Genomic DNA, 288,358 nt, shown 5'->3' with positions numbered 1-288,358 from the left:
CAGTTACAAAGCAAATCAGGGAAAGTTTTCAAGCGGTTGGAACCAGTTATCCTGACATCCTGAACAAATACTTTGATGAGTTCAGATGCAAGATGAACCAAAGGGTAAGAATATCTGGTGATATTGTCAAAAAGTATGAAGAGGACATCTGCTTTATCATCAGAGTAGATGAGTTCATAATGGAGGTTGTTGAGCCCAGAAAGGAAGAAGTGGAGCCTATGGGTTTTGAGGTGATGTACAACATGCTAGATGGGTATGCTTCTACCCTACTTGCCTTGCCAATTAATCCTAAGAAGAAGAGAACTGACACCTATCTGGAAAGGGTTACACCAGTTAAGGAGCCCTCTGTGAAGAAAGGAAAGGCAATACCATCTGTATTGACACCGGTTACTCCAGCAAGTCCTAAAGTGACCAAGCAGTCACCGGCAAAGAAGAAACCAGAAGTTGCACCCGCCAAGGTATTTTAGAGGAAATGGAAGACAAAAGGCAACACACCAAACTCAGAGGACACAGAATCTGAAGAACAACCTAAGAAGACTAGGCAAACAAGGAAGAAGACAAAGACAACCAGCAATGAACTGGCATCATCAGCACCGGTAAATATTGATATTTTCTCTTACAAACCTTTGACACATTGTCAAAGAACTATCAAGAATATTAGGAGAAAACTGTTGAGTGATTTAGTAGATTGTTTTGATGATTTCAATGACAATGAGAAAGAGGAAGTAGAATAGTAAGTCATTCAATATTTATGTATTAATGACTGGTCGCCATCAAAAATTAAATATGTGACACCGGATTCTTTATACAATTATTTAGATAACAAATGGTGCATTGCCATAGAAAAGGAACAGGAGATAAGAGAGGAAATATTTGCTCAATATTTTCCTGATGTGTCTAATTCTGAACTTTATGAAGTTATGGAAAAATATAAAGGCCTCTTCTTCATGAGAAGAAGGAGACTCTTGTTGTTAGAAGGGAAAGTCCCTGAAGTGGTAAAAGATACTCACTCTCATGCCAAAGCCGCTCTGAGATTGCACCAAGTGTCCGAAGCCAACAAAAAGGCTGAACAAGAACTGGAAATTGAAAAACCGGATGAGGTATATAACAGTGAAGGAGAACAGGTCACTGATCAAATGGACCCTATTGATGTTGATGCTTTGGATGGTGAAAATGTCACCCCGGATACAGCAAAGGACAAAGTTGACAAAGAGAAAGTGGACAAGGAGAAACAGGACAAAGAAAAGGCTGACAGAGAGCAAGCGGAGAATGAGAAAAAGAAACAAGAGGAGGAAAAGAGAAAATAGGAACAAAAGAGGAAACAAATAGAAGAGGAGAAGAAGAAGAAGGAAGAAGAAAAGAAACAGGAAGAGGAGAATAGGAAGAAGGAAGAGGAGAAGAAGAAGCAGGAAGAGGAGAAGAAGAAGAAGGAAGAAGAAAAGAAACAGGAAGAGGAGAAGAGGAAGAAGGAAGAGGAGAAGAAGAAGCAGGAAGAGGAGAAGAAGAAGAAGGAAGAAGAAAAGAAACAGGAAGAGGAGAAGAGGAAGAAGGAAGAGGAGAAGAAGAAGCAGGAAGAGGAGAAGAAGAAGCGGGAAGAGAAGCAGAAAGAAGAAGAAAGGAAGAAGGAAGAAGAGAAAATAAAGAAAGAAGTAGAGGAGCAAAAGAAGGCAGAGGAAAAAAAGAAAAAAGCCAAGGACAAGGAGGAAGCAGCAAAGAGCGTACAAGTGGAGACCCCAAAGGCAACCGGTAGTCAAGCCAAACCAGCTGACATTACCAGTCTCATTGACCTCCAATCTGCAAATGAAATGGAGCTACTGCAAAGCATTAAGCTTGCCCAAGAGCGACTAGAAGTGCTAAGGAGGAAAAAGGAGGAAGGTGTTATTCAAACTGTGGTGGAAACTCTTACCAATTTGATTCCCGGTACCAATCTCCCAAGTACCGATTCCTCTCTAGCTCAATTGAAACTCCTATGCACAGTTGTAGAGGACCAGGTGCAATACCTAGAAGATGCTATTGAAGCCAATGCACAAAAGAAGCATCAAAAGACTCTGAACACTGCCTTAGTGAAGAAGTTAAATGAGCTCTGGTCAGAACTTCAGAAGGCACAAAAGGACATAAGAGATGCTATGGATGAGGGGAATCTACTACTCAGTAAGCTTAGTCAACCCCATCTATTTTGTGATGATGTGCTTGCATAGAAGGAGAAGCTGCAATCTGACCTGCAAGCATATATAAGCACCTTCAAGACACCCTATGATTCCTTCACCACATTTGGGCAAACCGTTCACTGGTTTCAACTTCAGACTGCAAGAATAGAGTTAGAGATCAGCAACCGCACCCAAGATTTGCAGGAACTTCAACTAGTGCTACTACCACGGTTGCAAATAGTTCAGAAATGCTATCTCAATCTGGATGCCATGGAGGAACATGTTTTCCAAATGCAAACAGAAAGTGAGGTTGCTACCTCATTGTTTGAGTCATGGTCTTTATCCATGAAGACATTTATGGAGGACTTTAAATCGGTTTTTGACAAGTTTCACTCTTTATTGTCATAAACTCTTATGATTTTAATGATAATGGAAACATGGGTTATTCAACTGTACTTTGTCATTATTGGCAAAGGGGGGGTAGTATTCTGTATTTAAAATTTTGATGCATGTTATGTATACTTTCATGTTTATCTCTATAAGGGAGTAGTATACATTGTATTTTCTACAAAAGGGATAGTGTATATGCTTAGGGGGAGTAATTTTGATTATGGAATATTTTTGTTGTAAAACACTTAGATGTCAAAAATTTTCCTAAGTGTTGCCATCAATGCAAAAGGGGGAGATTGTTGGCATTTTTTATGATGTTGTTGTGATTGTCATTGATAGACACATAGTTGCTTTGAGATCACTTTTGTATGTATGAGTTATGCTCGACCAATATTTGTTCCAAACTGGTATTATGTATTATAGCCTTTAGGCTATCGATTTTTGCAGAAAGTGTTTACCGATCCCAAGTGGTATGAAGATCTCAAGCGGAGCAAAGAATTTAAAGAAACAATTATCATTTTCCCAGTTTTCATTTTTGACAACCGGTAATCGGTTTAATGTTTGAACCGGTATTACTCTATGATGAGTTACCAACTGGTAATTGGTAAAGTTATATGAACCGGTAATACTCTATGATGAGTTACCAACCGATATTTTTGTGATGAGTTACCATCCACCGACACTTTGATGGTGATTTTGTGTCGTGTTACCAAATGTGTCCAAATGCACTGAACCTAGGAAATTGCAATGTAATTCTATTGGACCGACATGAAATCAAATTCCTTTATAAGGACATCATGTCTAGGGTTTTAGTGTGAGTTAGGGTTTTCGGTGGTTGATGAGTTTTTGTATGTGCGATCTTGAAAGAGAAGATCAAGTCTGTGTGCTATAATAGAGTGTGGATTTACTGAAGACTGAAGTAATGCTAAAATGCATTAGCAATGATCTATCATGGATCTAATCAAGCAGACTGTGCTATTTGCTAGATCATTCACTTGTTGATTACTCACATCTTCGACAAGTCTGAAACCCTTAACCAGGTAGGCCCATAAAAGCCTTTGTAAATCCTCTAACAAGGTGGTTCACATCTGTGGATCTGAAATCCTCTCACAAGGTAGTCTTTAATCGGACTTATCTCCTAACAGAGATTGAGATTCCTAACAGGATCTGTTCTGGTAAAGAACATTGTATGATCTTAACCGGTCTGACCTTAACTGGTCTGCTTACTATTCTGCAGATAGTTACTTGTGAGTTTCATCTCACCATGGTTTTTCCCATTTGAGTTTCCACGTCAAAATCTCTTGTGTTATGGTGATTGTGCTTCTGTGGGTGAATGCCTTATTTGTTGTTTGGTTTACATTTGTGTTAACTGGTTTGTTAGTAAAATTGTTATACCGGTTTACTGCTAAATTGTTTAAGTGTTTAAGTTTAGAATTTTTTGGTATACTAATTCACTCCCCCCCCCTCTTAGTATTCATCAGGTGTGTCTTGTCTCTTTGGTATCTTGGTAAAAAAAAATCAATGTGACATTGTATTTTACCATGAGTATGGGTGTAGTCTCATAATCCCACTAAAGTAGGGGCTAAATGTAGTGTCATAAATTGTATCTGCATATAATTTTGTCCTCACCTAGACCTCACCTTTGTGTTCTATATTTTTATGCTTGATGATTTATTTGATTATGCTCACACCCTTCACAACTCTGCATTTTCATATTATGTTATGTCTTTTCCCCAAAGTTGAGTCCTAAAAGGTGCCCTGGTCTTAGCTCAAGAGCATAGTGCCAAAGTGCCCCTTTCCTCTCAATCAAGACCCAAATTTGGTCCTCATAATGATCACATCAAGTGAGCAGGAATTTAGATCTTGCATTGGTCTACTCTAAAAATTCAAATGGTTTTCAAATAGTTAAGTATAAAAGGAGGCCTACTCCTCTCATTTAAATTTGAAGTAAACCTAAAACGTCTGTGTGATCTATGATCTCTCTTCCACTTCAAGTGAGAAAGAAGTCAAGCATTCATCAAGCATTGGAGAATAACTTCAACCAAGTTGAAGAATTCAAGATGGTATCCATGTTCAAACTTTTGTGTAGACATTCTACACGATATCATAAAACCCTTGTGTGAGGATTCAAGCAAGCTTCATCAAGGTATACATATCGATTACAAGCATTCCATTCCATATCTAGCCTTTTCGTCAAAAGGAAAGTATCTTGTTGCAATTCAATTCTATTTCCATTATCATTTCAATTTCAAGGTCAATTCCTAAACTGGGGTTTGACCCAAGACAAAACTCTATCCATAACCTATTTTCTTCTCTTTATATGTGCAATAAATTGATTCAGGAGATGTGATCAAAGCTTCTAATAGAGTTGACAATGATGAACAAGTTTAGATTTCAAAGGAGTGAAAAGGGGAGGACTAGGGCGAGCTAGCACCATATTCTCAAAAATTCTACTCGAGCTTTCAATAGTGAATCTAGTGTGTCTCCCTGGTCCAAGAAATATCCCACTTGCATGTCTTAAAGTTGCAAGACTTGGACAACCTAGTGCCATGGTCCCGACAATTCAATTTGAATCTTTCAACAATAGGTTATGATCCTATCCTTTGTTCAGATCCTTGATTGTGGCTCTTTTTGATATTTGTAGCATTTTGTTATTACTATTTCACTTCAATTATACATTTATTTTCCCTAAACTTCATAATTTACATCCAAATTTCAACTCAAAGAGTAGAGACAACAAATTGGTAAATTTATTTAGTGTTTTAGTCATTTTCTTAATTGAATTGAGGCTAGATCTATTGAATTTACCCCCTCTTTTAATGTAATGATTAATTTAGTAAGATTAATGGTTTTATTATATTAATTGGGGTACCCCTTTTACACCATTACACTGGAAAACTTGATGCAGAAGGAATGAGAGCTGAGGGAAATATCTATTGTGTGAAGGATAACAATGATGGCAATTTCTCACTGGCACAAGTATGTAGAGAATAGTATAAGACTAAAAATGTATGTAACCCTAAAAATGAAGAAAAGGTTACTTAGAAAAATAATAGTTGGATAAGCATAATGGAAGGAGATGAATTAGACAGAAAAACATAGGACAATGGAATTAATGTCCACCCTAATAGAAATCTAGTTGAATGGAGATAAAAAAAGAAAAAAAAAAGGTGAAGGTTTAATTGACTGACTCCAGTAAATATTAGCATGTCCTCACTCTTGTCCACAACAAGAAGAATGTTATAAGTTCTCTCTTTGCTTAAATTAGGTATTCAACTTTCAATGAGAATTGTTTTCTTATAGTAAGTTTGGACATAGAGCTAGTGAATATAAAAGTCAAATTAGATCAAAATTCTTTAATGGACAGTGATTCAATTGTAATAAATTTGGATATAAGGCTGACGCATGTAGAGATCAGATCAAAAAATAATCTTCAATGGAAGATGTTATGCATGCAAAAAATTTGGACATAGAGACACTGAATGCAGAAGTAGTATGATATGGAATGGATATTGAAGTACAAATCATGGTAGATATGTCCAGTCTTTTAATGTATATTGTTATGCTTGCAACAATTTGGGCACAAAGCTATTGAGTGCAGGTGAAATGGAAGGTTCAAAAGAACTGACGGTGGTAGAATGAATGGAAATGGACAACTGCAAGGTCCAACATGCTATAATTGTAACAAATCAAGACACGTTGCTAGATTTTACAGAGGAAAGAATGAGAAGACTAGTTTGGTTAAGAAGATTGACTTGAATAAAGAAATATAGAAGATGGAGATAACTTGAGTGAAGAAAGAAGATGAGAGTGATGAAGGAAATGTTGAAGTTGGATCCGTACCCTCCATTGGTTCTAATTCTTATTCTAAAAACTAATCAGTGGTGCACTATCTGAGGGGGAGATCCGAATGTAGATCTAGTGTGCCCACCCCCTTGTTTTGGGTGTTGAGATGTCCTCAACATGATAAAGAGTGGGAAGATATTTTGTTGATATTTATAGATACTTATGGAGGTCCACAACATATTTGTTAATTGATGTGAATCTATCCAGGGGAGATCTATAGTTAATATTCTAGATTGATGTATTGGCTTCTCTCGGGAGGAGTAGTGGTATGATTGCAATTTGGTGGTTTCCTTGTCTTGGCAGTTTGTATAGTTATCACTATTCTCAAGAAGTAAGATGGGAAAGTAGTTATTTGCAGTTGTGTGCCCTTTGTCCTTGATGCCAAAGGGGGAGTGATTTTATTAGAGTTTGATGGTACAACTATTGCCATCAATGACAAAGGGGGAGATTGTTGGAAACCTGAATAATTCTCTATTGTGTTGTCATTGATGTCAAACCTGTCTGGTGTTTATCTTAATCAGTTGATGTTGTTGATCAATTTCATAGACATTGAATGTGGTCTACATATCTGGTGATTGACTTGTTTTAGATCCAGTTGATGATTTGTCTAATGTTTAGTTGGTGTATTTTAGCTAATGATTTGTTTGATGTTCAGTTGATGGTTTGATGTATTTCAGTTGATATGTTTTACTTGATGATTTTCCTAGCGATCAATTAACATGTTTGTCTGATTCTTCAACTGTTGATCATTTGTCTAGTGCTCAATTGATGATTTGTCATGCAAACTACATAGTTCAAAAATATTAATGTAGATGCTTGTTGTTTATGTTCAAATGTTGATGCTCTATCTGATGGTGGTGTTGGCTTTTCTGACATTTATAGTTGTGGATGTTTCTATATTGAAAAGAGAACTGATATGTCATTTGATAATTATGTTGAGTAAGCTTTCATATGAAGGTAAGAGTATTTATGTCCTATGTGCTAAAAATGGTACCTTGTATGGTTTGTCACAATTAGTTTGTGTAAGTATGCAACATATTTTTAGTTATGATAGGGATGTATGGAAACTTGGAGATGATGGTTGTTGAAGCATTGTGTTGTCATATATATCAGTCTTATATGTCATTCTTGGTTGTTTTTTTCTTTATTGCAAGTATTCAGTAATGTATATGATCTAGGACTAGATTTTCAAATATTATCATGTTGTCTTGTACTAATTTTGCATACATAAGTTGGTTTTAGAAGGTTACAGTAAAAGAAGTTTCAATATGTAGGAAACAATATTTAATGCTCTTGTGGAAGAATGTCTTGCATCCTTCTGAATTATAAAGGTCATGATGTGTAGATTTGGATATAATGTTTATGTTATGTGAATGATGTATTATTATGTGTGTTGTTCCTTTGATTGCTCAAATGATGAGTTTAGTTGTTGTTCTTTTCTGATAATAAGGTTGTCTGTTAGACTGATCCAAAAATTATCTAGTGGCTTCTAGATATGTGGATTCAAGGACTGTCATTTGGAGGACACATTCATTTAGTTTGTGTTGTATTCTAGTTCAACTTTAAAGTGTTGATTTTGTTTCGCAAGTTAGTTATGTTGGTATGTGCTCGACATGCTCGGTTGTGTTGAGTCTCAGTTGTTCCAGTTGATCTATCTTGTTCAAATTATTCTCTTTGGATATACTTTGGAGGACAAGTTAGATTTTTTATAGTGATCTCACCATGGTGTGTGGTGATTCGTACATAGTAATTTACATTGGAAGATGTTTTTGGGCCAACCGATTGATGTCTTTCATTATCTTTCTACATGTTTTATTTGGCTTTGATGTTGGAGATTGTGGCAAAATGTTTGGTTCATTGGTGTCTACTTGAATGGGTTTAATATGATTTGTTTGGGTCCCCTTTATCTGCTAGAGAGGATCTATGTGATTGTTTTAGGTCCGAATGATCTATTTTTTGTAATATTGCTTATTTTATCTTGGCCGATCTAATTTAGGGTTTTGATGAAGAACTTTGTATATAAGAATGCATGGTTGTATTTTTTGAGGTATGGAATGCACATGAATCATTGCAAAGTGGATGAGAATAATAATCAAGTATATTTTGTGTTGGTAATGTGCAAAATTCAATAATATATTCAAAGCAATAGTGATCAGATGTGCTTGCCATGATATTGTTTGCTTGACTCCAAGATTCAAGGTCAATTTCATGTTCAAGAGATCCTACTCATTTTAGTTTCAGCTATTTTTCTTGTCTATAGGTAGACAGTGAGTCTGTTGGTAAACTTTTGTATCTTGTCCTAAGATAGTGCATCTCGGGTCTACAATTCTCTTTGTATCATGCCCTAAGGTTGTGTGCCTTAGAATTGCAAGTCCATCAGGTGCATATTGATCCTTGGCAGTGAGCTTAAAACCTTGTAATCAACTTTATTATATCGTGAGTGTGATTCTCACCATTTTTTTCCCTTATAGGGTTTTCCGTGTAAATCTGGTGTTCATGTGTTGAATGTGCTTTGTGCTTTCATGCTTTGCAATTATATTAGAAGGTTAATAGTTATATAGATCTAGAAAGAATTGATTTGGACTGATTCACCCCTCCCCCTCTTAGTTTTGTGTAATGTTTAACATAGCATGGTTGATGAACCTAGGAAATCTATGATATGGATTGAGGAGATTTAAGAAAATAGGATCAATCAAAGAGATTTAAGAAAAGAGGTATTATATGATCAATCAACATGCCAAAATATCCTTCTATATTTCTTTAAGGTTATTCATAACTTAACTCATTGAAGTAGAGATATTAGAGACTGATTCAAAGGCTTCAAAGATATATTAAACCCTAGTCGTCGAAGCTAGGTCACACTTAACATTGATATAACACATTTTTTATTATTGTAAATTTAGAAAACTATTTAAATTGTACATTTGTATTAAAAGAAAGAACAATGTAGATTATAACATTAGGTCATTTACATTAAATGGATAAGGGGAAATTTTCAAGAGAATGGCTAAGGGGATTAAATTTGCACCTCAAAATTTACCGTTTTTATGTACAAGTTTTAAGTTTTTTTTTAGTATACATGTATTCTAAAAATTGTAGTTAGATCTTATAATTTAAAATTTGTACATGCTTGAAAATTCAATGATGTACACACATGTATGTATCCTATATTTTTTTTTAAATGTTATGTATAGTTTAATTTAAATATTTATTGTAATTTAATATATTTACACATTTTTTATATATTTTTTTAAAAGTTAATTTTTTAAGTTTGTAAATTTATTTATATGCAGTTTCACCATTATGATGGATGAGTTTGACATTGATGAGTTGCTTAATCCCCCACCTCCACCCCCTCCATCTCAAAACCCCCCATCTCCACTCCTTGGATTCGAAAATGTTCGCTTATGAACTAGGATCAATGAGAACATAGATTCAATCGAAGAAAAAAAAAATTCATAAAAAATGAACCATTTATGCAGCCTCATCTAGTGTTGTAGATGTTGTTACATCTATTGATGTGGATCTACCTAGATACCACTTGTGGAGAGAGGAGATGAGACAATTTTATTTAGATGGACTCTCTTACAAGCAAATTGTTGACCTAAAAATTACCAAAGCCAATTTAGCTCCATTTTTCATTGACCCAATTCCACCAAGCCAAAAATGAATATCTATTAGGTGGTGTAGGAATTCTGGGATGAACAAGAATTTTTGGGAGTGGTGGTGGATGGTATTTGATCATCCACCACATGCTAATTATGAGGCACCTCTTTATTTTTTGAGAAAAATATATGTAGAGTTTGTGTTGGGCTTAAAACCCAATTATTTTAACTTCAAATCATTCCAAGGTGTTGGTGGTGGCATGTCGTAACATAAGTTAGGGGCACAGGTTGTTCCCAATCGACCTAAGCCTTGTCAACCTCTAGTGGATCCTCATTATGCAGCTATACTTGCACCTGTCCAACATTGTGCAATGGTATCCACATTAGGAACATTGAGTGTGTTCTCTACTAACCTTGTTGATAAAACTAGTGTGATAGCAACTGAGTTTATTGGTCACAACCATGGAGGAGCATCAAGTGGAGTTGGTCGTAGTACCACTCCACATGTGTTGACACCTCATTTTTTGTATGAGTTATAATTAGTTATATTATGGTTGTGGTCATGGTGCAACAACTTCAGGTGCACGTGGAAGATCCATTGATATCACTTCATATGTAGATTATCTATATGATAATGATGATTATTCATATCATCCTTTAGATTAAATTATGCTTAGTCTCAGCACATCGTTCCAACCAATACTCTGCTTCCTCTCGATTCTCCTTAGGTACAACAACAACATACACATGTCTTGGAAAAATAATTCAATAACTTGCATGACATATAATTTGACCAACCTACATACATTAAATTAAAGCAAATTAAAAATAAAATAAATTGAATTAAATTACTTTCTTGTACAAGGTTTGAAACATGATCATAGTCATTTGATGCAAATAGTTGATCATTTTTTTCAATTGTTGTTTCATATTGATCAAGTATTTGCATAGGTATTAATGATCTTTGCTTCCACTCTTCAACCCATTATGTTTTCTCTTATGCTTCCCAAGCACCTAAAATACAAAATTGACAAAAACATGCAAGCTCCCTTATCTAGATAGTTCACGTGTTTGCATTTAAATTTTTAAATAAATACAATTTTGTTGATCCACTAATTGTATAACAATCAAGTCTATGTAGAATTTTCTCTTCTTCAACTAACCAAACAAATCATTGAATTATAGCCAAATTGTAGATCTCTCGTTTGATCTTGTGGATAGTTTTGTATTGCACCAATCGATAATCGCTTGTGCATCTTTAAATTTTACTGCATATTCAAATTTCAATTGCTCTCTAGTGAGAATGCTTTTAACATATGCACTAGCTCCATCATGTTATCCTTTACCATGTCCAACTTAAAAAAAAACTCCATAAATTTTGATATTGCTTTCCTTGTGAGTCCTACTTAGCCAATAAAATATTTGAGCATTCTTGAATTGCCCCATACAATTATTTGACCTTATGAGATGTTCTGCAATCTACACTCCTCTTTCTCTTAAATTTGTATAAAATATATTAAAACAATATTGAACAAACTTTGATGAGTGTAACTGGTTATCATTCAAATAGAAATGGTACTCACACATTTTTTTATTATCATCCTTTGTACTATCATTTGCATGTCTTATACAATATGGACAAACATAGCCACCTACATTGAATAATAATATTGAGATGGAATATCCTCTTGTGGAGAAAGAGCATAGTTTTCTATAAAATCAACCATTGATAGTGTAGTTGCGATTGGAAATGTGTTTCTACATGCACAAAATTTTCCATCAAACCATCATGCATGTTAAGAGTGTTTCACATATTTTGCTAAATCTTACTCTTAAATTTTGATATGAATGCATGTACACTATTTTTTTTTGTAATTAAATCACATCACTTTCCAATTTTTTCATCCTTTAAAGAATACTCAACATTCTTAATTATTTTATTATTTACTAATTGTTATCCAAAATAATTTTCAACACTTTCATACATACATCCTCCCAATAATGAAAGACTGCCACAACTAGTACATTATTTGGAAATAAATAAACTTAAATAAAATAATTGCCCACTACAAAATAAACCTGTTATAAACTCCTTGATTTTTTTAGGTGGCATATCAGTACCACATTCCCATATAATCATGTTACTATGTAAACTACAGCGTATATATAAAAAAATATGATAAAAATAATGAAATTGCACATGCGTTTTACAATAACAAAAGGTTTGTTGCTTATTAAATTCACATAGCAAGGTTTACATTTTTCAAATGATCATTGACTTATGGTAATATTTCCAGGTAACACTAAATCATCTATTTTTTTATTATATAAAATTTGGGTTGAGTTGTGTCTAATAGGTGTTTTGGATGAGGATCATGATTTTGGATCCCACTCTTAATTTCAAGACTTCTCTAGTATTAGATGATACCCTTGTAGTATCATGCTATTATTTTCAACCATATATTTGATTTCAATATTCAATTTCATGTCAGAACTTGGGAGTCGACCACTAAAACTCTAACACTGGTTGATTGGATCATTTTCAATACTTTCTCTTATCTTTGTTGCTCTTACCAATGATTTAGGATATATTTTTAGAATTTCGTGCTAAAGTTGTTTGGTATCCTTTTATCCAAAGTTTTTTATTCACTATAACATTTGTTATAGCTCATTGTGTCACATTCTTATCTTTAAATCAAACCTTTGTTCCAATAGAGTCAATGACATTTGCAACAATGTGTGTGTGTGTGTGTGTGTGTTTAAGTGATTCATCTTGTTTTGGGTTTCACAAAAAAACCTAACTTTTTCATTACTTTACTCATTTTCCACATTTTCATCAATTGCATCATGATTTGACATTGAAATGATAGTTTTTTTTCTTAAATTTTTTTTTGTATAATCTATTGGCATACATTCTTATTGTCTCCAAGAAATCTTACCAAGAAGATTATCCAAAACATTACTTTCATTTTCAAAAAAATATTTTCATTTTCAACAACACAAGGATTTTCATTTTCACCAACACAAGGATTTTCATTTTCAACAATAAAAGGATTTTCAATTTTATCAACACAAGGTATTTCATTTTCAATATCTCTTTCTACAACTTTGTTACAAAGAGAATCAATCTCAACATTGGTATATCCAGCTTCTAATGTAATGACCCACTTAACTTAATCCAAAAATCTCAACTGATTTTTATTTTATTTTTTATGATTACTTATACCCACTTATTCTTAATTGTGTTTGATTAAATCGCATACTCTGGGCATCTATCTAAATGGGATAGGCATCCATCCAACTGATATGGGCATCTAACCATATGGGTTAGGCATCTGTCCATACAGGACAAATAATTTCATCTATCCAATTTGAGATAGGCATCTACCCAAACAGAGTAGGCATCTATTCAAAGAATAGGTAATGCTCTAGTCAGAGACTTTAGACTCATCGGGACCATCCGGGTCTTGATTCACTCTCTAAAGACTACACTCCCCTACTAGGAATGCACTGATTTTTTCATCTTTAGGAGTATATATATAAAAAAAAACAAGCTTGAGTTTCGCCTCAGAATTTGGCCTAAAGCCTCAAGAAGTCAAGCGAATCCATACGGGATCCCTTCCGAGTATGAATTGAATTACTTATAATCTAACAATTAGTGTTACTATACCCTTTCATTGAAATACCAAGGAACTTCAAAAAAAAATTGATCAACTCATCCTTAACCAAATCCTAATCCCCATCCCCGAACGCCTGAGTACAAGGGACAACTCCATCCCTAGACTGCCTACATACCCATTTCGACATAGGATCAAGGCGTAAAGTATGTAGTTTTGGTTTCTAACTATGGTTTAATGTAAAATTTTTGGTAGGTACACAATTGGTACAGAGGCACTTAAGCACACAAGCATACCAGGAGGTCAAAAGTCATAATATGATTCATCCCTTAAAACTGTTTTCAACAAAAATATCACAAATTATTCAATTCTTAACCAAATTAAGGAAGACAAAAAGAAATAGAAAGAGGATTCTGAGACGTTTCCAAAAATATATCCTTTCTTCATTATTATTCCTTATGTGACCACACCAAATATTGCAACCGGACTGCTACTGCCTTCACCAGTCTGCCTTTCACCATGAACTGTAACAAACAATCATCAATAACTTTTTAAATATTGATCCTAAAACAAATCTCTTCAGTAAGACTTTATTTTACCTAGTTATACAAATTCCCTCCAAATTGTAGCTAGATCCAATGGTTAAATCAAAAGTTATGATCATTCTCCCAAAAACAGGTAACCCTTGGCAGGGTTTTGACAATTATTGTAAAAACAAACATATCTTGCCAGATACTCCACAAAAATGAATAATAAAGGATTCATCTGAAATATCTTTTATTAATATATCATTCAATAACATCTACATATAAAAATTACACCAAATTTGATCCTCCATGGATCTATGACAACCACAGATTCCTTAAAACCTCATGACAGTTTGAGGGTTTGATGGATAATCTTTGTCAAATCCCCTCCAAACTGATATACCCCCTTGATTTTGACCAAACATGGTTTTATAAACCATTTCCAACTCCTTCCTAACTACTCTAACCACCTCATGACCAATGGATTTCATTCTTACACTTTTGTTGCACTTTTTGGCAATGTTGCAACTTTGCAATTTTTACAATTTTTGCATTTCTGACATAAATGACTTTAACCCTTACATGGACACTTTTAACACTTCAAGATTGACCAAATATGATAATTTTGGACAAAATGGCTCATTTAGCCTTACATATTATGATTCAATTGACTCAAATAACCTTAATACATTATGAATGACTCAAATACAATAAAATTGCTCATATTATGACTTTTGACCTCTTGGTATGCTTGTGTGCTTAGGTGCATCTACACCAACAACCCTTTCTAGGGTCAATGTCCCAGACAGTTTCTTTGCGGTTGCTGTCCACGATGGTAGCTCCATAGAAAAAAGGCTCAAGGTGGCCTTTCGCTTGTGGCCTAAAACAACTAGGTCCTATTTCCTATCATGTGAGGCCCTACCCCGATTCAGTTTGACATTTTCAGTCATTTGCATATTGAGACTATTATGGATGCTTTATTTTATGCTTTATGGACTTAGAACTTATATGATTCCATGGTTTGGATCACACTGACATATGTTGATGCTTTATTTCATGCATGATGATTATGAAACTTTAGATATGTTACTAGAATAGAATTACATTATGATGGTGAATGTCATTATTGGAAATTTGCAGGACTTCATTTTGATGATAGAAAAATGATGCTTATTTATGAATGGTTCAATTTTGGGAAATTATGTTAATTGCTTATGTGAAATTGAATTTGAATGATTGAGATATTGAATTATTGTTGCCTAATGTATGAGTGTTTGATGTACAATGGAATCCATGTATCTGATTATGTATAAATGTGATTATTTGGAATTACTAATGTGTTAATTGAGATGCGCAGGAAAATTATCCATGTGACCATGGAATTTATAAGGAGAACCAAGCCTAGACCAATGTGCATTTGTTAAGCCGGGAGTTGTCTATTTGGAGAGACAACACCCCATTGTAATGTATTTTATTTGTGAAGTGTATAATGCTTGAGTGTTAAAATTAATTTATATGTATATGTGTAATCCTACAAGAGACAAATTCCATGTGTGATTTTTATATTGTATTTTTATTGTGTCACTTGACACATGTGCTCATTAGTGTCATTGATTTTGACTTGTCTCTTGAAGGGAGTTTTGTTTCTACCAAAGCCATTCAAAAACATGAGTGTGGTCCCAAATTTGCCTTGGGTAGGGAGTCTTGGGAGTGGTCAACTCAAGTTTGACCCGTAGGTAAACTTCAGTTGGGTTTCCAAAGGGTTTAATGGACTCCTAGGGTCAGTTTTAAGGCTTTTCCAAGGGTCCAAAGGGTATACCTATGGGTTAGGGGTATTTTGCAACATGTGGCTTCTCCCATGTGACTATTTAGTCACTTCAAAAAGTGGTGTTTCCAAGATGAACGAAAATTCAACTTAGAAAGTTCCTCCTAGGATAGAGAACCTTCCCTTTAGATGTCAAACTCTCTTCCCCATCTTCCTCCACCTTTTCCCTTTCCAATTTTGGTAATGTGTAAGAGTTTGGGAAGGGCAACCAATGGGAACTCACACCTCACCCAAGGGGTTGGGAAGTGTGTGAGAGGCCTTCTTAGGCAAGAATTGGAGACTTAGTGAGTAATCACCCACTCTCCATTCTTGGAGATTATGCTTGTTTTGAAAAAGTTAGTAGGAGAATAGCACTTTTGGTGGAATTTGGAGAAAGTTAGTGTGGAATTGGGCAGCTCATCCCCAACTAATTTTAGCATACCTATTGGCAGAATAAGGTTGGTTACTTCTTACCTCCTCTTGTTATGTTGTATGTGTTAGTTTATGTTGTTTTGTAAAAGAAAAGAGTTGCTTGTAAAGAAAGTGTTTTATGAAGTTTTTTTGTTGAAGTTAAGAATGTGTAGTTTTCTTTTCTATGTGTTTTGTTTTGTGTTCTTGTTGTTTTGGGAGTGTCCAAGATCTCCTACTCTTGGGAGGGTAGGAAGATCTTGGGGTGGAAGGAGTATGACAGCCATGGGTGAGAGGCTCTCTTTATGGAGAGTGATCTCAAGGTTGTCCTTTGTGACCCTTGCTGCATAGCCTTGTGTATGCATTTGGGGGTTATAAGGGGAGTAAATATGGCCTTGAGCCTTTTTGGGGGGCATAAGGATTGTGGAAGTATCTTGTTGCATTTGTATTGCCATGAGGTGGCTTGTATTGTTTTTGGCTTGCAAATCTCCCCATTGGTACTTGGTCCACTTCCACCCATGGAAGAGTCACCGTGAATGTGGTGAAAGTGTAGCTTGGGAAGGGAAACTTGTATGTTGAGTGTCTTCCTATGTTTGTTGTAGAGTTGCTTGTTTGTAACCCGTCTAGTGCTTGGTTCTCCAAGCTCGGGGGTGGCTTCTAGTAAGCCTAGGTTGGGAGGTGATCTCTCCATGGTCAAAGATGTGTTTTGTTGTAGGTTGCTTGGGATGGGAAAAGAAGGATTAAATGAGCTATGTTGTTGTTTGTGTTGCAGAAAAATGTTTTAAAAAAAAAAGAGAAATGGAAAGATTCAATGTTGTAGTGTCTAAAAGGAGAATGTGAGCATTTGTAGTATTTACTTTCAAGAAAGAGAAATAGTGGTATTATTTTCAAGTTACTATGCAGAGAAAATACATTGTTGGGTTTTCAACCCATTTGTGTTCATGTTTATTTTGTATCCATAATTTACTTGATATCTACTTGATAATGAAATACTTGATGTTTTCCCTATTTTAGTAGTTGCAAATGAAAGAAGTAATGTATTAGATTGCATGAAAAATTTATGTTTTACAAAGGAAGAGGAGTAAATGCATTTTATTGTCTTGTATTCTGCAAGTAAATGAAACTATGCTGCTGTAAATTTAATTAAAAAAAAAAAACAGTCCATTATTTTTCCATTTATTGCAGCAAAAGAAATTTATTAAATTAGTCTATTCTTTGCAAAAAAAAAAAAAGGGGGGAAACATTTAGCTTTTAAAATTTTCATTTTGTTACAAAAATAGAATATAGATTTGGAAATCCCCTTTAAATGCATTATGATGACTTACAATAATAATAAACTCAAAAGGAAAGTCTATGTGGTTTTATATATAAAAAAAAGGGGGTAAATGGTAGCAAAGGAGATATACATATAAAATATTTTTAGCCCTTCAAATGTCTTTTTGATAATCTGTTCTACAAAAAAAAAATATAATATTCACAGCTCTGATAATACTAATATACAGAAAAGGAGATCTGATAAACAAGTCATTTAAAAACATATATATATACATATATATATAAATACATATATATATTTATATATATATACATTCATACATGTACATACACACACACACACAGATATATATATATATATATATATATATATATATAATATTTAATAAGGAATTCTGCCAAAATTTAGACATTGCAACTATATTCATTTTACCCTGTATATATATATATATATATATATATATATATATATATATACATTTGCATTTAAATATCAAAACAAAAATAAACATTTTTATTTCGCGTTAATGTTTTTTTTTAAAACAAAATAAGGAAGGGTTTCATGGGAGCTAAACCACTGTGTAACACAGTGGCCGGCGGTGGCGCGGGAGGCGCCCGGCCGCCACTGTGGTTACCCACAGTGAGCGGCGCTCGGCCGCACTGTGGGCAACCACAGTGGCGCCCGGGGGGGGGAAACCCCCGCCCACCGTTTGCACCGCCTGCAGTTAAACCATGTTCCGCCCGCAGTTAAGCCTTGTGCCGCCCGCGTTTAAACCTTGCTCTGCCGCTCTCTCTCGCCTCCGCCCGATCCCTCCTCTCTTGCTGCCTCCTTCGCCCTTCCGCCCTCAAACAAATTAAAACACAAAAATAAAAGGGGGGAAAAGGGAATCTCGGCCCGGGTTCGGCCCTGAGCGCCGCCTTCCCGTGGCCGCCGACCCTGCACACAACACACATAACACCTAACAAAAGAAAAAAAAGAGGTGATATTAAACTTGCCCTAACCCTAGTTTCGGGTTAGGGCAACACACACAAAGCTTTTAAAATAAAAATGGGTGTGGAGGGAGGCATATTTTAAAAGGGGGAATATAAGTGCCACTTTTTCCCCCTCCTTTTTGGGTTATAATCAAAACTCATATATATAAGGTTATAAGTGAATATATAGATAATTATGTAAAAAAAAAATATATATATATATATATATATATATATATATAAGTAGGATTAAATTGATATTTAATTTGAATTAAAATTGTTAGATGTAAAGTTAAGTTTTGAATACTTTTGTTAAATATTCGGCATGTGTAGAAGAAACTTTATAGAAGGATTTTAATATTTGGTGGATTAGACCAAGAAAGAAAAGTATAAGCAATATTAGTCGTAGGGCCAAGAGGGCCATTTAAGTATAAGCTTATAAAGTATTTTTAAATTTCGGGGGGGTTTTTACCTTAATAGGGTGTTTTAATAACGAGGATAATTAAACTTAGAACCCTAGTGGGATAAGGAAGAAAGAGAAATTTTTAAAACGTTAAATTTGAGGTTAATCGTTATACTTGAGATTCTAATTAGTTATTAATGAAGATTAGTGTTAATCCTTTTGGGAGAGATATTAGCTCGTTGATAACTTAGTAAACCTTGTTACCCAATTGAGTTTAATTACCCAAATTACACAAATATAGTTACGACCAAACAAGTTGCATTATTTTATTTAAGATAATCGCACTTAATTGATTTTATTAGTTAAGTAGGTCGTTAATTAGTTAAGTATTTTAAAAAAAAAAAAAAATTCCGTTCGTGCCCAAATGTTGGGCATGACATTGGGTAACAAGGTTTACTAAGTTATCAACGAGCTAATATCTCTCCCAAAAGGATTAACACTAATCTTCATTAATAACTAATTAGAATCTCAAGTATAACGATTAACCTCAAATTTAACATTTTAAAAATTTCTCTTTCTTCCTTATCCCACTAGGGTTCTAAGTTTAATTATCCTCGAATTACACAAATATAGTTACGACCAAACAAGTTGCATTATTTTATTTAAGATAATCGCACTTAGTTGATTTTATTAGTTAAGTAGGTCATTAATTAGTTAAGTATTTTAAAAAAAAAAAAAAAAAAATTCCGTTCGTGCCCAAATGTTGGGCATGACATATCATATGTGTCACCCTTGACCCATTATCAACCACTGAAATTCATCTAGATATATCATTTCTAAAACATCACACACAACCAAACCCTAATGTGGTTTTCTAAGGTTTAATTGAGCAAATGCAAATTCATTTTAAAATTTATCTTTTTAGATTATCAATCCAAGGGGGATTACCCACCCCTTGGATTTTAACTTCCAAATGACCGTTATTTCTCCTCGACGATTTATAGGGACGATGCCACAAACGTCATTGTTGCAGCTTTATTAGGCGTTAAGTTCAGTAGTTCAACATGACAGTATTACCTGTAAGCGTGACCCAAAGGCACCATAGATACCGAACGTTGCTAAGCTTTTTGGTTTCAACTCCTCTTCTTTAGTTGTCTAACTAGGAACTATTAATTTATAAAACTTAAATAACATTATAGTGAAATAGCTATGAAAATATTGCATGAAAGGAAAAAATGTTTCAATTTCAGAAATCAAGATATAAATTTCACATAATTGAAGGGAACATTTGTAGAGAAAAATAAACAAATTATCTACTTGGGAAAAAAATAATATTATTTCTTGAAGAAGAAAGACTAATAATGAAATGTAACTTGCATGATAAACAAACAATTATTCAACTCCTTGAAAAGTAACTTGCATGATAAACAAACAAATGTTCAACTTCTTTAAATAAGAATTTTTTTAACTAAACATTTAATTGTTTTGCAAGAATTGTTTTAAGGAGACTATGAATATAAACATGATAACCCAATGATGAACCAATAGTACCAAACCGGTACTGAGAGGGGGGGTGAATCAGTACAAACACAAATACAATCCAAAATCGATTTGACAGCAAATACTCCAAATGACTGGCAAACAAGGATACTAGTTGAAACAGAGTGCAACCAGTAACACCCAGAACAACTCAAACAATCATAAACCGATCACTCACTAAGCTTTCCTCTTAGATCAATACTATAGTACTATTACACTCTCATGCATGAACAGGTAAACTAACATCAGATTTTCATAACAGTTAGTTCAATATGTTTTATAGACAGGCATAAAACACAGAACCATTATATGCTCAACAGGTAATAACAAAGCATCACAAGATAAAAGCATTACACATGACACACATATTTTTCATGTGGAAACTCAACTGGGAAAAACCACGATGGGGATGAATACCCACAAGTTTCTTTTGAACTCTTTAGAAGTTCACTCTGTTAGGAGCCTTGTCCGATTAAAGACATTACAATAGGTTATGCTAGGAACTAATCCTGTTAGGGATCACCCAGTTAAGGGATGGCTATAATACCCGATTAAGGGTTAAACCCAGTTAGGGTTACCTTGTTAGAGGATTTCAAGAACTCAATAGCTAAAGGATCTCCAGAGCTCTATAGCTTCCCAGAACTCATTAACTTTGAGTTACCCTGTTAAGGGATTTGAATCAAGCCAGTTAAAGCTACCCTGTTAAGGGATTTGTATCAAGTCAGTTAAGGCTACCTTGTTAAGGGATTTCATAATTGTTGAAGTGGTTAAAGATCAACAAGAATTACAATGATCTGGTAACAGTACTCAATGCTAATGCAGATCCGTTTTGACTCCTCTTCACCTTCTACACATTCACTTTGCAGGTATCTCTTCTCTCCTTTGGTCTAGCAAGAATCACGTATCACTTCCCTTGGATACACACACACAACTTTTGCCAACAACCTTAGGAAGAAACACAACATTGACCTTATAGGAAACAGACAGGTTGGTAGCAAAAACCCTAAACCCTAAACCTATTAGGTTAAACAATTCAAGCGGTTCAATCCTGACCGTTGAATCATACTGCATTAAATGTAACAATCTTGAATCGATCTCAAGACATTCTCCATCATCCACTATCCATCGATTTCATGGTGGTTGATAACCCATCACGCGTTATCACCGTTTGACAAACTTCGCACATTCCCGAGGTAGATAGGAATAGTCTTCTTCATGCAAGATCCTTCACGCGCATAGAGCTTACGTGGCAACACGATCTGTTCTCCATTATACTGCTAACTCATCACACAAAGATCACTGATTGAGTCACACAGGCTTGAGGTACTCCAACCGAAAATCTTGAAGTGGAAACTTCCTTCCAACCGGTAGTCACACAATGCTTCCATGTGCCGGTTCCCATAGCTACATGCCAGTTCATCTTGAACAAATATGTCGCTTCACTTTGGCATATATACCGGTTCATACATATGTCGGTTCTCTCTTCTCACCTATCACATGTGTCGGTTCACATCATGTCACATATTGACATCAATGACAACATACAATATCATTATGTCTTCATATCGATTCACATAATGCCAACAATCTCCCCCTTTTGCATTGATGGCAATATACAAAGATATCTCTCTGCTTCACATCTTCTCCCCCATTTGTTTTTACAGATATCTTTTTCACTTCACTCCTTCTCCCCCTTTGACAACAATGCCAAAGTGGAGACACAAGCATCTCTGTTCCATTATGCTGCTCCCCCTGAGGAGTAGCACCCTTCAACACATCAATCAACAAAAATTTGACTATACAATACCTGACTGATGTGGAACAAATACTTTTAGTTCACCTCTTGAAGGGTCAGTACCCCCAATTCACCTCTTAAATGCACAAATGTAGTCTTTGGGAGAGGATTGGTGAATATGTCTGCTAATTGCTCCTTACTGGAAACATGTTCCAATGCAATCTCTTTATTCTGAACCTTTTCCCTCAATAAATGATACTTAAGCTCAAAATGCTTGGTTCTAGAATATAAAACCAAATTCTTTGAGATATTGATAGCACTTGTGTTATCACAAAATATACTTACCGGTTCAAATACAGGGATTCTGAAGCCATTTAAAACATGCTTCATCCAGATTGTCTGAGTGCAGTTCATGAAAGCTGGAACATACTCCGCTTCCGTTGTAGACTGAGAGATACAACTCTGCTTTTTACTCATCCATGAGACCAGTCTACCACCGAGAAAGAATGTACCACTAGTTGTGCTTTTCTGTTCATCCACATTACCCGCCCAATCAACATCTATGAACACTTTCAGATTGAAATCATTGTTGTATGGGTACCATAATCCATAGTCAATTGTTCCCTTCAGATACCTAAGAATTCGCTTGACTGCAATTAAGTGGGATTCTCTTGGACTTTTCTGGAACCTTGCAGTAATTTCAACTGCATGTGCAATATACAGTCTGCTAAGCACTACATAATGCAACTTACCAATCATTGATCAATACTCCTTCTCATCAACCAGTGTGAAATCATCCTCTTTTGTCAATTTGCAACCAGTCACCATCGGTGTACCAACCGGTTTGCTATCTTCCTTGCCAAAGGTCTTCAACACCTCTTTGACATATTTGGACTGAGTGATAAAGATTCCATCTTTCATCTGTTGGATCTGCAATCCAATGAAGAACTTAATCTCCCCTATGAGTGACATCTCAAACTCTTTCTTCATCTCATCAGCAAACTCATGACTCATCTTGTCATCTCCTCCAAAGATAATGTCATCAACAAAAACCTCATAGATCAGGATCTGATCTCCTTTAGACTTCAAGTAGATATTGCTATCTTCACTTGTTCTCTCAAATCCAATCTTCACAAGATGGGAATGTAGGCGCTCATACCATGCCCTAGGTGCTTGCTTTAGACCATATAAGGCTTTATGTAGCCTACACACCATATCACTGTCTTCAGATAGAGAAAACTCATCTGGTTGCTCTATATACACCTCCTCTTCAAGTACACCATTTAGGAATGCAGATTTTACATCCATTTGATATACTTTGAACCCTTTAAAAGCTGCATATGCAAGAAGCATACGAACTCCTTCCAATCTGGCTACAGGAGCAAAGGTTTCTCCATAGTCTTCTCCTTCTTCTTGAGCATATCCTTTGCACACCAATCTGGCTTTATTCCTAATCATTGTGCCATCCTCATTCAACTTGTTTCTGAACACCCATTTGGTGCCAATGACATTTTTATGCTCCGGTCTGGGTACCAAGGACCATGTACCATTTTTCTCTATCTGGTCAAGTTCCTCTTCCATTGCCTTGATCCAGTCTTCATCTTTATGAGCCTCTTTGAATGATTTAAGCTCAGATTTAGAGATCATACATGAGTTTTCTCTGATCTTTCTTCTTGTAAGGATTCCTGCATCCTTATCTCCTATGATCTGCTTAGGATCATGATTCAGCTTGACATACTGAGGAATGGTCTTGACTGGTTCTTCTTGCTTTTCCTCTTCATCCTCATCTTCATCAGTATTAGCATTCATCGGTTCAGGAACACTGTTACTGGTACTTGGTTGACCGACAACTAGTTCCCAGAAGGTTGCAACTGGTTCATTTACAGCTTGCTCACTGTCGGTTTCCTTATTTTTCTCAGAGGATTCATCAATTCTTACATTGATACTTTCCATAATTCTCTGAGTCCTATTGTTGTAACACTTGAAAGCTTTACTCTTGGTGGAATATCCTAGGAATATTCCCTCATCACATTTGGCTTCAAATTTGCCCTGATGTTCACTCCTCTTGATGTAACATTTGCTACCAAATGCCCTAAAGTAGCTAACCACAGGTGTCTTACCGGTCCAATATTCATAAGGAGTTTTGTCCTTACCTTTCTTGATAAGTACCCGGTTCATAGTGTAGATTGCAGTGCTCACCACTTCTCTCCAAAAGGTGTGAGCTACCTTTCCTTGAATCAACATGGTTGTAGTTGCTTCAACCACAGTCCGATTATTCCTCTCTGCTAGGCCATTCTGCTGTGGAGTCCGAGGGGGCAGATAGTTGTCTCTTGATGCCAAATTCTTCGCAACACTTGTTGAATTCACCAGAAGTGAATTCCCCTCCTTGATCAGTTCTGAGACACTTGATCCTTTTACCACTTTCCTTCTCCACTAATGCTCTGAAAGCTTTGAATTTCACAAAAGCTTCAAACTTGTCTTTCAAGAATGTGACCCACATCATTCTTGAGTAGTCATCAGTGGGAATCATGAAGTACATATCACCCTGCACACTTCTAGTTTTCATAGGACCACACAAATCAGTATGCACAAGATCAAGCAAGTTGTCAGCAGTGAAAGATTTACCTTTAAAGGTTGAGGAAGACATTTTCCCCAATTGACACTCTCTGCACAGGGTATTATCTGGTTTTCTTAGCACCGGCAACCCTCTAACTGCCTTGATCTTACTAGCCTTCACAATGTTATCAAAGTTTACATGGCAAAGTCTCCTATGCCATATCCAGCTATCATCAAGCTTAGCCATAAGACATGTACTTATATTTGCATTCAGATGAAATAGGTTACCTTTGGTCTGCATGCCGGTGGCCACCAATTTACCATCTTTTCCTTTGATTTTGCAAACTCCATTCTTGAATTCCAGAGTGAGGCCACTGTCATTTAGCTGGGCAACACTCAGAAGGTTGTGTCTGAGACCATCAACCCAGTACACATTATCAGCACTGCTCTTTCCATTTAGAGAGATGGACCCTCTACCTTTGACCAGGCATGGTGCATCATTGCCAAAGTGAACCACACCACCATCATACTCCTCCAAGGATAGAAACTTGCTCCAGTCACCTGTCATATGGTGAGAATAGCCACTGTCAATGATCCACTCATTGGAATTATCAAACCGGGAGACAAGAGCCTTCTTGTCTGCCACATCTTCCTTTACAACAACAAACACAATTTCTTCATTCTCTTCATCTTCTAATTCCTCATCTGTGACACCTTCATCAATTGCCACAAAACAGTTTCTCTGATTTCCTCCTTTGAATTTCCTGAACCTTTTTGGTTTATCCTTGTTATCGCCATTAGGACAGTTTATAGCAATATGTCCTACCTAGTTACAAGAAAAGCATTTCAAATGTAGCTTACCTTTGTATTTACCCATTCTTTTAGGAAGCTTCCTGGCAAGGAGAGCTTCAAATGCCATCAAAATCTCCTCATCATTCATTTCTCTGCTGTGACTAGGGTCCCCACTAGTGCTAGCCTCTTTTCCTTTTCTAGATGGTATAGCAAAGGCTCTAAATGTTGATTTAGTCTTTTGAACATTGCCATCAAAACTATTTAGCTCATAGGCTATTAACTTGGCTATGATGGAGTCCAAGGATACTTTAGACTTGTCTATTGATCTCAGCTCCTGAATAGCAGCAACCCTTATTGCATAGACCGGCAACAGGGATCTCAGGAATTTGCTTACCACAGTGGAGTCTTCTATTTTACCACCTGCACTCTTGATTTCTCCAACAATCGTTTTGATTCTTATTCCATACTGTTGAATGGTCTCACCTTCAACCATCCGCATATCTTCAAACTTCCCTCTCAGGCTTTCTTCCTTAGCGTGTTTCACATGTTCATCACCACCATAGATATTTTCAGGAGCATCCCATACCTCTTTGGGATTTACCTTGTCCTGAACATCGATAAACTCAATGTCAGATAGACTGCTAGTGAGGGCTTCCATGATTTGCCCATTTTCTTATATTTCTCTCTTTTGGTCATCAGTGAAAGTACCGGTAGGGACAACATAGACATTCTCAACATAACTCTAGTGTTGAACACCCATGCTTCTAATGAATATCTTCATCCTATCTTTCCATATACCAAAATTTTCCCTGTTAAACTTTGGACCTTCCCTCTTCATCATTTGACTGGGATCTTTACCTCAAGCGGTTAAGCTTACAACACAGAGGACCTAGAGTGCTCTGATACCAATTGATAACTCAATGATGAACCAATAGTACCAAACTAGTACTGAGAGGGGGGGGTGAATCAGTACAAACACAAATACAATCCAAAACCGGTTTGACAGCAAATACTCCAAATGATTGGCAAATAGGGATACTGATTGAAACAGAGTGCAACTGGTAACACCCAGAACAACTCAAACAATCATAAACCAGTCACTCACCAAACTTTCCTCTTAGCTCAATACACTCTCATGCATGAACAGGTAAACTAACATCAGATTTTCATAACAGTTAGTTCAATATGTTTTATAGACAGACATAAAACACAAAACCATTATATGCTCAACAGGTAATAACAAAGCATCACAAGATAAAAGCATTACACATGACACACATATTTTTCATGTGGAAACCCAACTAAGAAAAACCATGGTGGGGATGAATACCCACAACTTGCTTTTGAACTCTTTAGAAGTCCACTTGGTTAGGAGCCTTGTCCGGTTAAAGACATTACAATAGGTTCTGCTAGGAACTGATCCTGTTAGGGATCACCCGGTTAAGGGATGGCTATAATACCTGGTTAAGGGTTAATCCTGGTTAGGGTTACCTTGTTAGAGGATTTCAAGAGCTCAATAGCTAAAGGATCTCCAGAGCTCTATAGCTTCCCAGAACTCATTAACTTCGAGTTACCCTGTTAAGGGATTTGAATCAAGCCGGTTAAAGCTACCCTGTTAAAGGATTTGTATCAAGTCGGTTAAGGCTACCCTATTAAGGGATTTCACAACTGTTGAAGTGGTTAAAGATCAACAGGAATTACAATGATCTGGTAACAGCACTCAATGCTAATGCAGATCCGTTTTGGCTCCTCTTCACCTTCTGCACATTCACTTTGCAGGTATCTCTTCTCTCCTTTGGTCTGGCAAGATTCACGTATCACTTCCCTTGGATACACACACACAACTTTTGCCAACAACCTTAGAAAGAAACACAACATCAACCTTATAGGAAATAGACAGGTCAGTAGCAAAAACCCTAAACCCTAAACCTGTTAGGTTAAACAATTCAAGCAGTTCAATCCTGACCGTTGAATCATACTACATTAAATGCAACAATCTTGAATCGATCTCAAGACATTCTCCATCATCCATTATCCACCGATTTCATGGCGGTTGATAACCCATCACGAGTTATCACCGTTTGACAAACTTCACACATTCCCGAGGTAGATAGGAATAGTCTTCTTCATGCAAGATCCTTCACGCGCACAGAGCTTATGTGGCAACATGATTTGTTCTTTGTTATACTGCTAACTCATCACACAAAGATCACCGATTGAGTCACACAAGCTTGAGGTACTCCAACCGGAAATCCTAAAGTGGAAACTTCCTACCATCCGGTAGTCACACAGTGCTTCCATGTGTCGGTTCCCATAACTACATGTCGGTTCATCTTGAACAAATATGCCGCTTCACTTTGGCATATATACCGGTTCATACATATGTCGGTTCTCTCTTCTCACCTATCACATGTGCCAGTTCACATCATGTCACATATTGACATCAATGACAACATACAATATCATTATGTCTTCATACCAGTTCACATAATGCCAACAAAACACATCTAATTGGAAGATAAATCCTTTCAGCTTTTAATACTTAGCATCTAAATATGTACATACTAAACACTCGTCTAATTTATATACATTATATTAAATAATTTAAAGAATAAGGTTCCCACTTAGACAATAATTTAAATAATTTGAAGGAACTTATATTTCATTCAATAATAAGTAAAACATTTAATTAATAATATACTATTTCACATGTTATTTGATCTTTTAACTACAACTCATCGTCAACGTATTACTTATAAATACCTCCTTATCCATTTATATTTAAAATATAAGGAGCATTTAAATAATTTAAATGTAAAGTCCTATTTAAATAATTAGAGTGCACATAATAAGTAAACTTTACCAAACAATTTCTCAAATATAAAAAAGAAATAAATTCTCTTTTTCTTTTATTTTTAATAAAATTTTCAAACACTTAAATTAAGATTATTCTTTTATTTTAATGAGTATAATTTAACAATTGATTTTAAAATTTATAGCTTTAATAGGAAACTCAAATAAGAAAGTTTTAAAGCTTTTTAGATAACTTATTAATTATCAAAAAGGTGATTTTTCAAAAACAATTTTATCCCTTATCTTTTGAATTTCAATCTTCAAGAAATTTAAATAATAAGTCGGGTTAAATCATTGGTTCAAAACTATTGGTGTAAATTAGAATTAAGGGTGTTAATATATTTTTATAAAACAAGCAATTAATTTAATATAGTTATGATAAAATTTATTTTATACAAGTAAAAGTAACAACCAACCAAATCAATGGTAAATTTTCTAATTAATTGATTTTTATTTATTTTATCTAATTTTATGTTTATCAACAAATAGATTACTTAAAATCTGTCTTAAATAAAATTGTCTTCACAAAATAAATACCCTCATGAAATTAAATTTAAATATGAAGGAAATAATTTCCTTTTTATTATAGTGAATACTAAAATTAAAACTAAACAAATTGAGTAAGCAATCCCAACCCTTAGATTAGATTTAATCTTAGCCCTTAGATGTAAAGTTCACCCACAACCCTAAAATCTTTATGCTAATACTAAAATTTTGGGTTTTTCTTTCATTTCATTGTTGTGGATCTTGCAGGGAAGAATGGAAGAGGAAGAATGCATTCAGAAGAGTTCTACCAAATCTACCATGGGAAGGATGGAAGAAGAAGAATGCATTCAGAAGAGTTCTATGAAATCTACCCTGGGAAGAATGGAAGAAGAAGAATGTATTCAAAAGAGTTCTATGAAATCTACCATGCCTCTCTATGATTTTGCTACCCTTTGCATCAATCGGATTCCTATTTTGTATAAAACCCTCTTAATAGGATAATTTTTCCGTCTTGTTTGCAAGTTAATGTATGCAAATTTATGCAGATTTTGAAAACCCCTTTTGCAAGGATTGGATGACTGGTTTTGTTGTAGTTTTTTTGTTTTTTTTTCGATAAAACTTTAAATCGATTTTTTGAATTTATTTCATTTTATTATATTTTCATATTAAACTATTTCTATATGAATAAAATTATTTAATTTACTATTTTCTACATTTCTTTATGTCAAGACAATATATATCATCTTGAAAGACTAACTGTAAGAATCTATTGGAAATTATCAAGACTATGAAATGATGGTGGAGCGCAGGAGGAAGCTAGGGTTTATAGGCAGAGGTGTTGTTTGCTCGCGTGGATGGGAACACGATCACATACAAAGGGAAAATCAACGGCCATGGCGCCCACCGCGTTCAAATCAATGGCAGCGGCAGGAAATGGGAAGGAGGAGAAGGGAGGTTTTTAGCTAGGGGAAAAACAGATTCCCATTTGAGCAAGACAAAACCAAATGGGGTCACTCACAGTATCTGAATCTCTCGAAGTGGAGCAAGAAATAGAGGGAGGAAAGGTTGAAAATGACATTTTAGGTACCCCCAAAAGATCCTTCCATTAGTGGGATACCAGCAACGTCTGAGAAGCGGTCAGTAAGTATTTGCATCGACTCGAAGGCTTGGAAGGAATCGGTACAAGCCTTGCGTGATAGAGCATTCTTCATGAAGTGGGGAGGTGATTGGCCAACTTTCCCTAGAGTGAGAAACTAGGTCAATGAAGAATGGGGGAGTCACTTTAGATCAAAACCCTAACAAATGGGTTTTTTCTTATCATTGTTGGGTCAGCGGAGGAGAAGAATGTGTAGACATATAAAAATGACCATATTCCTAAATGAATATTTTATGTTCATTTCTCTATTTAATTAAATCCAATTTAATTAAAATATCCACATTCCTCTATTTAATTAAGTAAAATTACTCAATCAAATTCACTATACCATTTAATAGGATAAATCCATTTCATTCAATTAAAGCCCCTATCCACTTTTTTATTAAATTCAAATTTAATTAAAATAGTTATCCTAAATTAAATAAATCTAATTTATTTAATTGCAACCAAATTGAATTAAATTCAATTAAAACCTATTTTCCCTAACCCACTTGCAAAATCCTACACCTCCCACTTGCATACATAACCCTCTTTCTAACCTCTTCTAGATTCTTCTAATCCTAATTAATTAACTCAAACCCATCCATTATCCCTTTCCCCTAAATTTGAGGAGGTTACTTCTCAAATTTGGAGTAAAGTCTTCAAAATGAATTAAAGCCTTTATCCATTCAACAAGCTAACTTGTTGAATACCCCCAAATTTGGAAGGACTCTTACAAATTTGTCCCCAAAGTCTTCATAACCATTAATGATTAACTCAAACCATCTTACATGGTTAAATAATTTCCATAAACTCAACCTCCATCTAACCCAAGGGTCTCATCAAGCATTTATTGCTTTGACCATGGTTATCCTTAAACCTTTGCACAAGAGTTTACCCTTTGGGTAAAAGCTTTATCCAATGGATAAACTTAACCTAACCTTAACCCTTAACCCCTAGGGTAACCATGAGGTTTTCTCAGGCATTTAATGCTTCTTACACCTCCTCTCAACCAACCTTATGTTGACAATTGTCACCATTTCATTGGTGCCAATTACAAACATGGATTCCCAACTTTCAAACTTGGCCCTTGATTAACTCTTTCAATTCTGGCCATCCATTGCCCTATTTTTTCTATAAATAGAGCTCTCATTCCTCCATTTTAGAGAGAGCCAAGACTTTAACATCTCACTTATACTCAAATCCATTCAAGCTTTCATATTTTATATGCTCATCATTTAGCTTCTCTTTTAAATCAAGAATTAATCTAAATATGCTAATTTAGAGTATGTTCTTTATCATATAGCTTAAATAATGAACTAATATAGCATGCTAGGATAGTTTTGTTTACTAACCTTGTCATCTTATAGCTAGTTTATTGCACTTGTAGCATCATGCATAGCTTAGGATGCATCTCATCTTAAAATCAACAAAAGCATCCCTCGTTCTTGCATTTGCCATCCCTAAACCATTTTGCTCAGTGAGCTGAGAGAAAAAACATTGGTTTGAGGGACCATACAAGATAGAGAACCATGGAACCATCCTTGGGAAGCTGAGCCATACTTCATGACTCCATAGCTTGCACCAAGAAGTCTTGTGGGTGTGTGAGCAAGGCTCCATAGAGCTCAGTTTTTCACATATTGAGTTCTATCGACCCGCTTTTCCCGTATATATTTCTGGCACCCACCATGGGGCATTACCCCATATATCAAATCGGTTTTGAAATATAACCACTTTTGCAGGTCCGCAAAAAAATGAGAATCAGCGCGGGGGAATCATTCCCTAACGCATCTGGTCAACAACCTAGCGCATCCAATTCACTGTTCAGTGCGTTGGGTCCATCATCTAGCATGTCAAGTCTGTTTATTAGTGCATAAGAATATTAAATTTTTCCTATAGGTCTCAGAGCGGGAGAAAAATAGAGCAGCGCTTTCGAAACACAGAGTAGCGCATCCCGAAAACAGTGTAGAGCGTCACCATTTTCTTTTAGCGCATCACAGATATTTTGTAGTGCATACAGTTTGTTCTATAGCGCATCAAAAATAGACAGAAATCAAAGTTTTAAAATTTGTAATCGGGAGTAAAAAAATAGACTTGTTGAAGTCCACCAACCATCTAACATTTTCAACTTGGTTTCTTGTAGGATTCTAACAAATCTGTTGCAGATGAGAGCTTAAATTTAAAAAATATTAAGATAGTTAGGATTTTCACTAACTCAGTTTAATTAGTTAAAAATTTTAAACTTCTTCTATTCTTAAAAATTGAACTCACTTGTTTCCTTTGGGCTATAAAAAGAACCACTAAACAGAACATTTCTTGCTTTCATAGGAGAAAACCTATTTTTGGGCTTTAAAAAGAACCAGACAAACATTCCTTTTTTGCAAAAGTAGCTATAAAGAACCTCACCATCCTTTGGTGTATAAAAGGATTCATTTTCAAAAATTTTGCAAAGAAAATAACCTCACCTAAAAAATTTGTTGCAATCAAAGAGGGAAGTTATTCCCCTTTTATTTACTGATTTTTTTTTCCTTTGTTGACCAAATCAAACATTTTGCTTTGTTGACTTGGTTATTTCCTTAGATTAAATAATCACTAATTTGGGGAAATAAAATTAACACCATGCTTTTTTGGAGCAACATCTCCCAATAGAGGTTAACAAATCATTTATCTTGAAAGGCTAAAAAGAAAAATTGTTTGCCTTGTCTCAAAAGTGGAAGGAATATGCTCTCCCCTTAACTGGGTGATCAAAAATCCAGACCACTCTTAAAAGCTTTCTTTACTTCAAGCAATAAATCCTTTAGCAAGCCTGCCTTCCCGAGGAGTTGGAATCAACTCTTAAAGTCATTTATGGTCGGTGTGAAGGGAACGACCTAAGTGGGAAACGGCTTCGATGCTAAGTGTTCCAACCCACTATAATAAAAAGTGGAAAGTGACGAAAGTCCTTTTCAATGGTTGCGCGCAGCGATTAGCCTTCCCCCAGTATCCTCGAGATACGTAAAGCCTTTGTTCTAAAGGTTGGGAAGCCTCCTGAGGGAGTTTATCACTGACGGCCGAACAGGAAGCCTGATTACGAACCATAGAAATAGAAACTTTGAACCGAGTCAGTAACCAAACATTTATAACATCGTAGTGCAAGGGTGGGGAAGAATTCGCCCCCAAGATCACTCACCATATATCTCCCAAGATAACTACTCAATTGTGAAGCAATTCACTTTGAGTTAATTTCTGGTAGAAGGCAAAAAAATGGGCACCCTCTAGAGGGTGACACGGTTGTTTGAGCTGACGGAGTATCGAGACTAGTGGGCTATGATGTTATTTATGACCTTTGAATAAAGAGTCTTTCTGAAGTGTATTATTCGTATCCAAACCTATTAAAACATTAAGGATTTGAACACATCCTCATAGAACATACACTTTTTGCTAGATTAGGCAAAATGGTTGTCTTCTTTGTGCTATGCTTGCATTTACTACTTAAAAAAATCATCCATCAAAGCTGAAAAACTCACAATCAAATCCGAAAATTACAAAGAAACCAACCAAAGGAAAAATCAGAGCAAATTAGCACGTGGGAACAACTCCTTAGCACGTAGGGTATTTTTGTTAGCGCATCCAAGCATCAAGTTAGCGCATCTAATCAAAACAGTAGTGTTTTATCCAAATTCTAAAATAGTGTTAAACAATTAGCGCATCGAGAAAACAACCTAGCACATTGAAGCATCAGCTTAGCACATGAAAGCCAAACTTTAGCGCGTAGGGTTTAACAGTTAGCGTGTCACAGACCCATACTAGCGCACAGCCTTTCAAAATAGACAGAAAGCAAAATTTTAACAGTCAAAACTTTAGCGTGTGGTTGGGGGCAGCCTAGCGCGTAAAGTAAATTTAGTAGCACATCTTGTCTCTATTTTAGCGCGTGACCAAAAATAAAAGACAAGGGGCAAAACAGTGAGGAATTTTGAAATTTTTGAAAACATCTTCAGAAGCCTCTTTTCATCAGCATCATTTTTCATCAAAGCAAAGTAGCGAAAACAAAATTTTAAAAGCTATTTCTTGAGAAAAGTTTGTGTCAAAACAAATGTTGTAAAAATCCAAAACTAATCGCACGATAAAACATATCTATCCTATCAAAATCAAGAAATCTCATCACGAGTATCAAAAGAATCCTTTACCATCTCACGGATTTCATCTCAAAAACACTTGTTTAAAAATTTTAGGTTGTCAAATCAAGTTTCCATATCGGGAGACTTTTATCCATATCATTTGACACGCTTTGTCGTGAAGGGGCATCTAAACCTTCACTTTGATAGAGTAAAACTTGAATTTTCAAAACAAGATCAACTAAATCCAAAACAAATCGAAGGAAACCATTGATCACTTATGCATGACTAATCCCCATATTCTGAGAAGAAAGAATCTTTATCGTAACATCACGTTGAAGAAACAACAACCTAGTTTTTCCAAATCCATCAAGAGAAACAAGTTTTTATACATCAATTGTCAACTCTTCAAATCTCATTGAGTATTCCTTCATCACGTCAAACGTTATATCCAAAACAAATCCAACGAATTTGACAAAGAGCCTTTAAAGACTAGGGCATATTATCAAAAATCTGCTTTTAATCAAATCATAAACTGTGGAGGAAGGATCAATCCGGCATTCTTGCTCGACGAGTGTATCACTTATAACACACCCCGACTTGAACCACCAACACCTGAGCAACATATCGAAGAGGATTTTGTCCCCTTCGTCACTGAAAGTTTCTACTAAAATGCCTGTTACTCGCTCTCAACAAAACCAACAAAGCGAGGCACAAGCAGAGTCCAGTATGAATCGATGGTTGTCAAATCCTTTTGAAGGTCCACACCTAGAGGATACTGAAATTTTTGAAGAGCTTCTTCAGGAATCTCAGGAAAACGCTTCATTCCAAAAGCTTGTAGAAAGGTTCATGGAAAATGACAAAGAAAAATATTTGCTCATGCTCACAAGTAAAGGAGTAAAACTCCTTGAAAACCTTGACGCAGATGTGTTTAGAATGCGACCTCAACATTACGAATATCAAGAACAAAAATGGGAAAGGGAAGCACGTGACCCTGAACAAGATATCCCTGATCAAAACATACCAGCACAACATACTCCAAGACAAAACATCCCGAATCAAAACATACCGAAGCAACATACACCAAGACAATACATTCCCGAGCAAAACATACCGTTCCATACACCGTTTCAACCCAGGATCAATACAAGGGAAGAACCTTTCCCTCAGCAAAACAATGCGCCTTTGGTTTCCCTTACTCAACAAATGCAAATGTTACAAAGACAAATGCAAGACATGCAACAAGGGACAACAGTGCGGTACTCATTAAATGAGATTTGTCCTTATCTTTTGACAGAAGATTACACATGATCCCTTTTCCTCCAAACTCAGACGTACCTTAATTTGACAAGTACGATGGGAAAAGCAATCCCCGTGATCATGTCAAATAATTTTGTACCATGAGTCTTGAGTTTGCTTATGATGACACCTATCTGATGAGGTTATTCCCAAGAAGATTGGGAGGGCAAACAATGGAATGGTTATCCAAAATTACGCCGCCTGTTAGATCGTTTGATGAATTGGTTAACAAATTCATAACACAATACTCCTATAACATTCAACATGCTATAACCATGTTAGACGTCTGCAACACCAAACAAAAGAACAATGAAACATTCATGATATTCCTTCAACTCTGGCGACGTGTGGTATCACGATATCCTCAAGATATTCCTGAAAAGGAGAAAATGGAAATCTTCATCGACAACTTGAATGGTGAGATGAGTTACAGGCTCAAACTCCAATTCATACCATCTTTTGCTAAATTGATTGAAAACAACATTCAAGTAGAGGAAGCATGTGTTAAAAAGGGAACGCTCAAATTCTTCAAAGAAGGAACAAATTCATCAAACTACAATAACCAAAACAACAGCAACTTGGACAAGTCTTGATTCTGGACTCGAAACAAAAACGAAGGCAACAATGAATCACATGATCCAAAATCTAAGCAACCAATGCTCGCATTATCCAGAAGGTGCTAATCCAAATGCTAACACATATGCACCAAACAACAATCAAGGACAACCCAACACAAACAACACCAACGATACTCAAAACAAAACCACGAATCAAGGACCTAATAACAATTCACGCAACAACACTAACAATTTCCAAAAGCGTGTCTTCACACCACTGGGGCAATCACTAGAATCAACATTCAGAGAGCTTCTGGCAAACAAGATTCTCTCTTTGCCTGCAATCAGCAACTATGAACCCCAAATCAAACCACCTTGGTGGAATGATTCACACTATTGTGATTTTCATCGTAACAAGGGTCATCGGACGAATGATTGCATGAGATTGAAAAACATTGCTCAAGACATGATTGATCAAGGTGAGTTATAGATGGTCTCAAAACAAATAGTGACCACGGAGCGTTTAAAAATCCTCTTCCAAATTACAACAAAGATGGAGCTTCAACCTCAAATGATACACGTGGAGCTCGTATCAATCACATCTACAATAACACCATCAATCACATATCAGCTGAAGACCATCAGGTAAACGTCATCACCATCCGAGACCAGCATGATCATGAATCTGTCAATGTAACAACCTGAACTCAAAAATATGTCTTGAAAGGACATACCGCGCCTACAACTACTACACCAAAGATCCAATATGATTTGGTCAGCCAACTATGCAAAACTCCAACTCAGATATCTATACTAGAATTGCTGAAATTGTCACCCAAACACAAAAACATATTGGAACAAGCGCTCTTGGAAATAAATGTACCTCAAGATCTGGATGCAGATAGATTTCAAGCCATGGTCGCCCATATGACAGGGACTCATAATCTCACCTTCTCAGAGCATGATAATACTTCCTTGAGTCATCCGCATAAAACTCCTCTCCATATTGAAGTCATCGTTTATAAACACCGAGTAAAAAGAGTCTTAATAGATGGAGGAGCTGGACTTAATATATGTACTTTAAAGGTTATCCGTGCATTAGGCTTCTCGAAGGAATCTATTGATCCCCATAAAAAGATTACGATAAAGGCTTATGATGATGAGGAAAGGTCATCTAAAGGAACCGTGATGTTACCCATTCAAGTTGGACTAGTGCAAAAAGATACCATGTGTCTGGTCTTAGATATAGACCTCACCTACAATATTTTGTTAGGTCGACCCTAGATACATGAAATGCAAGCAGTGCCTTCTACGTATCACCAGTGTATCAAATTTCCTTATAATGGACAACAGGTCTCTATATCTGTTGATCACAATCCATTTCAACATTGTAATGCAATGGGGGCAGCCTAGGATAGTTTGGTTCCTCATAATAGGGAAAAGTAGAGATCCTCAACATCAGATCTACAAAAGGGAAGGCCCGAATCATTATCTGGAGATTTCAAATAGAAAATGCAAATCAAAGACCAAGGTATGGGATAATACTCTTTGGAACCCATGTATTTGGCCAAGTTACCGACATCACCTAGATCTCATGGATTTCCCACTCCATCGACACATCAGGTAACTCAGCCCATCACCAAATTTGATGGTACCTTCATCCAATTAGGCACTCTAGCACATGAATCAGAAGAGAAAGACATTCTTAGCTGGTTATACAAAGATGAGGAAGAAGATAACAGAGCAGCTGCTCTGGACATAGTTCTACCGACACACATATATGGAAAGGGCTACTTAATCATGCAACAAATGGGATATGATGGTAAAGGACCTATTGGAAAATGCAAAGAAGGAGTCACTAAACCCATAGATCTTCCTTCACAGCCCAGTAGAGACAAAACAGGATTGGGTTGTAAACTCACTTTCCTATTAAGAAAGACACCATGCATAACTCCAAAACCTCAATGGAAAGCAAAGAAGAAGTACAAAGAAGAATCCTGGTAGGAAGCACTATTTGAGTCAACAGAAACAATCCACAAGGCACGTGAACTTCAAGAATAGAAGCTACATCAGGAAAAGCTTCTAAGCCACAAGAAGGCCATATCTGCAGCAGTAGCTCATATTCAGACACCAATATCTCAAAAACCAATAGAAACATCTCCGGATACCATTGTTCCTCCTTGAGGAGGCACAATCTATGAATAAATACAGAAAGTAGAAGCAGGATTTGACACCGACTCAACAAAAACTATCAAACTGGTATCCATCGTCAAAGATCTGTTCTCACCCTACAACATACCTATTTACAGCACTGATAGAATCTGGGATGATGCCTCGGAAACTAATTCCAATGAATATGAATGGGGTACCTACTCAAATGCTACTGCAAATATCACTGATAATACTGGTACCATATCCCTTTCTCAAGAAGAACATAACGCACAAAATAGACCTCTTGAATTTGGACCGCAGAATATCTATGATGCCAAGGAAAGTGAACAAAAACATTATGAACAAGTCTATACGGAAGATAATACCATCGAAGACCTTGACGAAATCCTTGGCTTCTTTACCAAAACCAATCACGATGAAACCTCTGTCTTGACACTTACAGTAGTAGAACTTGATCCACTGAATGATTCCTTACCGCTTGTCTTTCCCGACCTCATTGACTGGGATGAACCCGAAATACATGATATACCCATTTTTCCAGACGATGAATCCATCATCCATTACCTATGTACCGTTAACCTGGAAACAAGCTCTACGAGTGAACAAAGTAATGATGTCTGCAAACCAGGGAGTGTCGAGTCTCTCAGTCACAAAAATGAACCAAATAAAAGATCTAATGCTGAAAACTAGTCAATGGCAGCTCTAGATCACAAAAAAGTAAAAATAAAGGACGCATCTGAGGGTGAAAACCTTTTTAAGGCACCTAAAGATGGGAGACTTGACACTCTTCCAGAACACTTTCATGAGCGATCACCCATATTGATTGAGCCCACTCAATCAATCAACATTGGTACCACAGAAGTAGTCAAAACCATACACCTTTCAGAATATCTGACAGAGGAGGAAAGATCGACATTTATCATCTTTTTTAAAGAAAAGAAAATTAATTTTGCTTGGTCATATGCCGATATGCCCGGAGTTGATCCACACTTAATCATGCATCACTTATCCATCTCTCCAGGAGTGAAGCCCGTCAAACAAAAGCTATGAAAGATGAATCCACAGGTGGCACTCATGGTCAAGGCTGAACTAAAGAAATTATTAGATGTCAGATTCATCATCGACTATGCAGAATGAATCTCCAACATAGTGCCAGTATCAAAACCAGACGGCAGTATTAGAATCTGCACTGATTTCAGAGATGTCAACAAAGCCTATCCAAAAGATGACTTTCCTTTACCCAGCATCGACATAATTGTAGACCTCACAACAGGCCATGTAATGCTTTCACTAATGGATGGTTTCTAAGGATATAATCAAATCAAAATAGCCCCAGAAGATCAAGATAAAACAACGTTCACCTATCCTCAGGGGCTACTTATCAAAGAGCAATGACAACAATCTTTCATGACATGATGCACACATTCATGGAAGACTATGTGAACAATCTGCTAGCTAAATCATTCACTAGAGCAGAACATCTTGACATCCTAACAAAAATCTTTGATCTATTGGAGAAATTCCAAGTTCGGCTCAACCCTAAGAAGTGTGTCTTCGGGGTTACATCAAGAAAGTTATTGGGCTACATTGTCTCAGCTAAAGGTATTTAAGTGGATCCAGCAAAGGTACAAGCCATTATGGAAATGTCACCACCAAAGAATATCAATCAACTCAGATCTCTACAAGGATGACTTCAATCAATCAGGCGATTCATCGCTCAACTAGCTGATAAAATTCTACCATTCAATCATTTGCTCCATAAGAATGTACCTTTCAGATGGGAGACCAAGTGTGCAGAATCTTTTTATCAAATCAAACAATATCTGATGAACCCACCAGTTCTAGTACCACTAGTCGTAGGAAAGCCCCTTATTCTATACATTTCAACAACCGAAATATCACTAGGGGCACTATTAGCAGAAGAAGATCAACAAGGAAAAGAACGAGCCATCTACTACATCAGCAGGACATTGAATGGCTACGAACTTAGCTACACATTATTGAGAAGGCTTGTCTAACAGTAGTCTTCACCTCTCAAAAGTTCCAACATTATATGCTAGCACACACAATTAAGCTAGTAGCAAAAATTGATCCTCTCAAATATCTACTCAGTAAGGCAGCTCTTACTGGTCGATTGGCTAAATGGGTCATGATTCTTAGTGAATTTGACATCCAATACACAGAACGAAGAGCCATCAAAAGACAAGCAATTACAGATCAACTAGCTGAAGCACTGCTACCAGGAAAACAAACTATGGAGATTGAATTTCCAGGCAGGGACGTTCTTGCTATATCTACCACACAATGGACTCTATACTTTGATGGATCCTACACTCAACATGGTTCAGGTGCTGGCATTCTATTCATCACTCTTGAAGGACACACTATACCAAGATCATATAGGCTTATGTTCCCATGCACAAATAATGTGGCTGAATATGAGGCATTGGTTATAGGCATCAAAATGGCCGTAGAATGGAAAATCACAAAGTTAATGGTCCATGGAGATTCACAACTAGTCGTCAATCAAATCAACAATGACTATCAGACAAAGGATGACAAGCTACTACCCTACAAACGAATGGTGGATGACTTCAAACAGTATTTTGTACACATCACCTTCGAGCAGATACCAAGGTTGAACAACAAAGCAGCCGATGCCATGGCTACTATCGCTTCATTACTACAAATTCCAGAGCAACAGAGTCGTTATGAGTTCCTGGTAGAGCAACTATTCTCCCCGGCCTATGACCACTCTGAATCCCATGTTGTCTATGCCTTAATCGGTTCGGATTCACCTTTATATGGACCGATATATGATTATTTAAAGAATAGCATCCTACCCATTGACTTATCCCAGAACCAAAAACGTAATTTTATCTGACAAGCCACCTACTATACCATTACTACTGATACTTTGTATCATCGAGGTCTAGATGGTACTCTTCTTCGTTTCCTTGATCGTAATGATTCTGATTCCGCTTTACATGAGTTTCACGAAGGTATTTGTGGAACACATTCAAGTGGGACTACTCTTGCCAAAAAGCTTCTAAGGATGGGATACTACTGGCCTACAATGGAGAAAGATTCTTACCACTTCACCAAGAATTGTCCTAATTGCCAGATCCATGGCAATCTGATACATGCACCAGCACAGGAATTGTAGTCATTTACAATATCCCGGCCCTTTTGTCAATGGGGACTAGACTTGGTTGGCAAAATTCATCCTTCATCTTCAAATGGACACAAGTTCATTATAACTGCAACAAAATACTTTACCAAGTGGATAGAAGCAGTCCCAATGACCACAGTAACTAGAAAGCAAATTGCGTCTTTTATCCTAAACTATCTGATCTACAGATATGGTATTCCAAGTTCCATCATCACTGATAATGGATGACCATTCAAAAACCAAGATGTCTGAGAAATATGTGAACAATTCAAAGTACAACATCGGTTCTCTACACCATACTACCCCCAGGGGAATGGTCAAGCAGAAGCATCCAACAAAACAATACTGAAAATTCTCAAGAAAATAGTAAATGATGCAGGCAAAGATTGGCATATACAACTCAATCCAGCACTTTGGGCATATAGAACTAGCATCCGTACCCCTACAGGAGCAACACCTTTCTCATTGGTCTATGGATCAGAAGCTATTTTACCACTAGAGGTAGAAATTCCGTCTCTCAGAGTCTCTCTAAAAGGCTTAATCCCACATGAAGAGTATCAGGTCAATTGACTGCAAGAACTGGAACTATTAGATGAAAGACGTCAGCATGCTTACACTCATCTCAAAGCATATCAACAATGCATGTGCATAAGCTACAATCACAAGGTCATCCCTCGCAATTTCAAGGTGGGGGACCTAGTCCTCAAAGAAAATCCAAGAAATCAACAAGATCGAGAAAAGAAAGGGAAGTTTGAACCTAACTGGTTGGGTCCCTATGTCATCATATCAATGTATGGATCAGGTCCCTATCATCTCACAACCTCAGAAGGAGATGTGCTCGAAGAACCAACTAACAGCATTCATCTGAAGAAATACTACACTTGAGTAGTCTAATGCACGAAAAAAGCAAAAAAAAGCAAAAAAATCAAAAAATCCAGAAAAAGCAAATAAAAAGATACAATAAAAGGAATTGGTGAAAACTTGGTAACAGGCGCTATTGTGAAAGAACTCCTCCATATACAAACTTGCAGTAAAATACTATCGGCCATCGCTCGACACTTAGCAAAAATCCATTCAGGACATACTTAGCGTAGTCACTATCCTGGTCTATCCATATATATCCTCTTACCACATTCCACCATGGCTTGGAAATCACTGTACATATGCACATCAAGAGGCACACTCAGCTAGGGGCAATAAATCATCAAAACTTGCAACACATTCAAGACATCAAAACTATTTACAAAACTCAGAAACATCACATCCAATGACCAAAACTACACTTCATCGCAAAACAAAACAAAGAATCACAGAAATACCAAAGATGGATGATTTTCTGAAGTACTAAATGTTGCATTATCGCATAAAATCTTGACTATTTTTGCATTTTGAACTTTTTAAATTATTGGATTCTCTGCATTTTCTCACTAAATGCTTCAAAGCTAGAGATCATGGGGAAACTCCAAATATTTTCTTAGTCTTCTATCTAGGAGGTGATCATTTGTACTATGTAAATACTTGTCTCGAGACGTGATACATCGAATATCACTGAAGACATGATGTCATTTTACGCATACAAATGGTTTAATCTTGTCTGTTTATACGCAATCCGCACCCTGGTCGCCCTGGTTCAATTATACCTTGACGCTTGTGCTATCTTGCAAAATCAAAAATCATGTAAATTTTTCTCAGGTCATTATGGTTCAATTATACCATTATGCTTGTATAAATTTTCAACATATCCCAAACAAATCAATGCTCAATGATGATACTTATCTCAAAAGCAAATAACATATGGTTATATCAGGATGACAAATGCAGAATGAGGATGCTCCAAAAACATAGTTGCATATCATTTTAACATAGTTGCATATCATTCTTGCATATCAAATCATACATCTCATTTTCAAGATACATCATGCATCATATCATCTATCTAAGCATTGCATCATCATAAAGTAAAGAAAGAGCACATAGAACATGCATCCATATAACACATCACATGATCAAAGAAAATGGTGCCATATATATATATATATATATATATATATATATATATATATATATATATATATATATATATATATATATATATATATATATATATATATATATATATATATATATATATATATATATATATATATATATATCAAAAATGATCAAAATGTACAAAATATGTCATGTTTGTGCCCAGTACAAGCAAAACAATGATCTAAAAATACAATAGAGACATCATCTCTTAGGTATGACTATCTCCTGAGGGGGATGGTCTCACAGCTAATGTCCCAGCTCCTGGATCTCTAGGAGGATCCTGTCTCGAAGGCCCCGTCACGCCTCTGCTCTCTTACTGTGTCCCAGTCTCTCGAGATCGACTCGATCTTGCCTGCGTGAAGCTCTGTACTCTACGCTCCCTGGGCACGACATCCTCATAATGGCATCTATAATATTCCGCCTCCCTCATCCCTACCCCTGTCTCCTCTCCTCCCCTGATATCCTCTCCCCCATCGTCTGCCTCCGCCTCCATCATCCCCATCATTGCCATCTCCCCCAACATCCTCCTCATCATCGTCAAAGGCTGGCCGCATCTCCTTAGGATCTGATATCCTGGCAACAACACACGCTACAAACAAACCTGCGAACTCATGGGTCATCCCTGCGTCAAGTACCTCGGGAGCATAGTCCCATATTTGAGCAGCTAAGCTCAAGAACTCTTCTACGGCTTCCCCGCTGTCAATAGTTGAACCCTAATTAGGTACATCCTATCTACGCCGCGCATACAAGCAGGTCCCCTGCGGTATACTCTGCTGCCGACCATACTGCCTCAGCACCTTGCCCACCTAGAATCTCTCTATCACAAAGGGCATCCACCCTATCAAAAACTGGCTTATAAATACAAACGACATCTCTAGCCCATCCTCTGCTCAGACCTCACAATCTGTATACAGTCGCCAAACGATCGTATCTATGTCATCCAGGACCCTCCTCCAATGCTCCAGTTTGCCCAGCTTATGCTGGACAACTAGACCCTTGTAACCATAAGCATATGCCTGCCCAGCAGGCCTGTCTCTATCTACCAATGGTCTCGCTGCCGGAATGTGCTCCCAACACCATACCTGTAAAAGTGTCACGCCAGTCGACAAACTGTCGTAACCTAGATACACCACCTCATGCAGGTCCCTGTACAGGTGGGCTAACATGGCTGATCCCCAAGCGAACCTATGGCCCTAGGTCACCATCTCCTCCAGAACCAATCCCCAACCCACAGAGAATCCCTTTGACCTACGATCAGGACAAAGGAATCCACCGATAAACCCTGCGAGTACTGATAGGAGGGGGGCATAATCTAAATCCAGGAACTCCTGCCATGGGATCTCATACCCACATACCATCTCATCATGAAAAATGCGTCGCAGCGCCTCAGTACCACCCTCCTTTGTCTGCTCATAGGGCAATAAACCACCTGCTACTAGAATCCATAAGATCCTATAACAGTCCTCTGGAGTGACTGTCATCTCGCCCATAGCAAAGTGAAAGGTGTTCGTGTCACCATGCCACCTCTCAGCAAGCGCTGTCAGTAGGCCCCGGTTCACAATGAATTGCGACATGTCTAGCAAGGATGATAACCCGCATCTGTCAATCACATCTAGGTCAGCCTGTGCCAACCGTGGTATCAGTGCCCAAGGTCTAGGAAACTGCTCCCGTGACTGCAACACTCTCAATCGCTACTGTCAAAATGCAAAACAAGTCCAATATCAGTTTCCACATCCAAACAAAGATATCAAAAACCAAAATCACATCAAAAGCATGAAACAATTTGCTCATCCAATCAAGTTCCACATCATATCATATCAACTTGTAATACAACTCAAGTTTTCAAAAACCATATCAAAACTTGTAAAACAACTCAAGTCTCCACATCACATAAACTTGTAAAACAAATCAAGTTTCCCACCTATATTAGCTGGTAAAACAACTCAAATTTCCAACCCATATCAACTTGTAACACAAATCAAGCTCCACACATTGAACTTGAAACATAGTGCAAAAATAAATCATGCTTCGATCAAAACAACACATTCATATCTATATCAATAACTTGAAACAAATCACAACTTAAATCAAGTTATATCAAATCTCATATTGGACACATTTTCAAAAACCGTAATAAAAAAACCAAGCAAGTGACAAAAATCCATCCCCCAGGCAAAACTGACCTTTTTCCTATGTAATTTTTCACATTCAAAAAAATTACTAACTCTTGCAAAACCCAGCCCATGCGCTACAAAAACTTGGTTGTGTGCTAAAATGCACCCATGCGCTACATTGTTTTCTCCACGCGCTATTGTGTCTCCCCTATGCACTAGACTAGCTCTATGCGCTATTCTTTTTCCTCCATGCGCCACCCAACCTATCCTAGGCGCTAAAACTGGCTTATGCGCTAACCTATCCCATGCTAGCACTACCTATTTGACCCTGTGCGCTAGGTCTAACCTACGTGCTAAATCCCCCTACCCATGCGACCTCCTGCGTACCCTATGCGCTAGGTCTAACCTATGCGCTACCCTTTTAGCCTGTTGCACTACCCTATGTCCATCATGCACTACTCTCAGACCATGTGCTAGCCTAAAATTTTTATGCGCTACCCTTTTAAATTTCGGACGCTACCTTCAACTTTATACCCTATGCGCTACCTAATTTATTGCATGCGCTAAACTACGACTTCTACTCGCTAAATCGTTAAAACCGAATTTCAAAAATAAAAAAACAAACAAAAAATGATCAAATAAAAAATCAAAAAAGGGTCAAAAGCATTGACTTACTGGTGGTCCGTATGCAGCAGGTCTCCGATACCTCCGAACGCGCTGAAAACGATGCCTAGAATAAGGAATGGGCATTATGACTTCTCTCCAAAATCTCTTTCTCAAAAGTCAACAAAACACAAATGAAACAAATCAAAGCACTTTTCCCCTTTTATAGGAGAATAATGAAATTAGGGTTAGGGCAATGAGCACGTAATTTGCTCGCGGTCTCCCTCCTACCCTAAAACACGTCAATTATCGGGAGATGAATCAATTTCAACATTTCACCTAGCCAAAATCTTGTGCCGCAAACACAAATCATCAAATCAAATCAATTTTTTTTAAAAATATTGATCCATCTCTCGAGGGGGCATTATCACCATCATTTATCGAATCTGGGGCATCACACATCAAATCTAGGGCACGACATAAAAATCATAAACAACATCGATCATAAAATCACAACGACACATCATTTTCTTTGAAATAACATGTGCACACACGTCACTTCAAAGAGGGGCAAAATGTAGACATATAAAAATGACCATATTCCTAAATGAATATTTTATGTTCATTTCTCTATTTAATTAAATCCAATTTAATTAAAATATCCACATTCCTCTATTTAATTAAGTAAAATTGCTCAATTAAATTCACTATACCATTTAATAGGATAAATCCATTTCATTCAATTAAAGCCCCTATCCACTTTTTTATTAAATTCAAATTTAATTAAAATAGTTATCCTAAATTAAATAAATCTAATTTATTTAATTGCAACCAAATTGAATTAAATTCAATTAAAACCTATTTTCCCTCACCCACTTGCAAAATCCTACACCTCCCACTTGCATACATAACCCTCTTTCTAACCTCTTCTAGATTCTTCTAATCCTAATTAATTAACTCAAACCCATCCATTATCCCTTTCCCCTAAATTTGAGGTCACTTCTCAAATTTGGAGTAAAGTCTTCAAAATGCATTACAGCCTTTATCCATTCTTCAAAATGCATTAAAGCCTTTATCCATTCATAACCATTAATGGTTAACTCAAACCCTCTTACATGGTTAAAGAATTTCCATAAACTCAACCTCCATCTAACCCAAGGGTCTCATCAAACATTTATTGCTTTGACCATGGTTATCCTTAAACCTTTGCACAAGAGTTTACCTTTTGGGTAAAAGCTTTATCCAATGGATAAACTTAACCTAACCTTAACCCTTAACCCCTAGGGTAACCATGAGGTCTTCTCAAGCATTTAATGCTTCTTACACCTCCTTTCAACCAGCCTTATGTTGACAATTGTCACTATTTCATTGGTGCCAATTACAAACATGGATTCCCAACTTTCAAACTTGGCCCTTGATTAACTCTTTCAATCATGGCCATCCATTGCCCTGTTTTTGCTATAAATAGAGCTCTCATTCCTCCATTTTAGAGAGATCCAAGACTTTAACATCTCACTTATACTCAAATCCATTCAAGCTTTCATATTTTATATGCTCATCATTTAGCTTCTCTTTTAAATCAGGAATTAATCTAAATATGCTAATTTAGAGTATGTTCCTTATCATATAGCTTAAATCATGAACTAATATAGCATGCTAGGATAGTTTTGTTTACTAACCTTGTCATCTTATAGCTAGTTTATTTCACTTGTAGCATCATGCATAGCTTAGGATGCATCTCATCTTAAAATCAATAAAAGCATCCCTCGTTCTTGCATTTGCCATCCCTAAACCATTTTGCTCAGTGATCTGAGAGCAAAAATATTGGTTTGAGGGACCATACAAGATAGAGAACCATGGAACCATCCTTGGGAAGTTGAACCATGCTTCATGACTCCATAGCTTGCACCAAGAAGTCCTATGGGTGTGTGAGCAAGGCTCCATAGAGCTTAGTTTTTCACATATTGAGTTCTATCGACCCGCTTTTCCCACATACAGAATGCATTGTTGGATTTGGGGCCTTTTTTGATGTCGGGAGTAGGTTTTTTAATTAAGGATTGGACCCCTAATTTTGACCTTAGACAAGCCACTATTGAGGAAATTTCTGTTTGGATAAGGTTGTACAATCTCCCGCATGAATACTGGAAGGAGGAAGTTTTTAAGAGTATAGGTGAGAAACTAGGGAGATTCATCAAGTCGGATGAAGTGGTCGACAAACTTAATTCATGCATGTATGCCCGAATCTGTGTTATGTGGAAGCCTCATCCAGGGCTCCCGAAGGTTGTTGAGATTAGATCTCCAGAGGGTGTATGGAGGCAAGAAATAGAAGTAGAAGAAATCATGGTCAAATGTAAGTCCTGCAAAGAATGGGGTCACGAGGGTCGTGATTGTTTGTCTGGGCAGAAGGGGAAAGGAAGGGCAGATCATGCGCTGGAGGTGCAGTTGTTAGCAAGCATGGCCTCTGACCAGAGCCTGGGCATCCCTAAGACTAACCATAGTTTTGTTCTGGAGGTTGCTAGGGTTGGGGTTCTTCAGCATGTCTCAGATATTCCAGAGGGGATGGGAGTACCAGGTGACTCTTGTCCAGGTCAGGAAATGCCGCAAAAGGCCTCTGGTTTGGTTGGAGAAAAGTCTGTTGAGATTGTGTTTGGTGGTTTGGGTGAGTTTGGTGTGGAGCGTTCTCAGATTCAAGCAGAATGTCTGGTTGGGGAGAGTGTGGGTCAAGATTGTTTTGGAAGTGATGGGGGTGTCTGTTCTCATCTAGAAGGTAAGCCGGTGGAGGGTGCTCTTGGGCTTGTTTTAAAGGATTGTGCAGTCGGTGGGGGTTTTCCAACTCAGCATAGGTTCTACAACACCTCGACGGATGGGCTGAAGGGGCAGGGGACGGGTTTGATTGCAAAGTCCCCGTTTGTTTTGGATGATTTGGTTGGGAGTGTGGATGGAAAACCAATCAGTTTCAAGGATATTCACATGTCTCCAGGCAAGGCGAATGGATTATCAGCAGAGCTAGAGTCTGAGGAGGAAGATGGATTTAGCAATGATTCTTTGGGATTGTCTGCAGAGATAGGAGAGACAGAGGTTAGGACCATTAAACAGACCAAATCAAATCCCACTAAGGTTAAAGGGAATTTGAGAGGAAGGAAGAATAGGCAGAAGTTGCTTGAGGAAGCAGGCAACATGAAGGGCCAGACAAGGCTACTTAGATCTGGGAGAGACTTATTCTCTCCTAGACAACAATGAAGTTCCTAACCTGGAATGTCAGGGGCTGCAATGCCACTGACAAGAGACATCTGATCAAAAGAGGTTTTGATCAGGCTAAGTCGGAAGTGATTTGCATTCAGGAAACAAAGTTGGGTCGTGATGCTGCTGCTTGTAGTTTTGGGGTAAGGCAGAGGTGGTCTGGATCTTTTGTAGATTCAGAAGGGGCCTCAGGTGGGCTTGGCATTCTGTGGAATCCATTAGCTGTTCAAGTGGATGTTGTTTCATGTTCTAAACATTGGTAGATGGTAAAGGTGAACTCGAAGACCATGAATTTTTCTTGTTTTCTTATTAATGTCTATGGGCCGAATTTGGCTGTGGAAAAGTGCAAATTATGGGAGGATATTTCTAAGCGTTTAGAGGAAGTGAGGTTGTCTTTAGCTATTGTTGTTGGGGACTTCAATGCCACACTTTCTTTCTTGGATAAACGTGGAGGGGTGAGGAGGTTGTACAGGTCACAATCAGATTTTCAGTCTTTTGTTAATGCTAATGTTCTATTTGAAGTGGAAGCTAAAGGAGGGAATTTTACATGGACTAACAGACGAAGGGGCTTCTCCAATATTACTGAGAAACTAGATAGATTCTTCCTTGTAGGGGATTGGAATTTAGCCCCTGTTGGTGTAAATAAATATTCATTATGGATATTATTACACTTTACTTAAGTTAACTTAAGATAATGCATATCTTTGTAGTTTGGATTTGAGACACTTAGGGAAGTGTGCACATAGGGATAGAGCTTGTAGGAGAAATTCCACCTTTTGTGATCTTATTTTGCTGTTACACTCCACATTCGGTGGGTCATCCACCTCTTGTGGAATATTATATTATTTCTCCCACCTACCCCTAGTATTTCTTACCTGCCCTTGTTTCTCATTGAGCCACATGTCATGATTGTGTGCTTGTACATCCATATGGCCTTGCCTATATAAGCAGGCCTATATTCATTGTATTGGTGAATCCAGTTGATCATTTTTATATTGATGAGAATATAGTTTGTTCTTGTCACTCTTTTGTCTCTATTTTAATACTTTTCATTGTGCCCTTGATCTTGGCAAAATCTCACAGACCCTTTGGTCTTTGAGGCTGAGGTATTAGCTATTTCGGGATCGGATCATTTCCTGGTCTCTTTGGTTGTGCAGAAAGATGAAATACCAATTCGGTGTCCCTTCAAGGTGGAAAAGATGTGGTTAAGAGAACCAGGTTTTAGAGATTGCATAGCTGGGTGGTGGAAGGAGGCCCCCATGGTGGAAGGTTTCTTGGCCTTTCAATTTTTCAAGAAGCTTAGCTTTGTGAAATAGAAATTAAAATTATGGAATAGGGAGGTGTTTGGCAATATCTTTGATGAAAAGAGAAGGCTAGAAGGAGATTTGGGGGCTTTGAACGCGAAGGTCTTGGCAGAAGGGATGGATGAAGTGGACTTCCTCATAGAGAAATATCTGCTTAGCAAATATGGAGAAGTTTTGCAGAAGGAGGAGATTTATTGGAAACAGAAGTTGCGAGAAAACTGGCTTAAAGCAGGTGATAGAAACGCAAAATTCTTTCACAGTTCGGTGAAAGCAAGGCGAAGTCTTAATAGAATTCTCTCCCTGTGACTTGCGGACGGTACGATCACCAAAGACTCAGATCACATAAGCAAAGAGGTTGTTGCCTTCTTCGAAAATCTGTGGAGGAGAAGTGGGGTTGCTTAGTCAGGCTTGCAGGCCGAGCTTCTGGAGTTAATCCCTCCCTTAGTCTCAAGGGAGGACAATATCATGCTTGAGGAACCAGTTTCATTGAAGGAAGTCAAATCTGTTGTTTTTGGGTTAGGTGGGGAGAAAGCACTAGGACCAGACGAGTTCCAGGCATTCTTTTTTCAGTTTTTTTGGGATGTGCTTGGTGAGGAATTGTTAGCTGTGATTGAAGAGTCAAGGTCAAGAGGCTTTGTCTTGAAGGAATTCAATTGCACTCTGGTGGCGCTTATCCCAAAGAAGGCCAAGCTGGAAGGGATGGAGGAGTTCCGTCCTATTTCATTGTGCAACACCATCTACAAGATCATCAAAAAAGTTGCTGCTAATAGACTCAAGTTAATTTTAGGTAAGTTGATCTCTTGTGAACATAGTGGTTTTACTCCTGGAAGGAACATTGTGGATGGGGTGATTGTGGCCCATGAGGCAATCCACACGGCAATGAAGGGCAGATAGAGAAGAATGATCTTGAAGCTTGACATTTGAAAAGCCTACGATAGAGTGGATAGGTCGTTCCTGGTGGCTGTGCTTGTAAGGTTTGGGTTTGGTAAGTCTTGGATTAAGTGGATTTCTAGTATGATTATGCAGTTCTCAGCTTCGGTTTTAGTTAATGGTAGCCCTCAAGGTTTCTTTTCAACATCTCGGGGTATTCGGCAAGGGGATCCAATATCTCCCTTTCTATTTATTTTGTTGGCAGAAGTTCTTGGAAGGTCGATTGCTCACAAGAGAACTCAAGGGATGTGGAAGGACATTGAGATTGCTTGAGGGGTGGACTCCACAACTCATTCTCAGTTTGCTGATGACACTTGTCTTTTCGGTGTAGCTTCTATGCATGAGGCTTCGGCTATGAAGAAAGTGCTGAACAGATTTAGTTGGGCCACTGGTCAAGAAATTAATTGGCTCAAATTGGAGATATTTTTCTTCTGCACGGAATGTTGGTCTCAGAGAGCTATTGCTAGATTGTTTGGGATAAAGATTGGACAACTGCCTGGTAAGTTCCTTGGTATGCCGCTCTTTTCTGGAGCAAGTAAGTCGGACATTTGGAAAGGGTTGTTAGATGGTTGCAAAGCTAAGATGGAGGTATGGAAGAGCAAGTGGCTTTCCTTGGCTGGTCGTCTTCTGATGCTAAAGTTAGTTGTCTCGGCTATGTCGATCTTCCCTATGGCCTGTTTTAAACTTCCAGGTTCGATCATTAAGAATATGCAGCAGAAGATGAGAGTTTTTGTGGAATGGAAATCAGGAACAGGACAAAATTCTGCTTATGGCTTGGGATAGAGTGTGTAAACCCAAAGGAGGTGGAGGGGTGGGGCTTCGTGATTGGAGACTTATTAATGAGGCCATGGGGGCTAAGTTGGTGTGGCAAATGTACAGTAAACCAGAGTAGAGGTGGGTCAAAATTTTACAAGCTAAATATTTGGATAGTAGGGAAAAGGAAAGGATTCTAACAGTTGAAAATCCCCCGAGAGGGTCTGCTTTGTGGAACTTTTTGGTGAGTTGTACGAGCCTGATCACAAATCATCTATCTTGGCATATTGGTGATGGGTGAAAGGCGAGCTTTTGGAAGGATTCCTGGGATGGACATCCATCTCTGGAGTCTCAAGCCCCCCAGCAAATCATTTTAAAGACTAGTCAAGTTTGGGGCTCAAAGGTGAGCAATTTTTTGTCGCAAGATATACCCTTTTTGGGATAGCATTGGAATTGGAAAGACCCTCGGGAGCTAAATTTGGGGGTGGAGGAGGAAAGATATTTGAGAAAGATCCTAGAAAACTGAGAGGTTTCATTTTCGAGGGAGGAGGACAAAATAGTCTGGTGTGGCGCCAAGAGTGGCAGCTACTCTGTGAAAGTGGGGGTCTCTCTTTTGGAGAGTGAAGGCAGGACAAAGGAATGGGAAACTAAGGTGTGCTGGAATAATGTTTGTCTACCAAAAGCGGGGGCTTTTTCCTGGCTTGTTGGAAATAGGCAGATTCTTTCTGGAGATTGCTTGAGGAAAATGGGGTTTGCTGGTCCATTCTACTGTGTGCTCTGTGAAAAGGTAGAGGAAGATGTGGACCACCTCCTACTCAACCGTGAGTTTTCCCAGGAAGCGTGGCTTTTTGGATTGCAAAGATTGAATTGGAAGGGCCCCATGGCAGGGAACTTGAGTGAATGGTTGGATTCTTGGTCGGTTTTGGGTAAGCCTTCTATCTTTGTCACCATATGGAAGATTTTGCCCTCTACCATTTTATGGGAACTTTGGAAGGAACGGAATCGAAGAGTGTTTGAAGGAAAAGCAGAAAATAGGTAGCGCTTTTTGATCAGATTGGAGAGGGCCATTTCAGAACTGGTTTCTAATGCTGCCTCTCATGTGAACTTAGCAAAGGTCCCTTTCACTCAGTTTGATGCTGGTTTTTTGTTGAGCTGGCCTTTGGTTAAGTTCAGGCCTGTTACTGGGCATCTGAGAGCTAATCTTCACAGTCAGGGCCAATCAATCCCTGAGTGGACTCCGCCAGAAAAGGGGTGGATTAAGATTAATTTTGATGGTGCATCGAGGGGCAACCCGGGGGTTTCTGGTGTTGGGGTGATTGCTCGAGACGATTGGGGCAACACTCTAGCCATTGGTGCTAAAAGGTTGGTGGATGGGTCGAACAACGTTGTTGAGTGTCAGGTAGCGTTAGAAGCTATCCTAATGGTTGGGAAACTAGGAGTGAAGAAACTCCATTTGGAAGGAGACTCTCAGGTTGTGGTGAACGGGATAGCTCGAGGCCGAATGGAGACGTGGCACTTAGACAAGCAGTTTCGAAGAATGCAACTTCTGTTGGGTAGTTTTGAAGTTTTTAAGGTGACTCATGTCCTCCGAGAAGCAAACTTGGAAGCTGACAAACTTTCAAATGTGGGAGCGAATGGCTCCTTGGAAAATAATTATAGTTTGTTCGAGGACTTTAGAAATCTTAGTCCTCTCGATTTTGAACTTGGTTAGATGGCTTATCATAGAAAAGTGAACCCGATCTTGATTTGAAGTGACCTTTTGAAGCCATGGTCCTGTGGGAATTAAAGATCCTTGTAGAGTGTGATCTACGATGTTTTTGCAAGTGGCCTTGCAGTGATGGATGATGATGGAGGCGATTGTGTGAGTGACTAGTGATGATGCTTAGTTTTATGTGAGGCGTGTGGAGTAATCATGACATGTGATGGTGGTGACTTTTAAAGGCTTTTGTGTTTTGTTTCCTGGCATTTTGTGGTGGCTGCTTGGTGGTAGGTGGTGTGTTCAGGTTTTCTTTTGTGCAGTAGTGAGAAAGGATGAAAGCAAATTTTTCTTTGTCGTCGGATGGGCAATTGCCTGCATTTCGTGGGCTGATCTCGAGGAATAGGCTGACGAATGTCTTCAGAGTGGATGGAGAAGACTTCTAGGGGGCAGTGAGGTTGTTGTTTGGAGAGGAATTCCTGACTCTAGATTGGCGGTTGAGAACAAACCTTGACATTTCATCACTTTTTGCTGCTCTGGCCTTGCAGGTGGGAAAGTGGGTGGAGGAAGTACAACGGGTTACATCTCTGGTGTTGAGACCCAAATGGGCGGGTGGCTTGCAAGAAGTGGTGGCCCGTGTTGTCATTGGCAAAGGGCTAAAGTTGGTGGAAGGCCCACGAAGGAGGATTGGGGTGGATGTGGGGGCGTTGTAGCCCTTTGTCATCTGGTCACCTTCTCGACCGGTTGCACTGCAGGTGGAGGACACAAGGATAGGTTGGGGCCAAATTGTGGAGTTTGTGCGTAAATTGGGGCCGACTGAACGAGTGAAGATTTGTGGCAAGGTGACCTCTATTCGATCTGAGGCCCCTTTGGATGCGGATGGGAGGCCTTTGGTTCATCACCAGATTCCAAAGAAATAGGCGAAGGTGGTGGAGCGTGGGTCTCTATGTGGTAGCAAGATAGGAACGGTGCCAGGTGGAGGGAGCGTGTCGTAGGAGGCAGGACCCAGCAAGGGTATCCCCAATTTTTCAAGAGAAGAGGCATTGGGGTGGTTTAGTAGATAGGTTCTATGGGTCGTTAGGGGCCTCTTTGGGGTTTTGTTTGTGTCTGTAAGTGGCCTTTTTGTGGTTGTTGGCCATGGTGGGATGGTGTCTTGTCGAGTTCCATGTTGTAATAGGGGCGTGACCCCGTAGTATGGCAGAATGTCTATTTGCTCTTCAGATGTAAAACTTTTCTATTTTAAGCAATATATATTAAACTGTTATCAATAAATAATTTATTTTTTTTTAATTTACTTACATAATAAAATAGACTATTTTTGGAACAATACATTCAAAATTACCTTCATGGCTGTTAAGAGTTTTGGCAAATTTAGTTGAGATTAAACTGTTCTGCACAATAGTATAGATCTATAATAGTTACTCATATCAATTCTAAATTTAACTATTTATATTTAATTTAACGAAATCTAATTTTCCAATTACTTAATGATGAAGGTTTCTCTAACGGAGAAAGTGATTACTAGAAAAATATTTTTTATTGCTATAAGTAAATTAATTTGTCCATTCAAACTTTCATGTGAAAATCAAGCATGCCGGTCATAGACTTCATTCTAAGCAATTGGTTAAAGGTCTTTAGAAGAATCAACAACTTACTCTACAAAATCTACAAAATATACTCGATAAGCTATTGCATCATAATCAAATATGAGACCTAGATTTAAGGGTAAAAAGAAAAAAAAGAGTTTAAACTCCAAATTATAAAGATTCTAAAGAGTACATATTTTAAGATATTATTTCTAATTATATTGCCTTTTAAAAGAAAAATTGTTAGAGTTGCATGAAATGAGTAAAATCGTATTTAATTTGATTTTTATCCCATAGCTTTTCTCTCCCAAATTTACATTCCATTTCCAATCAATAATGTATGAGTAATTATTTCTTAGATGAAACTAATTAATTCATTAACTAAGTTTCCTTTCTGAACCCACATATAAATATTAATTACCTCTTTTCCCTTGTTTATAACTAATTAAATTATAAGTTTTAGTGAAAGTAATTGACTAAAAACTCAGTTCAATTAATACAAATTATTTTGCATGTTCAATTTGAAACAATATGTTTTTGTAACTAAATTCAATTGCAATAATAATATTTACTATGCCAAGCTTCAAAATATGATAACCTAACATTATTTCATTAATCTCATTTAGTATTAAATCTAGACATTTATAATTTAGTAAGATTTAATTTAATAATAATGGATTGATATCTACCGATCAAAAAAAAAATGGATTGATATCTTCTCTTTTTTTTTGTATTTGAAAATTTTAATTTATCATTAAAATATGTTAAATTAGGTATTTCGAGATAGATATGCAATGAATCTATTTCATATATTTTATCGATAAATCTATTTAAAATTTTAATTCATAATTAAGATAAATGTTGTTTCCAATGAATTTAATCAAACTTTTAGTGTTTCATGTTATGAATAAATTAAAACACCATTAGCTTTCTTTGAAATAAAATGAGATTGAAAACTCCAAATTTAAAAATATTATTTGGAACCAATAGAAAATCTTAATAATAAATAAAAACTATATTTATTTCCTTTCTAAAAGACTAAAACATATTTTTATTTATTTCCTAAGATATTACAAAGAAATAAAAAAAAACTTCATATATATTTTTTTGTAATACAACTAAATAAAATTTATAGATCAAACTTCCTTAATCGTTTGGAGGAAAATTCACTTATCTGATAATGCTCTCCTTTGTTGAAGATCTTCAATCCCTTTGATTTCTTCTTGACTTTTCCTCTTGCTCCCTTCAATCCTTGTCTTGCAACCTCATATAGATCTCCTCCAAAACCCCTCGAAAATCCTATCTCCTACAATACAATATGTCTACCAAAATCCTCCTACTACTAACATGATTTGCAAGAATTCAAAACTCCTTATCAAAGAAAACAATGAACTCCCCCTTTTCAAAAATATAGTGTTCAATATATAGAAAAGAGAGTCATTTTTCCATTACCATGTAAATTAATTGGTTTTGAGTTTTTTTTCTTGAAATAATCCCATGCAAAAATGACTGTTGTCATAGTGGGGGTTACATGCAAAAATTTGAATTTGAGATTCTCTTCTAGAACCTTCTCATTTCCTCCTACAACATGTGCTAAATAACATATTGAGAAAATAAGTAATTTTTAAATTAATTTCAGGCAAAATGATTGTTGTCATAGTGGGGGTTACATGCATATTAAATTTGAATTTTGAAATTCTTCCATGCAAGGCATATATCTTACAACTTGTCATAGTGGCGGTTACATTTGACCATGCATTTAAAAATCTGAACTTGAATTTTCCTCCATTTTATCAAAAATGAGTTTCGTAACTCCTTTGTCATAAAAAAGCCATGAATAGAATTATTCTTGTCATAGAATAATTTTGTAACTCCCAAGTCATATATTTGCTAAATATAATATTTATTCCTTAATATTTTGAAATTGATTTTTTTTCTAGAATCTTCTTATTTCTCCTACACCATGTGGTCAATTAGAATATCAAGGAAATAAATAATTTCCAAGTAAATTATGACCTCACGTGCGAGTCACCACTTATTACTCCTTTTTATTTAAAATTTTGAGCTTATTTAATTTATCATTTCTAACTCATAAAAGTAATAATAATAATAATAACAATAATAATAATATGTAAAATCATAAAATGTATTCCCATAGGAAATCAAACCAATCATGTTGCCGAAGCCATGGCAGCTTATCATGGGATGATCCTTGCCAAGGAAGCCAATTGCACTAAAGTTTGGTGTGAAGGAGACTCCTTAAACATTATCAATTGTTTAAATATGAAATTCCCGCTGTCTTGGTCAATTAGTAATGCTATTAAAGCTACTAGGAAAATCAGCGAAGAGTTTGATATGTGTGTTTTAACACATGTTTACAGGGAGGCCAACTCTTGCGCTGGTTGGGCAGCCAACCCGGCTTGCCAATTGGGAGACATCATTACTAGTTATGGTGAAATGGAGATTGCAAGTGAAATGAAATCCTTGCTGAATCAGGATCGAAGCTATACAAGGCAACATGGTACTTTTAATCATTATTTCTAATGACCTTTTTGCCTTTTTCGATGCAGGGCTTGCTTGAAGATAATGAGCTTTTAAATAGGTGTCTTATCATTATTATTTGGCACAGATTTTGGGCGCTCTTACAGAATAACCACATAAACCAGAGGAGAAGTTATCAAAATGAGAGAAGGCATTGCAAGGAAGGTGCTGGAAAAATGGGAGGTAACAAGAAAAGATTTGAACCTGCTTCTTGCTCTAACTGGAGAAAGAACGAAGAAGTCTGGGATATCCTTCAGCAGGGGGGTCTGAATGTTTTCATGGAATGACTAAGTGGGAAAGACCCCACAATCACTAGCTATTTCATCAAGAATTGGAAAAACGGAAAATTTTTGATTAGATCACAGATGATGAATTTCGATGAAGAGGTTATCGTTGAGGCCACGGGGATGACTACCGAGGGTATGAAATTTTACAGGGATAGAGGAATATCAGATAAAGCAGCAGACAAGTTTCCTATTACGGATGGAGAGAGAGGAGAAAGATGATCAAAATTGACAACTCCTACCACTCCCAGAAGAGAATTTGCAGGCCATGGAGGTTTGTTTTATTCGCTTCTATTGAATACATTACCTTAGATGGTAGGTTTACCAGGGCCTACGGGCATCACTTCGTCCTACTCAACCATTTTCATCATGGAGAAAGGGTTAGCCTTCCCTATTACCTCGCATGTTCTATGGATCATACTATAAAGGAGATCCAGAAGGATCCTAAAGGTGATCATGCCCTCCACCAGGGGCTTATGGTCCTGGTTTATAAAATGCTAAAGGGGAAGTGAATTGAAAAGCCTATTAAAGGCAAAAATGCAAGAGATGAGACTACGGAAAGTAAGGATAGTGGTTTTAACTTTGATTCAGAGATTGAGGGAGAGTCGGAAGAAACTAGCAAAAAAGGGAGGAATAGGACTAAGAAGAGGAGGATTATTGTGGAATCTGAAATGTTGGATTCTAAAACTGAATCCCTTGAGGAAAAATCTGTTAAAAAGAGGAAAGGGAAAGCCACTGGAAAGAAGGCTCAGAAAAAGAATACTAAAAAGGGTAGCAATTCTAATTTCAATTATGTTCTAGTTGAATATGAGGAGGAGGCTAAAGAAAACAAGAGGGTCAATAGTCAGGACAAAGAAGGGGAGGGTAACCCGGTTAAGGACAATTTGGAGGCTGTGAATACCACAAGTCTTCATAAGGAGGAAAAAGGGGATAAAAGTGACAGTGGTGACAAAGATACTATTAAGGCCTTCTGTGAGACCATCGCTACTATGGTGAAGGATATTAACAGTCTGAAAACTGATACACAGGCCATTGCAAGAATTACAGTTGGTGACAAGCCCTTGGCGGATCATGTTAAAGAGTTAGCGGCTATTCTGCATAATGTGGAAGCTATTGAATGTATGGTTGGAAAAATCATAGCAACGGAAAAAAAGGTCAATGAGATGGGAGATAGAAAGGAAATGGAAAACAAAATGAAAGATTTTGGTAGCAGAATTGACAGGATGGAGCTCAACGTCAAGAAGATTGCTGATCAAAATTTCCAAATCCTCAAATCTTCGGTGGACAACATGAACATCCTTATCAATAGGTTCGAGAATAATGCAGAAAAGGATGGTGATAAAGAGTAGTTGAACAAGAAGGGTCATGAAAGGAGGGCCAGAGCTAACACAAAGAATAAGGGCGACATCAAAGGTTGTGAGCTGGAGGATCTGAAGACCTCAGTGAACAACATGAAACAAATGGTTGTTCACGCTGAGGAAATTATGAATAGTATTTAGTTTCAGTTGCTAACCTTGGTTCAGTCTCTTTGTTGTCTCTGTGCTTTCCTTTTGCTGTCTATTCCGAGTTTTTAATGTAATGTTGTGTTAAGTTGTTCCCTTTCGGTGGGTTCATTTTGTCTTTTTGAAGTGATCAGGCACTTTTTTAGCAGTTTTGTTTTCCTGGCTTGTAAAAGGTTCGGGTTACTTTCAAATACCTGCTTTTGCTTAATCAAAACAACAACAACAACAACAACAACAACAACAACAACAACAACAACAACAAGAACAACAACAAGAATAATAATAATAATAATAATAATAATAATAATAATAATAATAATAAGGATACTAATAGTATTATTAGCAAGTTTTATCGAAGTTTGAAAAGAGGGTTATGACATCTAATAAATGGTCAACATGAATATCATCTATAATCTTGATTCCATATTATTGAAAGGTGGATTTGAAGATGTACTTGGATTTGAAGATGTACTTGGATTTGAGCCTATTGTTACATTCTCCATATCATTCAAAGGTGGATTTGAAGACATACTAGGATTGGTTTCTATAATTGTATTATCTTCCACATTCACCTCTTGCATATTTGCATTATGTACATCCATCCCATCCTCCATGGTATCTTCAATATTTTAATCTTTAATAGTAGTGGAACTAGATGCTTCAATATTATTATTTTTTAAATCCTTATTCTTCTATCTTTGATTCATTTCGCCTCTTCTCTATTTGCTTCAATTTCCTCAAGTCTTATGTCCCTTCTTTCTTTCCTCTTTTGATGATGTTTTGATTCCATGATTACCAAATTCTTCAATAAAAATGAATTTGAAAAATAAAAATCCTTCTTTCTTAATTCTCCTCAAATGACTCTTGATGTACAATATTAAACTCCAAAATTGTCCTCATGGTTGACTCATTCTAAAACTAAATAAAATATCATATGTAAAGAGCATCCACAAGACAATAATCAATAAAAAATACATAATATATCGCTATCATTTGTACATGTGAAGTTGCAGTAAATCAGTAAATCACTAGTAAAATGTTTTCTGTGAATTCATTTAAAAAAGGTCAAAAAACAAACAGGGATCTCGTTTAGTTTTACAATGGGATCCTATTTAGTTTTACAATACAATCCTATTTACTTTTTATCTATTGGATTTTAAAAAAAGTAAACGAGATCTCGTTTAGGATATGAGATCCTGTTTTTGGAACATGATCCCATTTCATAAAACTTGACTTTTGGGTGCAATTTTTGCTATGGGTGTTGGGTTGGAAAGAGGCTTGGGGAGCCAACCCTTAGCTTTGGACCTTATTTGACCTACAACTTGAAGGTCATATTAGTGTGACTAGAAAATACAGACTTTGGACATACATTTGAAGACGTTTCCTGCATAATTTTTTAACAAAATTAAATCCCATTACAAAAGATACCGTGTAGATTATATATATATATATATATATATATATATATATATATATATATATATATATATATATATATATATATTACAGTTGGATTTTTTTTTTTTTTTTTTCTAAAATAATTTTTGATGAAACTAGTCCATAAAATTAAAATTTTAGGTTTTTTTTTTTTTTTTTTAATAACTTTTATATTTTACGTTTTTTGAAAAATAAATTATATGCTAACAATCTATAAACAATTATTTTCAATTTGATTTTTTTTTCAAAAAATGATAAGTTTAGGTCTACTTATGCTTGTCATACACAAGGGGCTTTCAAAACAACAATTATGGCCAATAAAAAAATAGTACAAAAATATTAAAAAAAAATCCTATACAATCTTCAGTGTCTTACGAATCTTTTCCCAAGAGGATTCAAAAAATACTTTTATTTAGGTCAAAATATGCTTGTTGTACACATGCATGATATGGTCTTGAAAAAGTGACTTTTAAACAATGGTTTTTAGACATGCCTATTTAATATCATTTTGTATCATCTTGGTATTAAAATAAATTACATATTTGGAAACTAGACTCCAAGTACTACATTTTATATCACTGAGTCAACTTCTTGCACACACCCTTACTCAAAGATCATGGAAGGAGATGTTTCTTTAGTAGTTGAGTGCTTGGGATGCTAATCTATATGTAGGAATTGATCATTCTAAGGATGAAAATCCCTAGGAGTAGAAATATGCAATAAAGTTAGCATTCACATAGGGATCTAGCAAAATCACCACCAAAACTTGTTTTGTAGCCTACAAAATCATATAATCAACAAGCTCTTCAATTCTACATGCTAAAATCAATAAAGGGTTTATGCCCAAGCTAAATCCATCTATGTCAATAAACTATTTTTTTAATTTTCTTTATTTCTTAATTTACGTTTACTATTTTTAAAAGCTTCAATGAAAGTATTATTCTTCTCTAATAGCACTTCTTGGAGATAAAGGAGGCAATCCTGAGTTTGGTAAGTAGAAAATACAAGCTCAAAATATTCTCCATCAATGTTGATGTTAGATTTATAAAGATAAGGCATAAGAGAACCCTATAGTAGAGAGGTTATCTAGGTTAATTCTTGAAGAAGCTACTATATTTGCCTTTTATGTGTGGGAAAAGTGATTCTAGAATAACATGTGCATTAACCTAGGTCAATCCTTTTCCCATACAATATTAGAGATGTTAGTGGTCTTGACTTGTTGTCCACAAGGAAGAGCCTGATTGTCCTAGACCCACTCTTTTGTTGATTGCATGTGATATGGATTGGTTGAATGTATAAAAGAGAATAATAGATCTGAAAATGAGATACTAGAATAACCTAATGCTGAAATCTCTAGTTGGGTCTATTTTACCTGCATGGTACTAGAAAGCACATTGGGTGGAGATGGTTGGGGATTGGCGGTTGGAACCCACACGAGGAGAAATATAGACATGGAGGCTCAAGAGAAAGAGTAGCAATAGCAAGCCGAAATAAAGGAGGACAAATTATGACCCAATAAGGGTTAAGTGGCAAAGGAGAATAGGAAAACCAGTGAACATAAGAATTGTAGACTTTATGCTTTGCAACCCAAAGGGTGGTTCCTCCACTTCTCTCTACCCAGGGAGTATGATGCAAGGGAATCCCAAGTCAATTCCTAAGCTTGTAGTTGATGAAGACTAGGGTCATGATTTTGGTTTTGAGGGACTTAACTATAAAAGATCATGCTAAACGAACTTATTGTAAGAGAGAGAGAGAGAGAGAGAGAGAGAGAGAGAGAGAGAGAGAGAGAGAGAGAGAGAGAGAGAGAGAGAGAGAGAGAGAGAGAGAGAGAGAGAGAGAGAGAGATGTGAGGAGGTGTGTAGATAAATAATTGAAATAGTTTGTAGGTGGGTTCAAAGGAAATGCATTGAATAGACAACGACAAGAGAGTGGTCACATGTGACATACAATTAATTTAAATTATCATCCATGTGCTAAAATGGGTATAAAGCCATGAGAGAGTTAATGCAAGCCATAACAACAAGTGATTTTGATTTTAAACAATGACATATGTTTGGGCAACAAAAAGGCAAAGAGTAAGAAACTTGAATTTCTACAAGAGTATAAATACAATCAAGTATGGTTGATAAGAAGTTAGTTGGTTTGGGAGTAAAGAAAGCTAGATAGAGTGGTCTAAGGGTTAGACTTAGTCTTATTAGGGCAATAAGGGTAGATAAATAAGAAGAAAGTGGTTTCGAGATTTTTTGACTAGATAGTGTATATAAGAGTCAAAGCACTCCATTGTAATACCACGACAACACCCTTTTGTAAATGTACAACCACATGCCCAAATTAATGAAATATTCATTTTCATTTTCAACTATGCTTATTTAGAGTTTGCTATGTGTGTAAGCATTGGGCTATGTGGTTAGGTATCCCTTTATTGGAACCCCAATCTCAACACTCCATTATTTGGTATCAAGACCGAAGGTTTTTTCTTGCGAAATAGCGAGGAGTATCTAGAAATCTTATAGCAAATATTTTTCAGCAATGCTCAAATCAAGAGGTACTCAATGATAATTGAGTGACAAACAATCCATTTATGAAGGTTAAAAATATCTTAATAGATTCTACTCGATTCAAATTTAAATAATAATAAATTTTATATAAAAAAAAAAAAGCCCACAATAAGTAAAACTATTGAAAAAACATAAATAAAGACATATGAGTAACATTATTAAATTATTTATAAAAACATGTCTGACCAAGAGGAAATTTACGATCTTCCATTATTATGCCAAGAGGCATCTCCAATGACATCAAAGTGTCCGTAAACAAAATTCCATTTTTGAAACAATTTGACATGCAAATGATAGGTAAATGCATGAAATATGCCATGTTTCAGCTTTTGTCTGCAGCTAGATTCACAGTTTTTTGCTTGCAGGACTTTAATAGATTTGCATTCTCGGTGTTTAATATTTTAGAAGAACATTTATTTTACAGATAATTCTCTTCTATTATAAGATATCTCTCGGCATATTTTACATATATTTTTAGTTCTCGCCCTAGGCAGGATACTTATGCATTAACCTGGGTCTTTTTTTTTTTTTCAGCTGACCAATTAGATTTAAGAATTTTAAACAAGTATATAGTTCATATTTATTTTATATTTTATGTAATTATAAAAATATCATTTTTCTTCATTCTCATTGGATCAAATAGAAAATAGTAGGTAGAAAATTCAATTTTCAAAACAAAAAAATCCTATTTTTGTACATTTAATAAATGAAAGTCTGCTGCTTGTACAACCAAAGCAGTACTATTTACTCTACACACAGAAATAATATTTAAAAAAGCATACTAGTTGTACGCAGTGTCCCCATCATTTCACAACGAACAAATAAAGAGACGCATGCCACTTGTTAGCAGGCGGGGCCCACAGATTTATAAATGTTTAGAGCCAATATTAAATTCATTATACACAAATGACCGATTCAAAATTTTGATAATGTTCTCTTAATTTTCTCATTGTTGTGGTGGTATTACATGGATTGGATGGTCAAATGATTTTACATATATTTTATATTAAGTATTTAATTTTTTTATATGTATTTTGTTTAATGTGAGATTTATTTTAGATTTAAGTATCAATGTAAAAAAAAATTTCAATATAATTTTTTTAATGTATTCATTTTTTTATGGGGATCACTAATAGATACTTACAATCTGAATAGCTAATACCTTAGGAATCTCTTTCTTCAAAGACGCAACACTACTAAATTTATCTATGTTTGTTTGGTAAGGAGTAATAATATTATAATGTAATAAATTCGTATGTATTTCTACACAACAAAACAAAGATCCCACATGATCTTTGGGGCTTACACACAAGTGACTCTTGCTTGCTTTTTTTAATTTTAATAAAATATAGGTGTAAAGGTGAAATTAGAATTTTTTTTTGTAAATATTTATTTAATTTTGTGTATATTTCTTTGAAGATGTTTTCATGTGATAATATATTGATAAATGATATATTTTTGTATTAAGTTTATTTTTCACATTTTGGTTTTGGTATATTTTTATTTATCTTCATTTGAATCCATTTTTAATAGATTTTTTTTCTATTTCAAAATATCTATTTCATTTGTATGGATCATTTTCAAATAATTCAATATTGATAAGAATCAATCCTAAAAAGTATACGAAATGGTATCTAAATCTTAATACTCCAAATTCATATTTAAATTTAAACTTCTTCAATCCTTTATATTAATCATTATGAAGTAGTCTAATACATTTTTCATACACTATGTTGTTATGTCATGATATGTAATAAAGTGCAACGTGTATTTAATTTTATATGGACCAATTATCATCATGCTCAAAAGGGTAATAATTACAAAACAATTAAATTCTATAGACTATTAAAAGAACTAAAAATGCAAAATCATCAAATAGGACATCTACATGATTGCAAATGTCGTCTTTAATATTTCTCATTGTCATTAATTTAATACGCTAAAGGGTTTCACCTAAGAGAACTTGTTCACTTACCGTATTAATGTCTATAGACACCACCTTAACATATGCATATATCTATAGGACAATGGAAAGACACTTTTCATTATTACATTTTGCTAGTCCATTCCCACACAACATAGATCAATTTTGTGCACTACATGAAGTTCATGATAATTGAAATCAAACTCGTGGAGCTCGAGATCCATCTACATCACTCTTTATCAATTTAGAGTTTAAAACATCCATCAAACTAAGATAACTAATCTTCCAAAAATGACAAAATATTCCAATCAACACCTCCATAATGATTCTAAGACTACATACACCTATCCCTTTTTTTTTTATAATACGTACTTCTATTTTAATTAATTTATACTAGCCCAATTATTAGATAATTATTTTTATTTATTTGTTTAATATATTTCTCTCCCTCTATCATCATCTCCACTCTTATCTACTCTAAACTAACCACGCTATTGGCAGAAACTTGACGCTTTGCGTCTTTTGTTTAAATATAAGTATACTAGATTATAATGGCGTATCAAACATCTTGAGTGATTTGTTTGAAGGAGAAAAGATAATTAAAGTTCCAGATTTAGACACGATATTGGATGTGCATATTTCTCTTTACTGACTATCCCTAGCCTATGTCTTCACTGACTATCAGTAAGTCCCATAGACTGCTTGACTGTGAGACGTAATTAAAAACATTCATTCATTCACTCAAACGCTATCTATAAACGTTATCTATAAGTTTGAACCGCCCGTTCTCACGGAGGGAACGCCTGCGGCTAAAAATAAATTCAAGAGGATTCCTGGATGTTAAAACAGTGTGATAAGTAACTTCGATTTTGTGTCGTTTTCAGAAAATACAAATTCCTTGTAATCTTGTGCTTTAAATTTTTCCACATTGCAAGATCCAAAACAAAGCCAAAGGAAGCAGAGTCAATGGAGGCACGTCATGACCTGCCCAATCCAAGCTGTCATTGTGTAGGCTCGGTTCTTCCCATGTCCTTTAGCCATGTCACTCCACATACAAGAGCGCTTTTCTTCTCTCTTCAATTTCACCATGAATATGAACATGGCCCAAACCAGTCTGCACAGGTTGCATGCTCCTCCATGCTGTGTCAAACAACAAGATTCTCAAGTTCCTGGTTACCATTTCCAAGCTAAACTCATAAACGAGAAGCCCGCATCCATTCATTCTTACAGAAGCAAACGGCTCACGAAAACAAGGCCAATACGATTACGCCCTCTCTCTGTTTGTAAAAACAGTCATGACCATGAAACCTCTCAGAACAATTCTACTCCACAAGAAACGGGGACCCGATATTTGGATTCTTCAAACATCGATAACAGCGTCTGCAGCAGCAGAAGGGAAGCAATTCTGAAGCCACTGTTGACATTGGGTATCTGTTCAATGCATTCCATTGCAAAAGCAGAAATTGCTCAACTGGATTCTGTGAAAAATCCTGAACATTTGGGACTCGATAAAAAGGTGGACACAATAAAAGAACCAGAGAAGATGGAATCCAATACGAAGAAGTTAGCAAGCATGGAGAGCAACATTAGCAATTCGAGAATATATGATGCCACTGTTATAGGGGAACCTGTGGCCATTGGAAAAGATAGGCAGCGGGTTTGGAATAAGCTCCTAGGAGCACGTATTGTTTATCTTGGAGAAGCAGAATATGTCCCTGATCCTGATGATAAGGTAATTTCTCTGTTGCTCTCTTTTCCTATTTTGAATTGAATTTTGCAGTGTCTATCGGAGCTGAGATTGTTTTTCTTTGGAAACATAAAGATTGTTTGTCTTTCTAGTCTTTAAGGGGCCGGATTTCCTAGTCACCTTGTTGGTCATATCTTATTACTTTTGGGTTTGTTTTCTTAAAACTAAAACGTCATCATACGTAAAATGAGAAGAAACCAAAACGAAAACGGTAATGTCTTTTTGGCAAATCCATCTTAGATATATGCCTGCTTTCTGTGCTTGCCCTGTTAAAACATAACTTTCTCAACATAAAAATAACCACATCTTAGCCTCAGAATGATAGTCATAAGCATGCATTCCTATCATTCTTGTGTTTTAAGGTGAATTTGTAAAAATAAATAGGATCCAAAAGCCGATAGTGAGCCCTTCTAGTTGACAAAGAATATCATAGCAGTCCGATTACTTAGGGCAAACTCTCTCGCTGGGGATGCAGAGGTGAAACTATTGGGATTTTACTGTGGAAGGCGCAGGAGGGATCCCTCCTGCTGTTGGCATTGCCTAGCCTCAGGCGATCATGCATACCTTATGTCAAAAGATTTCTCTGTAACCAAGCTTTAAATGCGTTCATTTTAACCACCATAGATTACCGTTTGAGCCCTCATCCTTGCCAACTCATTATCAAAAATGGCAAAAGTAATAGATTTTGGATAATGTCAGTTTCCATCGGTTATTCACCACTCATTCTATACAAAAATCTTAGCTGAATTACCACTCATTATTCTATACAAAATTATATCACAGCATTTTGTTGAGGCTAAACGCAGCTTTGTAATTTTTTGTGATGTTTCTTGTGTCTTCAACCTCACTTTTGGCCCATCCAATCTGTTAATATTTTGGTTTTTTTTTTGAAGACAACTCGAGCTAGAACAAAATAGTATGTGAGGTTAAACCTCTCTTCAAATTATGAGGGCAAGCCTCCTGGAAATTGAAATAATCCTAGACTCTTGACTGTGGACAAAATTATAAGTACTAACAGTATGGCACAATAACTGCCAGGGGCTGTTGCAAAGTGAAATGAACCAAATGGATTTTGCCCTATCTTTTCTGCCTCAGGTATGGGCGCAAGACCAAGCGCGACTGCTCTCTGACAAGTGAGATTTTATATTTTAAGACTTGCAATCAAATGAAACAACTGTACTAGGATAAATTAGAAAACAACAAGTATGCATACACAAAAATAGGATAGATGAATCTTCTGACACATAAATATCTAAATTTTTTTAGAAACTGATAACCTAGCTGCATACAAAGCCACAACTAAGATGAATCGCTTTGTTAGTACAAAGCCTAACACTACTTCTCACTTTACATACATGCGTAAAACTTAAACTAAACACGAATGAAACTTTTTGTAGCATAAGCATAATATTAACTATTATTTTGGAAATATCACGCTCAAAGCACTTATTATAAGCTTACAGAACCTAACCTTTGAGATTTTAGGATAGTAATTAAATGATCCCAAAATTTGTTGTCTATAAAGCAAACCCTAAAAGTGACTGAAAAGCTGGAAAGAAAGCAATTTTAAAGCACAAACTAATCGAAACTATGCTTTAGATAAAAGCACACTAAAGCAACATAAAAATCAGCTCTCCAATATTTGCCCTAAAATAGGAACTCTCTGAAAAACTGGACTAGCAAAAAATAGCTATTCTGAAAATCCTTGTATCTGCTAACTAACCACGGCAGATCTTTTGATGCCTCACCATGATTTGAATCTGAAAACCCTAGCCGTATTGTCCATTTGAACATTGAAATTGCCGATTTTCAGTTTGAAAATGGCGGAAAGCTACTGCAAAGTCTGTTGAAATGACTACAACATTGCTGCCCAAATCCTTGTTTTAGGCTTGAAAAATCATTGACAACCGATGTCATTTGCATGCTCAAATCAAATCCTCGTGAAAGTTGCTAGAAATAAGTCCATGGACACAAGCTAAAAATCTGAAACCCTAACTTTTTGCATGGTGGCTGAAAATTGTAGGTTTCATAACTAAAAACTCCTAGAGTATGGATATATGACAACAAAAACCCTAAGGGTGCCTTGCAACGGTGAAACCTAATGAAAAACCTAAGAAATCCAACTGTGGCGTGCACCTATGAGGGCATATCCAATTAAAATCTGCACTTTGGAGATGATAACTTTGCAACGAAAGGAACATTGTGTGCTTAGAGGGTTATAACCACTTAAAACATGGCTATAACATCAAAAGTGTTGTATGCCAGGAAATAATCACGGCAAAATGGGAAACAAAAATAAAATTATGTTAGAGATTTACAACATGAAGTGACATACATCTCCATGTGCTCATATTACCATTCCAAATGACAATGTTATAAGTGCAGAATCAACCATATGTGGTAAACCTGAGGATGATAAATGAGTGGGGAGATATCAATGCCTCAGCCTACTATGGTGGTGTGTGTGTCAAGATGACACAACTGAGAAACTCTCAAGTGCAAGGTGTAATAGGTGGTAAAAATGCCTCCAAAGCAAAAAAGCTAATCCAATCCTTGTTAACTCTTAACCCCAACTCCTATTTCATTATCACATAATCAAATTACTTTTAGGAAAGGTAAAACCGATTCACTAGATTCATCTACTTTCATTAGTATTCCCAAAAGTTTCTTCCAAGGTAAGCGTAGGTAGTAAGCTCAATTACAAAATCACAATCATTTACTAGTGTTTCTGGTACGAGTTGTAAGAGGTTTAAACTATCCATTCAACATAAAGCACAGAACATCAATCATGAGTCACACATTTTAAGAATGTGAAGAGAATAACATTTCAAAGGCTCTAATCTTTTCAAATCAACAATGCTGTAATATTCCCTGCTGTAGATAGACTAAAAATGCAAGGAATATTTGCTTACAGTTGGCTGTCAAACTGCGTGTTATGCTTGCCATGTATTTTGCGTGTTATGCTGATGAGCTGTCTCAGAGTTTTCAGACTTGTTCCCTAGTTGTTGTATGACTGAAAATGTGCTATGTGCCACAAGGAATATCATCAAACAGTTATCCTTCAACTCCCAAAACCTGCTGCTGTATAATCTGATTGCCTTGTTGGTGTTTGTTTGTTTCCAAGTGGGTTTCAATGTGATTTGTATTTTATGAATTTGCACATATAAATGTAAAGTTTAGATTGAGACTAAACCACATGAAGAAATGCCAAGCTAATGCAAGAACAAACGACATCTTCAGCTGTTAGACATTTTGACAAACATTTGGCAGACTTTCTAATTCGCTGTGCATGTGCAACATAACATTAACTTCTCAAATCACAGTCTTTATTAAATTCAATCCCAAATACAAATACAATGCAATTTACTAGGCCACTTGGCTTACAAAGAGATTCATGGGACTGTGAATGCTTCCCTACAGCAGTGACATTAATCAACTGAGACTACCAATTTCAGTAAGAATCTATCACACAAGAACCTGATTATTGAAGTGCATGATGTTGCTGATGAAGAAGCAGTCAATATCCAAACAAGAGCCCTTTGTTAGCTCAAATCGAATTATTCTTCAGAATCGCCCCTGCTGCACATGATGGTCTGAAAATAAATAATTATCAGCTTCTAAGTCTTCACTCTTTCTCCAAAAAGGATCGCTATCTCTCTCCAACCAAAATGCCAATGTCAGTTGCCAAATTCGATGCAAGTGTGGGTGTCAAGGAGCAAAATCGTGAGACTTAGCAGTCTGTTACGGCTTGTCTTCAGATCTGATTTGTGCATTGATTTCTTCTTAATACTCCTTCCAAACACTCCTAAGTGAATCGCCCTTTGCCCGAAATGATAGTGCTGTCCTCCAATGTCAATTATGATGCTACAACAATGAGATGTTAGCAGAATCGTGGGCATGAAGGAAGGGATTCGAACTATCTCAAGCCTGATCTCCCAAATTTCACCTCAATCAGTCTTCTATTGAAATTGCCTTATGTCCTCAACCAAAATCGATCCAATTGGGTCATACAATGTAGATGGGCTGAATACCCTACAACCAACCTACCATGGAACTGCAACAAAGGGGGTATTGTGAACCAAATCGTGGCACCAATCCAATCTGATATAAACCTGAGAAAATTACTGAGATAAGAACTTAGTGAATAATAGTGCAAATCAGCTCCAAATAGCAAAGTTGTTGAAGACACTTGATGGCGGAAATGTCTCCAATTTGAACCCAAGTAAAATTGGCCCTTGGCCACCAATGTAGCACAAATGAGATGACTGAAGTATCACCTCCTCCATGCAACCCCTCAAGAGATTTCACTCCCTCAGTTATGCTATCAATGGGAGTTTTCGTTCCCAAAGACAATATTCTGCAGAAACCCTTGTCTCCACAAACTCCACAAAGCAAATATCAATTCCTGGTTGATTAGAAGCTGAGTTAAACCTCCTTTTATACTTTTTTAATCCATCATCCAGAAGCTTCTAGAAATAATATTAATTTAATATTATTTCACTTAAGTGACTTTATGATATAATATTTAATTAAGTCAATTTATTAAATTAATTAAATATAAAGTCATCTTTGTATCTTTAATTTATTTGATAACTTTATAAATAATTAACTTAATACTATTAATTAAAATAATTAATTAAGCTATCCATGAAAAATAATAATAATTTGGACAACTTAACTAATTAAATTAATTAATTATTCTTACTCCAAAAATGGGGACATTACAAATGCTTAGATAGAGAGATAGCAATAAGCATATGAATGTTTATTCACAAAATCTATACATGTGCAATATCCTCAGTTCTAAGTTTAATTTGAAAAATGTTCAATTTGACTAACGAACCTTCATGCAAGTGAAAAATCTTAATCCATACACTCAACAATGGGATTAAGTAAGGATATATATAAATATATAGAGAGAGATTAAAACAAACATTCAGTTCAATCCTACTTCAAGCATCACTTTCTTTTAAAAAAAGGCATCAATTTAATTTCAAAAGAAGATATATATAATACTGTAAAAACACTAAATTTAATTTTGAGTGAAATATTAAATTAATTTTGCAAGATGCACTAATCTAATTCCAATACGCCAGCAAGCAGGAATGCAATTTGTGGATTAAAATGGAAGAACCCATAACTCTTTGATGTAATGCCTGATTGTAATCTTGTTTGAAAAGGTGAAATAATTCAATGCATGGGAATTGTTTGTAGAAATGTTTTAGCTGAAATTAATTGAAATATGGAATCATTTAAAAACACATAAATGCTCGATGAGAATTAATTGGGAATACAACCCTCGTGAAGGCATGCAAATTGTTTGGCAAAATGCCTCCATGGAATGCAGTCTCATTGAAGGTTAAAAAAACCGAGATACAAATGCATAAATAGATTTGCTGATAAAATCTAAGAGACTATTAAGGAAATGCCTTTGGCAAGTGTTAAGGACAAATGAATTTTTTGTTGAATGAAATAGATTAACTTTCATAATACTTACTAGGCATGAATACAAACACCACAAATATGCAAGTTTTGCATTGCGTGGACAAGGAATTGACTGTTCATTTGGGACAGTATACAGCAGCATGAAAGTAATTGTTTTGACAAGAATATAAATTCTGGAACAAAACAATCATGAGCTAGATTTGTACGAAATTGAGATGAATAATAGAGATCTCAATGCAACTTTCCATGTATTTATAAAACGATAAATTGAAATACTATGGTGAGGTGACTGCATACTAACTCCCAAATTCATAACTTACGAAGTACATTCTACAATATCATACTTCAACCTTGACAAGGTCATCCATATGGAATTATTTATATCATTTTCACAATGAAACAATACTTAAATGAAATACACCAATGGGAGTAAAACTAGCATGGAACACAGCTGCAATCTATAAGTGGAAAGTAATCACAAGCTCCAATAAGCCAATGAAGCAATGTCTACCTCTTGACCAATGCATTACCAAGGGCAATGTTCCACATTCCTGAGAGAGAGAGCAAGCAAATCCACAAGTGCAAACATACAAGGTTGGGTTACAGAAATATTCATTGTAAACACAGGAACAGTTCACGATTCAAACACATTATGGAATCCAATTGATTCCAAATCAAGGGAAAGTTACTAGTGAGTAAGACAAAGAGTAAGGTAGAGCTCGTGCTACTTTAGCACATTCCTCCACGAGGATTAACTTGATTTAACTCTGTAGCCATTCCATCTCCAAAAAGCTCTACCTATCACAATAATCATATAAACCCAAGGGCAATGTTTGTATAAAAACCTTCCATGACATCCATACCACAAGGTAGGTATAATAGCCTTTAATGGCATTCTCAGAGTGTAGTGTACATTCAGACTTGGTGACTCGTTGTACAGTCCTCAGGGGCAATTCATTAAATTGCATGGTTATTGGAGAGTAGTGTCTTAGATATGCTGATGGTCAGGATATATTTACTAAATTTTCCTTTCTGCTTCTAGAAGGGGGAGCCTGTTGCAGATTTCAAGTTCACTGTGCTGGGCTCTACCTTACATGGCTCTCCATCCATACTTTCTTATCAAATGTTCTGGTTATGTTTCCGCTGTCTTGGCTGAATGACTGATTCATCAACAATTTGAACCACTTCATCTAGTTCAATACCATCCTTGACTAAGCAATATTTTCTTTTCAATTTTTAGTAAACAACACTTCTTGAACAATTAAAGGCTGCCAAAAACAACTCCACACACATCCAATGGAACAAAATATACTTATACGTCATCAATAAAATTCTGATTAAAATCAAACTTCAATCTACATTGCCTATGGTAGCATTTTAATTTGTCTCTTTTGAGACAACATAAAAAATAGTATGAGAGGATGAACCTCTCGTCAAATCCAGAGACTCTAAGCTATCTTAGCTATGACAAAAATACATAGTTATTAAGACACTACAATATTCTTTGGGGTTTTTTGCATAAAGGAAATAACTAATTTTTTTTTTTGCACTATCTTTATTTATCTTGGGAATGAGCACAAGATCTGAAATGAATTTTCTCTCACAAGCTAGGCTTTATATTTTGATACTTGCAACCAAACGAAACAACTAAATTAGACAAAAACAAATACCTTCATACTGATTAAAATAAGAAACCACTAAGTTCATATACATGAGAATAGGATATGAACCACTTTAAAAACTGAATATCTTAGATGCATACAAAGCTACAACTGATATGAATCACGGTGTTAATACAAAGCCTAACACTATTTTTCACTTTAAAATCTAGCACACATAAAACTCAGATTTAACACTTGAATGACAATTTTTGCAACATACACTTAACTTCAACTGTCATTAACTAGCTCTTGAGCTTAAAGCATTTATTTATAAGTTACAAAGAATTGCTTCTTTTTTGGGGTTTAGAACAATAATTATTTATTCCAAAAATCATTGTTTTAAAGAAAACCTCTAGAAGTGTCAGAAAACACAAAAGTGTTAATTTCAAAGAAAAACTATTCTTAACAACAAACAAATAAAAGTAGCTTAAAATGGGCTTTCCTCATCTTGCCAAAAATAGAAAGCGATAAATAATAGACTTATCCAAAAATGGCTAATCTGAAAACTTCTCTGCATCTGAAGAGTCTGAATTTGAAGAATCTAGAGAAATTGGTGCTGGTGTACTATCCTTAGCAAGAGCCAACTGAACCTTTCCAATGAATGCTTTAGCAACAGTTGTTGGAGGTCTAGAAATTACTTTTTCTTTCTTGAGTTGATGATGAGCAATTTTTTTGTTTGTTCTCAACCAACACCTAGATTTTTTATACATCACTGTTTTGCATTGACAATTTGCTACAAGTTTCATCCACTATTCTGTATTGCCCAAACCAAAAGAAGGGCCTCATAGGAATATTCACACTAGCTACTGAAATCTAGCTTTGACTTCTTCTAAATTATTCTCCATGAATGCACAAGAAATATATGTGTTTAAGGTAACGATATTCTACTCAGTGCCCTGCAACTTCGTGACATTTTCTTTTACAACCTACACAGCAAGCATTTCCATCCAAAATTATCTAGAAAGGTGCAAACCACTGTCATGAGCCCGATCTGATATCCTAACAGATCCGGATATAAAAATGGTCTTACAAAGTAAGACTTCACCATTTTTATACATCATAATAATCTGAAGGCAGCGAACCCAAGGAATTTGAATATGGATTTGTCTGGCTTCGTAAATTGTGATAATCTGAATGAGACTGGCAAAGGGATGGAAGAACATTAAGTGCATAAGGTTCGCTCCTGAATAACAGCAATCAGTCAAGTGTAAATAATGTGTTAAGGACAAATCGCCAAGAGCGATTCATTAAGGCAATGGATTAATTATCAAGTCGGTTCATTAAGGAAATGAATTAATCAAGGAAAAGGCAGCAGTGAGAGATGCCAGCATTCAAAGAAATACGTTCGTCAAATGACACGAGCCCAGCCCAAGAGGAGGGTATAAGAATAGAGGACGGGATGTTGGAAGGATAATCATGGAAGCATCAATAAATAATAATTGCACAGCAGCAGCAATATAAAATTAGACAATAGCATCAAGTCAAACAGGAGGAAGATTGCAAAACAGCAGACTGGTAAACAGCCCTTGGAAGGAAGAGACTTCAGACTGAACTAGATTTCAACAGTCCTCTAACTCCATTGGATTATCGTTATCTCCCTATATTCTTGGGTACAAATAATGTTTATATATTGGATTATCGTTATCTCCCTATATTCTCCGTTATCTCCCTAGTAGGACCATTGTGGCCTAGTATAAAGAGGGCACTTACAGAGTCAGGTAACCCCCTTACAACCTCCCCCTGATCTTGCAAGAGGGTATGTGTCTTCAAGAAGATGAGACAAGAATGGGGAAAGCAGGTACAATCCGCCAAGCAAGCAAGAGGGCTGAAGGTTGACATCCCCTTGGACTTGGTGTATAAATGGCTTCAGGTGTGTTGTGACCTAATCACACATCACCCCATTGCAAATGGGGACCCCCTACTTTTTATGCCTTCTTGATCTTGTGGCTTTTGTTTGTTGCGTCTTTTCGCGACAGTCTCGTTAGTCCTCTCAGTTTGCAAGTGTTTGGGGGTCGATTTGATCAAGTCTGCAGCTCGTTTGAGCAAATTTGGCTAAGTCTAGAGCCTGTTCTATCTGTTTTAGGGTTTCGCCCTTCAAACTTGAATTTGAGGCCTTTCCTTTAGGGTTTTGGAAGAACTAAGCGTTGCATTGGAATCGGAGGCCTCTAAGGAACCTACTCATGAAATTTGAGTGAATTTTGAGCGATTTAGAAAGTTCCTATTTTTAAGGGATTTCACTGCCTCCTGGATTGGGTCTAATTTTGCCAAAAATGAAAAATCAAACTTACAATTTTCAGCAGTTTCTATTTTTAGTTAGTTTCTATTTTTAGTGTCTCTACGTCCTGTTTTGCCCTAATCCTAACATTTTGAAACACTTACTATTTTGGGAAAGTCTATTTTTGGCAGATTCTTCACAGGCAGACACTGAAAACTGAACATTTCTCAATCTGGAAAGTTTGAAAAGAAGGCTAAAATGGTCAAAAAGTGGCTAAGTATGGGTCCCCGTTCTAGAAGTGGAAAACATGGAACTTCAATGTAATGTCCCCTTTTTTTCGAGTGATAATTAATTAATTAAATGTTAAATAGTCCCAATAAGTCCTATGGGATTATTTAAATTTAATTAATTAGCAGTTGGACACACTCTATTTTATAAAATGATTTTATAATAATGTCAATGACAAATTATAAAGTAAAGTCACCTTTGAGGGGAAAAGTAAATTAAAAGAGAATTAAAATAAAATATTACTTTCGAAAAGAAAAAGTATTATAAAAGGAGAAAAAAGTGCAATGAGGATTCATTCTGGAGTTGTTATTTTCAAAGAAACTTTTCCTTGAAAGCTTGAGAGCTTTAGCTTGACAATTTAGTAAACCCTAGGATGGAAACCCTAGAGGATTTGACTATTTGGACGGAAACCCAGATCAGCCCACTTGGTGAATTCATCTCAGAATTCATAGTTGTGCTTCATTATTCAATTTGGAGAGATTTGTGGAATTTCAGAGTTATATATTTGTAGGTTGACATATTACCGGAAGGGTTTTGAGGATAATTCTATGTCATTTTGGTATGTACAAACCTATTGATAGGTTTGATGTGTAATGGCAGATTTCTGAGTTGTATTTGGGCATATGTTTGGCCTATGTATTTGGATGTAATTGCATGCAGAATTTTTGATTTGTAGCAGCAGACTGAATAATCCTGAAATCAGATTTGTTTCATATATATGTTTGCATTTTTGATGTCATGTATGGTTGGATGAGTTCTTGATTGAAGATATTATCATAAGGGATCATTATTGGCATATGTGTTTGCTGTCCACATTTGTTGTAACCATAAATATAAATCAGAATTCTATGGTTTGGAGCAGAAAACTGAAATGCAGAGAATTAGGGCAGAATTCAGGAAATTATTTTCAGAATAATAGTGCATATCCTATTTGGGATATTTCATTCAATTTCAAATATGACATCATGAATCTGGAAAACGATGAAGAAATTGACTAAGTATGGATAAAAAACCAAGCAAGAATCCTTGCAAAGGCAGAATGACATTCCAAAGTGGGGGCGCCAAGTTAAGGTCTTGGATGAATTTTCCCCAAAGACACGTTTTCCCTCACCAAGTGGTTTGAGTGCTCAAGGGAGAGCATGGGTGCTAAAGTGGGGTGATAGAGGAATTTCCTATTGGCAATATGCTGGATTTGGTTAAGTGTTATCATTGATGTCTAACACTGTATCCCGGTTGGACCTATCCCGGTTTGTCTTGGTGTTTATCTTGGTTTTGGCTTTGATTCTGATCCGGTATGATAAGATCCTTGGATGCGGTTTTGGATGCTTATTCTGGATGGTTATATGCTTGCCATATTCTGTTGGTTCATGTTTTGGTGCTCTGTTAACTATCGCTTATGTTCTTGGTTGGTATTTCCTAGTACTGGTTAGCTTTACCGGTAAGTGATATTTGATGTTTTGATTAGACGATTTTGGTCCGGCTTATGGAGTTGGTTTCTATCATGCTGAAAGTGCTTCTTGATCGTATTCTGAGTGTTTGGTGACTTCGCATTGGCTAACATGCTGTTATGGTGGTCCTATTCAGATCCGGTTAGACTTTTTGTGTTACTTCACTGACTGGTTGGTGAAACGTGCTGGATTTTGGTCTTAACGGAATTTCCGGCGGATATAATTGTTTGGATATTTGAATTAGGTCCATGCTATGTAATGTAAATCATAATATTGGTCTGGTGATACCGTGTTATGTAATTTTTGTTATTATGGGTTTTTGGGTTTATGGTTTAGCCGACCTTATCATAACGTTGATGATCTATATTTATAGGTGACTTATTCATGTAATTTTGAGATCAATAAGAGGTGTTGGATCGATGGTTATGTCTGCATTATTAGAGGAAAGTTTTTGTGCGAACAAGTGATATATCATTCGACAGAAGGTTTTTGGTATTGTAGGGCAGACATCTGTGCTTAACCAGAACTGTATCAAGCATTTGGAGATGCTACTTTCACAGTTCATTCTTTTCGGATTGTAGCTCGATGTTTTGTAAGTCAGTGAGACTTCTCTTTTGTGATGAGCAGTGAGCTCTAGGCAGTTGGCCTGATTGCAAGTGCAATCCCCATTGTAATTATTTCACATATTGTTGCAGAAGTATTAACTGATTGTGGGTAGGTTCTCCCACCGTGGTTTTTCCCTTTACTGGGTTTTTCACGTCAAAAATATTGGTGTTGTGTGTACTGTGCTTTCATGGTTTATCCTTCGTTGTGTTGGTTTCTTTGTGCTCTGGTTTAAAGGTTTTTGATATGCAATAGTTTTGATTTTTGATAGTAAACTGATTCACCCCCCCCCCCCTCTCAGTTTACTCCCGGTATCAGATTTGTCTAACATTTCCTCCACCCCCCAAAATTCCTTGTTCATAGTATTTTGGCGCCCAAGTAAGGTTGAGGGCGCTAAAATGAGGTGGTCATGGAAAACTTGAAAATTTGAAAAATCCTCCTTTGTAGTGTTTTGGTGCCCAAAATGGTCATGGGGCACTAAACAAAGGTGGGCAAGGAAAATGGTCTAAGGCACAAAAATCCTCCATGATAGTGTTTTAGCGCCTTAGTCAAGTTGGGGGCGCTAGATAAGGGGTGTTGTGGAAAATGCTAAAGCTTCAAAATTCCTTCACTTCATGAAATTAGCCCAAGATGAATGGAGAGCGCTGAATTGAGGGGGTCATAGATTCTTCCTCCCCAAACATTTTTCCTTCATGCTAGCAATTTGGTGCCCAAGGTCAAGAATGCGTGCTAGGAAGGGGGCATCAAGGAAATACGTTTGAAAGCAAAATTCCTCCCCTACAAGCAAATAGTGCCCAAGTTGAGAAATAGGCGCCAAAACAAGGTTTCACAAGATGAATTCCACGCTCAGGGTGAATTGAAAATCCTTCTCCAAGGTAGGAAATTGAAGGTCAGGGATGAACTGGAAAAGAAAATTCCCCCAGGGAAAATTTTTGAAAAATCCATTTTTCAGGCATAAAAAATCATCCAAATTTCAAAATGATGATAGATTTGGATTCCTGAGAGGATTTTCTCTCCTGGATGCTAGAACCCTAATTTGAAAAAGTTCCTCAAAAATAGGAAATGTGCAAAATTGATGAAAATCCTTCTCCAAGGCAAGGAAAATTCAAAACTTCAAGAAAAATTCTTCCAGATGAAATTTTCTCTCCACGAACGTTCTCCCTAATGGATGGATAATAAAAATCTCAAGTAAATCTTTCAAATATCCCTCCAAAATTCAAAATGGAAAGTTGGAGAGTTGGCAACTCAAGAAGAAAGAATATTCCGCGTAACTTAAGGCATTAATGGAAAATTCCATTTTGAAACTCAACCGTAATGGTGGGATCTGTTTGCATGGCATGTTGAAAAGGAAAGTACGACGCATCATTAAAACAACTACCAATTTTGATCTTTTGCCAACTTAGAAAGGTGGTGGAAGAATTCTATTTAAACAAGCAAACTCAATTCATTTTTCACGTGCGAAAGTTGGAGTTGGAGAGAGGTGGCAAGATTCAAGGACTTGAAGAATTTTTCATTCATTTCAGAAGCTTGGTTCATGAAGGAATGGCGGAGGCAAGGCAACAACTATTTCTAGGCAGGCACAAATCAAAAACAAGATGAAGGGATTTCTTTCGGAGTCTAAAATTGTGTCCAAGTGGAAGGAGTTCAGCGACACAAATCTTGGAACTTTCAACTTGCTTTCCGGATGAGAATGTTTGGAACAGTTGGACATGCTCTATCACCCGTTGCTACCGGAATTGTCAAGAGTGAAATTGTCGCGACAACTGGCTTTCCCCCATCTATCCAGTGTCCAGAATTAATCTTGGAATGCGCGAAGCACTACATTCTGGAAAGAAGGGCAATTCTGACGTTAGGCAGAAATCTTCTTGCCAACTTGACTCCGGAAGCTACTGGGGAAACCTTCAGAATTCCATCACATCATTCCATGACTTATAGGACTAAAGAAAAAGCAAAAACAATATATGATGCAGGTCCTGACAGATGTGCCGAAATGATCAACAAGAACTGGATGCAGAGGCCAAGACCTCACATTTCCAAGATGCCCAAACAGCTCACTATTTTTGAATTCAAGCAAGAGTATGTGGACTTATTAATGATGTTGAGCAGAATAATGGGGTGTCCGCAGGCCATCAATTTTGAAACGTGGATGTTCTTCTTCATTGGTGAAGTCATGAATGCCAATGGACTATTGGATTGGGCTAGATTGATTAGCCATTGTGTGCAAGAACAGCTGAAAAATCTTAAGGAAAAGAAAACCCAATCCTTCTACATGAGCTCATATGTGATTTATTCACTCGCAAGGATGGGTGGCTTCGATGGCTTGCCAGGAAATGGGCCCATGGGATGTGGACTCGTATGGCTGAAGGTCCATGAGTGTTATCCTTAGCTGCACCTGAACAACACTAGCTCATGCAAATTGGTGAATGACACTTTTACTATGTAATGAACCAGGTTGATGCAGAATGAGCTTCATACAAGAGTGTCACCTGAAGCCAGGGCATTGGTGCAGAAATTTCGAGCTGTGTTCCTATAGTTTCCAAAGTTTACTTATATCAGGACACAAGGATTCTCCTCCCAGCCACATAAATTGCCAAGATATCCGTCAAACAAATTGGTATTGATGGATCTTATTAGACAATTGATAGCATATGACAAGATTCAAAAAAAGAAAAAGAAATTATCCATTGAGTTCCCAATTGTTCTGGGTGATTATGTGGAATTGTGCCTGAACCTAGCAGCAACTGAGAAGACAGTGGAGGAATTGGCATTCTACCATTTACCATTCTACACATCTAGATCTTACTTTGATCCATATTATAAAATTCGGAAGGTATCTGGAATGAAGTTTGTGCATAAGTTTCACCTCGAAGATTTTTGGGCTAGTGCTAGGGATGACCTTGAGGTCAGGAAGAAAATGTTTTCTAGTCTACCCCTTAACATGATTAGAATTGGTGAAATAATGCAAGTGCCGGATCGAGTGAAAGAGGATCCAAACATAGTGCAGTCGAAATTTGAAAAAGTAAAGGATCACCTTATCTAGCTTTTGGATTGGTCTGAACCTGAAGTTGATGATCTAGACATTTTTGCTAGACCAGTTCTAAAGTTCACTAAGGATTGGATCGATTGGCATGTCAGGACGCCGAAGGAAAGTAATGTACACCCGAGCTACCGGTTAATGGGAAATTTGGATTCCCACAGTGAGGCCACAGAAGGATCATCACAAGCCCAAGCTAAGGAAGGAGAAATCCAACAGAAAGGAGTTGGACCTAGTGAAGGAAAGAATGCTCCAAAGAGGCCTAGGACAAGGAAAAGAAAGGAAGCTCAGCCAAATGTTTAACCAAAAATCCAACTAGCTGTTCAGCAGTGAGTCCACCGGGAATAACCGCATCAAAAAAGAGCAAGGGTGGAAGAAGCTCAATCCCTAGCCAGTTCTTCCAATGTGAGAGAGGTGGAAATGTTCACACAAGAAAATCCACTGAACCCACCATAGGGCGATTTTCCTGATAACACACTTGCACAGGATGTTCTTAGCATTAGCGTTGCACACAGGCCAACTCAGCCAGGAGTTCAAAAGCGAGAGCTTTCCTCTCATCTAGAAGAGCCATGCCAAGATAGTTTCATAGAAACAATCCTTGGAGAAATGGAGGAAGATAGTTTCATAGAAACAATCCTTGGAGAAATGGAGAAAGCTTCATAGGAACAGACACAGATGGAAATTCAGGATCAGTCGACAACTGCGCCAGATTAGCTGAGAGATAGATTAAGAAAAGAACCAGAAGAGGAAGTGGATCCAGCATAGGAGTTGGAAAAAAGTCTGAGAAGAATGGATAAACTAGCAAAGAAGAAGGTTGCTCGAAAGTTTTCCAAGGTCACAAGGGATGAGTTTGGATCTAGAACTTTGCATATAGCAAAGCCTACAGTAGACAAGGACAAAAATGAAATCACACCAAATGATTATGTGATCAGAGAGGTTGATTTGGGGTGTGCTTTCACGACGCAGGTGATAGATGAATTTGAAGGATCTTCCTTGGCTATGAAGGAACAAATGCAGAAGCTGAAGGAAAAATGTAGACGGTTGAAGAGTGAAAATAGGGCCTTGTGCGAGTATGTCAAGAGTTTCAAATATCCACTCAGGGAGGAGGATCCGTCCTTTGTTCCTCCTTCCTCTCTTCCTAAAGAATCCATTGATGCCGTTGAAAAGGCTAGGAAGATTGCCCAATATTCCAAGGAATGGGTGGAGGATGTTTTCACCGCGACTGAAAAATTCATTGAAGACTTGGCTAGCCTTCATTCTAGACTTGTTGCCCTTTTGAACCGGTTGGAGGTAGTGGATGGTGCAGGGGAAGATGTTCACATTTATCAAGACCTAACCATTCTATGACTTAGAGCCTTGATGAAAGTTCCAAAGCAGACATTGATAGACGGGAAAGTGATTCAAGATAACGAGATTTATGATTTCCTGTGATGGTTTTGCGTCGTTTGCACTGGAAGGGAGGCCTTTGAAAGATTCAACATGGAGTCTTTGACTTTGAAAGACTCAATCAAAAGAGTAGAGGATGAAATCCTCAATGCAGTTGAGGCATTATTCGCAAGGAAGTTGAATGAGGGCAAAGTGACAGTGAATTTTCTAAGGGCCCAATTGCATGAATTTTTCTTTGTGGGTGCATTTTCCAAGGCACACCTGGAAAATGTCTCTTTATTTTCCAACACTATGCAGAGGACATAGGAAATGGTAGTAGAATGGGAGAGTTTTCTCTCCAAGAGTGAAGAAGAAATTACTTTGGAGTTCAGGATAGAAAGTGTGCCAAGTGTCTTTATAGGAGAATTGGAGGTTGTCGTTGCAAAATTCATTGCTTATGCCATTAACGAGCAAGATAATGGTTGTCCATTCCTGGACGAGGATCTTCTAACTGAATGACATAGTGGCATATTTATTGTTGGAATACTTTGACCAAGTGGTAGTTGGGTTAACACATGTTGAATTATTAGAGCATCTTTTGCATGCAACCGTCACATTTAAGGCATTATGGCAGATTCCTTTTTCATGCAAACATTGCATGTGGGATGATGGAGCATTTATGACATGATTCGACAATTTTTGCATGGAGGAATATCCAACACATGTTGGGCGAATTTAGTAAAAAATGGTACATTTAATGCATTTTGGATACCAATTGTAATGGGCTAGAATTAATTGTATATGGGCATTTATTGTTGATTCCCACCTTGTGACCCCCTCATTTGTAAGGCATGAGAGATTGCTTTTGGAGATTGTTGCGATAAGTTGTTGAAGCTGTAACTTAATACATTATTCAATTTGATGATGTATACTTGTTTGTTTTGCAACTTGCATGGTCTTGCTCTCTTCACTTAAAGTAGATTTGCTTTCAGTTGTTAGATGAATGGGGATTTGATGAGATTGTTTGCAGTGAAGCCCTTGCTCGTACCTTTTGTTAGTAGCTGATTGTTATTAACTTTGGAAGGTTAGTATGAGCCTTTTTATGTGTAAACTTAACTTCGATCATTGGGTGGATATCGTTCTACAATGGTGCCCATTGTTGGTATGAAAAACTCTTGCACAACTGATGCAGCCATAACCGGTAAAGTCCTCAAAGAGAATCAACCGGCTTATGCAGCAAGAGTAACACAACGCAAGCAGCAAGAAAACATAACAAGATTACAAAAACACATCATATCATTTCCTTTGAGCTTCCGGCAACCAATCGGTTATCATCATATAATCATCTCAAAACATCCGGTAGTTAACCGGTTACATGCAGGCTATTAGCCAGATACAATCCAACCGGGACTAAGAATCAACTGGATCACTAAATGGGAATCTCAATCCTTATTCTCAATTCTACTTCCTCTGCCCCTACAAATGATTACATAATGCCATATTTATACCCACCGGAACATATCCGGGTCGGCCACAAAAGATTACATTTACCAATGCAAGAAAATGAAAAGTGTAACTAGGTCGGCCCTAAGAATTAAATAAATCTTTCTGGAAAATAACAACCAAGAAGTGCGGTTCAGCAGGAAGGTCGGCCACACACCAAAGAACATCGGACAAGACCCAAAATAGATCCACATGCCAAGAACAGCTCCGGTAATGAAGGAAAGTTGACTAGTAAGCACAAGAACAATCCCAGAACCCATAAATAGTCAACCGGAAGCGATAACTGACCGGAAAAGAACCCAAATGAACTGAAAATTTGGAGTTAAGCACATGAACCGGCCTGGAAACCTGTTGTGACGTTTTCACACATCGCCCCATTGCAAATGGGGACCCATTTTTTTTTGCTTGTTTTGTTCGTTTTCGCTTTGCTTTTTCTAGGGTTTTGTTAGTTTGTTAGTTGTCTGGATTTAGGGTCAAGCCTTAGGGTTTTTATTTTTTGTCTTTTCGGACCAATATCCAGTCGTTTTTGAGGGCTTTTGAGTTTCCTTTTCTAGAATGCAAATTTTGAATGAAATGAATTCGCCAGAATGGTCTATTTTCAATTGGAATGTTGATGCAGAGCTTAAATTTGTCTAAGTGTTGAAGATGAAATGTGAATTTTTGTCCAATTGAATATTTTGACCAAATTTTGACTTTTTTGATATTTGATCCTAGGCATTTCAAATGATTTGTTTTCGCCTTGTGAAGTGATAAAATGTGTAAAATCATGATATTTTGGCCTGTAGGAGCAAAATCGCTCCTGTCCCTCAGTGAAGGACGGGAGCTCGTTTTCAAATATCTTACTATTCTTGCAGGGTCAAGATGAATTACGAATTGGAAGTGATGGAGAAAGGCGAGATCTTTCCATTGAATATAAATTGAAGATTTTCATGAGCACAGAAATGCCTCCAGGGGAAAAATCGCTCCTGTCCCTCAGTGGAGGACCGGAGCTACAAATCCAATTTTGCTTTGTCCTTGCAGGATTTTAAACGTCTTAACGATGTGAAAAGGTCCAAAGAGGTACATTTTATCAAATGAATATAACTTGAAGTGCTGTCGGGGAGATCACATGGATAAGCAAGTCCGGATTGAGTGAGGTCCTGATCCTGAAATTTGGCTAAGTCTGGAATGTCCTGACCCTGAAATTTGACTAAGTTTGGAAACTGAAAAAAACCTCCAAAAACTAGATTTTGCAATATAACTCCTGGAGGTCTGAAACCACTCTCAAACATCCTGAAAGTATATATGGAATATAACTTAAAGTATAAGAATCTTTCTTATACTTAAATGTTATATTCCATTAAAATTGTCCTGATCGAGAGTGCGAAAAGTCAAATTTCGCTCGTGTCCTTCTCCAAGGGTCCAGAGCGAAATGCGCTCCTGTCCCTCTCCAAGGGACCAAGGCGAATCACTCGTGTCCCTCACCAAGGGACCAGAGCGAAAATGCTTAGTTGAGCCATTCCTGACCTTGTTCGGACGAATCGAGACATCAAAGGCATGGTGAAGGACGAAATGAGCATGATAGAGCATCCAGACTTGATCAAAACAATAAAATGCTTAAATTCGCTCCTGTCCCTCAGGAAGGGACCAGAGCGATTTTTGTTATAGATGATTTTCTCGCCAAGTTACGACCGATTCCAAGGCATGGATGAATGGAAGGACGCATTATGAACCCGTTGAATATAAATCTGGAAGCTAGCAAAGTGAAGTGAAGCATACAAAGCCAAGATCGCTCCTGTCCCTCTCCAAGGGACCAGGGCGATATGATGATTATATTGCCGTCCCTCCAAGATCAGGACACTCCAAGGCGAAGAACAAGGTACCAAGGACGTTTCGAAGCATCTCCATCAAGCACAAAGTTACAAGGATCGCCACATTGAGGGATTTGCTCTAAAATATCCTAATTCGCTCCTGTCCCTCAGGAAGGGACCAGAGCGAAATTTCCATAAAGACCAAGATTTTGAAAGTTTAACAAGTATCAAGCCACCAAGAGGAATCAAGGGACGTCATTTCACGCATTGAAGGTAATGGCAAGTTGAAGAACGCAAGGACAAGCTTAAAAATTTGAAGTTCGCTCCTGTCCCTTAGGAAGGGACCAGAGCGATATTGATTATATTGGCCAAGTCTCTCAAAATTTACGTCAAGCCAAGGTTTTGCAAGATGGTAAAAGGTCTAAGGCGTCTTTTGAAGGTGATATACCAAAGTGTTGAACGTTAAAATGCTACCAATTTGCACAAAGAGCCTATATCGCTCCTGTCCTTTGGACAAGGACCAAAGCGATTTTTACTAAAACACTCATGTTCCGTCAAAACCAAGACAAGGCAAAGATAGGCATGGTCAAGGACGTCCTTTGGAAGACAATGAATGAAGAACAAAGATCAAAAGTTTGCAAATTTGAGCCAGGACACTAGGATCGCTCCTGTCCCTCAGGAAGGGACCAGGGCGATATTACATCCAAAGGCACTCATTCACACATGCAAGTCAATCTAACTCAAAGGACCCAGCTAAAATGGCGATTTGGACGTAAGGATGAAGACCTTGGACGTAAAAATTGCAAGAATCATGACCAAATTGATGGATCGCTCCTGTCCCTTAGTCAGGGACCAGGGCGATGAGGTACGTATCTTCTCACTTTTTCATTTTGGCGCTTAAAACACATTTTTTAAATTTATTTAAATGCTAGAAAAAAATCGATATTTAATTAAAAGCATTTAAATAGCGCATGGTATGTATTTATTAATTATTTTTTGCCTTTGTAAAAAATCGAAATTTATTAATTAAAAATAAAGGCATTTAATAATTAATTATTAATTTAATAAAAATCAAAAGGGAGCGCTTGGGTTTATTTTGTCAAGGTCGGCCTTTATTATTTATTTAAAAATCGTTTTAATTGCTATATTTTGCAAAAAGTCGGCCTAAGGGATAAATGCAATCCAAGCGCTATATATGGGGAGTGGAAGATTTCATTTTCACATCATCATTTTATCCTTCTACATGCGAATTAAGGAAGACAAGGGAGAAGTGCGATTTGGAGTTTACTAATAAAGGTGGTGCGATATCTTGGAGACTTCGTTGGAGCGAATTTGTCAAGGATTGAAGACCACGTCAAAGGTGCGAGACTAGGAGGATTTGTTAAGGCGAACTTGAAGATCCATTTGAGCGAATTGTCAAAGAGGCAAGACTTGAAGATCACGTTGAAATCCAAAGGTGGCGAAATTGATCTTTTGAGGAGATAACATGGAAGACTATTTATACCTCAATTTCGCCTAGGCGAATTTTATTCATTTTGCATTTTAGAGTTAAGCTCTCAAAGAGGTATGACGATATGGATTTATTGTTTTGATTTCGAATTTTGATTGTCATAGCTTGAATTTTGAAATTTTGTTTTTCCTTAGCTCAATCGTCTTTTTTAGGAAATGATTAATAAAGGACTTATCATTAGGTTTCCTAAAAATTTGCTCTCTAATTTATGTTATGTATTGCAAAATCATGTTACTAATTTTGAAATGTTGTGTAGGCATCAAATGGAGATCTCATCAAGGAAAATCAAGCCGGATCAAGGACGGTCTTCGCCAGGACGATCAAGCCAGGACAAGGGCGACCTTTTTTCAATCCAGCGTTCCAAGGCGAGGTACATCATCGTCTTGCACATCAAGGACGCAAGGAGTTAGAACAAGGGCTCGTTGAAGAAGCAAAATAGATCCAGATGAATTAATTAAAGCAAGCCTCTCACGACATCAAATTGAATATCTAGCAAGTTACAAGTGTCAGATGAGGTGGCATCCTAGTCATCACGTCTCCAATCAGTGAGGTCCATCTCAGCATGTCCAGATTCAATGTACTTAACTCATGGAAGGTGGCACAAACTCCGATGTACCTACCCTGGCTATCCATTGGTCGATTTTTCTAGAGAGGACATGTGTCCAAGCAATACAATTTTATCATTGGTCAAGCATTAAATGTTATGTAATGGTTGTAACAAACCCTAATTAGGGTTTTTATTGTTGAATCTTGGCCATTGATCTCGAATTGATCTAAGCCATCAAATTGTATTGTGGGCACTATATAAGCCCAAACATTTCATTTGTAAAGGATGATTAGAGAGAATTGTAATAGTTGGAAGAGTTAGAATATAGTTGATAGAATAGCAATTAGAGTAGAATAGGAGGACAAGGCAAGAAATTGTTGCCATTGATTGTAAACAAACTCCATTTTCATTGAAGTAATGGTGAAATATGTCGTTTTTCTTGCAATTTGCATGATTTCTTGTTGAGTCTTCAATCTTAGATGGTAGATGATTAGATGAATGGAGGAAATGTGATTGATTGATGGTGGAATTCGTACATCCATACTACTAGCAATTTGTTGATTGCAAACTTGCCTTGTGTAGTCGACTGGAATCGTTTAGCTTAAGCTCAATTTCAATTTGTCGCCTCTTCATTGATATGCATCAACTTGGATGGTATCTATGCCTGCGGTGATGATTTGAACATCATAAAGCTTCCCTAGAAGATCGCACTAGCCTTGTGTAGATGTTCCATTGATGTCAAAACAAGATCTAGTTAGAGTTTCATCAAAAATCAAATCATTGCTCCTACATTCTTCGTATTAGGATTAGATCCTCTCTTCGCCCTTATCCTTTTTCCATTTTTTTTAATCTAAGTTAGTAAGAGCCTGTGTCCAGCAAAGCAGATCGGAAGTTCAATGTAAGTCCCCTTGTGATTCCAGCAAATCACATCATACCACTGGAGCTTGTCCACACGTGGAGACCCCACTAAAAGAACCTTGGAGTCCATCTAACTGATCCTTTTTGCAGATCTTCAGCAGTTAGAGACTATTTTCTCAAGAGAGGATAAGATACCTATTGGTATTTTATTCTGTGTATGATTGTGTACAAAATACACGTCAACAAAACCGAAAATAAGATCTGCCACGAAAAGCAAGCAACTACTGGTACCAATCAGTAAGAGCACAAAAAACTGCACAATGAACTAAACAAGAACAAAACTGAAAGGAAATATTTTTGGTTGATGCAAGATTGCTCATCGATCGGGGATGCTCCTGCATCAACAACCTTTGAAGATTGCACCATCTTTGTGTAGTTGTACAAAGTTGGCGAAGCAAAGTGCGGTTTGGTTTCACCCAAGTAATCATTGTCTTCTTGTTCTTAGAGTTAGCATAGATTTCCTAAACCCTTCCTATTTACTTTCTGCATATTTTAAACCCAAAAATCCTAAAAAAGAGCTTCCCATTGATAAATCATTTGTGGGTAAATTCCTTGAAAGTTGCAAAATATTTTAATCTTCTTCGATTGTGTGCAAGTCCCCTTGGATTATTAGCAAATCACATCAGCCAACTAAGTCATGTTTGTTGCACATAGGAACCTTGGAGTCGATTGTCTGAACTCACTGCAATATTAGCAAACAATCGTACTTTGATCAAGAGGGAGTGAAGTGACCATTAGGCAACTTTATTCTATGTTAGGCACTGTCATAAAAAGCACGTCAACAGGGCAGACCCATCATGTCTCTTCCTCCAAACTCTAATGTGCTTAGTAATCTATGATTATGATTGATTTACCTAACCCTAACGATTAAGTATATATATGTATATTTGCGTATGTTGTCATGTTGTGATTGTAGGATTCGAATTTAGGATCGCATTATCGAATAAATACTTATTTGATAATGTGTAACCCTAACCCTAACTTTTTGCAATTGTGAATTTAGGGCAAATTCTAGGGCAATTAGAAAGGGGACATTACAACCACCCTGGAATATGGTACTCATTGGGATCAAAATAGATTCTTTGCCTAATTAATTCATCTATACCCAAGAACTCAGTGGGCTTCAAATGTGTAATGACATTTTGAGAAGAAGAAATGTTTGTAGTAATAGCACACACCATGTCAATTGCTTGATTTAGGGCTCCTCTGATCTCCTTGAGCCAGATAACTCATCTATTGACTTCAATCCTTTATCATAAAAGTGAGCAATCCATTGCTAAGTGCCTTTACCACATGAAATCAATTCACCTAAGTCTCTTCTCTAACTGATTTCCTCAACTCTTTGAGGTGATGTGCTAGATCTGGCCAAGGAATTGATCAAATGTGCAATAAAAACTCGTAATAATTTTTTTTTCAACCTTTAGGGCTACGTTTTCTTCCTTTTCAATTCTTTCCTTGGCATTATCTATTGCAAATTGCAACATGTTCATATCACTCTATCTATTTGCATGCCCCAAATTGGTCTTTGTAAGTTGAATGTAAGAGGCTTGCATTCCCTCAATATTCTTATCTATTGGTGGGATAATTATCTTTGCAATGTTGTTCCTCTCCTTGTTCTTCTCAAACCTTGTTTGTCTCTTCACCTTCTTGATTTCTTCCTTTTTAATCATGTAAGTGAACACCTAAATTGAGGGGCTTTATTGTCATCATTCACCTTTTCCTTGCTAAAGATGATTGCACCTACTTTGGAGCACTTACAAGTAGTCTCTTAGAAAGATAATCCATGGTAGATAGTAGACACCTCTTCCATATGCTGAATAGGTGGAAGGGATGGGAATAGGGGTGATGGATGAATATCATGAAGTATAGGTGCAGAAGGTAAAGTACCTTTTGGCTGGATAGAAACCCATGGGGGAACAAAAGAACAAGAAGGGATGAGAGGAGGAATTGGTGCAACAACATGAGAAATTGTAGTAGTAAGAGCAGGGCTAGGTTGAACATTTGGATATGACTTCAATTTCTTCTTTGTGACTAATTTCAGCTTGCCAACCTTAGGAGTTCAGTCATTTAACAAGAAGCCATTTTCTTCTTTCTTCTTTCTTCTTCATCTTTGCCATCACTACCGCCAATATCTTAATCCATGTTTTCTAGGTTGTTTAGGTTCAAATACCCATGGATTAGCTATTGGTTTGTTAGCTTTATAAAGCCTAGAAAACACTAGTTTTCTAAAAGCTTTTGTAATGCCTCAAGCTTTCATTTAAGACATTAACGGAGAAAAACAAACCAACAAATTTTTTGTGATACAAAAGTGTCATTAAGCAAGCCACACAACTCAACCATGTGCTCAAGGTGTCATAACCACATGTAATGCACATTTGACATGCACTTCAATGCACAATGAATACAAGTGAAAGACTTAACTCTACCCTAGGACAAGACGCCAAGGAAAAATGAGGCATGGAAGAGACAAGATTTCTAGAACCATTGTAACACCCTTCTAACATCTTTACTAAACCACCCTCCACATTCCATTGGGCTACAACAACTTGAAATCCTATAAAAACCTTTTTGGGCTTTAGAGAGAAAGTGCTTGTGGGTTGGACCTTAGGATTTGATGTGGACTTAGAATTTAGTTCAAGTCCCAATTCCCTTCCAACATTTGCTTTCCATCAAACAAAATGTACTAGATCCAACTGCTCATGGACCTTGGGCCCTATTAATGTGTTTTTTAGGCACCTCTAACATAGAATAAAATACCAAAGTATTTTACACTCTTTCGAACAAAATCAAAGTATTTTACACTCTTTTGAACAAAATCACCTCAGATGCTAAATATCTAATCAACTAAGATGATTCCAAGGTTTCTAATATTAGTTCTTGACGCGTGGGTAACTCACTGGCGAATGTGATTTTTTAGTTTACACAAAGGGACTTATACAATTGTTCTAAAGACTCAAACTTATCCCGAATGGAAGCAGGTTTACCACAATGATTTTCAAATGACTTAAGATTTTGCATTATGAGCTCTTGATCTACTTCTAACAAAGATTTTCAAATAAAATGCAAAAGAAGGGTTTAGAAGTTCTATTCTAATCCTATCTTAAATCTAGAATGCAAGAGATAGTGAATGGCTCAATGAAATTCAACTAGGCTAGGTATTTGTTATCACAAAAGTTTGCACCCTTGCTGAGCTATCAACTCAGCAACCTTGTGAAACATGGAAACAACCCCGAAGTGTGGGACCTTGCATGAGGGGGTTGAATCTCTGGAGTAGGCCGACTTCCTTCTCAATCCAAGTGCAGGTGCTGAACCAACTCAAGACTCCAAATTATACTTCTAAACCTATCCTAACAGCTTGCAGAGGAAAAGGGAAGAGAGAAATGCTTAAAATGAAAGGAGGTGATGCACCAAGATAAGAGATGTTTCTCTCCCCACCCGAAATGGCACAAAGAATCAATTGAAATACCTAGAAGATGCACAAACTTCAGTTGCATGAATGACCTCAATGCATGTATGGAGGTTAGAACTTGCTGAATGTCAAGAGGAGAGAAGGTTTCCCACAAGTCACACTCAGAAATAGGTTAACACAACATATATGTGAAAGAAAGTCACAAACATACACTTACAATGAAGGTAAGAACACATACACAACATGCATAAGTTGAAGAAAGGCAAGAATGATGATTTCAATTCATTATAGGGCCAATGGCCAAATTTACAGTTGCAAAAATGCAAGATAAATACAAGTCTTCAAGAGAAGTGAAAGAGCATAGAATAGCTCAAGCCAACAGGGAGAGAACCCCTTACAATGAGGCTTAACAACCTTTATATAAAAAACTGGTCGCAGAGTAGAGACCATTGGTCAAGGAAGAGAAGCCTTGACCCTTGTGTGTGCAGAGGAATGTCAGTCAGGGAATGCAGGGAAGTGCATGCACCTGACATGGTGTACATGCAAGCAACCCGACCATACCTTGACAAGGCAATTCCAAGAAGAAAAGTACTTCTAGAAGGTGGATTGCCTGACATTCCAAAGTCAGAGCATGCAGACATGACATGAAGGTCAACAAGTAACCATAAATAAGCATGGCCTTGTACTCCACCTGATGAAAATCCTGCAAAAATCATTAAATGCACCCCTGTAGCTCCACAAAAGAAAGTGTACAAGTTGCAAGAGTTGGTGGAGCATTAAGAACTTTGAGTGTTGATTATGCCATTTGGAAGTGTTGCAAGCCGCAGGAAGTCAGAAGACTTAGGAACTTGGGAACTTCGGGGTTCTGAAGTTCTTGGGAAGGGAAGACATAGGAACTTGGGAACTTCAGGGTTCCAGAGTTACGGAGTTCTGGGGAAGGGAAGACTTAGGAACTTGGGAACTTTGGGGTTCTGGAGTTACGGAGTTCCGAGGAAGGGAAGACTTAGGAACCTTCCTTTTGACAAGACAACACTTAAACACTTCACGCCTCCATTGGTTTTCTCCTTGATCACCTGGGGCAGCGCTGGTCCATGGAACATATCTCTGATCGATTCTCACTAATGGACCAAGGGTGTCATAAAATGACAACAGTATTGTCATCAAAGAACAACTCCACATGAGCTTAGTGCAATCATCTAACATTTGGTAGACCTTCGTGCTGCAAATTGATCACATCCAAGGCATTTGAGCAAGCATCGAAAATGCTTTTCCAATCTAGCATAAGCTTCTGCAAGTTGTTGATGTGAATCATGAGATAAACCAAATCGTTCAACTGATTCTTCCCTTATGGATTCCAACTGTTTGAAGTAAATAAACTTCATTTTCTCCTTCAACTCTTCCAAATTCAAACTGCTGGAAGTGTGGACATCTTGTCCCAATAACTCTCCAATAGATGCGAGGATCTTAGATTGTATCTCTTGGATTGATCCCTCCATCCCTATGCACTCTTGCTTCACATATTAAAACACCAATTTCCTCATGGCCAAGGAACAATACCATCCATGGAAATCATACACATTACCTTCCTGAATAACTCCCTTTGGGATCAATGTAGAAGTAGGAATCCGCTTCAACACCTTGAGGCGAGGAATAGTCTTTTCTTGCATTGGTTGGAACTCTTCCCATACTCCTTCCAAGTATTGCATTCTATATTCCTCATTGCCTCATGATCAACAGGTGATCCATGAGCAATAGCAATAGGTGAAACAAAGGTAGGATCCTCGTGCCTTAAGGAATTCAACCCTTCAATATATTCCTTGAGTTTCCAGTTCTCAATCTCTAACAATTCTTTCTTTTCTTCAACCTTGTTCAATCGTGCCTCAATTGCCTTGGCAGTATCATTTAGCTCTTGAAACTCTTGTTGGTTTATAGTAGGTCCAAGGTCAATTGTGGTAATTGTTGTGACATTTTCACACATCACCCCACTGCAAATGGGGACCCTCACTTTTTCGCTTTCTAGGTTGGTTGTCTTAACTTAGTCGTTGGTTGTTGTCGAGTCTTTGCTATTAGTCTTTTATTTGTAGTTGCTTAGGAGTTGATCAAGTCTCTCTTTAGGATGAAGTGAGGTACGACACTTTGTTTGCCCTCCAGAGCTTCCAACCTGCCTTCCAGCATTACCAGTGGATGCCCAAGCCCGATCACTTCCATTCCACCTCTCCATCATTCATCCCTCTCGACCTCACCTTCCTAACATTTCATCCATAAACCTCTCCTTCCATCTCACCCCCATACCTACCTTTCTATCCTCCATCTACCCTTTCTTCCACCCATCCCCATATCCTAACCCACTTCACCTACATAACCTCTATCCTATCCTTTAACCTTTTCACCTCCCATCCCTTACTACCTTATATTTCCCAACTTCCATCCTACATTCTAACCTACCCCTACCACTACCTACATCCCATCCTAACTATACCTTACATTCCCCTTAATTATTAACCATCCTATACCACTACCCTTCCTATCATATCCTCCCTACCTTCATTCCCCAACTCCCATTTTCCTAACCTACCCCTACCACTACCTTTCACTCCCATTTCCTAACTTCCCTTCCCTAAGCTTCTCATACCCTTCATTCCTTACATTTTCTAACCTATACCTCACACCCATCAACCTACCCATCCATTACCCACACATCCTTATTACCCTACCCCACCGTAGCACTCACTCTACCTTACATCTCCCGCATCCATACCCCTTATGTCTCCCTTTCCCCCAACATCCTCTTCTTCCCTTCCTCACGTGGCACTTTCCCTACCATTCTTCACTTCCACATCCCACTTCATCTCACATTTTTCTCCCTCTCTACCGTATCATTGTTTGGGCCCACAAACTTTAAAAGATGGAAATTTTAAGTCTTCACATGCCTTGCCACATCATTGCTTGGGCCCCACCAAACTCTAAGGTGAGGAAAAAGTTTTTTCTTTAAAAAAAAAAACCACCTCACCATTTCTTTTGGCTCCTAACATCCCCAGCACATACCACGATGAGACATAATGCAAGGTGTGGCACCAAAAAGATAGGGAGCTGGCCTTTGAGTGAAGATGTGTCATTTTAATAAGGATAGAGTAAAAAAGGTGACTCTTAACATCCAACGCCCATATAAAGAGAGTGTTTCACATCATTTTAACAGCATTCAATAAGAAATTCTGATCAGACATTAAGGAAGCAGTTTTAGTGATAAAGATCAGCGATTTTGGCAATAGGACTTTGATCAAATGCTTCTTCAAGGTGCTGTTTTGATTTGAAAGGTCTAAGGTTTAACTTAAAGACATTATTATCCAGTCTTTTGAAAGCAAAAGGGGCAGATTTTGAAGGAATTCCATTACATTATCAGACACGGAGCAACAACAACAGCAAGTTTGGGCAAGATCAGACATTAATGAGAATTTCCAAGTTCTGATATGATGTGAAGTATCAACAATTTAAGCAGACCTGATTCTGATTTTAAGATCAGACCTTACTTTGGCAAATTTTTCAGATATATCCTGTCTATAATCCGATCAGTATCATCATGTCTAGCCTTAGAAATCCATGTCCAGACTTGAATGGGTTGTAGGAAGCTTGTTTTTTGCAAAAAGTTGTTTTCATTCCTAATCTTTTGATGCAAAATATTTTTTTTTCTTTTCAGGTTCAATAGAAGGATGGAAAGCTTGGGAGGGGAGGATAAATCATTCATTCCAAACATCAAAAAGTCTAATTCATTGCAGATTGAGAGACAAATCCAGCAATCAAGAGCAAATATCAGAACAAAATAAATGAGATCATCAAGACCAATTTCTCTAGGATTGAGAAAGTGATAAAAAACTGATCAAGATCACTTGTTTGTGCAAATGAGAGCAAAAACACCGATTTGAAATGAAAGAATTGATGTAAGAGGAGATGAGCAATATGTTTGCCAAATTTTGTTTTGTACAAACAAGGCTTCAAAGACCGATTTGTTCTGGTAAGGAGAGGCAAGCAAAATTTTAATACAACTGAAGCCTTGAATGCCGATTCATCTAAAATGCAACCAAGTGATCAAAGTTGATCAATTCAATCATCTGCTACAAATGAAGCCCTAGTGACCGCTTCAGCAATGAAGGTTTTTGATCATACAAGGATAAAATACTTTTCACCAAATGACTTTGTGCAAATGAACACAGAAATGCCGATCTGTCTTGGTGAAGAAGGGCAATCATCGCTTGATCAAAGGGATAAGCTAATACAGATGAAGACAAAATCACCGATTCTCAATGAGAGAATTGATGCTAGAGGATATAGGTGATATGTTGGAAATTTTTTCAATAACCTGATCTGTTTGATGAATGAAGGCAAAATAATAAGTGCAATTGAAGGTGCAAATGCCGATCAAGATTTTGAAGTACAAATGAGAAGGTAAATGCCGATCAAGGTTTCAAGTCCAAAGGAGGGAGAAAAGGCCGCTCAATGTACAAGTCCAAACGAAGGTGAAATTGCCGCTCAAGTGAAGAAGTCCAAACCAAGCTTGAAAGACCGCCATGATGATGAGGTACAAATGAAAGGAAAAAGGCCGCTCCAACCTCTAGGTCCAAATGAAGGAGGAAAAACCGCCCATTTCATGAGGCGCAAACGAAGGAGAAAAGGCCGCCCATGTCTTCAAATCCAAATGAACTCAAGAAAACCGCCAAGTTCAAGGGGTGCAAATGAAGATCAAATCCTCGCCCAAGGTGTCAAAATGAAAATAGTGCAAACAAAGTGCAAAACACCGAGGTACAAACGAAGAGCCTAAGACCGATTTGAAAAGAAGTTTTGAATCAAGTCCAAATGAAGCTTGGAAAGCCGCTCCAATTGTCAAGTTCAAATGAAGATCAAAAGGCTGCCAAGTTCTAAGTGCAAACGAATCCAAAATAACCGCCTATGATGATAAAGTACAAACCAATAAATGTTTCGCCACCAATGGAATGTGGAAATCCGACTTGTTATAAGTCCAAATGAGGCATCAAAAACCGGAAATGATGTGCAATTCAAAAGAGAATCGATAGGAAGGAGTCAGCCTTGAAGGATAGGCGCTCAGCAAAGGGTGAAGTAAAATATTTTATTTAGAATGCAAAGTCGGCCTAATGAGAAGTTGAAGTGAAAAGTGGCGACCTCTGGCCTTTAGCGTCTATAAAGGATGACATTTGCAATTGACACATAAAAACATCATTCAATTCACACATAAAAACATCGTTCAAGCTAAATTCTATCTGCACTCCAAAACACCAGCGATTTGACAAAAGAGATCAGCGATTTGGACAAAGAATTTTTTCATTGATCAAAATATACTTTTGAAAGAGGCGATTTGGATCATAAAGGTTCTAAGTTCAATCTGGAAAATTTTCAGTCCAATTTGAGGGCAGCGTGGGCAGAATTGTGTGACAATTTACATTGCATCAGACTTATAGCAAACACAAAAGCAGACATATAGAAGTGAAAGGTAAGTGAAGTTAATATGTATTTTATTTATTTGATACCCCTTGGTTTGCTTTGCAGGTGATTAAGTAAGGAATCAAGGACAAGCCAACATCGATCAAGCTCGAGTCATGCAAAGCAGAGATCGAAGTCAAGGCCTCAGTTAATGAAGGAAAGATAACCTACATGATGAAAGAATGTTTTACAATCTTGAATTCCCTTCGGGAATCCAAGAATCAAATCAGTACATTGAGGAGTTAACCCCAACCAGGTGCACCATTCATCAAGTAGATCATGAATATGGGAAAATCAGTCATCAATCAATGTTATTCATCATGTAGATCATGAATATGGGAAAACCAATCGTCAATAATAACATTGAGCAAACTGAATAATGTTGAGTATCAAGAGATATTACTCAATACTCACTCATGATGATGAATCAAGTCTACAAGTGCAAGTTGAGATGGCATCCTAGTCATCACTCACCCAATCGAGGAATTCCACATCAGCGAATCCAAATGCAATGCACCTGACTCATCATTTGGAGGCACAAACTTTGAGATACCTACCCTCGTATTCCATTGGTTCACATTCAATGTGGAACCTAAGTGTAATTTTCTCATTGGTCAGAGGGAGTTGTTGTAACAAACCCTATTTAGCATTTCCATCTTGTAATCTCGGCCATTGATTGTGAATCAATCTGAGCCGTTCATTGTAAAGAGCTATCTATATAAGGCTTAGTTTCCTCATTTGTAAAGGGTGAATAGAGATTAATAGCAAGACAACAACAGTAGAGTAATATATAATAGTTCATAGATAGCAATCAATAATTAGCAATTAGAGTAGAAGTTAGATTAGGAGAAGGCAAAGATTGTTGCCAAAATCTTGTTGTAGAGAGCATATGATTTCATTGAAGCTATGGTGAATTAATGTGTCATTTCAACAAGTTGCATGGTCTCTACTTCTCATTTCATTTTCTTTCATGTTGATTAGATGAATGATAGAAATAGTGAATGATTAATGGTGAAATCCATTTATCCATACCACTAGCAATTTGTTGATTGTAAGTTTTCCTTGTGTGGTCAACTGGAATCCTTAAATGAGCTAAACTTCAATTGCTATTCGTACCTTGATGTGCATCACCTCGATGGTATCCTTGTCGTTGATAGTGATTTGAACATCACCATCTTTCCTTGGGAGATTGCACTAAGCTTTGTGGAGTTGTTGCTTTGCATGTCAAAGCAAGGCTTAGTTGAGTTTCACTAAAGATTGTCCATTGTTCCTGCATCCTTAGGATTAGATTATATTTCTTGAACCCTATGTTTTTTGTCCTTTTTATTTCCAAGCAAGTAGTTAGAGTTCAAGTTCCAGCAACATCCAAATGTTCAACATTCAAGTATTCAATGTAAGTCCCCTTGGATTATCAACAATCACATCAACCATTTAGCTTATCCACAAGTCAAAACTTGATAGTGGAAACCTTGGAGTCGTCTCGGTTGATCACATCATTTAGCATCCAAAGAGATTTTGATCAAGAGAGGATAAGATACCTTGGTATTTTATTTTGTGTTCGATTGTGCTAAAAAGCACATCAATAGTGTTTGCTTCACTAATAGGAATAATAACTATAGTTAAAGTCTCAACCCGAAGTTTGGACATTTACTCTGTGAAGTTACTATCTCCATAACTGAAGTTCATTTGTTTATCAACCTAGGGACGTATTACTTGAAATGGGTCTGCATTATATATGCACTAAGTTCCTGCGATAGCTATCCTGTATTACTGCAGCAACTAAAATCTATTTGGGATAAGCAATCAAGAATTAAAACAACTGAATGGCTACAGGAAAACTCTGCATTAACATAAAACTCAATTAAAGAAATGCTAACTAAGCCCAAAGTTGTCAAATAGGAATTACTCTATTTGCTTTGGCTGCAGGAACAGTCAATGGATCTGTTTCCAGTGGCTGTAGGAACAGTCAAAGGCAGGACGTCTACTGCGGCAGAAAAGGAAAACTAAATTTAACAAAGGCATAGGAACACTCACCAAGTGGGCCCCCTTGGGTGAGTGTATCCAGGCTTCCAAGATAACTCTAAGTGCTCAGAACAACATGACTTTATTCATTGCTTTTCAGAAGTCGATACATCATTCAAAATGAAAGAAAACTAAAACACTCTGCAACTCTATTTCTAAATCTTTTGTTCTTCGTTCCTCTCCTTCTAACCTCAGAGAAGAGGCAGAGACACTTATTTAAAAGAAAATTACAACTACTTCCTACAATTAAGGTCACACCGATGAGAAGAGGCGGATAACATCCATGATAGAGAACATTCAGAGTTAAGCCACTAAAAACGTGGATCTATACCAAACCACAACCAAGAATATAGCGTGGCGGTATTACAAGATTGATGCTCACTAAAGTCGGACATAAATGAGTCTTGCGCATCCTGCTACTTCTTTGTTGTTCCTCATGCCCATTATCCTCTTTGCTGATTTGAACTTTTAGTCGCCCCTTGAATATCTCAAATTGCCTTCTCGACGTGACGGGGTAACCTCCTCCGCAACATCTCATTTATTCCTGCAATTGAAAAGAGAGAACATACAAGCATTTACCTATCTATTTTAATTAATTATAACACACATACATTTCACACATGATATCGCCTATGACAATCCGTATGGCAACAGGAACAAATCACATGGCAACAGGAATAATTGGCATGGCAACAAGAATAATTGGCAAAGATAAAGCATGATTTAATGGGTACAGTTAACATCTCAAATGCATATAGTCAAACTTTAATACATCATTACCATCCCATTATACAAATTAGGTCTGGTTGGGCCCCTGTCCGCAGGGCTTTGGTCACCCTCGCTCCTATAGTCCCTCCTTCCCGGGGTTTCTGGATCTGACCCTCCTATTTTGATGCCCTCTGACAAGGACAAATTCCTGATGCCAGATAATGTTGCTTCAAAAATAGTGGCAATCTCTTCGTGCAGGTCCCGTACCGCCTCCTCTCCTTGTTCAGGATATTTTGACAGGTTGCTCTGCGACTTGGCTCCGGAGTCCTCTTCACTTGACGTCGAGTGTGAGGCCTGGTCGGCGAGATCTTCCTCCGCTACGTCTGGAAGTGGCAGGTTCCTAGCGACCTCGGCCAACTCCTTCCATGTACACGACCTTTGCCTCTCCCGTCTACGACTCCGACTCACACTCCGACTTCTGCCGTGTTTCTCCAGACTCTTCGAGTCAACAACCTCCCTTAGCCGCTGTCTCCTTTCGGCTTGTTATTTTATGCGGAGAGATCTTCGTACAGTTCCCTCATCTACTCCTTCGGTGGTAGTGGTACGTTTGTCTTTGTTTGGCCGTAGGGGTATCAAGTGCCAGAGGTACGACATTGACTAGCTTCCCTCTCCTCTTCTTCCCTACGGCTTCGCTCCTCATACCTTTGGAGTACTTGTTGCAAACGGAGTTCTCGTGCAGTTTCCTCCCTTCGGTCTTGAAGTGTAATCAGATTTTTGGTGAGTAACCTTGGAATACTTCCGAGCAAGTCAAAGACGGGAGTGCTGACGGTGAGTTCACCACGTACCGTGCCTTCCGAGATGGCTCTCTCGTGAGCCTCTCTCTGCACGCACTGCGTGACCGACACGTCCCACAACTCTACCAAGTTTGTCGTCAATTGATCCTCTCGTGCCTCTTCCCCTGTACTCTCTTCGTGCGTGTCGTTGTCCACGACAATTAATTGCTGGTTGAATGGCCGGCCCATTAATTCCTTCCGCCTGCCGCCATAGTTATCTCTAGGTTCATTCAGGAAATGACGCCAAAATGTTTATTCATTAATGTAGGTTGGTAAAACTCGTAGATAACACAATGTTTTCCATATGTACCAATTATTCATGTACCAGTACATTCATATGTCACAGCATAAGTAATAATGATAACAACTTAGACCAGAAGAGTTATATCTTTATTGATTTATCCAAAATATATCCATGCATAATCTCCCTTGCCGAGGTTCCATCCAAACAATATATAGACCCGCCGGTTGGCCAAGTTGCCAACCGTCACCAACTACCAACTACCTGACGGGAACCTTTCGGCGACACAACATAACCATAAACACAACATAAACACAATTATAATTATTATTCTTACTAACATAAGTTATTTACCCCTAACAGTAACTCTGAATTAAGTTATTATGATTCAGTCTTGGCCAAGCTCTGTGTCATGTGGCATGCCACATTGATTCTGTCCTTCAGAGGTTAGCTTTGTATTAGACATCTATACTGTTGCTAATTTTATTGTTTTCTGAGGCTAGTTAGGGATTTTTGGAGGTCTTGGATTATGAATTGTTGGCTGGGAGAGTTTTGTCACTTTATATGGATGCTAATAGGTCAGCAAGTTAGAAAAGAGTTACTGCTATATTGTTAACTTTTTCTGCCTTGTATTTCTCGTTGAATTCAGTTTGGGATTTGATAGCACTCCATTTTAAATTTAACCAAGTCTGGCTTATCAAAATGGTGAATACATTTGTTGTATGATAATTTTAACATCATATAATAGGAATGAATAGAAATATCAGCATGGGAAAAGTGAACACATTAATGAAACTGTTTGAGTTCAAAGGTCCTGCTTATATCAGCTTCTCAAATTCTGGTTGCATTTCTTTTGTTACTAGGCTATTGAACTGGAGATTGTACAAAATCTGCGGGATAACTGTTTTGAGCAGGAACGTCCCATTTCATTAGCTCTTCAGGCGTTTCCGAGCAATCTACAATCACAGCTTAATGAATACATGAATCAAAGGTATGTTCAGCATATTTTCTCAAAACTAAATGGGAATGTACATGGAGATTATTGCCACTGCTAAAACAGATTATTCTGATTCAGATCATACTGCAGATGGACATGTACTTACAATAGTAAACTGTATATGATAAACAATATACATAGTAACATACAAATTACCAAATATAAAATTTAAAAAGCAGTGCTCCCTGGATACAATCTACAATAGAGTTCATTCAATTATAAAAATAAATTCTAGATATTTCAGATTATAGGACTTTATTACAAACTGCCAATTAGATTCTCTGCTGGTGCAGTAGATCCCTCTGGTCATAGCAGATGGTGTCAGAGGCTTGTTGGATGCTCGTTGATGTTCAGATTCACACAATACACATGTTTGGTTTATTACCGAAGCTTACAAATTCTTAGTCCTGAATCTAGTGAAACCAAGAAGAGTTTAACTATATGAAGTAGTTTGCTGACTTACATCAGATCAAACACAACTTTAGTTCATGAAGTTGTAAAATGAATATAGTATTGTTTTATTAGTGCATGCAAAGTTACGTACAGAAGACCATCATCAAACACTCCAATGTGCTTATAATCTCTCAGCATTCTGTATGTATGCATGTGGGTGGAAATGCTAACAAGTAAAATATATAGTGGTGGGCTACTAGTTGAATATTGATTTGTTGAATTGTTTCTGGCAACGTCCCTAAGCATCATGAAGATATTATAATAATGAAAAGGTGGTTCACACTAAAAGAATTAATTGTTTGAATACAGCACTTAAACTTAACAAAGCAATATCATAGAATGCTGCCTACCTCAATAGCTGTATGATTGATTGATTTGAACTTACTTCCTACTACTTTGACTTTAACAGTTTTATTTTGATATGTTTTCTGGTTATATATCCATCTTTTAATTTTTTTTCCTGTTTTGTCTTCTAGGATCATTGCCAATTTTTCTCGTTCAAAATTTTGGTATCACTAATTTTCTCTTCTTATGTATCTAATGATTGTAGAATGCTGCTGACTTTAAAGTATGAGGTGGCCTTGTCTAAATATGTCATCCCCCAATTTTGTTGTATGGGCTTGGCATTTAAACAAGGTTGCATGGGTACTCGTACCCAGCCCCTGGGTACTCGTACCGGAGACTCGAACGCGTATCCCGCACCAGAAACTTGGTTGGAAACGTCTCCATAGAGAGGAGACTTCCCACTAACGTATCCGCCTGTCTCTCACCGTCTCCAAGCCAAACAAAAAAAAAGGAAACCTTAAAATGTAAAAAAACAAACAAACACAGGCAACAAAATAATCAAAATGTAGTACAAACGGAAGAAAAACAATGCTCAAAACAAATGCAGGTCACAAGGATTTCTTAAAACATTGCAACAACCATTACTAAATTATTATATTATATTTAATGTTCAATGTCATTATATTTTCAGAATTTCCATAAATTATTAAATTATATTTAAAAGAAATTGGCGTCTCCAAGTACCCATGTCTCCTATTTTGAAAAAATAGTCGTACCAGTACCAGCACCAGTCTCCAAGTACCCCCGTACCCGTGCAACCTTGCATTTAAATGAGGCATGCAGTATTTAACGTTAGTTGAATTGATTTAATATGTTTTTCTTATGCCAGACTACCATGATACAGATTTCGCTGCACTTCAGCCAATTTGTAACTTTTGAACCTTGGGAGAATGGATGAAATGTAATGCTTAATATGTCATGACTATTGACATTTGAATTTCAATTAAACGTAAGAACTTTTGTATTAGGAAAATTATGTCCGGCCTTTTTAAAAGTTTATATCATTACAAGTGTTATAAGGTTAAGGTTTCTACTAAATATGATACAAAAACCCACATTTTGTATTATGTCTGATGGCTTTTATAAATAGTTTACCAAGACATTAAAAAGTTTATTTGGGATTTCCTAGGAACTTGTATAATCACTGTTTAGTCCTTACGGTGAGGTTGGTAAACTCACGGATAAACAGAGATATTCCACACGTACCAACAATTCATATCACAATAACATTAACATATATTAAAGCATAAATAACAATTACAAAACAGTTATGGCAGAATAATAATATTTTTATTGGATTCTCAAATATGCCAGTACAATCCTAATCTGCTGAGGTTCCATCCATACCATATATAGACTCGACAGTTGGCCAAGTTGCCAACTGTCACTAACTACCAACTACCCTACGGGAACCTCTCGACAACTCATACATAACAAAACATAAACACCCAAACCAACTTTAAACTAGCATGTGTTATTGACCCCTAACATCACCCCCCCAAAAAAAGTAGTCGTCTTCTAGACGACTAAGACAACAGGAGATGGAATAACAAAACAAAAGACTAAAACTGAGGAGGGGGAGGAGGTGTCCCTGTTGTGGTCGAAGAAGAAGGTTGTCGCCCTGTGTGGAGTTTGAGGTTCTTCTCCGCAATTAGTTGCCGCTCCCGTGCCTTCTTGATCATGTGTGCAACCTCTGATAGTTTTTTGTCCTTCTGCTCCAGCTGCAGAGTAAGGTCAGCCACCTATGCTGCTAGCGCCTCTGCCTCCTTCTCCTGCATGCTGCAACGGGCCTCATAAGTGGTCACCTTTGTCTCCAGCTCAATCTTCAGGTTCTTCTCTACTTCGGCTAACTTCGCACGCTTCTCCCCGTCCTTCTCCAATTTTTCTACGTATAGCCGCTGGGTCTGTTGCTCTATCTGACTTTGTCGCATCTGTAGGTAGAAATTTCAGAACAATCCCTCTATACTGCGCAAGGTGGCTTCCAAGGTGCCCACTCCCTCCACTAGTCGCATGTGCGTCCACTCCTGTACCATCTCCGGCGTACTACTGTCTGGCCACCCCTGCTGCTCAAAGTGGCATGCAAACTCCTCCACACATCCGGAAGCCATGAAGTGGAATAGCTTCTCAGCGTCAGTTGAGTTGCTGGCATCCATCTCTCTAGTCAACTGTGCCATTCCTCGTGCTATATCTGAGATCCCCTGTAGCTTCCCAAGGAACCGCTAGAGCGAGCCTGCTGGATCGCTAGGGTTTGGTGGGGTGAGGTGAAGACCTGCCGGTGGTCCTCCAGACCCGCTCTCCTCGACATCAATGATCTTCGGGCCATGTCCACCACCTCCAGTTGCTCTGTTCTGCTCCTCTGCAGACATCATCTCATCCTGATTTGTGATAAGAGTGGTCCTATGCTGTGTCTGGCTCCGTTTAATTGCCATAGCGTGTGGTGAGGGTGAAGTGGGAAGGTGAGGTGTGAGTGCAAACTGTCCCAACCACCCGTCCAAAGATGCATCTATATCCTCGTCAGCTAGTGTGTCCAATACCGCTAACTTCTCCAGACCATCTCCTCCTACCATCGGTACATCCTCGGACTCATCTCCCCTTTCTGGTATCGTACTGCCCTCAACTGCTACGGTCCCCTCTGTACTAGTACATGCCGTACCAGTACCTATCTCTTGTACGACTACTTCTTGCACGACTGTCTTTGTAGCTTCCTCTGGTACGACTGCCTCCTATACTGCTACCTCCGGACTATGCTGTACGACCTCCTCTACCACCGTATGGTCCATCATTCCTACGCCGCCTAGGTCACTACCCGTACAATCTATTGGCCTACTGGTATGCTCTACTGCTGGTACGGCTTGTGATTCTAGTACGACCAGGCTGATCTGTGGCAACGACACTCGTCATTGTGCTGGCAATTCCCCTTCATCAACTCTCTTGAACAACACTCCTACTGGTCTTACGTCGCCTACCGAGCTGGCCACCGTGAGTGCTTCCTGCAGTACCAAGTGCGTTGAAGGAGGTAATTTGGGGGGTGTAAATTTCACCCGCGTGCTTTTCCACTGTGCTCGCAGTCCTCCATGCTACTCTTCCTCCTCCCCTTCCTGTTGCTGTGATTCTGCTTCCTCTTCTTCTCCGGCCGTGTGTGGTGCCATTCGAAATCCTTCATCTCCACTCTCCTGCTTCTCAGTTTCTTCGGCCTCCTCATCGGAATCTTCCATGCTGCTATCCTCTTCAACCTTGACTGCTACGTCCAGCTTCCTCCTCTTTGCTGGCTGTATGGTATCACCAAGAGTGTCCAGGTGGGCATAATAGTACATGGATGGTTTGTTGGGTTCCACCCTACCGCGTGGTTCAAAAGTACCCCACATCTCTGGAGGTACCTATAAGCGTACTGCATCCAAGAATAGATTGATGGCATGGTGGCACATATAAAATGTTTTGTACTCCAGTTTGAGGAAATCATGAATCCTCTTAGCTAAACACTGTCCCCAATTGTAAACTTTGCCACACTTGATGCCATTCATCAACCCTATCATCCAGATGGCTATATCGGATGCACGGCTGGCCCCTGTGAGTCGACTTTTCACCAAGTCCATCAGCATCCTCCACTCTCCTGGTGCAATAAAAGCACGCTTCAATCCCCTACTGTCAGACCAGGCGCTCTTCCATTGTTCTTCTGTCAGGTCATCTCTGCACACCAAGTCCGGCAACCACTTCTTTTTCTCTTTGGTGAGCTTCTTGGCCGGTTTTGCTGCAGATGCTCCCTTCTCGGGTATACCAAATACCCTCCTGAAGTCCTTAGCCTTGAAGGAAACCCGTCTAGTGCAGCCCTGGAATTGAATGATGGAGGCCCTTTCCTGGTGGTTGTATCTAGACACCATGGTCCACAACACCGGTTCAAAATCCTTGATATTGAATGTTGGCATCTGAATGGCATGGTCCACTTGTGCTTTTCTGAGAGAATCTTTTATCACATGGTTGGGAGGAGTTTCCTCCCACCAAGCATGACATTTACTGCTGGTCACACTCTTGAAGGCCACATTTTCTATAGTAACTCCTTCCGAGTCCTTTTGTACCTTTGGTCTGATTTTCGCCTTCTTGCTGCTACCGGCTGGGTCTGTAGCAGTCATGGTTGCACTGTAACTGCTTTGCCCTGTGTCTGTTTTCCTGTCTTTGTCTAGTCCTTGACCGTTATTATAACGGTCTGAAAGTGTGACATGCTAGTTTGTATGGACCATTGTGCCGGTTGTCGCTTCTACACTGTACGGAATGGTCCGTACACTTCCCTCTTCTGACTGTACAACTTCTTTAATGCATGCCAACTCTGCACCCAACTCAGTACGAATGGCAAAAAATTTCTTGTGTATCACCGCTTGCCACGTACGGAATACCGTACGTATTTCACTGCAACCCTCTTCCCACTCCGTATGGTGGCCATACGACGTCCAATCTCCTTCGTGCGGTGTCCAAACTCCTCCGTACGACGTCCACTTTCCCTTATCTTCCGTACCTTCCTTGCCTGTATGGTCACCTCCCTTGCCTGTACGGTCGCTGTGCACTTGATCTTGGCACACATGTAGGTAATGCATACGGATTTCCTGTACCGGACAGACCGTACAATGTCTCCCTGCTAGTCGTACTGAAATCGTATGGAGTCTGTATTCTGCCCAAACGATGTGATTTTTCCTAGGTCGTACGGGACGGAATTCGTTTGTCTCCTTCCTCTGCTTCCGCCATACGAAATTGGTATGGTTGCTCTTGTACGGACGCTACTTGCCAAAAATTGCTTTGTTTTTTGATTCCTCCTGCTTCTTTCTTGCATACTATGCTTGAAATGGCCGGATAGGGATATTTATACAAATTCTTAATTTTTAGGGTTAGGGCATACTTTAATAATTTCCTAAAAAATAACCTTTTATTTTTCCTGATTAATTTTTTTGTCGCCAACTTTATAATATTCGCCCTTTGTTTGAATTTTTTAATAACGTCCAACCTTTTCCTTTTTACTTTTAAGTCATGCCTTGCTTTTTCTAATTTTAGTATGCTCTTTTGAAAATACCCTTCCAATTTTTTAATTTGGCAGCTTCTTTTAAATTTTAATCCTCGTACCTTTAGATAGTTACGATACCGAGTTGCTTGCCTTCCTCGACCACTTGTTTTGCCACTTAGGGTACTGAGTTCTGGAGGTACCCCCTTCAAATCCTTGTAGGTCCAGGCAAAGACGTCCTTGTACTCCAGGAATATTCTGAAGGCTGCCGCCTTCAGTATGGGGTTCCAATCATCTCCTACGAGTATCACCTGCGGGTCCTCATCCTTGCCTAGATTGACTTTTTCCACATCCCTTTCCTCGTACTTGATAGGTTTGTCCTGTTCAAACCGGTGGGCTGGTGTGTCATCCACCTGTACCATCCCTTCCTGGTACCTACCGTACTTTGGGGGGAATGACTTCTCTTTCGTACCGCCACTTGATTCCGTAATCTCGCATATTTGCAGCATGTGGCACTCCGGGTGGAAGACCTCGTAGTCTTCCATTTGCCAATGGAAGAGTCCGGCCAATGAACTAGTTCCATCTTTAGAGCATCCGTCCAGTTCCAACACTCCTTCCTCTTTGGGTTCCCTCCCTCCTCTGTCTCCTTTGGAACCCCACTCCCATTTGTTTAAGTCCTCCGAGTCGGAGTCAAACGACGCAAGCTCTTCACTGACGGCTTGGTTCCTCAGGTCAATCACATACTTATGGCCTTCACTCTCAATTGAGAGTGTATTCTTCTTCCAGTTATGATTGGCTCTAGCCATGATTAGCCATCCCCTTCCAAGGAGGGTGTCGTATGCTTTTCTCTCCAGTGGAATGACTACGAAGTCCAGAAGGAATTGTTGTGTCCCGATCACCACTTTTTGTGCCATGAGAGTCTCGAGGGGTTTGATGCTGTGCTAATCTGCACCAATGAGGTGGAATGTTGGTGGCCAGAGAGTAGGCTTGCCAAGACCCCTCCAAGTTTCTTCCAGTAGCACGTTGACTCCAGACCCGCCATCCGCAATGGTGTTTGTGAGCTTTTGCCCCATTATCTCCATCTCTACCACGACAAGTTTTCGTCCAATGCTTATGGTGAGCAACATAGCATCTATGGCATCCATACCAGGTTCCGTCATCGGAGCCATACTAGATGGTTCTGTCGTCGTTCGATGTTCCTGGTCGGCGGTGGTGTCACCCGCTGCATTTGTCAAGGCCATCCTCAACTGCGGCATGGTCTGTAGGAGGTTGGATACCCATACAGGTATAGTGGTCTGTAACATCTGCTTAATGATAGTTTTTTCCGGTCCCGACCGAAGTGGGGTACTGGCAGCTGGATGTGAGGCCCTCTATTCTTCTGCCATCGCACGTTCAATGCCTGCCCTGGCTTCCTGGAGTCTTTCCTTCTCTGTGCGAGGGTCAGGATACATGGCTTTCTTGTTTTGCAATCTTGTGATTGCCAGTACACCTTCCTCCGGTTCTCTCACCTCCAACATATTCACCCCTTTTTGCTTTGGACACTGTGTCCCCGTGATTTCCCAGACCGCACCATTTGCACAACTAACTCCCCGCATTATCTCCATTTTGACATTCCCGTGCAAAGTGACCCCATTCGTTGCATTTCCGGCATTGGATCATGGGTCATCCTTTTGCATCGTATTGAATTCTACTCCTCGGCGTGTTATTATTGGATCTCTTGTTACCCCGCCGGTTGTTTCAGTACCTTCTAGGAGAGGCGTCCGAGTTTGTTGCCGACTTCGGAGGTGTCGTTGGTGGTGTGACTTGGCTGGGTTGGGCGTAGAGCACTTGGGTGCTCTGTGCTTTCAAGTTGTGTGGGCATTCCTTAATGGAATGTCCCATTACTTGGCAGATGTCACAAAAGGTTTTTCGAGGGCAACTCCCCTTAGTGTGCCCTTCTGTCTTACAGTCGGTGCACCATAGTTCCTTTCCTTCCTTGCCATTTTCTTTGTTAGCCTTTAGTTCTTTCATTATCCTCATCATATCCCTTTGGAGTGCTTGTACGGTCTTGGATTCCCCGTCGTTGTCTTCATTCGTACTATCACCATCACTCACTCGGCGCTTCCCTCGGGATGTCTTATTTTCACTCTCAATATCCATCGCGCGGTTGTATGCTTCGTCATACGAGGGCAGAGGGACCACCTTCATCTTCCGTCTGAGGGACGGTACTAGTCCTTCAACAAACCATCTCTTCTTTAGGCCATCAGCCGGTTGGTTCTCCATTTTGTTGAGCAGTTCCCTCAGCCTTCTGTTATAGGCTCACACACTTTCACTTTTTCCCTGCTTGGTATTGTAAATCTCCGCCACGATTTCAAGTTTAAACTCCTCTTGGAAAGTCTTCTTCAGGTTGTTCCATGATGATTTATGCTGGGCATCCAGGTCCGTATACTAGTCAATTGCTATTCCTCGCAGGGTGGCTGAAAATGCCTTCAACCAGTAATCCTGGTCGTCTTGGCCATTTGCCTCCCAAATGGTCATGCATGTCTTACAATGTTGTACGGGGTCCTCCGAGCCGTCGCCCATGAATTTCGAAAGCTTCTGTTTCTCTGGAATGTGTGCCATTGTTTTCGTTTGGAGGGTTTTATGCAATGCTTGGAAGTTATTATATGCCCGGAAGGTGTTATGTGTCTGGAAGGTATCGTACGTGTTTGACCTGGTTGGACCCCTATCCGTAGGACTTTGGTCATCCTCGCTCCTATAGTCCCTCCTTCCCAAGGTTTCTGGATCTGACCCTCCTATTTTGGTTTCCTCTGTCAAGGAAAAATACCTGATGCAGGATAATGTCGCTTCAAAAATATTGGCGATCTCTTCGTGCAGATCCCATACCGCCTCCTCCCCTTGTTCAGAATACTCTGACGGGTTGCTCTGCGACTCGGCTCCAAAGCTGTCTTCACTCGACGTCGAGTGTGGGACTTGGTCGATGAGATCCTCCTTTGCTACGTCTGGAAGTGGCAGGTTCCTGGCGACCTCCTCCAACTCCTTCCACATACACGGTCTTTGACTCTCCCAACTACAAATCCGACTCACACTCCGACTTCTGCTACGTTCCTCAGGGCTCCTTGAGTCAGCAACTTCCCTTAGCCGTCGTCTCTGCTCGGCCTGTTCTTTTATGCGGATGGATCTCTGTACGGTTCCCTCGTCTACTCCCTCGGTGGTAGTGGTATGTCTATCTTTGTTTGGCCACAGGGGCATTAATTGCCAGGGGTATGTTGTGACCATTTCACACATCGCCCCATCGCAAATGGGGACCCCCTCTTTTTGCTTGTTTTTCGCTTGTTTTCGCTTTCGTTTTTAGGGTTTTGTTAGTCAGTTAGTTGTCTGGATTTAGGGCTAAGCCTTAGGGTTTTAAATTTTGCCTTTTCAAGCCAAAATCCAGTCATTTTTGAGAGCTTTTGAGCTTTCTTTTCTAGAATGCAAATTTTGAATGCAATGATGTCGCCAAAATGGTCTAATTTTCAATTGGAATGTTCATGCAGAGCTTAAACTTGTCTAAGTGTTGACCGTCAATGTGAATTTTTGTCTGATTGAATATTTTGACCAAATTTTTGACTTTTTTGAATTTTGATCCTAGGTATTGGAATTGATTTGTTTCCGCCTCGTGAAGTGCGAAAATGTGAAAAATCTTGTTATTTTGGCCTGTAGGAGCAAAATCGCTCCTGTCCCTCAGTGAAGGACGGGAGCTCATTTTCAAATATCTCATCATCCTTGCAGAGTCCGGACAAATTTTACGTTTGAAGTGATAGAGAACGACAAGATCTTTCATTTGAATACAAATTGAAGATTTTTATGAGCACAGAAATGCCTCCAGGAGGAAAATCGCCCCTGTCCCTCAGTGAAGGACCGGAGCTACAATTCAAATTTCGCCTTGTCCTTGCAAGATTTTGAAAACTTAATGATTTGAGGACATCCGAAGGAAGATACTTTGCCAAATGAATATAATTTGAGATGCAAAAAACGAAGGAAAATGACCTATATTGACTAAATCGCTCCTGTCCCTCTCCAAGGGACCAGGGCGAGGTACCTTGTAGCTCTCGTCCCTCTCCCAGGGACCAGAGCGATTTCCTTCATTTTGCAAAATCCAGACAAGGGTCGAGGCAAGTTTACGTTCAAAAACAAGGGAAAACATGAGACGAGCACATTGAATATAAATTGAAGATTTTTGGGACGTCCATACCCGTGTTAAATGCCTAGTTCGCTCCTGTCCCTCAGGAAGGGACCAGAGCGATTTTTGATATAATTGCCTTTTTTGCAAAATTACAAACAATGTCAAGGCATGGACGGATAGAGTAAAGAAGGACGAATCCGTTGAATATAAACTTAGAGCATGGCAAAGTGAGATGAAAGCCACAAGGGAAGGATCGCTCCTGTCCCTCTCCAAGGGACCAGGGCGATACAATGGTGATGATACGTCCCTCCAAAGTTCAAGGTCGTCCCTCCAAGGTTCAAGGCCGATCCAAGCCAGGACGAAGGGTGGCGAGGACATTTCAAGGCATTTCCATCAAGCGCAACGTTGCAAAGGTCATCACATGGAAGGATTTGCACTCTAAAGACCTAGATCGCTCCTGTCCCTCTCCAAGGGACCAGAGCGATATCTACATAATGGCGTAAATTTCAAAAGGCAAACAAGTTTCAAGTTACCAAGAGGGTCGAAAGGACATCATTCCACGCAATGAAGATAATTGCAAGTTGGTGCAAACAAGAACAAACATATTATGATGAACTTCGCTCCTGTCCCTCAGGAAGGGACTAGAGCGATATTGATATATTAGATTAATCCATGCAAAATTTACGTAAAGACAAAGATACACAAGATTACATATACTCCAGGACATCGTTTGAAGATAATTTGCAAGAGTTCTAAACGTCCAAACATTGCTAATCAAGGTAAAAGTCTCCCATCGCTCCTGTCCTTTGGACAAGGACCAAGGCGATACTATTAAAACACTCCCGTTCCTTCAAAGATCAAGGCGAGGCGAGGTTAGGAAGTGCGAAGGACGACATTTGGAGGACATTGCAAAGAGGATCGAAGTTTAAAAGTCGCCAAGATCAAGGAGAAATAATGGATCGCTCCTGTCCCTCTCCAAGGGACAAGGGCGATGGTCCCTTTAATGCATCCAAACACATAATGAAAGCCAATGGAAATAAGCGCAAAGGACACGAGCAATGATATTTCGAAGGTCAAAAATGCAAGGTGAACGTGAAGACATGGAAATCGCTCCTGTCCCTCTCCAAGGGACAAGGGCGATGTTAGACAAAGCGCATGATATTCTTTGAAAATCAAGGACGCACAGGGTTTTAAATGACATTCAAAAGATGATGCAAGGAAAGGATCGTACCAAAATGAAGAATTTCAAGCAAAAACATGGAGATCGCTCCTGTCCCTCTCCAAGGGACCAGGGCGATAATGGTCATGGGATGCACTTGCTCGCACAAGGAAGAAATTCAAGTTCGAAGGACCACCAGATGATTGATTTGGGACGTGGAAATGAAGGGGTTGAATGTTGAAAACACAAGAATCATGCCAAAAATCATGGATCGCTCCTGTCCCTCTTCAAGGGACCAGAGCGATGAGGTACGTCCCTTTATTTTCATATTTTGTGGCGCCAAATTAAACAATTCAAATTTTCTTTAAATGCTAAATCAATTTAAAAAATTGAAAATCCATTTTTTATTGGCATTTAATATGGCGTTAACATTTATTAATTATTTTTGCCTTATTTAAAAATCGAAATTTGCAATTTAAAAACGCAAGGCATTAATAGTTAATTATTTATTTAAAAAAAAAAAAAAAATCGATTTGAGCGCTCATATATGGAGGTCGGCCTTGTTATGTCATTGCAAATCATTTAGAAAATGGTTTTATTTTTATTAAGTCGGCCTAAGGGGTAAAGGATGCAAGCGCTATATAAGGGGGGTAGAATTATCATTTTCTACATCATTATTTTACCTTCCTTCATGCGAGTTGACAAGAGGCGAATATAGTGCGAGTTTCATTTATCCAAGGTGGCGAAGACACTCCAAAGGTGGTGCGAATTGCATTGAAGACCAAGGGTGGCGCGCTTAGACATTCCAAAGGTGGTGCGACTTCAAACCAAAGGTGGCGTAGACATTCCCAAGGTGGTGTGAGGCGTGCGAAGTGTGTTTGAAGAGGTGCGAATTGCATTGAAGATCAAAGGTGGTGCGAATTCGAAGACCACACCAAGAGCGAATTTGAAGATCCATTTGAGACCACGTCCAAGGTGATAATTGAAGATCACATTCTCTCCAGAGGTGGCGAAATCAAATTTGAGGGGATCATATTGAAGATTATCTTTATACCTCAATTTTGCCTAGGCAAATTTTGTTTTTGCATTTCTAGAGTTAGCTCTCTATCGAGGTATGGCGATTTAATTATTATTGTTTTATTCATTCATCGTCATATTTCAAATTTTGAATTTTAAATCTCTTAGCTCAATCGTTGTATTTTAGGAAATGATAACTCTAGGGACTTATCATGAGGTTTCCTAAAATCTATCTCTCTTATCTACGTTATTTATTGCAAAATCTATTTCTTATAATGAAATGTTGTGTAGGTATGGCGACCCCAAAGGCGGGAGCATCCACCAGTCGCTCGGCTCTCATGAAAGAAGATCAGAAGACCGAAGAAGTGGAGACCAAGATCGTGTCCAAGTGGAGCAACATTGGAGATACAAACTTGGGAAACTTTAGCACGAAGAAGTTCCGAGAGGTCCCTTACATCGGCAAGCCATCACCTGTCGCCCGGAGAATAATAGAGAGTGGCATTATCAAGGCGGCCGGTTTTCCTCCAGCTATTCAGTGCCACGAGTTGATGATCGAGTGTGCCCGTCATTACAATCCATAGTCCAGGACAATTGTGTCCAATGAGGGAAACACTTTGGCGTACCTTTCAGAGGAGGCCATAAGTGAAGCCTTCCATCTTCCAGAGCACAGGGACATGATATACAAGAGCATTGAAGGAGCCAGATCAGTGTACGATGATGATCCAGATGCTTGTCTAAGCATAATCAACAAGAACTGGCTACTCAAGAGTCGTCCCCGTCTGAGCAAAGTACCGAACACACCACACCGGATTGATTTCCAAGAGGAGTACAGAGATTTGATCACCATGCTCAACAGAGTTACGGGAGCACCTCATGCCTTCTATTTTGAGAAATGGATGTTTTACTTCATCCAGGTGATTGTTCAAGGAAAGGGTACAATACATTGGGCTAGGATAATTAGCCATTGCTTAGACGTACAGTTGAGAAGACTCAGGGCTACTAAGTCCTTCCACATGAGTTCATACGTCATCTATGCCTTAATCAGGAGCGTTGAGTACGCAGGACTACCTCACAGAGGAGTGATTGGAAGAGGACCCGGCGAGGTCAGAGTTTGTGAATCCTATACCCACTTGCATCATCCACCAGGGAAGAACTACAAGTTAATCAATGATACTTTCACGATGAACATCACCAGGACGCTGCAAGGAGGGATTCACAACAGATTATCTCAGGATGCCCAGGAGTTAATCAAGAGGTACGGTGCTTGGTTCATTCAGTTTCCCAAGTTCACTTACATTAGAGTGTATGGATGTCCTTTACCTCCATACATGTTGCCGAGGTACCCTACAGATAGAATTGTGTTACTTGAAGTAACAAGGCAGTTGGTAGCATATGTGAAGGCATTCAGACACAGACATCAGAATGGAGTTCAGGTACCTATTATTTTGGGTAATTCGGTTGAGGTATGTCCCAATGTCTCAGCCATGGATGACGCAGAGAGGGAGTTAGCCTTGTATTCTTTTTCATCTTTTGCTTGGAGGAATAGTTTTGACCCTCATGGACATTTAGAGGAGACAGTCGGTAGAAGATTTAGACATGAGTACCAAATTGAAGATTTTATGATGAATCTCCTAGATGATCTTGAAGTGAAACGTAAGATACATTCTAGATTGCCTTTGGATTTTATCAGGAAATGTAAGATTTACAGAGTAGCCGACCAAGCTCAGGACAACGGCAGGCACATCCAATCTTCATATGATAGAGAGAGCAAAACAATAAGTTTGAATTGGAATGAGCCCGAGGCCGTGGATTTAGATGATTTGATGGCACCAGTCTTGTCTTGTACTCGCAGATGGGTGGACGTTCAACATCAGAAGTTGAGAGAACAAGGCATAGCCATGTCTTTTACTTTGGAAGAAAAGCCAGCCGAAGGTGGAGCCAGTGTTAGTGAAGGCAATCCTAATCCTAGGAATTCAGGTGAAGGTAACCTTCGATGTGCCAGTGAGGGCAATCTCCATTCGAGAGGTTCAAAGAGAAAGGAAAGATCAGAAAAGAAAGAGCCTTCCAAGAAAAAGCAAGGTGCTAACAAAGATCAAACACCAGGTACTTCTTCCAGGCCAGAGGATAGAACAGTTCGAGTGGAAGAATCCATGGAATCGATGGTACAGAATGATAGACAGGAAGAGGAACAGGCACAGCATGTTTCATCCGATGGATCTCTCCAAGACTATGATTTAGATAATGATAACGAAATAACATCTCCTCCCAGACAAGAAGAAATAGTACATAAAGAAATTCAAGTTCAAGAGACAAGATCAAATATCCCAGATTGGTTGAAGGAAAGATTGACTAAGGTGATCGTAATTGAGGATGAAGACAGTGCAATTGATTTAGAGAGCCTCGTGGGACGTTCACATATGACAACAGAGAAGAAGAAGGCTATAAAGATGTCCAAGATGATTCGAGATGAGACTGGATCTAGAAAACTGCAGATAGCTACACCGGCAGCAGACAAATATGAGGGTGAGATCCTAGCAGAGGACTATCATATACAGACTATTGAGTTAGGACCATCCACAGTAGAACAGACTTTAGATGATGCCACCGACACATTTGAGGCATTGAAGGATAAGTTTAGAGAAGAAGTAGAAAAGAATAGAAAGCTTGAGAAAGAGGTCGGTGCATGGAGGACATATTTCAGTCACATCAATGAACCTTTGGGACGTCAGGATCCAGTTAGATCACCATTGCAGGCATTGCCCCTTCAATCAATCAATGAAGCAGAAAGATTCAGGAATATGGTCCAGCGTACATGTAATTGGATGGATAGATCTCACACGGTGGCTATTGAGTTTGTTACAAGGATGTCGAAGATCACCCATCAGGCTATCCAAGTTCTTGAGATAATCCACAGATTGATGGCAACAGTAGCTGCATTTGCCCATACCAAGGACGTTGTCATCCCTGTCTTGAAAGTTATAAGACATACATCCAGAAGAATTTTAGCACAAGAGAAGATCTTGGAAGGTGATTCTCACAGTTTGTTTCAGTGGTCAACCTTACTTCATATAAAGAGTGTTCTCTTTGAGGACATCAATGTTAGATGTGGTCAAGTTGAGGAAGTGATCAATCCGATCCAGGACAGAGTATTTGAGGTACTTCGTACCATTCTTGGCAGAAGGATCGAGGTCGAGACAGATGTGGATTTACAAGAATTTGAAGATAGAATCAAGATCATCTTTCGCAAAGACGCAGATGTTACAGATGAGCAATATGATCAGATGTATGCTACCATGCTCCTGATTGATAGAACGAAGGAACTTGAACCTACTTGGGACACAACTCTTCTAGATGCATTTGATCAGGTTATCCACTTAGAAGAGAGTATCAAGAATCTTCCCGAGATTCCAAGCACAGAAATCGAAGGAATCGTGGCAAAATTCATTACATATGCTAAGAAAGAGAATTGGAAAGGGAATAAGATTCTAGATGAAAGGTTGTTACAGATGACATGACATCTTATTTCTCATTGGTTGATACCTCCTAGATTTTTGTGCCAAATTTAATATTTGGCTATGTATTTAATATTGTTCAGTAAAAAGGAGGTCATTTGTAACAAACCCTAATTAGGGTTTAGGTGTCATGATCTTGTCCATTGATTTACTTTCAATCTGGACCTTTCATTGTAACTGGGGATGCTATTTATACCCCCATTTTCCATTTCATTAATAATAGAATAGATGTAATAGAGTAAGAGAAGAATAGAAAGATAGTGAAATAGAGAGATTAGAAGTGTAAGCAATTTTATTTTGTAGCAAGATTGAGTCTTGAAGAGAGAAGTTCAAGCAATTGTTGTATATGATGACTTAGAAATCAATAAAATATTGAAGTTATGGTGTTTTGTTGCAAGTTTCTTGAGTTATCTTCATGGTTGTTGGATGTACTTGAATCACGCTCAATCAAAGTAGTTTGTTAATTTGAAAGACTAAGTGTGAGATTTGATATTTGGTAGGATTCGCAATCCAAACCACTAGCTTCTTGCTGATTGTAGGAACGCCTTGCGTGGTCGACTGGAAAACACTTTGAGTCCTTAACCTTCAAGCATTTTCGCATCTAGGATATGTACCTTCGTAGTAGTGTCCTTGGTCTTTGATGCATTGAACACCATTATTACCTTAGAAGATCGCACTAATTTCAGTTAAGTTGTTATCTTATGGCAAAATTGAAATTGGTTGAGTCTTGCCAAATCTCATTCATGCTAAGTCGTTCATAGGGTTAGGCTAGATTAGACTTTCTTAAACCCTGTCCTTTTTCCCTTTTTTTTTGAAAGTTCCTTTTAGATTAGTGAAATCTTCGAACCATTGAATCCGTAAGAAGCCTTGAAGGAAACAGCAAATCACATCATACCACTAAAAAGCTTGTCCACACGTGGAGACCCCACTAAAAGAACCTTGGAGTCCATCTAACTGATCCTTTTTGCAGATCTTCAGTAGTTAGAGACTATTTTCTCAAGAGAGGATAAGATGCCTGTCGGTATTTTATTCTGTGTATGATTGTGTACAAAATACACGTCAACAGGGTAAAGCGTCAACTTGTATCCCTTTCCTCTTCCTCCCTACGGTTCCGCTCTTCGTACCTTTGGAGTACTTGTTGTCGACGGAGTTCCCGTGTAGCTTCCTCTCTTCGGTCTTGGAGTGCAATTAGATTTCTGGCAAGCAACCTTGGAATACTTCCGAGTAGATCAAAGACGGGAGTGTTGACAGTGAGTTCACCACGTACCATGCCTTCAGAGACGGCTCTCTCTTGAGCCTCCCTCTGCACGTACTACATGATCGACATGTCCCACAACTCTACCAAGTTTGTCGTCAATTGATCCTCTCGTGCCTCTTTCGCGGTACTTTCTTCATGTGTGTCACTGTCTACGACAGTTAATTGCTGGTTAAATGGCCGACCCATTAATTCCTTTTGCCTGCAGCCATAGTTATCTCTAGGTTCGTACAGGCAACAACGCCAAAATGTTTAGTCCTTACGGTGAGGTTGGTAAACTCACGGAAACAGAGATATTCCACACGTACCAACAATTCATATCACAATATCATTAACATATATTAAAGCATAAATAACAATTACAAAACAGATATGGCAGAATAATAATATCTTTATTGGATTCTCAAATATGCCAGTACAATCCTAATCTGCCAAGGTTCCATCCATACCATATATAGACTCGACAGTTGGCCAAGTTGCCAACCATCACTAACTACCAACTACCCTACGGGAGCCTCTCGGCAACTCATACATAACAAAACATAAACACCCAAACCAACTATAAACTAACGTGTGTTATTGACCCCTAACAATCACCTATCTAAACCTTGAGTTTTGATAGGGAAAATATTATTTTTCATTTTATTTACCTTGTCTATAATGATGTCTGTCTTGATTTTTGTGTGAACTTGTCATCTGAGAGATTAAATTAGTTTCCTCTTCATGGTCTTCCAAGGGGTTAGGCAAGAGATGCGTATGAGAAAGATTCTATGGCTACAGATGAATATGGAGGTGCATTTTGTTCCTTTTTTTCATTTTCTTGACAAGTTCTGTAATTTGTTATTAACAGGATAAATGTGAACGATCTGAAGTCTTTCATATCACATTGGCCAGTACAACAATGGGAAGAGTATAAGCCTCTTCTGCAATATTGCTGCACAAATGGAGTTCGATTGATTGCTTGTGGTGCACCTCTTGAGGTTTCAAAGCACACCCTCATCTTCTCTTTTTTATGTAACCTAGGCAAAAGGCAGAATTCTTTAAAAATCAATGAATGATAGACAATATAAGAAGAAAATGCTAAATATAAACCATGACTAAGTAATTTAACATTGTTGCACGTATGATCAGACCTGCATTTGATTAACTTATAATGATAGAGAATAGTTTTTGGATTGCATTATAATACTCCTTTTGAGTTGTTTCTCTCGAAATTTCTTCTATTTTTTTGTTAGGTTCTCAATGTGCAGTTTCATATGCATATTTAAGGTGAGGGCTACTCAAAAGTATGTTTACAGTATGGACTCCTGCTGTATCATTAACAAGTGCAACATTTCCTGCTAACAAGACAAATGTATCTAGTAGTCTGTTAAATGTAGTGTTTTCATACTGTGAGATTATTTCTTTCAAAGTTCTCAAGTTGGGTAATCTTTCAATGCTTCTTAGTTTTATTTTATGAGAAAACAATGTCCTCATACTATTAAAGCAGGACAATAATCAGTAAATTACACATGCTTTTTTCCTTGATTTGTTAGTGATTATCATTTTGTCTTAGAAATCTGGTTCTTCTTTTGGGGCCCAAACTTCTGATGCTACCTACAGAACTTCCAAGAGTCTCAATTATCATTGCTATTAATGCTAGCTTCTTACTACAAAATTATTACATGCTAAAAGTTAAAACAATATCTTTTCAAATGGGCAGATTGTATAATGTCAATGATTAAGCAGTTTGCATTGGAAATACCTAGAGCACTGTTAATGATTCCCTAGAATTCAATTTTAAAACTAATAAACTACAATTGAGATACCTTGTTAAGAAAATGCAGCTATTGAGAACCCTGGAGACCATGTTTGGAGGAAATGATCAAGGTAAAATACTAAAATGTTTTCATTAATATTATTATATGAATATATACATATATAAATAGGAGAAGTCAATTTGGCAACTGCCAACTGCATCATACTGACATAACTATGTAACCGGTAACCATATAACTGGCAATAGATAGTTAAACAATGTAGTAATTTAACATCTATGCTGACATCCCCCCCCACCCCCCCGCCCCCCCCCCCCCCCTTATTACATTGTTCATGCACAAGTACCCCTAAAATCTCAAAGTTCACCTTGCCAAGGGATCCCCTTAGGGATAACATAACAAAACTTGTTGAATACATAAAATAGATAAACATTCTTGAGAAGATCTTTCTTTGAAGAAGCGAATCTTGAATTAGGTGGAACTCCATTAAGCTGCTAAATGACTGTTGGAAGGGTGTAACTCCAAGCTGAATTCCTGAGTTCTCTTTTCTTCAAACTCTCGAATCACAAATTCCTGAATTATTGGACAACTGTCCATAGTGAGCTGCACTCACAGAGCTCCATCAAGTTGTCTCATGACCCTCAGAAGGGTAGAATTTTCGATCACAGTCTCATGAACTTGTTGGGCAACAATCCATATTGAGATCAACACCAAATCCCTTACCCGTCTCCAAATATCAAATTTCACAATACATGTACTCTTAAAATTTGTCAACAACAAAAAGAAAGCAACTGGAAAGCAAAAATGTTTCTAATACAAAGGACCATCTCAAAGTGATAGCTAATTTGAGATGATAGAAATTCCTCCATCCTCCAGTGCCACCAGCCTCCAATATAATCTTGTTTGTCCTTGCCCACTAAAAATAGCACTAGAGGAAGTACTAAAACCTCTGAAAAAGGGGTAACATGCACAATAGGCTCTTGATCAATCACTCCAATAAATCCATACTCCAAAGCTTCCATTGGAGACATGTAATTGTATCTATCAATATCCTTAAGAATGAGAAATTTGACAAGCTTGGCTAACAAATTGGTATACTTTTGGAAGGGAGATTTTGATTAGCTCACAAGAAGCCTTCCATATGTGTTGGCTGCTTAAAAAGGTGCAGGCATGGGGGCTGCCTTGACATCCTCATGATTTTAGTGTTCCCAATTTTAAGAAAATATATGGGGATACCCCTAAGATTTCCTAGCTTCATTAAAAAAAGGAATGATTGGGAGGGGAGGGATGTCTTGTCTCCCTATCCACAACACATCCTAGATGGGGGTTGATCCATAAAAAATTAGGGAAGATGATACATTAGCAGAATGAATCACTTATGAAGTTTTAGGTGCAATAATACACCCTAGGAACTAGTAGTATGAAATTGCCGGTCCCACCAAGGGACAATTTCAAAACTATTGGCTACCTAAAGAGGCAGTTTCAAAACTGCTAGTCTTCTAAAAGAGCACTTTCATCCCCACAACCAAAACAAGAATATGAACTGAATAGTTTGGTATTTGATCTTTTAATTCCAATTCTAGATTCTTATTACGTATGGTGAGGACTCTCTAACCTCTTTTTAAGGCTTGAGGACATTAGATTGAATTGTTGGAGGCATTGCGTTGTGAATGTGTCTTCAATAGATATATGAGAGAGTGAAAGCACAATACACAAAGAGTGAGGGCAGCATAGATGGAAAAAATTCCAGAAGGATTACATAACTCGTGTGGCTGGAGATATCTGATGCTAGAGAGCACTAGGATGATAGGAAACACATGGAGTGAATCTTTCACGCTAGAATTGTTTCACTTTCAATATTCCAAGGAAAGAACAAAAAATATCTTGTCTTGAGGTTTCAAAGATAAATTAGTGATTCTGTATGGTTTGATAATTCCTTGATTTATTTGTATTCACACTTGATAAATTGTTCTTCCACATTAAAAGCACACTCTAACTCTTAAGGAATTCCACTATCATTTGAATGGAAATTCAAGTAACATAGCATGGGCTAAAATTTATTTTGATTACTATTTGACACAAGCATAATCTTGTAGTTGATTATGGATCACTTGTGTAGTTCCCAAGTGTAATGTCCTTTTTTAATATTTTTATGAACTCTGCAATTTTTAAGATTCCTATCTATGCAATAGGTATGAAATACAAAACATAGTGTCTAATACCAATTATTATTGAGACCCTTGCACAGATTGATAAGCACCTCACACACAAAGCCACCATCAATCAATCTACAAATAACTGAATATAAACCGATGTCAAATGGCAGCACCAAATATAGATGCAAGAAGATTAATGATTAAACCCTAATTAACATATGTAAATACTGAAATGTGAGATATATGATTGTCACCATAAACTGCTGAATAATCAATGCTGTGTAGTGTTGTGACCTTTTTCACACATCGCCCCATTGCAAATGGGGACCCTCTCTTTTCCCACTTTCTAGGGTTTTTGTTAGTGTCCCGTGGCCTTCCGCTTCATTTTTTTGCCAAGCCTTGCTCAGTTTTGAACGGTTCAAGTCCTAGAGATTGAAAGCTAGTTTTTGCAAGCCAAGTGATACCAGATTCCGGATGCTGTCAAAGTGCCTAGAAAGGCCAAAGGACGAAGATCGCAATTGATTTGGACGAATTTGGACAACTTTCTATTTTTAGAATGTTTGCTTTTTCGCTTTTTCCTATTTTTTAGGAAGTTTGGTTTTTGACATTTTCAGCCCGATCCACGGTACGGCTAATTTTAGAAAGTTTTCCCTAGATTTTAGGGATGTCTTCTTTTTGCTGTTTCGGAATGGGAATCTAGGGTTTGCACTTGCACCACTGACCAGCTTCGACCGGAACTCAAGAATTCCAAGTTTTGACCTAAAAAGCCAAATCCCTAGATTTTAGGGATCATACTGCTTTTTGCTTTTTCAGGATGCGAATCTAGGGTTTGCACTTGCACCACTGACCAGCTTCGACCGGGACTAAAAAATTCCAAGTTTTGACCTAAAAAGCCAAATCCCTAGATTTTAGGGATCATACTACTTTTTGCTTTTTCAGGATGCAAATCTAGGGTTTGCACTTGCACCACTGACCAGCTTCGACTGGAACTCAAAAATTCCAAGTTTTGACCTAAAAAGCCAAATCCCTAGATTTTAGGGATCATACTGCTTTTTGCTTTTTCAGGATGCAAATCTAGGGTTTGCACTTACACCACTGGCCGGCTTCGACCGGAACTCAAATTCCAAGTTTTGACCTAAAAAGCCAAATCCCTAGATTTTAGGGGGCATGATGCCTCAGATGATCCACCTAGGCATGGATTTCAAATTTCAAGTTAATCCGGTTAAAATTGATGAAGCTGTGAAATTTTGAATTTTTTCTAAAAAATTTGGCTGTTTGGAATGTCATCCTGATCCTGACATTTGACTAAGTCTGGAAAATTGGAGAATCCTCAAAAAACTAGATTTTGCATTATTAGTCCTAGAGGTCCGAAACCACTCTCAAACATCCTGAAAATATATATGAAATATAACCTCTTATACTTAAATGTTATATTTCATATATAGTCCGCCCTCCTGAGAGCCTCCAAAAGTCCGCCTTGAGGAGAGAGCTCTAAACTCCGCCCCATGATGGAGAGGTGCTCAAAGTCTGCCAGGTTGAGAGGGAACACCAAAGTCCGCCAGGCTGAGAGGGAACACCAAAGTCCACCATGCATGAGGAAGACCTTCAAAGTCCGCCTTGGTTGAGGTCACCCAGAAGTCCACCCAAGGAGAACACCTTCCAAAACTCCGCCCATGGTGCTGGTCATCCAAAACTCCGCCCAAGGTGTTGCTGAGTGAATGGTCTTGAAACTCCGCCCTATCCTAGCACCTTGGTGGCCAACACTTGAAACTCCACCCTATCCTACCATGTTGGTGGCCAACCCTCCAAAGTCCGCCATAGGTTAGGAAGACTAAGGGGAGGGAAGTCTAAACTCCGCCATATCTTTGGTGCCATCTCTAAAGTCCGCCCTACCCTAGCAAAATGATGGAGAGGTCTAGAAGTCCACCCATGAGGAGAATCCTTAGAAGTCCGCCCTACCCTAGCACCAAGCTAGAGGACTCACCAAAGTCCGCTCTAGGAAAAGGTAACACCAAAGTCCGCCCTATGACTTGTGCAGTGGGGAAAGAAAGCGTGGAAGCCTCATCAAAAGTCCGCCTTAGAAGGAAGGCATGTGAAGTTGAAGGCCCTCTAAACTCCGCCTTGAAGAGCAAAGGTCTGGAAGTCCGCCCATGTTGGAGATGTCTAAAAGTTTGCCATGTTGGGAGGTAGACCAAAAGTTTGCCATGTTGAGAGGTGTCTAAAGTTCGCCATGCATGTTGGAGAGGCTATGAAGAGGGAGCATAGAACTCCGCCCTCAAGGAGACCTTCCTAAAGTCCGCCTTGAGAGGCTTCAAAACTCCGCCTTGTCTTGTAGACTCTCCAAAGTCCGCCCAAACTTGTTGGTGAAGATGGTAAGGACATCAAAACTCCGCCCAAGCATGTCAATTGGTGGTCATGCCTCTTAAACTCCGCCCTATGCCTTCTGGAGTGAGAAAAGAAGATGTGGGAGCCTTGTCCAAACTCCGCCCTCCAAGCATTGAGAGTCCTTAGAAGTCTGCCCTACCCTAGCAACATGATGGAGAGGTCTAGAAGTCCGTCTATGAGGAGCAACCTCCAAAGTCCGCCATAGGTTGGGAAGATTTTTGAAGAGCCACCTCCAAAGTCCGCCCAAGGTCTTCAAAGTGGTGGGAGCCTAGCCTAAAGTCCGCCACACATGTTAGGGAGAACCATGAGGAGAGGCCTCCAAAGTCCGCCATGTCTTAGGACTCTCTAAACTCCGCCATGTGAGAATCAAGTCCAAAGTCCACCCAAGGTAAGGAGACTCATCCAAAACTCCGCCCAAGGTGCTGCTGAGTGAATGGTCTTGAAACTCCGCCCTATCCTACCATGTTGGTGGCCAACCCTTCAAAGTCCGCCATGTTTTGGAAGAGGCCATGATGGCCAACACTCTAAAGTCCGCCATGTGTGTGGGGTGCCCAAGGGGTGAAGTCCAAAGTCCGCCATGCCTTGGGAGGCCATGAAGGAGCCTTGTCCAAAGTCCGCCATACCTTGGGAGGCCATGAAGGAGCAATGTCTAAAGTCCGCCCCATGCCTTAGCCAAAAATTCGCCTTGATGGAGGCCATGTAGGAGAGACCTCCAAAGTCCGCCAAGGGTAAAGAGAGCCATGAGGAGAGGTCTCCAAAGTCCGCCATACCTTGGAGAGGTATCCAAAGTCTGCCAAAACTTGAAGAAGATGGGGATAAATTTCAAAAGTCCACCTACACATTGAAAAGTCAAACAAAATCAACATGATGTCATAAAACTCCTCCAAAATTTCGAATTCGAAGACCAAAATAGAAAGTTTTCCAAAGGAGAATATTGGAAGATTAACAGAGATTTCGAACTTGAAAGCCAAAATGGAAAGTTTCTAAAAGGAAAATTTGAGGATTAGCAGATATTTTCGAACCTAAAACCAAAATAGAAAGTTTTCCAAAGAAGAATATTGGAAGATTAATAGATATTTCGAACTTATAAACTTTTGGAAGATATTTTTCAAACTTGGAAACATGACAAACGCTTTCCAAAAGGACTGAAGATGGAATTAGGAGTATGATTTGGAAGATCTTAAGGGTTTCTACTTGAGGATTTAACCTTGCCTACAAATACTTCATTATCAACTTCATTATTACACCAACAATTTCGAAATTACTAAGGAAAGCTTAGTAAATTAGTTCAGTTCGAAGATCATCTGGATAAAGATTTTGATATTTCTAGAGGTTGGATAATCACTTTTGACCAAAATTTCACAGATTTTTGGAGAAAGACAACTAGTATAAGGACGAATTATTGAATCTCTCCTGAATTTTTGAGTATTTTTGAAGGTGAAATTAAATTCATGATGCAGATTTATGTATTTTCTGAGTTTTTCCAGAGTTTGAGAAATGATTTTAAGTGAATTTGTTCGAATTTCTAAGGGAGGAAAATCATTTTTTTGGCTAAGTATAAGAAATTTTCGGAGTTATAACACTTGGTGTTGGATTGTGATCACAGTTATCTTGAAGGTTGGAGAATTTACATGTGAAAATCCCATTCTCATGGCTAAGTATGAAAATGAAGTGAAATTTTCCAAACACTTAGCCGTTTGCAGCCTAGATTTTCTTTAATCCAAGATAGATTTCTAACTTATTTTCCTTTGGTTTTACAGGTTGCAAGAGGAAATAGAAGCAGGATCATCATAGAGACCACAATTGGAGTTTCAAGCCAAACGAAAGATTGAGGACAAGTTCACAGGCAAGGTTCATCCGGGCGTGAAGATAGCCAAAATGTGGTTAAGTATGGGAAATGTTTCACAAAGAAAATTCCAATTTCCTCAATTATGATGAAGGCATGTCAAGGTATCGAGAAGAAGGACATGATCACAGCGAATGCCTGAACAACTTGATCCCATCATTTCATATTTGCAAGGGGTTATCTAGAGCTTTTACCCTCCTCCCACGCAACATAAATTGGCAACTGAGGGCAAGATCATCATAGAAAACACAAATGGAGTTTCGAGCCAAATTTAGAATTGAAGACGAGACCACGAGCAAGGTTCGTCCGAGTATAGAGAGGGCCAAAATTTGGCTAAGTATGAGAAAAAATCCACGAGGGGATTTCTTCTCCAAATTCGAGGCACTTGAAAGAATCTCAAGGCATCAAGAAAGAAAAGTTCTTAGACTTGGTGAAAATATGGAAAAGTTAGATAAACTTCAAACTTCTTGAAGGATTTCATCTCCTGAAGGAATTAAAAAAGACAAGCTCCCAAGCAGAATCAAATGGTGACAAGAAGGAATCAAATTTCCATACTTAGACAATTTCTTGACACAAATTGGAGAATTCAAGGAAGACATCCAACACGTTGAGGTGGTGCCTCGTCATTTTCCAACCAATCAGATCGCTCCAAGTCAGCATGTCCAAGTTCGATGAACTTGACTTATCTAGAAGCTTCTAGAAGGGCACACTTCACAATGCAACAACCTTCTATTTTCATTGATGGTTCATATTTAGCAAGAAGGACAAGTGTCCCAAATGTAATTGGTCGAGGGTAGTTAGTTTTGGGAAACCCTAATTAGGGTTTATAGCTTTCAATCTGGGTCCTTGATCATTGTTTGATCTCGGCCGTTCGTTTATTCTTGAAAACTATATAAGGCTACCTCCTCTCATTTGGAGAGTGTGAGGTTTTTGATGTATTGTTGCTTAAGGTCATTTCTAGATAATATATTGCATGTGCGCTGCTTTGTAATCTCTATTATTTGAATGATTTGCATGGTTTCAATTGCCTCAACACTTAGTTAAAATTAATTTAGATTTGCTTTCATTGTTGTTAATTTGAATGAAGGATTTGATAAGTGTCAATTGATGGCGTATCTCCGCTCATACTTTTGGTGTATGGATGATTTCCATCTCACCGTGCAAAGTTAGTCTGAGCCCATCCCCTGTGCATCCCAACATCTCGATCATAAGCACAACCCATTGAAGATTGCACCGGCCTTGTGTAGCTGTCCCTAGTGTGGCAAAGCAAGGTTTGGTTTCTCGAGAGCACCCAGTTGATACCGTCTCCGAAATTCGTAGGATTAGATTAGCCTTCCTAAACCCTATCCCTTTTTCCCTTTCTTTTGAAAGTCTAAATCCCATAAAATTCCCCAAAAAAGAAGAGCCTAAAATTGCTAAATCCATCTAAGTCCAGCAGTTCAAGATACTTGTCAAACGTAAGTCCCCCTTGAAATTTCAGCATACACTACCCAAGAAGCTATTCCACTAAAGTCGCTTGTTCGCACATATAGACCTTGGAATCAGTAGTGATTTTTCAGGAGAGGATAGAATACCTTTGGGTATCCTATCCTAATGTTTGGTAGATGATAAAACAGACACCAACATGTAGCAACAATCATATTGATATTGTGGAACAACAAACTCAAAGAAATATATAAATATTGGAACACTAAGGTTTTATTTGATATAAGTATAGGAACTCATATTCTGGTACAAACTGCTGTTACTTATAATAGTGACAGGGTATTGTAGCAGCAGCACTATAGTAAATTGAAATGCTAAAATAAACATGCCATACTGAAATGCAAACACATGGAACTTACACACCAACTGGGAATTGAAAACACACTGCAATCTTCTCAGCTCCAGTGCGATTCTTGGATGAAACCACCTCGAATATCAAGGGTTTTCGTTCTCCAATCGAGATTGGAAACTAGGAGGGTTTTTGTCCTCTGAAAGACTGAAACTCTACATTCCAAGGGTTTTCATCTTTAGGAGAAATATATGAACACAAGTACTCAAGCTATTAGATAAAATGGGGTTTTTGATTTCATAAACAATGGATGATTTCCTTTGAGCAATTCTCTTCCTTTTTGGTCCCTTTAACTTGAACTTCCTTTTCCCTATGAAAATTCTCTCCTAAAGTTTTAAAAAACACCTTTTACTAAAATATAACATAAAGCCTTATAATGTTGCATTTAGATGGCCACTTTGCTTTAAAATAAAGTTGCTGGGAGCAACTTAAAATAAATCATTAAATTATTTCCCTAATTTTATTCCCTTAGCCCTTAGGAAATAAAGTAATGGGTCCCCATTTAATTTAACTAGAAAAAGTGACATGGAACATTTCTAGGGAACTTTGATTTTAAACTAAAAGAGGGGTAAAAGTTTACTCAAACTCAAAAAGATTACAAAGAATTTGACCACCATATCATGTTCCACTAAGTTATCTAACATATGAGACAATGCCGGAGGCAACTGTCACCGATCCACAATATTCAACTTTTGAATTTGATCAAAAGCCCATTTGGCAAGACAATCAACAACTCCATTCCACTCCCTAGAAATATGACTAAAAGAAACAGAGTCCAAAGCGCCACACAACCGAAGAATCTGTTTGATAATCAAAGCTAAGTGCCAACTAACATCATCAAGACCTTGACCATTCAACAAAGTCACCAGACTCACCACCACCTGAGAATCAGACTCACAAATAATCTTACGCCAACCAAGATCACAACCACGCTCCATAGCATACAAGATGGCAAGAGCCTCCATTAAATTATTAGTGTGAATCCCCTTATAAATAGAAAAAATAAACTGAACCTCACCAGAATTGTCCTGACCAACCCCACCAATAGCAACATGACTAGGATTCCCTCATGACGAACCGTCAATATTAATTTTCAAAACTCCTTGAGGAGGGGACCAACAACCCTCCCGATTAACCTTCTGCGAAGGATGTCTACATCTGTTCCGCATGACCTGCCAACACACATCGGAACATTTCCCTGAAGAGGAAAATTGAGATGGTGGCAAATAGCAACTTCTCCAGGATCCACACCTCCAACCAAGTCACACTTGGCCAAAACTGTCTCACGAAGAGAATGAGTAATTTTCCACCACAAATGATGAGCAACCATTCTAGCATCCTGAAGAATCCTACGATTCCTCTCCAACCAAATATGCCAGATGATGAAGGTAGGCCCAAGAGTCTAGGCAATTTGGAGAAAAGATGTCTTAACAGGAGCCTTACCCCAACGATCCTAGAACTTGACCAAAGAAGACACATGCCAACATGATTGATTCCAAACACCCCACCAAAAATGCCAGATCTCTTTTGAAAAGGAGCATTGGAAGAAAAGATGAGAAACAAAATCCTCACTATTCCGGCACAAAAGGCACATTGAGAGACCCAGAAAGCCCTGCTTACACAGTTTATCCCAAGTAAGACATCGGTTTTGAACCACCAACCACATAAAAAAGTTGCACTTGGGCCAAGAAAACTTGTTCCAAACCTGCTTCCACCAAGGCACCTGAAAGCCAGCAAACAATTGTCTAACAAGCTCCAGATACCTTGCAGAAATAGAATATTTATCAGAAGAATCATTACCCTAGGCAAGAACATGTTGTCCCTCCAAGGAGTTACACTCACGAGCAGCAAGAATCTGAGACAACTCTTCCCAGTCTTCATCTGATCCAGTAGGCGGTCAATCACAAGGATCCTTCTTCAACACTTCTAAATGACAACTAATAAAGTTTTATGCAGTATTTTCTATTCTTGTCTTGGAGAAGCATAGTGTTAATCAGGCTCTTGTATGATGTGGAGTAGAAATTAAGATCTGAAGAAAGTAGAATGAATCATTTACCTTTGAAGTAACTTCAACTAGGAACTGAATTTTTTTATGGTAAATCAATGCTCTGATACCATGTTAAAATATTCAATGATATTAAACAAAGGAGATGAAGTCTCCTTAAATAGAAAAGTACAAGACAATGTTTCTAAATGAAACAGTCGTGAACTGAAGCCAGAAATAGAAACTACCTAAGCTAACTAAGACAACTAGATGACCAATAGAAACATTACATTATTTTAATAAACTTAACAGGATGCTGGTATGTTGTGCACTAGTTTTTTTAACTGCAAAATATCACTCGATAAAGGATTACTTTGATGGATGACTTACAAGGCCTCCAGTTAGACCTAAGCACCGGAGGCCTCCACTGATATGTCTTAATTTGCTGATTTTAAACATGAATCTGTCTCCTTTCTCTCATTCAATATGATAGATTTTGTTTTTTTCCTAGTCTTTTCAATATGAATGCTTTACATAAGTATTTAATTATCATCTGCAAAGGAGATGGTTGGACATGAATGTTTTAATTATCTGACACAATCTTTTCTTACAGATATTGCGAACAGTGGAATCCGAAGGCATCCAAGGTCTCACAATGACAGAACGTAGGAAGTATGTGCCCCCACTTGGTGCAGGATTCATTGCAAATTTTTCTTCAATCTCTCGGAAACTCCAACTTAATGGTGTATTTCCACAGGCATCTTTTTCATTTGGTCCAGGCTCTTACCTCTTTGCTCAGGCTCGGATGGTTGAGGATTTCACTATGTCTCAGATAATAACACAAGCAATGATGGATGGAGGTTCAGTTGGACTGTTGGTTGTAATAACAGGTGCTTCTCATGTTTTGCTTGGGACCAGAGGTGGTGGGTTGCCAGCAAGGATTTCAAAAAAATTACCCAAAAAGACTCAAGTTGTTGTGTTACTGAATCCTGAAAGACAGCATATACGGAAGGAAGGAGAGGTTCCAATTGCTGATTTTTTGTGGTATAAGGCTGCAAAACTTTGTACTAGAAATTGTTTTGACCGTGTTGAAATTGCCCGAATCATGGATGCAGCTGGCAGAAGACGAGATGCTCTACCTCAGGTTAGTCATTATAAAGTAATGTGCTTCTTGCAAAGACATTGTAATATTTTTATGGTACATTAACCAATAAAATTAGGCAGTTTGTGATGCTTATGCATTGGATTTTTCAAATTGTGAAACAATAAAAAACTTCTGCTAAGGATATATTTGCCTCATTTTTACTCTGTTGAGTATACAATATTTGGCCTTATCTCAACATAACTCTTGACAGTCCTAAATTAGCCACCTGCTAGTTCATATGAATTCTCAGTTTAGTCAATTTCGACGACTCTTGTGATTTCAGAATGGGTTGCAACAGAATATTAAATCTCTCTGAAATTTGTGTAGGTGTGAGTACAGTGATTAAAGCTACATTTTTCTAGAACTTTCCAGGTCTATTAATGATCTCCAGAATATGGTTAGTAGGTGTAATTATGATGCAAAGACATAACCTGAATTTACCCTTGCTGTGCCAGCAGAGTGTGGACAAGGGAGGGGAGTACATGCACTGGGAACTATGGAAACACTTGTGGAAAATGATGAGCCCTCATCTTTACCAAATATGTGCTGTAACTTTATTGTCATTGCAATACTCCAATCTACGCTTCATCAAGATAAAAGATAAATTAAATGTTGGACTGCCATGAATGGAGGAACACAATGCAATGCTTTAAATAAAATTGGATCAGTCAGTTATTTTCTGGTAGTGAAATAGGGCAAGGTAAGAATAGCTTGGATGGAAGAGTTGGTCTGTGTTGTTGTGGCAAGTCCCTTGAATATGTCAAAATAGGCTGGTGGGCTGAATGATGATGGGTATGAGTGCCAAAGGCCTCTTCCATTGAAAGTTCAAAAGTGCAATTGTTTATGCTATAATTTTGATGTCTTTCTGTTTTTGCTATTTTGTCTGCAGTCCTGGTGTTTTTCTTTTGTATTCTTTGCCCTGTTACTTGTTGGGTTTTTGTTCACATAATATGTTTTCTCGCATCTATTTTCCTGACCTGTAGTTCCTTTGATTTTTCAGATGTTTTCTCATGTAGTTCCTGTTGTCGAGAAATATGTATAACTTATGTTTTGGTAGTAATGTTATTTGTTAGTAGTTAGTTAGCCGACGGGTAGGTAGTTGGAGTCGTGACAGTTGTGTCGCACCCCTTCGGCTGTTATATATTGTACTACCTGCGGGTATTGAAGGGTGTGTTGTTGACGACAGATAATACTATGAAAATTGTATACACTCTGAGTTATTAATGGAAAGCTTATTCTCGTATTCATGCTGTTATTGCATTGTTTATTTCTGCGTTACTTCTGTACTCTTTCTGTTTACCCAGTGAGGCAAACATTTGGCGCCGTTGCCTAGACGAACTCGGGAAAGGAAGGAGCGGATGGCGCACGGACACGATGGGCCTACCCTTTGGTGAGATAAACCCAGAGGTCGACGACGCGCAAGCAGAACTCTACCACGGAGAAGACACTGCGACGAGGGAATTTTCAATCCTGCTCCAGGTAGCCATCGAGACCTACGTCCGAAGAGAGGCCACGGAGGCTGAAATCCCACCAAGTGCCGTGTGGACAACACTGGAAGTTAGCCCGACAGTAAATCGGTTGATGAACCACCTCCCCCGGTTGCTTGCACAGGCATCACTGGCACAATGAACTCGCCTGGAGGAGATTGCTCGGGAAGAGCGACGCCAACAAATCCTCCAATAGTACGAAGAAAGCAGCTGTCGGGAAGTGGAGCAGGATGGCACAAGGCCAAGAGGGAATTGAACCCTGAATCCCAACGGGATGAAAGAACATTCTATATTCAAATAAAGGTGTCATAATATTGACACAAGTTGTATCTGATGAAATAAATTAATAAAGGAGTGTTCTGGTTTTATGTGTTATTATTTATGGAAATATACGGGAATTAATGCCCAACCTATTAAATAAAGATAGAAATAAGAAAGCAGAAATGGAGGAGTGGGAGGCCGCACAGAGGGCCTTGATTCTGGAACAATGAGTAGAACGTAGATGGAGGCTGAGGCAACTTGCCGAAGGACGACCTGTTGAGGGGTTGCCCGAAGGGAACCAAGGAGGTGTCACGAAGGGTGCAAAAGCCGAGGGAAATTTCTACTCGTCGCCAGAACACCATAGGGTGAGAAGCCATGAAGAGTTTCTAGAAGAAACAAGGTTACGGAGAAATCTAGTCGAAGAGACCCGGGATCAGTTCAGAAACTTATCCCTTATGCCACGAAGTGAGGATCACCAAAGTGAGCCAGTAGTGGGCGCGGGTGAGAACGAAGGGGAGGACAACCGTACGATTGTAGGTGTAGGTGCGACACACGGCAGGCAAAACACCGTACCCCCAGTCACCCACACAGGACATATCGACGCCGGAGGGAGCAGCGCAGGGGCACAGACACAGCCACAGCCACCTCCAGGGAGATGACCCCCATCGATGGCGGGCAAACAGAAGTTGCTCAAATTCAACGGAGATGGAAACGATGACCCCGTACGAAACTGTCGTACGTGTGAGACAATATGGTCAGCCAATGGGGTGGTTGACAAAGCAGATTGGGTGGTGTAGTTCCCTGCCACCCTGAGAGGGGTAGCCATTGACTGGTACTCTGATGTGGATAAAGTAAAGGTGGGAACATGGGATGAACTACAGAAAGCTTTCAAGACAGAGTTTCGACTCCTTCGAGATGATAATGAGATTGTGGCAGAGATATTAAGCACAAAGCAGGGAAAGCACGAGACAGTGTGAACATACAGCCGACGGTTAAAAGTTACTGGGGAAGATGGAGAACCAGCCGGTTGACGGACTAAAGAAGAGATGGTTCGTGGAAGGGTTGCGGTCATCCCTGCGGAGGAAGATGAAAATTGTACCGCCCACATCCTATGATGACGCATACAACTGCACGATGGATCTGGAAAGTGAAGGCAAAACATCGCGGAAGAAAAAAGACAAGTCCTCTACAGAAGAGGATTCCTCGGGAGAAAGCAGCAGTGATGAATCATCAAGTAAGAAGGTGCAAGCTCTTCAAAAGGATATGCACCGTATGTTGAAGGAATTTAAGAACATGAAAGGAAGCACGAGTAAAAATGAAGACGTGTGGTGCACTAATTGTAAGGAAGAAGGTCACACAAAAGGCACCTGCTCGAAGAAGGCATTCTGCAAAATTTGCCAAATGTTGGGACATGCCGTCAAAGAGTGTCCCTACAACATGAAAACAAAAGGGAAACAAGTATTCTTCGCGCAAGAGCAACCTTCACTGTCCACAACAGCGGGCTCCGCCTAGACGCAAGCCGATGCCACTGCATCATCCAGTGGTTATAGAGGTAACCGAAGAGGAGGGAGAGGCAACAACAACAACAACAACAATCGGAGCAGAATGCAGTATGACGTTAAGGGGCGGCCAATAATTCAATGTTGGGCTTGCAACCAATGGGGGCACTTCGCTCGGGAGTGCCAGAATACTAAAACCCCCCAGAGCCTGTGTAGATGGTGCGGCCCTGGTGATCACGATGACACAAAATGTCCTAAACAGGGGGTGAATCTCCTCAATATTGAGAATACGGGTGAAGTATTGGCGATCACTCTCGCGCAGGCGAAGAAGGCAACGTATCCCAACCCCCGCACAGAGAAGGAGAGACTGTGGGAGGCGAAGGCTGACATTGAACGGGAGATGGCGGCAGAAGGACGGAAGAACACGGAGATGATGAGTCCCTCAACCCGCCTGAAAGCGGAAAAGAATATTATTGGGCAAGTCTTGTAGATGGAGGTACTGATAAAGGTAAAAGACCTTGTAGACTCCATCCTCAGCAATGTGCTAAGCACCGCACACGTACCTTCGAGTGCACCACAAGTGGAGGTTCCCGTCAGCCCGTCGACTGACCCGATGTTACTAGCCTTGAACAGTGGTAGACACCCAGCCGTGGTAGAAATGGGCATCCTTGGGACCATTCTGAAGGACACCATTGTGGATGGAGGTGCTGGGGTGAATGTACTACCAGAAGAGACATGGAAGAGGCTGGGGAAACCCACCCTGTGGCCATCCACATTTAATCTAGTAGGAGCCAACCAAAACGACATCAAGCCACTCGGCATATTGATGGCCCAGCAAGTGACAATTGGTACGCAACCCTTCCCGTTAGATTTTGTAGTTATTCCCTTGAAAAAGAAAGGCTATGACGCCATCCTGGGGAGAGTGTGGTTGATCACCGCGAGGGTCAACCATAACTGGAAGAAAAATACACTCTCCATGGAGAAGGGAGGGCGGAAATATATCATTGACCTACGGACCCAAGATGTCGGTGAAGAGCTCGCCTCTTCCGACTCGGACTCAGAGGACTCTAATAAATGGGAAGGGGGTCTTGACGAAACCAAGGGCAAGAACGCGATGGAGCCGAATAGTGAAGGGGTGCTCGAATTGGAGGGATGTTCTGAAGATGAGGTGTGCTCACTCAACGGGCTCTTCCATTGGCAAATGGAGGACTACGAACTTTTTCACTGCAACATGTTGCAGATAGAGGAGCCCACCGATCCGGAGGTCTTCCCTTCGGAATACAGAGAATATAAGGAGGGGGAAGCTCGAGTGGACGAGGCACCCGCACTTCAGTTCGAGAAAGACAAGCCAATTCAATTTGAAGTTTCCAAGCTGAAGGCAACAAACCTGGGAAAGGATGACCCACGGAATATATTAGTCGGGGATGACTGGGATCCCGTGCTGAGGACAACGGCCTTCAAAATATTTCTGGATTTTAAAGACGTCTTCGCATGGACGTATAAAGACTTGAAGGGGGTACCTCTTGAACTGTGCGTGCACTGCATCCCTTTGGTACTCGGAGCTCGACTGGTACGAAAGAGACCGTACCGGATGAACTGCAACTATGCAACTATTGTGACGTATTCACACATCGCCCCATTGCAAATGGGGACCCCTGCTTTTTTGCTTTCTAGGGTTTGTTTTCTAGGTCTTTTAGGGTTTTGTCTGTTAGCCTTTGCAGGATGAGTGCTGTCGAGGGGATCATTGGATAGTAGGTTCTGCTTGAGTTAGGTCAAGTTGGTGAGTGATGAAGTCTGGAATGTCCTGATCCTGAAATTTGGCTAAGTCTGGAATGTCCTGATCCTGAAATTTGGCTAAGTTTGGAATGTCCTGATCCTGAAATTTGGCTAAGTTTGGAAAACTGAAAATCCTCCAAAAACTAGATTTTGCAATATAGCTCTTGGAGGTCTAAAACCACTCTCAAACATCCAGAAACTATATATGGAATATAACTTAAAGTATAAGTTTCTTCTTTCTTATACTTAAATTTTATGGAATCTTATACTTAAATGTTATATTCCATAAAATGATCCTGACGGAGAGTCTAAAATGTCAAATTTCGCTCCTGACCCTTCCAAAGGGTCCAGAGCGAAAATCTCCATAAGACATTCTAGTTTGACCCAAACTTAGAACCAACTCGTTCCCAGGCATATTTGAGGGCAAAACACTTGTTTGGATGGAAAAATGTGAAAATGAAGTCAGGATTTTGGCCAAGATTTAGGAATTTCGCTCCTGACCCTTCCGAAGGGTCCAGAGTGAAAATCCTTATGCACCTCAATTTATCACTTATCAAAACCAAGTTCCTAGTTTCCAAGGCATGTGTGGAGGTGTTTTTGAATGTTCTTGCCTTGAGAGGGAGTTGGATGATTTCAAAGATCAAGATTTTGCTTAAAAAGTGATTTTCGCTCCTGACCCTTCCAGAGGGTCCAGAGTGAAAATCAACCTAGGACTCATTTCTTACCTTATTTGACCAAATTTTGATTTGCAAGGCGTTTTGAAGGGAAAAGCGGACATGTTTGGACTTTGGAAGTGTTTGAAAACCTTGAAAAAATGATGGATTCTAGCCTGGAAGAAGAATTTCGCTCCTGACCCTTCCAAAGGGTCCAGAGCGAAATTCATCATAAACTTCATTTGCCACCTTGTTTGAGCTTGAAACCTTGTTTCTAGGCGAAGGAAGATGAGAATTTACCTTGCAATAAAGATTGGGTTTGAAAGAAGGATGATTTTGGTCTAAAAGGGGAAAATCGCTCCTGACCCTTCCAGAGGGTCCAGGGCGAAATTGAGCAAAATCTATCTTTTCCCTTAGTTTCATGCCAAATCTAGTGTGGATCATGATTAAAGAAGGCCTTAGGAATGACTCCAAATCGCCAATGATTATCAAGATTGAAGGAATTGAGCCCAAAAAAAGAAAAATCGCTCCTGACCCTTCCAGAGGGTCTAGGGCGAAAATTCTTCAAACACCTATTTTCCCTTGCGAAATCAAGTGAAACTTGGGTTGAATGTGAAAGGAGAAGTGTTTTTTTAGCCTTGAAGGTGAATTGAAGTTGAAAGGATGGAGGAACATGCTCAAAACTTGAAAATCGCTCCTGACCCTTCTAGAGGGTCCAGAGCGAAAAACACTAAAACCATTCTTTTCTCCAAATTTTGGGCAAGGCCAAGCTTAGACATGGGTGAAAAATGACATTTGAATTACCTTGAAGTTGGTTGGATTGCTAAGGATACAAGTTTTGATGCCAAGAGGAAAATTCGCCCCTAACCCTTCCAAAGGGTCCAGTGCGAAATTTCCAAATCCTCCTATTTTCCTTCCATTTCAAGATGAGATTTTGGTTTTCATGACTTGAAGGGGAGTAAGGCAAGATGTTTTATCCCATGGAAGTGATTTGAAGATGAAAGGATTGGAAAATAGGCCTAAAACCTAAAAATCGCTCCTGACCCTTCCAGAGGGTCCAAGGCGAAAATCTCAAAATCCCCTATTTTGCCTTGCAGGAACGAACCAAGCTTGGATGGAGTGAAAGAAGAAGACCTTTGCCTAGCCTTGAGGGGTGGATTCAAGACAAAATGATGAAGTAAGCTCAAGCAAGAAAAATCGCTCCTGACCCTTCCAGAGGGCCTAGGGCGAAATTCACATTTTCACCTAATTTCCTCATAAAAGATTGAAATGCAAGACTTGATTAGGTCAAAACAAGCATAAGCTTGCCTTCCGGGAGATTTTTGAGTGAAAGAAATGAGATATTCAAGACCTAATTGGAAAAATTGCTCCTGACCCTTCCACAAGGTCCAGGGTGAAAATATCAAAAAATCTATCATTCAACCTTGTTTGATTGAGTCTAAGGCAAATTGCAAGATTGAGAATACAAAGACATGGAAATTTGCAAATATTGGTTGAGAAAATTTCAATTTTATCAAGTGAGCAAGTCTAGACAAGGGGTTCAAACCATCACTTTGGATATTTTGATGCTTAAGGAGGAAACAAGTTTCATTAAGTCTTGATCAAACCTTAATATTCCTAAGCTAGCCCACAATTTTCACTAATTTTGCCAAATTCAAGACATTTGGGAAGCTAAATCAAGTTCGCATGAATTAAGGCCTTTATAATTTAATTAACTAATTTCCAAGCCTTAAAACAAATAAAAAAAACCCACCTTTGAAGCCTTGGAATTAATTTTAAAACTTAAAAAAAAATCAAGGTGAGCGCTCAAAATTCATTTCTTTGCTTTTACAAGCAAGTCGGCCTCCTTCTAAAAGGGGATTTTATTTTATTTTTGTTTATTTGCTAGGTCGGCCTCATGGTTGATTAGGGTGAGCGCCCTATAAGAGAGGAGTGTTGTAGCATTTTCAAATCATTCATTCATTATTCCTCTCATGTGAATTTCAAGAGCAGATTGGAGGAGCAAATTCTGGCAGATTGGAGAGAATTTCTTGCTAAGATTGGAGGCTAATTTCCAGAAATTGTTGAGTGGTTGGTGGCTAGTGGAAGGCGAAAAGGCTAATTGAGGCATATTTCATCCAAAAGAAGGCCAAAAATTCAATCTTTTTCCAGCAAATTTTGAGCTTCTTTCTTCCATTTTTTCAAGGTTCATAGTTAAGCATTCAAGGAGGAGGTATGCAGAATCATTTTTTTTGAAGTTCTTATTCAAGACTTATTGTGATTTCATAGCAATTTTGTAAAGTCTAAGTCTTGAAAATCCAATTTCCATTCATAATTAATTTGAAAATGTATAATTCTTGATTTATCATGTCTTTTTCAAATTAATATCTTAAGTTATACCCTTGAAAGGTCTTAAATTTCATGCTTTAAGGTATGATGCTCAAAGACTAATTTTAAGTTTTTGTGTAGGTTTCAAATAACCACCCAAAGCCGAAGGATCTATTACTTAGCAGACTCTCAACGAAGAAGATCGGGCAAGGACAAGGGCGACCTCCTCCTGTCTAGCATCGACAAGGATGGCCTTCTTCAGTCAAGCATCATCAGGAATAACCTCTTCCAATCCAGCATTCCAAGGCGAGGTACATCATCATCCTGCACATCAAAGACAAAAGAAGTCAGAGCAAGGGTTCGTTGAAGAAGCAGATAGTTTCAGATGAATTAATTAAAGCTAGCTTCTCAGCATCATCGAATTGGATATCTACCAAGTTGCAAGTATCAGACAAGGTGGCATCCTAGTCATCACTCCTCTAGTCGGGTTGGTCCACCTCAGCATGTCCAGATTCAATGTACCTGACTCATTAAAGGTGGCACAAACTTCGATGTACCTACCCCAGCTATCCATTGGTCGAATATTCCAAAGAAGACATGTGTCCAATTAATACAATTATTTCATTGGTCAGAATTGAGTTTGTTGTAACAAACCCTAATTAGGGTTTTCATTGTCGAATCTTGGCCATTGATCTCAAATTGATCTTAGCCATTGAATTATATTAAGGGCACTATATAAGCCCCGACTCTTCATTTGTAAAGGCTAATGGAAAATAGTTAGTGAATAGGAGTCAACAATAGTTAGTCAGTAGTTAGAAGGTGAATAGTCAGTTAATAGTATAGCAATTAGAGTAGAATAGAGAGAGAAGGCAAAGATTGTTGCCAAGATGTTGTAAAAGACTTGTAAAACTTCATTGAAGAAATGGTGAAATCTATGGGTCGATTCAACAATTTGCATGGTCTCTATACTTCTCAGTTTTGATTTCATGTTATTAGATGAGTGGGAGAAATGTGTTTGATTGATGGTGAAATTCGTATATCCATACTACTAGCAGTTTGTTGATTGCAGACTTGCCTTGTGTAGTCAACTGGAATCATTCAGGTTAAGCTTAACTTCAATTGTCGCTTCTTCATTGATATGCATCAGCCTGATGGTGTCTATGCCTGTAGTGATGATCTGAACATCATAAAGCTTTCCTCCGAAGATCGCACTAACCTTGTGGAGATGGTCTTGGGATGTCAAAACAAGATTTAGTTAGAATTTCATCAAAGATCATTCATTGCTCCTACATTCTTAGTGTCAGAATTAGATCCTTTCCTCGACCTTGTCCTTTTTCCTTTTTTTTCAAATCTAAGCCAGTAAAATCTTGTGATTCCAGCAAATTAGACGTCTAGGTCATCAAGTGTAAGTCCCCTTGTGATTCCAGCAAAATCACATCATACCACAAAGAGCTTATCCACACGTAGAGATCCTACAACAAAGAACCTTGAAGTCATCCCGATTGATCCTTTTCGCGACATCTTCAGCATTCAGAGACTTTATTCAAGAGAGGATAAGGTACCTTTAGGTATTTTATTCTGTGTTTGGTCGTGTACAAAATACACATCAACAGCAACGCGGGTGAACGACGAGATAGAAAAAATGCTGGAGGCCGGTATCATTTTTAAAGTACAGACAAGTGAATGGGTGTTGCCCATAGTCATTTCATTAAAGGAGGCTAACCATATAAGGATTTGTGTGGACTTCCGATGTCTCAATGTAGTTACGATTAAAGATCCTTTCCCAATCTCGTTTACGGACAACATATTGGAGGAGGTGGCCGGCCATGAGATGTACTCGTTTATGGATAGATTCTTCGGATATAACCAGATCTCAATCGTCGAGGAAGATAAACTGAAGACCACCTTCGTGGTCGAAGATGGTGTCTATGCATACAACCGGATGCCATTCGGCCTATGCAATGCACTTGCAACATTCCAGCGAATTATACTACACATATTCGACAAGATGTCGGTAGGAAATTTTAAAGCCTTCCTCGACAACTGGTCCATCTATAGTGGGCAAGATACGCATTTGGTAGCCCTCAGAGAGTGCCTGGAGAGATGCCGAAGGGCAAGGCTGGCCCTTAATCCAAAAAAATGTCGATTTATGGTACCACAAGGCAAATTGCTTGGGCACATTGTACGCAAAGCAGGTTTGAAGATGGACCCAGACAAAATACAGGTGATCGTGGAGATGGAGCCTCCTACGGATGTCACTGGGGTAAAGTCCTTCTTGGGCCATATCGGCTACTATAGAAGGTTCATAAAAAACTTTGCACAAATATCCCACCCCTTGGACAAGCTTACTCGCAAGGGGGAGCCGTACACCTGGGGGGCCCTGGAGAATGAAGCATTTGAGGAATTGAAGACGAGGCTGGTAGCTGCCCCCATCCTCGCATAGCCCAACTGGGACAGGGAGTTCCATGTCCATGTGGACGCTTCAAACTTTGCGATCGGTGCCACACTGGCCCAAGTGGGAGATCACGGGTTGGATCATCTCGTCTATTTTGTGAGTAGACTGTTATCCAAAGCGGAGAAAAATTACAGCACAACAGAACGGGAGGCATTGGGGATGATCTATGCGGTGCAAAAATTCAGACACTACCTGTTGGCGACACCGTTCACATTCTACGTAGACCATCAAGCCCTCATGTACTTGGTCAACAAGCCGATAATTTAGGGAAGGATTAGTCGATGGCTACTCTTGCTGCAAGAGTCTATGCTCACCATTATCGTGCGGCCTGGGAAAAGCCATGTGATAGCGGACCAATTATCATGCATAAAGTTAGGAGAACCAGCGGAAGGGGTGAACGATGATTTTCCAGATGCCCACTTATTCCAAATTGCTGCATTGCGCCATCATGGTACATGGCCATCGGGGAGTATCTCTCTACTTCAGTCTTTCCTCCAGGCATGCTACCAGGAGAACGAAGGAAACGGATTTTACGAAGTCGAACATTCCAACTGATCAATGGACTGTTATATAAGATGGGACCAAATCAAATACTCAGAAGATGTGTGATGGAGGAGGAGGTGCCAGGAGTTCTCCGAGAGGCGCACGAAGGACCGGCGGGGGGACACATGGGACCAGACACTACTACACGGAAGGTGCTACTCGCGGGCTTGTGGTGGCCCATGCTATATAATGATGCCCGAGAATGGGTTGTTGGCTGTGACACGTGCCAAAGGGCTGGGAAACCATTGAAGCGAGACTTTATGCCGCTCAACCCTCACACGCGCAGGAATTATTTGAACGATGGGGGTTGGACTTTGTCGGACGACTCAAAGTCATTCGTGCTAGGCGGTGCAGATACATCGTGGTAGCCACGAAATATTTGACTAAGTGGGTGGAAGCACGGGCCCTACCCAATAACTCAGCGGTGAGTACAACCAGATTTATTTATGAGCAAATCATTACTCGTTATGGTATCCCCATGCAGCTGACGAGTGACCGAGGGGGCCATTTTGTCAACCATGTTATTAAGTTGCTCACGATAGAATTTAAGATCTTCCATTCTTTGTTGAGCCCTTACTACCCTCGAGCCAACGAGCAAGCGGAGGCCACGAACAAGATACTTGTAGGAGTCATTTATAAGTCCTGTGGGGTCGAAGGGGAGGATTGGGAAGAGAAGTTACCCTCCGTGTTGTGGGCTTACCGCATGACGTACAAAGTGACTACAGGACAAACGCCCTTCCAACTTATGTATAGGCAGGAAGCAGTGGTGCCCGCTGAATTCATGGTACCAAGTCTTCGTATTGCCATAGAAAATAGACTCGGCGATATGGAGAGCCTGAGGGAGCGACTTTATGCTCTGAATAAACTTGATGAGAAGCGGATGCTGGCTCAGTGGGCAACCGAGACAACGCAGCAGAGGAGGAAGTTGTGGCATGATAAGCATCTAAAGCTAATGAAGTTCACCCTAGGACAACTCGTGTTGAAATATAATGGGCGAAATGAAATTAAACCTTGGAAATTTAAAGTGAGGTGGCTAGGACCTTACAAAGTTCGCGAAGTCGCAGCAAATGGATCGGTTCAGCTGTGGACATTGGACGACCGTGAAGTGACTGAAGCCGTGAATGGGTCCAAATTGAAGGTTTACCACGAACGGAGGGAACTTGGACCCTCCAATCAGGGTGTTTGACAGTATTGAAAAAAAAAAAAAAAAAAGGAATGACGGTGGACCATCGTGCGGTGGCAACACCGACGGTGGGACCACCATGCTGTGGCAACACCGGCGGTGGCACCACCGTGGGTTGGGACCACCGGCAGGGGAACCACCGTGCAGTGGATACCATCGCTACCGCAAGCAATAAAACACGCAGTAGCCCCAAACGCAAACATAAATCACACGCACACGCAGCAGCCCCGCCCAAACGCAAACATAAAACGCACGCACAATGCTCGACAAAGCAGCGCGCAAGCACAGGGAAGGCATACACAACCATCCAGGAGGTAGTTAAGGTGGTTACGCAACTGTACGACTGTAACCAAGAAATCAGTTACAAGGGAAATTAATGGAGTCGGCTGGGAAATGGAGTTGGAAGAAGCAGTTGCAGGCTTCCTCTAGTAGCAGCCAGATGGATAGAAATACTAGGGTCCTGTCATCAGGCGTGTGTGTTGCAGGCAACACAATGGATGCCAGCGCAAGTCAGAAGAAAACGCAGAAAGCACCACAACCTGCCACAAGTGGGAAAAATACATTAACGCCTCATAATATTACCTTCGAGGGCCTGAACGGGTCGGAATGCCGGAAATGGTGGCAGGACACTCCCGACGATGATTTGGTGAAGCAGAACCTTCGTAAGGCAGAAGTGGAGTGGGCTATTCGAATGCCCGTGTTTCCTATCCGCGAGTATGAGGGTGCCCTACGGTTCATGGTGGACACCTTTGACAGACACACACGGACGAGTACTTTTGAGTATCTTGGGAGGGATGTCACCATATCCTTCAAAGCGGTGGACTTTACCAGAGTATTCGGCATCCCAGGCAGACAGGGCAGGAAAATCGAGTTGGAGGCTAAGAAGATGAAGCGTGAGGAGAAAGAATATTGGATTAAATTAGTATCCAGAAACTTGACAATAGCAGAGCTAGACAGCGTGGTTGATGCCACGAAAGGACGAGGAATCCGTAAGACCTTTGTTGCAGAGGGCCACTGGCGGTGCATAATGGATGTCATTAAGAGCAGGTTGACAGGATTTGGTAGGGCATCGGACATCACCCTCCCTCAGATTATGCTCATGAACGGGCTTATGAACGACATTGTGTACGATTGGGTTGCTTTGCTAGCAGAGTGAATGCATGAGTTCTTGACGATGCAGCATCGCACATTCTATATGCCCCACTATGCCATAGGACTGTTCTTGGAGGCCACGCGGGAAGCAGTGCTGGAGGCAGAGTTGGAGGTACGGCCGCAGGGACTGTTGGCAACGGGTGAGCCTCCTATCATGTATTGGAGACACCTTAACATTGGGCACTCTTCTGCGAAGCGGAAATGGATGGTAGATACGGCCTCAGGGGAACTTGATAGTGGGAGAGAGACTTCCAGTAGTACAGAGGATTCAGAAGCGGAGGATGAGGAGGATGATAGCAATAGGGCGATGGAGGAGAGGGTCCTTTTTGCCCCACCCTTGCTACCGATGGGCACACCTGTGATGTCATCTGGAGTAGGAGGCACCTTTATTCCGGCATTTGGGCAGAACCGCACGCCAGTTGCACTTGGTCCCATCCAGCAGCAAGTAGCATAACCTCCGCAGGATCGAGCACCACCTTTGAGACCGGCCCCGACCACGGAGGCATTTACCGAAGACATGGCAGAGTCGCGTACGGAGGAGTCGCCGCATCGAGTAGTGGTAGATGAGGAGCAGGGATCGAGGGAGGTGGTTGATACGGAGCCTCAGGTATGGTTGGATGTTGTTGGAACTGAGGTAGTGGTGACCATTTTTGCCTCCTTGTTGGAGGAGCCCATGACTATGGCGACACACACTCCGGTTGTAGAGATGCAGAGAGTCCCTAGTACAGACCCGTCGGTAGTGGCTATGGAGAGCTGGTTGACTCAGCGATTTCAGATGACAGTGGTACCACCTGTGGGAGCTACTGTATTCTCACCTTGTCGAGAGACTCAAGCTGAGGTAGTAGACTTGGACGATTCCTCTGGTGGGACACATGTACCAGCAGTTGGGAACGAGGCAGGAGAGGTCGTCTCTGCCATCCAGGAGTAGGGGGATGCTATACCTCCAGTGACGGAGGAGGTACCTTCATACTAGCAGGATGCGGCTCTATCAGGTCCGCCAGAGACTTCTGAGTTACTCCTTGGCGCTCTTACACAGAGGCCACTTCCATCACGGTCACAGCCTTCAGAGTAGGAGGGGGAGGATATTGAGGCCTATTTAGTTGACATGGTGACGCGGGGTAGGCGAGTGGTGGCCACGGCTCAGACACGAGCATTGCAGCAGGTTGTGGTGGAGTTAGAGAGGGTCCTGCAGTTTATGCGGGTGGGCTGCCCCGCAGCCTTTGCTGCATGTTTTGAGTCTCTGGGATGGCCAACTACGCAGATGGATGAGATGCTATAGGCTTGGATTGTGTGTGAGCCCATTGTGGAGAGTTGGGTGATGGCAGTCGTCCGGGAGATTGAACAGGTCTACCGGAACGCCTACTATGCATTAAGGCGTACGCCACATGAGTTTGCGGTCCGCGAGGCTGCTCGAGTCGAGTTGGAGAGGGACGTGGCCAATCAGCAAGCCTTGTGGGTAGCAGAGAGGGCCCAGTTGTGGGCGCAGCTTGAGATGGCCCGAGTAGAGAAGGCTAAGGTAGAGACTCGTCTTTTGGTAGAGTAGAGTGTGAGGAGCCTCGTGCAGCAGGAGTTGGATGCCGTCACTGCCAAGAGGAGCCTGTTGCAGGATCAATTGGTCTGTATGACGGAGACAACGGATACGAAAGAGGAGTTGCTGGAAGCCGTGCATATGGTGAAAACGGATTTGGAGAAAGTGTTGGTGGCGGAGCGTGATATGACTGCACGTACTCAGCAGGTTTATGAGCTCCGCGCCCGCTTGGTGGCCCAAACACTGGCATCTCAGCCTTCTACTTCAGGGACGCTTCCCCAGCCCCCTCCTTAGTTTTGTCTTGATGTATATTTTGTATGGGTTGCATTGTCTCCATTTTTGTTGTTAGTTGTCGGAGACAACTTCTTTTTTTGGGGGGGGATGATGTTGTCGGGAAATATGTATATCTTATGTTTTGGTAGTAATGTTATTTGTTAGTAGTTAGTTAGCCGACGGGTAGGTAGTTGGAGTCGCGACGGTTGTGTCGCACCCCTTCGGCTGTTATATATTGTACTACCTACGGGTATTGAAGGGTGTGTTGTTGACGACAGATAATACTATGAACATTGTATACACTCTGAGTTATTAATGGAAAGCTTATTCTCGTATTCATGCTGTTATTGCATTGTTTATTTCTGCGTTACTTCTGTACTCTTTCTGTTTACCCAGTGAGGCAAACAGTTCCCTCAAAGAATTCATAGTCTCAGATTTAGCCCTATCTACAGGTTGGTGTGGAACACATGCTTTATGACTGACATATCCATCTTGGTAATTTAGTTTCAGTTTGCATAACAAGCCATAGCATGCCACCCAAACAAAAGAAATCTGTAAACACACTTATTGTGATCAGCTGAACACACCAAAGTGTTGTGCTAGTACAATATGTTGTAATTTGTGAAGCTTGACACTTAACCTTGGCCCTTAAACCATTTTTAACTACAATTGCCATCATTGGCTTGTCCGGAAACTATTTGTATATCAAAAAGAACTCAAAGCTAAAGCTTTTTTGTCTTGCTGCTCTAGCTTACAACTATGTAGGCAGGGTTCTTATTTATCTCTTGGACAAAACACATTTAATGGAGAGAATCCCTAATTTTAGCTCTAACTGTCACGTATGTTCCTATAAAGAATCCTTTTTCCCAGTAAACAGAAGGCTATTTGAAGAGAGAAGCACATGCATTCCTGTTCCCATGGCAAATTAAAAAGAAAATATATTTCGGCTTGGCTAGGCCTCAAGGGAAAAATCAATACAATTTTTCATGTAGCCATATAGTACTTCCATTTTAAGAAAATTAGATCTGGTATGGTATAGAATCAGTTTTGCAAAACCTGCATGTAGAACGATATTGTGAGGCACACAAATAACAATTACATTGAAGGCACGGGGAAAGAAGCTGTTGGGAGGAAGAAGACCAAAATAGAAACCGATGTTGTACTGGTCATAATCAATGCCCATAATATGGTCAAGGAGTAGAGAAAGAGATCAAACAATCTTCAAGATTGGTGGAGCAAAGAGAGAAGAGAAGATGACTACAAGAGGTAGTTGAATGAATTCCATTAGTGTAAAATCAAAGGCGAGGCCTGTCTTGAAGCAAAAGCTGGATTTGGAGTGCAAGTTAGAGCTGTAGTTGGGAGGGAAGAAACCAAGACATCCAATCCACTATGGACAACCATACAAAGGAAGAGTACATGGAAATAGCTATATGTCTTCCATTACCAGACAAAGTGTGTATTGACCTTGCAAGCTAAGTTTGGTATAGAGAATCTAAACAATCTCCTCTATACAAGGAAAGTCTTCGTTGGGAGATGAGATTTCAAGGGCTCTTTCATATACAAAGGGAGAGAGGCATCTGAGAGCAATATTCAAGGCATCAAAGAGTAGTTAATCAAACACAAGAGGAAATTAAGTCAAAAACTCCAAGGCAAAGGGTTGGAGTGAAGAAAAGAGAACCTAAAGGTAAAACAAATATGCAGAATGCTGAAGTTGTAGGAAGGGTAGAGGATTCCCACATGTTTGAGAGTGTAGGTGGAGTATTAGAATGCCCAAATTAGAACATCCTAAGGAGCAAGTTATATCACTAAATTTACTATGCTGATTCTACCATCAAGCCCTAGTGTAGAGAGGCAAAAGGTGCTTAAGTTTACTGAAGATGTGTCAAAGGATCTAGGAAGACATTGTAAGACCTGTGAAACCATTTTGGTAGCAAATAGTCATTACAACAAAGCATATTGGACAGTGAGACATGTAGCCGTTAATTGGTACACAGATTGAACCAGCCTCTTAAATGCATGAGAGAAACACAATAGCCTTGTGAAGAGGAATTTAAATTGTTTCAAGATGACAATGAAATTGTAGCAAAAATCTACAACACTTGGTAAGGTAAGTACAAAAGTTTAAGAGCTTATAATCATAAGCTCAAGGAATTACTTGTAAGAGTAGAAAAAAATAGCAATTTATATAAACAAATGATGGTCCATTGAATGCCTTATTCCTTCATTCAGGAAAAGGATGAAAGTTGTACCTCCTTCATATGCAAGAGTGTATAATAAAGTAGTGGACATAAAAAATGAGGATTGATGTCTTCACGGTTGAAAAGAAAAATGGATAGAGATGATGACTTGGATGGAAGCAGTGACATTGAGTCTAGAATAGTACAAGCATTGTGGAGAGACATGCTTCTAATGATGAAGGAATTGAAGGTCCTATTGAATATAATGAGCTAATAAACCAAAGGTGGAGGATGATGTATATGTACAGTTCTCGCTTTTGATCATTAAATTATATTTTCACACCAGCCCATCATAAGCCCGTTTCTTTCGCATAATGATAAAACTTATTGCCATTCAATTTTTGTTCTGTACATTAGGTTTAGATGTTCACAAGGGAAGGGGCTGGCTTTGAATGTTTATACTCTTTGTTCTAGTTTGAGGAATTAAACAAAACAAAAATTAAATATTAATTTTAAAAGAATAAGCAATCATCTTTATCAAGTTTTACATGTGTTTTGATATAATTTAATGGAGAAGTTTATGTTAATTTTATCTTAAAATCTGACAAATCATGATGATGTAGCTAATTTAGATATTAAATTGTCAATGGAAATTTTTTTTAACAAATTGAATTTACAAACAATGAATGATATTTATAACCTAATGGGCTTTGATACAATGTTAGAAATTAGGATCTTACTATTCATTGGAAGTAAATATGAAATAAAATAAAATTAGAGTTACAAGACGTACACATTAAACACATTACACAATATATACATGGAGAAAACCCTTCTGGGTAAAAACCCCCATAAAACATCATTTTATTATGAAACACTTACAAAATTGTCTATTAAAACATAGACCAAACCTGGGGATATGACTTCTCACTTCCACATGGCCAATTGTATTGTTTGTGCATAGCAATAGAATTCACTATAAATCTCCAAAATTCCAATCACATTCTCAATGAAAGAGAACCTCCTTTAAATATAGGGGAAGGGGTGACAAAATACTTGAAGGGTTATTAGTCACACCTATTTAAAACTACCATTTATAAATAATTAATAATCTAATGCTTTTTAGACTGTTAACTATTTAAATGATACATGTTTTATAAAGCATAATATGCATAAAGTTTTATAATCTTATATTAGAACAATATATTAATGTTATAAGGGTATGACCTTTAATAATATTATCTTCTAACAAAAGAATTGCTTTTCTTTAGAAAGGCTGAGCAAAGTATTTCTGGAAAACTTGGGTGCTATTTTTGAAGAAAACCTCAGCTTAAATCAATCTCATCCCTTCACCGTCTTCTACAGCATGTAGCAGTATAGACATAAACAGCAGAATCCCAAAATACAGCTGTAAATTTATTTACTTTTGTAGGGTTTTGACACTTTTCAGCAGTAGTAAAGTGCTATTTTCAAATTGAGAACTGGTCATCAATCACAATTCTCAAATCGCCAGCATTTTTGAATAAAAACCAGTCATAATAACAACTTGCTTCTGATGCTTGATTACTAGCATTTTGGCTTCCGATGCTTGATTACCAGCATTTTGGCGTTTTGGCTTCCGATGCTTAATTACTGTGCTGATTCTGTTCACACCTATCAATCTTGCATTTTTATCACTCCCTCTTCTTCCCCCTCATGCTAAGTCCTGATTTTTTAGGACCAGGGCACCCAATGCCTTGGTCCTAATTAGGACTAGGGTGCCCAATGCCTTGGTCCTCCTAATCAGATTCCATTTTTGGGCCCTACAATGGTCATTTCATTTGAGCGGGAAATCTGATCACATGTCGGCCTACTCCGGAAATTCAATTTGTTTTCGGGAAATCAATTATAAAAGGAGGTCTACCCCTCTCATTTGAAACCTAACAACTTCTATGATTTCAATCACACTTTGGCGAAATTCAATTCAAGTGAGCAAGCAATTGGAGTAGAAGTGAAGTCAAGTTCAAGTATTGAAGGTGGCATCCATGATCAATGTTTTGTGAAGACATCCTACATGAAATCCTAAAACCTTTGTGTGCAGGTCAAACAAAACTTCATCAAGGTATACACTATTGTTTCAAACACTTCATCCTTTCCCTCAAAAGGAAAGTATATTATTATAGTCTTTCATTACATTTATCAATTCAATTTCATGGTCAATTCCAAAATCGAGGTTTGACCTAAGGCAAACCCCTATTCCCAACCTATTTCCTATCTCTGTGTGTGCAAGGAACAGGTGTAGGAGTTGTACTCAAGATTTTCGGCAGAGTCGACAGTGATGAACAGGTTTAGCTTTCGATGGCAGAAAATTTGGAGGACTAGGGTGGATCTGTGCTACTTGGTCTTGGAAAATTAGGCTGAACTTCTTTGAACAGCTGCTAAACATCTTCCTTTGCCTAGATCTCAGTTTGTGGCTCTGTAGCAGTTTGTTTTCGACAATTGACTTCATTTATTCATAGTTTTACCCTAATCTCATAATTACACTCCAAATTCAATTAAGAAAGAGGATAACCAATTCCAACCAATGAATCCAATCAGAATTTCAGCCCTTTCCTTATTTGGATTGAGGCTAGATTTATTGGGTTCAACCCTCTTTCAATGTAAGTTGTGATTATTAGGTTATTTAGTGGATTTACTTGGTGAAACCCTAATTCCTAATCTTCACAACATTACAGTATCAAATCAACATTTTTAGTTATTGTCATAGTCAGAAATACCCCATAGAAAATTATATAGATTGAGAAAAACATAAAATAACTAATATAAAATTCATTTAGTTTGGGTTAAACCTAGGAAAGGACATTACATAAACACCTTTTGAATTGTCATTTGATAAATTCAAAATGAATGGTATTTTAATTATGATTTTCTGATTTCTACAAGTAATTTGAGGGAACTACAGATTAGTGTTGGGACTGCTACAAATTAACACTATCTACTGTGTCTACTTACGAATACGATTATGGCAGTTATTGATCCTGATCACAGAGGTCTGACTAAAATAGTAATTAGAATCATGGTTGAGATTCATGAGCTTTCAACCGAATAAATTAAATAGGACTTTGACTACCTTTTTTCTTATGTGAAGATGTACTTGTGCCATTTACAGAGGTTCAAATCCGCAAGCAAAAGATCAATGCTATTGGTTATAGCTTGTACCATGGTAGATCTTATACTATAGGTTTAAAACTGTTTCTTTCCATTTGATTTGGTTATGTTATATATTTTTTCTGGGATTTCCTATTTTATACTATAGCTGGTTTATCACTGCTGGGATTTCCAGTTTCTGGCTTTGTTTATGTCTCCCGTCTCTGACAAATATTTCACTGATCAGTAAGTTTGTTATTCCATGTTAAGCGACTGAAAATAGGAAGGATCAATTTTCTTATAATGTCTATCTAATGTAAATTCATTGAGAGGATGGTACATTAAAATCTAGATTGTCATGCACTTGTGTATATACTGTATGACAAAAAAACCAGGTTATTGTTGTTATTCTACATAAAAGAAACCATAGCAATATGATACTCAATATAACTGTTATCGTCAAAAAAATAGAGTCAAAATATCATTGCTTCTGGTGTTCCTCAACTAAGAACCGTGTGTGTATCTGTATATCCTAAAATTACACACATACATATAATTTCATACAGATGTATATATGTATGCCAATTTTGCATATTTACTACTGTTGTTTTTTAAAACTAACTGTATATACAGACATCCATGAATGTGTGCAGTTCATCCGTACCCATTGTTTGGAGGTTCATTCATGATTAACGTCCATCTCATCATAGTCTTATTTAAAATTGCATAAAAAATAATTTAGTTTGAGAAACAAGTGGCAGTAGATATGATATTTGTTATAATAATATAATTCTCTAAATTCAGGATCTTCAGAAGGGGCTTGACCTTGGATTGGTATCTCCAGAGGTATTGCAGAAATTTTTGGATCTGGATAAGCAGCCTTTTATTGCTGAATTGATACATCATTTTCAGGTATATTCAGGTACCCTCACCAAAATGCTCCTGAAAACAGCTATTTTTTTTTAATGTTTATAATACCATTCACTGCGTATCTATCTAGGGCTTTATCTTGGTTGTCTTCAGGCTCAACTAACAATCTATTATGTAAATGTTCCTAAAGATTAGTGGATGGAATCAAACATGTAAAGGCTTCAATTCAGATAAAATGCTAATGCTTTTCATATGCATGTGACAACTTACAGAATTTATTATCTGTTTAAAACTTTAAGGAAATTTGTTTAAACACTATATTGGTGTAAAAGAGTAATATGAATTACTTGGTAGTGCTTTATACAAAATTTCATCAGAATCTACAATGCATCTGTTCCAATATGTAGTATTATGTCCGTTCACAGGTACTAATATTTTCTGAATGCAGGGATTTAGGGAGAGATGGTTAGCAGATCCCAGGTTCTTGCAAAGGCTAGCTTTAGAGGAGACTATATGTATCACAGCAACATTAATAGCTCAATATGAAAAGCGTAAAGAGCGTTTTATTGAAGAGCTTGACTATGTGATAAGTGATTCTTTGCGATCAGCTGTTGTTTCTTTCTTTGCTGTTTGGCTTCCTGCTCCGACTTTATCATTTATTTCATACGAAGAAAAGATAGGTACATCTGGAATAATGGATGGCTTGAAAGGGCTACTAGGGTCACTCCCAGATAATGCTTTCCAGAGAAACGGTCTAGGAAAAAGCTGGGATTTAAGAGCAAGAATGACCGCTGTGGTAATGGGAGGGATGAAACTCTTTTGTGTGGGTTTTGTTTCTAGTATTGCTACAGTGAGTGTAACAAATACACTCTTCACCATCAGACAACAATGGAGGACAGGTGTTGCAAGAAATGATGTGAAAACAAAATCTCCTGTGTTGAAGACAGCCCTTGTTTATGGGTCCTTCCTTGGAACATCTGCAAATTTGCGATATCAGGTATAAGTATTGGAAGATAAAGAGAATCTATTACTTTCACAAACCTTTAGAAAGCAAAAAGTCTGAATATCATCTCATAGATATATATGTATAGCCAACATAGAATAACTTAACTTTATTGGAGATGCAGGAAAATAAAGGCTTCAAGTACTAGTAAAAGTTATAGTTGTTTGATTTAAAGCATATTTCTTGGGGATTGCTTGGTAAGGATACTAACTTATGCTAATGAACAATATAACAAAATTATCTCAATGCAGTTTGTTGCTGGAATAGTAGAGCATTGGGGTGCAGATTATGTACTTGCTTCCCAACCATTTCTTGGAAACGTAGTATCTTTTCTGGCTCGTGTAATCAACTCATATTTTGGAACTCGGGTATGTATGCTTTTCAAACTCTAGTGATAATATGTTTTTGATTATAGACATGTTAAAGTTGTTACAATATTTTTATCATACAGCTGTATTATCTTTTATTATTAAGCTAAGTTCCTAAAAGTTTGTCTATTCAATACTATACTTGTTGGTGGCTGTTTTATGACTGTCAACACAGAATAAAATATCAAAGGTACTCTATCCTCTATTGAACAAAATCTATAATGTGCTAAACTAAGTGATCACAAAGTAGACTCCAAGGTTCCAAAATGGGCAATTTTTCTATTCGGGATAGACTCAATTGGTTTGATGTATGCTGGTAACCCAAAGGGGACTTACATAATTGTTCTAGGATTCTTGCTCAATTCCTAGTTAGGCCAACTCCTTTCAACAATTTGAATTCGAACGATATTGCTTTGTGTTCTTTGGACTTATTTCTATGAAAGCTTTTGAAAATAAAATGCAAAAGAGGAGGGTTTTGGGAAGATAATTCTAACCCTAGATTAATCCTATAATTCAAGAGACCAATATTGCAAAGGTGAAATCAAACCTATCTTTGCTTTGCCAATTTCAACAATTTTACAAAGACGGTGCAATCTTTTAAGGTACCTAATAAATTTTCACATTGATTAGGTTCACCAACTTTTTGAACAAAGTAATAGAAGTTAAGTTTATCAATCAAGAGTTCAGGCTAGCCTTACACTACAATTGAAAATCATCCAATCATACAAGGAATGAACTTAACAATTTCATCATAAGCAATACTATCAATCCTTCATTCATTTACTGACAACTTGCAAAATAAATCTATTCTAGTGAGAAACAAGAAACCAGGCAAACTTGCAAAAGCAAACAAGTATTCACCAAACTTCAATGCACTTTGTTTATTACTTAGGCAGTATCTTTGCAACAATTTCTCCTGAATTCTCCCTAACAAATGAAAAGAGGAGGGTTTATATAGGCCCCCCAAAACAAAGCAGTGGTCTAGATTGATCTATGATCAACGACAAAGATTAACAAACAAAACCCTAATTAGGGTTTATTGCAAATGCCCAACTAACTTTCACCTGATTGGTAATTTAACTTTGACACATTGTGCAAGGAGGAAGGGCCATTTGGAACATAGATGACACTGACACCTGCAAACTAATCTATAGAACTAGATTCCAAAATGTGATTCCCCTTGGCTCGTTCTCTATCTGTGAATGCAATGAACCTAGCCATGAGCGAATTGAGTTCCTCCATTGCTACGCTTGGCAAGGCATCCAATTGCACTCCTATCACGTCCAAGGCTTCAATGTATTGGCCAAAAGTATCCTCCCACTTGTCTTCTTGCCTTTGAAAACCATTTATGTAAACCATAAGGGAAAATATGTCATCTGGCTCATTTTCCTTGATAGCCTCCATTCCTTTGAGATACACATTTTTCGCATTCTCCCTCGATTCCTCCGAACTTAAACCATTTGCATTATTGACCTCCTGTCTAGATAATTTCTCAAGTGATCTGAGGATCCCGAGCTGTATCCTTTCAAGTAAGTTTTTCATATCCATGCACTCTTCCTTCATCTTATCAAATGCCTTTTTTTTACTATTAAGGAATAGTTCCATCTATTGAAATCATATGAAGCCCTATCATTAGTAACACCCTCTTGAACCAATACTTGCATAGACATCTCTTTCAACACCCTGAGACGAGGTATTATCTTGTCTTCTACATCTTGGAAATCTTCCCAATTCTCTTCTACTTGATGAATTTCATTTATGAACATGATTATTCTATCATAGATTTGAACACACTTTCTAAGAATTGCTGCACTTGTTTTGAGGTATTTCCAACCCATCTCCTTGTTGCTTGACTTGTAATTCTCATTGCGTCAAGGCTGTCAACTGATTCTCGAGGAAGAGAAGGTGGTGGAATGAATGTCTCATTCTCTTGTCTTATTGGAGCTGCCATCCATTGAATGAACTCTACAAGCCTCATATTCTCCACCTCTAATCTATCCTTCTTCTCTTTTGTTTTATCAAACTTTCCTTTGATAGCTCTTGTTGTAACATCTAACTCTTGGAAGTCTTGATCCTTTGTGGTTGGTCCAATGTCAAGTGTTGTGAACTCATAATCCATAGGGCTAACTTCATCTCTAAGCTTATCAATCTTTGGAAATGCCACTTGCAAGACCCTGGATCCTATATCATCCCTGGTGATTTGAGAATACTTCTTTGGTTTCTTTGGTCTTTTAGCTTTACCAATCCTTTCTAAGAAGTCATGCATATTCTTGATTGGTTGGACCTCATCTACTGGCTTGGGCTTTTTCATCAAACTCTTTGCCAACCAATTTGGCACAATAGATAGCTCCATTCCATCCTCTAATTGAATGTTATCACTTATTCTCCTTAAGTCAGAATTATCTCCTTATCTATTTGATCATTGGTGTCTAAGATTTCAGTATCTTCTGCATCTTCAAACACGAGTGCATCACCTCCTTGCACGTAACCTGTGACTGGATAAGCTTGCTCTTGAAAAGACTCTAGTTGTTCCTCATTTTGAAGTTCAATTTCTTGTTCATGGTATGATCCATTCTTTGCAATAGATGTTTCCTCCACTCTTGGTGGATGACGTATTCGTAGCTGATTGAGTAACACTAGCCTTTTGCTTCCTAGGCCCGAACTCTTCACTTGCAACTTCTTTTCCTTTTGTTTGAGAGCTTTCAACCATCTCTTTCCTCTTGAATTTGGAACTTCGCTTTGAATATCCCGTCCTTCACTGTTTTCAACTTCTTCATTTTGTCTAGAGAGAACCGCAACATTGTCTTACTTGGTGTAGGTAAGAGAGGTACCTTCTTTCCTCAACCTGCTGATTTGGCGATCTACCCACTCCCTGGAGCTAGCTATGATCTCTTTCATCAATGTATTCAATTCTGTAAACTCGGGTTGTATTCAACTTGGTCATAAGATGGGTTTACTTTTCTCTTGTTCATATTGAGGATGCACATAGTCTCCATTATCTTTTACTTGATTAGGAATAGGAAACAAGTCACATTTCTTTATAAAATCCATTGGAATTCTGGACCACATCTTCTTTCTTACCCCAAATTTTTCTATCAATTTGGACCAATAGTCCTCCAATTCTACTACATGTTCTTTCTTCTTTCCATGAACTCTTGGATGCAGACCAAAATTTGATCTTGCTTTGTACCAGCCAAGCTTGTAAAACTGCAATTCTGAATTAGCTGTCTTGGCTGCTTGGAGTGAACATGCCTCTAACATCTTACCTATCACAATAGGAAAATGCACCCCTAGCTTGTGTTCATTCTTTTGAACAGAGTCTAAGTGAACCAACTGTCTTGTTACTTCGAGCATGACTACCTTGTTTGTCGGGTGCCTTGGAAGTTTGTATGGAGTCTCCAAAAACCCTTGGATCCTTATGTAGGTGAAGGTTGGAAATTGTATGAACCACAATCCATACTTCTCTATTAATGCCATGGCCTCTTTGGATAACCTCTTATGAATTTCTCCTTGAAGCAATCGGGTGGTGCACATGAGAAAGGCATCATTAGTTATCTTGTAGTTATCCTTATAATGCAACTACAGCTGAGGATAGCAATCATACACTTCGAATTTTTTACTCCTAGGTCCCACTTCTCCTTTACATATCAGCCCTCTGTATTTTGTATACCGGGCTAGGATATACACCACATAGGATCTCATGTAGAAGGCCTTTATTGTTTCTAAGTTTCTTAACTGGATATCAATGTTATCACTTATCAACTTAGCTCAATTTATCATTTCCAGTCCCAAAACAATCTCTTCTACGTATGAGAACATCCACTTTTCGAAGAATGCACCTTGGGAGGTACCCATGACTCTGTTCAGCATGTGAATTCATATCACTGTATTCTCTTTAAAATTGGTGTAGATAAGTCTCTTGGGTAAGTTGGAATGATGCTTCTTCTATTCCTTCACACAATTAGTGTTGATTATACCCATGCAAGCTTCTTGTGCTTGATCAAACATTGCTTGTGATTCTTTGTGAATTCTACCCAACATCTTTTGGTGGTGAGGAATACCAAACACCTCCCTAACCGAGTCCTCGGTGAGATAGGCCAAGATTGCTTTATTGGGTGCTTTGATGGATCTTGTTTGTGGATCATACCTCTTGGCACATTCGACCATCAATTCACTACACTGAACTGCTGGTGGGAAACTAGCTGCTTGATGAAGTCCACGCTTGATCATGTTGGTTGCTATGGATGAAGGTATTTCATTATGTGTGCCAAACAGTCTTCTCTTGTATTGAGCCATGTTGAATTGTTCAAGGTTGGTGTCTCCAACCTTCTTCCATTTGGATGACACTTGGGATTTAGGATAAAATCCCTTAAGGACTTCCTTGACACGAGTCTTCCTAATTCCTCCTTCAATATTCTTTGGTGCAGACATGTTACCTTAATGAAGCTTGAAATTAATAACTTTGAATAATAATTTGTACTGCAAAGAGTGGTGAATCAATTATCAATTCTAAAATTGTTTTAAGTTCTGATTTTCACTTATGAATTTCAAATAAATTTCTAAAATCAGAATTCAACACTTTCATTGCTTAATTTGGAAATGAAACCATGAAATACATGATTTAAACATGAAATTTCATAAATGTGGCCTAAAAACCTGATTTTCAGCTCTTGACAAGGTCTGATTATGACCTCAAATCTAGAAGTGGTAATCTACCAAACCTGTAACTTACTTCAAAGTTGAGAGGTCTTAAAATGATATGGGCTGTGATCTTCGATCAGCCCCTTCTTTAACTTGATAATTGCTTCTGAATTTTGTCTTTCAATGCTGACAAGTTTTTATTGGATTTTTAATTTAGAAGCTTGGAACTTGACTGCGAATTTATTTCTGCCTTCAGCTCTTGCAACCTACCTCTTCTTTCCCACAATTTTGGCTTGATTATCCTCCTTGCAAATCTGAAATTGTTCCTTTGATGTGAATTGAACTTGTGCAATTCCCTTTGAAAATCGCAAGCCTGATGGTTGTGATCTTCTTTCTGCCTTAGAGACAATTGATCTTGGAGTTTGAATGGTTGAATCGCTCTCCTTAAGCCTCTTTATAAGCTTGCAAGTCTTCTCTCAAGGAGGTCGGCTTATATGATTTTTCCTTTTTAAAAAAAGCAAACAATAGAACTTTCTATTCCTCCCTTCTCATAGGTGATTTGTAAGAAAAAAGCTTGTGGTTTCCTTCTGATAGTCGACTTGCAATAAAGCTTGTTTTAAAGGTTTAGATTTGTTTTTTTTTTGATAATTGATTTGCAAAAAAGCTCAAAGGGTGTGATTTGTCCTTATGAAATTCATTTTACCTTTACAATCTTTTTTCCACATGGGAAATTTGACTTCATTAGGGAAATAATCTTATTCCACTTACCATTTCACTTGGGAAATTCAACCCCTAGGTGGATTTTATTCTTTGGAAATTTGACCTTCAAGTGATGTTTTCTTACTTCATTTCTATTACTTCTTCACTTGGTTGGACCCCTAAGTGGATTTTCTTCTTTGGAAATTCAACCTTCAAGTGAATTTTTCCACTTAGCCTCAATTACTTCTTTACTTGGGAAATTCGACCCCTAAGTGGATTTTCTTCTTTGGAAATTCGACCTTCAAGGGAATTTTTCCACTTGGCCTCAATTACTTCTTCACTTGGGAAATTCAACCCCTAAGTGGATTTTCTTCTTTGGAATTTCATTTTACCTCCAAGTGGATTTTCAACCTCTAAGTTGATTTTTAACTTGAGAAAATTCGACCTCCAAGTGAATTTTTCTCTTTGGAACTTCATTTTACCTTGCACTCTTAGGGATATGTTGTCCTCATTTTTGTTTCCAAAAATGAAGGTCCACTACGGTGAAATTTTTGTGAAAAAATGAAAATTTTTACTCTATGGCACGCTTCCCGAGGCAGAATTTTGACTAATCCTTGGACTGGCTTAATCCTCAGTCCATTCTCGAACTACGTTTCGAATTTCGTCCAATTCTGGGTTCGTTTGCTATGCCTTTCCTTCAATTTCGGGTTTTAAAACCTAGACTGCAGGTGGAGAATTTTCTTCAAACTGCAAGTTTTAATGATATTCATTGTTGTGGTCTTTGTAGGGGAATTTTTGATCGATTACATGTGCATTTTTATTTTAAAAATGTCACTTGTAATTTATTTTAAGTTTCCCCTTTAATGTTTTTATCTCTTTATTGTTTTTTTTGGTCATTTTTAGTTAAAATAGGGGTTTTTTGGCTCAACTGCAAGTAAACTTGCAGTTTGTTCAAAAAACCCCTACTTTAATGGTTTTCGCATGTAATAGGGATTTTAAATCCCCATTACATATGTGCAAGTGTTTTTTACTTGTTGTAGGGATTTCATTTCCCCCTTACAAGTATTTTTAAACTTGCAGTTTGTCTTTTAAAACCCGATTTTGGCTTGATGAGTGAAAAAGTGAAAAATTAAACTTGTCATTTGTCTTTTAAAACCCGATTTTGGCATGAAAGAGGGAAAAGTGAAAATCGAACTTGTTGTTTTCTATCTAAAACCCGATTTGCTTCATTTTGAACAAATCGAACTTGTCTTTTGTTCCCAAAAACCCGAAATGCAAGGGAAAAACGATTTTTGACCATTTCAAGGCGAATTTTGTGGAGAAATTGTTGGAGGAAGGAGGCGTTTTGGTTTGCATCCTATCTTCATGCATTGTTGGACATCTCTCACGCCATTTGGAGGATACATTTGCTGGTTTTTACCCTAAATCAGCAACCACGCTCTTCTTTAATGCCATGTTTTGAGGGGTTAAATCTTTAACAACTTGCAATCTCCTAAGGCGTTTTGCCCTCTCTCACCTAGGCGTGGAGTATGGGATAGGTTTCAAGACATTTAATGATCCATTGAATGTGCATTGAATACCACGTTTTTTGCAAAAACGTGATTTCCTTTGGCTGCGTTTTTAACCTTTGGCGTCATTGCCTCCAACAAATACCTTTGGCGTCATTGCTCCAACAAATACCTTAGGCGTTTTGCTCCAATAAACTTGAAATGCACACTTCCATTGGCATTTTGCTCCTCCAAGTTTAAGATTGCTGCCATATTTGGGGCATTTTTACAAAAAACGTGTTAAGGGTTTGATAGTCCGGTTTTGCTTCTTCATCTCAAGAAGTATTGCATTGTTGGAGAAGCATTTTGCATTTCTAATAAAGGTATGTTCTTCCTTTCTTCTCTTCTTTTTATTATTTTCTTGTTTTCTTCTTTTTTCGTTATTTGTTGCATTTTTTTTTGGCATGTGATGTTCTTCCCCTAAAGATTGGTTTTCGTGAAAGAAATCTTCCCTTTGAAATGCAATTGTTAAATTGCATTATTCTTCTCAAAATTCCATCTTAGCTTGTATTCGGGATTTTTAATCTCGATTACAAGTTCGCTGGAAATTCTTGTTTTTCCCCTACGGTTAAGGAATTTAATCATTTTTGGTTAAAATTCCAAGCTTGAAAAGTGTGAAATACCCCTCTCTTGCAAATTCGGGTTTTGAAAACCGGATTACATGTTGAAAAGATCTTCCCATTTTCATGAAAATGACTATCCCGGATATTCCCGTTTCTATCCATTCACGTTCCCCATATCCGTACTTTCCATTTCCATCATTTCCCGCAAGTCAAAATCCCATTTTTCATCCATTTCTCCATTTTCGAATTTACAAGTGTACTTGTATTCGGGTTTTAAAACCCCGATTGCATGTATGTACTTTCCAACTTGTATACTTGCGAAAATTCTCCCAAGATCCGAAATTGGTCAAAGTCAAGATTTTCCCATTTCTACATATCTTCCCTCTTCCTCTCACAAAACCGTGAAATTCAGAGATCAAAGTTTTACCCATTTGAAAAAGAAAGAATGATATTTGCAGCTGATTATGATGTGGCCTTAACTCTTTTAAGTCTTCATCACAGCATTCCAGGTTCACAATCAATGTCAGATTTGCCGGCATCGCCAACTCCAAAGAAAATGAAATACAAATATGACAAATACCAGAATGAGGTTACACCTTCCCAGGTATCTTCTCCATTGGATCGCATCAGGGACACAGAAATAGGGCACGTTGATATGGCAGAATTCATTCACAGGGTAGAAGATCCACAGGATAACAACTTGCAGCGGCTGTTGGACAGCCATATCCATCATGCATCTTCTTTCCCAGTGGCTGCCCTAGAACCTGAGTTTGTTCTCGCATGCGCCCATCATTTTGACAAAGAGTCAAGAGTCATAAAAAATGATGATGGTGAAGCCATAATTCGTCTTGATGTGGATACAATCGAGAAGGTCTTCAAAATACCTCCTGCACCTGTTTATATGGAAATCACCAAAGAAAGTGCAGCAGAGTATTATGTGAAAAGAGAAAAAGATTGCAAGCGCCACATCAATAGGTGGATTCAAGAGCCACGTCCTTCCTTCTCAAGATGGGCAAAGATGTATCGTTGTGATTTCAAGTGGGAGATAGGAGACACCATCACTCTTCTCAGCAGAATGTTGGGCCTTGAGCACTCCAATGTCTTTGAGCCATGGATGTATCAATTCATCATGTTCATACGGCAGTCGCATCACATTTCATGGGGTGAAATCATCAGCGATGCTTTGTGCGAACAACTTGCAGCGGTTCCTACCACTATGACCTTCTTCATGAATTCTTATTTGGTATATTTAGCAGCATCACTTAGACACTTTCCAGGTCTTTCTACCAAGGGTGATCGCTCGCTTATACCAGTTTGGGAATATTATAACCAGTTGCCTTTGAAACCTAGCAGATTGCATTTCAGAAGAGTCCAAGATGCATTCTTTGGATATTTCATGTGTCAGTTTGACATGGATCTCAGAAATAAAAGAGTATCAGATGAGGCATGGGTCAAGGTGTCTGAGTATGGGTGTTTATTCCTGCAATTTCCCACCTTCACCTACATGAGGATTGGGTGCTATGATGGACAGCCATACATGCTTCCAAGATACCCAACCGATAAGATAATTCTTATGGAGTTGGGAAGACAGATTATGGCCGTTCACACTCTTCAGTCTGCTAGACACAAGGTTGGAATGGGGATCTCCAGCACAAATCCATTGAAAATTGGTCGATACTCCCTTGTCACATCTGTGAAGGCTAAGGCCATGGAGGTTGAATTGCAGGAAATCAAGCTTAAGACGTTCAAACCTAGAGCTGATTTTGATTATAGAGGTATGAAGGAAAAGATCAAGAAATCCTTTGTACATGTTCATCGCATTGAAGACATCTGGGCAGATCTCTGCACAGAAGCCGAAGTTCTGAAGATGGATTACTGCAGGCTCACTGTTGAGCAAATTGTTGACTTGAACTTGGCAGATATCCCACAAGGGATGATCGATGACGGACATATACTTGATCCTGAATACACTTCACGAAGGGTTGAGGAAGCTCCACTTCCTTTGATCCAATGGTCACACAAGGAGTGCGTCTCCATTCTTGACAGATTTCAGCCTATCTTGGCCAACACTAACGCATGGCTGAAAAGTAATGCTATTAGACTTATCAAAATCAAGGTTGGTAAAGAAGATGATTCTACAGGGCCTCTTGGACGGAAGTCTGAGATTCAGATTGATAATAAGGAGGGTGCTTCATCTTCAGGCACAAGGATCAAGTTACGAGTTAGTCGTGCAGTAGTGCTTCCTCCTGAGGAGACAACTACTCGTGGGAAGGAGAAATCACGGTTCCATGTTCAGGTGATCGATCTGGATAATCCAGAAGAGGGGTAGCAATCTGATGATGCGCCTAAGTCTCCAGTTTCAGACACGCCTCATGAGGTCATACCTCCAGTTTCCATTGAGACGCCTCTTTCTCCTCTTGATTTGCTCATTGATGAGTCTCCTCAGAATGCAGTTCCCATTTCAGCATACGAGCCTTCTCCTGATCAACAACGAGAAAGTGTGTTGAAAGTTCCTGAAGATATTCCCACTTGCATTCAGTTATCAGAAATTGATACTTCCACTTCTGGTTTTGAAGAATTCATGAGGCAATCTTCATGTCCATTGGTAACTGAGCAAACCGTGGTCGCTATTCAAACAGATATTCCTCCCAGGGTGACCACGGTAATTCAAACAGAAACTGCTTCTCCTTTGCCTACAGCTGCTACAGGAAGTGAGTTGATGACTTTGCCTCCATGGCTTAGTTCTTTCACCCCGAAAAGAAAGAAGCAAGAGATCTCACCTGATGCCTTTGACTACCAGCAACTCAAACAGTCCAGATCCAAAGTTGCTAAGAAGGCGAAGACTATTTCTAGGGTAACTGTTGATAGCAACAAGATGAAAGTAGCTGAAATTGTGGAACCTATTGCAGATAAACCACTTGATGAAATGTCAGCTGCTGATTATAAGGTTACAAGGGTAGAATTGGGCAAGCAAACACATGAGGTCATTAAACATGATGCTCAGTTTTCTGTTGCTTCACTAGTGCAAAGGTGTGACGATCTTCTTGCAAAGAAAAACAAGCTAGAAGAAGAAAACCGACAGCTCATGGCAGCCATTCATAAAATCACAAAACCTGTTGTTGAAGGGAGTAACTCCATAGGTTCTTCTAGTTCCCAAGAATCGATTCGTGGAGTGGAAAGGGCTGCTCAGAAAGTACAAGCACTGGATTCCTGGGTTGATCAGCTTCATGATCAATGTGTGCAAGTGATAAAAGACATTTTTCAAATAATGTCTAAGCTGGAAACCATTGAGGAGAAATTGGATCAGACTTCTAACACTTTCAAAAAGAATCTGGAAAGTGTTGAGAAAAGTCTGGCAATCTGGCGTACCATGCCCCAACAACAGCTCAATATCTTGCAGGATCACGCCATCATCTCTTCCAGGGTCATGTACTTGGAATTTGAAGAACTCATGGAAAACAAGACTCTTGTTCTTAAATCCCTCATCGAAGAGATCAGTGATGCAAGGAGATTCCTGGATGAAGTTTATCAAGGTATTGTCTCACATTGTGAAAGGGCCTCTTGCAATATAGTAAGTCAGGATGGAGAGCTGATTCCAGAAGAAGAGGTTCTTGCGGATTTACAGATGAGGATTCATGGTGAATGGAGGCGTGAACAATTCTCGGCAGTTTCAATTCAAGCATTGATGAAACACCAAGCCTTTTTGCATGAGATCCAGTCCATCCTGGATAAAGACAATTCCGCGCTCCTCCACTGTCACGACACTATTGTGAAGACTATGGTTGTTGCTAAGAACACCCATGAACCGAATCCCGAGGAACTACAAGCAAGCATCCGGAAATTTCAAGGATTCGTGTCTTCACAAAGTTCAACTTAAGTGTTTTTCAGCACTTAGTTGAATCTTCTCTCTTTTTGTAATTTCTTAGTTGTAATTTTGTTTTGACAAGATGCATGTAAAAGTAATTTATGTAAAATGCAAGTTACACATTACTTGTACTTCTGTAATTACATGTAAGGCAACTACAAGTTGTGTCCGATTAGGACTGTAGTTGGAATAAGTCTTAGTTAGTTAGAGTAACTCTTAGTTAGTTAATGAAGTCTCAGTTATTTATTGAATGAGTCTTGGTGGTTGAGAGAATCTCTCAAGTTAGTTAGGATCCTCCCACCTTTTTCTCATGGCTCCTATTCTATAAATACTTGAGAGGTCCATTGTAATTTTTATCTTTTTGAAAGCAAGCAAAAACTCTGCCAAATTTACAGCAAGAAGTCTTTGAGCTTATGTATGTGAATTGAAGGTTTTGAAGAATAATAAAGAAGGATTACTCAAGTTTTGAGTCTTTGAGCTACATGTTTGGGTTTGAATCTTTTATTTCTTCTATGCAAAGTGTTTCTAAAGGAGCTTAGTCCAATCTGATTTGAAGTCTTTGAGCTGCAAGTAGAGAAGATTAATTAAAATAGGAAACTCTCTTGAAGGAGCAGCAAGTCTTTGAGCTTGCGTCTATTCTTGAGAAAAAATTACTGTTTGATAAGAAATAGCAGCAAGTCTTTGAGCTTGCACTAGTTCTTGTCTTTGTGTTAAAAGAATAGATTATTTCAGTCTTTGAGCTGTTATCTTTTATTCGTTGTAAAATTTAGTATAGCAAAAGGGTAGATAGGACTTACAATAGTCAAGTCTTTGAGCTTGATATTGTTGTCCCGTCCCGAAGGAAGTGACAGAAGTCTTTGCGCTTTCAGGAAACTTCATTTCCTTTCTCTTATTTCACTTGAAAGTGGTTATTGCTGTTATTCAATCGCTATCCTTTTCTGTGAAGAGAAAAGGATATTGTCTTTCTTGAAAAAAGAAGAAAGATTGCTGTCCCATCCCATTTTATTTTCCAAGTTGTAGTTAGATAGGGGGAGCCTTCCCTTAATTAGGAGAGTTTTTACTCGTGTGCTGTGGTTGAAACCACAATTTTGTATATTTTCCCAAGTGTACAAAATTTTCAACCAACAGGATAATATGATGGAATTGGTTTTACCTCACAAGGAATTTTTAAGGACTTAGAAACATTTTTGCTCACCTCTACTTGGGAAAATTGACCTCTAAGTGGATGTTCTCTTTGGAAAGTCAACCTTCAAGTGGATTTTTCCATTTAGCCTTAGGCGGGGTTCATGCTTGGAATAGGAATTTGTGCACTTCTGAGGAATTTCCTTGCATGGTAGCTTTCCATAGATAGTAACCTCTAAGACTGGCATTTTCTAAAAATAGAAAAAAGCAAAAAGGCAATGTTCTAAAAATAGAAACTTCTCCAATTGTCCAATCAATGCTAAAGATGACACTTTCCAAAAATAGAAAAAGCAAAAAGCAACTTTCTAAAAATAGAAAGTTGTATGAAATCAACCTGAAATGTTGCATTCTTCTCCATTAATCTGTCTAAACACATTTGTAGCATTAGAATATCCTTCCAACCATGCTGGTACCAACCTGAAGACCAACACTGGCTGTAGCACTATGGGTGTGACCTATTCACTCTTCTTAGCCAAGCCATAATGAAATATTGACTTGATGACATTTCAAAACCCGCCACTTTGCACAGGCAAGAGATTGGAGACACAAAAAAATAAAAACTAAGACACCCAAACACAACCCTAAAAAGTAAAAAACTGGGGGGTTCCCCATTTACAATGGGGCAATGTGTGATAACATCACAACAATACCTAGTAGGCAAAGCTGTTTAAAAACCGCCTTAGTGAGGACACGATACCTGATGGTATCAAGGTTTTCAATGTATATTTGATAACTTCAAGCGATCTATGTAGTGGAACATTTGAATTATGGAGCATCAATCCAGAGTAGGAATGCTTAATAGTCATATTAGTTTAGTACATCATTTTAGAGTTTAATTTTGCTGTGTCATTGTAGTATGGATCTGAATCTAAGGGAATTAATAGAATCATGGACATATATCATTGGAAAGTGTGTTTGATGATTGGTGCTATATGGTTTGCCTTTATTAAACTAACCATGATAGTTTAATGTGTCACTAATTATTTGTCACATTCTGCCCTTGACTTGGCAGAAAAATTACAACTTTATGCTAATCTTTTTCATGGTACCATTTGTTAATTGGGTCCTGTTGACGTGTATTTTGTACACCATCATACACAGAATAAAATACCAATAGGCATCTTATCCTCTCTTGAGAAAATAGTCTCTAACTGCTGAAGATTCGCATAAAGGATCAGTTAGGAAGACTCCAAGGTTCTGTTAGTAGGGTCTCTACGTGTGGACAAGCTCCAGTGGTATGATGTGATTTGCTGGAATCACAAGGGGACTTACATCTGATGTTTGAACTTCCGATCTGCTTTACTGGAACACCGGCTCTGACTAACTTAGAATTGAAAAATGGAAAAAAGGATAAGGGTGAAGAGAAGATCTAATCCTAGTACTAAGAATGTAGGAGTAATGATTTGATTTTTGATGAAACTCTAACTAGATCTTGTTTTGACATCAATGGAACATCTACACAAGGCTAGTGCGATCTTCTAGGGAAGCTTTATGATGTTCAAATCATCACCGCAGGCATAGATACCATCCAAGTTGATGCATATCAATGAAGAAGCGACAAATTGAAATTGAGCTTAGGCTGAATGATTCCAGTTGACTGCACAAGGCAAGTCTGCAATCAACAAACTGCTAGTAGTATGGATATACGAATTCCACCATCAATCAATCACATTTCCTCCATTCATCTAATCATCTACCATCTAAGATTGAAGACTCAACAAGAAACCATGCAAATTGCAAGAAACGACACACTTCACCATTACTTCAATGAAAATGGAGTTTGTTTACAATCAATGGCAACAATTTGTTGCCTTGTCTTCCTATTCCACTCTAATTACTATTCTATCAACTATATTCTAACTCTTCCAACTATTTACATGCTATCTCTAACTTATTGCTAATTAGCCTTTACAAATGAAATGCCTGGGCTTATATAGTGCCCACAATACAATTTGATGGCTTAGATCAATTCAAGATCAATGGCCAAGATTTTACAATGAAAACCCTAATTAGGGTTTGTTACAACCATTACATAACATTTAATGCTTGACCAATGACAAAATTGTATTGCTTGGACACATGTCCCTTCTAGAAAAATCGACCAATGGATAGCCGGGGTAGGTACATCGGAGTTTGTGCCACCTTCCATGAGTTAAGTACATTGAATCTAGACATGCTGAGGTGGACCTCACTGATTGGAGAAATGATGACTAGGACGCCACCTCCTTTGAGACTTGTAACTTGGTAGATATTCAACTTGATGTTGTTGAGAAGCTTGCTTTAATTAATTCATCTGGAACTATTTGCTTCTTCAATGAGCCCTTGTTCTAACTCCCTGTGTCCTTGATGTGCAGGATGATGTACCTCGCCTTGGAACGCTGGATTGAAAGAAGTCACTCCTGTCCTGGCTTGATCGTCCTGGTGAAGACCGTCCTTGATCCGGCTTGATTTTCCTTGAAGAGATCTCCATTTGATGCCTACACAACATTTCAAAATTAGTAACATGATTTTGCAATACATAACATAAATTAGAGAGCAAATTTTAGGAAACTTAATGATAAGTCCTTTATTAATCATTTCCTAAAAACGACCGAGCTAAGGGAAAACAAATTTTCAAAATTCAAAATTAAGGCAATGATGATCAAAATTCGAAATTAAAACAAGAGATCTTGCCATACCTTACTTGAGAGCTTAACTCTAAAAATAAAGGAATTCGCCTAGGCAAAATTTGAAATAAGATGGTCTTCAACGTGATCTCCCTTCAAAATAGCAATTTCGCCACCTTTCAAGTTTTTGACGTGATCTTCAAGCCTTTGACAAGTTCGCACCAATAGAATTTTCAAGTTCGCACCCCATTTTGAATATAATTCGCACCTCTTTGTCTTCCTTAAATCGCACTTGAGATGATAAAATAACAATGTGAAAATAATGATCTTCACCACCCTCCTTTATAAGTGCTTACCTCTCATCATTATTTAGGCCGACTTTTGTAAAAATAAAGCAATTATAAACGATTTTTTAATAAATAAGAAAGGCCGACCTTCATAAAACAATAAAATACCAAGCGCTCTATAATAATTAATTAATTTGCCATCGTTTTTAATTAATAAACTTCGATTTTTTTTACAAGGCAAAAATTAATTAATATTTAAATGCAATATTTAAATGCTATTTTTAATTAAATTTTCAATCTTATCGAATTTTCTAGCATTTAAATAAATTCAAAAACTTGTTTGAATGCCAAAATATTTTGAAGATAGAAAGATACGTACCTCATCGCCCTGGTCCCTGACTGAGGGACAGGAGCGATCCATCAACTTGGTCTTGATCCTTGCATTTTTGACGTTCAAAGTTTTCATCCTTACGTTGGAATTGCCGTTTTCGCTAGGTCCTTCAAGCTTGATTGACTTGTTCTTGCAAATGAATGTCCTTTAGATATGATATCGCCTTGGTCCCTTGGAGAGGGACAGGAGCGATCCATCAATTTTTACTCGAAATTCTCCGTCCTTGATATCAACTTCTCCTTTATTACCTTTCAAACAACGCTTTGAACCCTTTGCAAGTTTGTTTTGTCATGATCTCCGAAGGAAAATGAGTGCTTTGGCAAATATCGCCCTGGTCCCTTCCTGAGGGACAGGAGCGATCCTAGTGTCCTGGCTCAAATTTGCAAACTTTTGATCTTCGTTCTTCGTTCATTGCCTTCCAAAGGACGTCCTTGACCTTGCCTATCCTTGCCTTGTCTTGGTTTTGACGGGACATGAGTGTTTTGATGAAAATCGCTTTGGTCCTTGTCCAAAGGACAGGAGCGATATAATCTCTTTAGCTCAAATAATAACCTTTTAACGTTCAAAACCCCTGTATATCATCTTCAAAAGACACCTTAGACCTTGTATGACCTTGCAAAACATTGACTTAACGTGATTTTTGCATGAATTGGCCAATATATTCAATATCGCTCTGGTCCCTTCCTGAGGGACAGGAGCGAACTTCAACATTTTGAGCTTGTCCTTGTTTCGGCCAACTTGCAATTACTTTCATTGTACAAAATAAAGTCCCTTGATCCTTCTTAGTCGCTTGATGCGTGATAAACTTTCAAAATTTATGCCTTTATGCAAATTTCGCTCTAGTCCCTTCCTAAGGGACAGGAGCGAATTAGGTTTCTTGATGTAAATCCTTCAATGTTGACGACCTTTGTAACTTTGTGCTTGATTGAGACACCTTAAAACATCTTTGCCACCTTGTACTTCGCCTTGAAGTGTCTTGAATTTGGAGGAAAAGGCAACATAACTAAGATATCGCCCTGGTCCCTTGGAGAGGGACAGGAGCGAATTTGTACTTGTAGTCTCCATCACACTTCGCCAGCTTCCAAATTTATCTTCAACGGTCTCGTAATGTCCCCTTTCATTCATCCATGCCTTGGAATTCATTGTAACTTGGCAAGAAATTTGTCTAAGACAAAAATCGCTCTGGTCCTTGCCTGAGGGACAGGAGCGAACTTGGGCATTTGGGTCCCTTGTTGACGTTTAATAATCTTCAATTTGTCTTCAATGGGTTCAATTCATTTCCTTTCTTACCTTCAAACATAAAACTTGCTTGATCTTTGCCCAGATCGTACCTTATGAAGAATTTCGCTCTGGTCCTTCAGTGAGGGACAGGAGCGAATTTGACCCTCTAGGTAAAAACTTCATCATTTCATTGTTTTTGATCAAGTCTGGATGCTCTATCATGCTCATTTCGTCCTTCACCATGCCTTTGATGTCTCAATTCGTCCAAACACGGTCAGGAATGGCTCAACTAAGCATTTTCGCTCTGGACCCTTGGCGAGGGACAGGAGCGCTTCGCCTTGGTCCTCCTGGGAGGGACAGGAGCGAAATTCGCTCTGGATCCTCAGTGAAGGACGGGAGCGAAATTTGACTTTTCGAACTCTCTATCAGGATAATTTTAATGGAACTTATACTTTAAGTTATATTCCATATATACTTTCAGGATGTTTGAGAGTGGTTTCAGACCTCCAGGAGTTATATTGCAAAATCTAGTTTTTGGAGGTTTTTTCAGTTTCCAGACTTAGTCAAATTCAGGATCAGGACATTCCAGACTTAGCCAAATTTCAGGATCAGGACTTTCAGGCTTAGCCAAATTTCAGGATCAGGACATCACTCAAGCCGGACTTGCTATCCTATTGATCTCCTGGGCGATACTCAAAATGCAAAGGCCAACTAACAAAATCCTAAAAGACCTAGAAAACAAACCCCAAAAAGCAAAAAACATGGGTCCCCATTTGCAATGGGGCGATGTGTGAAAACGTCACAACAGGTCCTCTAGGCAAATGTAGGACACAAAAATGGATAGATGATTGAACGGGATTGTAGAGGGGAAAAAGTGAACCACTCTGACAGGTGGATGAACACTAGTCAAGGACTCACTATTCAACCTCTCCACTCGGGATACGGTACAAAGTGTATGACTGTTTGGTACCCCTTAGATGACACTGAACGTGTCACATAGGTCTTCAAACGCAACTGTATTATGACACTCTGTCTAAGGACGCATGTGCAGGTCGTAGATGACAACGCGATGCATTGGAATCCCATACAGACAGAGTCACAGAGTCCGTATAGAATATGGACGGTGAGGGAAATGTGTCTAAATGATGAAAACAAAGTGAATAACAGAGCAAAAAGTAAATATGACCAACTATGAAATAATAAGAGAAGGAAGAAGTCTCACAACCGGTCCATGCTTGAAGCCTCCAACTAGCTCCTTGAATCAACTTGGCAACCTCCACACGAACAAAGGCGAAAGGTTGTGGCTATGTTTTAGAGGCCTGCCACAGTCAGACCCTCACTTAGGTGTTTCCACCTCCACGGACAGCCAAGATAGATAGATAGAAAGATAATGGAAAATGATAGATAAATGATATAACAAAGATAATCGATAATATGCTATGGAGATAGTAAAAGAAAGAAGAATAAAACTTCCCTTCCACACCTAAGTGAGAAGCTTGTCGGATGGAGAAGAAGAAACCGATCTTCCTCGGAGTACGATGATGGTAGCAATCTAAGAGAGATGAGTATGCAATGAAAGAGAGCTTCTAGACAAGCGTAAATGTAAGAAACTTGTAGAGTGATCCAATTTCTAGATAGAGAGATTGAGTGAGTGATTAGAGATTGAAATTGGACTTCAAAAGGGAAGATATGCATGCTGGGATGAAGGTGAATGTCGGTGGATGCGCACAGAGGCGTTACAAGCATCTTCCAGGTGCAGACGTAACCCTCAAACGACCACCTTCAGATTGTTAGATTTGCAGGACGTGAGCGCGACGTGCAAACGTCTCCACGACACGCTAATGTCTATGAGTCAAATAGTCAATATGGTAAGAAAAGGACAAAGTGGATGGTTGACGAGGCAAGTGAGATGGACCATAAGGACAAGGTGGTTAAGGAGTTCTCCAATCAGCGTAAAGCGGAGGTGCTTATGTATTGTAGAATTACATGGGGTGTAATTTACAACACTACATTTTACCCCCACTTTAGCGAGCATATTATTATTATTGAAATGCAAGCTAAAGTAAAGATTATCGAGATTCAAAGGGGAAGCGAAATCCTCTACTCGTCCGGAGATGCCCCCAGGAAAGAGTCCTGAATCTTCGAAGAGATTTTGTTGGGCTGTTCCACCAAAAACATGTTAGCTACAAACAAACATAGCAGATGAAAAAGAGAATAACATGATACGACAGGCACTGAGATAACAGATAACGATAAAAAGATAAATGGATTTTGCCAGTATGGGTAGCACGTTGTGCTGATAGCCATATGATAGGGCGATTTTAAATAGAGTGGATTGGCCCCCACAAAAGGTGATAAGATCTAGTGGTTTGGCCCCCACCAAGGCAAACAAGATAATGGTTTTTAGATTTTGCCGGTATAGGTAGCAAGTTATGCTAGATAGCCATATGATAGGGCAACCTTAGTGTTGATGTGTGTTTTATGCACATGCAAGCATCAAAATAAAATACCAAAGTACTTTACCCTCTCTTGAATGAAATCACCTCAGATGCTAAGAGTAAGATCAACTAAAATGATTCCAAGGTTTCTACAGTCTGGTCTTGACGAGTGGGTAACTCAATGGTCGATGCGAATTGCTGTTTTCAATTGGGGACTTACACAATTAGTCAAATCAACTTTGCTTATCACGAATATGGAATGAGTGTGCTGATAACTTAGGATTTAACAATGAAGCTCTTGATTCAATTCTAACAAGACTTTCTTAAAAAAGGGGAAAGGGGAATAGGGTTAAGGAATTCTATTCTAAACCTAGAATGCAAGAAGTTGTGAACAAATTTAGTGGAATTGAACTAGGCGAGGTCTCACCATCAAGTCAAACAGATGTTGACACAAGCTTAGTGCATTGAACTAGGCGAGGTCTCACCATCAAGTCAAACAGATGTTGACACAAGCTTAGTGCAATCATCTAAGGTGTATTTCATAGATATTCAAATTACTACCATCAAACATTGATACCATCCAAGTTGATGCATAACAATGGATGCATAATTATCGAAGTTAAGCTTGCATAAACTTTCAGTTGACCACGCAAGGCTCACTTACAATAAACAAGAGGCTAGTGGTATGGATAAATGGATTCCACACAAATACATTCAACAAATTCTTTCATTCAATCTAACAACTTGAAAGAAAATTCTAATCTAAAATTCTAATCTAACTTGGAGGAACTGAGAACCTTGAATGCAAGACAACACTTAAACAAAAATCACCATCAAGTCGAACAACAATTTATATTCAAATCTGCAGCATCTACCAACAATTCTCAAAAATCTCTCCCTTACAAATGAGAGGCAATGGGGCTTATATAGTCTCAAACAAAATGGATGGCCAAGATTCAATCGAAATCAAAGGCCAAGATCATGCAACAAAGCCCTAGAGTTGCCCTAATTAGGGTTTACATAAAAAATGGAGCCACCAACATATGGCCCAATAGAAAGACACCTAGTCATCAAATAGGGAATCTTCTAGAAGATTCCACCTTGCATCTCTTTCTCTCACAACATAATCCAAGAATCTAGCTAATACAGAATCTAATTCGTTCATGGAAATGATGGGTAAGGTATCCTGTTGTAAATCAATCACGTCCAATGCATCCGAGCAAGCATCCAAGGTGTTCTCCCAATCTGGCATGAGCTTTTGCGAATTGTGAACATGAATCAACAAAGAAACTAAATCACCCATCTGATTCATCTTCAAAGAGTCCAATTGATTGAAGAACATGAACTTCATCTTATCTCTCAATTCTGCTAAGTGTAAACCACTGGCTTCACTGACATCAACCCCCAATTATTCCTCAATTGAGGCAAGGATCTTCGACTCGATCTCATGAATTGATCCTTCCATCTCTGCACAATTCTTTTGTGCGTGCTCATAAGTTGATTTCTTCATGGCCAATGAACAATACTAGCCATGGAAATCGTATCTGTCTCCATCATGCACAATATTCTCACTGATCAATGCGGACATAGGAATTCTCTTCAAGGCTCTGAAGCGTGGAATAGTCTTCTCCCGAATAGGTCGGAATTCCTCCCAAACTCCCTCTAGATACTGTATCCTGAACATGAGTGCCGTTGTCCTGTCAAAAGCCTGGACAAAATGAGCAAGGAAATCATCCCCCTGTCTCTTCGTATCTTCAATCCATTTCTCTAATTTCGAGAGTGTACCTCTCGCTGCCTCATAATCTTTATGTAGTCCACGATCAATTGCAATAGGGGAAATAAGGGTGGGATTCTCACGCCTTATACCTGCAATGTACTCTCTAAGTCTGATATTTTCTTCCTTATACTCCTCTTTCTTCTCTATCTCCCTATCCAATCTCGCACTGATTGCCTTGAGAGTATCACCAACTTCCTGGAATTCCTGCTCTTTTGTAGTACGGCCAAGGGCAATTGAAGTAATTTGGAAATCCATGGGAGTAGCAGCATCCTTCATCACATCTCCAATAGGAACAACCACCCGTGCAATCCGCATTCCTGTCTCATCTCTAGCTATACGTGACAAAATCTCAGCCTTCTTTGGTTCTTTTTCCTTGTTTTTCCTAGCTAAGTAATCATCAATGTCATCAATTGGCTACGTCTCTACCATCTTCTTACTTTTCTCTATACTTTTCATTAGCCAATCAGGAATAATGGCCATCTCCATACCATCATCGAGACACATCTCTCGATCAAGCTCTCTCAATGCCGAGATAACATCATCATCATCATCAGGATTATCCCTAGTCAAATCATATACATTCTTCCTCAAACTAACCTCCAAAAGGACAGTAGGAGATCTCGGTTGATCATCATCTTCATTAGGTGGAGCAGATGTAGCGGTGGCATATAAGTCCTGAACATTCTTAGGTAATATCATCGTGTTAGAACATTGTTCAATCTCCTTATTCTGTTTTGGTACTTCAATCTCTTTGATTGATGAGACACTGAGGGGAGGTGAAGGAATGATAATCTTTTTCTTCTTCTTAACCTCCTCAATCTTCTTCCCTCTAGCCTTGACTTCTCCTGGTGTGTTCTTCCTTCGCTTGGGAGCTTGACTTTCCTCATCCGCACGAACCCTTATGTCATTGATAGTTCTTTGATCATCTTCAGAAGAGGATTCCTCCTGCGTCATCTTTTTATAAGTGAAGATAACACCCATGTCAACTAACTTGTTCATCTGACTGTCTACCCATGCTCGGGAGAAACTCAAGACTTCTCTCATCAATACATTCAAATCTGTCGCTTCTTGTTCTCATATTGTGGATGCATATGATCCTTGTCATCTAATATCTGATCAGGAATGAGGAAAAGTCCACACCTTCTCATGAAATCCACAGACATTCTGGACCACATTCCTCTTTTCACTGCTTGTTCGTCCATCAGGTTGGCCCAATAATCTTCTATGGCCACCTTGTGAATGAACTTATCTCCCCTGATTCTTCCAACTTTCTTATTCGGATCAAACCTTTCTCTTCTTTTGTATGTGTTGTGACCATTTCACACATCGCCCCATTAAAATGGGGACCCCCTCTTTTTGCTTTTGTTTTGCCTGTTCTTCTCTCTGCTTTTAGGGTTTTGAGTAAGTGAGTGAGTTGTCTGGACTAGGGTTAAGCCTTAGGGGTTTCTTTTGGATATTTTCAAGCCGAGTCCAGTCAAATTTTGAAGATTATTAAGCATCCTCCCGAAGATTGCAATTTTTGAAATAGGATGAGCCTGTCAAGAAGTCAGGTATGTCTCAGGTTAGGTCTAATTAGGATTTTGAGGCAAATTCAAGCTATGTCTAAGTGTTAGCGTTTTGATGATGGAATTGTGTATTCTTGCCTAGGTAAGTTTTGATTAAAATTTTGTTGAAGGCTTGCTAACTGGTCCCTGGCCTTGAAGATGACCTAACCCTGCCTGGTGAAGTGATTGAAGATTTAAATTGTGGATATTTTGGCTTATAAAGGTAAATCGCTCCTGTCCCTCTCCCAGGGACCAAGGCGAAAATGTTATTTGGTGCATATTGGTTACTGACTTGTTTAAATTGTTTTGTGCAGGGTCTCCAGGGGAGATGAGTGGACGTGAATTGAAGATTTTAAGGATTTTGAAGGTTTGAAAATAATGAAATTTGAAGGATTAAGACAAATCGCTCCTGTCCTCCACTGAAGGACCAAGGCGAAAAGACTTATTCATCTGATTCCTGGCCTTGATTGGTCAAATTGAAGCATCAAGGGTACAAGGAAGAATGAAATGAGCATAATAGAGTATCCAGACTTAGTTAAAAGCAATGAAAGGTTGAACTTTTTGTCTAGCAAGATGAATTCGCTTGTGTCCCTCACCAAGGGACCATAGCGATTTTCTTTGTACACACCTTCTTGGACCTTTTCTGGATTTGGGCTCTCGTTCATGGATTGTAAAAAGATGATATCTTCCCCAGCAAAGGAAATTTGAGATGAAAAGTGAAAAGATTTGGCCTTGAGGACAAAAGGCGCTCCTGTCCCTCACTGAAGGACCGGAGCTTGAATTCCAAATTTGCATTATCCTTGCAAGATTTAAGTGATTTCGCGATTTGAAGAGGTCAAGGGAAGTATGTTTTGCCCATTGAATATAACTTGAGTAGGCCACAGAGAAGAGAATCAACCCAAATGGCAATAGGCGCTCCTGTCCCTCTCCAAGGGACCAGAGCGATTTTCTCACAAGACAAATTTCTGGCAAAGGTAAAGCAAGTTTCATGTTTGAGATGAATGAAGGGAGGCATAATCGGTCCATTGAAGATTATTTTGAAAGTTAGCAAAACATAAGTGAGCTCATAATTGCCAAGGCGCTCCTGTCCCTCACCAAGGGACCAGGGCGAAAAACACATTTTCTAGCGTCCCCCTCCAAATTTGGACGAATCTAGGCCAAGGCACGAGATTGGAATGATATTTAAAATGCTTCAAGGAAGAATGGAGTTGCAAGGACCACAAAATTCGATGAAAATGGGCTAGGGCGCTCCTGTCCCTCTCCAAGGGACCAGAGCGAAATCTTCAAATATGCCTAATCGCCTAACATTTTGAAATGCTACTTTTGTTTCCAAGACTCAAGATGGAATGGGGAATCATGTTTTACGCCTTAGGAGTAACTGAAGGTCGATGTGGTCAAGAGATTGTGCAATAAACTAAAAAGCGCTCCTGTCCTTCACTAAAGGACCAAGGCGATTTTCATAAAATCAACAAATCCCCTCCAGAATCACGCCAAGACAAGGTTGTGCAAAGTGAGAAATATCTTTCGAAAGATGATGAACAAGGAATTGCCCCCAAGAATCGACAATCTTAGGCTCAAATGTAAAAATCGCTCCTGTCCTTCACTAGAGGACCAGGGCAAAAATCTTTGGAGAGTCTATTTTGCCTTGAGAAAACGAGTTGAACATGCACTGAAGGGACGAATGAAGATCATTGTTTACCTCCAAACTTGAATTGGCGATTTGAAAGACAAAGACCAAGGACAAAGGGTGAGATCGCTCCTGTCCCTCACCAAGGGACCAGGGCGAAAATGTCTTAAGGTACGCTCCTCCTGAAGAACGAATGAATTAAACTCAAAGTTCCCAATAAAAATGCCATTTTGAACGCCAAAGGTGAGGTTTTGAACGTGAAAATAAGAAATGCAAGGTCTAAAATGCATGGGCGCTCCTGTCCCTCTCCAAGGGACCAGAGCGATGTTATTGATATCCATTATTTTCCCCAGGCTTGAGCGCTTACTTGAAACAAATCGCATTAAATGCCAGATTCACTAAAACCTTGAAATATTTTAATTAAATTGGCATTTAATAAAGATATATTGGTATTTAATAAATTTTTTTTAAGCCTTGGAAAATCGATTTTTATTATTATTAAGGCCATTTAAAATTAATTATTATTAAATAAAAAATTAAAAGATAGAGTGCTTGAGGTATCATTTTAATATTTTTGTAAAGTCGGCCTCTTCTTTTATTAATTTTTTGTTTATTTTGGGTTTTATTTTACCAAGTCGGCCTATGGGAAAAGGAAGTGGTGAGCGCCTATATAACATGGGTATTTTGAACCATTTTAATCAATCATTCAATCATTCATTCAAGTGCGATTTGGAGAAGCAATAAAAGGTGCGAAATCTGGTCTAAGTTGGAGCGAATTTTGTTGAAAGCTAGAGGTGGTGGAGTTGATAAAGGAAGCGCATTTTGAGGACTTCGATCTACCTTTTCCCTAGCGAATTTTCCTAATTTTGCATCATTTCTTAGAATTAATCCTCAAGTGGAGGTATGGCGAGATCTTCCTAGTCCAATGTTGAAATTTTGAATTTTGAATTTCAAATTGCATAGTTAAATTTAGGAAATGATAATTCAAAGATTTATCATGAAGTTTCCTAAATTAAAAGCTTCAATCTTCCTTTCTACTCTATATGTTTAAATTGCAAAATATATTACTCATTATGAAATGTTGTGTAGGTGTCAAGATGGCGACCCCAAAGGCAGGAGCATCCACTAGTCGTCCAACTCTCATGAAGGAAGACCAAAGGAATGAAGAATTGGAGACCAAGATCGTGTCAAAATGGAGCAACATTGGAGATACCAACTTGGGAAACTTCAGTGTGAAAAAGTTTCGAGAGGTCCCTTACATTGGAAAGCCATCACCTATCACAAAGAGAATAATTGAAAGTGGCATTATCAAGGCGGCCGGTTTCCCTGCAGCAGTCCAGTGCCATGAGCTGATGATCGAGTGCGCCCGCCATTATGACCCACAATCAAGATCGATTGTGACCAAGGAGGGAAACACTTTGGCTTACCTTTCAGAGGAGGCTATAAGTGAGGCTCTTCATCTTCCAGAACATAGGGATATGATTTACAAAAGCTTAGAAGGAGCCAGGTCCATGTATGAAGATGATCCAGACACTTGCTTGAGCATCATCAATAAGAATTGGTTACTCAAAAGTCGTCCTCGCCTGAGCAAGATTCCCAACACACCACATAGGATCGACTTCCAGGAGGAGTACATAGATTTGATAACTTTGCTCAATCGAGTTATAGGGGCTCCTCAAGCCTTCTATTTTGAGAAGTGGATGTTCTACTTCATCCAAGTGATAGTTCAAGGAAAAGGAACAATTCATTGGGCTAGAATTATTAGCCATTGCTTGGATGTGCAGTTAAGAAGACTGAAGGCTACCAAATCCTTCCACATGAGCTCGTACATCTTATATGCCTTGATCAAGAGTTTTGAATATGCAGGACTACCTCACAGAGGAGTGATCGGAAGAGGGTCCGGAGAAGTCAGAGTTTGTGATTCTTATGTCCATTTGCATCATCCACCTGGAAGTGACTACAAGTTAGTCAATGATACCTTCACGATGAACATCACCAGGACATTGCAAGGCGGGATTCACAATCGGCTATCTCAAGATGCACAGGAGCTTGTGAAGAGGTATGGTGCTTGGTTCATCCAATTCCAAAAATTTACATATATTAGAGTTCATGGGTGTCCTTCGCCTCCCTATATGTTGCCAAGATATCTGACAGACAGGACAGTGCTACTTGAGGTGACTAGGCAGTTGGCAGCTTATGCAAAGGCATGGAAATGGAATTCCTGTGCCTATCATACTAGGGAATTCAGTTGAGGTATGTCCTAATGCTCTAGCCATGGATGACGCAGAGAAGGAGTTGGCCTTATATTCATTTTCATTCTTTGCCTTAAGGGAGAATTTTGATCCTTATGGGTATATAGAAGAAACAGTTGGTAGAAAGTACAGCACAAATTTCAGATAGAGGACTTTTGGATGAATCTCTCAGATGATTTAGAAGTGAAAAGAAAGATGCATTCCAGGTTACCTTTAGATCTCATCAGGAAATGCAAAGTTTACAGAGTGGCTGATCAAGCTCAGGACAGTGGCAGACATCTCCAATCATCTTATGACCGAGAAGACAAAGCAGTGAAGATAGATTGGAATGAGCGTGAGGTTTTTTTTTTTTTTTGATGGCTCCAGTTTTGTCTTGTACTTGCAGATGGGTTGATGTGCAACATCAAAAGTTGAGAGAACAGAACATACCTATGACTTTTACTTTGGAGGAAAGACCAGGGGAAGGAGGAGCAAGTGTGAGTGAAGGCAATCCTCATCCTAGAAGCACAAGTGAAGGTAATCTTCGAAGCGCAAGTGAAGGCAATCCTCATCCTAGAGGTGCGAAGAGGAAAGAAAGACCTGAGAAAAGAGAACCCTCCAAGAAGAAACAAGAGGCCAATCGAGATCGCTCATCTGGTACATCTTCTCGACATGAAAAAAGGACAAGTCAGAATGTAGGACAAGAGAAGAGGGTACCTGAAGTTGAGGAATCTATGGAATCAATGGTACAGAATGATACACACGAAGAAGGGCAGGCGTCTCAACGTTCATCAAGTCAATCTCCTCAAGTTAATGAGCTACATGAAGACAAGAATAATGATGAAGTGACATCTCCTCTCCGAGAAGAAGAACCATTGCCTAAAGAGATACAAGTTAGAGAGACAAGATCCGCCATTCCAGATTGGTTGAAGGAGAGGCTAACAAGGGTGATTGTGATCGAAGATGAAGATAATGTAATTGACTTAGAGAGCCTTGTAGGAAATTCTCAGGGAGTAACAGAAAGGAAGGCCACCAAGATGTCCAAGATGATCAGAGATGAGACAGGGTCTAGGAAGTTACAGATAGCTACACCGGCAGTGGACAAATATGAAGGCGAAATCATTGCAGAGGAGTATGATGTAGAAACATTTGAATTTGGTCCACTCACCGCCGAGCAAACACTAGATGAGGCAACTGATTCATTTGAGGCACTTAAAGACAAGCTTAAAGAAGAAATGGAAAATAATAGAAAGCTTGAGAGAGAGGTCGGTGCTTGGAGAGGCTACTTTAGCCATCTCAATTAGCCTTTGGGACGTCAGGATCCAGTAGTGTCTCCTGTGCAAGCACTTCCCCTTGAATCGGTGGGCGAGGCAGAGAGAGTTAAGAGCTTGGTTTAGCTTATGAGCTCTTGGATTGACAAATCCCATACCGTAGCCGTTGAATTCGCAACAAGAATGATGCAGACCACCCATCGAGCTATCCAGGTCCTTGAGATCATTCACAACCTAATGATAACAGTAGCCGCCTTTGCCCACACTAGAGATGTTATCATTCCTGTTCTGCAAGTAATCAGGCAAACACCAAGGAAGATCCTAGCACAAGAAAAGATAATGGATGGAGGAGCTCATAATTTACTCCAGTGGTCAACTCTACTCCAGATGAAGGAAGTTCTTTTCAAAGACATTAGCACCAAATGCAATCAAGTTGAGGAGGTCATCCATCCAATTCAGGACAAGGTGTTTGAGGTGTTATGTTCTATTCTTGGCAGAAGGATTGAAGATGAGACAGATGTGAATCTTCAAGAGTTGGAAGAGAAGGTTAAAGTCATCTTTTGCAAAGATGAGAATATTATCACAGATGAGCAAAGGGATCAAATGTTCGCTACTATGCTCCTGATTGAGAAAATCAAGGAACTCGAACCTGGATGGGATGTAGCTCTTCTCAAGGCCTTCGATCAAGTTATCCACTTGGAGGAACGAATGAGGAATCTTCCCGATATTCCTATTGCTGAGATTGAAGGAATTGTGTCCAGATTCATTGCATATGCTAAGAAGGAGCATTGGAAAGGGAACAAGGTTCTAGAAGAGAGGTTGTTATAGATGATGTGGCACCTTAATTATCATTGGTCTATGTTTCCTAGATTTTTGTGCCAATTAAATATTTGGCTATGCATTTAATATTGTTCAATAAAAGGGGGACTTTTTGTAATAAACCCTAATTAGGGTTTAGGTGTCAGAATCTCAGCCGTTGATCTTCTTTTGATCTGGGCCGTTCATTGTAATTGAGGATGCTATATATACCCTCACTCATTTTCATTTTAGGATAGTAAGTTAGAAATTAGAAGATTAGAGCTTTTGGAGAGAAGAAAGTTATTTTGTAGCAAGATTGAGCATTGAAAAGAGAATTTTAAGCAATTGTTGTCTATTTTTGGCTTTGAGATCAATAAAATATTGAAGTTATGGTGTTTTATTGCAATTCTTGTGGCTACTTTCATGGTTGCTTACTTTCTTGAATCATTCTTGGTCGAAGTAGTATTTAAATTTGAAGGACTAAGTGTTGAGCTTGATCTTTGGTGAGATTCACGTTCCAAACCACTAGCTTCTTGTTGATTGTAAGGACGCCTTGTGTGGTCAACTGGAGATATTTGGATTGCTTAAACCTTCAATCATTATTGAACTATTGATATGTACCTTCATGGTAGTGTCTATGATTCTTGATGAATTGAAAAATCATTAGTCACCTTAGAAGATCGCATCAATTTCAGTAGAGTTGTTATTCCTTGGTGATATTGAAATTGGTAGAATCTTACCAAAACTAGCCTACATTAAGTCATTCTTAGGATTAGATTAGAATTCATCTCTTGCAAACCCCACCTTTTGATCCTTTTTGAGAACTTGTTAGTTTTAGGAAATTTTGTTCCTGCAATACGGAAACATAAGGCCCCTTGATGAAACAGCATTCACAACGATCACTGGTGCTTATCCACACGTAGAGACCCTACATCAAAGAACCTTGGAGTCATCCTGATTGATCCTTTTCTGCGACATCTTCAGCAATCAGAGGCTTTCTTCAAGAGAGGATAAGGTACCCTTGGGTATTTTATTCTGTGTTTGATTGTGTACAAAATACACGTCAACAGTATGTCACAAGGCGATAAAATGCAAGTTCTTCAATAACTGTGTTAGCTGCAGCAACGGAATGGCAAACCTCCAATGTCTTTCCTATGGAAATAGGAAATGTCATCCCCGTTCTATGTTTGTCTTTCTGGATAGAATACTCTAGAAGCTGTCTCACCACCTCAAGTAATATCATTCTGTTTGTAGGATACCTAGGAAGCCTGTGATGTTCGGATTGAAATCCATGAATCCTTAGGTATGTGAAAGTTTGAAACTGTATGTACCATGATCCATACTGCTCAATCAACTTTGTTGCCTCTTTCGACAACCTCTTGTGAATTTTGCCTTGCAACATCCGTGTGATGTACATGGTGAATGCATTATTCACTCTCTTATAATCTTCAATTTGATACATGTTCAGTTGTGGATAGCATTCATAACTCCGGTACTGTCCTTGTCCATTCTCAACTTCACCTTTGCATATAATTCCTTGGTAAGTAACAAATCGTGCAAGTATATACACGAGATAGGAAGTCATGGCAAATGACTTGGATCTCTCCACATTCCTCGGCTAAAAATCCAGATTGTCACTTAATGATTTTTGACCAATTGATCAATGTCCCCTTCAGACAATCCTGGATGAAATAGAACATCCATCCATCAAATATTGCACCATGTGGCATCCCCATCACTTGGTTAAGCAGGAATATCAAGTCGCTATATTTCTCTTTAAAGTCTGTGCACATGAGTGTCTTGGGAGCCTTGGAATGATGAGCCCTAGGTTCAATCATCCACTCGTTCACTACGGTCTACACGCATCCATCTTCTTATATCTTTCTTCATATTCATCCTTCATCCTATCTTTCATGTCTGCACCACGTGGAATTCCGAACACCTCAGCAATCGCATCCTCAGCAAGGTAGGCAATGATGGTACCCTTAGTAGTCTTGATCATTTGGGAGCGAGGATCATAACATCGTGCACATTCTAGGATTAGCTCGCTGCACTGAATAGATTGTGGAAATCTGGCAGCCTGATAGATACCGCTCTTCATAATGTTTGCATATGTAGGGAAAGGAATCTGGTTTCCAATTCCGAACATCCGCTGCCGCATCTGGTCCATGTTTAGGAAATGCATGTTCGTATCTGTAATCTCTTTCCATCTGGATGACATCTTGGATTTTGGATAGAATCCCATCTCAACTATCTTCTGATGTTCCCTTCGAATGTTGATTCCGGACTTCGACATTACACCTGTATGAAGTTGGAAGCTAGTAACTTCGGAAAATTTATCCTGATAACTATTTTCAGAATTGAACAAGTTCTGATTTCTTAATGATTTAGACAAGTTTATGGATGGAAATTAGGAATTTTATCCATATTTTAAATGAATTCTTAAAATAGAACAAAATGTGACAAGATTAGGGTATGAAACCCTCATGAATTTCACTAAAATCATCATTTTTCAGACTTAACAATGTTTGAAGACATCTCCTTATACCTAGAAATTTCATCAAAATTAGAGTGCAAAGGAGTATACCAGATTGAGAAATGAACTAGGAAAGGTGTGAAAAGTAAGATTTTCACTCAAAAATTGTCTGAGGACACCTTCCCAAAGTCAACAATGGCTACCGGCAAGTTTGAAGACAACCAAAACTCTACAAATTAGTCACTCAAAATATGTTGCAATCGCGTGTAATGAAAAAATTTGATGAAAATAATTTTCTCATGGTGAAAACAATCAATTTCGGGTGTATGTATGGCTGGTAAAAGCAAAGTTTTCTGAAGACAAGTCTAAAAATGTGTGTTTCAGACTTACCAGCACCTTGCAAAGTGATAAGAAACCCTGGAAATGATCACAAAATGACACAAAAATGCCCTCCAAGCAAAATCGCCAAAGTTGGGAGAGGGCTGGAAATGAAAGTTTTCTGAGGACAGCCTGCAACAATGGCGTCTCAGACCTGCAACAACAATGAATAACTCTGAAAATGCACTGAAAAACTCTTCCAAACAGCCTTTAGATAAAATCGCCTTAGGTGGAAATTAGCTGGGAACAAGTGTATGTTTGAAAATGCACTTCCAGCCAACAATGGAGGTCAAGAATCTTCAGCAAAGGAGGAAATAATCAGATCTGAAAGCAACAACAACAAACTCCCAGCAATGGCACCAACAATGAAGGAAATGCACCCAAAATGGAGGAAAATGATGGTCCAAACAAAATTGCCCCACTTGGAGAAGTAGCGCCACCTTAGCAAAATTGCCAAAATCTGAAAATTAGTCTTCAAACACACTCCAATGGCTGCCCAAAAATATTGCCCAGCTTGGAAAAATCAGAAAATGAACAACAAAGTTAACTTTCAGCCCCAATGGTGTCAAAAGACACATCACCAAAAATTGCCCAACTAGAGAAAATCGCCCAAGTCAGCAACTTAGCAATCACACTTGGCAAATATAATATTATTATATTGCTGTCCTTCCTCTTTTAAACATGTTTTCACCTCAAGTTTTCACCACAGAAGCAATGTCGGATAAAACTTTGCTCTTTATACTTGCATGGGGAAAATCGATTTGCTTCTAGAAGGTAAAAATCATTTAATGTTTATTGCAAATCATTCATTAATTATTTTTATTTTTAAATAATCGTTAATGATTACAAAAATAATTAAATTTGGGGTCATTTATTAAAAAATATTTAAAATTTGGATCAAAATTGACCCTCGGGGGAAAATCGCCTCATATTGGGATAAAAATCCCAATGAAAAAATTCATTAAAGTCATTAAAATGCCTTTGGGGGAAAATCGCCCCATGTTGGGATAAAAATCCCAATCAAATTTCATCAAACCTACACAAATTTTCTTCCAGGGGAAAATCAACCCCTGTTTGGACAGTTATCCAGACTAAAAATCGGTAAAATCATCACTGGTGAAAATTTGCCTCATGTCTGGAATCATTATCCACATTAAAATCCTTGAAATCTCGTCATGAAAGCCCTGGTGGAAAATCGATTGGTATCAGGAATCATCATTTCAGTCATCATCAAAGTCATCTATAGTCCTGGTGGAAAAATGTGGGTCATCAGGAGGATTTCCCAACACTTAGTCAAATGTTACCTCTCTGGTGGAAAATCGCCCCATGTCTGGATTCCAAGTGGAGGAAAAAAGAGGTCCATCAGGAATCCAGTGGAAATTCACCTCCCATCAGGATTTTGAGTGGGGGAAAATCATGGGTCATCGGAAATGTGGGGGAAAAGCACCTCCCATTAGGACTTTTGACATTTTGACCCTTAGAACATGGATTTTCATCAGGAATTTAACAGTTTAACCACTCAATATTTTGGACACTTAGAATTTTCAATAAAACGCATCGAGACTTAGGCAAATTTACCAAAATTTGAGCGAAACAAAAGGAAACCTATCGGGATAAAGTTAGAAATCAACTTGAATAACTTCCTAGGAGCGAAAAAACAACTCCTAAAGGTCTTAAAACACCTAGGCACTTAAAAATCACCGACGAGGACGTTCAAAAACACGTTTATGCTCAAAAGGTCTACACTTAGACAAAATTAGGATCATTTAAAATCTCAACTTTTATGCACTTGATCTTATAACTTCAAAACCCTAAATGACAATTAGGCATGATAAAAAATCCGAGACTCGGGCAAGGGAACTCAAAATGCCCACTATGCTGCCAAAACCCTAAACTAACCAACACAAAAAGCAAAACGAGGGGGGGGGAGTCCCCGTTTGCAATGGGGCGATGTGTGAAAAGGTCACAACACTTAGATCAAGTGGTTTGGCTCCCACTAATAGGCAAACAAGATAATGGATTTCGCCGGCATGGGTAACAAGTTATGCTAGATGGCCATATGATGGGGCGACCTTATATCAAGTGGATTGGCCCCCACTAATAGGCAAACAAGATGATAGATCAAGTGGTTTGGCCCCCACTGATTGGCAGACAAGATAATGCATTGTGCATATATGATAATGCAAAAATGCAAAAAATATATGAAACCAAAGGAGGCCCCCCCTTAGAATGGTATGTGTGAGACACATGTCATTCTAAGGAGAAGAGATGTGTCGCATCAACATGACGAGATGTTCTCGTGGAATGTCACCTTGCAATAGATGACACATGAACCCACAACATCAACAAAAATATAAGGGCACAGGGGGATCTGCTAATTCGGTGTTAGAACCCATAGTAGAGAAAGGAGATGATATATAGCTGCGTATGGGTGTTTCATCTTGGTACCGAACTTTACAGATCATAGGAAGAAGGCACATCAAGACAAAGAGAAAATAAAAATCAAGGCAACATGGAAAAAAGCCTAAATACCCCCAACGCATAACATCGTCCCCCATATTGAAAAGCAAGATACGATAGATAGAAGAAGGGCAATAGAAGAAAATTATGACAAAAAATCCCCTGTTTCCAAGCACCTACGGAGTGACTTGGGTCCTTCAGGAGAGCTCACAACATATAAAGACAGATTACCTCCCATTTCCAAGTACCAACAGGCTAACTTGGGTCCTTCAGGAGGGAACACACATATAAAGCAAGTACGGGGGAACACAAGAAGACATGAGCTAATCTACAAGATATAGAAAGAGAGGTGCCGATCTACAGGTCATCCACCAACAAGCTGCTATCCTCCCAGTCTTGATCATATGGGGAGGGGAGGTCGAGACCAAAGGAGGATGACTACAAGGGGAGCGCCTAGCGTGACACCAGCAGTAAGGGCTAGGGATGAAGCAACTTCCACATTTTCGTCCAAAAGCCCTTGGGAGGAGAGCGTCAATTATCGCATAAAGATTGTCGATAGTGCAGGGATATCCTCTAAGGATTCAAACATACACCTCTAAACGAAAGAGGCGGGTGACTCGACCCGAGGTGGTGAAACAAGCGCTGCACTGCCACCTCTAAAAGAGGGGCAGAAATGTGATGTCCCCATCCTAGTCAGGGCTTGACAGTTGATGAGCTAGCTTATTTCCTGGACCCTCGTATGCTAATAGGGTATGGACAGAGGGTCATGGAGACAGTGGATGGAGGATGGTGTTCTTCAGTTTAGTGTTGGGTTCAATTTAGGCTTCGTTTGAGCAGTTTCTAACTCCATTTGAGGGATTTGCTATTTATTGCATTTTGGCTATTTATAGATGAGAAGTTGGCTATTTTTAGACAGGCCCTTGGTCACATGGATTTTGGGAGCTTTATCTCCGGCTTCTGACGATTCACCTTTTGGAGTCATATTGAGAGAGATATTAATTTTTCAGTGAATTACAGACTATATTTAATTAATGAGGTTTATTATAAAGTCCTATTGACTTTTTAATAAAATATTTCACTTAAATTTATTTAAGTGACTTTTTTATTTTTCTCTATAGTTGGGCGCCCAAATTAAAAGTGTTTTAAAACTTATGAGATTTTCTATAGCCCTAAAAGCAACCCTAAATAAAAAATCGTGGGTTTTTGCATAAAGCCGCCCCCTTGAGAAATCAAATTCATTAATTGTTGATTACTTGATATCTCATTCCTCTCTGGGTTTTGGAGCTTGAGGGTTTCAGACTGGATTCTTCATTGGAGAACGTTTATTCTTCAATGCATGGTAATGGCGAGACTGTGAAAGATCAGTTGAATTGTTGCAGTTGTGGTTGGCTTCATTCAGAAGTCAAATTGATTCAAATTGGGGCAGATTTGTTGTAGGTTTCCTATTTGCTGTGGTTTGGAGGCTTCTTTTCCCAAACACACGGCGTGCTCATTTATTGGTGCCATCTTCCCACTGTTTGGGCGTCTTGGTATTAAATAAGAGCATATCTGAATTGTTTTCAGAATAAAAATCAGAACTTTGTAAGTTGCTGATTGAATCCTTTTAATTCAATAAATTGGCTAAGGACCTACGGGTATGCTTCTAAATTCTCTAGTTTATTGTTTCAGTTGATTAATTTCATGTATTCTTTCAATATGTGTTGAGAATTAAAGAAACCCTTTTGCAACTTCTGTCTATTTCTAAAAGACCATCTCTAATAATCAAAACACAAAAAAATGAAATAAATTACAGCAGGTTGAAGAATTGAACCAGCAAGGGTTCATCACAGAGGTATCAGAGCTTTTGATCTTGCCATCCTGGAGGGTTAGGGGATTTTATATGCATCACCAATAGTTTGGGCATCACAGGTATTATACTCGTAGGAGATTCGGTTCATAGGGAAATCAATTTCAATTTGATCAGAACCGAATTGAAAATATGGGTGATAGGAATGAAGAAGCCACCAGAAACACTACACAGAATGATGACAACGAGGCAAGGGAGGTTATGAGAGGTATAGCATCTGGATAGCAACAGGTAGCAATAGTGTTGCAGCAGCTGACTACCGCCATACAACAACTTTCAATACCTAAAGGTAATGATCAGAATCAAGAAGAGAATGGCAGTATTGCTGGTCATTCTAGAGCTCGTGTGACTAACACACGCACATATGACAGACCCACACACCCTACTTTTGTCAGAGCTGAACTTGAAGATGAGGTTGATTCTGAAGCTAGAGATGACATGGTTTTTGGTGACAATATCATGGCAATGCATGATGAGTGGGATAGATTACCACAGAGAGTTAAGGATCACCTTAACTTTGACAGGTATATTAGTCATAAGAGAGATCATAACAGGAATTGGAATAATCAAAAACCTTGGAACAAACTAATGATCTCAAATATGCAATCAACAAGCTCACACTTTCTACTTTTGATGGCAGCGGTAGCGTTACAGCCAGAGCTTGGATTAACAAGTTGGATACCTTCTTGACCCTATGTCCTATGTCAGAAGAAAATGCTATTAAGTTTGCAGCTTTGCATTTGGATGGGGTAGCCCATGATTGGTGGCACCATGGGATGGTGACTTTGCATCATGACCTTATTACTACATACCAATAATTCACTGACAGATTGGTTGAGCGTTTTGATAAAAGAGATCCAGAGTTGTATTTCAGGGATCTAGCCTAGTTGAAACAAATGGGTAGCTTGAAATCTTGCATTAGTGAATTTCAGAAGCTTTCAGTTATGGTAACTAACATCTTAGAGAGAAGGCTGGTCATTCTTTTTGTTGAAGGTCTTTATGAGTCTATGAAGGGTTGGATTGAGGCTTTTGATCCCCCAACCTTGCAAGAAGCCATGAGGAAGGCACATAGCATGGAACTTACCGCTCCTCGTAGTAAGTTCACTCCAAAGTACTCCAAACCGTCCTCATCATTTAATGACAGCAAGTCTGATCCAAAGAAATCAGAAAATGTGGATCAAGGGAAGAAGTTTGCAGCACCTTTGGATAGGGAAACACTTAATGATTTGCATAGAAGGAAGCTGTGTTTTCATTTTAAGGGCCCTTATGATCAAAACCATGATTGTCCCCTCAACCCTAAGGGTCAAAATAGGAATATGGAGTGGTTTTATGAGGGAGAAAACATGACTGATAACACAGGCCAACAAGCTAATCAAGATGATTCAAAGACTGAAAATTTAGAGAAGGGAGTTGAAAATGAAGTAGAATTTGATCTACGGGAAGCTCATATGTCTAGCATGCAAGGAGAAGGTTCTGTTAGGTTGCATGGACTCTTGGCTGGTCAAAGAGTCATCTCTCTACTTGATACAGGTGCAACTCATAACTTCATAGATGCACGGTTGGTGGAGAAATGTGGGATTCAAACTCAAGAGTTTGAAGGCATAAGGGTGAAAGTTGTTGATGGTAATGTGTTGACTCGTGATAGAATGATTTCAGACTTACCCATGAAACTCAATAATTACAAATTTAAAACTGACTTTTATGTGGTTAACATGGGAAACATGGATGTGGTCCTTGGCATGACGTGCCTTCATGCAATAGGTGAATTTACACTCAACCTTAGAGATATGGAGATGAAATTCAAGATTGATGGGACTAATCATGTTCTTAAAGCTATCAAGGCCAAAAACTTAAAATTAATCACTTTTAAAAGAATGGAGAGACTTATTAGACATGGCATGGTGGATTGGGCAGCAGAGTGTAAACTAGTGTCTACTTATGAAGAGCAGCATAAAACACCTTACCATTCCGATATTCAGGAGCTTAGAGTTAAGCATACAAAGGTGTTTAGTGACATACCTCTTGGTAGTTCTCCTGATAGAGGCATAGAGCACATTATTGAGCTTGAAGAGGGCACCAAACCAATCATGATTACACCTTACCGACACCCCAAGTGTTTGAAAGATGAAATTGAGAAAACCATCAAAGAACTTCTAGCAATGGGACACATAAGTCCGAGTAAGTCTCCTTTCGCTTCATCAGTTGTTTTGGTGAAGAAGAAAGATGGCACACTTAGAATGTGCATTGATTACCATATGCTGAATAGAAGGACTATAAAGAATAGGTATCCCATTCCTCGCATTGATGAGTTGTTAGATGAGCTTCACGGAGCTTGTTATTTCTCTAAGATTGACTTGAGGACAAGTTATCATCAAATCAGTGTCAGGGAGTAGGATATTGAGAAGATGGCATTCAAATGTCATTGTGGACACTATGAGTTTTTGGTTATGCCTTTTGGGTTAACCAATGCACCAGCCACCTTTCAGTCCACTATGAACATGGTCTTCTAGTCTCAGTTGAGGAGATTTGTTCTGGTGTTCTTTGATGACATTTTGGTTTACAGTAGAACTTGGGAGGAGCACCTGGTTCACTTGGATACTGTTTTAGGCATACTTGATAGGGAGTCCTTTTACACCAAGGAGTCCAAGTGTGCATTGGGAATGGCAAAACTTTTGTATTTGGGTCATGTTATCACAAATGCTTGCACCCTTGCTGAGCTATCAACTCAGCAACCTTGTGAAATATGGAAACAACCCTGAAGTGTGAGACCTTGCGCAAGGGGTTCAATCTCCAGAGAAGGCCGACTTCCTTCTCAATCCAGGTGCAGGTGTTGAACCAACTCGACACTTCAAAACTAACTCCTAGGCCTATCCTAAAAAATTGCAGAGGTAAAGGGAAGAGATAAATGCTTGAAATAAAAGGGAGGTGATGCACCAAGAAGAGATTGTTTCTCTCCCTACCCGAAATGACACAAAGAATCAATTGAAACACCAAGGAGATGCACAAACTTCAATTGTATGAGTGACCCTGATGCATGTATGGAGGTTAGAATTCGTTGAATGTCAAGAGGAGAGAAGGTTTCCCACAAGTCACACTCATAAATAAATTTAACATAGCATATATGAGAGAAGAACCACAAAATATACACCTATGATGAAGGTAAGAAACATACACAACATACATAAGTTGAAAGAAGGCAAGAATGGTGATTTCAATTAATTATAAGGCCAATGGCCAACTTACAGTTTCAAAATACAGAATAATACAAGAGAAGTGTGAGAGCATAGAATAGCTCAAGCCAGCAGGGAGAGAACCCCTTACAATGAGGCTTAACAACCTTTATATAGAAAATTGGTCGCAGAGGAGAGACCATTGGTCAAGGAAGAGAAGCCTTGACCCTTGTGTGTGCAGGGAAACGCCAGTCAGAGAATGCAAGAAAGTGCATGCACCTGACATTGTGTATATGCAAGCTGCAGGCATGACATAAGTAGCCACAAATAAGCATGGCCCTGTACCTCTCTTGATGGAAATCCTGCCAAAATCATTAAATGCACCCTTGTAGCTCCACAAAAGAAGGTGCACAAGTCATAAAAGTCGTCAGAACATTTAAAGCTTTGAGTGTTGATCATGCCATCCGGAAGTGTTGCAAGCCGAAAGGAAGTCCGAAGTTCCCGAAGTGGGGAAGACAAGGAAGGAACTTCGGAACCTCGGGGTTCCGGAGTTCCGGGGAATAGGAAAGAGATGCAGCAAGGAACTTCAGAACCTCGGGGTTTCGGAGTTTCGGGGAACTAGAGAGAAAAATCAAGAAGGGAAGGAACTTCGGAACCTCGGGGTTCCGGAGTTCCGGAAAGGAGAAAGAGACGCTAGGAAAGGAACCTCGGAACCTAGGGGTTCTAGAGTTCCGGGTTCAAGGAAGGGAAGGCTTAGGAACTTCGGTGACCTGGGTCGCCGAAATTAGGGGAATCAGAGACCTGGGTCACTGAAGTTGGGGGGAACTTTGGAGACCTGGGTCACCGAAGTTGAGGGAACTTAGCAACTTGGGAACTTCAGGGTTCCGGAGTTCTGGGGTGTAGAAGAAAGAAGGCAAGGGAAGGAACCTCCGACAAAACAACACCTCACACTTCATAATTCCATTGCTTTTCTCCTTGATCAACAGAGGCAATGGTGGTCCATAGAACATATCTTTGATCGGTTTTCATTGATGGACCAAGGGTGTCATAAAATGACAACAGGTCACATAATTAGCAGAGAGGGAGTTCGCATGTATCCTGATAAGGTTCGTGCCAGTGTTGATTGATCTATGCCTGAGACCTTGACTCAGCTCGAGGGATTTGTTGGTTTATGTGCCTTCTACTGTCGGTTTGTTAGTGGTTTTTCACGGCATGCCGCACCACTTACTGATTTGACAAAGAAGGGTGCATTTGTTTGGACACCTCTAGCACATGAGTGTTTTGAGAAGTTCAAGCAATTGATGACTACATTTCCAGTTCTTGCTTTACCCGATTTCACCAAACCTTTTGAGCTTCATTGTGATGCATGTGGAGAGGGTATTGGTGCAGTGATTATGCAGGATCGTCATCCTATAGCTTATGAGAGAAGGAAGCTTAGGGGTCCAGAGAGGAGCTATAGTATTTATGATAAGGAAATGTTTGCTGTCATGCATGCAATGGCTAAGTTCAGGCAATATTTAGTTGGCAGCAAGTTTTGTGTCAAAACTGATCATAATAGTTTGAAGCATTTCCTTGGGCAGCGGGATCTAAATGAGTGTCAACAGAAGTGGGTCAGCAAGTTACAATCTTTTGATTTTGACATCTCATATGTCAAAGGGACTCAGAACATTGTTGTTGATACCTTATCTCGCCGTCCCCATTTGAGCTCCTTGGCAACTATTTCCAAGGATTGGAAACACTTGATTATAGAAGAGTATGCCAAGAATCCATAGGCCTCTGGTATTATTGATGGGACAGAGCAAGTATTCTCTTGCGAATGACCTCATCATTTACAAAGAGAGGATATTTCTAGTCCCAGGTTCTGAGGTGAAGTGCATAGTATTGAGGACTTTCCATGATTCACCTATTGCTGGACATCTTGGTTACTTTAAGACCTATAGGCAGGTACGGGAGAGATTCTCTTGGAAGGGTCTCAAGTTTGATGTTCTTCAGTATGTCAGAGAGTGTTCTGTTTGCCAACAAAACAAGTAGGAGCACAACTTTCCTGCAGGGTTATTTCAGCCGCTTCCTATTCCTGACACGAAGTGGGAATGCTTGTCTATGGACTTCATCATGGGCTTGCCTAAAGCCCGGGGTAGTGACATCATTTATGTGGTAGTTGATTGGTTGACTAAGTATGCACATTTCTTCCTGATCACGACTACTTATTCAGCTGCACAGGTGGCCGATCTTTTCTTTCATGAGGTATTCAGATTGCATGGTTTACCACGGAGTATTGTCAGTGATAGGGACAGCGGGTTCATGGGTCACTTCTGGCAGGAGTTATTCAAACTTTGCGGGACAGAGCTCACTCTGAGTACCAGTAATCACCCCTAGACTGATTGACATACAAAGATAATCAACAACTGGGTGGAAGGATACCTGTGGAACTACATTTCAGGGCAGTAGAAGGCTTGGGTGAAGTGGTTACACTTGTGCGAGTATTGTTATAATTCCACTCACCACATGACTATTTAGTTGACACCTTTCAAAGCCTTGTATGGTTATGATGCACTGAGTTTCTTGGATTTATTGTTGAGCGATTGCAGAGTGCCTAGTGCTGGGGATTTGTTACAGGAGAACTAGGACATTATGAGAGCTCTTCGTGAGAACATCCAGAAAGCTCAGAATCAACAGAAGCAGTATGTTGATCAAAAGAGGGTTGAGCGAGCATTCGACACTGGAGATATGGTATATCTGATGCGTCAGCCCTACAGGCAGTTCACTTTGAGGAATAAGGGTGCAAAGAAACTCAAGCCACACTACTATGGACCATTCATGATTGTTAGGCGTGTTGGTGAGGTGGCTTATGAGTTAGATTTACCGACAGATAGTAAGGTTCATAATGTGCTCCATGTGTCACGCCTTAAGAAGGCATTGGGACAACATATAGTTCCTTCGACAGTTCTACCACCCCTAGATGATGAGGGGAAGTTAGTGCTAGTACCTGAGGGCATTCTAGAGTTCAGAGAGCGACATTTGTAGAGAAGTGTCATCAGGGAATTTTTTATTAAACTCAAGCCACGCTACTATGGACCATTCATGATTGTCGGGCGTGTTGGTGAGGTGGCTTATGAGTTAGATTTACCGGCAAATAGTAAGGTTCATAATGTGTTCCATGTGTCACGCCTTAAGAAGCCATTAGGACAACATATAGTTCCTTCAACAGTTCTACCACCCCTGGATGATGAGGGGAAATTAGTGCTAGTACTTGAGGCCATTCTGGAGTTTAGAGAGCGATATTTGTGGAGAATTGTCATGAGGGAATTTTTGATTAAATGGAAGGATCTATTGATAGAGGATGCCACTTGGGAGAGTGATAGCATTTTACAGCATCCAACATTGAGTTTGCTCGAGGACAAGCAAATTCAGGGAAGGCAGACTGTGATGCCCCCATCCTAGTCAAGGCTTGAGAGTTGATGAGCTAGCTTATTTCCTGGACCCTCGTAGGCTAACAGGGTATGGATAGAGAGTCATGGAAACAGTGGATGGAGGATGGTGTTCTTCAGTTCAGTGTTGGGTTTAGTTCAGACTTTGTTTGAGCAATTTCTAACTCCATTTGAGGGATTTGCTATTTATAGCATTTTGGCTATTTATAGATGGGAAGTTGGCTATGTTTAGATAGGCCCCTGGTCACATGGGTTTTGGGAGCTTTATCTCCAGCTTTTGACAATTCATCTTTTGGAGTCATATTGAGAGAGATTAATTTTTCAATGAATTACAAGCTATATTTAATTAATGACATTTATTATAAAGTCACATTGACTTCTTAATAAAATATTTCACTTAAATTTATTTAAGTGACTTTTTATTTTTTTCTATAGTTGGGTGCCCAAATTAAAAGTGTTTTAACACTTATGAGAATTTCTATAACACTAAAAGCAACCCTAAATAAAAAATCGTGGGTTTTTGCATAAAGCTGCCCCCTTGAGAAATCAAATTCATTAATTGTTGATTACTTGATATCTCATTCCTCTCTGGGTTTTGGAGCTTGAGGGTTTCAGATTGGATTCTTCATTGGAGAACATTTATTCTTTAGTGCATGGTAATGGTCAGACTGTGAAAGATCAGTTGAATTGTTGCAGCTGTGGTTGGCTTCATTCAGAAGTCAAATTGATTCAAATTGGGGCAGATTTGGCTTCTTACATGGCAGATTTGTTGTAGGTTTCCTATTTGCTGTTTTGTTATTTATTTTTTTGTGGTTTGGAGGCTTCTTTTCCTAGACACATAGCTTGCTCATTTATTGGCGCCATCTTCCCACTATTTGGGCGTCTTAGTATTAAATAAGAGCAGATCTGAATTGTTTTCAGAATAAAAATCAGAACTTTGTAAGTTGCTGATTGAATCCTTTTAATTCAATAAATTGGCTAAGAACCTACAGGCATGCTTCTAAATTTTCTAGTTTATTGTTTCAGCTGATTAATTTCATGTATTCTTTCAATATGTGTTGAGAATTAAAGAAACCCTTTTGCAACTTCTATCTATTTTTGAAAGACCATCTCTAATAATCAAAACACAAAGAAAATAATAAATTACAGCAGGTTGAAGAATTGAACCAGCAAGGGTTCATTACAAGAAACAAACTCCAAAGAAGGCAAAACCTCCTCAACAAAGCAAATAGAGGCAGACAGAGAAACTGGAACTGAAACAAGCAAAGACACGAAAACTGAAGGTGTTGGGATTGATATCCGAAGATGAAACTCAGGCATGGAGCCTTGCTCAAACTTCTGCTTTGGTTTTTGCGGAGGTGAAGATCTCCGATCAACCATAGCAGGCGTAAGTACTGTTGTGACCTTTTTCACACATCACCCCATTGCAAATGGGGACCCTCTGATTTTCCTGCTTTCTAGGGTTTTGTTAATGTCCTGTGACCTTTTGCTGCAGTTTCACCAAGCCTTGTCCAATTCAGAACATTTCAGGCCCTGACGATTGAAAGTTAGTTTTTGCAAGTTATGTGATTCCGAAGTGTGAACACCACCAGAGTGCTTAGAGAGGCCAAAGGATGAAGATCACAATTGATTTGGACGAATTTAGACAACTTTCTATTTTTAGAAAGTTTGATTTTTTGCTTTTTCCTATTTTTTAGGAAGTTTTGTTTTTGGCATTTTCAGCCTAATCCCCGGTATGGCTATTTTTAGAAAATTTTTCCTATTTTTTAGGGATGTCTGTTTTTTGCTTTTTCGGGATGCAAACCTAGGGTTTACACTTGCACCATTGACCTGCTTCGACCGGAACTCGAAAATTCCAAGTTTTGACCTAAAAAAGCTAAATCCCTAGATTTTAGGCTTTTTTGCTTTTTCGGGATGCAAACCTAGGGTTTACACTTGCACCACTGACCTGCTTCGACCGAAACTCAAAAATTCCAAGTTTTGACCTAAAAAGCTAAATCCCTAGATTTTAGGCTTTTTTGCTTTTTCGGGATGCAAACCTAGGGTTTACACTTGCACCATTGACCATCTTCGACCGGAACTCGAAAATTCCAAGTTTGACCTAAAAAAGCTAAATCCCTAGATTTTAGGCTTTTTGCTGGTTTAGACAATCCACCTAAGCATGGATTTCAAATTTCAAGTTAATCCAGTTAAATTTGATTAAGCTGTGAAATTTTGAAATTTTTCTAAAAATCTTTTAAGTCTGGCTAACAAAGGGTTTTTGCAGGTACAAATGAGGCTATCCAGAAGTCTGCCATGTGTTGAAGAGGCCATGATGGCAAACACTCTAAAGTCTGCCCATGAGAGGATGTGTCAAAGTCCGCCATGTATGCATTGGGAGCTATGTGGGAGCACTCACCAAAGTCTGCCACTGTCTTGGAGGTCATGTAGGAGGCACCTCCAAAGTCCACCATGCATTTGGAGGTCATGTAGGAGGCACCTGCAAAGTCCGCCATGCATTTGGAGGCCATGTGGGAGCACTCTCCAAAGTCCGCCAAGGTTGGGAGGCTAAGGAGGAGGAGTGATTAAAGTCCGCCCAAGGTGGGAGCACTCTTCAAAGTCCGCCCAAGCATGTGGGAGCACTCTTCAAAGTCCGCCCAAGCATGTGGAGAGGTGCTAGAAGTCCGCCCAAGGTGGAGAAGCCACCAAAGTCCGCCATAGTCATGTGGAAACCTTGCTAGAAGTCCGCCCAGGATGCTAAGTCATGGAAGAGGACCCTCCAAAGTCCGCCCAAGGGGATGTTGCTTGAAGTCCGCTTAGGGGATGGGTTTGAAGTCCGCCCAAGCATGTGGAGAAACCACTAAAGTCCGCCATGCCTTAGCCAAATTTCGCCTTGAAGAGAGCCATGAGGAGAGGTCTCCAAAGTCCGCCATACCTTGGAAAGTCAAGCAAAATCAATAAGATGCCAGTGATGTCACCAAAATCCACAGGGATTTCAAAATTAAATCCAAAATGAAGAAAATAGCTAAAAATCCTCAAAATAAATCCAAAATGGAAATTTTTTTTTTTTTTTTGGAAAAAGAGAATATTGAAAGAATATTGGAAAATTATTGAGATATTAATTCAAAATGGAAAGTTTTTTTTTGAAAGGGAATATTGGAGAATTGAAGAATATCTTCAAACTTAAATCAAAATGGAAAGTTTTTTTTAAAATTAGAAGTATGAGTTGGATGATTTTAGGGGTTTTACTTGAAGATTTAACCTTGTCTACAAATACTTCATTATCAACTTCATTATTACACCAAGAAGTTCAAAGACTAAGGAGAGCTTAGTAAAGTATGTCAGTTTGAAGATCGTCTGGAGAAAATTCTAGATATTGTTGGAAGTTGGATAATATTTTTGGGGCAAAAGTTTTACAGATTTTTGGAGAAAGGCAACTAGTACGAGGAAGAATCATCCAAACTTTTCTGAATTTTCTAGCCTTACTTCTATCCAAGTCAGAGGTGAAATTAAAATTGTGAATTTTCTGAATATTTTCCAGAATTTAATAAATGATTTTTTCAAAAATTTTGGAGGAAGAAAATCATTTTTTTTTTTTGGCTAAGTATGAATTTTTTTGAAAGTTTTGACACTTGGTGGTAACCACAACCAGCCTTAAGACTGAGGGTTTTAAGGTGAAAATTCGATTTTTATGACTAAGTATGAGAATAAAAAAAAAAAAAGGAAAATTTTCCAACACTTAGCAATTTCGCAGCCCCGTTATTTTCAAAACTTTGCAAATCATTTTCTAACTTTAAAATTTCATTGTTTGCCTGCAGGCCCTAGACATTATGAAATTCCAGGTAGACAAAGATGCTCCTCCAGAGTCGAGGATGACTTCAAAGTGGAAGAACATCAGCGACACCAACCTCAGACACATCAATCTGAGGGAGTTTAAGAAGCGAATGTTTGGTCTGGACAACCTTGTGCCTACCACCATTGCGCGAAAAATGATGAAGAGTGGTATCATACACGTTGCTGGCTTCCTCCCCACCATGCAGTGCAATGAACTGATAGTCTAGTGTGCCAAACACTACAACCCCATCGGTAAGGACATTGTTGCACCTGATGGAAGAGTGTTGGCGAATGTCAGCGATGAGGCCATCAGAGAGGCCTTCAGGATCCCCGAGTACCACAACACAGTATATATGACAAAGGACAAAGCTGACAGTCTGTACCACGACCACCTAGAGGAATATGATGCCATAGTTAACCATTCCTGGCTAGACAAGCCGAGGAAAGGCGCCTCCAAACTCCAGAGAAAGAGCCTAGTGCGAGCATACTTCAAGGAGGACATTGGGGACATGATTGTCCTGCTCAATAGAATAATAGGGAATCCTCAGGGAGCTCCATTCAAACCCTGGATGTATTATTTCATTAATGAAATAATCAATGGAGTAAAAATGATAGACTGGGCCCGGATGATCAGCGACAACCTAGACAGCCAGCTAAGGAACCTGGAGACAAATAGGAATTTCTTCATGAGTTCTTACTTGTTTTATTCCTTGGCCAGGACCTACAGGTACAGGGGTCTCACTTGCAGAGGAGAAGTTGGGAACAAGGAGAACCAGTTTCCAGTGTACGATTGCTATCCCCAGCTCCACATGGAGGAGAAATTCCATTTTAAAAGAGTGAATGATACCTTCCTAATGCACATCACCTGGACACTTCAAGGTGGCTTGCACCAGAGGCTCTCTCAGGAGTCTGTGGACTTCATTGGTCGGTTCGGGTGTTGGTACATACAATATCCAAAATTCACTTACCTCCGAATTCAGGGATTCTCTGGGCCTCCATACAAGCTTCTAGCTTACCCTACCAACCGAGTGGTGTTGCTCGAGGTTGTGAGACAATTGGAGGAGTATATAGTGATTCAAAGGGATAAGCAGAAGAAGGCAGGGATGTCCTCACTGACAATTGGTAATGGGCTGGAAACATGTCCATCATCACAAGCTGTAGCCACTGCTGAGAAAGAACTGGCCTGGTATCCCTTCTATCAATACAAGGCAAGAAAAGATTCCATAGGATAAAGAAGATCGAAGGAACAACGTTTGAGCACAGACTGGATCTAGAAGACTACTGGGCTAATGCAGCTAATAGTTTCGAGATCCGGAAGAGGTTTTGGTCAAGAATTTCTTTGAGTATGGTGAGAGCAACGGAAGTATTCAGAGTTGCTGATCAGGTAGAAGAAAGCCTAGAACTTCAGCAGTCGGGCTTTGAAAAGATGAAGAATGAACCCTTAGTCTTAATAGATTGGACAAAGGGAGAGAAATCAGATCTAGCAGACCTCATGAGGTCGGTGGTTGAGTATTCAAGGTGGTGGGCGTCTGAAAAGACAAAACAGTTGAAGGCCAAAGGTGTGACTTTGACTTATGAATTAATGGGAGTAGATGATACTCTATCCGTCGACCTTTGTACCTCCGCCGACGATGTTTGAAATCCAGAAAGTGTTGGGTCTCGAAAGAGGAACGAGTTGGTTGGAAGCTCCACAAAGGTCACAGGGAAAAGGGTTGTGGGTGAGAGAAGAGAGTCTAGCGAGAGTCACTCCATCGTAAGTGCTGCTTCCATTGCGCCTGATCAGAGTGCAACTGGGGAGCAAGAGATGAACATTCTGTGTGATTGATGATGAAGTAAGAGTGTTTTCCCAGCCAGTTGAGGAAGTGGTGGAAGAGGTCTTCCAAAGTCCAAACAGAGAGCAAATTGAAGCACCTACAATCTTCTTGGATGGCATACCAGCAAACCCAGGAGAAGCAGATGATGAGTTTGATCGGAACACTGTAGAGCAATCAATTATTCCGGATTGGCTGAGAGCAAGGATAAAGGCCAAGGTTCCCAAGGAGGCCCACTCATCCGAGGAGGTCACCACAGCATTCATGTAGAAAGTGATTGAACCCTCTATAGCTAAACCACCTAAACCCGCTAGGAAGTTTTCCCTAATTCAGAGAGACAGTGCCAGATTCAGGACAGTCCAGATAGCAGTGCCCAAAGAAGGGAAGACCAGAGACAATGTCACCGCGGATAATTACAAGATTACCACCATAGAGCTAGGTAAGCCCACCCAGGACCAAGAGGTCCAATACTTTGATGAATCCTGCAACGTTCTGAAGGCAAGGCTAGCTCATGAAAAGGAAAAGAGGAAGAAGGTTGAAGAAGAGAACCAACAGTGGAAGAAGTATGTTCTCCATCTTACCAGCCCACTCAACCGTGAAGTCCCGGCTACTCCACCACAGCCTCTTCAACAGGGATCAATGAAGGACTATGATGATATGAGGGGATCGTACACTCAAGAAAAGGAGTGGATTTCAGACGCTTCGGTACGTGCTGACACCCTGGTGGAAAACTTAGTATCGGCACATGAGGCAACTTCTTTGTTGATTGATCGTATCCAGGACCTAGCCTCCAATTGGGAAGAGGTGGATGAAATTCAGAATGAAATACTCCCTCATCTGAAGGTTATCCGAGGCATGTCGAAGAGAAGCTTAGTGGATGCAGGCATCATACAGACAGGAGACAGGTACGACTTCGGCACATGGTACTATACTCTGGCCACTCGGATTGAGGTTTTGAAGAAATCCGAGACCAAGTGCTTTGAGACAGAGGCAAGTCTTAGAGAGATCCTGGGCAAGGTATTCCGTGTGGCGTCAGAGATCTTGAAGAAGGAAAGCCTAAGGGAGAAGCATTTACAAGCAGAGAACCTGAGAGCCAGGATTCAGGCGAGCTTCTTCAGGGATTCAAGGATGATTGACAAAGGCGATCTTTCGAAGATTGCAAACTTCCTCTCCATCGATGACAACTTTCTCACCCAAGCAGTGGAGTGGGAAGGCATCCTTGCCACATGTGTCGATGATGTGGACCTCATCGACTTCCAAATTGGCGGTTTGCCAAGTGTCACCATGGAGGAGGTCAAGCTCATTGTTTCCAGATACGTTGAATCTCTGAAAGAGGAAAGTGGCCACTCACCTCAGTGAAATTAGCAGCTTTGCCACTTGTCACTCTTTCATTTGTTTGAACTGATAGTATTTCGGGAAACCCTAATTAGGGTTTAGGACTTTCAATCTTGGCCCATGATCGCTATTTGATCAGAAACTATATAAGGTTGCCTCCTCTCATTTGGAGAGTGTGAGGTTTTTGATGTATTGTTGCTTAAGGTCATTTCCAGATAATATATTGCATGTGCGTTGCTTTGTAATCTCTATTATTTGAATTATTTGCATGGTTTCAATTGCCTCAACACTTAGTTAAAATTAATCTAGATTTGCTTTCATTGTTGTTAATTTGAATGAAGGATTTGATAAGTATCAATTGATGGTGTGTCTCCGCTCATAATTTTGGTAAATGGATGATTTCCATTCTACCGTGCAAAGTTAGTTTGAGCCTATCCCCTGTGCATCCCAACATCTCGATCATAAGCACAACCCATTGAAGATTGCACCGGCCTTGTGTAGTTGTCCCTAGTGTGGCGAAGCAAGTTTTGGTTTCTTGAGAGCACCCAGTTGATATCGTCTCCAGAATTCGTAGGATTAGATTAGCCTTCCTAAACCCTATCCCTTTTTCCCTTTCTTTTGAAAGTCTAAATCCTAGAAAATTCCCCCAAAAAAAGAAGAGCCTAAAATTGCTAAATCCATCTAAGTCCAGCAGTTCAAGATACTTGTCAAGCGTAAGTCCCTCTTGAAATTTCAGTATACACTACCCAAGAAGCTATTCCACTAAAGTCGCTTGTTCGCACATATAGACCTTGGAATTAGTAGTGATTTTTCAGGAGAGGATAGAATACCTTCGGGTATCCTATCCTAATGTTTGGTAGATGATAAAACAGACACCAATAAGTACCCCGAGAAAAATAGGTTTAGAGACGGCTATGAAGCAGGTGGAGTAGACAGTGCTACATTGGGCACCGCCTGTGTATGAAGCATGTTCACAGGCTGGGAGAACAGAGGAACATTTGGCAAGGAGGTGATCAAAGGAGGCTCCAAGGAAGGAGCGATGAGAACCTGCACCTGTTTAGGGTGAGGCTCGTCAACAGTCCTTGGAGCAGATGGCAACAGGACAAAAGATGATGCAGGAGCAAGATCAACAGGCTTGGAAGTAGGCACAAAAGCGGCAGGGACGAACACCATTGGTTTACTCATGACACTCCACATGCTCACGGGCCATCATGCGCCGATGACGCTTGTGCTCACACGCTCGTTGATTATGGCGTAGATGGGGTCCATGAACGAAAGTCTGGGGAGTCTTAGTAGCATCGTGCTCCATAGGAGAGGTCTCTGGAGTTGGAATTGGCGAATGAGAAGGCCCGATCAATGAAGCATGAGGTGTAGCTGACATAGGTCTTACATTCACAACTACGGGTGCCCTTCCTCATTTTGCTTGAGGAACAATCGGAGGAACAGGGGGCACCTTTGAAGGTTGTGATGTGGGAGCCAATGGAGATGAGCGAGCACCAGGTGAATGTCTACCCTTATCATACCGGCTAGGACGATGGATGTCAACAAGGATAGGAAGCTCAAAGGGAGGGTGGGATGTGGACCATGGCAGCACACATGCCTTTCCTTTGTCTGTACCAGGTACAAATGTAGGAACATGAGGCACCACTGGGGATTGTGTGGTGCTAGGTGGACGAGGAGGTCTATTCTAAGGAATAGGTTTAAGTTTAACCTTAGCTCCCGATCAAGAAGGAGAATAAGGTACTACTTGCTCAAGCACAAGAATAGACGGGGTGGTGATGGGTGTAGGAAGAAGCAGGGAAACTGCAGGCTAAGTTGATGAAGAGGCCAACTCTCTTGTCTTTTATTTATAATATGCCTTCTATAGTAAATCTCCATGGGGAGCCATGGGCCATAAATGGTCTAAGGTAAAACCCCCACAGGCAATCAGTGGCTGAAATCTAGTGTCCTAGACTGTGTGCATTGTGCCCTCATGAGGAAACTTCAAACATTTGTGAACTACTAAGGGGACTGCTTCCATGGTGATTAGCCAGGGGATACCTAGCTTAACCCGAAACAGGTTTGATTCACGAGTGACAACAAAGGCGGTGGAAACCGCTTTGGGTCCCACAAGAACCGTCAAAGTGGTATTCCCGAGAGGTGGACTGGGTGTTCGGACAAAGGCATGACACTCATCGTATCTCGCCCTATGCCAACCATTAATAAATAGAGCTTCCTCCATAATGACATCAACTTGGCATGTGGGATCTACCATCACACCTGTGACAGTATAATTGTTGATCTTACCTAGGATGTAAAATGGAGTAGGCTCCCCGCTATAGGGAGCGTCCAGAGGTGTGAATGATATTTCCTTGTTTTGCGCCCTCTGGCTAGGGGGCAAGATAGGAGTGATAGTGACCATGTTGACAAAGTGGCCACCACTCGACTCGGGGTTTGATTATGTAGAAATAAAATTAGATGAATGCAGTGGAAAAGGATCAATGTAAATTTGCAATTCACTGTTTGTCTTATCCACAGGCTTATTAGCTTTTTGTTTTCACTTATTAACCTAGATGGCACCGCTATCTATATGGTCTTGGACCAAATGTCTAAGGCAGATACAATGCTCAGTATCATGTCCATGCACACAATGGTACTGATAGAATTTTGAGCCATCATACCATCTAGGGTATGGTCTACTATTAGACAACGGTTGAATCTTAGGGAGAGCTATGAGGTTGTCTTTCAACAATTTATGCATGATGCTTAAGTAGGAGTCGGTTAACTTGGTAAAAACACGATTTCATGGTAGCTCCTACATAGATCTCTTAGTAACCTGAGGGATCGAGAACACATTCACCACTGCCTTGTTCTTTTTAGACCCTCCTCCAAAAGAGTCTTCATGGGAGCTTGAGGAAGGTTCCCCAAATTGAGTCATCGTGTGTTGATAATTAGTGAGTGCAGTGCATAAATTGGTAAAATTTGAATAACGGTTTAAAGCCAATTTCTCCCTTAATGCCGGCCGCAGATTCCTGATAAACCTTCTCTGTAAATCGCTATCTGGCAGGGCAAAAGGGATCTTGGTGGAAATGGATTAATATCAGGAGATAAACTCTATCACCTTTTCGTTTGGCTTTTGCTTACAATGAACTAGGTCTTCTATGGTGACCTGGCTTCCAATGTTTGCTTGAAACCTCGTACAAAAAGCATCCATAAGCTGATCAAATGACCAAATGGAATAATGGGGTAGTGAACTATACCATTCCAACGTGGCTCCCTTAAGGGACCTAGGGAACAACTTAAGTAACACAAAACCCAAATTATGATAATTGCTAGAAATAGTCATGAAAGCATTTATGTGCACATTTGGATCTCCTTCTCCGCTATATCGATCGAATTTTAGAGATTTAGCTCCTTGAGGGGTGATCGTATTTAGAATAGTCACGTCAAGGGGGTTGCGACGGTAATAGGTGGGAAGAGATGATTGATTAGAAGCAGATGCTAGGTTAGTAAGTTGCTGCTGCAACTGTCCCATATTTTGCAATATGGTGTTAAGCATAGGATTATGCGGCCGAGGAGGCGGAGGTGTTGCAATACTGCCTCCACCACCACCGCCAAAACTATGGCCACCATCACCACTAGCACTAATAGTAGGTCCAGAAGTAGTAGAGGTCATTGCTATCCCAGTATACCAAAAGGGCATGTGTGAGACATTGACCTTAGGTGGCATACGGATTGGTAGTAGGTTCAATATTCACCATATGGATCGTTAGTTGAGGAATGTCAATGCCAATTTGTGGGCCAATGGCGTCGAATTGATCATCCTGAACAACGGCCTCAGTGAGTGGTACATGTGTTGATGTGTGTTTTATGCACGATCGAACACAGAATAAAGTATTGAATACTCTATCCTCTCTTGAACAAAGACTTCTGAAATGCTGAACACGAGGATCACTTGAGACAACTCCAAGGTTTATAATGTCATGTCTTGATGCATTGGATAGCTTCAATGGTTTGATGTGTTTTGCTGTACCTCCAAAGGGACTTATGTAATTGTTCTTGAAGAGATGGCAATTTTTCTCACAAGGATTGTTGTTTTTATGAATGATGTTGCAATATAGCTCCTTCCTACTACTACTAATGATCTTTTGATAAAAAAAGTGAAAAAGAGGTAAGGTTTAGGAATTCTACACTAACACTAAGAATGTAAGAGTAATGAACAATTTCAAGTGAGCTCAACTAAGCTTTGCTTTGACATACAAGGAACATCTTCACAAGGCTAGTGCGATCTTCTAGGGATAGCTAATGGTTTTCAAATCACTACTACAAACATAGATACCATCAAAATGAAGCATCTCAATGATGAAGTAGTAATTGAAGTTAAGCTTAGCTAAAAATGAGTTCAATCAACTATGCAAGATACTTCACCATCGATGAAATATTAGTAGTATGAACAATAAGAGCTTCACTATCAATCATGCACACAAGTCTTTCATTCATCTAAGTACTTAAGAAAAATTCTATTCTATCTTTTTTCTATCTTTAAAAATATTAAGTTCTCTCATAAAAGGATGGAGAAACAAGCAAATGCTCCAAAACAAAATAATTCACCATCACTTCAATGATTTTATTATTTCTGGCAGCATCAAAGCAACAATTCTTCAAAACCCTTTTAATCTATCCTTTACAAATGAAATGAGTGGGGCTTATATAGTGCTCTCAGATACAATGAACGGCCAAGATTAAACCAAATCCAAGGGCTAAGATCTTGCCACCTAAACCCTAATTAGGGTTTGTTACAACAAAACCTAATCTTATTGCAAATTATTTGATATCAACCAATGGGAATGTGACATCCATTTGACACAAACTTGGAGGAAAAATCCTCCAATGAGAAGAAAAATGCCACATGGAATCATAACAAACCATCTTCTAGAAGTTTGTTTCCCTTATCCTTTTCTTTTGTTGCAAATTCAACGAATCTGGACACCATGAATTCAATTTTGGTTATTGGAGCAGCAAGTACGTTCTTCAACTGATCTTCCATGAAGCTCATCTCGTCTAAGGTAGAGGCAAAGGTTTTCTCCTATCCTGGCTCAAAATCTTTAGTCTTGCTGGCAAGTACCATGAATGAGTGTATGTCTTCCAGCTGTCTTTTTGAAGGTGATCCGATTGTCCCAAAGAATATGACACACTTTTTCAATCAGCTGATTGGCATCTATGTGAATTCCTTCATTTATCTCCTTTTCAAGTATGATTTCAGCTACTTCCACAATCTTTTCATGTATCACGTTTATTGCATTGTCTACTTGAGTGCAACCATTGTTGATATCCTCGAAGATGACCTTCCTCATTCGGAGCAAGTTATACCACTATTGGAAATTAGGTGATTGTCCTTCTTTCAATAATCCTCCATTTACCAAAGTTTGCTTGGGTAAATTCTTCATTGCTTGCATTCTTGGCATAGTATGGCCTTTGGTGAAAGTGAAAACATCATAGGCTGCCATCAGGATTTGCGTTCTTTCAAGAACACTTGAGGCTTTATCAAATATCCTTACTAGCTCTTTCACAAAAATGCATTTGCCTTCTTGAAAGACTTATTTATCCAACTCTCCATCAGATGAGCTGAAGTTCTCATCTTCTTTCAATTATCAAGTGATTCTGAAGGAAGCAGTGGTGGAGGCGTGCTTGAAGGATCAAGTTGCCTCAACGACTCTTTGAACTGCTGGAGGTAGCTTCTCAACGCACTCACTTCTCTCTCTAGTTTTTGGTTCTTCTCTACCTCTAGCTTCATCATATCATGGACTGTTGTTACTGTATCATTCAAGTCTTCCATTGCCTGCTCAATGGTGGGAGGACCTAAGTCAATAGTCTCCAAATCATACTCTTCTGCTGTGATCTCATCTTCAGGCTTGTCTATTCTTGGAGTGGCAATTTGTATCACTCGAGATCCTGTACTATCCTTTGTTATCTTTGACATCGTAGAGGCCTTCTTTTCAATTGTCTCTTGAGCTTTGTTTAGGAAGCTGTAGGGAATGGAGTAAGAAATTAAATAAAGAAGAAATAAACAATTACATGGATCAATACCCAAAAAAGCAAGCAATATCTACTTCAATAGAAATTGGAGAATTATTTCATACAGTAATTTTAGTATTTGTAGAATGTGAATCCACATAGAAGGGGAGAAAGTTAAGGTTTTAGAGTCTAATTACTAATTATTATAGGAGAGAAAATTGTGTGATAATTAACTGAAATGAGCTCTACAAAGAGGTTGATACTTGACCACATATTGGTTTCTTTCAGAGAGAAGATGGTACTAAGGAAATAACATGCATATTTGGTTCTCAATTATGTTAATTTATTCTCCACTTTGTTCATCATATAGCATTTTTCTGTTTGAATAATAGATACTACATGCAGAGAAAACTATCCAAAGTTTTATACTCAGTTTTTACTGTGATGTTTGCAGCAATGGATAGATCTAGCCAGACTAACAGGACTCCAACAGAGCAAAGCTGAACCTGAAAAACTTTCTTGTAAGCCATTGAATCACCCCCCTGAACAATTGGAAGGTGAAAAGTAAAACCTTACAGATGTGTTGAAAATCAAGAGTTTAGAAATTCTTCGCTACACAATGGCTGAGGTCTCTAGCAATGTTTGTCTTCAGGATTTGTCAATTTTAGCACAAAAGCTGATAAATTGCATACAACATATATTGTGTGAAATTCCTATTCAGTCACAATTCTTTTGAAAAATCAAGAATAGTTGAGATCGATTCAAATGAGAATCTGTGTAATTCTTAATTATAATAATGAATCAGTTTCTTGTTGGTGAGTAAATTTCAAAATCTTCTAGAATTGGTTTCTGGGTTCTTGTGTTCCTCTCAGCTCTCTTCCTCTTAAGGTTGTCCAGCCAGGCATTCTTAGCCCTCAGTATACTTCAATGGACATCATTAGATCTTGTGTTGGCACTTGCATGGTGATTAACAAGGATGCTGACCCTCCTGCTCCAGGCTCGCAGACAGATTTGAGACAGCTTTCATCAACTTCGGCTCCCTTCTTTCAAATGTCTTGTTTTCCTCGGTGAGAGGCCTTCCTTTCACATGGTTATTTGTATCATAAGGTTTTCAACCCCTTTAATTAGATTCGCCATTGTTTTAGTTTACTTTGGCTGTTACACATTCTTGTGGCTTCTACTTGTTATTATAGCTCATTCTACTTTGTCCAATTTTAAATATTGAAATGATTGATTTCTTTATTTTATCATAGCATATTGTACCTTCCCTTCCATTTAATTTGATCATTTGTGAACATTAATATAGTTTGTTTCCTTATTAATTGATTGGATATTTTGTGGATGTTAAAACAATTATAGAAGATTGTTAAAGATGTATAGTTGATTTTATTGTAAATTTTAAATGGAGATAAAATATTTGATTGGTAGCAAACTTGTAAAATGATTGAGAAATTAATGGAAATGTGTTACGTAAAATTGATTTAATCATTTATTTTTTCACAATTTCATTAAAAGATGCGAATAATATTAGATTTTTACAAATTAAAATGATTATGTATACTTCAAATTTTACTCACCAACTAATATTCATACCATTGGGTACACATTATCACCACTAAGCATCTTTTGTTTAGATTTATCACGTCATAGATGAAATACATTGTATATATATATTTTAATTGGAAACAAGGATACACATGAAATAAAGACAGAAAACCAAAATCATGAAGGCTAAAATGTGAACCACAATTTTTTCTTACTTTACTAAAATGAACATTCATATCCCATAATATGAATGTGCAAGTATTAGAAACAAAACAATATTTATTAACAATTCAATTATGCAAATACCATTAAATTCAATATATAATAGTATAAAGTGGGGATTGAATGCCACTATTGAGGAAAATAGGTCGTGTGGTTTGGAATTGTAGAACTTGAGCCAATAATGTTATCAAGGGAAAGCTCAAAGATAAAACAACTATTAACTAATACAACCATTATTGAAACTCCATAATATTATCAAGGGAAAGCTCAAAGATAAACCAACTATTAACTAATGCAATCATTGTTGAAACTGCATAATATCATCAAGGGAATTGTAGAACTCGAGCCAATAATATATCAAGGGAAAGCTCAAATATAAACCAACTATTAACTAATACAACCATTGTCAAAAATCCATTAGATGCTGACAATGATGAATAAATAATACCTCTAATAATGAACACATGGCTATATTGAGAGGGGATGGGCGAGGGTGGGGGGAAGCGGAGGTGGTGAATCAGTATAACAAAAAACTTTTACTTTTCCAATTTAATATCATAAGCATATCCATTGCACATTATCATTCGCAAAAGATCTAATTATCACGCAGTGCAAATAAAACACAAGTTATATATGGAAACCTCTATGGGAGAAAACCATCACAAAATTACTTTGCTTATATAATAATCTCTTACAAATTATGTAGGCTCTAACCACTAGAAGCACCGTCCTCATTCAATTCGTGAGCACTAGCCCACTAGAAGCACTGTCCTCATTCAATTCGTGAGCACTAGCCCACTAGAAGCACCAACCCCTAATTCAAATTGACTTCACGAGATCTATAACTCTCTTCTTCAAATTTTCTATTATGGTAACAATAAATTTGTCACAACATTGATCACAATCTCCTCATAAAACTTATTATAAATCTACCATATTGCTCACAAAACTCTCTTCAATATACTTCATAATTTTGCTCCAAAGTCTTCTTAATCTTTGCATGAAAACCTCCTCACAAGTCTCATTAAGTCTTTGCAATTATGCTCATAAGTCTTTATAAATAAATTTGCTTATAAAGTTTTCATAAATCTTCTCACTATTTGGAAGAATATTGAATTAAGTTCTTACATTTCACATCTCTCACTTATCTTCTTTTACACTACTCCAACACACCTCTTCATCAAGAAAGGTAACACTTCATTAGTATTGAATATTCTTCATATTAGAATTATATGTCTTTTAAATCTCACACACTCTACTTCTTTTTACTCCACACACACTTATCTCCAAAAATCTCACATCTTATATTTTTATGTCTTCATGAAATGATCCATCTCTTAGAAAGGAGACACCTATTTAAATGGGTGTGTCTTTTAGTTTACAATCTGTCTTGATCATGTATATACCTTGCAAATTTGCCTTGTCTAAATATTTCCTTCTTTATGATATTCTCTTCTCCTCAAGTTTGCTATAAGTTTGTTCACAAATCTATTGCCCATAAATCTGCCATAATGTTTGCCTTCAAATTTACTCTAACAGTCCTCACAATTCCTTCATAAAATCTACAACTATACACCTTAAGATCTGCTCTTCATATGCTTGAATCTACTAGAGTATTAATGATAAATTTCTATTTGTCTTCCACACACATATCTCACTTCTTCTACATCATATTCTCTACATGCAACAAATTCAATTTATATCTTCATCCTTCCATGAAGAGAGGCATCTCTTAGAAAAGAGAACTCTTTGAAAATATGCTACCCTTTGCTAATAATCTTACCTTTCAATTGCTTTTTTAAAATGCTTTTATTTATCCTCAAATCAATCTAATTTTCATATATGATATATTCATTTTTAACACACACAACTCACACGATCATCTCTCACTCAATGCTCTCTTTATATCTTCCCAAGAGAGACAATTTCATTTAGATACATCTCCTTTCACCTTTAAAAATGATAACTCTATTTACTAATCACACTTCTTCATTAATAAATTTATTTGAATGACACAATTCTCTTATTACATTTTCATATTCCTCTCTCCAACTTTTCTTTACCTTTATATCATTATTATGCCTTTTCATGAAAGGAGGCATGCTTTTGAATGGAGACAATTTTTTATAAAGTTATGACCATTTGTTCACTAACCACCTTTAATTCAAACCTTAATTTGTTGCCTTTTATACATTAAACGTTGCTTTTTCAACATTAACTTTTAAATTAAGTTTAACAAACTTCCTTATCAATGATTTACCTTTAGACATCAATGATAATTAATCTTTCCTACATTTGCCATCAATGATAATGATGTATTCTCACTCTTGACATCAATGACAACTTCTAATACTCTTGTCTATCTATTAATGATAGAAATAATGAATACCTTCTTAATATCAATGACAACATTTCCAACAAACTCCCCCTTTGTCATTGATGACAACATAATTCTCTCTTTTTTCTACAACTCTTTCTTTTTTTATATCTTTCCCCTTTTGACATCAATGGCAAATGGATGTTCATGAAACATCTATCCACATATTGATCATGGGAAACATCCATTCTTATACTTACATCCAATGCAACAAGAATATACCCATGTCAAAGATTCTCTAATGCTCCCTCTTGCTCTAATACTCCTCTTTCTTGGGTGATTTGCTTCTTCTATAGTTTTTCAAAAGAATTTGGATCTCCTTGATTTTTACAAGTTAAGAACTTTGTTTAGTTATCCAATCACTTTCTTATGCACGTTCAACTCTTCTTCCTCTATCCATGGCTGCTAGATGAAAATCATCCTTTTGATCTCTTTGTGAGAGTCTTCTCATGTTTCTTCTCTCATTTGCTCTCAAATGGTAACTCTTCTTTTCACTTCCTTCAAGACCTAGAGACTATAAATGATCATTCTCTTTCTAAGTGTTACTCTCATTGATGTGTTCTTCTTTTATTACCTTCAAGGCTATATACTCCTTTCTATTGGTATTATTCACAATAGATTTGGATTTCTCATATGACACCTTACTTACTTTATCCTTATGCAATTTTCTCCTTTTGATTCTTATGTTTTCTTTTGAAGGTTCCTTTCGTAATTCTTCTTCTTGACATCGACAACATTGTTCTTCCTAATTCAATAACTCATCAATCTTTATAAATTGATGGTAAAAAGATGTTTCACTATTCTTCCATTCATGTTTTTCATGTTATTATCAATAGGAACTCCTTTATATGTGAAGTCGAATATAACCATCCAACTTTCTTCTATCAAATTCTTATTATTTTGCCAACACATGCTTGTCAAATACAAATATACAAGCATACTTATTTGAGAAACTCTCTCATTGTCTTGATTCTTCTATGCTCTTTATCATCTTCACATTGATTCTACTTCACTTCATTATATGGTAACCTTTTAATATGTAGTTTGCTATTACCATAATAGAATTCTCATCCTTCTCTCCAACCATGAATTCTCTTTCTCTAATATTCTATGAGACTTCATCTTTTGAGTTGTCTTTTCCAGAGAGTTGAATGATAGTGCAATGATAAGCTCCCCCTAAATTCACACTTCTCCTCAAATATGTGCATGAAGTGTATAATGCATAATCATAGATTCATCCTTTTTATTCTTCTCATTATCTTGCTCTCGTTTCCTTCTCCATACCTTAGTAGGTTTTCCTTTTTGTTTGTTCATTGCATCATTCATTTTGTACTCTTTAGGTGGTTTCACAAAATCACTTCTACAATGCCATGCTATATGTCCATAGTTACTACATTTGTAGCATATAACATTATAATTCACTAAAGGAATACATGAATTATAATTCCTTAAAGAAGCATATGTATTGTGGTTCCTACTTGAGAATCCACAAGGTCTTTTATCTTTGTTCCAACCATAATCATATCTAATATGTGTTTTGCAATCCCTTGTTCTATGCCTAAAATTATTACATGAATAGAAATAACCATAGAAAGAATGTTGGAGCATGGATGTATGTGTTTTCCTTGGAGAAAAAAAGATTTCTTGAGATTGTTCTTTTTAGGATAAGTATTTGTCTTCTTTCGATCTTCATTAGAGCTTTTGAGAGTCTCTTCAAAGTTTTTTGTCTTTCCCTTATTTGTCTTCTTAGAAGTCTCTTTGGAATCTTCCTTGAATGTTTGATTTTCTTTATAGTCAAGTCTTATTTTATTTGATGGTGACCTTTTCCCATTAATGATGTCATCTAGGATTTTGGTGCTCTTTTCAAACTTGAGGTTTGTGTTCAACTTAGTGGTTGGTTTCTCTAATTCCTTCCTTAGAGAGACAATGTCATACTCTAGCCTTTCACAAATTTCTCCTTTTGCTTTCAACTATATTTTTAACTCTTCCTCACTTTTCTTTCTTTCTTCAATTTGAGCTTTCAAATCTATAATCACTTCTTCGGAAATTTTGACTTTTGATCTACACTCTTCTTGAAACTTTTTTTTATTTTGACAATTATCTTCTCAGATTCTTCAATGCTTTGTATTAACTCTTCATTAGATTCATGTGACTCTCAAAATTTTAGCTCAAGTTTTTTATTCTTCTTTCTAAGTTTTTCAATCTCATTTATAGCATGATAGAGTTCTTCCTCATCATCATTATCTTCATTATCCATATTAATATTCTCATTATATTCTTTACTCACAATATGACTTTCTCTTTCAAAGAATTCATCTTCTATTACCAAGGGTGTTCTATTTATCACTTTATTATGTGTATTTGGTGCTTTGTCATCAATACCCTACTTAGTATTTCCTTTTATTTTATGTCCTTTTTTTGTTTGCCATATGCGCTCTCTCAATCTACCTTTAAGTGGTTAGACTTTTTTAAAAGAACTTGCTCCAATATCAATTTATGAGCATATGGTTAGATACTAAGAAGGGAGGGGGGAATAAACACATAACTTAATATCATAAGCATATATATTTACTTCATACACATATCCATTGCACATTATACCAAATATACATGGAAACCCCTACAACAAAATTACTTTGCTTATATAATAACCCGTTACAAATTTCATAAGCTCTAACCTACTAAAGACACCAATACTTCATTCAATTTGTGAGAAGTTGCCCAGTAGAGGCACTAATGACTCATTCAATTCGTGAGCACTTGCCCACTAGAGGCACCAATTCCTCATTCAATTCTTGACCACTAGCCCACTAGAGGCAACAACCCCTCATTCACTTAGAGGCACCAACCCCTCATTTCTATCTGTATTAACTAGAGTATTAATACTTATTAACTAGAGTATTTATGATAAATTTCTATTTGTCTTCCAGACACATATCTCACTTCTTCTACATCATATTCCCAACATGTCACAAATTTAATTTATCTTCATTTCTCCATGAAGAGAGGCATCTCTTAGAAAAGAGAACTCTTTGAAAATATATCGCCCTTTGTTAATAATCTTACCTTTTAATTGCCTCTCTAAAATACTTTTATTTATCTTCAAATCAATCTAATTTTTATATTTGGTATATTTATTTTTTGCACACACAACTCACACTATCATCCCTCACTCAATGCTCTCTTTATATCTTTCCAAGAGATGCAATTTCATTTAGAGACATCTACTTTCACCTTGAAAAATGATAACTCTATATGCTAACCACACCTCTTCATTAATAAACCTGTTTGAATGACACAAATATCTTATTATATTTTCATATTCCTCTCTCCAACTTCTCTTTACCTTTATATCATCCTTATGCCTTTTCATGAAATGAGGCATCCCTTTGAATGGAGACAACCTTTTATAAAGGTATGACCATTTGTTAACTAACCAACTTTAATTCAAATCTTAATTTGTTGCCTTTTATAAATTAAACATTGCTTCTTCAATATTAAGTTTTAACCTAAGTTTAATAAACTTACTTAATAGTGATTTACCTTTTGATATCAATGATAATTATTATTGCCCACATTTGACATCAATGATAATGATGTCTTCTCATTGTTGACATTAATGACAACATCTGATACCTTTGACATCAATGTCAACTTCTAATACTCTTTTTTATTTATTAATGGTAACAATAATGAATACCTTCTTGACATTGATGACAACATTTCCAACATATAATAGCTCAAAGATAAACAAACTATTACAATACAACCATTGACAAAAATCCATAATATTATGAAGAAAAAGTTCAAATATAAATCGATTCTTAACTAGTACAGCCATTATTGAAAATCCATTAGATGTTGACAATGGTGAATACTTCATCGATAATTAATACATATAATAGCTCAAAGATAAACCAACATAAACAATTACAATCATTGTCAAAAATCCATAATAATAAGATTTTATCCCTTACAGGTATTTTAGATTGAGTTTTGAGGATGGACCCATTTTTCGGTTATAAGAGAGGAGAATGCACATTTGACACAATGGATTTGCAATGATAATTAGAGTGACATAGTGTCAATATGGTGGATTTTTTTTTTTTTGAGATCGACATGGGAGCCTGCGATTACATTTGGTTGTAATTTGGATCAATATGGTGATTCTAATTTTGTGCAGGCATTGCTTGTGGACAAGTGATCTTTCGGGAGGGAGGATTGTAATGTCCCCAATTTTGGATTCTCTAGCATTGCAGTTAGTTTTGACCTTCTTGGTGGGTGTCTGCCTTGTTAGAGGGATTATTTGATGTTGCCAGTGAGCTCACTTATGCATCTTTCCAAAGTGATTTTTGTCTTCTAATGTGTTCTCCAATATTCTTGGAGAGAGCATCTTTTTATGGTAAATCACCTAGTCAAGCTCTATTTTCATTTTTCATCATCAATATCACTTTTGTGTAGTTAGATTTTGCTTTTGATACTTTTTGACATTTTTTTTGCAACTTGGGTGTATTAATGACTTTGTTTTAACTATTTTATTATGGTTGCTTAAATTTTATTAAAATATTTTAAAATAACCTTGGTATAATAGCTCGTTGGAACTAGGATAAAATGTTTTAATGTATGGATGCTTGATAAATGATTGAAGTGCCAAAAATAATAAAATAATGAAATAAATCACTTTTTGAGGATATTAGTGTTATTTAATTTATTAATTGATTTTATATTGAGTATTTTGGAAAGTTCTTGAAAAACTTATAAAAGGAGGTTTGGAGAGCTCTTTTGGGCATTATGCAAACTATTTGATTTCTCTTTGATGAAGATTTTGTGGTTTGGAGATTGAACTTGGTTCGTCTCATTCTTTTGGAGGACGAAATCTCTCTTAGAGAAGATTGGCCATGATGTTCAAAGTTCCTCCTTAGTTAATACGATAAGATTCAACAAGAGCCTTAGTTTGGACAAAAGATTGTAGGTTGTTTGGCACAGTCACTTAGATTTTGTAGTTGGATACAAATGTTGAAGTGAAAATTTGTGAAATCTTTTGAAAAGACAAATTTCCGAATTATTTTGAAGAGTTTAGGAAAATTTATGGGATGCTATTTTAGTGTGAATATTAGTTATTGAGGCATATGTTATTGTGTGTTTTTTGGGAAAATTCATACTCAATTTTGGGGTTGGATGCCTATGGATTTTGGTGGAAAAATCTTGCACATTTTTGGGCAAGCAGATCAAAGATTTGTACAAATTACTTGAAGGAGTTGAGTGCCATTGACGAAGATACATTGTTGGGATTTTTTCATTTTCCTTGTGATGGTTAGTTTAACATTTATGTGGATAAAATGTTGGACATTTTTGGGCATATGGATTAAACTCACTCTAGCATGAGGGTTTTAAAGGGTGTAAGGAGTTGAACCATGTCACATTTACTATATTGCCAGGCACGAACAATGTGGATTATTTTTTTGTGTCAAAATAGGGTCGTTGAGGGTGCTATCTATGTTGGTTAGTGATAAAATTGACTCAAACAAGGCAGCTTGTGGATACATAGCTCCATAAACCTTTCACCAAGAACTAAAAACTGTATATATTAAGTCTTATCGTCTAGGCGATTATTTAGCAGCATATTTACGGTGGCTCAAGGTATTTGTGCATGGTTAAAATATCATAATTGGGCTAGCATAAACTTAAAGTAGGATTGGAGGGGTGACTAAGTCATTAACTTAGGCATTTGGAGCCTAAGATGGCGTCTAAAATAAATGCTTAGTTTCAAAATTGGGCAAGTGATTTTGGGTCTATGAAACCCTTGTTCAAACGTACAAGTTATCAATTAAATATTCCTAAGTGATTCATTGAATTTATTTATGTGTAATCATTTTTGAAAGAGGCTATATTCTATTATTTTGAAGGTCAATTTTATACATGTGCATTGTGACTGTTGTTCGAAGAAAGTTAAATTAAGTGTAGACTACTATCAGTTGAATGTCTTCTTGTTGTTGATAGTTCTCAGTCTTGTAATCAAATAGAAAATCTAAGTTGGCTCATTTATGAATATCATGACTACATTTCAATAAAATTGCAATAAATATTATTTTATCTACAAGCTGGAACTTAGAATTTGCATTCAAACAAATTGTGAACATTAAAATTTTAGAAAGTGGAAAAAGAATCGGTAGAAAACATGGGTGGTACATTATAGTGGTATCGAAGCAAGTCTCTCCTTCCAGGTCTATTTAGGTTGCGAATAGTTTGATATTCATCATATTTTTATGATTCGTCATTGTAGATTATGAAACTTAAGGGTAAAAAATAGTTGATCAATTAATTCTGGGATGCAAGTAGTAAAATTGGATACCAATCTCTGCCAAGAGATGTTATTCTCAACACTTGGGAAGAAGTGGAAGAGTGTTTTCTTATGGTGGAACAATCACCCTCTCAAGTCTTGCAAGCAACACTAATTCCTACAATGACTTTCTTTAAGTAAGAAAAGGTGGTTGAGTCACATAGATAATGAGGTAAGACCATTAATTACTTCAGCTTTGAGAAAATTCTTGAGAATTTTAGTACCTAATGCTCCAAGATGGATAGTTTCCAAGAATTGGATGACATCACAGATTCACATTTTTCTAGAAAGATTACTATATTTGAAACATGTACACAAGTCAAATTTGACAACATCGTGTTAGATTTGGGATTGGAAACTCTCCATTGTAGTGAAAAAGGTTTTTCCATTTTTTTTTTTTTTAATTATAATTGAACCAAATATATAAGGGGAATATATGTATGCTATAGTTTCTTGAGGGATTTTATTGTTAAAAAAAGAATTCAAATCATTGTTGTCCTTTAACCTTCTCTTATTCAATGTACATATACCATTTCTCGGCTACCATCAAGAAACAATATGAAGGCAATGTCATTACAATCATGCAAATCATTATGAACTTGGTCATTAATGAAAGTGATGTTATCTCTTAGTCCATCTTATCTATGTTGTTGGTTGTTTTTGTGGCAAGAATATATTACTTCTCTAGTTGCATATAATTTGGTTAACAATGATTTTAAACAATGTGAGTAGAAGTTGAAACCTTATTGGTTAATGAGTAGGTGGATGAAAAGGCATTCATTGCAGAACATTTAGATAGAGACAATGCTTCATCTCATGAGGTATACACAACAAATCTTCAATAAATTTCATTAGAATACATGCATCTTTATATGTTATAGATGTATTTAATGAAGATGACAAAACAACAATTGTGGTTACAATTTAGGGATATCTAGCAAAGTTAATGTGACTACTAGGTTCTTTGATGAAACAAGTGGGGTTAAATGCAAATGATGAAATTGCCAATGTGTTTTTAGAAGAAGAGCATGTTGAAGGTGTTAAAATTAAAGTCCACAAAACAACTTATGATGATGATTTCTCATCTCATTCTAGTGATGCTAGTTCATACTGGTACTGGTTGGATGTACAAATAGAGCCTTTGGAGAGGGGCGACCATGATAATTTCACTCTTTGACTTGAATAATGATTTATTTAGAGAATAAATCACACATGAGGTACATACTTTCTCTAAACAAAGAAACCAACCCTATAGTTGTTGGGATATGGGTGTGTTGGCACCTAAATATGATGAAGAACCAAATTGGTATGAATTTTATTTTGACCATAATGTTGTCCTAACATTAGAGCATCGATCATGCCAAGAGAATGCCATAGAGGGAGTTGATTTTGAGAGGCACGATCTTGTACGCAAATCAGAAAATTTAATTCATGGAGTTGAATTTAATTGAGGGTCAAATGATGAAGATGGGACACACATTGAAGGTGAGGTACATGAGACTTGGGACAACCATGAAGACACTATTGAAAAGTATGAAGAGACTTGATTTTTATATGCATCATAACAACAATTCACTAACCTTGCATGATCATGATTGGGGGAAATTTTTTTGTTGTAACTATTGATGCTAAAGTACAAATTTTATCTCAACTGGACATGGCCCAAATAGAATCGTAGGAAATTTAATTCAAAATTCACCAAAAGTCATAGTGAGCAAATTATTGCCCTTACTGATTTACAAATCATATAAAACACAATAGATAAAACGAAATCAACCTTTTTACATATGATCTATGATATAAATGTGGCAACCAAAATTGCAAGATGAAGCATTCTCTATATTTAAAAAGACAACCAAAAACAACAAGAAAATAGAATAAAAAGGGCTGTCCCATCTCACCCTTTTGTACCTAGTTTGTTTTAACCATTAATAATTTTGATAATGGGCATGACCTTTCCTACGCCACCCATGCCTCCTGCCTCCTCCTTCAACTACTCCAACATTTATACCATCACAATTTTATCCCCCAAATCTCAAGATGACAGCTTTTATCTTTTTCTTCTGGAATCTGTTGATGGGCAGCAATAATTGTCGGAGATCCAGATGACTGCATATTACACCACCACCTCCATTTGTTAAACACATTGTCTAACACAGCTTTGTTGTTTTTCACCTTTTTCATAAATGTCATTATCCTGCCGAGGAGGAAGATAATTGGGCTGTTGAATAATGAAGATGGCGAGTGTGTGGGGCTCCTCCACTCTCTGCAACTTGGATTTCTGCAGCTGTACTTCCTAACTTCTGCACATTAATACATCTTTCTTCAGCCCCCACAGAGTATAAATATATCATTTAGTTGCATTACTAAAAGATGAAGCATTTAATGGGTGCAATGAAGTATTATAATAGCTTAGGTAGGAAGTGTTTTTATTGAATCTCTTGGCTGCCACAATATGAGTCCGACCAGCTCCTTTTCTCAATCATCCATGGCTGACACAAATTTCAGAGCCACGGCAAAAGGAAAAAGCTCTAGTGAGTAGATGAATGTTTGAATGCTCCTTAAATCTTAAAATCGGATAAAAAGTCAAAAAAATGTGAACTGAAATGGTTATAGATAAGACTATGCAGAGAAATATCTTTTGCATCAAGCATTTTCACACAGATTTTATATGTTGGAAATATTAAATTTATAATTCTATGTAATAAACTCAAGATTTTCTAATGTATAGGAAAACAAACCATTTATAAAGGTATGTTGGTTGAAGAAAAATGATAACATATTTGCTTTGAGAGAGAATGTGGGTACATTATGAACCATCAAGTTCTTTTTTTAGTTACAAGAAGTGCATTTGAAGAAAGGGAAAAAATGTAAATAATAAATGATTTTGATATCTTTAAACATTGAATATGAACGATCATAATATTAAACAATAGTGATAAAAAATTAATAATCATTTTTTTAATGGAAGATTATTTATTCTTTTTAGTTTAGAGACAAGGATTTAGGGTATTCATTCCGTCAAATTAGTTTGGGACACAATTTTGACCTCATTTCTTATGATGTGGAGCCTTGCATTCAACAAGACTTGATCTCTTATAATCTTAAAGACCAATGAATGAACTAAACATGTATTGTTTGTTTATTACATCTTCTATAAGTTAGGTTAGATAATAATAATAATTTAAATTAACATATAGATGTTAATTTATTAACTAGTTGTACCTATCTTAAAAAAAAATCTATGTAAAATACAACTAGAGATATCATTAGTGACAATTATTTTTATTTATTTTCATAATTCTTTCCACAAATAAAAATTTATTAATATTTATTGTTAACATGCATCCACCAAGATTTTATTATTATAATAGTAAAAATAACTCTTTCAATAAAAATAAAATGCATCAGTCAAGATTTTTTTATCATAAGGGAAAGCATTCAAAGACGTCCAAACCCTCTTTTGATATGACTCTTCATTCCCACACTTAGGCCAAATGAGGGCCTTTGTAGTTGGTTGTTTGGGCTGGTTTTACTGGCCCTGCTGTCTTTTGGGACAATCCCTATCTTTGTTTTTGGTTGTTCTATCTAGCCGGGCTTTCAATGCTTTATCTTTCTTTTAATCTGATGTAAAGAGTTTCGGGCCCTTCAAAGCCTATTTTCACTTGATCAAAAACTCTTTCAATAAAAATAAAATAAATAAAGAAAGAACAACCAAATAAATAAAATAGTTATTAATTAAATAGGCTAGTTAGTAGTTATTCTTATAAGGGATTTTGGTTAGTTTGGTACAAGAAATTGAAAGGTTATATTAGCCAATGCAACGTAATGAGAAATAATTCTAAGGTGTCATATCAATACATATTTTTATTTGTGTAACAATAGTTTTATTTTTTTAGAATTTTATTTTCTCTATCATTTTCAATATGTATTACTTAAAATTGGTTTCAAATAGTAGCATCCTTAAAAAAGTATTATGTCAATTACATATATTTATCTTAAATAATATTTTGTTTATAATATGAATATTTAGAGGAATCAATCCATTTGTAGAGATTTTGATTACAAAATTTAAGAGATTATTGAATTTGTGCCATAATCTAGTTTGACAACTGATAGTAATGTAGATAAATTTGAGATCATAAAGTATTATATAGAAAAATAAATTTATATCATTATGGAATTATAAAAGTTCAAATCATAGAATAATTTAAGAAAATAAAATAAACAAAAAAAATAACTACTTACAAAAATGGTTATTATGGTAGCTAGAATGAGAATCATGATAGGAATTTGAATAACATTAATTGTTTCTCCTATTCTATATGAATTAATAGCATACAAATAGATTACAATATAAGTAGAATGAACTAAATATTTGCATCTATATGTCAATTATGGTATTTAATCTAAGAAAAATATAGACCTTTGATTGAAATGTATAGTTACACAATTTTGTAGAGCATGTTTTTTTTCATCTATTTCCATTTGATAGTTCCCTTAAGTAGTCATATTCTTGCTTCTTGATTACAACAAATGGAATATCTTACATGTGTGTGTGTCTTTTTTGTGAATGTGTAACATATATGAAGACCCACAAGGTAGCATACTCTTGACATAGTTATGCGTGTCCTTTCCAATCAATGTCAATGATTTTATTTGTTGCTCGTTCAGTTTTTAGATCTTGTAGTTTATGGTTTGTGAAATGCACATTTCATTTTAGGATGAATTTAGTGATGTCCACCATGACTTTTTGGGATTTGGGCACTATTTTTGGTTGGGAATGGTTACAAAGTGCTCCTATACAATTTTCAAGAATTATATTACAACAATAAATGGAATATTTGGTGGTTTCAATCATTTTTTTATATAATTCTTCAACTCGTCCTAGTGCATTATTCACAAAACCTCCTACCTACAAATTAAAACTCAACATAATTTTTTGTCCAACACAAAAGAGATCTTTACATCAAGTTGTCTCATCCTCAATATTTAGGCATTATTTGATCTACAAATTGTATGTAACAATATAAAATTCCAATGTTTGTATCATACATTTAAGTTAAGTAATGAAACCAATTACTCACTAATAGGTGAAAGTTCTAACGGATATATAAAAATAATCTCAAATATATGAAGTTTCTAATAGATCTTTACATAATTATACAAAAGTGGACCGAGTAGAAAAATCAAATTCCAAATGCTTTATATGATGTGAAAACTTTTTATAAAATGTAAGACATGAAAATCTACAAACTCGTGATTATTCTTGTTTAACTATTTAATCTTCTAATCAATACCACTTACATCAAATCTAAATAAAACAAAAGAGATAGAATAAGAAAAAATCACAAATAATGACTTTTTACTCATTCACTTTAATATTTATAATTCTAATGATCTAATATCTACAGTAATTTTAAAATTATAATTATATTTTGAAACAAAAACTCAAAATATATAAATATTATTTTAATTGAAGAGTGCAAAATGGACCTCCACATAGATGAAGGTTCTAATGGATCTCCACATAGCTATAGGAAAATGGATCAAGTGGAAAAATCACATTTTAAATGCTTTGTGTGATGTAAGAACTTTTTAGAAAAACGAGTCATAAAATTCTACAAACTTTAACTATTTAATCTTGTAATCAATATCACTTGAAATAGATTAAGAATAACTCTCTCGTATAACAACTTCTACTCATTAATGATTTAATATAAATATTAGAATTATAATAATATATTAAAATAAAAGTCCCAAAATAAATAAATTGAAGAGTGCAAAATCCTTTTTTATATAACGGACGTGTCTATTTTGGCTCCAAAACGGCAGTACGGATTGACTAACACGCGTGTTAGGCGCGCGTTTTACACCATTGATTTTGCAATAAACGGCTGCAATTGACTAACACGTCTACAAAAGATCTGTTTTGGAAGTAGAATAGCTTCGACCTTATATAACTGAGTGACTCATACATCCAAAGTTCTTTAATTAAAAAAAAAAGAGAGAACATAATTTACTATCATGAATCATGAACCAAAAATAGGAACAAAATATGAGTCTCCCACTCCAATCAAAATATTTAATTCTTCCTTAAGAAAAAGAATATCTTTTAGGTTAGGTTACAACATTTGGCATCAATTTCTACAACAGTTGCGCCTGCAGTTAGCAACTTTTGAGCTGCCGACACATGAGCCAAAAAGGTGTCTAGCGGACGCCATTAAAGGGGACCTCTTAATTAACTAGAAAACAATTCCATGCTCCTTGCAAAACTAAACCCTTTCATAATTTGCTACAAAGATTCAACAAATAAATGTGTTTTAAACTAGAAGTGCAGGTCTCTTGGTGAGCTCCATTAAAACAAACATCAACTATACCACAAACTTTTTATATACATCTTTGGACTGGTCTATTTGAAATTGTTTCTCCTTTATGGAGAAAAAGATGAGGAAGAAGACGAAGAAGATGAAGGATTTATGAGTTGAAAGGGCACAACAATGTCCTGAAGCAGTCCGTCCCTACAACACCCACCACCTCCTCCTTCAACAACTCCAACATTTATACCATCTCCATCAATCAAATCACTATTTTCTCCTCTAAATCCAATAGATTCACAGCATTTATCACTTTCTTTTATGAGAAGTTGATGGGCGCCTACAATGGTTGGAGATTCAGGTGACTGCATTAGGTCACCTCCTTCATTTTTAAAGCAGCAATTAATGACATTATCTATCACAGCTGCTTTCTTGTTTTTCTCCTCTCCACAAATGTTATTATATTGCTGATGAAGAGAAGAATTCAAATTGGGTTGTTGAGTAATCTGCAATGGAGGATATGGAAAGTGAAGATGGAGGCCTTCATAAGTGATGGTGACTGTTTTGGGATCCTCAACGCACTTTTCCACCTGCTTCTTTGCTCTGCACTTTGGATGTGTGCATTTGTAGTAACTCCTGCACATTAATACAACTTTTTTCAGCCCCCACAGAGTATAAATATATCAAAAAATTGCTATAGAAAAGGTTAAGTATTTAATGGGTGTAATGAAGTGGTATTATACCTGGGGTATGGGCTGTTCTTAATCGTCTTCTGACCGTATTTCCTCCATTTATACCCATCGTCCATGCCAGTATCAGGGCGTTTGAGTGAATACCTTGCCTCGCTTTTAGCCCGTTGCAATCTTGAAAAGAATAACTCGTTTCTGAAATCAGAATATACAAACAAACATCAAATGGTCATTGTTCAAAACTATGTAAGTATATGAAGTCAATAATGGCGACTGTAAACAGTATATATCAAATAAATGCTGTCTAGATCTAGATTTAGATGAGAATAGATCGGTGTCAGTATGATTAACGATTATCAAGTTGCAATGACTGTTAAAAAAAAAAAGTTTGACAATTCTAATCTTTCATTTGTTTAGCTCATTTATCTAAAATCACATTGATCAAGTTGTTTTAGTGAAGTTTTGATTTGTTAATCAAGTTTTGAAGTTTTGATTCGTTAATCAAGTTTTTTTTTGTGAAGTTTTGACTTGTTCTAATGTTATATTAGTTTTTTCAAAATCACTTCAATAAATTTTTTAGTGAAGTTTTGATTTGTTTAGGTGGCTCATCTAAAATTACACTAGTTTTTCTAAAATCATATCAATAAAGCTCTTTTAGTGAAGCTTCTACTTGTTTAGGTAGCTCATCCAAACTCACACTGGTTTTGTTCATAAAGTTCTTTTGGAGAAGCTTTGACTTGTATAGGTGACTCATCTAAAATCACACTAATTCTTGTCATAAGATTATTTTAGTTGATTTCAAATGAACCTCTAAACAAATCAATTTAGAATATGTTGTTTGAACTAAAATAAATTGAATTTTTTAGGTCAAACAAATTGATAAAAATGTTATCTGGGTATCTAAAATTTTGAATAACAAATGAATGCAAACAGCCAACCTTAAACCACATATTAAGCAACATATTAAGCCTAGAAAATATCAATAAATTTTGAATGTTTACCACTTTTAAACTTAGAAATCACAACTTAGTGTATGTGATTTAAGCCATTCGCAAACGAACAATTATTTTCTTGTAACTGTGAAAAAACTTACATTGAATTCGAAAATGGAGGAGATTTTGCACTCTGCAACGACTCGAAAATGGTGGGCGAAGTGGAGATTGATGTCGTGGATGAAGATTGCTTCTTTCTATGATACATCGACAGAGCAGACTGTACGTCTAGAAGAGTCGGCCCTGAGTACAAAGACGTTGAGCCCATTTTCCCTGGATCTCCATTCAAGCTATTTACTGTCTCTGGCACAAAAATCACATCGTGGGTCTCAGATTCCGTCAGCAGGCTCGTCAGGAGATCATCCAGATCAGTCTGTGTTGAATCTGGCGGTGACCCATTGCAAAATCTCAGATTCCCATCTGAGAAATCACAGTCGGCGGTCACTTGAATCAAGTCGCCAATGCAACTGAACTCATCATCTTCATCTATTTCTGAGGAAAAAATGCTATTTTTACAGAATCTCTTGGCAGGAGGAAGGCTGGAACAATATGAATCCGACCAGCTTCTCTTCCCACTGCTTTCAAGCTCGCAACTTTCTGAATCCATGGCTGACACCCAAATCTCAAAAGCCGCCGCACCTCATACAATCCAGGCGTACAAAAAAAAAAGATCTCAAATTGATACTTACAAATTCTTTACCAGGACCAATACTAATATATAACTCAACCAGGCCGTACAAAAAAAAGAACCCGGCAATGCAAGATAAGGATAACACAATGGTCGAAATTGATCACTCAATTCTCAAACTGGTTGACTTGGTACCTGAGATGAAAAAAAAATCACATGACCCATTAACAAAACATGACCTTTTACACGTTTCTTTGGGTGAAGGGCAGCTGTGCGCAGATTAAAAAATAAATCTTTTTTATAGCCGCTGTGCATAAGATGACAAAGAGTTGACCTGCAGGTTTGAACATGGGTCTTCTTGCCGTGTACACGTGGCTGCATTATAGTCCTCTTTCATCAGCTCCTTCTGTAATTTTGCTCAGATCTGTAGATTTGCACCGATCAAGATGCCCCAAGTCAACGTTCATACGGACTCAATTAATTTTTGATAGATTGAAAAAATCTAACGAAGATCAATCTTCCTCTTGCTTCATAAATGAATGAAAAACAGATTGGGTGCTCTGAAGTTGAAGAGGCGTGAATGCCCAAATTAGGTTGTAATGCAAAACACGAATATGTCGGTACCCCCGTGTTCTTATCTCAACGACAGTCCACGTAACCTGAATTTCATGTCTCATCTCCATGCTAAATTATAACATGAACATTTCTAATTTACTTTGTTTCCTATGTTGAGTGAGATTTTGAATCATTTGAATCATTTAGGGACAGGCATTCAATATCAATTGATACGCATCACATCTTAATTACAAGCATTTAACATCAACCTCATTATTAAGGAGGAGGATGGATTAGACATTTGCATGGTTTGTTGAATTGTCATTAGTCTTATCATAAAGATTGAATCACAATAAACGTTATAGCCTAGCATCATGTTTAGATAGTCAAGATGAATAAAATTATGATAAAACCAAGTTACAAGTTCATTTATGCAATTGAAGGTCATTTTCATTGAAAATGTCCAAATTTATGTCTATGAGGATCAAATCTAAAGTTGTGGTTCAATTCTAAAACCTATGTAGGTTTGTCTAACATAGAATGATTTTTTGGACATGTGTAGCATATGGGCATCCAAATGAGGAGACAACATAGAATGATTTTTGGAGATGTGTAGGGTATGGGCATCAAGCTCAGGGGACAAAAAGTTGTCAAAATATGTTTTTCTACTTTAAGAAGAAACATGATTGTGTTACTAACAAGCGTGATCTTGTAATATGACTCATATATCTGATCGCACTTGATGCCCATACCCTACACGTACTACAAATAATGCCATCTATCAATAGAGGCGAAAATGTAGTTTTTTGGTTATTTATTTAATTTGGGCTATGAAAAAATGCAATATATGGTCAAATATAGGGGGTTTTTTAATTTGGGTTGTGTATTGGGAGGGGGTGACAAAAAAGGATTTAAGGGTAATATTTTTTGAAAATAGGGGGATTATTTAGTATGTCATGAATGCACATGCTATAACCCAGGTTCACTAAGTGAAGCCCCTATGGTTATTTACAAATAACCATAACATCGTTATATTTTATAGCATGATCACATTTTATAGTGCAATTGCATTTTATAATGTAGTCATGTGTGCATCAAGATGATTGTGTTAGTAACAAGTGTGATCTTGTAATATGACTCATATATTTGAGCCATAACACAATCATGTTATCCCAATTAAAAAAGGTGGAGTTAAGTTGCCCTATTTCCATTCTCCTTTAATAAACTTAATTAGGAAAAAATGAGAGGGCACTTTGATTATTATACCTCAAGATTGTCACTTCTACTACAAATAATGTCATCTACCAAAAGAGGAAAAAAGGTGGGTTTTCAGTTATTTGTTTAATAGGGTTTATGGTTCATTTTTTTTAATGTTTATGTTTCGTTATTTCTCATTTAAAAAACAACAACTAATAACTCTAATCCCTCAACCTTGGTATAGTGAATAAAAATGTGCTTGAAGAAGATGCAAAAGAGAACTCTACACATCCTCCATCTCCTCCCATGCCTCACATTAAACCTCTTAAGACATGAGAAAATATTCTAGGAAAAATATAAAATAATATTGCTCAAAAGAAGGAATATATTTAAGTATTGAAAAGCTTTTTGACCCACAAACCTTCATCATGAGTAATTTTAGTATCACACCATAATCATTGATCACTTAGATTGACTAAATGACTAGATATATTGACACTTGAAAAATAAACAATATTATTATCAAGTTTATGTGACAAAGTTGGGTTAGTGCACCAAATTAGGGGAGAAAAAAGTAGCCAAATTAATGATTTTGGTCATTACACAATAGTGTTATTTATAAATAGCCATAACATAGTTATATTGTATAGCATGATCATATTTTATAATGCAATTGCATTTTATCAATCATATTTTCTAAAAGATATAAAGAAACAAATAGTGCAAAGAGAGATGGAGAGGGGTGGAGGTTGAGATAGAGTCAAAGATAGAGAGGGAGAGAGGAGGAGATTGAGAGATATAAATATAAAGGAAAAGATATAGACAATGGAGATATGGGAAGATTGAGAGGAGAGAGAGAGGAGATTGACAGAGGGAGAGAGATGCATGAGGTGCAGTAAAGTAGATAAATTGCGTGCCAATGTTAGGTTGGGTTGCACCAATTGGATTATTGGGACCTTGATTCAAAACCTGGTTGCTTTATGTTGATCCCGGGTGAACTCACAAAGCTGGTTCCCACTTTTTGGTACATCCTAATTTTTGCTGAAATCATACATTTTTTGGAAAATATAATTATTTAAGCTTTAAGAGGTCCCATTTGAAGTAATTAATTGAAGAGAGTTAGATCAAAGGCTCTTAGATCAAAATTTCTTGGATAGAACCTCTCTACTTCTAAATCATACTTGCAATGGAGTCTCCTTTGCATCTATCAAATGCTGATAAAAAACCAATTTTACATTAGCTTTTGAGGGGTCAAACGAATTCATTTAGAAGTTTTGTTTTCTTAAGGATTTAGTCCTTATTATAAGCTTTCCAAATAGTATAATTTTTAATATATTTAATTTTATTAAGATATTTTTATTTTATTTTTTATGAATGTAGGTTTTTCACCGAACATGAACTTCTTTGTTCAATGCATTGGGAAAAATAGCAAACTAACTCAAAAAAATTCTGGAAAATATCTATGCCCTAGGTATTGATGTCTTCTTTCTAACAAAAAAAATAAAACTTAATTTTGATATATATTGAGCAAGTTATGTGTTCAAACGTACACCTATATCTAAATTATAATTAGTCGGACTTCAAAACTTAATAAAATAAAAAATATTCAACATATCACTATCAAACCAACTGCATGCCCTGGGTATTGATGTTACAAACCAAAATTTAAAAGAGATAAGTTTTTATCATTTATAGAAAAAAATTTATACGTTTCGGGATGCACATCACTCTTAAAAAATATTGTTTCCTGTAAAAAACTACTTTTGAGGGAGATGGAAAAATCAATAAAATTTTATTCAAAAAAATTTGAAAAAAATATATTTAGAATCTACAAAAAGGATGTTACAAATCACTAGTTTACATTATTTACAAATTCTTAATGATTTAAAAGTTATAGGTGTCAGAAAGTGAAGGTTTTTGGCAAAATGTTCATCTAAGTGTCAAAGTTGGTCAAAAAGTGGGAACCAGTATTGTGAGTTCACCCTCCCACAAAGATTGACGCCCCTAGTTGAGATGTGCTTGTTGGAATCAAAACTTGGGAAGCACTTACTTGACTTTGTGTTGGGACATTTGAGGTTGTTTGAGGAGTATCATTGGCATGTGTTTGGGATGTGATGTTTACGTTTGAGGATGCCATGCCAGATTGTGAACTTTGGTTTGAAGACATGGTATCTTGGGTTGATGATGTTGTGTGCTTTGAGTTGTTCCTTGAGTAGGGCTTGAGGATACAATTTGTGTTTGAGATGAGCTTGGTGCTTGATTCGAGTTTTGGTTTAAAGTTACTCCTACTGGTAAGATTGTTGCCACATCAAAGTTTGGGGGTAACTTGGCACCATTTTGCAATAACATGGATAGATATCTATCTCGATCATGATTAAGGAGAGCATTGAGGACTGTGAGGACTTGCAGGTCAGATTATGTTAGATTTCTTCTCAAGTTTTTTGGTAAAATTGCCCCTCCTTGGGCTTGTCTGTGTGAATTGTTTGACCAATTCATTGTGCTAGTTGGATTAAACAAAGGGTAATTGTTTAGGTCCATTTATTTCCTAGCCTTTTGCAATCTTGTGATGAACATATGGACCTCTAAGACGACTCAAAAATGTAACACTAGACCTATGACAGGTTATGACACTCTAAAGATCTAAATGCAAGTCTTGAAATTGAGGATGAATTATGTATGCAAGTGAGGATGGACTAAGTATGCAATCTTACCTGACACTGTTAGAAATTAGGATCTAAGGATACTAATCATTATAAACAAGATTATAAAGTAAATGAAATATGAAACATACATGCAAAATGTACACATTACACAAGATATACATGGGGAAAACCCTTTTGGGTAAAAAACCCCATAAAGCATCATTTAATTAAAACACTTACAAATATAGTCTATAATAAAATAGACATGAACCTGGGGACACTCCTCCAATACTTCCACATGGCCAATAATACCTCATATGCATAGTGATACAACTCACCATAAAGCTCCAAATTCACACACCTCTCAAATGAGAGAGAACCTCCTTAAATATAGGAGGAAGGGTGACTTCACTAGTCACATCTTTTCAATAACCCCCACTCATAAATAATTAATAATCTAATAGTTATTAGATTATCATTATTTCAAATGGGATATGCTTATAAAGCATATAATATATAAGGTTTTATAACCTTATATTAGAACATTATATATAAATGTTATAAGGATGTGATCCCTAATAACATTATGTTCTAACACTCCCCCTTAATGTTAATAGGGGATCACATGTCAATTTCCATAGAAGAAAAAATGAAGCACCCTAGTAACGTAGGTCTTCTTTGACAGTGATAAACAGGGACACAAATATATGCCAACATGAAGATCATGCATTCCGGACTACATGAAAGTCATCTTGTCATAATTTATAATCACAGTGTTTTAAAAATGATGTTGTGAGGTCTTAAAAATTATATTGGACCCGCGGTCTCCTCAAATTAGCCTCTCCCCAGGTTCATTACATAGTGCCCGTTGGTCTTAATACAATGCTTTTACAAGTGGAAGATTTAGAAGGAGAAGAATTTACAATATGCCCGTAGGACTTAAAAAAAAATCTGCCCGTAGGTCTTACGATAATGTGCCTGTAGGACTTAAAAATAAAAGGATTTAGCCACTAGGTGGTGTCATTGACATGCACACTCCCCCTCAATGGCATCACCTAAGGCCAAGCATTATTTGAATTTGGAGCATATAATGCCTAAAGGTCTTATGCCTATTAGGTCTTAAATCTAGGATTTAGCCACTAGGTGGTGTCATGTACACTCCCCCTTAATGGCATCGCCTCAAAGCCAATCACTGCATAGAGGATTTAAAAGTGACGGCTAAAATTATAATATATAGTATGTGCCCATGATCTTCAAAGTGTCTTTATTATAGAACGATTTCACTTGAGTGAGGTGCTCATGATCTTCAAGGTGCCTTTATTATAGAATGCTTTCACTTGAGTGAGGTGCCCATGATCTTCAATGTTCATTTTGATCTTTAGAAATGATATTCTCTAGAAAGAGTAAAGTAACTTCAAGTAATATGGTACTTTCATATGTATCCAAATGGAATTCTTCAATAAATCTTCAAGGCCATATTGATTCTTCAAGAGCTACATTCATATTTTGTCCATTTGATTCAAAGACACATAGAAAATAGTCTTCTTATTAAAGTATTGCACCATCCATGTAATAGCACTTGCACCATATGTTTTGAAGGCATAACCTCGTCATAGAAGAAACAATATAGTTAGTAACTTAGTAATCAACTTCATTTTTGGTGCAAAGAAAGAACATAATATTTTTTTTTTTGTCATTTGCCAAAGATCATATAATATTCCTTATAAATATAAAATACAGTCCAATGATTGGTAGAAAGGAGATCAACATATATTTTCATGGGAATAGGAATAATAATTTTTTGTCTTGTTTAAAATACAAAAATAGACATGCTACTACATATAGTAATGATCCATAAAAAAATTAGGCAACGGGTGAGCTATCCTTTCTAGGTTTGCTCCCCAGACAGTTTATAAGGGCAATAGTCACCCATTATAAATAGTATGATTGAAAAAAAATGGATCAAATATAGAATAGAATAACAAATCACTTGGATCTCCAAAAAAGGATGCTAATGAGAAATTTTTAAATTTACTTATGCATATTTACTAGCTTGTACATTTCATAGAAAAATATTTTACCCTACATTTATAGATAGATAGATGATTTCCTGTTTATAATTGTGATAGTTTGATATCAAGGAATTTGCTTATCAAACATACTATAATCAAGAATATTCTTAATGTTAACATAAGTCATATCCTCCATCAAATACCTATAAAAATTAAATTTGAGATAAATCATGATGTTCCTTCCTTTATTCCTACTAGTTCACATGTGACTTTTTGTGATGCACTTAAAGGACTAATATAAATAATAATAGGTACTTTGGGAGGGTCACATGAAAATATGAACTAAGACTAGATGAATCAACTGTATTAAAAATTCATATGGAAGGATCAACACCATTAGTTATGAAGTGCTTGTTTATTTGTTCATGTCTCACTAACAAGTTATTTATAAAAGATAGAATAAAATGACAAAAGAGACATTACTACATCCACTCATACTAAATGACTATCAAAGATATTATAAGGGAGAGTTATAAGGGAATTATGAAATATCAACACTTATAATGGATGCTCTAGGAAAAGACAAGTCTACACCATCTCTTATAACATTGTGAAACAAACCCCATTAAGACTATTCTTCATATATATACCTAATCTTCCATGAAATCAAATTATTTATTTTGTGCATATCCAGCTATCATTGCAGTCTTAATCTATTTGACTTGAATTCTTTCAAACAGTTCACTTCCCTTGTGCATTTTAAAAAATTAAAATAAAATGTAGATTTAATGTTTGCACTAATGAAGCATTTCCATAAAAAGCTTTTACATGTTTATTCATAAAGTACATATGACTCTCTATGACGTGTCTAACTTATAGATAAAAAGATCGTGCTTTCACATGGCACATTAAGAGTTACATCTCTTTGCTTCCAAGTGAGTCATTTTTTCCAAAGATATCATATTTGGTCCATCTTGAAGTGTTAAAAGTGTCTATGTAAGGGTTAGAGTCATTTATGTCAAAAATACAAAAATACAAAAATTGTAAAAATTGTAAAGTTGCAACATTACCAAAAAATGCAACAAAAGTGTAAAAATGAAATCCATTGGTCATGAGGTGGTTAGAGTAGTTATAAAGGAGTTGGAAATGGTTTATAAAACCATGTTTGGTCGAAATAAAGAGGGTAGATCAGTTTGGAGGGGATTTGACAAAGATTATCCATCAAACCCTCAATCTTTCATGAGTTTTTGAGGAATCTGTGGCTATCATAGGTCCATGGAGGATCCCATTTGGTGTAATTTTTATATGTAGAAGTTATTTAATGATAGATTAATGAAATATATTTCATATGAATCATTTCTTATGCATTTTTGTGGAGTATTTGGCAAGATATGTTTATCTTTACAATAATTGTCAAAACCCTACCAAGGGTTACCAGGTTTTGGGAAAATGATCATAACTTTTGATTTAACCGTTGGATCTAGCTCAAATTTTGAGAGGAATTGTGTAAATTAGTATCATAAATTATGACTGAAGAGATTGTATTTAAGATCAATATTGTAAACGTTATTGATGACTGTTTGTTACAGTTCATGGTGAAAGGCAGATTGGTGAAGGCAACAACAGTCCGGTTGCAACATTTGGTGTGGTCACATGAGGAATAGTAATGAAGAAAGACTATATGTTTTGGAAAGGTCTTTTAATTTTCTTTTCATTTATTTTTGTCTTACTTAATTTGGTTAAGAATTGAATTTTGTGTGGTTATTTTGGTGAAAATAGTTTTTAAAGGATGAAACCCTAAACTAGGGTATTCCATGGCAATAAAGAATTTGTTCTCTCATGTTATGGTGAATATTATGATCTGAAATCTTTAATGAAGGTTTTTAGGGATGTAATATAACCTTTGAAATTGGTTTGGAGTTGAGAAGAATGTTTTATCTTTTTATATGCCTCTTGATTCAAGTTTAAAGTCTACCCTTGAATGAAGGTTTTATGGTTTGTGATAGATGCTCTGCATCAATGCTTTTTATGATAACTAGTTCAATATTAATTGATCATTGTGGTTGGCCCATAACAATTCACTATCAATATTAAAGAATAGTTACCCTTTCACAAAAGACACATCATTTAGATTTTGTATAGAGTTTTGATCTATTAAAGAGAACACATTTTTTTAAAAAAAAGTATAAAATCAATCAGATTGATTGATACGTTTGAAAAAAAAACTATTTGATATATGGTAAATTCAATAATGGTTGTATTTATGTATTTATTTCCAGATGGTGTAATTCATTCTATGAGAATTTTCCTAATTGATTTAATGTCAAAAATCAATCATGTAAATATATTTTAATAAGAGAAGAAATTATGGGATGGATTTTTCTAAGGTTATTAGAATTTATCATGGAGATACAGTTAGATACATTATTGAATTGTATATATGCACTTGAGATCCTCTAGTCTTATTAAAAAATAATCATAATTAACTAATATCATTTAAGTACCTAATAAGGTGAAAAAAAAAATGCATTCTAATATTTCAAATGAATATGCACCTTTCACAACTCTTTAAAAGTATATATTAAATTAATATGATGATACATGTAATTCAAAAAATAATTCAACATTTCCAAAATTGATGGAGGAAAGTAATAATTTAAATAAAACATTTGTCTAATAGTCTCAAATAAAAAAAATTCTTGGGAAAAAATATTTACCTCTTGAAGTGCAATCCTAAACATGCTAACCCCCCTTTTTTTTTGGAAAAAATCTCCTTATAATCATGCCACAGAACTAATACAATATATGATGCATCTAATCCTAAAAAAAAAATAGAAATGAACAATTATGTCACTTACTCAAATTTGCCACATGGATTCTAGAAATTTTCATAAAGAGATTTTTCATCCAGTTCAACTTATTTTTTTTAATATAACCTGTAAAAATGATTAGTATAGCCTAACCTGCTCTGATACCATGTTAGAAATTAGGATCTAAGGATACTAATCATTATAAACAAGATTATAAAGTAAATGAAATATGAAACATACATGCAAAATATACACATTACACAAGATATACATGGGGAAAACCCTTTCGGGTAAAAAACCCCATAAAGCATCATTTAATTAAAACACTTACAAATATAGTCTATAATAAAATAGACATGAACTTGGGGACACTCCTCCAATACTTCCACATGGCCAATAATACCTCATATGCATAGTGATACAACTCACCAAAATAGACACGAACCTGGGGACACTCCTCCAATACTTCCACATGGCCAATAATACCTCATATGCATAGTGATACAACTCACCATAAAGCTCCAAATTCACACACCTCTCAAATGAGAGAGAACCTCCTTAAATATAGGAGGAAGGGTGACTTCATTAGTCACACCTTTTCAATAACCCCCACTCATAAACAATTAATAATCTAATAGTTATTAGATTATAATTATTTCAAATGGGATATGCTTATAAAGCATATAATATATAAGGTTTTATAACCTTATATTAGAACATTATATATAAATGTTATAAGGATGTGATCCCTAATAACATTATGTTCTAACAGACACTCTATTGAGGATTAAGATAAGGCTATTGTTGTTGGAACCTAAGTCTCTCGAGTCTCTATTGAACGATTTCTCTTTTAGCTTTGACCTTAATACGACGAGATTTTTGTATTTCGTCCTCTATGACAAACATGATTCTTATATATTGGGGGCCATTCCTTTTTAGCCTTCAAGCAAGGTTATTAAGACCGGAAATGATATCCTTCTACTCGTCGTTTGGTCCTAGATTAGGTTGCCAAAATGGAAAGAAATCATCACCCAGTAATACCATTTCAACGCATGCTATGAGACTCTTCTAATTGGATATGAATCCTAAAATGAAAATGTAGACACTAAGGAAAAATTGAATGACCAAATTGGCACGAAAATAATCAAAAGTATTGAGGATTGTTTTTGACTTGGTTTGAGTGTTTGAGAGATGATACCCTGTTGGAAATTTGGAGGAATTGATTATGTGTTGCATTGATGTTTTGTCATTGATGGCAACACTAGCTGCTTTGGCTATTTATCGGTATCCTTTTGGTCTTGGTAGGATGTTTGGTTTCTGGTTGGTAAGATCATGTTGATCCGGTGTGTTTTGGCTTAGATTTTCTATTCATGCTACTCAGATATATGTTCAGTTAGTTGGTATTGACTTGGTGATCAAATGCTATCTTATATGCTGGTAAGTTTGGTTTATTCATCCGGCGAGGGTTTCACTAGTAGAGTTTTGTTGAAGATCTTTTGATACTATGCATAAGTGGTGTTGGTGCGGCTTCTAATGAGGATTCAGGATGTTGATGGTGATTGTGTTCGAGCCTTGACTAATTGGGATCATTACTTTAGTGTGTGTGGACCTAAATTGAGTTCGGTACTATCTAGGTTTTGGATCGGCTTAATGTAACATGTTGTTGGGACTTCTCGATGTGTTTCAGGGATGACTTATGGGTTGGATGATATTTTTTTGGTCTCAGGCCGACATGTTTTATAATTATGTAATAGTTTTTATTGTCTAGTGGCTAACCTAATTGTTTAAGGTCGAGGGTTTGTATATATATGTGTATGATCTCATTGTAGATCATGATGGACGATATGCAAGCGAATAATGTAATAATCATTCATGCAGAGGATTTGGTTGATCATAGGTGATCGAGTCGGGTTTATGCAAGAGGTTTAAGTCCTCCGTTATTGAGCTTAACCGAAACTGTACTCAAGCATAGGAGATGTTATTATTGCAGTTCATTCTTCCTTCCGGATTGTAGTCTGGATTTTTATATAGTTAGTGAGACTCCTTTTGTAATGAGTAGTGTTCTCTAGGCTGTTGGCCTTCCTGCAAGTGCAGACCCCTCAATTTGTAATCACATACTTACTGCAGAAGTATTATCTGGTTGTGGGTAGGCTTCCCACCGTGGTTTTCCCCTTTACTGGGTTTTCTATGTACAAATCTTGGTGTCATGTGATTTGTATCTATTCTCTAATTGTTGGTTGTTCTTAATTGGTATATCTGCTATTTTGGTAATTAGTTTATGTATTCCGGTATTGATCTTACGTGTTCCGGTAATAAATTTTTAATTTCTTAGGGTTCCGGTAATATGGTGACAACTGATTCACCCCCCCTCTCAGTTGTCCTCCGATTATTTGAACTGTCTAACAATTGTTATCAGAGCTCTGGTCCTCTCTGCCGAAGCTTAATCACTTGAGGAAGATCGTATGGCATCTAACAGTTCAAGTTCATCTAGTTCATCTGCAACTGTCTTTCAGAGAGAAATTCCTAGGCTTGATGGAACAAATTACAGAGTATGGAAGATTCGAATGGAGACTCATATGAGATGTCTTGGTAAGGAAATTTGGGAGATCATTGAGAATGGGGTTACTCCTTTTAATCTGGCATCTGGCAATCCTCCTCCAGAAAATTTGGATAAGGATCTAGAGAATGATTGTAGAGATAGAGAAGCCCTCTTGTGTGCACTTTCTGATCATCAAATAATGGGATTGACTAACAAATCAATAACAAAGGCTATATGGGACAAGTTGGAGACTCTAAATGAAGGTGACCCTACTATTAAGATTGCTAAACTTGATGGTTACCGGGTGAGATATGAAAATTTTAAGATGGAAGAAGATGAAAGGAATACTGCATTTGTGGAAAGGGTAAATGAAATTGTCACGAGAATTCAATGTTGTGGTGGATCTCTAAGTGAAGATGGAATAGTTTCTAAAGTTCTGAGAGCTTTACCACCGACTTATAAGATGAAGGCTATTGCAATTAATGAATTGAGAATAATGGCAAATACTTATGTCAATAGGGATACCTTGGTTGGGAAATTATCTTCTTTTGAGCTTGAAGAATTTGGACCTTTTGGAGCTATGAAGTCTGAACCTGCTTTTCATGCATTTACATCATCAACTGACAAGCAAGATTGGAAAGCTTTATATGCAAAGGAATTGGATGATATGAAGAGAGAAGATGAAGAGTTTGAGAAACTTGAAGCCCTATTTTCTAGAAGAGTACCTAAAGGACCGGTAGGAAGTAAGTATGAAGGAAAGTCACCCTTTAAATGTTTTGCATGTAATAGGATAGGTCATTTTATATCTAGATGTCTTGAAAAGAATTCAAGATTTGAAGAAAGAGATAGAAGACCTTTTAAGCCTAACCCTAGATATGACAATCATAAGTACAGGAAAAATAGAGATAAATCATGTTACTTTGCAAATGAGGAAGGTGTGACTAATTATGATGATGAACCAGCACAAGACTCTGCTAATGGTTCTGGCAATGGAAAGGAATGGGTGTTCCTAGCTATCAAGTAAGATGATCTGACACTGGAAGTGAATGTACCTGAAGTAAAGGCCATTGTCTCTATAATTGAAGATAAGGATGAATGGGTAATAGACAGTGGATGTTCACATCATATGACTGTAGATAAAAGGAAGTTTCTATCTTTGCAAGAGTTTGATGGCGGTCTAGTTGGATTTGGAGATGATAAAGCATGCATGATCAAAGGAAGAGGAACTATATCATTAGATGGTAAGCACAATACTGATAATGTTTATTATGTTGAAAGTTTAAGGCATAATGTTTTGAGTGTAGGAAAATTGATGGATAAGGGATTTCAATTACAATTCAAGGATGGAAAATGCAAGATCATTAATAGATCTGGATTGGAAATTGCAATCGATACTAAAAAAAAAGGTAATATATTTCATTTAAATTTTGGTGAGAATACATGTTTGATTGCAAAAATTGATGAGAGTTGGATTTGGCATAAAAGGCTATGTCATGTGAATTTTGATTGCATGGTAAAGACCAGTTCAACTAAGGCAATTAGTGATATACCTAAGATTGTAAAGCCCTAAAATCCGACATGTAAGGAATGTCAAATGGGAAAATAGGTCAGAACCTCTTTTAAGAGTATACAACAAAAATCTAATGATGTTCTTGATCTTATTCATACTGATTTGTGTGGCCCTGCTAGAATAAAAAGTTTCCAAGGTTATAGATATTTTATGCTAATCATTGATGATTATTCTAGAATGTTGTGCATTACTTTTCAAAGGGAGAAAACTGAGGCTTTTGAAAAGTTTAAAATCTTTAAAGCTAAGCTTGAAACTAAGACATGATTGAAGATTAAGTGCTTAAGGTCAGAGCATGGCGGAGAATTCACATCTGGTGAGTTTAATAACTTTGGTGAGAAGCTTGACATAAGGAGACAATTTTCTGCTCCCCGGACACCTCAATAAAATGGAGTTGTGGAAAGAAAGAACATAACTATCTTGGATGCTACTAGAACCATGATGATGGAAGCTAATATACCTCATATCTACTAGAGAGAAGCAGTGAGAATGATAGTTTATACATTCAACATAGTTCATATCAAAGGAGAAACTGGCAAGACACCATATGAGTTATGGTTTGGCAATACACCTACAGTTAAGTACTTCAGAATCTTTGGTAGTAAATTTTATATCAAGAGAGATGATTTCATTCACAAGTTTGATCCTAGATGTGATGAAGGGATATTTCTTGCTTATTCTAATAAAAACAAATCATATAGATGTTATAAAAAAAGATTGCAGAGAATTGTGGAGAGCGCTAATGTGAAGGTGGATGAGCATAATAGAAGTCAAATCAGAATATATGAGCAAGAACCGACAGTGAAAATGATTATAACTGAACCAGTAACACCTTTACCAAAACATAATGTTGAACCAGTTACTTCGGTAGTATCAGAAAATTCAACACTAACTAAAGAACAAGGAAGAAAAACAGAGAGTCAGAAGACTCCTAGGTATGTAAGGTTGAATCATTCAAAAGATCAGATCATTGGGGATAAGAACAAAGGAGTGATGACAAGAAGAAGATTGGCAGATGATGAGGTATGTTTAATTTCTCAAGTTGAACCAGTATCAGTAATTGAAGCATGTAAAGATGAATGTTGGATGAAAGCTATGGAAGAAGAATTAGATCAGATAGAAAAGAATAACACATGGATTTTAGTTCCTCTGCCTGAAAAAATGAATGTTATTGGAACTAAATGGGTTTTTAGGAATAAATTAAATGTAGATGGACAAGTTGTGAGGAATAAAGTTAGATTGGTTTATGTAAACACTAAAGAGAAGATTGCAGACATCTTCACTAAACCTTTGCCTAAAGAATCATTTGAGTACCTCAGAGACAAATTAGGAGTTTCTGCCCCTCCGGTAGAAAAATGATTGATGCTATTTGACATCAGTCTGATATGCATTATCAGAGATATTATTCATTCCAAATTGATGTGGTGATGCTACTACTTAGGGGGAGTAGTTCGTCTTGTGATTCAGTGGTTTATGATTTTGCTTTGATATTTATGTCAAATCCTTGGCATTGATGTCAAAGGGGGAGAGATATTCATGTGAAAAACCTAAGGAGTTATATACATCAGGGGGAGAAATTTGCAAAGCTTAACTATGATATCATCTACAAGGAGAGTATGGATCAGAACTTCATTGCTATATTCTTGTGTGAGAGATTTGTTTGGCATTTCTTGGCACTTGGATGTTTTTCACATCTAGTGTTGCCATCAATGTCAAAGTGGGAGATTGTTGGAAATTTGGAGGAATTGATTATGTGTTGCATTGATGTTTTGTCATTGATGTCAATGCTAGCTACTTTGGCTATTTACTAGTATCCTTTTGGTCCCGGTAGGATGTTTGGTTTGTGGTTTGTAAGATCATGTTGATTCGGTATACTCCGATATGTTTTGGCTTATGGAATTGGCTTAGATCTTCTATTCATAATACTCAAATATATGTTCAGTCAATTGGTATTGACTTGGTGATCAGATGCTATCTTATATGCTATTAAGCTTGGTTTATTGATCTGGTGAGGGTTTCACCGACAAAGCTTTGTTGAAGATCTTTTGATACTATGCATAAGTGGTGTTGGTGCGACTTCTAGTAAGGATTCAGGATGTTGATGTTGATCCTGTTTGAGCTTTGACTGATTGGGATCATTGCTTTAGTGTGTGTGGACCTAAATTGGGTCTGGTATTATCTAGGTTTTGGACTAGCTTAATGTAACATGTTGTTGAGACTTCTCGATGTGTTTCAAGGATGACTTATGGGTTGGATGATATTTGTTTGGTCTCAGGTCAACATGTTTTATAATTATGCAATAGGTTTTATTGTCTGGTGGCCGACCTAATTGTTTAAGGTCGAGGGTTTGTATATATATATATGTGTATGATCTCATTGTAGATCATGGTGGATGGTATGCAAGCGAATAATGTAATAATCATTCATGCAAAGGATTTGGTCGATCATAGGTGATCGAGTTGGGTTTATGCAAGAGGTTTAAGTACTTTGTTATTGAGCTTAACTGAAACTGTACTCAGGCATAGGAGATGCTATTATTGCAGTTCATTCTTCCTTCCAGATTGTAGTCTGGATTTTTATGTAGTCAGTGAGACTCCTTTTGTAATGAGAAGTGTACTCTAGGCTGTTGGCCTTCCTGCAAATGCAGGCCCTTCAATTTATAATCACATACTTACTGCAGAAGTATTATCTAACTGTGGGTAGGCTTCCCACCATGGTTTTTCCCTTTACCAGTTTTTCCACGTACAAATCTTGGTTTCATGTGGTTGGTATCTATTCTCTAATTGTTGGTTTTGTTTAATTGGTATATCTTCTATTTCGGTAATTGGTTTATGTATTTTGGTATTGATCTTATGTGTTCTGGTAATAAATTTTTAATTGCTTAAGGTTCCGGTAATCTGGTGACAACTGATTCACCCCTCGCCTCTCAGTTGTTCTTCAGTCATTTGAACTATCTAACATACCCTATACTAGACTAATGAGTATGGGCACCTAGACTAATTGGAGATTGATTGATAAAAGAGGGTCTTTTGAGTTCAAAAATTTTCTAAGAAAATATCGGGACTTGATCCTAAGACAATGCAACTTCAAAATGAGGACCATACAAACTATGAAGACCTATGAATTTAATGACTTCCTAAGAAAAAGTTTGGACTTGATCTTAAGACAATGAAGGTGCAAAATGAGGACTATGCAACCTATGGGGACCTATGGATTCTAGACAAACTTTTGATCACAAATGTAAAGACTTGCTAGTCCTAACCTTAGAGTAACTATCATAATTAAATCCTATTAAAGTATAATTGTAGAGTAAAAAATTGCATACCCCTTTGCAATTCAACCTACACTTTTTGTTGGCATTAGGTTGTCATTGATGTCAATTGGTATGGCATGGTCATCGATGAGTAAGTAGTGGTGACCAGTATGGGTCAAATAAGATATAATGATGTCAACCAATATGTGTGTAAGAAGACCAAAAGGTATGTTACCGGTACAGATGAAATGCATCATCTACCAGTAAAGAAGGACCACCGGCAAGGGAAAGCAAGCAAGCAAAGAAGAACAAATGGATGTGAACTGGTATACATAGAGAAGTTTAATAGTACTGGTAAATGGACTTAGTAGATGGACTAGCATATTTGATGGAAGGCCAAGTTGATCTACCAACAGAGAAGATGTCAACGGGTATGAAGGTCCACCGGTGAAGTTAGGTTATGTCGGTAAGGTGAGTTGAACCGGTAGTTAGTCTTGGTCAATGAAGGATGTCAAATCAACATAGAAGACTAAAGATGATGCCAAACTGACATTGCAAACTGAGCATAGGTGGATGTCGACAAGAATGACAGGTGGAAACTAGGTGGTGATCACACAGAGGTCGGTGAAGTATTCATCGACGTAGTAGTCAACAAGCAGGTCGACATTAATAAAGAACCTGAAAAATCATGGGAGGATAGCAGAATGTTGCGGCTTGAGGAAGACAAGATGGCAAGGTGATTGAATTGACCTTGCAAGATGATCTGGTCTTTGTACCCATTTTCCAAAGGAAGCAATCGAGTCATTAATGGTGATTGATAGAGCAACGCAAAAAAGCATGTTGCAAACATCTAAATATAGAAAATGCACATTGGAAGGCGAGATGTTGGCGGTGCTGATTGATGACATGCAAATCATCATTCCAGAAAAGAAGATCTGATCAAATTTGATACAGATTGAGTTGGTGGAGGAAAACCCTAGCGCACCACTATTTGAATGTTGCCTTTGGCGAGAACATTCAGAAATATATATGTGAAATCGAGATTGAAGATGATGGATGCTAGATGCGATGTGTGAGAGGAAAGAGAGCCCGAGAAAGAAGAAAGAATATCTTCCTAAGAGTTATTTCTTACAGAGTTAGAGTGTGTGTTAGTAGGCTGAACCAGTGAGAGGGTCTAACTAGTAGAGCCAGAGTAATTGGTAAACTATTACAGTCTTAATAGTCAAGCGCACCAGTAAGGAGAGATTGGTTAGGAAGGCATCCAAGAGTGACACTGTGAAGTGTGAGGCTTAGAGAGAGAGAAGAAATGCTAGGAGTAACTGGTAAGTGATCAGAGCAAGTAAAATGATAACTGACAGTGTGAGAACCAATGAAGAAGAGGAGATTGTTAACCAATAGACATCTGCTGATAAGGTGTTGCAGAACTCATTTGCAACTAGGTGCTATAATTGCATTAAAATTGTATTTCGTCACATTACACGGATTTGGTGCTTGGTGTAGGGGTTGGTGCTCCTTGGGTTGGTGCCCTAAATCATTGTAATCTATTGTTTCATTGTGAGGCTGGATTGGAGCAGTAGACTCTAGCAACATTTCTCACTGAGGTTTTTACCATATTGGGTTTTCCTCGTACATCTGGTGTTGTGGGTTATGCATTTGTGTGTTTTCCTCTATTAATATCTTCTCATATCTTACCGGTTTGATTGCTTAGTGTTTAGGTTGTTAACCGGTACTTAAGGCTTGGTTTAAAAGGAAAATATTTTTAGGAACCACTGATTCACCCCCGTCTTAGTGGTACATTGTGTTCAACAATTGGTATCAGAGTCTAGGTTCTCAGTAGAATAAAGCTTTTTCTAGCTTGGGTAGATTCTGGTCAAGGAACACAATGGCAAGAAATGAGTCTACCTCCTCAAAAGCTCCCATGTTTGATGGATCTTACTATGCCTCATGGAGTAGAAGAATGGAGACCTATTTCCTCTCTTAGTTTTGATGTGTGGATGTTTGTCAAGAATGGGCATACTATCCCTAGTGTTCCTCCCACTGATCTGGATGCTAAGAAGGAGTATGAGAATAATGCAAAGGATAAACATCCTATCTTAAGTGGATCATCGGATAATGGGTTTGTCAAGGTCATGCACTATGCATCCGCCAAGGAGACGGGATAAATTGCAGAGATTATTTGAAGAAGATGCCAAAGTCAAAGAGGCCAAGCTGCAATAACTAAGAGGTCATCTTGAAGGCATCAAGATGAAAGATGAAGAAAAGATTGCAGACTACCTTCACAGAGTAAATGAAATTGTGAACACCATCAGAGGACTTGGAGAAGAAATTGCTGATGAGATTATTGTCAAGAAGGTACTTAGATCTCTCACATCTAAGTATGATATTAAGGTTTCTGCCATTGAGGAAGCAAAGGATCTGAAAACCTTCACAATGGATGAGCTATTTGGCTCTCTAACTGCTTATGAAATAAGGACAACCGGTGAAGCATCTTCAAGGAAAGAGACAACTTTCAACTTTGTTAAAAAGGGCAAGGAAGAGGTTGCTCATAAAGGATCCTGTGAAGACTCGGATGCAGAGGTAGCAAACTTTGTCAGAAATCTCAAGAGAGGATCCAACAAGTATAAAGGAAAGTTACCACTCAAATGCTTCAACTGTGGTAAAGTTGGACACTTTGCTGCAAAATATCCTTATAATGAAATTGGTGGAGATGAGCAAAGAAGTTTTAGCAGATCTGTCAGTAAAGAAAAAGAAAGGAATGTCTACCCGCAAGGAAGAAGAGGATGCCAGAAGTAGAACAACCTATATACTATTGAGGATGATGCCACAGACGAAGAAAGTGCATCGACAGATGACTACCATGAGAATGAAAGAGAATTTAATCTCTTTATGGCACTAGATGAATCAATTAGTGAAGATGAGGAAGAAGAAGATATTGAAGCCGAAGTGGATCTAGAAGGTGAGCTCATAAGTGCTCTTGAGGAGTTAAGTAAGACAAGAAGAGAACTCAAGAAGGTCAAGCTTGCTATAGCAGAAGAAGAAGGTCTCTTGAAGCAATCCCTGGATAAGTCCAATCAAGTTATCTCTAACTTAAACTTCAGTTGGAAGAATCCAAGAGGATATGTGAAGTTACATCCTCTGATCTGATGAAGAAGGAAAAGGAGCATCAAGATCTAGAAGCAGAAATAGTGAAGCTCAGAAAAGAGTAAGGATGAATTGACAATGAGGAGAAAATATGAGGGTAGCACAAAAGCGTTAGACAAGATGTTGAGCAGAAAGAAGTAATATAAAGATACCAGTGGCTTAGGATTTGAAGAAGGACAAAGTTCAAACAACAAAGATACATCTAGTAAGGAGATACAATTCACCTCTTCTAGTGAAGGTGAAGAAAAAACATTCACAGTAAGCAAGGATACCGATAAGAAGACTTATGTAGAAGTTGTTAGAAACCGTTACACAAACCAGTATACACAATCAATAAACTGGAGGCCACACTCATGTACCAGAATGCAAATTTGAGGAGAAATGCAAGGTTTGATCATGAAGGATTCACTAGAGTTAGCAACATGAAAGGAAGACCCCTGATGAGACAAACGTTTGCAGGACCAAGACAACCTAACCATTATGTACTTGGAGAAGAAATTGCTGATGAGATTATTGTCAAGAAGGTACTTAGATCTCTCACATCTAAGTATGATACTAAGGTTTCTGCCATTGAGGAAGCAAAGGATCTGAAAACCTTCACAATGGATGAGCTATTTGGCTCTCTAACTGCTTATGAAATAAGGACAACCGGTGAAGCATCTTCAAGGAAAGAGACAACTTTCAACTTTGTTAAAAAGGGCAAGGAAGAGGTTGCTCATAAAGGATCCTGTGAAGACTCGGATGTAGAGGTAGCAAACTTTGTCAGAAATCTCAAGAGAGGATCCAACAAGTATAAAGGAAAGTTACCACTCAAATGCTTCAACTGTGGTAAAGTTGGACACTTTGCTGCAAAATATCCTTATAATGAAATTGGTGGAGATGAGCAAAGAAGTTTTAGCAGATCTGTCAGTAAAGAAAAAGAAAGGAATGTCTACCCGCAAGGAAGAAGAGGATGCCAAAAGTAGAACAACCTATATACTATTGAGGATGATGCCACAGACGAAGAAAGTGCATCGACAGATGACTACCATGAGAATGAAAGAGAATTTAATCTCTTTATGGCACTAGATGAATCAATTAGTGAAGATGAGGAAGAAGAAGATATTGAAGCCGAAGTGGATCTAGAAGGTGAGCTCATAAGTGCTCTTGAGGAGTTAAGTAAGACAAGAAGAGAACTCAAGAAGGTCAAGCTTGCTATAGCAGAAGAAGAAGGTCTCTTGAAGCAATCCTTGGATAAGTCCAATCAAGTTATCTCTAACTTAAACTTCAGTTGGAAGAATCCAAGAGGATATGTGAAGTTACATCCTCTGATCTGATGAAGAAGGAAAAGGAGCATCAAGATCTAGAAGCAGAAATAGTGAAGCTCAGAAAAGAGTAAGGATGAATTGAAAATGAGGAGCAAATATGAGGGTAGCATAAAAGCCTTAGACAAGATGTTGAGTTGACATAAGTAATATAAAGATACCAGTGGCTTAGGATTTGAAGAAGGACAAAGTTCAAACAAAGATACATCTAGTAACGAGATACAGTTCACCTCTTCTAGTGAAGGTGAAGAAAAAACATTCACAATAAGCAAGGATACCGATAAGAAGACTTATGTAGAAGTTGTTAGAAACCGTTACACAAACCAGTATACACAATCAATAAACTGGAGGCCACACTCAATGTACCAGAATGCAGATTTGAGGAGAAATGCAAGGTTTGATCATGAAGGATTCAATAGAGTTAGTAGCATGAAAGGAAGACCCCCAATGAGACAGACGTTTGCAGGACCAAGACAACCTAACCAGTATGTTCCAAACTTTTATGGTTATTATTATCGGTGTAACAAATATGGACATAGGTTAGCTAACTGTAGATTAATAAATAAGTCCACTGTGAGTTATGATAGTAGAAATCTATTTAATGCACTCCGAGATATGAATGTTATCTGTTATCAGTGCAATGGATTTGGTCATAGGATTTTTGAATGTAGGAAGAGTAAACCGGTGTCCTACAATAATCTTGAAGATTCATCTTTCAATGTAAATGTGAAATTCTATAACTGTCAAGAGTTTGGACTTATAGAAAAGCTTTGTAAGAATAGGAAAATCAAGCAGAAGAGAACAAATCCTGATTAGGAACCTATAGCCAAACTGGAGCACAAAATTGCAGCTGATAAGAAGAAGGAAACTCAACCGGTTTGGGTTGAGAAAGAAAAGGACAAAGCAAAATCAAGTCTGATAGTGCAAACTGCCCTACATGCTGAAACAAAAAATCTATGGGTTGTAGATAGTGGTTGTTCCAACCACATGAATAAAGGTAAAAGGGACTCTAAATATTGATGGCAAACTGAAAGCACATGATGTGTATTATATGAAAGGCCTGAAGCACAATTTGATGAGTGTGAGTCAGATGTGTGACAAAGGTTATAAATTCACCTTTGATTCTACTGATTGCCAGATAAAGAAGGAGAGTACCAGTGAGATTGTAGTTGAAGGTAAGAGGACAGATGGTAATATATACAATATGAAAGAATGTTTTGAATCCCAATGCATGTTGGGACAAGTGGATGAAAGTTGGTTGTGGCACAGAAGATTAGACCACATAAATTTTTATAATCTAGTTGCAGTAAGCAAAAAGGGTAGTGTGAGAAACATACCACCCATCATCAAACTGATAAGCAATTTTTGTGATGAATGCATGAAAGGAAAGAAGACTAAGGTGAGCTTCAAGACAAAATAACACAACACTTCAAGACCACTTGAATTGGTGCATATGGATCTATGTGGTGCGACTAGGACAAGAGATCTTGTCGGTGAAAGATATTTTATGCTCTTCATTGATGACTATTCAAGAATGGCATGGGTCACTTTCCTACAAGATAAATCACAAGCATTTGATAGATTCAATATCTTTTGGAAGATGGTAGAGAAGGAAAGTAGGTGCAAGCTGAAGTGCCTAAGATCAGGTCAGGGTGGAGAGTTCACATCAAATGAGTTTGAAGATTACTGTGAAAGACATTGAATCAGAAGACAATACTTAGCCCCTAGGACATCACAACAAAATGATCTGGTAGAAAGGAAGAACAAGATAGTCAAGGAGATGACCAGAACCATGTTAAATGAGGCAAGTTTGTCGGACATGTATTGGAAGGAAGCGGTTCATACTATTGCATATACCTTGAATCGGGTTCAACTAAGAAAAAACAATAGAATGACACCTTATGAGTTATGGTATGACCAGAAACCATCAGTCAAGTACTTCAAGGTATTTGGAAGCAAGTGTTTTAACAAGAGAGATATGGATGGTTTAGGTAGTTTTGATTCCATGAGTGATGAAGGGATCTTCCTTGGTTACTCAACTAATAGTAAGGCTTATAAATGCTACAACAAAAGACTAAGAAGAGTCATTGAGAGTGTGCATGTAAGAGTTGATGAGGATATGCATAGAGGAAGACAATCACAAGTGAACCGGTATGATGATTTGGGTGATGAAGGTGAAGAAGCTTAGTCAGACAATGAACTAGAAGAAGCATCCAGTAAGGTCCCTAACTAGTATGTGCAGAAAAACCACCTAGAAGAAATGATTTTAGGTAATAAGAGTGATGGTGTGTAGACTAGGACAAGACTTTCCCGAAATGATGAACAAGTCAGTTTTTGCCTCATGACTGAAGTAAAACCTAAAAAATTCAATAAGGCTAGAAAAAGTCAGAAGTGGATGGATGCCATGGAAGAAGAGCTATAGTAGATTGAGAAGAACAAGACTTGGAAATTAGTCCCTAGACCGAAAGACAAGAATATCATTGGCATCAAATGGGTCTACCGAAACAAGATGAACGTAGAAGGTAAAATTGTTAGGCATAAAGCTATACTTGTGTGCAAGGGTTACTCTCAAGTAGAGGGCATTGATTTTGAATAAACATTCACATTGGTAGATAGATTAGAAGCAATTAGGATGTTTATAGCTTTTTTAGCCTACAAGTGTTATGTTATAAGGTATATCAAATGGATGTAAAATCTACCTTCCTAAATGTAAATTTGGAAGAAGTGTACATGGAGCAATCGGAAGGGTTTCTGTTACATGATGATGAAACCTTTGTGTGTCAGTTGAAGAAAGCCCTGTATGGTTTAAAGCAAGCTCCTAGAGCATGGTATTCAAGGCTAGATTAGTATCTGAAGGAGAAAGGATTCAAAAAGGGGAGTGCTGACAACAATCTATATATCAAGGCAGGTGGAAATCATCTTGAAAGCATATACTGATGCTGATTGGGCAGGTTACATTGATGACCGGAAGAGCAGAAGTGGTGGTGCATTCTTCCTAAGTGACCAGTTGGTCTCATGGCATAGCAAGAAGTAGGATTAAGTTTCCCTATCAACTACTAAAGAATAATACACTGTTGTTGCTACATGCTTCTCTTAGGTGATTTGGATGAAGAAAACCCTCAAGGACATACAGGTGGACAACTCTGATCCTATTCCCATCTGGTGTGATACTACAAGTGCCATCAACATATCAAAGAAGATGGTGATGATTTCAAGGACAAAGCATATAGCCATCAAGTATCATTTTATTAGAGAGAAGGTTGAAGGACATGAAGTAAAGATAGAAAATGTCCCTACAGGAGAACAATTGGCAGACATCTTCACCAAACCTTTACCGGTAAGCACTTTTGAGTACTTAAGACACAAGTTGGGATTTGTTTCACCTACCTCATGCACTTAAGTTTGTAAGGGGATATATGGTTCATGGGGAGTTCATAGCAGTATCTATATCTCTTGAACCACATGCTGATCATAGGGAAAGTTCAAGGTTATATGTCTCCATACTAGCTATAATCACTAAGATAATATTTGACTAAGGGGGAGATAAGTATGAATCAAAGGGGGAGAATGAAGTACCTTGACCCTTTATCATTGTGTCAAAGGGGGGTAAATCTACCAGTGTGAATACTTGTAGTAAGTTGACAATAAGTTGACATCAATGCCAAAGGGGGAGATTGTTGGTATTAGGTTGTCATCGATGTTAACTGGTATGGCATGGTCACTGGTGAGTAAGTAGTGGTGACCAATATGAGTGAAGTAAGACATAATGATGTCAACCAATATGTGTGTAAAAAGAAAGAAAGGTATGTTATCGGTACACATGAAATGCATTATCTACTAGTAAAGCAGGACCATTGGCAAGGCAAAGCAAGCAAGAAAAGAAGAACATAAGGATGCAAACTGATATACACAGAGAAGTTTAATGCTATGGGTAAATGGACTTAGTAGATGGACCAACATGTTTGATGGAAGGCCAAGTTGATCCAATGATAAAGAAGAGGTCAGTAGGTATGAAGGTCCACCGATGAAGTTAGGTTATACCAATAAGGTGAGTTGAACCGGTAGTTAGTCTTGGTTGGTGAAGGATATCAAATCGACATAGCAGATTGAAGATGATTCCAAACCGACATTGCAAACCGACCATAGGTGAATGTCGACAAGGATGACAGGTGGAAATCAGGTGGCAATCACGCAAAGGTCAGTGAAGTATTCATTGACGTAGTAGTCAACAAGAAGGTCGACATTAATGAAGAACACAAAAATCATGGGAGGATGGCAGAATGTTACGGCTCGAGGAAGACAAGGTGGCAAGGTGATTGAACTGAAATTTCAAGACGATCTGATCTTTGTACCTGTTTGCTAAAGGAAACAATTGAGTCATTAAAGGTGGTTGACAGAGCAACGTAGAAAAGCATGTTGCAGACATCCAAATATAGAAAACGCACATTGAAAGGTGAGGTGTTGGTGGTGCTGATTGATGACATGCAAATCATCGTTCCAGAAAAGCCAATCCGATCCGATTTGATACGGATTGAGTTGGTGGAGGAAAACCCTAGCCTACCACCATTTGAATGTTGCCTTTGGCGGGAACATTCAAAAATATATATGTGAACTTGAGATTGAAGATGATGGATGCTATATGCGAGGTGTGAGAGGAAAGAGAGTTTGAACAAGAAGAAAGAATATCTCCTTAAGAGTTATTTCTTAGAGAATTAGAGTGTGTGTTAGCAGGCTGAACTGGTGAGAGGGTCTAATGGGTAGAGACAGAGTAATCGATAAACTGTTATAGTCTTAACAGTGAAGCATACCAGTAAGGAGAGATTGGTTAGGAAGGCATCCAAGAGTGGCACTATTAAGTGTGAGGCTTAGAGAGAGAGAAGAAAGGTTGGGAGTAACCGGTAAGTGATCAGAGAGTAATCTGATAACTGATAGTGTGAGAACCAGTGAAGAAGAGGAGGTTGTTAACCAACAGACATCAGTTGATCAGGTGTTGCAAAGCTCATTTGTAACTAGGTGTTATCATTGCATTAAAATTGTATTCCATCACATAACACTGAGTTGGTTCTTGGTGCAGGGGTTGGTGCTCCTTGGGTTGGTGCCCTAAATCATTGTAATCTGTTGTTTCATTGTGAGGCTGGATTGGAGCAGTAGATTATAGCAACATTTCTCATCGAGGTTTTTCTGATATTGGATTTTTCTCATACATTTGGTGTTGTGGGTTATGCATTTGTATGTTTGCCCTTTTTAATATCTTATCATATCTTACCGGTTTGATTGCTTAGTGTTTAGGTTGTTAACCGGTACTCAAGGCTTGGTTTAAAAGGAAAATATTTTTAGGAACCACTAATTCACCCCCCTCTCAGTGGTACATTGTGTTCAAAACTTTTGTAGCCAATTTAGTGTCCATTCCCCTAACATTTGAGTAGGCTCATTTCAACCATTGTATCAACCTTTGCCCTCTCAGGATGCTCAATACACCTTTCAACAACTATGCTTTACATTCTATTTCAGGTTAGCCATATTTCTCTTTCTATTTGTCATTTTTTAACGTGATTCATCTGGACACTAGTGGACCATGCTGACATCCCCATGTCGTGCATTCATCTTGCGACATCTTAATTTTCAAATGTTGGTTCTGCACATTTTGACACTTGTCATCTATTTTGGTCAGTAGAAACAGTTTAGAATCTTCTAAACGGCTTGTCAACCTCTTCTTTCCCTCTTATTCTCTCATTTTAAATCCATCGTTTCTCTTCTTTCAATCTCTCTAGTTCCTCAATACAATCTCTCTCGTTCTCTTGGCTCTTATAGCTTTCTCTCATTCTCATGCACTTGCTACAACAATCTTTCATTTGTTACAACGCTCTAAAGCTCTCAGAGTAATCTCTTCGCATCTAACTTGGCTTTTGTCAAGCCTATTTAGTAATATCTCTCTATTTATCCTATCTTTGAGCATCTTGGGATTCATCACATCCCTTTATCCATCAAATTATTTATCATTTATCTTATCTTGAATTTATTTTATTATCTATCTATCTATCTATCTGGTTGTCTATGGAGGTGGAAACACCAAAATAGGGATTTGATTGAGGCAAGTCCCCAAACATCCCCAAACATTTTCCCTCTTGCTTGTGTGCAAGTTTGTGATTGAATAAAGGAGATTATCTTGCTGGAGGCTTCAATCATGGACTATTTGTAAGCTTCCTTCATCTTTCCTTTACCTTCTTTTAACTGTTTACATTTTATCCTTTTATTTTATTTATCACAGATTGATTAATTTATTTATATTATTGCATTTGCGTCCATTGTACGGTCTCTATACTCTGTTTGTGCAGGATGATAGCGCGTCGCGCTGGTGTCCCAATTCTACATGTTCATCTTGCAGACAGAGACTTCATAGAGTCGTCTGGGAGTCTTGTTTGCAGTCTGTTAGCTTAGCTTTCTATCTTTATCCTCTGGCTCACCCTTAGTGCCAATATAAGTGAGATAGCAACAAATAGTTTGTTCTCTGATATTCATTATCTTAGAGGTAACAAATTCCCACTTCTACATTTTGGTGAACTTGACATGAACACTTAAACCGTAATATTTTTAGAGAATTCTTTATCATTCATTCCATCATTCAATATCTTTCCCCTTCTTCCAAAAAAAAAAATTCGGGGCATTGCTCCGAACCCCATCCCTTAACATCAATTTATTAATGATTCGCTAGCCTTTGGCCAACTTGTTTATGCATTCTCTCTTAAGTTTAAGTCTATTAATTTAAAAATGCATATGTTGTCTTCTTTTATTAATTTAGTTTCTAGCATTATTCAAAGTTCTTATGATGTTCCTTTCCATGCCTTTGATGGTGACTTAGCTCTACCTATGTCACTCTATGCCTTTGATCCCTCTCATAATATATCTTCTGATTTAGAGGATATTTTGTTAGAAGATGAAATCATTGGCACCTTTCTTAATGTTACTCTACATCTCTTCATTCTAGTGCACTCTCTTCTAGAGATAATGCATTAGTGAATAAAGAGTCTCAACTCATATCTAATTTTTCAAAGGTGGTTGTTGAGCAAATTCCTTCATCTAAATCTTCTAGATATCATAATGAGTCTGTGAATTTCATTTATGTCTTTTCCACCCCTAGAAGGCCTGAGAGACTAATCATTCATGTGACTGCAACTAGTCCTTCTCTAAAGAGGGTAAAATCTATTCATGGTGTTCCTTTTGAAAATGACTCAACGGATCTTTTTACAAGATATACACATTCTAAGGCTCCTTCTTATAGAATGGTAGCCCATACATACAATACTCAAAGAAATAAGCAACATCTTGATAATCCACAACCCTCTATACCATCTTCTCAACCAACTCTTCCTCAAACACCTCCGCCTATGGCTAAGCGACCTAGTGGTTATGATCTTATTGAGAAACTTCATGTTATTCCCGCTAAGATCTCACTTTGGGATTTGCTTCATACTGCTCCAGTTTATCAAGGTATGCTAGAGGAAGCTCTTCAAAAGATCTCATTGCCTTCTTCTACTAGGAATTTGGATGTAAATGCGTTGATGGATCATATTCGTGTAGATTCGTTGAATACTACATTCTATCCACATGAACTCTCGCCTCCAGAAGTAAGAAATCAAGTAGATCCATTAATGATAATTGTTAATGTTAACGATGTCATCATTAGACAGACTCTCATTGATACTAGTTCAACGCTCAATGTTTGTAGTCTAGACCCATTTCCCAAAATCAAAGTGGTTTCTAAGTCTCTTGCTGCATCTTCTATGTTTATCTGTGGTTTTGATAATACTTGTAAAACCACTTTGGGCATTGTTATTTTACCTATAAAGATTGGACCAGTTACTATTCCATCCTTGGTGCATGTGATGCCAAGACCTTTATTATACAATCTTCTCTTGGTTAGACCTTGGATTCATTCTTTAGGAGCAGTTAGTTCTACCCTTCATGGTTCTATTAAGTATGTTGCTAACAATCAGGTAGTTACAATCAAGACTGATCCTGACGCTATGCACTTATTTCAAATCACAATAGCTGGTCATGCCTCAGTTACACCTACCTTTCAAAACTATATTCCACATTTATCTTCTAATATGCCAACAACTATTCCCATGGACCCTCCTAAAGAGGAAAACCATGAGAAGGTTGTCCCTAAAAAAGATCTTCCTAAAGTAGAAAGTCCTAAGTCCACTCCTAATCCATCTCCTTCCTATCAATCAAATGCATTTATTGGTGATGATTGGGGTTCCTTAGAATTTACAAGCTCCTTCATTGGAGAATATAAAGTCAACCCTATCCACCCAAAAGTACACACTCTCAATCAAAGATGATTATTCTTTTGTATTGCAAGATCATGTGAACACCATTGGCTAAACTATTAAAGGTGATCCTCCCCCTTTGGAGGAGTTGTAATCACGTTATGGTCCATGATTTAATATTACCTCAAAGTATGGATATTAAGGAAATGATCTTGGATGCATGGGTCAAGGTGTTAAGGTTCCCTTGGAGCCAAAATCAGGGTCATTTATGGTGGGTTTAGGTTATAAGCCTAATCCATCTTCATCTCATCCTCCATCATTTGTTATCTTTGTATCTCCTTCTTGTGAGTGGTCAAGATCTTCTCCACAAGAGAAAGGGTTACTTCTTGCTCCTCATCCTTTATCTAAGCAAGAGTGTGTCTTGTTGAGGCCTTTCTAAGATCGCTTGATTACTCTTCCTCCTAAACATAATAAGTTTCCTAAGAATGATTATTTCCATGCATACCATCAAGTGCTTGTTCATTCCACTAGTGAATGTAAGGCCTTGAATGACAAGATTCAACAACTTCATCAATCAGGTGTCATTAATCCTTCATCTATTGATGCATCTTCTTCTTCTTCTTCTTTTCATGACAAGTAAAGGTTTACCTCTATCCGGTTCTTTTACACATTCTATTCTTATCGTATCTCTTTCTCACCCGCAGTGGTGCATATCTATTTCTTGCCCGTTGTGGTGATTATCTTTTTGTCGCCAAATGTGGCGAGTATCTATCTTTTCTCTTTGTGGCTCTTATCAGAATTGATCTTATCTATAGTGGCCTTCCTCCATAGAAAAGTTTCTCTTATACAACATCTATTTATCCCTATCAATAGTGGCTTTTCTTCATAGCAAGGTTGGTTCTGCTTATCTCTATCAGTAGTTTCTTTCCTTCATATCAAGGTTGGTTCTACTTATCTTTTGGTAGTGTCTTTCCTTCATAGCGAGGTTGGTGCTAGTAATCCTTGATCACTTGGCATAACAGAACGTGCTAGGCTATGATCTATCTTTTAAATCATTATCATCTGCATGACCACTAGCTATAGAGTAAGATAGTGTCTAGGTCATGTACTATATTTTCGACATCGATTGCTCCTCTGACTTTTGGGTGCATTCTTCCTTGAGGCAATGGATCCTTGCATTCTTCTCTCCATTTTTAAAATTACTCTATGTGTGGTTTCTTGTATTTTGGGGATGACACATGGTATTGAGACAACCTTTTACATTGAGGTCTCTTTTACTTTGCTGACTCAAAATCCTATTTTCTTTGTTCTGTTCTTTCTTGTCTGTGCTATCAATTTCTTTATCATGTTCTAACCTTTTTGTCTTGGGATTTTCTTTTTCTCTAACCCTATTCTCTTGTGTAGGTTCTTCTATCTAATGCATTTTTTTGTAGATGTTCATCTTGGGGGCATAATTCCTTGGCTTAGAGATTTATCTACTTCCTCTACAGTATCCTTTTGGCATCATGATGTTATTTTATGTTCAATAGATTTCCTTTAGCGTGCATATTCATGTTGATTCATAAGCCCGATAAAGTGGGGGTAAAATGTAGAGTTGAAAATTGTATACCCCTTTGCAATTCCACCTACACTTTGTAGCCACTTTAGTGTCCATTCCCCTAGTATTTGAGTAGGCTCATTTCAGCCATTGTATCAACCTTTTCCCTCTCAAGATGCTCAATACACCTTTTAGCAGCTATGCTTTAACTTCTGTTTCATATTAGCCACACATTTCTCTTGCCACTTGTTATTTTTTAGTGTGATTTTTCTGGACACTAGCACATTGTGCTTACATTCGCATGCCACACATTCATCTTGCGACATCTTAACGTTCAAATGTTGGTTTTTCACATTTCAACACTTGTTATCTATCTTGGTCGGTGGAAACAACTCCTAATCTTCTAAACGACTCGCTGATCGCTTCTTTCCCTCCTATTCTCTCATTTTAAATCCATTTTTTCTCTTCTTTCAATCTTTCTAGTTCCTCCATGTAATCTCTCTCGTTCTCTTTGCTCTTATAGATTGCTCTCATTCTCATACACTTGCTACAACATTCTTTCATTTTTTACAATGCTCTAAATCTATCACAGTAATCTCTCTACATCTAACTTGGCTTTTGTCAAGCCTATTTGGTAATATCTCTCTATTTATCCTATCTTTGAGCATCTTGGGATTCATCACATCCCTTATCCATCAAATTATTTATCATTTATTATTGATCTTATCTTACATTTATTTTATCTATCTATCTATATATCTATCTGGTTGTCTATGGAGGTGGAAACACCAAAATAGGGATTTGACTGAGGCAAGTCTCCAAACAGCCCCAAAATTTTTCCCTCTTGCTTGTGTGCAGGTTTGTGATTAAATAAAGGAGATTATCTTGTTGGAGGCTTCAATCATGGACTGGTTGTAAGCTTCCTTCATCTTTTCTTTACCTTCTTTTAACTGTTCGCATTTTATCCCTTTTTTTTAATTTATCACAACTTCATTAATTTATTTATATTATTGCATTCGCGTCCATTGTATGGTCTTTGTACTTTGTCTGTGAAGGACGATAGTGTGCCATGCTGGTGTCCCAATTCTGCATGTTCGTCATGCAGATAGAGTCTTCACAAAGTCGTCTCAGAGTCTTGTTTGCAGTCTATTAGCTTAGCTTCCTATCTTTATCCCTTGGCTCACCCTTAGCAACAATATAAGTGAGGTAGCGACAGATAGTTTGTTCTCTGAGAATCATCATCTTAGAGGCAACTAATTCACACCTCTACACTAATATATATTTATACAAATGATTATCAATTATTATTAACATAAGTGCAAGATTTAGCATTCATGTATAAGAAATGGAATTAAATTTAAGTAAGTATATGAAATAATATATCAAAATTGATAAATAATGCAACCTACAGTTAGTATGCATATGAAATAGATAAATTTATCAAACTTAATTGAACATCATCAAACCATCCGCCCCTAGCATTAAGCATTCACAATTTAAATGATAGGAAACTAATCAAAGAAAATATGTAAGCAATGAGTCATGCACATGTTAGACTCATGTTAGTAGGTTAGTGGGTTAGTGATTTCCCTTACTTTTTGTTAGTTACATCTTACATGGCAACTTCCTATTGCATTTATGACAGTAGACCTCATAGGTCCTTTACATAGCTTACATAGCTTATTTCATGAGACCACATAGGTCATTTCACAATTACATCATAAGTACAATCATATATTAATACAATGATACAATAATACATAATACATTAGTCCATAGGATAAAGAAATATATCTGAATCTCTATCTCCGGATGTAGTGTCTCTCTTTGCCATTAGACTCACCTCTATTTGCAAATCTGGAAGACATACATATGACCTAGGCATTTTATCCGCCTAACCAAACGAAGCTTATGCTTCTCAATGCTTATGATAAGCTCTCGTCCCTCACAACGAAGTTTCCTAGCAAACCAGAATCAACTGTCGGGAATGGAACTTGTGCGTGCATGTAGTATCTAACAACTAAATTGTTGAACTTAGCTACATTTGTTATAGTAGGGAGAAATTAATTAAATTATTTGGCCAATTAACCCTAGTGGGGTTGGTGAAAACACCCTTCCCTATTTTATCCACAAACAAGCACATCTTTCTTAATACATCCATCATAGACAATTGAATCACCACTCCTAATTATTAAGACATTATTCTATATTTAATATTTTTCTTTTAATCATACCCAATTATGGAATTTAAATTCCATATAACTTCAAGAACTACAATAAATAATTAAACATATCCTATATATATCCAATTGAATGATGGGTTATATATAGTAGTAAAAACAAAATTAGTGTAGACTCTGATAATTTGGAGGATATTAGTGATTTGAAACAAATTAGTATCGATCAAAAAACAATTCAAACTATGAATAATAGAACCAATAAAAACCAAGACACAAAAAAATAGAAGTTAGCTGAGAATATCTACCTGTTTTTTTTTTGCTCTCGTCAGGGTATCCCCGCGGCCCCAAGCCAGTGCCCATTCATTAAACGCAGAGAGGGAGGAGGATGTGAGGTGCGATTTAACCCACATAGGGGTCGACTTTCCTTGCCAAATGAACTTTGCCTGCAAACAAATTTAGTTAAGACAAATTTGAATGAAAACCAATATGTTCTAAGCCACATAGGAATCGATTTGGCTATGCTTGCCCAATCAACCCAGTTAAATCTTGCTTGCAACGGTATGTATCTCCTCCCAGGTATCGACTTGGTTCATTCAAGAAGACAAAGGTTAACTTTAGCTATTAGAAAGGCATAAAAAAACAAGATCCATGCTGGAATAATGGTTAATAACAATGATTTGAAGGCAAACAGGTTAAATAAAATAAGTGTATTCCAAGAAATTCTACTAGAGAAACAAATACATTGAAAACAATAAACAAATAGAGCCTACCCTGCAAAAAAATACATGGAGAGGAGATGGTGAATATAAGTGTGCTCTCCTCCAGAAAATGATCTCCCCAAGTCACCTATGCAGGCTATCCAAAATCGTAGAGAGAGAGAGAGAACTAAAGATGGGGGAGGCGATAAGTATTAAGAATTCCTCCAGTCTCCCACCCCAAAGTCGACTAATGCTAAGTCAACTAGTCCTTGTAGAAATTATGCGAAGGAGAGGATGGCGACGTGGTTGGTGAGTTCCAAATTGGTCTTCCCTTTCATTGTCCAGGCAGTTCGATTTGCTCCTTGAACTCACCTTTGCAGCCCAAGGAAATGCCCAGGGAAGATGGAGAAGAGGTGCGGATAAGAAGAGAGCCCCTAAGATATCAATTTTTTCTTTCAAATTACAATACCACCCAATTTCAAACAATCGGTTTCCCAAACTATTTCCTCTGTGTTTCAAATGCTATCTCAGTTGATTTAAAACTCCACTTGGCTGAGAATTAGATCCATAATATGTGGATCTAGATTGGTGAAAACATGAGTGTCTCATGAGTTGAAGTGAAGAAAATATAATTGGATTAGCCAGTTATGGGAGAGAAACTTATGCAAATTGAGAGTTGGACTCACTTCAGGGAGTTCATCTCTAGTTTTTAACTCATGTTTTTAAATTTAAAAACATGCTTAATTTCAAATTTTAATAATTTTAACTTTTGAAAATCACAAATTCAAATTTTATTAATATTATAATTTTTTTATTATAAACCTTTTAAATTGATTTAATACTTAATGTAATTAATCTTTTTTAATTTTATATTATTAATTCGTGTGTGTGCAGGTTCACATCCCGCGAGTTACTGTCGACAAGTTAGGAGACTGCTTCTCGGTCATATGTCCTCCTTTGACAGTTGACCTTGCATCCACTTCACACTTGACGAAATTGTCCTATCATAATAAAATTTCATAAATAACATTAAATAACATTGCATATAATATCCTCAAGCACTTTTATTAGCATCGTAACATCAAATATCATTAACATACCAATGTCTAGCATAATAATTTAAACTAAAAATTATTAGTCTGAATTCGGTTCTTAACAACAAAGATGTGAGTGAGATAACATGATGTTTTCACAGTTGACCTTGTGTTTGGAATCATTTTTTACTCTACAAATTTTGTTTGCAAATTTTTGGTAATTGAAATTGTTGTTCATGACCTTGTTTGACTGTAAATGTCTATCCTAAGGGTTTTGTGTTTGAGAAGCATAAAATACAAAATGTTTTCATGATTTTTTTCAAACAAAGTTAATGCACATTCAAGTACAAATTACTAGGCTGGCAAGGACAATATACGTCAGATTCCCACTGCAAAAATAAATCTGTTCTACACTTATCCAAAGCAGGCAACTTAGAAGTTTGGTAGCATTGGCTCCTCTCCATGACACTCACTTCTTTGGCAATGCCAAACTGAACCAAGGGAAATCCTTGCAAGGTTAGGATGTTAGTTCAAATCCAAATAAGAATAAAACACTCAATGAAATGCATGAAAGACAACCTTTTTATACCTTTGCAAGAGATCTCTCTTGTTCCTTGGATTGGACCTTCGGTGAAGTGAAGAATGCGCCCCTTCCTCACTTGAGTGGAGTGATCCTTGATGGGTGTGTGGAATGCTCTCCAAGTGCTCAACAAGATAGGCTTGATAGGATTTTGGATGGATTTGAATTGAAGGATTGAAGGAAGAAGAGAGAGGAGAAAAGAGCAGCATGAGGATGCTATGAGAAGAAGTGGATCCATTGTGAGGAAATGATCATCCAAATTATAGTTTGGAGGAGGCCAATGAAGGGCCAAGATTGATTTCCTTATGGAGGGTTGAGATTGATTTGAAATGGAAGGCATGGATCAAGGATGCCTTGGGAAAATAAACAGGAATATAAAATTCCTTGAGAAGAGGGGGGGGAAAGGAATTTGAATTACAAATGAGGAATTAATAATTCCAAAATAAGGATGCATTGAGGGATTCAAAGAAATTTAAATTTCTTTGAGAGGCTCAATGTTGATGTGACATGAGTGGGAATATAAAATTGAAGGATAATGATAAGCATGATTATGAGAGATTTTAGAAGGATTAATTAGGTTAAGTGGGATTAGGAAAAAGTGATTTCTAGGAATCACATGACTAGGTTAATTATTTAGAATTAGTTAATTGAGTGGGTTTAGAGGAAATAATTGTTGGAAGGATATTAGAAGAATAGGGGAATAATTAATTAATTTGATAAATTAATTATTGGGCAATAGTGACAGGATTAATTAAATCTAAGATGAATAAGGATAACACAATTAAGTTAATTAAATATTAATTTTAAGTGTCTACATTTTGCCCCTCTTTGATATAGCGTCATGAAATGATGTTGTATCAAAGAAGAATAAAATATAGTGGAAGAAAAGGATAAGGACTAGCAACATGATGCCCCAGTCATGAGATGAGGAAGAATGACGAGGAGGAAGGATGAAGAAAAGGATAAAGACTAGTAGCACGATGCCCCAGTCATGAAATGAGGAGGAAGGATGACGAGGAAGTAGTTGTATGCCCCCTCGAGAGGAAATGTGGGTTCGATGAACACGGGTGTGCTCTTGAAATGGATTAGAAGACTAGGTGATGGAAGGATGAAGATGATGAAAGAGGGAACGAGGATAAATTGGAGTGCTGTGAATGAAATGAGACAAAGAAATGATAAATGGATTGGATTTCTTGTTGAGCCAATATAGAGAGAAAACCTAGATTTGATATTGCCATGGATAGTCTACACCACTGATTATAAAAACTAGGATGATATGAAGATCTGAGGCGTGGACTGACCCTTAGTCAAATAGGAATGCCTTGCACAGAATCATGCAAGTGTTGATAAACACTAATGCAGGGTTGTCGGTTCATACAAGGAAAACCTTCAAACACACCATGCCTTGAAAAAGTATGCCCCATTATACACCAACCGAGACATACCAATATATAGGATGATCAAGGAAGTCCTGAACAAGTATAGTCCTGGGATAGAAGATGAAAATTAAAGCGAAAAGCTCAAGCATGCAAACAACATGCACATGACCAACTGAAATCTCTTGGCAAGAGTAGGACACAGAATTGGATAAATTGTCAGACTAGGGAAGGATACATCCCTATGGGCAAGTGATGGATTTGGATAAACTACCAGACATGGGAAGGATTCATCCTGATGGGTAGGTGATGGATTGATGGATGAAAAAAGGCAAGTTGGATGTGTAAGGTTTGCAGATGAGAGGACTTTTGCTTGGATTTCATTAGAAAAGTATGGATGGGTGCTTGGATTAGGCACAAGTCTGTGTAAGCTTAGGTAGATGGGAAGAACTCATTTTGATGGGTTGGATAGGATTGGAAGAAGGATAAATGATTAAATAGGATGAAAAAGGGGGATGGATGATTGAGTAGGATTGGATTGGGGATGGGATTAATGATTGAATTGAAAGAGATGGAGAATATGATTGGATTAGAAATTGGATAGGATGGGGTGAACTGGTGGATAGGATTTGATTGAATGGAACCAATGACAAGGGAGAACCAAGGATTGGTAAAAGGATGGATAGATAGGTGGAGATTGCTTGGAGAGGAGACAAATGGATTGAGTGTGTTGATATGTATAGGATATGGAGGAATGCAGGGTAGGGTGATGGAGACACAAGGACTATGCTGCAAAGGAGTGCAATGCCCCACACTAGAGGTAGTGGAATTAAGGATGCAAGGATGGTGGATAAAGATGTATGAGATGGAAGGATAATATGTAATGGATATCGATGGTAGAGGAATTGAGGCTTTTGTGTTTTCCAAAGCATGCATGCATATACATTGTTTTGCCTCTATATGATCTAGACCAAAAATAGGAACGAAGGATTCATTTTGATAGGATGAGGGATATGAGATGGAGGATATGGATAGGATAGTCAAGATCAAAGATAGGAAAGGAGAATGGACTTAGATAGGATGCAAATGGATGGGAGGATTTGATTTGGATGAAGCTTGCCCCCAAGTGTAGAGTGCAAGAGGATGAGGGGATCACATAAGATGCTTGTTTGCCAAGTTTTTCATCAGGGTACTTACCCAAGGCACCACAAGAAGTGGTTTTCACCATTGGATGAAATGATTTTTCTTTACCTTTTTATTTTATTTTAATTTTTTAATTTTTGGGAATGTTTGGCTGTATAAGGATGAGTGGATATGGAAGATAGTGGATGCGTGAAGGAGGAAGGAAGGACTCAAGCATCTAGTTCCATGGATAGTATCCCTTAGTGCTTCTTTCAACCCAAATAGCTGGAGGTATGCTTGTAGATGTTGGTAGAAATAATTGGGGAGATGAAATGGATAGGGGATGAAAAATAAGGATTTGCAAAGGATTGGACTAATGGAATGGGATTGTGAAAAATGGATGGTGGATAATGGAGGAGGTTTTGAAAAATTTATGGAAGATCAACATTGGCACACACCTTGAAGGGTGGTGGAGTAGTGGAGGAGAGTATTTTGAATTAGATGGAGGATAAAGTGTGGATTTTGGGAAATGTGGACCCAAAATAGAAGAGGGGGATGATGGAGTTGGGATGGTGGATTTTGGGACATAAGGACCCAAAATAGATTTTGAATATGGAGGAGTGTTAGATGGAGGATTGGAGGACGTATGAATAGATGGAGCTTTTGGATTAGCAAGTTTGGATGCCAATTTTGATTTTATTTTGAGATGCATTTCTTATTTGAGTAGTTTGGGAATCCACATAGTTTTTTATTTTTTATTTTGGGGCCTCTGTGGCCTTTGTGGCCTTTTTGATTTTTCTTTCTTTGGGATCATATTTTTCTTTTGAGCATGTCGTTTTGAGGGGACATGTTGATCCTTTAATTTGTGTGGATTTTGAGCTTTATGATTTTTAGATTGGGCATCCAAATTGTTTCCAATAGCAATGGGATGGGTGCATGAGGATGAATGACTTAAGGATTTCATGGATGGTAGGATGATGGAAGGAGAGTATTGGGATTTTGATTTGTATTAAGGAATTTTGGATTTAGGAGGAATAGAGGGTGTACCAACATCTTGAGCATTAGCTTGAGGACCCTTATTATTTTGGAAATAAGATGTGAGTCTATTTTGAGGGAGATGAGATGTGGAAGGAAGATTAGGATCTTTAGATGGATTGGGATTATGACATGGAGATAGGGGAATATTTTGAACTTCACTAGGGCGGGTATCATGAGATAGAGTGGGAGGGGTGATTGGATCATGAGATGGAGAGGATTCTATGCTAGCATACTTTGGAACAAGCTTTTGGCATGTTTGGAGTTGTGGGGATTGTGTGATGGAGGAGGATATGGAAGCTTCGATGTGAGTAGATGGAGGAATGAGGGTATCATTAAGTGTGGGGGATTGGGATTTGTTATGAGGTGGAGGTGATTGGGTTGGATGGAGGAGTTGAGGAGACTTGTCCACTTTGTTTCGAGGTGGGGATATTGTCTCCTTTTCTAGCATGTCTTGGATAAGATTATGGATGATGGATTTGGAGGATGTGGATAATACAGATTTTGGAGGATTAGGATTATATGGAGGATGGGGATTAGATGGAGGATGAGGATTGGATGGAGGATTAGGATAATGGATTAGGGAATTAGGATTAATGCTTGGAGGACTATGGAGTAAAGGATTTAGAGGGGGAGTAGAGGTAATGAGTACATTGTAAAAGGATGGGGATTGGGATGCAGATGGCGGAGAGATGAAGGTATACATATTGGACTAGAGGATTATGTGGATGAGGGATAATATGGAGATATGGATTGGGAATAAGATGGATTTCCCTTGTCAAAGGTAGGGGAAGGATAAGAGATATGGTATAGATTGGGATTGGGTGCAATGTGTTGAGGTGGGATGGATGAAGGTATGATAGGTGAGTGAGAGATTATGGCATTGACTTGGTAAGCGGGTTGAGGTGGTTTGTGAACTTCCACGAGCATCTTCTCATACCAAGCTTTGAAATTATGGGTAGCGATGTTGAGAATGAGGGATTAGATTGGAGTTGGATAAAAGTGTTTTGGGGGAGAAAGATTATGAAGATGATGTTAAATGAAGATGACGATTAGGACTTGGCTTGGAATGATGATGGATAAGATTTGATTAGACTTGGATTGGAATTGATTTGATTGGATTGGTCCTTGGATTAGGACTTGATTTCATTGGATTGGAATGACCCTTGGATTAGGACTTGATTGGATTGGGTTAGATTGGATTGAATTGGATTTGGATTTGGATTGAATTGGATTTAGATTGGATTAGAATTTGAATTGGATTAGGATTACAACTTAGCCTTTAGATTAGGGTCTAGATGGGAATTGATGATGAATTGGATTTGATTGGAGTCAAGGATTGGATGATTAATTGATGAAGGATTGAATAACTAGACTAGAAAGATGGATGGATTTGATTGATTGGGATTTTGGAGATTTGATTGGATTAGAGGAAGAATGTATATTGGTTGAGGAAGGATGATTGTTTGAATGGATGAAAGTGGACTGGGGATTGGAGAATTATTTGGATAGATAGAAATGAATTAAAGATTTGATGATGACAAGATGAAATTTGGAAAGAGGGAGGATTGATTGATTGGAGGAATGATGGACTTGGCAAGAGATATCAATCAATGAATACAGGTTGGACACTGACGCACATAGAGAATCGAAACACAATATGCAACCCTAGGAAGTTAAATTAAGAGGAAAACTTTTGCTTGTTGACTTAGGTACACACCCAATAGCTAATCAAAATACAACTGTTGGGTCTCACACAATGGATTCCCAATGCTATATTAGCCAACTCCAAACGCTAATGGGGGCACAATATGGAAAGTTTCTTGGGGGAGTTACTGTCTCCCTTGCACAAAGATTATCCACCTTTCAGAGGTGAACTAGGTGGTTTCTATTCCTAGGGTTTTTAGTATGGATTTCTGTTCGAAGACTACTCCTTGTAGTCATGCAAGTGCGATTGAGGCCTATAGCCCTACAAAGTAATAAGCAAGATGTAGTCACACAAGCGTGATTGAGACCTCAAGGGGCCCTACAAAGTGCTCAATATGAGAGTGAACTCTCAAATAGCTCCGTCCTCCAAAAAATTTGTCTCAAGAGGCCTATTTATTATAGTGAGTCGGAATGCCCAGGTCTGGTCATACTCACTTGGGTAGTTCCCCTCTCACCAATACCTAAGAAAATCGGAAGGGTAGGCCCGCTAAGGGTAAAAATGTGCAAGAAAATAAGAAAAGATTCGAGGGTCGGGATTTCTGATTGTCTAGATAGATAAGAGCACACTCTCCTACCTCTATACTTTTCTCAAACACAAAAAGAAAGAATTATTTTACCCCTAATTAGATCTAGGCGCCTAGAAAATTTAAACAAGCACAGTTTGGTTGGATTTCCTTAGATAGCTTATAGAAAATTTGATTAGTAGTTTTGTTTATGTCTTTGATTGCTCGGGCAAGACCTGTAAAACTAAAAATATGAAAAAGCTGCAGAAACAACACTCACACTGTTCTGCAGTCACCCACGCTGAAGTGCCTACGAAGGCGTTGAAACGCCCACATATGCGCTAAAGGGGGTCTGAAGAGATAAAAGTGGATACATGCTAAAATTAAAAAAAAAAGCAAAATATACCTAAGGTGGACGTGTTGTTCTGATGGAGGTCGCACTGAAGCAGGTTAGTGGAACAATGTTTTTGAAATAAATGCAAAATATACCTAGGGGTGGACGTGTTGTTTTGATGGCGGTCGCGCTGAAGCTCTTGCACAGGCGTTGAAGCAGGTCAGTGAAACAAAAATTTGAAATTTCAAAATTAAAAAATGGGTGAGATTCTACCGGTGCGCTTGCGCTATTCATAGAGCATTCGCACTAAAATGATAGTTTCGAAATAAGAAAGATAGTTAGATGCAAAAAACTAACTAATTTTTTTATTTTTTTAGTTTTAATCCTTTTTAGTGTGTTTTTCAAGTATTAATCCTAGAATAGAAACAAGAGATAGGAAAGGGGAAGAGAGGAGAATAAATAGGATGAAGCTGAAAGCAGTTGCACTATTTTCATGGCGCTCATGCTATTGTGCAGACCTACAAAAGAATGGGTCAGAAAATTTCAAACTTCTATCCCACGCGCTAAAGCGCATGCGCATGCGCCAATGTAGGTAGCGCTCATGCTGATCCTATGGCAGTCGTGTTGTTCTGCAATCGCTCATGCTGCTCTGACACCTGTGAGAAAAAACTTACAAAAATAATTAAATTTAGGGACGTGGGTCCCACCGAGCATGGATGAATGAAGATGGGAAAAACCCACAAATTTAGGATCAGATGGTTAGTATTCAAACACATAAAATTCAAGTAAATCATTCAAACATGAAACAAGCTTATACCTTGCCATTTCATTCATACATCTCATTACACTCAAAGACTCCAATTTATCCACCCGTCTTCATCCTCCTCTCTTAACCTAATTTTCTAATCCATTTTGAGAGCACATCCGTGTTCTTCGAACCTGCATGTCCTCTCGAGGGGGCATACAACTACTTCCTCGTCATCCTCCCTCCTCATCATTCTTCCTCATCTCATGACTGGCGCATCATGCTACTAGTCCTTATTCTTTTCTTCCACTATGTTTTATTCTTCTTTGATATAACATCATTTCACGATGCTATATCAAAGAGGGGAAAAATGTAGACACCTAAAATTAATATTTAATTAATTTAAGCCTGTCAACATAATTAATTGTGTTATCCTTATTCTTCTCAATGTTAATTAAATCTAATTTAATTAATTCTATCACTATTGTCCAATAATTAATTTATCAAATAAATTAATTATTCCCCTATTCTTCTAAAGTCCCCTCCAATAATTATTTCCTCTAAACCCACTCAGTTAATTAATTTGATTTAATTAACCTATTTATGTGATTCCTACAAATCACTTTTCCTACAAATCACTTTTCCTAATCCCACTCAACCTAATTAATCCTTATAGAATCTCTCATACTCATGCTTATCATTATTCTCCAATTTTTAATTCCCACTCATGTCACATCAACATTGAGTCTCTCAAAGAAATTCAAATTTCTTTGAATCCCTGAATGCATCCTTATTTTGGAATTTTTAGTTCCTCATTTTTTAATTCAAATTTCTCCCCCCTTTCCCCAAGGAATTTTATATTCCTTTTTATTTTCCCAAGGCACCCTTGATCTATGCCTTCTATCTCAAATCAATCTCAACCCTCCATAAGGAAATCAATCTTGATCCTTCATTGGCCTCCTTCAACCTATAAGTTGGATGATCATTTCCTCACAAAGGATCCACTTCTTCTCATAACATCCTTATGTTGTCCATTTCTCCTCTCTCTCGCTCCTTCAATCTTCCAATTCAAATTCATCCCAAAATCTTATCAAATCCTATCAAATCCTATCAATCCTATCTTGTTGAGCACTTAGAGAGAATTGCACACACCCATCAAGGATCACTCCACTCAAGTGAGGAAGGGGCACATTCTTCACTTCACCGAAGGTCCAATCCGACCATAATGAACCAAGGGAAATCCTGGCAAGGTTAGGATGTTAGTTCAAATCCAAATAAGCATAAAACACTCAATGAAATGCATGAAAGACAACCTTTTTATACCTTTGCAAGAGAGCTCTCTTGTTCCTTGGATTGGACCTTCGGTGAAGTGAAGAATGCGTCGCTTCCTCACTTGAGTGGAGTGATCCTTGATGGTGTGTAGAATTCTCTCCAAGCGCTCAACAAGATAGGCTTGATAGGATTTTGATAGGATTTTGGATGGATTTGAATTGAAGGATTGAAGGAAGAAGAGAGAGGAGAAAAGAGTAGCATGGGGATGCTTTGAGAAGAAGTGGATCCATTGTGAGGAAATGATCATCCAACTTATAGATTGGAGGAGGCCAATGAAGGGCCAAGATTGATTTCCTTGTGGAGGGTTGAGATTAATTTGAAACAGAAGGCATAGATCAAGGATGCCTTGGGAAAATAAACAGGAATATAAAATTCTTTGAGAAGAGGGGGGAAAAGGAATTTGAATTTCAAATGAGGAATTAAAAATTCTAAAATAAGGATGCATTGAGGGATTCAAAGAAATTTGAATTTCTTTGAGAGGCTCAATGTTGATGTGACATGAGTGGGAATATAAAATTGAAGGATACTGATAAGCATGATTATGAGAGATTTTAGAAGGATTAATTAGGTTAAGTAAAATTAGGAAAAAGTGATTTGTAGGAATCACATGACTAGGTTAATTAATTAGAATTAGTTAACTGAGTGGGTTTAGAGGAAATAATTGTTGGAAGGATATTAAAAGAATAGGGGAATAATTAATTAATTTGATAAATTAATTATTGGGAAATAGTGACAGGATTAATTAAATTGGATTTAATTAATTCTAAGAGGAATAAGGATAACATAATTAAGTTAATTAATTATGTTGACAAGATTAAATTAATTAAATATTAATTTTAAGTGTCTACACAAACTTTTAATTCTCAGAGACTCACAGGTCTAAAGGAACTTGCTATCTCTACTCTAGACTATGAGATTGTGGGAGGACTTCAGACGTCCAACATCTTGCGCCAATAGATAGAAGGTTTTTGGCTTTCTAAAAGAAATTTCTTAGTGAGGACATCCATTCGGGTGGCTATATGTGGTGTTTTGCTCAAATTAATGAGGTTGTCCAGCCCTTGCGGGCTTTACACACCACTATGGGTACTTGAGGAGACAGATGCCAAAATGACACAACGACACTTATTACTTGCAATTTTATTCACAAGTACATTTATTTATAGTGGTTTGGAAGGGCTTGGCCTTAGCCTTGTTACCATTTCGTGTCGTTCCCTCCCAGAGAGCCTTAGGGGCATCTAAAGAGGCAGGCCCTCTAAAAGTAAAACTTAAGAGCCTAATGATCAAGACACAAAAGACATGGGTATGTGCAGGATCATGGTGGGCTAAAACAGGCCCTTAAGTGGCAATGAAATTTTATAAAAACAGAGTTTGGCAACTTGATGTAAAAATTTGAATAAGTTATGAACATTATTTTAAAAATATATAAGAATAAAATCTATACAAAATTGAATTTAGTTTCTAAGCTACTAGTTGTTTTCTAGAAAAAAAATCTATTTTACGAAAATTTGAAATTTCAATGTAGTAGTACTAAAATTTCAGGAAAAAGATAAGAAGTTGGTGTATGTCTGACCACCCTAACCACAATCAAATCATAATATTTTTTATAATATTTTTAATATAAGCAGTAGACTCGTCCGTATGTGCCATATTTTTTTGTAATAATTTTTAAAGTAAATAATTAATTATGATTTTTTCACTACAACTTTTTAGAAATTGAAAAACTCGTACATCTAACCACCTCTGTTTAAATTTTATGAAATTCAATTTTTTTTATCCTATAGTAGGCGAAGCATAGAATGTGATGCATGTTTTAGATTCAAAAAATGTGATACCGTTTGCATTGGCAACAATGTAGCAAATTGAGAGGGGGGTAAATCAATTCGATAGAGCACGGTCTAGGGACATTCACAAGAAATGTGAATTGCATCACAAAAACCATAGCAACTCGAATTACCAAAATCATCATCATTTATCTACTAGATAATAAGAACATCAACATAATTGACTGTTAACCTGAAAGATTTGCTTGCGGACCTCCAAATTATGAACCACTCAAACTGAGGACACACATCAACATCTAGAACACATCGCAAATATCCACAACTAAAGATATATAAATTCTAGAGGAATATAAAGCATAAACTAGAATAGTGAATAACATGAACAACTGCATAACATCCTCAATACCGGATCTCATAGCTTGATCAAATCATCATGCGAACCTCTACAAATGAGAATGAACTATCTATATACAACATACCAGAAACCCTTTAAACCACATTAGCTCATCTCCAACCCACATGCTAAACCAACTCATCCAATCAAACTGCAACACTAGAATACATAGAAAATTGTCCAACAATCTCCTCATCAACAATCTCCTCATATGTTGACATCAATGACAACATATCAACCAATATCTAACAATCTCACCCTTTGGCATTGATGGAAACATATGAATGTGAATAACAATCAATGCAAAGAAAGAAATCAACTCTTAGAAATCTCCCTCAAAATCACAAGGATCTACTCCCCCTTTGATAGACAACTCAAAATTCTTTGAGTTTTTTCACATGCTTGTCTCCCCCTTTGACATCAATGAAAAAGGTTCAAGAATCATGGTACTTTCCCCTGAAATTTGAACATCTAAACCACCAATATTGACATTGACTACTCACCATGAGTAGCAACCACACTCACCAATCCGAAGCATAAAATACTTTTGTGAACTTCACCAAACTGATGCAAATCCTTGCACCTTAGTTCTCATCAGGAGGGGCAATTACCCCTAACTTCTCTATGAGATAGTCAAAAGTATCTCTAGGCAAAGGATTCATAAAGATATTTGCAATATGTTCCTTTGTAGATACATACTTCAATCTGACTTCTTTCTCATTCACCATTTCTCTCAAGAAATCAAAATTAATTGATATATGCTTTGTATTGGAATGCAACACTGGATTCTTTGAAATATTGATAGAACTTGAATTGTCACAATAGATAGCAGTAGGCTCATCATAAATAACTCATATATCCTTCAACATCTGCTTCGTCCAAATTACCTAAGTACAATTGCTAGCAACAGTAATGTATTCAGCTTCTGCAATAGATAGAGCAATAGCATTTTGCTTCTTACTTGCTGAAGAGACCGACTTTTTTCCCAAAAAGAATGCACCAACTATAGTACTCTTTTGGTCATTAACATCACCTGCCCAATCAATGTTAGAATCAATGATAGTCCCAAAGACACTGAGAGGGGGGGTGAATCAGTGTGTAATCGATTAGTAGAAGATTTAACCTTATTAAGAACTTTGCATCCCAAAACGGTGTATCGGTAAATAAGAATTAATGCAGTAAACAAGAACAATAGAGACAACATAGAAAACACACCATAACACAAGATATTTAACAAGGAAACCTGGTGTGGGAAAAACCTTAGTGGGATTTGTGACCCACAATATTCACTCACTGGACAATGAATAAATATTACTTACAATGAGGGGCCTGCACATGCAGGAAGGCTAGCAGCCTAGAGCTCACTGCTCAATCACAAAATAGAAGTCTCACTGACTTACAAAATGGATTATAAAAATCTAATACAATGAACTGCTTTAGATCAACATCAACTATGTCAGGTTTAGTACTGGTTTAAGCTCAGTCCATTACCAAAACCTCCACTGTCAACTATATCACCTTATACAAAAATATCAACTATCATGTATCATCTCTTTCTCATATACTACATACTCACATATGAAATGACCTATAAGATCTCATAGATATATATGTCTTTTATAATATGCCTTGTCAGATTTTACAAAAGATAAAACAATGAACAAAAGTTTATTTCATGTCGGCTTGAGTGTCGGTATCCATTATTGCCGGTGTCGGTAAAGTGCCTGCCGGTGAATGTAGAAGTCTATTGTCGGTGCTGGTAGCTGCCTGTGGGTTGACAGATGATTTCCAGTTGGTTTCTAGTTGGTTTCCATCATTGACAATATCATCTATTCTCATAAGAGTGTAGAATGCCAACTATCGCCCCCTTTGGCATTGATGGCAACACTCATGAGAAAAATCCAAAACTGTTCCAAAAACTTAAGTCCAAAAAGTTTCCAAAAGGATGTGCTCCCCTTGAGAAAATGATCTCCTTTGAATAATAATTTTTCTCTCCACTACTCCCCCTTTGACATCAATGACAAAGGTGGTCAAAAATTGTCAAACAAGTGCAAAAATTTCACCTCAAGGTCTATAACTAGTTGGTTACAGTCTAAAAGATTTCTGCTAAAACCAAATTAAGACTCTCCATAAACCTTTTGCTATCATTTAAGGTTGCCTCAGTCTATTGGATCGTGTCAGTGAGATGATGCATGTGCTCTTCTAGTGATCATTCTCCTTGAAGTAATGCCTTGTATATTTCCATTCTCTGAGATATAAGATTGTCCAACTTAGGACCAAGTTTGTATTTAAGTTCTCTGGCATTAGATTTAATCCTTGCCTTTTCTTTCTCAAGTTTCTCTAGTTTTTCTTCAAAGCCTGCCATTTCTTGCTCAAAAAATGATATGTGGCCAGATGAGCCAATTAAGTTATCAGCTATGTCTTCAATTTCTTTTTGTATTTTACTGATTTCATTGTCCATATCCTCTATCAGAATGTGTGGTTTGCATGTTTCTCTGTACAACTCTTTGTATTCCAAAATTATAAAGTTTAGTGCTAGTAATAATGTATTCATGTGTTCTGTGTACTTTATGGTGTCATCAAAGATTTTTTTCTTTTCCTTTTCAACTCTGTCCTTTATTGTATCCTCATTCACTTTATCAACTGTTACTACATTGTCAACAATAAATTTGGATAATGTGTCCAATTTACCTAAATAATCCTTAACATGATCTATGTTACATTTTAGTGCAATCAATTTGAGAATTGGTATGGTGTCATCAATTGCTTTGTAGGCCAAAGCATTGCAATCCGTTATCTTTTTTATTGAATCCGGGAGTACCTCTATTACATTAGTAGGTCTAAATTCACTCGATGATGTGCCAGATGTCTGACCAATTGCCTTTATTACCTCTATGCTTCTATCAGTTGTAGCCATTTTGCTTTTGTTTACCTCCGATGGATAAGTCTGTGTTTGCATCTCAACTAGCAAGGGTTTCTCAGACTGCTTAGATGTCACAATGATTGCCGGTTTCTCTGCCATAGTATGTACCTCTACCTCAGTAGGTTTCTCTGTATGCTCAACTATCGGTATCTCAGTCTTCGGTGGCCTTGTGCCAACATCTATACCTTCAGTATTCTTCCCAGTATCCAATGGTTGCTCTGTTTGTAAGGATTTCTCTGTTTGGGTTGGGATCTCAACCTCAATAGTCTCTACTAGTTTCTCAGCCATGTTGCCATAGTCAACATTGTCATCCTTAACCTCTGCACTATCATTGTCCACAACAATATTCACTTTCTGAGTGTCCACATTCATGGTGAATAGTATCTTATATTCAGGATTAGTGTCATCATGTGTGACACCTTCAGTGTCAATAACCGGTGGATCATCAGTATGTACCGGTGTAGTATCCAAAGGTGGCGGTAAATTGTCAGTGACCTTGATTTTTGGAATACCACTAACTTTACCTTTCCCCTTGTCCTTATCCTTCTGATACACTTTGAATGTTTTCTTTGGCCGGTTCATTTCCTCTTGTTTTTCTTTTTCCACAAAAAATATATCCCATTTATCAGCAGTTTCATTTGCAATCTCTTTTACTCTACCTGCCATCAAAATTACTTGTCGGTGACCACTAGAAAAAACAGATCGGTTAGCCTCTGAGATTAGTTCATCAATTTCCTCTTTTGAGTTTACCAGATGTACAACTAGAAGTTTTTCAACTTTTAGTTTCTTATCCAATTACATCACTACAATCCTTTTTGTATCCAATCTTCTATACAGTTCATTTGGTAAATCATCCACAACTTCAATTAAGACTTTCTTATATATGTCCAAGTATAAGATAATACTGTTCTCAATGCTTTTCTTGTCAGAATCATTAAATGAATTATACAGTTTACTCACATTAGCCAAATTGCCATCATCAGTTATTTCATTCAGTAAATCATTTAAAGAAGGGGTGATAGGTTGTTGTTTCTTCTTTGGTGTTAATTTCTTTGGTGGTCCGCTTACTGCTTGTTATTTCTTTCTTAAAGTCCTTGTTCTCTTGGGTGAAGGTGAGGGTACCGGTGAAGGTTTTCTCTTCCTCTCAACTCTCTTGAACTTTGTTGGTTTCTCACTGTCAGAAGATGTGCCAACCGCTAAAATGTGTGCCTCTGGTTGCAGTCCTTCCAGCTCACTAGCCGATATCCCACTGATGTTCATTACATTTTCTTTGATTTCTTGTACCTTCTTTGATGCACCCCTAATATATTTTTCTCTTTTCTTCCTTTTCTTCATTACTCTCACATTACTTTCAATAGTTTCAGCACTACCAAAAACTTGTTCTGTTGGTTCTCTTGGTGCATCTAACAAAGATTTTGCATAAGTCTCAATAATGTTGAGATCTACCTCATATCCCATTTTAGTCACCCATACAGTCCTAGGGAGTACAACTTCCATCCATGTCTCATCCTTCTTGATGACAAAACAGATTTCTTTGTCATATTTGTCCACTACACTTTGCGGTAGTCTTTCTCTAGTTTTCATTTTAGCTTGAAAATCTTTAAAGTATTCAGTTATGTTGTTGTCCTTTGTAGTTCCCATGCTGGTAAAAGCTTCTTGTAATTATTTTCCTACTGGTATGTCATATCCAAAGTCTTTCGGTCTTGTACCGGGGATTTCCTTAGTGAAATGCAACATTAAGCATACTAAAATATTACCAAAGAGAAATGTCCCTTTCTTATTTCTTTTAATCTTTTTCAAATTATCTATGAGTTCATCTTTCATCCATTCACACACATCTATCATTGCATTGTTGTTAACCAACCCATAAGCACTATTAATACAAAGACTAGAAACTGAATTAAGCCTGTTTGCATGCGTAGTCTTGTAACCTAGCACCATACTTATGAATCTCACATTGATATCTTTGATATCATTCACTCTTAGTGATCTACTGTTAGATGTTTCTCCAGTTAGGTTCATTACTTATTATTAGGAACTTTCTTTGTTTTGTCAGGTCTGCTGCCGGTTGAGGGTAAGCCAGTTACTGCCCTAATTGCTTGTCGAGTTATTTTGCAAACAAAATCCAACCATAGAAATTCTCCATATGCTCTACTTAGGACAATTCTCACTACTTCCAGAAATTGGGGAATGTTCAGTATTTCCACAAAACCTAGAGTTTCCACAATCTTGTGCTCGAGTTTAACCATGCCATGTTCATCACAAATTACATTGGTAAACAATCTCATCAAATCTTCAGAACATAGTTCTTCTATACTGCAATGTATATACATCCTAGGGTCTTTAACATAAGCTACACCTTTAGGAATTTTTGAAAATGCTCCTATGGAATCATCTTGCTTAGCTACTTCAGGAATTATTTTAAACACGGGCCTAGAGCATTTTACGTTTTCCACAATAGTAGGGTTTGCAATAAACTATGGAGCAGAAGAAGAAGCCATTGAAAAATACCTTTAGGTGCCTTAAAGTATTCTGAATGCTTGAAAAGATCAATTCACACCTTCACCTTGAATGCCTCTGCTCTTTTTCGCACTCTCTGCTGATTTGAATGCACAGTGAATCAAAAATAAGGGAAATCCGATGATTTATAATGACTTTTCTCTTACAAACTGCATTAAATGCTCGCCGATTAAGTGAAAACTTAACACATCTTCCGGTAAAGAAGAAATCTATCTTCTCACCATCGACTGAGGGTAATTTGCATGATATTCAATTTGCTGCAATACCCCCATAGGGTTACTTCTCAGTTGGATGAAGATTCTCCTGCTGGTGGAGGGTTACTCTGTTCTACCGGTATAGAGATAGTCTCATCAATATTTTGATCTCTCTTCCTAATCCATTGTTTTGAAAATTCTTGCTTTACCTCATCTACCTTTTCTTTGCCTTTCAAATTGGGTCCTTTATTATTTGTCGGTGAAGGCTTGCTTCTGCAAAATTTTGCAATATGTCCAATTTTCTTACAAGCATAACAAGTCACATTATTCCTCTGAATAGCTTTTCCATATTCTATGCCGGTTTGTGTTCTGCATTGATTAGATAAGTGTCCATATCTTCCACAAACATAACATTTCACATTCATTCTGCAGTTTTCTGAATTATGACCAACTTTGTTGCATTTGGAATATTGACCGGTGGGTGCATTAATATTCTGATTGTTTCTAAATCTACATTGATTTGCTTTATGACCATATTTGTTGCAATTTAAATATTTTCCATTAAGCTTATAAGCATTAGGTTGTCTTACCAGTTTGTTCTAATCTAGATTGTTTGTAGTACCAAAACTTTCTCCAACTTCAAATCCAAGTCCATTTGTATCTCCATCAGGTTTTTGACTTTTCAACATGTTATCAATTTCCTTTGAACTTTTCTTGAATTTCTCTTTGTGTTGATTTGCAGTAGCCAACTCATTTTTTAGAATTCCCTTTTGTCTCATAAGCTCAGTTTTATCATGTTGCATGTGAATCAGATCTATCTTCAACATATCATTTTCATGACCAAGTCTTAGATTTTCATTTCCAGCATCATTGAGTCTCCCAGTCAAGTCATCTTCATTTTTCTTTCTATCTTCAATGTCTTTACAAAACCTTATAGTCATATCTTGCATTTGATTCTTCATAGTACTATTTTCTTGTCTCAACTTGTTTGCAAGTTCTCTAAGAGTTTCTTTTTCATCATCCTCATTCTGCATTTGCATATGAAGTTCTTTTCTTTTGTTCTTTGCGACAACAAGTTTATTTTGAAGTGCCAAAAGAAATCCTTGAGCAGTCTTAAGTTCTTCCTCCAATATGATATTCTTCACTTTTTCAGCATCATAATCTACAAGAGCTCCTTCCAATCATTTCCTTAAGTTCTCCATCTGCACCGGTGTCAAAATCTTCCTCAAGCTATTAGGGTTTTGAAAATAGAGGACCACACTTTGATACCAATTGCTAGAATCAATGACAGTCCCAAAGACATTGAGAGGGGGGGTGAATCAGTGTTTAACCGGTTAGCAGAAGATTAAACTGTATTAAGAACTTTGCATCCCAAAATAGTGTATCAGTAAATAAGAATTAATGTAGTAAACAGGAACAATAGAGACAACATAGAAAACACACCATAACACAAGATATTTAACAAGGAAACCTAGTGTGGGAAAAACCTCAGTGGGATTTGTGACCCATAATATTCACTCACTGGCCAATGAATAAATATTACTTACAATGAGGGGCCTGCACATGAAGGAAGGCTAGCAGCCTAGAGCTCACTGCTCAATCACAAAATAGAAGTCTCAATGACTTACAAAATGGATTATCAAAATCCAATACAATGTACTGCTTTAGATCAACATCAACTATGCCAGGTTCAGTACTAGTTTAAGCTTAGTCCATTACCAAAACCTTCACTGTCAACTATATCACCTTATACAAAAAATATGAACTATCATGTATCATGTCTTTCTCATATACTAAATACTCACATATGAAATGACCTATAAGATCTCATAGATATATATGAGTCTTTTACAATATGCCATGTTGGCTTTTACAAAAGATAAAACAGTAAACAAAAGTTTATTCCATGTCGGCTTGAGTGTCGGTATCCATTATTGCCGTTACCAGTGAAGTGCCTGCTGGTGAATGTAGAAGTCTATTGCCAGTGCCAGTAACTGCTGGTGGGTTGACAGATGATTTCCAGTTGGTTGCCTTCAATGACAACATCAACTATTCTCATAAGAGTGTAGAATGCCAATAATCAACATCTGTAAAAGCACTCAAAGTGAAATCATCATTCTTAGAATACCACAAACCAAAATCAACTGTCCCTTTCAAATATATGAATATCCTCTTTATAGAAGTTAAATGAGATTCCTTAGGATCAGCTTGAAAACTAGCAACATGACACACAACATTCATTATATCAGGTCTAGTCTGAGTCAAGAACAACAAACCACCAATCATAGATCTATATATGGTCTGATTAGCTTTCAGAGAGTCATCATCTTTTGTCAGCTTACATCTCATCACCATAGGTGTACCAACAAGTTTAGAGTCTTTAAAACCAACTTTCTTCAACAATTCCATCACATACTTAGACTGAGATATGATAATACCTTTGTCCAATTGAGTAATTTTCAATCCCATAAAGAATTTCATTTCACCAATCATAGATATCTCAAATTCATTCTGCATCTCTTTAGCAAATATCTTACATATGCAATCATTCCCTCCAAAGATAATGTCATCAACAAAAACTTCAACAATCAAGATATTATTCTGATTAATCTTGAAATAAATATTATTGTCAGCAGTACCTTTATTGAATCTAAGCTTCATCAAATACTTGTCCAGTCTAGCATACCAAGCTCTATGGGCTTGCTTCGACCTATACAATGCTTTCTTCAATTAAAAAACCATGTCCTTTTCATCTGTCAACTGAAATCCATCTGGTTGCTCAATGTAGACTTCTTCTTTCAATTCTCAATTAAGAAAAGCTGATTTGATATCAATCTGATAAACCTTGAAATCTTTGTGAGAAGCATAGGGAAGAGTTAATCTAACAACTTCAATTCTAGCCACCAGAGCAAAAATATCCTCATAGTCAATTCCTTTCATATGTGAATAACCTTTACAAACAAATCTATCTTTATTACGGACAACTTCACCCTGTTCATTCAACTTATTCTGGAATACCCATTTAGTTCCAATTACATTTTTATCCTTAGGTATAGGAACAAGAATCCATGCATTATTTTTATCAATTTGATTCAATTCTTCTACCATATCTTTAATCCAATTTTCATCTTTACAAGCTTCATCAACACTTTTAGGTTCAATCTTAGAAATCAAACAAATTTCTTCAACAAGTTTTCTTCTAGTCATCACACCTTTATTCTTGTCACCAATAATCTGATTTTCTGAATGATTCAGTCTCACATACCTGGGAGTTTTAGGATTTTCTTGAATTTCAGGTTCTTGAACTCTTTCTTCTGTATTAGCATTTGCAACTTCTCCTTGATTCTCTATCTTTTCCAGATCAACCTAAAACTGATTCTGTACTAGATTTCCTTTATTTAGACTAGCATCCTGATGATTAGAATCATATCTGCAAGATCTAATCTATCTCACATTTCTGTCATCAACCTTCACATTAGCACTTTGAACCATCTTTCTCAATCTTTTATTATAACACTAGTAGGCCTTTCTTTTAGTTGAATAACCAAGAAATATTCCTTCATCACATCTAGCATCAAACTTTCCAAGATCTTCATCTCTTTTGATAGAGCATTTACTACCAAAAATTATGAAATATCTAACAGTAGGACCATAACCAAACCATAACTCATAAGGAGTCTTACCAATACCAACTTTGATATTTACTCGGTTAAGAGTATATACTGCAATACTCACAACTTCTCTCCAAAATATATGTGAAACATTTCCTTCAATAATCATGGTTCTAGCAGCTTCTTGAATTGTTCTATTCTTCCTATCTACAACACCATTCTACTGTAGAGTCCTAGGAGAAAAAAAACATCTCTTAACTCCATGTTCTTCACAATATGCATTAAACTCACCAGAAGTAAATTCTCCACCTCTATCAGATCTCAGCACTTCAGCTTCATTACAGTCTCAATTTCAATTCTAGCCTTGAAAATCTTGAACTTTTCCAACACTTCAAACTTCTCCCTTAAAAAGGTAACCCACATCATCCTTGAATAGTCATCAATCAGCAACATGAAATACATGTCACCCTACAAACTTATTGTTCTAGAAGGACCACATAGATCAGTATGCACAAGATCCAACAATCCATTAGAATTATACTATTTTCCCTTATAAGTAACCCTTGTCTGCTTTGCTAATTGACATTCCTTACATACTGTATTAGAAGGCTTTATTAACTTCGGTAGATCTATCACTGCCTGAGTAGAACTTATCTTAACCATGCAATCAAAATTTACATGACATGTCCTTTTATGCCATAACCAACTTCATCAATATGAGCAATCAAACAACTTTTACCACTAGCATTCAAGTGAAAGATATTACTTTTATTATTTGTCCCTGATGCAATCTCAATTCTGGAGCTACTCAAGATCTCACATTTGTCATTCTTGAATTGCAAGTTATATCCCTTATCAACCATTTGGCCAACACTCAAAAGATTATGCTTCAAACCTTCAACATACAACACATCATCAATATTATGCTTACCATCAAGATAAATAGAGCCTCTACCATGGATTACACAAGATTTTATATCACCAAATCTTACTATACCACCATCATACCTTTCCAAGCTCAAAAATTTACTCTTATCACCTGTCATATGATGAGAGAAACTATTGTCAATTACCCATTTATCTTTCTCCTCAACTTTAGCAGCTAAAGTTGACTCTTCATTAGTGCAGCTTGTAGAATCAGTAGTTATAGGATCATCTCCTTGATAGCAATGCACACAAATTCATCTCCCGATTTACCCTTATCCAACTCATCATCTGTCACACCTTCATCAGCAACATAATAACACTTCTTTTGATATTTAGTTTTATATGGTTTAAATGGCTTCTTAAGATTTACATCTCTTTCTGGACACCTTGATGCAAAATGTCCTATCTTATTACATGAAAAATATTTAAGAGATAACTTCCCTTCATACTTACTAGTGCCTTTAGGCAATCTTCTAGCAATAAGTGCTTCAAGCTCCTCAAGCTCTCTTTCTTCATCTTCCATCTCTTTCATCTCTTTCTCATATCTAGATACTCTAGTATAACTTTATCCTGGATCATATCTTTGCTTCTTGGAAATAGTAGCTTTGAAGGAAGATTCACTTTTAAGAAGAGGGTCTTCAAACTCACTTAGCTTAAAAGCGGGAAGCTTACCAACCAACATATCTCTTGCCACATTTGTCACATTTCGGATCTCATCAATAGCAACAATTTTATGTTTGTAAGTAGGAGGCAATGATTTCAACACCTTAGGAACAATCTTAGGCTCTTCTAAAACTCTACCAACACATGTGATTCCGCACACAAGCTCATTCACTTTTTGCATAAAAGAAGTAATATTCTCATCTTCACCCATCTTTAGGTTCTCATACTTCCCTTTTAAGCTCTGTAACTTAGTGACTTTCACATGACTGTCACCTTCATGCAAAGTCTCCAATTTTACCTAAATATGAGCGATCTCTAAGTCCATTACATTAGTCATCTTATAATCTGACAAGGCACTCAACAATGCTTCTTGGGCTCTAATATTGCATTCTCCTTCCTTTATCTCATCCGAAGTAGTAGGACCATTATGCAAAACATTATACACATTCTTAGTGATCTTCCAATACTCTTCTCCAATGCATCTCAAATGAACTTGCATCCGACTCTTCCAAAGAGTGTAGTTTGTTCCATCAAATCTCAGACTATCCTTCTTGAAAGCAAATTTGTCATCCCAAATTTCCTCAAGCGATCAAGCTTCTTTTAGAGGATTTAGCTCTAATACCAATTGTTAGAAACAATGGAGCAAACTAAGAGGGGGGGCAAATCAATTTGCACCAAAACTTACTACAAATTAAACCAAAAAACAAATTTGATAATTGACAATTAAAACACCACATCAATAACATGCATAACACCAAGATTTTTATGTGGAAAACCTGGTTAAGGGAAAAACCACAGTGGGAACCTACCCACAATGAGATAATACCCTGTTAGGAGTAAATGATATATTACAATGGGGAATGCACATGCATTTAGAAATATTGCCTAGAGTTCATTGCTCAAATAAGAAACCCAAAAATGCTACAACCTTAAGGGAAGGATCACTGCCTTACAGGAAGTCTCACTGACTTACAAATACATTTAGACTATAATCTAGATCATATGAACTGTGAAAATAGCATCTCCATATGCTTGAGTGCAGTTTCAGTTAAGCACATAG

General features: G+C 37.8%; 3 protein-coding genes across 3 annotated transcripts; 2 read left to right on the top strand and 1 right to left on the bottom strand.

Annotated features, from left to right (window-relative positions):
* The first annotated feature begins 49,662 nt into the window (after window positions 1-49,662).
* On the top strand, window positions 49,663-52,392 carry LOC131066016 (uncharacterized). Its single transcript, XM_059208812.1, has 6 exons — window positions 49,663-50,011; window positions 50,459-50,552; window positions 50,712-50,943; window positions 51,094-51,555; window positions 51,706-51,763; window positions 51,941-52,392. Exons 1-6 carry the CDS (start codon window positions 49,663-49,665, stop codon window positions 52,390-52,392), a joined length of 1,647 nt encoding a protein of 548 aa, XP_059064795.1.
* A 14,430-nt stretch (window positions 52,393-66,822) lies between these two features.
* On the top strand, window positions 66,823-212,911 carry LOC131079299 (protein RETICULATA-RELATED 5, chloroplastic). The gene is made up of 8 exons (XM_058017207.2): window positions 66,823-67,622; window positions 103,531-103,658; window positions 121,384-121,513; window positions 133,109-133,639; window positions 154,864-154,971; window positions 155,378-155,926; window positions 156,184-156,300; window positions 212,154-212,911. Exons 1-8 carry the CDS (start codon window positions 66,930-66,932, stop codon window positions 212,265-212,267), a joined length of 2,370 nt encoding a protein of 789 aa, XP_057873190.2. The 5' UTR covers window positions 66,823-66,929; the 3' UTR covers window positions 212,268-212,911.
* A 15,342-nt stretch (window positions 212,912-228,253) lies between these two features.
* Window positions 228,254-231,303, bottom strand: LOC131079298 (uncharacterized). Its single transcript, XM_058017206.2, has 3 exons — window positions 230,283-231,303; window positions 229,244-229,384; window positions 228,254-229,136 (listed from the first exon to the last, which is right to left on the bottom strand). Exons 1-3 carry the CDS (start codon window positions 230,786-230,788, stop codon window positions 228,617-228,619), a joined length of 1,167 nt encoding a protein of 388 aa, XP_057873189.2. The 5' UTR covers window positions 230,789-231,303; the 3' UTR covers window positions 228,254-228,616.
* Window positions 231,304-288,358: the final 57,055 nt, after the last annotated feature.

Source organism: Cryptomeria japonica, chromosome 7 (genome assembly GCF_030272615.1).
Source record: "Cryptomeria japonica chromosome 7, Sugi_1.0, whole genome shotgun sequence".
NCBI classification, from domain to species: Eukaryota; Viridiplantae; Streptophyta; class Pinopsida; order Cupressales; family Cupressaceae; genus Cryptomeria; species Cryptomeria japonica.
Note: the sequence above shows the minus strand (reverse complement) of the source record. Positions and strands in the feature narration are given on the sequence as shown.

What these genes read in the sequence shown, in the direction of transcription:
- LOC131079298 (XM_058017206.2), bottom strand. Translation starts at nt 230,788, where the DNA reads ATGGATTCAGAAAGTTGCGAGCTTGAAAGCAGTGGGAAGAGAAGCTGG. An exon ending in CCTCCATTTTCGAATTCAAT is followed by an intron (nt 229,385 to 230,282) that starts GTAAGTTTTTTC and finishes TTCTGATTTCAG; the next exon opens with AAACGAGTTATTCTTTTCAA. An exon ending in AAGAACAGCCCATACCCCAG is followed by an intron (nt 229,137 to 229,243) that starts GTATAATACCAC and finishes ATTAATGTGCAG; the next exon opens with GAGTTACTACAAATGCACAC.
- LOC131066016 (XM_059208812.1), top strand. Translation starts at nt 49,663, where the DNA reads ATGAATTTTTCTTGTTTTCTTATTAATGTCTATGGGCCGAATTTGGCT. An exon ending in TTGGAATTTAGCCCCTGTTG is followed by an intron (nt 50,012 to 50,458) that starts GTGTAAATAAAT and finishes AAAATCTCACAG; the next exon opens with ACCCTTTGGTCTTTGAGGCT. An exon ending in AAAGATGAAATACCAATTCG is followed by an intron (nt 50,553 to 50,711) that starts GTGTCCCTTCAA and finishes ATTATGGAATAG; the next exon opens with GGAGGTGTTTGGCAATATCT.
- LOC131079299 (XM_058017207.2), top strand. Translation starts at nt 66,930, where the DNA reads ATGTCACTCCACATACAAGAGCGCTTTTCTTCTCTCTTCAATTTCACC. An exon ending in AATGAATACATGAATCAAAG is followed by an intron (nt 103,659 to 121,383) that starts GTATGTTCAGCA and finishes TGTTATTAACAG; the next exon opens with GATAAATGTGAACGATCTGA. An exon ending in CTGCAAATTTGCGATATCAG is followed by an intron (nt 155,927 to 156,183) that starts GTATAAGTATTG and finishes ATCTCAATGCAG; the next exon opens with TTTGTTGCTGGAATAGTAGA.